The following is a 288,358-nucleotide window of genomic DNA, read 5'->3' as shown; positions in this document are numbered from 1 at the left end:
AAACACAAACAAACAGAACAGCCTGTAATTGATGCTATTAATAATTTAGGTAAGAATATCAAAACTGTTACAGAGCAAAATCAAAATTTGATCACAGAGCTTGTACCTGTAGCTGCAAGGAACATATTAGATTATCCATTCACCCCACTTTCCAGTATTCATACACCTAGTCCTATTGCTCCTAGAAGAATTGAAGCTACTCAGGATCCTATTGAATTGGGTCTTCTTGCTCAAAAATATTTAACCACACCTAAAGACAATAAAGATGAGGTTTTTGGCTTATATGCTGACACAGAGCTTGATGGTAGCATCATACATAGAATTGGCAATTTCAGAGTAACATTTATGGGAGATGATATAATTGTATATTCAGAATCTCGACTTGGAGAAAAAAGTGCTTTTGTTAAGTATCTCGGAACACCTGGATTATGGGAACTGATGACTAGGAAAAGGCCTGGCAGCTATACAGATCAAGATTATGAGGATTACAAAGAAATATTAATAAAATCAGATGCTCTATACCAGAACAATGATCCCACACAAAAAAGAGTCAAGTCGAGCAGTGGGGCAAAATACAATAATTTAATCAAGCCCATATGGTCACAAATCAAGACTGGCAGTGGAATCAAACAATACAACACCCTGCCTAAAGAATTTGTGTGGGTTGATGATGTCAGGAAACTTGTAGATAGGTTATTGGTGATAGCTGGGGAGGAAAATGCTGGGAACCACAATTTTTACAATGAAAAGGTTGGAATTATGGACATGATAAGCACCAAATTGTCTAATTTTATAGTGAATGACACTAAGGGGATTGGATATCTTATAAAAATAATTAATACTCTACCCCCCAAATTTTGGAATATTTCTGAGGGTCGGGGCTTGGTTAATGACATTATAAACAAACTGCCATTTGAACTACACATTCCAGGCTATCAGTATTGTGGTCCAGGTACAAAATTGGACCATAGATTAAACAGAGGTGATCCTGGTGTTAATCCCCTAGATGCTGCTTGCAGAGACCATGATATTGCATACAACACACATTCTGATCTTGACAAGAGACATGTTGCAGACAAGAAATTAGAAGAGGCTGCATTTGATAGATTTGTAAGCAAAGATGCTTCTTTGAGTGAAAAAATAGCAGCATTGGGAACCACCATAGCTATGAGCACCAAACAAAAATTCGGGTGGGGGTTGTAAATATGTATATAATAAACCTACAATGAAGGCCAAGGGTGTTATGTATCAAATACCTTATGCAGGTCTTAAATCTCTTAAAACTATTGACAGTCTTTTAACCAAAAAGCAGCGCAAGAAAAAAAATTCTTGTCTTGCAAAGGGTCATGGAATGAAATTGTTACTTAGCACCCCCCAATTAAAAAAATTACAGCAATCAAGAAAAAAATCACATGTGGGGGGATTTATATTTACCATCCCTGCCATCTTAGCTGCTCTCGGGGCTGTTGGGAGCTTGGCGGGGGGATCAGCTGCCATAGCAAAAACAGTAATAGATGCCAAGAAAAATAGGGCACAATTAGATGAATTGAAGCGCCATAACCTGGCTATTGAGAAACAAGGCAAAGGTGTTAAGAGAGCCATGAATAAGTTTAAAAAAAACAAGAGCCGCTTACAAACCAAGATATTGAAGCTTTAATCAAGCCACTGGGCATCAAACATTTTAGAGGTGTGTACATGTCTGATTCTTTGCCAGATCAACCACTCAACAAAGAGTGTGGCATTGTTAATTTGGATGAGTACAAAAATCAGGGCACTCACTGGATCTGCTATCTTAAATATTTAAAAAATGAGGCATTTGTGTTTGATTCACTTGGAGGTGTTCCACCTTAAAATTTAATAAAATATTTAAATTCAGCTAATCTTTATTACAATAATGCCCGTGTTCAAAATTTCAAAGATGTTAATTGCGGACATTTGTGTTTATCTGTTCTTAGATATATGTCTCAAATAAATAAACCATCAATTGAAGATTTTCAAAAAGCCTTGTGGTATCTGAAACATCATGGGGGTATTTCATCTCACCAGCCAAAATTCAATATTGAAACTCAAATTACATGATGACATTGTATATCCCAAAACAATAGCTCTCAGGGCATTTTATGGCATGTACCTGATCCCTAATATTACACACCACAACAACACAATTGCAGTAGGGGATGAAAAAATTGTCATCACTCCAGGGCAATATAATCTATCCCCTTTAAATGCTCAATTACCCAGAGGTATAGTGTTAAGTCAAAATTCTGTCACTCACAGAGTAGAAATTGTATCTGCTACAGAAACAGTGGATCTGGGTACTATAGGAGAGCTGTTAGGCTTTGAGAACAACACAAAACTTGAACCAGGCATCAAACACACTGCTATTAATATACCTAAATTCTTAGCCATAGAGACTCTAAATATACACTGTAATGTGGCTGAGGGTATGATCACCAAATCAAATGGCATAGGCACTCACAAACAAACTGGGATCATTGCAACATTCAAACCTAATTCTGAATTTATGGAGCCCATCATCTACAATCCATCCCCAACATTATATTTTCCTGTGTGCCATAATAGAATAGATTATATTGAATTGATGGTCACTAATGAAAAAGAAGAATTAGTTGATTTTGCTGGAGCCACAACAACTGCAATCATAGAGATTAATATTTAAATAAAAATACATACAAGAAAAAAAATGGAAAATATTGAGAGTTATGAGCTACAATCATTCCCTCCAAACAGGAGGACATTTGCAAATTTAAATCAACCCAACACAGAGATTGAGGTTGATCTTGGTGTAGGGGATGGATTTATACACCCCCACAGAGCAGATTTATACATCAAATTTGATGTTGTAAAGCTCGATGGTACAGATAATTTTGTGCCTCATCTATTCTCTGAAATTGAGATCAGAAAGCATGGCGTTGTTATAAACAGAGTGAGTGGATTATCCCGGCATTACCTCCACAGCTTTGGCCACATTAAAATTATCCAAAACCGAGGCTTCATACTACAAAATAGGTGGATTTGAGGCTGGTGATAAGATATTATCTAAAAACCACACAGTGCTGTTCCCTATGCGCCTGTTGCCAGGATTCTTCTCAGATTACAAAGATATTATTTGGAAGGGTGGTTTAAGAATCACATTTAGAAGAGCTGCAAATGATAACAATGCTTTGATGAGGTACAGTGCAATAAACTCTACAGGGGAAGTTCTGCCTAATACCCTGCCAGATGCAGGCAAATGCATTATTCAGACTATGGAGTTAAGAGTCCCTGTTGTTGAATATGAGGCCAGTTATGCTCTTAAATACAAAGCTGATATAATAAAAAATCCACAGATTTTTCTACAATTTTATACATATCAATGTGTACAGAAGCCCGCAACTGGTACATATTATGAGTTTGATGCTACAAATTCATTCTCCAGCATACAATATGACATGCCGGATTTTGTAGTGGTATTGTTTCAGACTGGAAGACACAACAATCAGGAAAAAAATTCAAGTAAATTTGATAACTGCAACATCAAGAACATATATCTTAAAAATGGCAGAAATGAGGTCTTTCCTAGAGAGAATTATAATTTAGACATGTCCAAGAATGATTTCCTTAAATTATATGAGGCATTTTCGGCATTCAAAAGGGTCACTACTGGCAATACTGACATGTATTACACACCAGATGAATTCAAAGCACAGAGACCCATGTTTGTAATCAACACTTCAAAAAGGAAACAAGTTGTGGTGAATGACAGAACAAATATTAAAATTATCTGTGAATTCCATGAGGCATTACCTGATGACACCATATGTAGTGTTATTCTCATAGGGGAAAAATCATATGTTTATGATGTAAGAAATGAGAGGGTCACAGAGCAATTCTAGAAGAATTACATTATCTTAATACTAAATATACAAGTTGAGCCTGGTGCCCAATTGAACTTAAACCGGAAGTAAATATGTGTGTGTGGGGGTGAGGGTGGGTGTGTTCTACACTTGAATTCAGAATTTCTTAAAATTCAGAGCATATCACACCTGAAGAATTGGGGTATAAGCCACTCTTGGCATTGTTTTAAGTGTTGGCAAATCTGTCTGAGGGGCTTCACCTTTTCTACACTTGAATTCAAATTCTTAAAAATTCAGAGCATATCACACCTGAAGAATTGGGGTATAGGCCCCTCTTGCCATTATTTTAAGTGTAAGCAAATCGGATTGTTCAATCAAATAGCCTCGTCTTTTCTACACTTGTAAGTGGTGCTGGTTATATAGCCAATCCCACTACTTATCTTCGCGACCACTGTACCAAATATCATAGCAATTATCACATTCACAGAAATGCTTCATGTAAAAGAATCAGACGTTGCAGCGAAAACTCCATTTACTTCCATTATAAGCAGTCGAACACCAAGCACCGGGGTCAACACCAGCGCCTCTAGCGGATCATTTTCGAGTGGAACCAGCCAGAAAGCGCAGAAGCATGTCGTTTTCTACACTACGTTATTCTAGGCGCTGTACTTTGTACTGTATAGTGTATTTAGTAGGCCTATGCCCTTTAAATACAACATAATACCGTAAACGTCTTTTTGATGAATTTTCTACTGTTCTTTTAGGTTATTTCAGTTAATCCGGACTTTTGTTAAACCGGTCAACTTATCCCCGCCCATTAGTACGGATTAACGAGGTTGTACTGTATAATGATCATGATCAGTATTATACGACGAATGGCATTTATTGTAGAAGTTAAATTATTTCATCCATATATTGTACGGAAACAGAATCACAATTTAATGGATACAATGTCTCCACATAACTTACCACGAAACATCGTATATCAGTCTGAAACTTTTGGGGATACTGCACTGGGACTGTCGGTCTGTTGTCCCTATCGGGAGCTGTTACGATTCCAAGCCACAGACTTTGAAAGGCAGCTTGTGGTCCACCCGACAGAATCCCTCTTTCCAATCTAATCCGATGCCAGTTTCCAATCGATGTCACTCTGTGGTCCTGTGAAAAGGGATCTCTATAGTGGTAGTCCCAGTTTTGTCCTGCTATGCGCAGTGGCGGTGATTGGTGGGGACGAGGGGGTAGTTGCCCCTCCCCCAGGGTTTGAAATAATTTTAGACTGGTGGGGGAAGAAATATATTAATCTACAAACCCCCTCCCCCTCCCCAAATATAAGATATACATATTTATAATGTTATTACAATTACAAATAAATTACTAATTCAAACATATATTATTATTATTATTATTAGTTATACAAAAAATTGTTACTTTTTATATATCATATATTATAAAGTAGTAAACTATTTCCTTTACTAATTGGTTATAGATGTTAATATATTATGAAGTTTTTATTTAGCTTTTGCTTTATGTTAATATAAATAATTAGATTTCATAGTTATTATTGTTTTGCATTCTTGTTTTACTTTTATTGTGCGTATTGATGTAGATTTGTTAATGATCTCTTGAGAGAGAAAAAGCATTGAACACTCACAACTACACTAATTTGTGTATGTTTTCTATATTATTCTTAGTACAGTATATTTGAAATTAAAAGTAATTACTTATCTTTTGTTGTAAAAAAAACTATCCACCCCCGGAATTTTTTTGTGGGGGGATTCTTGATGCTTAGATTGTTGGTGGGGGAAATTCCCCCGTCCCCCCAAGGATTTCGCACCCTGCCCCCCACACACACACTTTCTACCACTTTTTCACCCGCACTATCCTAAACCTTAAAACCAACTGTCCTTGACCCCCCCCCCCCCACACTTTTTGCACCTTGCTCTCCTAGTTTCGGAACCAAATCGTTGCCACTGGCTATGTGTCATACGAACTCGGCTGTTAAAATCTCAGGAGACACTTCACAAGGTAGAAAACTCTGTTTAATATCCCTGTCCATGTTCGTGTAAAGGAACAATGTTCAACATCGATTACATATACGACTGAACCGAAATCGATGCCGATGTATTGGTATCGGGTAGTACCGATTGGAATTTAGCTATCTATGCTATTTCGACCTTTTTCTCCTTCAAAGGTTTCGCAAAATTGTAGTTTTACACTTTTGCGGAGTCCAACTATCCTAAAAATTCTTCAAACTTGGAAATGTTATTTTCATTTTTCATCAATTTTGCGGGAGGAACTGTTTTTCTATTACCTTAAATGTATTTTAATATTTTGATGTAATTCTTTAATACATTGGGATAAAGTTCTTCGTAAATTTGTAAACTGGGCAGAATACTTACATACTAATATTGATCAACATTTTTAACAACATTTAATTATTACAATGTCCAAGTTTCGGTATCGGTGGGAACCGGTAAGAATATCGGCATCAGTATGTGGTATGGGCTCAGTCCAAAATTCATGACATGCACGTATAACGCTTATCCCTTGAATATTGCTTCAGAAATGAACGATATTTTCAATTATGCTAATGATCCACAGGATACGTCGGGAAAAACGCCCGATAAATGCTGACATTGAAATAGAATAGAATAGAAAAAAAGTATTTTTATTTGTTACAGAGCGAGGTTCAGCCTCAGGCTGCTCTACCACCTAACTCTGGTAATTAAGAGTACAATACATATATTTATAATACTAAAAATCAAATATAAACATGAATTTTACATGAATCAAAAATAATAAAAATTTAAGAGAATACAATGACAGATACATTAACACATACGCACACGTGTACAAGCTCACTTTCCAAATCCAAACTAAAACAACTTATACACAATTGGAAATATTATTTGTGTCAGTTAAGTGTTCGCAAAAAACAGGGCTTTATTTGGCTTTTGTTGTTGTTTAGTTGTACAAGCTCATGCTCAGTTGTTGTTTTTGCAATAGAAAAAATAGAACTCGTTTTTTGAAGCTTTTGGGTGATGTAGCAGATAACACGTAAACGGGAAGAGCATTCCAAACCTTTGCAGACCAGAGGGAGAAGTAGCCTTCGAAAGTGGCAGCAGAATGGTGCGGAATGTTGATTTTTTGCCGACCTCTCGTATTGTATGGATGTATTGAATTTCTAAATGTCTGTTTCTCCTGGAGATAGTGTTGTAATTTTAATACGTTATAGAGAACGTAACGAATACAGAAATTCTGTATTTTTTGTATTCTGTTCGATATTTTACCTTGTAAATTCGTGCCGTACACCACATCACAGTAATCAAAACTAGGATATATTTGAGTTTCGATGAGATATAATTTCGTTTCTTTAGTGAAAAAGTATTTTCTGCTGTAGAGTGATCTCACCTGACTACTACAAGGACCACTTTAGACAAAAACATTTCCATTAATATTTTTATAACATAAATACTTCAACAATAGTGTTCATTACAGAAAACATTACTTTACAAGGAAGCAATTCACGTAACATTCCGGTTAGCATTTGTGATTGCAACTCGAAGTATGCAGAATACTATAGATAATATATACAACACGAAAGGCAACGAGTCACGCGGTTTTCATTTAATAACTATTAATTTTAAAGAGGAAGAGAAGTAATTTAAAAGAGGAAATGGTTATTTAATTTAAGTGATATTGTGTAAACTAACTAAAACTCTGCACATTTTTAACGTTAAATAATTAACAATATCTCCTATATATGGAGATATTTCTGCCCATGAGTCCGGTGTTTACAATTGAAATAACTAATTTATATATTTAAGCAGCGCCATTGATTTGTACCTAACATCATTTTGTAGGAAAAGTTCTTCCTCTCGGTTCAATAGTTATTGCCTTTTAAAGATATCAAGTGAAACGTTATTTACATCTCACTCAGCCGCCATTACAACTGGCTATGTGTTCGCTTCAGATTGGTTATGTTATGCGAAATGCTAAGGAAGTTATGACCGATTCTATCTGCGAAAATGCCACGGAATATGTATGTTATGGCATCAGAATGCAGCGGCCGCGCCAAGACTAATTATCTACTTTTACTGAGGACGTGAATGAAATAATATCGTGACAAAATAAATTTATTTTGTGAATCAATGCTAACAGTGGAAGAAAGAATAGCCGTTGCTTGTGCTCGCCTGCGTGGAATGACGTATAAACAGGTGCTGACGGACTACACCTAGAAATTCAGAAAACCAGGCCCCACCAGACTGGCTATTAAGAACCTGGTCAACAAATTCAAGCTAACAGGTAGTGTTGTGAATGAAGAACGTGCTGGTTGGCCAGCCGTAACACCAGTAGTGGTAACAACCCGGTTGACAAACACCAAGTGAGCCGCAGTGTTGCCAACCCACCCCAAGAAAATTTCACCATATGATATTTTACAGGCGAAGCTAACCTACAAATAGGAGTTGGCAACACTGACTAGTCGCTTCTCAACGTCTTGGTAAACGTCTTAAGACAAATATCTTAATCTTTAAGAAAGTCGACTTCCGGTTTGTCAAGATGTTACTTCCGGTCTGTCAAGAAAATTTTCTTAAGACAAATATCTTAAGACGTTTTCCAAGATATTGATTTTCTTGGCTCCTAATTGAGCTAGGATGATGATTTTAGGTTTGTTGGATGGGATTCGACGAGAACTAATCGACTAGCAAATTAAATCGATTCTACCCTCCTCTATTTTTTCTAGCATACTGATCTATTGCATGCTAACCAAACCTCTTGGGAGGCAGGTTCTTGTAACTCCACGGGTCCTCCACATGTATGTATGTATGTAATGCGATTTGGGGTAAGAGGGGGCCAAAATTTTTAACTTACGGCTGGAAATGTTTCTATAACATGTTTTCGTTCGAGGCAAATTCATAGATGTTGTTAAATAAATATTAATATTTTGCTATTAATTGTAAATATATATACTTATTGTATTGTAGCAATTAGTTTTTTGGTATCGAAAAGCGACTGTTATCGTATTTGAAAATTATTTTTACGTGGACATCTAGAAACTACAATTTCGTCATTCTGCGTGCTAACAATATTGACAGCATACAGAAATATAACAATAGGTAAGGCCTTGGGGCGGCGGAAGTTATACTTCCTGGTTTTTCAGTAGCTGAACAATAAATATGGAATTCCTCTCTGGCCAATTTTAACCTTACAGCTAGGAATGTTTCTAGAAAATAACAATGCCTATGAACCTGTTTGGCTTCAGGAAGCAAGCTATGGAAGTGCCCGTCCAGCCTACGAGCTTCATCGAACTCCTGCCTTCCATGCTATCTAAACTTAACAGTCTGTTAAATATAGACTTGAATAGCATTTTGACCCAGTACGACGAGGATGTGGGCAAAACTGTCTATGTATTCAACAACAACTTAATTTATTAACAGTTCCCCATCTCTGTCAAACTTAAGTTCAACATGAACCCTGAGAACAAAGGGGAGGCCAAGGTTTCCTCAGGCAAGAACATCTATCGCATCAAGCATGATAGGATGGATGCGACTACAACGTACGATGTGTCTGCTGGCGATCGCCTGTACGTGGAGCTCTTGGACGACTACGAAAAACTCATCCCTCTTTTCATAGAAATGAAAATCACCTACCCAATAATAAATAACCACAGTGGTAACAATGCCTAATGATATTTTTGGTCACATCAAGCGCGATGATCAAGGCGACGAGCTTCTCATGCTCGACGTCAGGATCAAGAAGTTGCGAAGCGACCTGCAGGCCCTGCAGTCTACGCTCAACTCCAGCCTCCAGTCAGAAATAGCTAGCCTACAGTCTCAGTGCCTGGACCCCGTAGTCAAAATTGACGCCGAGCTTAAATCGCTGCTGCAAAAGTACACCGACCTCGCGTCAATAGACAACTTCGACAACTTGGCGCTGAGCATAGGCAAGCTGCAGAACGAACTTGTGAAGCTGCAGCAAGCATGGACCTCCGATGTGGAACAGCTGAAGCGACACTTGCAGGACCAAACGAGCACCATCCAGACTGATCTGCAAAACATTATCCAGAGTATAAAAACTCAAGATGACTACGATCGCGTGAATGCCAGTGTTGCCAAATTGCACGAACAGTTTCAATCGTTCTAAATTCCTACGTTGGAAAGCATCAAGGCTGAGCTTCAAACAGACGCTTTGCATGCAGCCATCAACGAAGTCAAAACTAAACTCCAAACGTTAGAGGACTTCATCGACAATCTACCTTCGTCCAGCGAGCTGAATGCTATTGCCCGTAGCGTGGCCAACATGAAACTCCAACTTGAGACCTACGAGGATTTCGGGAAGCTGCAAGGTACCATAGCCCATATTGAGGATGCTCTTGCTGTCATCAAAAATGATCTGGCAAACGTACACGAAGCACTGGAATCCAAACTGCCTGGCATCAGGGATACTCTGGCCAGCGTCCAACAGCAGATCACCAAGTTGGAAAATCTAAACACCGAATCAGAGTTGTCGCACTTTCATCACTTGATCGACGACATACAGGCTAAGTTGGAAACTTTGCAACAATCCACCCCCACCCAGGACGACATAACACAATTACAAGAAGGCATACGCGCTGCTGCTGCTGCCTCAGAGTTGGAAGCGATGAAAATAGCTTTGGAGTCGCTCCAAAACACGGTGGCCACCTTGCCTACCTCGCAGGAACTGAAAAGCGTGAAGAGGGCTCTCAACCGAATACTCAAATCCGACGACATCAAAAACATCCAAACCGAAATTGAATTGCTTCGGGGGTCTGTTGCAACCTTACCCACCAACCAGAACATCAGCGAGCTACATGCCTGGTTTGCGGAAATTAGAACCCAGGTCCACGACCTCGCAACCCAGAGCTCCAAGTTGACTCTCGTGGAAAGTCTACAGCTGATTATCGCCAACGTGAAAGGGCAAATAGGCAACATGCAGGCGAGCCAGGAATCGGCCATAACCAATTTCAGTACCCAACTACATGAGTTAAACGAATAATTCAAGAGGCTAATTGTCGATGTGAAGATCAAACCCAATTACGACACTGTTGTCCGTGCTATCGAGGAACACCTGGAATCAATAAACGGTAGATTGGAGGATGTGGAGAGCGAGGTTCGAACCAATGTAAACACCCAGAACGCCAGCATCGACAATCTTAAGTCCACTGTTGTCATGGAACTGTATAGCATTCCAAACAGGGAATATTCCTCGCTCTTCCATCCGGGTGCCAAACTCTACATGCTGACACCTGCAAAAGCCTATCACCAGTTTCTCATCGCTGGCACACTTCACTTCGTCAAGGTTTCATACTGGTCTTTGCCTCACGTAACCCACTACCCAACCAAGACCGTGACGAACATCAGTGACGAGCCTAAAATAAGAGGAGTGGAGTTGGTCGACTTCACCCACCCCGAAACTCGCGAGACTTCCTATGCCGAAGATGCCACTCAAATTATCGACATAGATATAAGTGATAAGCTGTACATAGAAAACCCGGCATTGTTTGCAGCCAGAAATCCCATCCAAGCTATATTCTTATTTTCGAGCAATGTCTAGGCAGGCTATTGTGAACGAGCTGCACAAACCTGCACGGCAAAACTACAAACGACTGCCGGTAGTGACCACGGAAACCGGCACACGTATATAATAAAAGATAATCGCGACGAAATTCTGAAAGGAAGATTTTACGAAGAGGAACTTTCTAAAACAAAATACCCCGACACGTATCTTATTGAAAAAGTATTACGTAGAAAAGGTGACAGACTGTTGGTGAAATGGCTGGGACTCGAGGAAAAAAGTTGGATAGACGCAAACGAGGTGATTGTGTAACGGGTGCTTGGGATGTGGTACGGCGACTGCCAGATTTTCCATTGGAACGTCAAGATAGGAAAAATGGCGAGCTTCTACAAGACAACATTCGCTGCCTTATTGTTGGACCTTCTGGATGTGTGAAAAACAACGTTACTTATTGATAATTTTCTGCTTGCACCCAACTGGTTAAACTGGAAGAACAGGCATCTGCATGTTTTCTTCAAATGTTTGGAGCTACCGAAGTATCGCCAGCTGTCGAAACTGTACGAGGGACTAGGCATAGCTATATTTGCTTCTGAAGTGATACCACTAGACTGCTGTCTCGAATATTCGGTGGTGGTTTTTGACGATGTGATCCTGGAGAACCAGAACGAAATTCGCAATTTTTTTACTCAGGATCGGCACAGAGGCATGGACTGCTTCTACCTTGCTCAGACTTTTTCCAAAATCCCCAAGCAGCTACTCCGAGACAATGCTAATTTCAGTTGTTTGTTTCGTCAAGACTACACCAATTTAAAACACGCTTACGATGATTATGTAGGTGGGGACATAAACTACAATCAGTTTTCCAAATTTTGCTCTTCATGCTGGAACCAAGATGATTTCGGATTTGTCACAATAGACATGACGAGGAAACCTAATAACGGAAAATACAGAAACAAAATTAATAATTTTCTAAACGTTGCAACGTTACAAGAAACGTCTTGACTTATTATAAATAACTACATACAAAAAAAATGAAACGCAAACTTGCAGACGACAACCTGAAGCTGCGTAGCTACCTGGCAAAACGGTTTAAGGGTTGGAAATCCGAGAATCGTGGAATTTACGAAGAGAAAAAGAGTCAGGACAAACCAATCATCGATGCCATCAGTGGACTTGGTAAAGAAATCAAAGATGTCACCGAGCAAAACAAAGAGTTAATCAACGAGCTTGTGCCACTCACCACTCAAAATTATACCATACCCACACCGATATCCAGCATTCACACTACTCCGTTCGAACTTGCTCCGGCTTCGAGACGTCAGGCCCTAGGCTGTACCTCTTCGGACAAGCTAGTCGAGCTGGGTCCGTTGGCGAGGGATTACCTAAGCACAGGGAAATTCGAAAAAGACGAGATATTCAGATTGTACCCGACCATGGAACATAACGAAGGTGTCGTTTGGAAAATTGGAAAATCGAAAGTCACGTTCGAGGGCGACGACGTGAAGATCAATTTGTTCGAGAAGAACAGCTGGACTAGGTATCCCGGCACCGTGGGACTGTGGGAACTTATCACTAAGAAGCAACCTAAAGATTATACAGACGAGGATTACCAAAGATACACATAAATTTTGATCATGACGGACGCCCTGTACCAAAACAAAGACGCAGCACAGACTCGCGTGAAATCTAGCAGTGGAGAAAAGTACAGGAACCTCATCAAGCCAATATGGACCCAGCTGAAGACTGGCAGCGGTGTCAAACTCTACAATACCCTACCTAAAGAGTTTGTTTGGGTAGACGACGTAAGGAAGCTTGTGGACCGTATAATGGTTATCGCAGGCGAAGAAAATGCAGGCAATCGCAACTTCCACAACGAGAAGGTGGGCATCATGGACATGATTAGCACCAAGCTTGCCAACTTCATTGTCAACGACAAGAAAGGTATATGTTATCTTATCAAAATTCTGGAATGTGGCCAAGGGTCGAGGTCTCGTGAACGATATTATCAACAAGCTACCCTTCGAGATGCACCTGCCAGGTTACCAGTACTGCGGTCCGGGTACCAAACTCGAACAGCGACTGGAGAGAGGAGACAAGAGTGTGAATCCCCTGGACGCAGCATGCAAGGATAACGACATTGCCTACAATACTCACACAGATCTCGACGCACGTCACGATGAAGACAGGAAGTTGGAGCATGCAGCTTTCGGGAGACTCGTCAGTAGAGATGCCTCGCTAGGTGAGCAGGTTGCCGCATTGGGTACGACCATCGCCATGAACACAAAACGAAAATTAGGGTGGGGCTGTAAATAAATAACACCCTGTGAAAAAAGCAACTTGTATAACCAACCTATCATCACTTTATTGCATTATGGGGCAAAGCCTTACCTTTTCACGATATATAAATAACATACTATCACCATGAAGCCCAAAGGTGTTGTTTACCAAATACCCTACGCAAACCTCAAGTCTCTCGGAGCTCTTGATGGATTACTTACCAAAAAGCAGCGAGAGAAGAAACATTCCTGCTTGGCAAAAGGTCATGGAATGAAATTGCTGCTCAGCATTCTTCAGTTGAGGAGGTTACAAGGTTCGCGAAAGCAGCAGAAGACTGGAGGTTTTTATATTCAGCATTCCGGCTATCTTGGCAGCTTTGGGTGCTGTAGGCAGATTGGCAGGAGGCAGTGCCGCCATTGCCAAGACCGTCATCGATGCAAAAAAGAACAAGGCCGAGTTAGAAGAGCAGAAACGCCACAACCTGGCTATGGAGAAGAAGGGGAAAGATGTGACTAAAAAGGGAAAGAACAACCTCGAAGCTTTGAAAAAGTTTTAAAAAAAGAAGAGCCCCTGTCCAACTTCGATATTGAATCTTTGATCGAATCGTTGGGGATCAAACACTTCAGGGACATTTTCATGTTTCATTCTCTACCTTCTGTTGTTAAGAAAAAAGAGTGTGGTGTGGTTTACCTGGACAGTTACGAAAATCCAGGTACACATTGGATATGCTACCTCAGAGCCAACAACAACAAAGCATTTGTTTTCGATTCACTTGGAGACACGCCACCTGTTGGGTTGGTAAAGTATATCAGTTTTGTCAACCTCTACTACAATGACGAACGCATCCAGGGTTTCAGCGATGTGAACTGTGGCCATCTCTGCGTTTCCATGCTTGTCTTCCTCTCGCAATTAAATAACCCAACAATCGAGGATTTCCAGAAAGCATTGTGGCACCTAAAGCACTATGGGAGTATTCCATCTCACAAGCGAGACTTCGCTTCTGAAACTCGCATTGCATGACGATATCATCTATACTAAATCTATTGCTCTTCGTGCATTCTACAGCATGTACCTGATACCTAACGTGCCAGTACACAACAATACCATCAAAATTGGCAGCGAAAAAATCAGTATCAGCCCTGGCCAGTACAACCTGTCTACCTTGCAGGCTCAATTACCAAGAAGTGTACAGATGTCGCAAAATTCTGTAACTCACAGGGTGGAACTGGTGTCTGCCACGGAAACCGTAGACCTGGGTACCATCGGAGAGCTTTTGGGATTCGAGAACAACACAAAGCTCGAACCTGGCATCAAGCACATCGGTGCTAACATTCCTAAATTTCTAGCCATCGAGACTCTGAACATACATTGCAATGTGGCAGAAGGTATGATCACCAAAATCACGGACGGCATCCCAGAGAGGCACAAGCAGACAGGTATTATCGCTACGTTCAAACCAAACTCCGAGTTCATGGAGCCAATTATCTACACACCCTCCCCACCGATATACTTTCCTGTATCTCGTAATTGCATAGACAACATAGAATTGGCAATTACCTACGAGAAGGGAGATTTTGCAGGAGCCGCGACCACTGCCGTCGAGGAGATTAACATATAATAAATAACCATCATGGAGCAAATCGAAAGTTAAGAGTTGCAGTCCTTCCCACCCAATCGTCGCACGTTTCCCAATTTTAATGAAGCGATTCGAGAGATAGAATACGACGTGGACGTCGGGGATGGATTCATTCACCCTCACAGAGCTGATTTATATATCAAGTTTAGTAGGGATAAAAAGACAGTTCACCAACAAAAAGTGATGCTTTTTTTGCAACCTTAACGGACAACATCATAAGGCAAACGCGAAAATGATGCGCTCGTGTACTTTTCTTAGTCTAACTTAACCTAAAGCAAAAAGCTGGCAACCTTGCTTTAGGTTTGCCTTATGTAGTTCCAGTGCATAAAGCAATGTTGTCAACCTACTGGGCTCTTGCCATATCCTTTTACGATGGGAGTTTCTAGAAAAAAAAATTGGAGTTGGCCCACCGACTTAGGACCACCAAACTTGGTATAAATCGACAAAGGTATCAATATATTTTACTATTTTTTATTTATCTCTAACCGTTCTCTAGATATGGCCCACCCCCTGAAATTTCGGCGGTGGACCATATTAATCGTAGCGCGCTCAAACTTGGTATGGGTATTCTCTGCTATCATAAAATGCTTCTTGAAAGTCAAAATCGCAGTCTGTTTTGCTCTATCTTTTACCGTTTTCGAGATATTAAGTTTTTTTTATTGAGGAAACCTAGGGGGGTAGGGGTAAATTTGGTTCTATGACGACCTATACCAATTTTGGTAGAGAAAGACAGAGGACACCGAGACGATGTTAACGCAAGAAACCCCACGTCTCTGCGACCATCCGTTCGAAAGTTACGAAGACTAGAAAAAATGGAAATTTTTGGAAGTTGGCCCACCCCTACATTACCTAAATCGACAACGGGTAAATATTTGCTCTATCTCTTACCGTTTTCGAGATATTTGACATTTTAAGTTTTTTTATTGAAAATTTTCGGAGGAGGAGAGTGGCGACATCTGTTAGTAAACAAAGGAACTATATCAAGCTGGGTGGCGCTGTCAGCACCCTCTATGAGGAAACAAAAAACTAGGTGTTTTGGTGGGTATAAAAGGACAAATAGGATCTTGCCTGGTATGTTGATTGTGTGTTAGGAAATATTGTAAGTGGTATTGTCATATATTAGAGCGCTGTTTTGATAATTAACTTATAATTGCACACAGGCTGCCGTAATTAACATAAAATATCCCGCCCCTGTTTCTTCTAGCTTGTGCAATGTCAGTTTTGGTAGGATCATAGGGTGAAATGTGATTCTCCTATGATAATATCTGGTTGACTAGCATATGCGATTACGAAGGACATGGCTGTGCATTTGACTTCTAGGATCAAGCCTATGATATTGGGGTCCTAGTAAGTTGAAACAAATGGCAGGGATATTTTGCAAAAATTTTCCCTAAACAGTTAACATTTTTTATTTCAGACATTAGATGGATTTTTTACAAATATATTAATAAAGAAATAGATGGAGCTAATAGCCAAGTATATGGCAACTGTGTTATTAGTCCCATAGGTTTGCGAAGTTACTGCCACGAGCGATGTTTTTTTTTTATATATAGCTGATGATCCTATGTCGGACCCCATCGTGTGTCCAATATAGGACCCCTCAAAATAATAACAGAATCTATGTACTTGTATATATCGGTCATTACACATTAATCTGAGAGGTTGCATATTGTAAATATATAAGCAATAAGTAGCCTGCGCTAGAAGCGAATGCTTTTAATATTATGTTTTCTGATTAATTAAAAAAATACGTATGTGATGACTCATATCTTCTGATTGCGCAAGTTATTACGTAATGTGATGGCTCATATCTTCTGATTGCTCAACAAATTATGACGTAATATGATGACTCATATCTAACGTGGTCTCTTCTGATTGGTGGAAAAATTAGTCATACTTAACGTGGCCTCTTCTGATTGGAGGAAAAATACGTCATAAATAAACCGATGTTATATAAGGGGGGCCAGAGCAGTCAGTCACAGTCTGCGAGAGCAGCTTGAAGAGTACGGACGTCCTGTCGCAGTGTTCCTTGTAGATTTGCCTTACATGGTGAGTAGCAATTATTTTCTGTTTGATTTTTAAAAATTGTATACACAGTGCAGTGTAGTTGAGTTTTTGTGAGACTGATTGAAGAGTAGTTATTTTTTCTTGTAGTGCTTTTTTTGGGGGTATCTATTTGTGCAACACTCAGTACTTAATTGTACAATACTCTGTACCTAATTGTACTGCAGTTTATACCTAATTGTACAACATTTTGTACCTAATTGTACAACAGTACGTGTGGATTCAACATCTAAAAAATCATACATCAGCATATCTACATATATAAATAAACACCCCGCCAAAAAAATGCGTCCTACGAAGATTTGTATTACATGTAAAAAAAATATTTCCAGTGCTAATTATGCACGACATAGTCGTACCTGTGTGCCTAGCAAGCATTTAACAACAACCGAATTGTGTCCTAAGTGTAACGAACACTTTACAATTGCACATGTCAAAAAGCATATGCCTAATTGCAAGGGTACTGGAGACCCTGTGCTGCAACCATCGACCTCGGTCAAAAGGAAGGCTGAAGCAGATTTTTTAACATATTACCATCTGCCAAACGCGTCAAGTCGGCAACAAAAGCAAGCCGGTTTGCTTTTGATCATATATTAGAGGATTTTGATTTTACCTCAGAAAGCTTATGCGATGTACGTAGCTTCCTAGAGAGTGTGCGACCCAAGATAATTTATATCTTAAGTGATGTACTGGCTTTAAACTCTACTAAATTTTATGCATCGCTGGGATGCCAATACAAAAAAACCATCTCATAAGAAATACAGCTTTCACCATAATACCAAGGCAAAAATATTGCACTTGGCAGATGTTGCCAACCTTGTGGTACTCCGCATAAACTTAAATTGAGCCTTAACAAGTTTGTTCCACTGTCTGGGTATAGTTATGTTCCACTGCCGGCAATAATTGCAGTCAAGAAGGCTGTTCTAAACATCCAGAATCGCGATTCAAAATGTTTCTTTTGGTCGGTGCTGGCAACGCTGCATCGTATCCACTGGAAAGATCAGCCGCATCGTGTTACCCACTACATACCCTACGAATCGAAATTAGAAAATGCGATGGCTGGGATTACCTACCCAGTTCAGTTGTCGGACATATACAAATTCGAGACCCGTGTATACAATTTACTAAACCTGCAACTAGCTATCAATGTTTACGGCCTTACTAAGAACACAAATATTGTATACCCTATTCGTGTGAGCAACATGGAAGGTGAAGCTGTACAAGAAATCAATTTGTTACTTATCAAGAACGAGACTTGCCATCATTACACGCTTATTCGCTCTCTCTCCCGGTTAGTTTCAGGTCAAAAAACAAGCATGATGGTTGCATAGAAGTCTATCGCAGGTGCTTGTCCACGTTCCATAATCAAAAACCACAAGATTACCAACACATTCAAGGTCCCGACATTGCTGCCCAGAAGCTTGCACACCACATGCGCTATTGTAACGACGACAGGCCTGGGGTTGCAGTCTTACCCGAGCCTGGTACTGTGGAGCAATTTCGGGCGCATAGTGCTATGGGAGAACACCCTGCTATTATTTTTGCAAATTTAGAGGACTTCCTTGAACCGCTGTCCACCTGTAAACCGAACCCAGAAGTTTCTTCTACCACCCCTTGTCAAATGAACAAGGTCTCCAGTTTTGCCTATGTTGTGGTGCGACGAAATCAAATAATTGCCCCTGAGCCATATATATTGCGGTCCCGATGCAGGCAAACATTTTCTGGAGAGGATGATTGTAGAAGTAAACAAGATACGAGAAGTATTGTTAGATCCTCTAGCTTTGCGAGACTTAACTCCCGAAGAAAAGCGTAGACACGAAGAGGCTACACACTGTCCAGTTTGTAACGAAAAATTTATTGATAGTAGGAAAAAAAAGAAAGTTCGACACCACGATCACTTCACAGGAAGCTATATTGATTCTTGGTGTATCGGGTGCAACCTGAAGGCTAAGGACCCGCGCTTCGTCCCAGTATTCTTCCATAACGTCTCCGGGTGCGATTTTCACCACCATATCAGGCATCTCGGATACGACGATGCGCGCATTAATATTGTTGCACAAAATGAGGAGCGCTACATTGCCATCTCTAAATGGGTGCAAGGCATAGAACTTCGGTTTCTCTATTCCCTGAAGTTTCTCCAGGCAGGCCTCCATGCTCTTGCTGGGATACTCAACAACAATCTACTAATTATTACCTCAGTCAATTTCCCGAACTTGGATGCTAGTCTCTTCATGTGTAAGGGGGTCTACCCCTACGAGTATGTCAGCGACCCTTCCAAGTTCGAGTAGGAGTCGTTGCCTCCCCAGGCTACGTTTCACAGCCGGTTGCGAGGTTCGGGCATCAGCGATGAAGAATATCAGCATGCTCAGTCCATGTGGCTCAAGCTAGGTTGTCGAAAGGAGAATACCACGATGCCTACTTAAAACTTGATTTAACACTCCTTGCAGGCGTTTTTCAAGCGTTTCGCGCAAATGCAATGCAAATCTACAAGCTGGACCCTGCATACTTCTACGGTCTCCCCGGGCTGGCATGGTCGGCCATGCTTCTTCTAACAAAAATCAAGCTCGAGCTTATTTCCAAGTGGAAATGATGCTTTTTGTGGAAAAGCTTGTTCGGGGTGGCATGGTCCAGGTGTCACAACGGTACGCTCGCGCCAACAACCAACACATGTCGACCGGGTACGACCCTTCTCAACCATCCAGCTACATCATGTACACGGATGCTAATAATCTTTACGGGCACTCCATGGTGCAAAAACTTCCATTTGGAGGATTTGAGTGGGCTGATCCTTCCAAATTCGACGTAGAAGGTTTCGACGACTCGGAACAAGGCTTCTTTGTCGAGGTGGACCTCGAGTTTTCCGAGAAGCTGCTGGATGTGTTCTGCGACCTCCCACCAGCATCGGAATTCAAGTGTCCACCTGCGTCGAAGCAGAAAAAACTCATCATGGATTTCGAACCCAAAAAGCGTTACGGGTTGCACTACAAAATCTTCGGTGGTTGATGCAACGAGGGGTCACGATTACAGCAATTCACCGAGTCCTCACATTCAACCATTCAAATTGGCTGAAGCCATACATCTACCTCAATACTAAACATGGCACTGCTGCAACCTCGGAACTTGATCGCAAATTTTTTAAGGACATGAATAATATAATATTTGGTAAAACCATGGAAAACACGCGAAATCGTGAAGACATAAGGTTGCTTACTAGCGTCGACAGTTGTCGCAAACTTGTTGCAAGCCCACTGTTTAAATCTCGAACAATCTACAACAAATAGCTTGCTTTGGTACACATTAATCGTAGTGAGGTAAAGCTCAACAAACCAGTCTATGTTGGTGCCACAGTGTTAGAGTTAAGCAAGCTGCAAATGTTCGAGATATATTATGATATACTACGCTTGCACTATGGTACCAACATCAACCTTCTCTACACAGATACGGACAGTCTGATATATCACGCACACACTGCTAACGCATATAAAGATATCGCCACGATTCCAGCCCTTGTTAACTTGTTCGACACGTTGAGCTATCGCCAACCAAATCGATATGAAATCCTAGCTCGAAACAAAAAAGTGCCTGGCAAACTAAAGGATGAAAAAGATGGGGATATTATATTAGAGTTTGCTGGTCTTCGTGCCAAAGCATATGCAATTCAAGCTGAGAGTTCTGTGACCAAAAAAGCTAAAGGCATAGGCAAGCAGGTGGTTCAGAGAAAACTCAAGTTTGAAGACTACGTCGAGTGCCTCGAAACCAAAAAGCCGATTCTGCGAAAAGAGTATCGCATCCAGAGTGTTAAGCATTGTGACGTTTTTTCCCCGCAAACTGTAATAACAAGTATTACGTAAATTTTATTGCGAGAAAAAAGCCCCACATTTCCCTCAGTCTTCGGTACGCCTGTGCGTCAGTTTGTTATTTGGCGGCTAGTTGGTCAATTGACCGCTAGAGGCCCTCAGTGGTAATTCCTTTTTTTGTGTGATCACGATCGAAAGGAAAAGCCAGTTCGCAGTTGCACGAAAGACAGGAAGTCACGACCTCGACTTGTGTGAGCGATGAGGAACTCGTATCGCTATACATGCCTCAGTTGGGCTTTCGATGATCTGAGGTAGAAGGGGGGCACGCCTTTTTTTTATTCAAACACGTCGTGGAGTTACCCCCCTTTGTTTTCGCACTGGAGTTACGATCGATATGTGGAAGTTACAGTTGGCTTTTTACTGGAGAAACTACGGCGAGTTGTAGGTGGAACCATGTGGATCAGTTTTGACAATTGGCCGTTTTGATCCTCGTTTCTCTCGTGTCGAAAAATGGAACCCGGAGTTTAGAAGACGTAATTTGGCAATTACGAGAAGGAAGTATAGAGACGACAGGACAAGATACTGTGGATGATTGCGGATAGTACTATTGGAAGGTCTAGTTCGGTTCTCTAGTAACCGCCACTGATGAGCCACGCAGCCCAATTGGTCCTGTTTTTTGAGGTATGTACTTTTGCAACATTTAACTCAGTGAACAGTGAAGTGTTTTTTTTCGGCAAATGAACGTCTCGCTCAGTAAATTGGCGTGAGTTGTGATACCCGCCGAAATATCAGAAAAGGAAAACTCAAATGAGAAGTTCGTCGACGTTTCCTCCCTTTATTCGTATCCCGTCGCCGCGGTTGCTCTGATCGGTAGTGACATAACCCCCGTTGCATCCCATTTTTCCCGTAAGGCAAGCACTGGCCGTAATTAACAAAAAAAGAGAGAGAATAAGAGCATCAAAGGAATCGGGGGGTTACCTTTTCCCAAAGAAAAAAAGAGAGCTGCGTTGATATAAGCCAAGAATTGATGTTGTAACTTTAACGGTATTTTTGTACCGACGGTACGTTTATATACATGTGTTATTTGTTCAATTAATATTATTATGTTGTTACAAGGGAATGTCAAACTTTTGAACATTTGTCTAGTTCATCAAGAAAGAATGGTTGTAGTTACGTGGATGTATTTGTTATTTGAATGAGAAAAGATATTAACCATTCTTCGTTGCGAGGTTAATATAATAAAATTGACCTCGCGTCGCAAACTAATTTTTGTAGTACGTGTTTGTTTCTCATACCAAAACTGCACCTTAGATTAAGATTGTACAAAAATGAACTTGGTTGTTCGAAGACGGAGTCGTGGCAAGGCTTATGTTTAATTTAAGGCTTACGTGATTACAATAGAGAAAGAGAGGGGGCAAGTCCTTGACGTCGATACGAAGAAGTCACTTGTTTAGTGCTCCGCATTGTACCGAATAAATTGGTTCTCGTTTGAGACTGAGGCGGTCGTACAAAATACGTGCCATTAACCTCAAACAACTACGTTTGTAACTGTTAGGTCGGGCACGAGCAATTCGCGTCCACGGCCTAATTGCACGTCTTCTCCCATTTTTTTTGCTATTTGATTGAGCGCCCACCTAATACGTTACAAAGTTTTGGTAGCAGATCTGGTTTTCCAGACTTACTTTTTCCGCTTTACGTCTTAAAAGAAAGAAAAGTAAGAAAAGCTTGGATTCACTTCTTTTTTTAATAAAAAATTCCCCCCCCATTGGTATCTTTTTCCTTCTCCCCTTTCCGGGACGTTTGGTTGTACCTTATCTATATTATTTATTTTTTTGCAAAAGGAAGAATTTATTGGCTTTAATTTTGGAAAAAAAATTTTCCCTCATTTTGCAATTTGGTTAGCAACACAGCAGATTTTCCCACCCCCCACTAGAACTTTTTCCCCTTTCCTGGTCGTCTAGTTTTGTATATTGGCAGCTAGCTGGTTTTACAAAAGGTCTGCAGTCGATTATATTTCTTTTATATATATATTTTCCTTATGTTGCAGTTCCGTATGGTTATCTCGTATGGGATAGTACCATTTAATCCCTTTTTTTGGTTATTTACTCTTTTGCATTTGGAACAGATTTTTCGAGTGGTTTCAACAATGTCAACCCCTCTTCCTGACCGTGTGTACGGCTCGTCGACCTTCCCATTTCCGCCAGTGACTATACAACCTTTCCCTTTTCAGCAGACCCCGCTTCTTCATACACCTAGAGAACTTTTTTTACCCCCCGACTTTTCACAGGTTACAAACCATATTAGATATACCGCAGCAACAGAACTCTTACAAGCTTTACCGCATATTGACGGTTCAGATCCCGATCAATTGTTTCTCTTTTTGCTAACTATATATAAAACCTTTAAACTTAATCTTTTGGATTTAGAATCCTTATTGTTAATGGCGTTTTCATCCACTATGGGACTACTTCGGGAGGTTTGGTACACCTCTCTTATTGAGAAATTTCCTTGGCCAATGTTCACACGAGTTATTTGGTATCGTTTGGTTCCCTTTTCAAAATTGCAGATCTTATTGAACAAATATCTAATGCGTCCTCAGAAAACCGATGAATTTCTTTCTAGCTATTTGCATGACATTTTCGACGCCTTTCACATATTACCCATTGATTGGTCCGAATCTAGTCTTTTGGAATCGGTCCTGTTGATTTTACAGGATGCCACCCGTCTACTTTTAATGGGTTTTAAGCGGCCCACTTCTATGGTCAATTTTATAAATTTATCTAGAGAAATATGGCCCATGGAATTACGTCGTGTAGAGCAACAAGCCGAGGAATAACCCCCGCACTTGGGTGTCTCACTTCCAACCCCATTGCTTGTTCCTCTAGAACATCCCCTACCGACTAGATCTGCATTTCCTTACCCTACCCCTCCTTTAGAAACCTTGGATACGTCGGACGAGTTTCCTTCTTATGTGGTTCCACGGACTGGTGTTAATTTACCGAACCCTATGTGTTCACATTTGGGCACTCAACACATTTCGGTACCAGCGGCTACCACCTTAACGCATATTGAACACCCCTTAACTATTATCGAGACAGCTGTACCGATTCTTAATGCCACCTTGAATTCTACACCGAGTCGCATTCTTCTCGATTCGGGAAGTTCCGTGTCCTTGATTGCGAGGGGATTTTTGGCTAGATTACGCCCCAGACCTCCCGTTCGTACCGACACTACTCGTACGTTACAAACGGTCAATAGTCAGGCTATACGCCTTGACACAAGTGTTGTATTGACCTTGAAGTTACAGGGTTTGTCCTGGAAATGGGAATTTTGGATCTCAGAAACTTTACCCCTTCCAGTTATCCTTGGTTCAGATTTTTTTTCTCATTCCAAGGGTACTATTTCGTTTGAACATTTACTTGTTTCCTTTCCCTATTCCACTGATCACATCCCTTTTGCCTCGTCCGTACCCCCCACCGCGCAACACCAGACACGGTCTCCGGAAGACGATAGCCCTCCTCATTTAATGGAGGTTCCCTCTAATATAACAAGTTTATTACGCGAATATGATGATGTAGTTACAGAACGTGTTGGCAGTTGTACACTGGAACCTGTGTCTATTCCTTTAATTACTAACGTTCCCTTTCGTTCTAAGCCCTTTCAATTAAACCCTACACAAACGGCCATTCTACGTCAACAAATTCAGGAGTTGATGGACCAGAACATCATAGAAGCGTGCGCCTCTCCTTACGCATCCCCTTGTTTCCTCGTTGACAAGAAGGATGGTGGACATCGCCTGGTTTGTAGTTACAAGCATCTAAATAGATTGATCGCCTATGACAACTTTCCACAAAGCCGTATTGATTTGATATTTCAACATTTACAATCGGCTCGGGTATTTTCTTGCTTGGATCTCTGTCAAAGTTTCCATCAGATACGGCTGGATGAGCCCAGTAAAGACTTAACGGCGTTTGTCACCTCTTTCGGTCAATACCGGTATACCAGGGTTCCCTTTGGTATCAATCTGGGTACTCAACTTTTGACGCGTGCTTTAGATAAAATTTTGGGTCCATATAAATTTAAATTCCTGGTTACATATGCCGATGACGTCTTGATCTTTAGTCCGGATGAGGAAACTCACCTGCAACATCTACAATTGGTTCTTCAAGCATTCCGAAAAGCTGGATTAACTGTTAATCCCTTTAAGTCCAAATGGATGCAAAGGGAAGTCAAATAGTTAGGATACATTTTACGTGAGGGACAGCTTGTCTTAGATCCCGATCGCATCTCCGCGATTCAGGACATACCTCCCCCTAGGAACCTTAAAGCTGTCCAGCGTCTTCTTGGATTATTGGGATATTATTCCCGCTTCATTCCATCATATTCAGAGTTGACTTCTTTTCTTACAGATAAAAAGAAAAAGGGCATAGCCTTCACATGGTCCGAGAGTGACCAACAACAATTTGATCACCTCAAGCAAGTTTTTCTTGAACATACGGTTTTAGCTTTACTGGACTTTTCTAAGGAATTTGTCCTCCAATGTGACGCTTCGGGTTTGGCATTGGGGGCTACTCTTAATCAACGTATGCCTGATGGATCTTTACGCCCTATTGCATTTGCTTCCAGTAAGCGGACCGATATGGAACGTCGACAATCCATATACGAGGCCGAATGTTGCGGGATCGTTTATGGATTCAAAAAGTTCGAGACTTATTTAACAGAGAAGCATTTTACTCTTCAGACCGATAATCAGGCTCTTTCCTGGCTTCTACGACACCCTGAGCAATATGGCAAATTTGGGCGATGGTTACTGTACCTGTCGCGATTTTCGTATTCAGTCGAACATATTGCCTCTCGACTAAATCCTGTTGCCGATTGTCTGTCTCGGATGTACTCACCTGAGGAATTCCAGGTTTCTTCCTTACCCGTTACCTCTCTTGCTTGTGCGGCACCTAAATTCCAAATTATCCCCTTTAGTAATCCGATATTTTTGATCTTCAACAAAAAGATTCAAGTTTACAACCGATAGTAGAACAATTACGTGCAGGTCAAAAATATAAACACTATGCTCTGTATCATGACTTACTTGTTTGGCAACCACCACGCTCTACAGCTTCCTTAGTTGTTGTACCCCAAACTCTTCAACATCTGATTTGTCGCTATTATCACGACACGCCTATGGGAGGTTCACATTTGGGTATTCAAAAATGTACTAAGAAAATAATGTCAGTCTTCTGGTGGCCATCCTGTGTTCAAGATATTAAAGCCTATGTCAAGTCTTGTGATACTTGTCAAAAGGCCAAATTGGCCATACGGAAACCCCCGGGGTTCTTGTCATCTGAGATCATAAAACATCCTTGGCGACGCTTATATATTGATCTGGTTGGTCCTCTTGTGCGTTCGTCAAAGGGTCATTCTTATATTCTAGTAGTGGTGGATGCCTTTTCAAAATGGGTTTCTCTTTATCCTCTTCGGGGACCTACATCAAATCAGATAGTGGAAAAGCTTCGCTCCTTGTTTCTCGCGTTTGGGGCTCCTTGCGAACTGGTGTCGGATAATGCTTCTTATTTTCGATCCCGTCACTTTTATTCCTTTTTGTTTGAATCTCGGGTGAAACATATTTATACTAGCTCCTACTACCCAAATCCCTCATTGGCTGAACGATTTATTCGCAACTTAAAGGCCTCCTTAATAGCGTATCATTCCGATGACCACACCAAATGGGATGTCCACTTAAATGCTATTTCCTTTGCCTTTAATACAGCAATACATGATAGCATTCAAACTTCTCCATCACAAATATTGTTTGGATGGGACATTGATGGGCCCATGAATTTTTTCTGGGAATTTCAATCTGACTCAGAATTGGCCGGTCCTCCTTCTGCTGACCGTGCTAAATGTTGGGCTCAGGCCTTTCACCATTTACAAAAGGCTTGGGTTACGCGGAGAGCCAGATATGACCCCAAAAGGCAACCCTCTTCCTTCAAGGTAGGGGATATGGTTCTTTACAAAACATTCCCACAGAGCAATGCCTTTCAGAAAATCACTGCTAAACTTCAAGAACGTTGGGCAGGTCCAGCCAAAATTTTCAAGCTTTTGGGTCCGGTAACAGTTCTTCTGGTGGATCCTGAAACTGAGGTCTTTCTTCGTAAAGTGCATATTGCACATATCAAGCCTTATTTTATTAGGGATGAACCTTCCCCTGATGTAGATTTGTCCGATACCTACGTTGCTTCACTATTGCAATCGTCACGGGGACAGACTTATAATCGTCCACAGCGTCATTTTTCAGCGCTGTACTGTAATTTTTGCCGGCGAACTGGACACTCCTCACAGCACTGCCGACGTCGTCCCTCTTCGAACAACTACAATCCTCGAGTCCCTTGAGTTATGAACAGTGACAGGTCCATTTAGCAACAAGAATGTTGGACCGTTTTAATACTATTATGTGTATCTTAGAATTAAGGGTTTTATTATGGATTTTTGATAATGTGTGTCTTCATGATGTAAATATGTTCGCTTATGTTTATTGTTGGAACATTGTTTAACTTATCACCATTTGTTAAAACATTCCTTCTTTCAAGATGGATTATCAATTGCACAACTCATATAGAATTCATTTGGTAACCTTGCTCTCACTTGTAGTATATTCTTGAGGAAATGTCTATATTTGGCTGTTTTAAACAAAAACAAATTGTAATTGGTGCTCTTATTTCCTTTTGTATTCCCTTCCTTTTATGTTTCCTCCTTTCTTTCCTATTTTTCTTCTATTTTTCCTTCTAATTTGTGGTTTTTCTTTATTTTCATGATTTACGAGGGAACCTACAAATTTACGTACCATCTCGGAATTCTGGAATGAGGCATCTACAGGAATGGCCACCCTATCCTCTACGTCAAAACAAAACAAAAAAAAGTATAGTGGTCTTACGTGTTCTCTGGAATACTTCTACATACTAGTATACATCCCCAGTGCTTTCCCCAAATTGTTAGTCCCACCCCCACACACCAAAAAAAAAAAAAAGTTAAGTGCAACGCAACCAAGTATGCTATTATCTTATTCTGTGCAGTATAATCCATACGCATCAACCAAAGAATATTATAGACTATTTATAAGTGTATACGGGTAATATTTGGAAAGTAATGTTATGTATTTTTCATATCTTATAATCGTTAAGTGTTTTCATATTTTCTTGTTCATTTCATTTTAGATTGCAATCGCTTCATTCATGTCCATTTTTTAACATCTCCTTAATTGTAATTATTAATTATACATATTTGTTATATTTCAATTTTATAGGAGGTTTCTTGTATATTTATATTGATATTGGCTATTGACTAATACAAGGTAACAGGGTTCTTGGACAAAATATTTTTCAGGTTGTTTAATATTCAACATGACTTTGTGTGTATTTGGCTTATCTATTTTAAATGTTTATCGATTTCTCTAACAAAAAACAAGAAGTCATGAAATGCTCTCATATATTTATATCTACATATTTGTTAAGGGTTTCATTATATTTATGGTGCTACGAGTGCTTATACTATCTTGATTGATTCAGTGCCTTGCATATGGAGATTCCTTTTGGGCTAGACGGGGGAGTTTGTGACGTTTTTTCCCCGCAAACTGTAATAACAAGTATTACGTAAATTTTATTGCGAGAAAAAGCCCCACATTTCCCTCATTCTTCGGTACGCCTGTGCGTCAGTTTGTTATTTGGCGGCTAGTTGGTGAATTGACCGCTAGAGGCCCTCAGTGGTAATTCCTTTTTTTGTGTGATCACGATCGAAAGGAAAAGCCAGTTCGCAGTTGCACGAAAGACAGGAAGTCACGACCTCGACTTGTGTGAGCGATGAGGAACTCGTATCGCTATACATGCCTCAGTTGGGCTTTCGATGATCTGAGGTAGAAGGGGGGCACGCCTTTTTTTTATTCAAACACGTCGTGGAGTTACCCCCCTTTGTTTTCGCACTGGAGTTACGATCGATATGTGGAAGTTACAGTTTGCTTTTTACTGGAGAAACTACGGCGAGTTGTAGGTGGAACCATGTGGATCAGTTTTGACAATTGGCCGTTTTGATCCTCGTTTCTCTCGTGTCGAAAAATGGAACCCGGAGTTTAGAAGACATAATTTGGCAATTACGAGAAGGAAGTATAGAGACGACAGGACAAGATACTGTGGATGATTGCGGATAGTACTATTGGAAGGTCTAGTTCGGTTCTCTAGTAACCGCCACTGATGAGCCACGCAGCCCAATTGGTCCTGTTTTTTGAGGTATCGTATCATGCCCAAGGCATGACTCGAATCCGGGACCTCGGACGCCATAGTCCGATAGTCTAATCATTTCATAAAAAGGGCCCGAGTATGAAAGAAGCTGGAAAGAGCTTCTTTCAAGCAAATGCCACCTGCGATCTTCAGCGGATGTAAAAATCCGCTGATACGAATTCTTCCGAAATCGCAGGAACAATACTGCAAACACAGCTTTACGCTGAAAGCACCGTTATTGAGAGACGCGTCCTCTCAACGGCCGAAGTTCGAATTTCGTTTAAATAGCTCGGGAGAATATTTCTTACCCCCAGTCGGTATCTGAAATCTATCGCGTGCACAGTTAGTGCCTCGGAATTATACAAGTTGTTGAAATAAGAAAGTTATGGCGTGAATAGTTGTTACCGAACGTTACAAAAGGAGTTACAGCGAGGAGTAGTACGCTATCGGAAAGGAGTTTTATTTCAGGAGAGTTTCATCAACGAACCAGCGAGTCGATCGTCACTTCGAGATCTACAGGTAACGAACGTTCCTCTATCCTTGTCTTTCATTTTCTCTACACCCTTGCCAGACCAGTCAATTGTAGTGTTTAAAGTTAATCGTGCGTGTTCTTATTTCACGGGGCTAGCCCCCTTGCTTGGTTAAGTGTAGACGTAGCTTTTCAGAGTTATACACCCTCTTACGATACACCTCTCGCAGCCAAATAACTTCGAATATCAGGCTTCACATAGCCTATCTACGATCCCTTAATTTAAAACAATCGGGTGATTGTACGTGGTGGAGGTTTTGCGCGGCTTTTTTTTTTTCATATATTTCCCCTCGCGAAATGTATGTCCAATTTTTCGTGGTTATTTTTGCTCCCTGAACTTTAACACGTTCACTCCTTTTACGAACTAACTTAACCGTCTATTATTTTTTCCGCTACCCTTTAACTTTCCATTTTTATTGACATTTTTGCGTCTTTTTTAACCCCCCCCCCTTGTGTTTTTATTGTCTTTCAACACGCGTTAATTTTGACTACACGGTCCCCTAGCGAAGTGTCGCCACCTGTTCGAAGCCCGCTTTAAACGCGTAATAGCGCCCGAACGCTCCCCGCTGTAACTCCTAGTCCTTTGGTTCGCGCCCCCAGCCCGTCCGTAATGGCTTTTTCCTGTTTTATGAACCCCCTTATGCTCGAAGGCCTCCAGTTCAATGGAACGGCCGGGGAGGATGTCACGCGCTTTCTTGACCGCGTAGACAGTTTCGCAACGCTTAATGAATGGGATTCCGGAAAAAAGTTGCGAATGGTTTCTGCTTTTCTGGCAGGTTCAGCGCTTCGTTGGTTCGAAGGCTGGAAAGCTGTACAGGTAGACGAAGCAGTGACCTACGATTATTTTAAGACCCAGTTGCTCGACGAGTTTACAGACTCGGCCGATAAATTGCAGCTGAAGGAGAAAATTAAATGTCGCCTCCACACGGACGTCGAATCTGTCACGGAGTATATTCGCGACAAGATACAAATGTTGCACCGTTTCGATCCCAACATGCCCACGGCCAAAGTTATCAAACACTTGACCAGGGGCCTCCAACCGGAATTTATGCGCGAGACGTACAGGCGAGAATACGCTTCCGGCCCGGACTTTTTACGGGATTTAAAAGAAGTCGAGAAGCTTCAGTTCCTTATAAGAAAACGTAAGGCTCAGGAGCTTTTGTCCGACGCTAATAAAGATTCCCTGCTGCGCCAGATGGGCGACCTTACCGCGCAGAGTCCCAGGAATCTCGCGTTTCAAGACACCGCGGCGCCGGCTCATAATCTCCCACGGACCGATGAAACCCCGGACCTTGAACAGAAAGTCGCAGCCCTTCAAGCTGAGCTTGTCTCGCTCAATCATAAATACGAAGGGAACTCGAACCCGAGACCTCCGTCTAATGAGACCGGTCTCGCAGAACAGTTAAAGAACTTGTCTCGGAGGATCGATGCACTTTCCAGTGTTTCTCCCCGTCAGCAGCCGCCTGATGTAAGGAGGTGCGATGATTTTTATCGCGCCCCCCATAAATCCTGCGCCCAGTCCTCTGAAGGTTATTTTTATAACCAAGGCCAGTTTCGCCCGCAGTTCAACGATTGTAACAGGTCTTCCCGACATGAACAAAGCCAGCAGTGGCCGGGCGAAAATTCACGTTTCCAACCCCCACGTTTTCAATCCCCATCGCCGCGAGTGGAGCAAGGGGAACGCCGAGACGGAATTCCGTGTTCTCGAGGTTCTTACCCCCATCGCACAGCCGATGCTTGCCAGGCCAGGGAAAATAATTTAAAACGGCCACTAGCGACCGGGGGAAGAGACGTGCCAACGCCCCCAGTTGTTAACTGTCTATCCGTTCAGATGTTCCCAAACGCAGAGTTGGTATCTATTAGCGTATTGCAGGCAGGTAAACAGTATAATTTCATTCTTGATACGGGTTCTATGATTTCGGTAATTGGTGCCAAGGACGTTCCAGCAAGTGCACCACGTTTTCAGATTCCCACTCTCATACAGGGTGTGACAAGCACACCCCTTGCGGTAAAGGAGATCGCGCTTTTAACGTTTTCAGTAGATGGCTTTACATTCCGCCACCCCTTTCGCGTTCGTCCGAAGTTTGAACAGGGTGCAATTCTGGGGAACGACTTTTTAAGTAATCAGCGGGCTACTTTGGACTTCCGCACAAATCGTCTCACCCTATATCGTTTTGGATCTCCAGTCAAATCTACTCTTAGGGCCACTACCCACAGGGCGTTCGACGTGTCTATCAAGCTCGCGCACATGATAAAGGCTAATCTCACTCCCGAATTTGTCGCGGCGAGGAAGATAATAGTGAAACCTCGCTCTCACCTTTGTATTCCCGTGCGCTTGGTGAATGGTATTGCCGATTCCGACACGTTATTGGAACCTGACGTGCCGTTTCAACAGAAATCTGGTTTATTAATACCCCGGGCTATTTTAAATGCCCAGACCAACCTTCTCTGGATTAGCAATCCATTGACGCACAAAATTACCATTCCCAATGGCCAGCGTCTTGGTTCGGCTGACGCTTGGGAAATCCCGGTCGCCCCAGCCGACCCGAACGGGGACAGGGCGTGTGACACCGCCGGAATATTTCCCACCCCGGCTCAGGTGAATGTCACGACAGAAACTGAAGATGCAAGTAACGCATCTCCGGTTGACAAGCAGTTCGACATAAATCCCGACCTTACGCCCGTACAACAACAACAATTGTTGCAGCTCTTGAATAACTATTCCCACGTTTTTTCTTGGTCCGAAACTGACGTGGGTCGAGCTACAAATTACGTACACCGTATTCGCCTGAAAGACGATGTTGTTTTCCGGTCAAGGCCGTACCCGGTGTCCATTCATTTGAGAAAAGAAATGAATGAGCAAATCGACTCCCTGCTACGGCAAGGGGTCATCCGGGAATCTACGTCCCCTTACAACTCGCCCGTGTTTCTCGTGCGCAAAAGTAACGGGAAATACCGCATGGTGCAGGATCTTCGTGCACTGAACTCGAACACCATCTTTGATGCGATTGGTATGAACGATCTCAATGAGACTCTATATCAAATGGGCGGCAAACGTTTCTATTGTAATCTTGATTTGCACCAGTCGTATTTTCAGTTACCCCTGTCGGAAGACAGCAAGCCGTATACGGCATTCACAGTGCCAGGAAAAGGCCATTTTGAACTTAATTTTGCTGCAATGGGCGCAAGCACCAGTCCTGCAGGATTAACCCGATCGATTCACTTGGCTTGTGCACAAATGGATCCTTCCACGTTCGCCTCCTACATGGATGATCTGTACTGTTTTGCCGACGAGTTCTCGGTCTTATTGACCACCCTCGAACAACTGTTCAAGTGTTTAGAGGCGGCCGGTTTGAAACGTACCCCTTCTAAATGTTCCTTTGGTTATAGCCAGATCATCGCCCTCGGGAACCGAGTTGGCCGTTTCGGTTATTCTATCTCGGATAAGATTATCGACTCTATTACACATTACATCCAGCCCAAAACTGTGCGTCAGGTGCGCCGCTTTTTGGGTCTTACTTCCTACGTCCGGCGGTATATTAAAAACTACTCGGACATTGCTGCACCGCTTCAGGCTTTGGTAGGAAAGAATAAGCGTTTTCAATGGGAAAAGGAACAACAAGACGCCTTTGAAGCATTAAAAAAGGCTCTTATTACGGCCCCCGTTCTCTTGCCGTATAAGCCTGACAAAGAAGTTCGGGTTTATACTGATGCATCGACTACCGCAATTTCCGGGATATTGATGCAACAAAACTCTGAAGGGGCGTGGCTCCCTTGTGCGTACTGCTCACGAAAATTGAAAGATCACGAGACTAGGCTCGGGATCATTGAACTTGAACTGCTGGCCATTCTTTATACGTTAGAGAGCTTCAGGTTCTATCTTTTAGGACGCCATTTCTTTTTGTTTACCGATAACAAAAGTATAACGTATCTGCGCACCGCTAAATCTCTCTCCCCTAAACTCTTACGTTGGTCGTTATCGATAGACGAATATTTCTTTACGGTTTCCCATTGCCGCGGTACTCAAAATCCAGCGGACCCCTTGTCCCGGGATACTGGTATCGAACCTACCGACGACGCGCCAGAACTGGAAGAGACCAAGGTTTTATTCATGCAGGATAAAACCATTGATATTGCCTCTCATCAGCGCGCGGATGAAACCCTTGGCAGTATCATTCGCATTTTGGAGGATCCACAGGGGGAGGGCAGCCAAGCCCCCGCCCCCCTCCAACGGCAGGCGTGTTACCATTCCATCGAAAATGGGTTGCTGTATCGGCTCCATCGAATGGCCTCGGGTGCACAGAAGCTTCTGTGCATACCGATCGCCCTCCGTGACACGGTGATTGAATTTCTCCATTCATTGCCGACCGGAGGCGGCCACATGGGTTTTTCCAAAACTTACAATCGAGCCCTCAAAGAAATTTATTTCCCCTTTATGAAGAACTTCATACAGCGGAAAATCAGGGAATGCGCAGTGTGCCAAGCGAATAAGAAGCCGCCCGGTTATCCGGCCGGCGAGTTATTAACTTATCCGCCGCAAAAACCATTCCAATCCATCGCGATTGACTTCAGTGGGCCTTATCCCGCTTCAGGACCGCTCAGACATAAATATATACTCGCGGCGACTGACTTTTCAACCCGGTATATGGTCGCACGTTCGACTCCTGACGTGTCGGCTCAAACGGCGGCCGACTTTCTGTATGAAGAGATTATACTCCGTTGGGGGGTCCCGGAGACCGTCCATGCGGATAGAGGAAGCTCCTTTACTGCTAAGCTTTTCCAGGAGTTGAATGAAAAGCTAGGAGTAAACCTCAAGTTCGCGCGTACGGCGTGTCATAATTCCTTGGGTATTCAGGAGAAAGGACATTGCAGTTTGCAACAGATTCTCAAGAACTATGTAAATTCGTCCCACACTAATTGGGAAATGTATCTTGGCCCCGCCCTCTTTTCTTATAATACGGCCCGCCAGCAGAATTTGCGTTATTCGGCGTTCTATCTTTTGCATGGCTTCGAACCCCGTACTCCCTGGTCCGCGATGCTCCATAGGAGCGTGTGTGCAAGCGTAGAGAATGAAATGAGATTTAAAATCCTGGATAAGGCACGTGCAGCGGCCGCAGAACATCTCCAAGCTCGCCACCACGCCGTTAAGCCAGCTTATGACCGACGACATTCTCAAATCTCGTTTAATAAGGGCGATGAAGTCCTTATTTTTGATGCCACCCAGCGCATCGGAACTTCTAGAAAATTTTCGGGACGTTTCACCGGGCCTGGAACTGTAATCGAACGCGTTCACCCTAATTCGTACCGGGTCCAATTCACGAATAAGCGCGGTCAGGTGATTATTGACGAGATCGGGATACAACGTCTTAAACTGTATCATCCGCCCCATGAAGATTAGCGAACGCCGGGAATAAGGGAAGGTTGCCACACCCGCCCCTTCCCCCTTTCTGGCTACTTACCGGCGGTCACCTATAACTTTCGCTATATATCAGTGGTCAATGAGCAGCAACGATCAGACAGGCAATTTTTTTTGACAATAATTTAACTTCATACATAAATCGCTAATAAATAAATATCTCCCCTCCCTTATGCGAAAATGTTGTGAAAGGTATTGTTTTTCGCCAATCACCGCAGCTGCACGTAGTGCAGACTGTACGTCACCCACACCAGAATAATGAAGGCCACGAAGAAGTCAGATGTTCAATAACACTATGAGTGTTTCTATGTAGCGCACAGTGTAGTGTTTCAACGATAAGTTAACAAGTAAGTCAAAATGCGCTTATTATATTATATACAAGTCCCCCCAGGGGCACCTTCTGTTTAACAGAGGGGAAAGGACGACGCAAGCCGAAGGCTTTTGAAATGTTTATCAAGTCGTGTGCTGAGCACACGATTAATGACTTACACGAAGTACATTCTTCACGAGTTTGGTGTGCGGATGGACGAAACTGGCGTTAAGAATACGTTCACATTTTTACGCATATTATTTTTTTTTGCATTACAGTGGAAGGATTTAATAGATTTTATACAAATAGTACCTTTGTCGCTTGCACGGGAAAATATACCTCACCGCACCTTCGTAATAATTGTGCTCAGAATTCATTCCAGTTACATTAAATATAGAGAGATAAATAACGACGACAGAGATTTAAAGGTGCTGCGCCAATGAAGAGACAATGAATAAATAAATCAGTGCATGAAGCGAAGTCGGCTTCATTAAGTAATCAAGCGACGGTTAGATTATTATTATCCCGTTGAGTCAGAAGAGTTGTGGCTTGCCCCCACACTTGAATAAGTATATAGTTACTGACAGCATAGACCTACAATATGGCGTTACTTGTATCATAACAGTTTTAACTTTGTTTTTCTCAACGGTGCAAGCGTTAAGTTTTAAAGAAGTATTTCGTTAAGCACGTACTTATCACTATAGTTTGGTACTTTTATTTTTATAACGATAATAGCGATTTATTTGTTTTTACTTCTAAGCTGCCTGCTTCATCGTTTCCCGCTCACGACCCGCTTTCACGGAGTCTCCTGCTGCAGCTGATATTACTAGGAACATAATAACAGAAAATAGCATCGATACTTATCACACTTATGAAAACATAGGCTTTACCATAGTAAATGCAGCCATACATATTAGCGTACTATCCCAAGTCAGTGCTCTCTCGGAGCTGGAAGTGCGTACTCAACACCACGCTCCGCGCTCCTATGTCAATGTGATCCACCCTCCCGTGAACGCTTGCGTGCAGGACGAGGTCCTGGATTTACCACCGCCGTTTCACATTCCCCAAGCGGGGGAAAGGCCTATTTCATTTATCGCCCATCTCTCGTATGATGACCTGTCCCTATTTTAAACCATCCTTTTTGATGGGCAGAGAGTCGTTCCGGCGGCCCACTTTTCAGCACCTGTTTATGTCTTGACTCAGGAAAAAGGGATGCGTTTGTTTATCACAACAGGCATGGTGACCTGGAACTGCATTGAATGGCGTCTGAAATTCGGCTGAATTTTCTCGACCCCGTGTTGGTAATCAGGAGGCATCTCCATTCGAATCCACGCCGGGAGCGCCCGCCGTCCCAGCTCGCTCTCAAGAACGAAACATTTTTCGAAGTACATTCGTTTGTTCCCCGGCACATTTTCTCCGCGCACCTCCCGTGGCAGCAAACCTCCCCCCCCCCCCCCACCTTCCGTCGCGCACCCTGCAGATATCTCGCACTGGAAACCTCACAGCTCGCTTTTCACGACGGCGAATGCAGATCCTTTCCAGCTGCGGAAAGTATGAACTTTGGCCGGAGCTGAACCAAGGTTGCCAGTGCAATCTATTTCCATTTTTTTTTTAAAGACCGTCTCGCTTGACTCAACGGTGATACACCCACACGTAACCCCCTTCGCCCCCCCCCCCCCCCTTTGCACATCAGCAGGATAGGCGATTGCCGTTATTTCGCCCGTTTTCACTGAACTGTTTCTCTCAGTAATTGACCTTTGCTCCACTTCCAATCACCTCCCGGCATTACAATTCAGTGTTGCCAGCCCTAACGGTCTGGTTTCCAATCCGCCGTCTTTCAACTCCTAAGCACGAAAATTCGCTCAAGACGAGTTACAAATGAAACGTCGCCAGTAGCTTTCGGACTTCGGACCTCGCATGCGCCTGGGAAAATCACGTTCCGCCGAGGAATTCAGAAAGACAGGACTCAAATTACTTTGCCAGAGCCGTGAATCCTGCAAGACGACCTGTATTCTGTACCCTCCTATGCAAGGTTCCATAATAATTGCTAGCCGTAAACAAGGGCACAATTTTCTATCCGTTCACTTTCTTAGAACAGAGGTTTTTTTATTTTTATTGACTTAAATAAGAATGCATGGAAACGAATATTCCACATTGGGTTTTTAAAATTTCGTCTTGTTGAATGGTGCTTTACTTCGAACATTACATTCTAACGTTTACGTCAGCCTATCGATGTAACCCCTTGACATTTGAAAACCGTTTATTCACTTGATAAGTGACACTTTTTTTAAAGGGTTATTAATAAAAAAAAATTAAAAAAAAGGATGGGGTCCTACAGTGCTCAGCCATTTTTCTTCCGAATTTTATTACGTTAATTCCAGGGAATTTGCGTTTGGGTTACTCTTTTCAGTAGCATTCAGAAAACGGTTACCTTCGCTAACCACGACGATAATATCCGCCTTTCGGCGGTACAGTTTCAATTATGTTTCAGTTATTTATAACTTCCACACTCCCTTCTCGTGGCAAGCAGCCAATTATTTTACTTATTTTAATTCTCGGCACATTTAATTTATTACCTGTAATTCATTTATTCCACTTATGATTTCAATTCAGCCACAATGAATCATCGCGTTTTAGAACAACGTTACAGAAATGTATTCCCTAATAGTTTTTTTTAAGGGACATCATCTTATGAACATTAATTACATTTTCTTTCGTTTATTGCGTACGCTCGCCCGTACTGGGACCTACAATCGGTTACATTCTCGAAATAAACCGTCGCTTGAACCAATACCTTTGCCTAATGGCAACGCATCTTATTACCATAGTATTCACGCTGTCGTGAAGGAACATATGCAATACCTTTTTGCCCTTGTGTTTTTGATTCATTTTCGAACCCCCCTTTTATTCGTATTTACGCCATCTTTGTTGTTTTTTTTTGGTCAATTTATTACCCATTGTACAATAAAGTAATTACTCCCCCCCCCCCCAATGTCGTCAACGTTGACTACAGAGGACGGGACATTTCATTTGTTACAAGATCGTCACCACCCGCGGGAAAATAACGTCCTTTATCAATTTATTATTTTTATTATTATTATTATTATTATTATTATTACTATTATCGTTCTCGCCATGGTAACCCGCCCCCATCTCAACGAATAACCTTTGGGACTAGTGCTTTGCGTTTGCAATTGCTTATTTTAAAGAATAACTTTTAAACTTAACCCCCCTTCCATATACCTTGCGTTTTATTGCAATTTTTTTTTACGTTTTCTAGATTTTTGCTTGACTCGCGATATTTTGGATTTATTCAAGAAGTAACGTTTCAGTTTGCACCCCTACCTTATTTTTTAAAACGCTCTGGTCTGGTTTTCCTGTTAATTTTTCAGCTACCCCTTACCCTACCTTTTCACACCGTTCGTCTCAGCCCAGCACGGACTGTTGCTGCAGTTTGAAGCAGAGATCACAACAGATGCATCCAGCATCCTCAGGAATCATCATGTTCCGGATCACCATTTTCCAGAGGTTCATCTCCTCCAGGACAAAAGTGCACCCCCCTCCCTACTGGAACTACCATTCTTGCGACGCGTGATCACCAGACGTTGTTCGAGTCCAGCAGTGCACTCCACCCCCCAGCCTTTTCATCTTTGTGCTCAGCACCTTTCAGAAGTGCATCATCCCCCCGGGACTTTTCATCTTCGTGATCATCACGTTCCTGAGACGCAAGCACCAGTTATTCTTGCGACCCGCGATCACCATAAGTCTACAGCAGTGCGCCCCAATCCCCAACGACTCATATTAATAATGATCAGCACCTTATATAAGTCATCAGTGTTGATGGACAGCTATCACCAGCACCCCCATCAGAATTCATCAGTTTGGAGAGCAGAGTTTCTCTGACACCCCGTCAGCTTTTATCATGGGGATGACCATTACTTACCAGATGTCCCCCCCCCCCCCCAGAGTCATCAGTTTCGTGACCAGCAACGCCCCAGTGCCCTCGTCACCCTTCAGTGATTCACGTTGCAGCCGCCGTCCTTTCGCCATTCTAGGATCTTCAAGACGACCCCCTCCCCCTCGTCGAGGCTTCACTATTTGGCCCCAATGCTCCATCTCCGCACCTCATCTCACCTCCAAGTGCGTCGTCCAGTGCTCACCCTTAACCCCCAGGAAAGCACCCAGTCTGCAGTCGACAGTGTCACCCCTCCCCCTTTCCTCCAGATGGCAAGCATTCTTCACACAAGTTCGTGGGTTTGACACCGGTTCCAGACTTGCCCAACATACATCGCGCGCGTCGTGTGTTTGGGTCCAACCACCGTAATACGTTAAAATGGACGCTCTACGAGTGCCGTTTTCGCGTGTCTATTCCTTCTGGACTTCCACTGTTCGCGAGCCAGAACTTTTTGCCTCGCACAAACTGCCAGTGTGTTCTCCTTCGTCCAGGAATAGCCTTTCGGTGACGTTTTTCGGACTCATTGGATAAACTTGTTTCCAGTTTCCGGTTTATCTCCTCTGTGCGTGTGTCGCGTCGCGTATACAAATGCGTGTGTCCGCATCGATTCGTGTGCTCCGTGAGTTCCTGGTTTGACTCTCGTCGCCGGATCTTCAAGAACATTTCGCCGATCTCCGTTAGCAATGGACGCTCGCCATCGCGATTGCTGATGGGGTATCCTTCAGCTACATCAAGAACGCTACCTAAGTGTCTTTTTTTCTGTTTCCCTCTGGCCAACCAACATTTCGGCCAGGACTATATGTCAAAAACACGAACTCGAAGTGTCACATTGGGAATCAGTTTTTTTTTCAGACCGGCAGACAGACTTAAATAATTTTCTACCTCAATTTCTGCCACTACTGTTATTATTATTTTTCCTTTTCAAATTATGTGTATTAACTAAACAGACAATAGTTTGGGGGCGGAACGCCCCACGTATATATATATCATATCGCAATTTGAACGTTTGTACTTGTGAACCCTTCAGGTTGATCCTGTTGTATCTTATTGCATGATTTTTTTCTTGAATATTGATACCAAGTTTTTTTTTAGGTGATATAGACATTCCCCCGTTAATGGGGTATAAACAATCTCCGTGTTTTCCGAACGATGCGCAATGGAATTAACCTTGCCCAGGAAGCAAAGATACATTTTCTTCTCTCTTACGAGTGTTTCAGTGTTTGCGTGTGCTCCGTGTGTACAGGGATAAACACCGCTACGGTGACACCATGAGAAATGGCGAGTCAGCATCAGCTGAACCCGCGTAGTACGCGTGCCATCAATGTTGTTTATAATCCAGCATGTTAAGATCTTTAAGTGCATGATTTTTGGTTGTGTGTAGAATTTATTTTTCCTTACACCCACCCTTGTATAATAGTATTTTTTTTTTTTGGGTTGGTATAAATAAATTACCTTCTAGAGTTGACTGGGATGGCCGGGCTCACGTTACAAAAAATTAACTTCCCTGGGTGAAATTAATTTTTTGCCCCAGGCAGGTGTGTCGTATCATGCCCAAGGCATGACTCGAATCCGGGACCTCGGACGCCATAGTCCGATAGTCTAATCATTTCATAAAAAGGGCCCGAGTATGAAAGAAGCTGGAAAGAGCTTCTTTCAAGCAAATGCCACCTGCGATCTTCAGCGGATGTAAAAATCCGCTGATACGAATTCTTCCGAAATCGCAGGAACAATACTGCAAACACAGCTTTACGCTGAAAGCACCGTTATTGAGAGACGCGTCCTCTCAACGGCCGAAGTTCGAATTTCGTTTAAATAGCTCGGGAGAATATTTCTTACCCCCAGTCGGTATCTGAAATCTATCGCGTGCACAGTTAGTGCCTCGGAATTATACAAGTTGTTGAAATAAGAAAGTTATGGCGTGAATAGTTGTTACCGAACGTTACAAAAGGAGTTACAGCGAGGAGTAGTACGCTATCGGAAAGGAGTTTTATTTCAGGAGAGTTTCATCAACGAACCAGCGAGTCGATCGTCACTTCGAGATCTACAGGTAACGAACGTTCCTCTATCCTTGTCTTTCATTTTCTCTACACCCTTGCCAGACCAGTCAATTGTAGTGTTTAAAGTTAATCGTGCGTGTTCTTATTTCACGGGGCTAGCCCCCTTGCTTGGTTAAGTGTAGACGTAGCTTTTCAGAGTTATACACCCTCTTACGATACACCTCTCGCAGCCAAATAACTTCGAATATCAGGCTTCACATAGCCTATCTACGATCCCTTAATTTAAAACAATCGGGTACTTTTGCAACATTTAACTCAGTGAACAGTGAAGTGTTTTTTTTCGGCAAATGAACGTCTCGCTCAGTAAATTGGCGTGAGTTGTGATACCCGCCGAAATATCAGAAAAGGAAAACTCAAATGAGAAGTTCGTCGACGTTTCCTCCCTTTATTCGTATCCCGTCGCCGCGGTTGCTCTGATCGATAGTGACATAACCTCCGTTGCATCCCATTTTTCCCGTAAGGCAAGCACTGGCCGTAATTAACAAAAAAAGAGAGAGAATAAGAGCATCAAAGGAATCGGGGGGGTTACCTTTTCCCAAAGAAAAAAAGAGAGCTGCGTTGATATAAGCCAAGAATTGATGTTGTAACTTTAACGGTATTTTTGTACCGACGGTACGTTTATATACATGTGTTATTTGTTCAATTAATATTATTATGTTGTTACAAGGGAATGTCAAACTTTTGAACATTTGTCTAGTTCATCAAGAAAGAATGGTTGTAGTTACGTGGATGTATTTGTTATTTGAATGAGAAAAGATATTAACCATTCTTCGTTGCGAGGTTAATATAATAAAATTGACCTCGCGTCGCAAACTAATTTTTGTAGTACGTGTTTGTTTCTCATACCAAAACTGCACCTTAGATTAAGATTGTACAAAAATGAACTTGGTTGTTCGAAGACGGAGTCGTGGCAAGGCTTATGTTTAATTTAAGGCTTACGTGATTACAATAGAGAAAGAGAGGGGGCAAGTCCTTGACGTCGATACGAAGAAGTCACTTGTTTAGTGCTCCGCATTGTACCGAATAAATTGGTTCTCGTTTGAGACTGAGGCGGTCGTACAAAATACGTGCCATTAACCTCAAACAACTACGTTTGTAACTGTTAGGTCGGGCACGAGCAATTCGCGTCCACGGCCTAATTGCACGTCTTCTCCCATTTTTTTTGCTATTTGATTGAGCGCCCACCTAATACGTTACAGCATATACTTACAACCAACACCGTCAGGAAAATTGCTCTGGATGCACGAGACGACCAGAGATGTGTTCTCGAATGTGGGATTCATAGCTTGCCGTGGGGTCACTATCGCCTGAAAACAGGCAAAACTTGCTCTGTGTGCCCAAAATAAAAAAAAGAGAAATTTGATTTACTAGTGGTTTTTTTTTTGCCCTCGAATGCAAAACGAGGTGGTGGAGGTGGGATATTTTTTTCAAAATATTAATTTCACAGTTTTTTTTGTAATACATACTATATATTCAAGCAACAGAATTTTTTGTGGACCTACACAAAAGAATACAAAAAATTAACAATGTCTGTAAATATATAGTATGTATATTTTTTAAACGGAACTAACTCCCGCTGTGTCCTACGGGGCGAAAATTTGGGGCATGTGCAGGGCCAAAGGGGAAGTTCCTTTGCGCGCTCAAGCATGGCTTTTTATTATCATTTCTTGTTATTTCCTATGCATATTTATAACTGCTCTGTCTCTCGCTCGTTCCTGACATCATACACAAAGGTTTTTTTTGCAATAAGAATGACGCTGCACAGTGTGTCCGCAGGCAGAGCATCGTGGAACTCGCACACGATTTTGATGTTGGTGCGATCGTTAACAACCACCTGCTTTCTTTTAGATGTGTTCATGACGAACATGGGTCTGCGAGCTATGAACTCATTGGGGTTGTAGTACACGTTCACGTTGCCGGAGGTCACTCTGTTGTAAGCTGTGTATGCCTCGTACAGTTTCAGGTAGTCGTTGTTTGCAATGTTCAGGTTGTAGTTCTCACGTGGGAAAACTTCGTTCCTGCCATTTTTGAGGTAGATTTTCTTGATCTTGCAATTGTCGAACTGGCTCGAATCTTTTTCTTGGTTGTTGTCCTCCCCTGTATGGAAGAGCACGACCACAAATTCTGGCATATCCTACCGGATACTGTTAAACTGTGTGGTAACGTCAAATTCAAAATGGTTGCCGGAAGCAGGTTTCTGCACGCACTGGTAAACGTAAAATTGGATGGGTACTTGGGGATTCTTAAAAATGTCTGCTTTGTACTTGAGAACGTAGTTAGTTTCGTATTCCACTACGGGCATGCGCAGCTCCATGGACTGGATGATGCACTTGGCAGGATCGGGTAGTGTGTTGGGAAGTGCTGAACCGTCTGCACTCAAGGTGGTGTAACGCATCAGCGCATTGTTGTCATTGGCGCTTCTGCGAAAAGTGACGCGCAAACCACCCTTCCACATAATTTCTGTGTAGTCGGAGAAGAAGCCTGGAAGCAGGCGCATATTAAACAGTACTGACTTTGCGTTTTGATTTTCGTACCTGATTCGAATCCCCCTGCCTGGTAGTATGCTGCATCGGTCTTGGAGAGTTTCAGTGTTCCCACAGCTGTAGAGGTAATCCCGGGGTAGTCAACCCCATCGATGACGGTGCCATGCTTTCTAACTTCCACCTGCGAGAATAAGTACGGCACAAAATTATCTACAAGTCTTAAATTTGCATTAGCAAGGAATGCTTCGCCGTTGTCTCTCTTCACAACATCAAACTTGATATACAAATCGGCTCTGTGAGGGTGAATGAATCCATCCCCGACGTCTACAACGTATTCTATCTCTCGATTCGCTTCGTTAAGGTTGGCAAACGTGCGACGATTGGGTGGGAAGGACTGCAACTCGTAACTTTCGATTTGCTCCATGATGGTTATTTATTATATGTTAATCTCCACGACGGGAGTGGTTGTGGCTCCTGCAAAATCTACCACCTCCCCCTTCTCGTTGGTAATAGCCAATTCTATGTTGTCTATGCGATTACGAGATACAGGAAAGTATATCGGTGGGGAAGGTGTGTAGATAATTGGCTCCATGAACGTAGTTGGTTTGAACGTAGCGATAATACCTGTCTGCTTGTGACTCCCTGGGATTTGGTGATCATACCTTCAGCCACATTGCAATGTATGTTCAGAGTCTCGATGGCTAGAAATTTAGGAATGTTAGCACCAATGTGCTTGATGCTAGGTTCGAGCTTTGTGTTGTTCTCGATTCCCAAAAGCTCTCCGATGGTACCCAGGTCTACGGTTTCCGTGGCAGACACCAGTTCCACCCTGTGAGTTACAGAAGTTTGTGACAACAGTACACTTCTTGGTAATTGAGCCTGCAAGGTAGACAGGTTGTACTGGCCAGGGCTGATGCTGATTTTTTCGCTTCCAATTTTGATGGTATTGTTGTGTACTGGCACGTTAGGTATCAGGTACATGCTGTAGTATGCACGAAGAGCAATAGATTTAGTATAGATGATATCGTCATGCAATGTGACTTTCAGAAGCGAATTCTCGCTTGTGAGATGGAATACTCCCATAGTGCTTTAGGTGCCACAATGCTTTCTGGAAATCCTCGATTGTTGGGTTATTTATTTGCGAGAGGAAGACAAGCATGGAAACGCAGAGATGGCCACAGTTCACATCGCTGAAACCCTGGATGCGTTCGTCATTGTACTAGAGGTTGGCAACACTGAGATACTTTACCAACCCAACAGGTGGCGTGCCTCCGAATGAATCGAAAACAAATGCTTTGATGTTGTTGGCTCTGAGGTAGCATATCCAATGTGTACCTGGATTTTCGTAACTGTCCAGGTTAACCACACCCCACTATTATTTCTTCACAACAGAAGGTAGAGTATCAGATATGAAAACGCCCCTGAAGTGCTTGACCCCAACAATTCGATCAAAGATTCAATATCGAAGTTGAACAGGGGTTCTTCTTTTTTTAAAACTTTTTCAAAGCTTCGAGGTTGTTCATTCGCTTTTTGGTCATACCGTTCCCCTTCTTCTCCATAGCCACGTTGTGGCGTTTCTGCTCTTCCAGCTCGGCCTTGTTCTTTTTTGCATCGATGACGGTCTTGGCAATGGCGGCACTGCTTCCTGTCAAGCTGCCTACAGCACCCAAAGCTGCCAAGATAGCCGGGATGCTGAATATGAAACCTCCAGTCTTCCTTTCGCGAACTTTGTAACTTCCTCAACTGAGGAATGCTAAGCAGCAATTTCATTCCATGACCTTTTGCCAAGCAGGAATGTTTCTTCTCGCGCTGATTTTTGGTAAGCAATCCATCAAGAGCTCCGAGAGACTTGAGGTTTGCGTAGGGTATTTGGTAAACGACACCTTTGGGCTTCATGGTGATAGTATGTTATTTATATATCGTGAAAAGGTAATGCTTTGCCCCCTAATGCAATGAGGTGATGATAGGTTGGTTATACAAGTTGCTTTTTTTTCACAAGAGTTATTTAGTTACAGCCCCACCCCAATTTTCGTTTTGTGTTCATGGCGATGGTCGTACCCAATGCAGCAACCCGTTCACCTAGCGAGGCATCTCTGCTGACGAGTCTCCCGAAAGCTGCATGTTCCAACTTCCTGTCGGCATCATGACGTGCGTCGAGATCTGTGTGAGTATTGTAGGCAATATCGTGATCCTTGCATGCAGCGTCCAGTGGGTTCACTCCCTTGTCTCCTTTTTCCAGTCGCTGTTCGAGTTTGGTACCCGGACAGCAGTACTGGTAACCTGGCAGGTGCATCTCGAAGGGTAGCTTGTTGATAATATCGTTCACGAGACCTTGACCCTCGGCCACATTCCAGAATTTGGGAGACAGGGTGTTGATGATTTTGATGAGGTAACCTATACCTTTGCTGTCGTTGACAATGAAGTTGCTAAGCTTGGTGCTAATCATGTCCATGATGTCCACCTTCTCGTTGTGGAAGTTGCGATTGCCTGCATTTTCTTCGCCTGCGATAACCAGCAATCGATCTACAAGCTTTCTTACGTCGTCTACCCAAACAAACTCTTTAGGTAGGGTATTGTAGAGTTTGACACCGCTGCCAGTCTTCAGCTGGGTCCATATTGGCTTGATGAGGTTCCTGTACTTTTCTCCACTGCTAGATTTCACGCGATTCTGTGTTGCAACGTTGTTTTGGTACAGGGCGTTCGTCATGATTAAAATTTCTGTGTAACTTTGGTAATCCTCGTCTTTATAATCTTTAGGTTGCTTCTTAGTGATAAGTTCCCACAGTCCCACCGTGACGGGATACCTAGTCCAGCTGTTCTTCTCGAACAAATTAATTTTTACGTCGTCACCCTCGAACGTGACTTTCGATTTTCCAATTTTCCAAACGACACCTTCGTTATGTTCCATGGTCGGGTACAATCCGAATACCTCGTCTTTTTCGAATTTCCCTGTGCTTAGGTAATCCCTCGCCAACGGACCCAGCTCGACTAGCTTGTCCGAAGAGGTACTGCCTAGGCCTGACGTATCGGAGCTGGAGTAAGTTCGAACGGAGTAGTGTGAATGCTGGATATCGGTGTGGGTATGGTATAATTTCGAGCAGTAAGTGGTACAAGCTCGTTGATTAACTCTTTGTTTTGCTCGGTGACATCTTTGATTTCCTTACCAAGTCCACTGATGGCATCGATGATAGGTTGGTCCTGACGATTTTTCTCTTCGTATATTCCACGATTCTCAGATTTCCAACCCTTAAACCGTTTTGCCAGGTAGTTACGCAGCTTCAGGTTGTCGTCTGCAAGTTTGCGTTTCATTTTGTTTTTGTGTGTAGTTATTTATAATAAGTCAAGACGTTTCTTGTAACGTTGCAACGTTTAGAAAATTATTAATTTTGTTTCTGTATTTTCCGTTATTAGGTTTCCTCGTCATGTCTATTGTGACAAATCCGAAATCATCTTGGTTCCAGCATGAAGAGCAAAATTTGGAAAACTGATTGTAGTTTATGTCCCCACCTACATAATCATCGTAAGCGTGTTTTAAATTGGTGTAGTCTTGACGAAACAAACAACTGAAATTAGCATTGTCTCGGAGTAGCTGCTTGGGGATTTTGGAAAAAGTCTGAGCAAGGTAGAAGCAGTCCATGCCTCTGTGCGACCTTGGGTAAAAGAATTGCGAATTTCGTTCTGGTTCTCCAGGATCACATCGTCAAAAACCACCACCGAATTTTCGAGACAACAGTCTAGTGGTATCACCTCAGAAGCAAAAATAGCTATGCCTAGTCCCTCGTACAGTTTCGACAGCTGGCGATACTTCGATTGCTCCAAACGTTTGGAGAAAACATACAGGTGCCTGTTCTTCCAGTTTAACCAGTTGGGCGCAAGCAGAAAAGTATCAATAAGTAACGTTGTTTTTCCACATCCAGAAGGGCCAACAATACGGCAGCGAATGTTGTCGGGTAGAAGCTCGCATTTTTCCTATCGTGATGTTCCGATGGAATATCTGGCAGTCGCCGTACCACATCCCAAGCACCCGTTACACAATCATCTCGTTTGCGTCTATTAAAAAAATTTTCCTCGAGTCCCAGCCATTTCTCCAACAGTTTGTCACCTTTTCTAAGTAATACTTTTTCAATAAGATACGTGTCGGGGTATTTTGTTTTAGAAAGTTCCTCTTCGTAAAATCTTCCTTTCCTAATTTCGTCGCGATTATCTTTTATTATATACGTGTGATGGTTTCCGGGTAAGACTCGAACTACGGTGAAAAGTTCCGTACTCCAATTCTTTGTAAAGCCTTTTTCGAACGCACGCTTAATTTTACTGATTCTCACCTGATCTCCAATTTTGTATTTCGGTTTCTTGCTTGTAAATTTGTACTTTGGAAAATAAACCGTAGAAATTAAGCGTCGCTCGTCAGATTTGTTGACGTCAGCTGGTTTCATGTTTATCGTGCGATGCAAACTGTGATTACTGCTGTTAACAAGTTCAGGAAGCATGTCGAGCCACTTGTACTTCCCCTGAAGCGTGAATTGTATCCACATGCGTGTTTTGAGAGTTCGGTTGTAACGTTCCACTTCGCTGGCTTTGATGTGACTAAAAGTGGAGTAATGTTGAATATTTTGTTTTTGAATAAATTGTCGAAAGACAGTGTTGTAGAATTCTTTTCCGTTGTCTGTTTGAAGAAATCGAGGTCGCCTGCCATTTTCATCAAAAATATTTTTAAAGCTTCCACTACACAGGTTCCTGTTTTTGCCTTGAGGGGTAAAGCCCACGCAAATTTTGAAAATGTGTCTATGATGGTGAGAAGATACTTGTATCCCTTGTTGATTTTATGTAATTTTTTTAAGTTGCCACTGCTCATTTCCACAAGGTCAGCCTGCCACAAGTCGTCTATGCCTTTGGTCACTACCGCCAGTCGTTTGTAGTTTCGCCGTGCAGGTTTGTGCAGCTCGTTCACAATAGCCTGCCTAGACATTGCGTGAAAATAAGAATATAGCTTGGATGGGATTTCTGGCCGCAGACAATGCCGGGTTTTCTATGTACAGCTTATCACCTATTTCTATGTCGATAATTTGAGTAGCATCTTCGGCATAGGCAGTCTCGCGACTTTCGGGGTGGGTGAAATCAACCATCTCCACTCCTCTTATTTTAGGCGCTCGTCCCCAATGTTCGTTACGGTCATGGTTGGGTAGTGGGTTGCGTGAGGCAAAGACCAGTATGAAACCTTGACAAACTGGAGTGTACCAGCGATGAAAAACTGGTGATAGGCTTTGGCAGGGGTCAGCATGTAAAGTTTGGCCCTCGGATTGAAGGGGGAGGTAAACTCTCTGTTCGGAATGCTGTACAGTTCTAAAACAATAGTGGACTTAAGATTGTCGATGCTGGCGTTCAGGGTGTTTACGTTGGTTCGAACCTCGCTCTCCACATCTTCCAATCTACTGTTTACCAATTCCAGGTCTTCCTCGATAGCACGGACAACAGTGTCGTAGTCGGGCTTGATTTTCACGTCGACAACAAGACTCTTGAATTTTTCGTTTAACTCGCGCAGCTGGGTACTGAAATTAGCTATGGCAGATTCCTGGCCTGCTTCTATGCTACCAATTTGCTCTTTTACGTTGACGATAATTTGCTACAGGCTCTCCACAAGTGTCAACTTGGAATTTTGAGCTGCAAGGTCGTGGACCTGGGTCCTAATTTCTGCAAACAAGGCATGTAGTTCGCCGACGTTCTGGTTGGTAAGCAAGGTGCCAACAGCATCCCGAAGCGTTGCAATTTCGGTTTGAATGTTTTTAATGTCGTCCGATTTGAGTATTCGGTTCATGGTCTTCTTCACGCTTTTCAGTTCCTGCGAAGTAGGAAGAGTGGCCACCGAGTTCTGAAGCAATTCCAGAGCTTTCTTCACAGCATCCAACTACGATGAATTCGCAGCCGCGCTTATACCTTCCTGCAGTTGTGTTATGTCGTCCTGGGTGGGAGTGGATTTTTGAAATGTTTCCAGCTTAGTCTGTATGTCGTCAATCAAGTGATGAAAATGTGACAACTCTGATTCGGTGTTTAGATTTTTCAGCTTGGTAATTTGTTGTTGACACTGGCTAAAGTGTCCCTGATACCTGGCAGTTTGGATTCAAGAGCCTCGTGAACATTCGCTAGATCATTTTTGATGACGGCAAGTGCATCCTCGATGTGAGCTATGGTAAATTACAGTTTCCCAAAGTCCTCGTAGGTCTCGAGCTGGAGCTTGATGTTGGCAACGTTGCGTGCAATAGCATTCAGTTCGCTGGACGAAGGTAGATTGTTGATCAAGTCTTCCAGCGTTTGTAGTTTAGTTTGAGCGTCGGTGATGGCTGCGTGCAAAGCATCCGTTTGAAGCTCTGCCTTGATACTTTCCAACGTAGGGATTTTGAAAGATTGAAACTGTTCGCGCAATTTAGCAATCCTGACATTGACGCGATCGTAGTCATCTTGTGTTTTAATGCTCTGGATGATGGTTTGCAGCTCGGTTTGGATGGTGGAAGTTTGGTCCTGCAAGTGTTGCTTCAGCTGTTCCACGTCGGAGTTCTGGGTTTGTTGCAGCTTCAGAAGTTCGTTTTGGAGCTTGCCTGCGCTCAGTGCCAGGTTCTCGAGGTTGTCTATCGACGCCAAGTCGGTGTATTTTTGCAACAGCGATTTGAGTTCTGCATCGATCTTGAGTACAGGGTCCAGGCACTGAGACTGCAGGCTGGCTATCTCGGACTGGAGGCTGGAGTTGAGCGTTGACTGCAGGGCTTGCAGGTCGCTTCTCAGATTCTTGACCCTGACGTCGAGCATGAGAAGCTCCTCGCCGTGGTCGTCGCGTTCCGTGTGACCGAAAATGTCGTTAGGCATTGCGGCTACTATGGTTATTTATTTATTATAGGATAGGTTATTTGAAGCTCCACAAAAAGCGGGATCAGTTTGTCGTAATCACCCAGCAACTCCACGTACAAGCAATCGTCGGCAGATACATTGTACAAGGTGACATTGTTCATCCTATCGTTCTTGAGGCGATAAATATTCTTGCCGAAAGAAACCTTGACTTCACCTACATTCTCTCGATTGACAGTTAGCTTAAGTTTACCGCTGATTGGAAACTTGTAGAAATTTAAATTATTGTTGAAGACGTAAAATGTTTTGCCAACGTCCTAGTCGTATCTCGTCCAACTGCTGTTCAGGTGAATAACCAACAAGCCACTCAGTTTGGATAGCATGGACGGCAACAGGTCGAAGCTTGGCGTTGCAGCCTGACTCGGTGCTTCCATGACAGTCTGCTTTTTTAATGCAAACAAGTTCATAGGCATCGTTATTTTATTTTATACTCAACAGCAAGTTGAAAAACTGTTTTTTTTTGTTTCTTTTGTTTTGTTTTTTTCAGATCTGTAGACTGTCAAATAATATTATTTTTCTCTCTCTAATGTGACTAATGGCATGCGCTGCAAGAGCACCCCTGCTTGTCGAGCTGTAGAAGCCACAATTTTCCTAACCTAATGTGTGAAATAAAAAAAAATGTTAACTGTTTAAGGAAAATTTTTGCAAAATATCCCTGCCATTTGTTTCAACTTACTAGGACCCCAATATCATAGGCTTGATCCTAGAAGTCACATGCACAGCCATGTCCTTCGTAATCGCATATGCTAGTCAGCCAGATATCATCATAGGAGAATCACATTTCACCCTATGATCCTACCCAAACTGACATTGCACAAGCTAGAAGAAACAGGGGCGGGATATTTTATGTTAATTACGGCAGCCTGTGTGCAGTTATAAGTTAATTATCAAAACAGCGCTCTAATATAAGACAATACCACTTACAATATTTCCTAACACACAATCAACATACCAGGCAAGATCCTATTTGTCCTTTTATACCCACCAAAACACCTAGTTTTTTGTTTCCTCATAGATGGATCTGACAGCGCCACCCAGCTCGAGATAGTTCCTTTGTTTACTAACAGATGGCGCCACTCTCCTCCTCCAAAAAATTTTCAATAAAAAAAATTAAAATGTCAAATATCTCGAAAACGGTAAGAGATAGAGCAAAACAGACCGCGATTTTGACTTCGAAGCATTTTATGATAGTAAAGATTATACCATTACCTTGTTTGAGCGCGCTACGATTAATATGGCCCACCTCCGAAATTTCGTCAGTGGGCCATATCTCGAGAACGGTTAGAGATAAAGAAAAAATAATAAAAGATATTGCTACCTTTGTCGATTTATACCAAGTTTGGTGGTCCTAAGTCGGTGGGCCAACTCCCAATATTTTTTTTTCTAGAAAACCCCATCGTAAAAGGCTATGGCAAGAGCCCAGTAGGTTGACAACATTGCTTTATGCACTGGAGCTAAGGCAAACCTAAAGCAAGGTTGCCAGCTTTTTGCTTTAGGTTAAGTTAGACTAAGAAATGTACACGAGCGCATCACTTTCGCGTTTGCCTTATGATGTTTTCCGTTAAGGTTGCAAAAAAAGCATCACTTTCTGTTGGTAAACTGTGTTTTTATCCCTACTAAGTTTGATGTTGTGAAGAGAGACAATGGCGAAACATTTCTTGCCAAATCAAATTTAAGACTTGTAGATAATTTTGTGATGTACCTATTCTCGCAGGTGGAAGTTAGAAAGCATGTCACCGTCATCGATAGGGTAGACTACCCCGGGATTACCTCTACAGCTGTGGGAACACTGAAACTCTCCAAGACCGATGCAGCATACTACCAGGCAGAGGGATTCGAAACAGGTACAAAAATCAAAACTCAAAGTCACACAGTACTGTTACCCATGAGCCTGCTTCCTCGCTTCTTCTCCGACTACACAGAGATTATGTGGAAGGGTGGTTTGTGCGTCACTTTTCACAGAAGCGTTACAGCACCTTGAGTGCAGACGGTTCAGCACTTCCCAACACACTACCCGATCCTGCCAAGTGCATCATCCAGTCCATGGAGCTGCGCATGCCCGTAGTGGAATACGAAACTTACTACGCTCTCAAATTCAAAGCAGACATTTTGAAGAATCAGCAAGTACCCATCCAATTTTACGGTTACCAGTGCGTGCAGAAACCTGCTTCCGGCAACCATTTTGAATTTGACGTGACCAAACAGTTTAACAGCATCAGGTACTATATGCCAGAGTTTGTGGTCGTGCTATTCCAGACGGTGGTGGACAACAACCAAGAAAAAGATTCGAGCCAGTTCGACAATTGCAAGATCAAGAACATCTACCTCAAAAATGGCAGGAACGAGATATTCCCGCGTGAGAACTACAACCTGAACATTGCAAACAACGACTATATGAAAATGTACGAGGCATACACAGCTTACAAGAGAGTGACCTCCGGCAATGTGGACGTGTACTACAACCCCAATGAGTTCATTGCTCGCAGACCCATGTTCGTCATTAACACATCTAAGAGGAAGCAGGTGGTTGTTAACGATCGCACCAACATCAAGAGTGTCTGTGAGTTCCACGATGCCTTGCCCGCCAACACCCTGTGCAACGTCATCCTTATAGCAGAGAAAACTTTTGTACATGATGTCTAGAATGAAAGAGTGACCGAACAGTTTTAAGTACAAGAAACAAAAATCGCATAATTCTATAAAAATTATACTGACCGTAGGTTCAATATTAGATTTTTTTGTTAACCTTCAACGCAGTGTCCAGGATGTACTGCGAAGAGCATACTTCATGGAACATCTTCTTACATTTGTGGTGAAGGTTTTTTTTAGGATAATCTGGAAAAAAAAAAAAATATTTAATTTTTTGCATTTTAGAAATAATCACACTTGAGCGCTCAAAAGGAACTTCCTCTTTTGGCCCTGCGGGTGCCCCTTTTTCGCCCCCTAGGACACGGCAGGGAGTTAGTTCCGTTAAAAAATCCCAAACCTCCACCTGTTTGCGTTAGAAGATAAACACTATTATTCTAGTATCTTGGCTATATTAAATTGGAACTTCTGTTACATGAGTTTTTTTTTTTCATACATACTATCTACTACATTTGAGGCACATCTTACTAGTTTTTAGACGATAGTGGCCCCACGGGAGCGTGTGAATCCCACATTTCAGAACACACCTCTTGTCGTCGGGTGCGTCCAGGGCAACTTTTCTCACCTTGCTGGTTGTCAACACATGGTCGACACTCTGCATGCGCTGCTCCACTCCTAGAATTGGCGTAATTGTTTGAGGAGTCTCGACGTAATCCTCGAACTTGAAGTGCTCTTGGACGACCTGCCTGCCCACACCCTTAGCTTTTTTTGTGATGGAACCCTCTGCGAAGACCGGCAAACTCAAGAATTACATCTCCGTTCTTCTCATCTTTGAGTTTGCCAGGCACCTTCTTGTTGCGAGCCAGGATTTTATATCGGTTCGGCTGGGAATAGCCTGACGTGTCAAAGAGGTTCACAAAAGTTGGTACCGTGGCTATATCCCTATATGCGTCGTCCGTGCGAACGTGGTACACCAAACTATCTATGTCCGTGTAGAGTACGCTGATATTGTTGTTATAGTGCTGGCGTAGTATCCCATAATTTATTTGAAACATGTGCAGCTTGCTTAGGTCTAATACTGAGGCACCAACATAGATTGGCTTGTTGAGCATCACCTCGCTCTTCCTCATATGCACCAGAGCAAGCTGCTCATTGTAAATAGTACGTGACTTGAATAACGGGCTTGCTACAAGCTTGCGACATTGTGCTTCTTTTGATATTAGCCTTACATCCACACGATTTCGCACATTCTCCATGCTTTTCCCAAATACTACGTTGTTCATTAACTTGAAGAAATCGCGATCGAAATCAGAAGTAGCGACTGTGCGGTGTTTGGTGTTGAGCTCGATGTATGGTTTCAACCATAGACAATGCTCGAACATGAGAACTCGATGTACTGTGCGGACGGTAACCCCATGCTTCATCAACCACCAGAGGTTTTGGTAGTGCAGAACATAACGCTCTTTGGGCTTGAAGTCCATGACGAGCTTTGATTGGTTCGAGCCAGGTGGGCATTTGAATTCCGGGACTGGCGGAAGGTCGCAGAACAAATCCTGCAGCTTCTTGGAGAACTCAAGGTCCACCTCGGCAAAAAACCCGCATTCCACATCGCTGAAACCTTCAACGTCAAATTTGGAGGGATCAGCCCACTTGAACCCTCCGGAGGGGAGGGGCAGCATGATGGAGTGTCCGTAGAGGTTGTTGACGTCTGTGTACATGATGTAGCTGGACGGTTGGGAGAGGTCGTAACCGGTGGCCATGTGGTGGTTGTTGGCGTGCGAGTGTTGCTGCGACACCTGGACCATTCCACCCCGGACGGCACGTTCTACAAACAGCATCATGTCCACGTCCTAAAGAAGCTCAAGCCTAACTTTTGTAACAAGGAGCATGGCTGACCATGCCAGTCCAGGAAGACTGTAGAAGTATGCAGGGTCCAGCTTGTAGATGGTCTTCGCAGTTGCACGAAACGCCTGGATCACATCAGCGAGGAGCGTCACATCGAGTTTTAGGTAGGCATCGTGGTAGTCCCCAAGATTTTGGCAATCCAGCTAGCGCCACATGGCCTGAGCATGGTTGTAGTCGTCCTCAGAGATGCCTGAGCCTCGCAGCTTGCTGTAGAACTTCGCTCGAGGAGGCAGCGACTTCTCCGTAAACTTGGTAGAGTCGGTGATGTATTCGTAGGGGTAGACCCCCTTAGGCCTGAAGAGACCGGCGTCCAAGTTTGGAAAGTTGGCAGAGGTGATGAGCATTTGCTCGTCGCTGAGCTTTTTCGCCAGGGCATCGAGGCTGGCCGGGAGGAACCTCAGGGAGTCGAGGAAACGAAGTTCGATGCGAGAGCCTAATTCTGGGATTCGCACCCACTTGCTCAAGCTAATATAACGCTCCTCGTTCTGCGCCAGGACGTTGATTTGCATGTTGTCGTACCAAGATGAGGCACCAGATGGTGGAAGTCGTACCCCGAGCCATTGTGGAAAAACACAGGGATGAAGCGAGGGTCCCGGGCCAACAAATTACACCTGTTGCACCAAGGATCAACATATTTGCCCTTGAAGTGATCATGATGTTGAACTTTACGGTTGTTGGTGTCAAACTCACAGGTGCACACAGGACAGGTAGTAACCTTCTCGTGCTTGGTTTTGTTGTCACGAGACAGCGATTTCATAGACTTGGGGGTCAACAGGAACTTCTCTATCTTGTTGGCTTCCACAACCATCCTTTCTAGAAAATGTTTGACTGCGTCGGGACCGCGATACACATAGGGCTCGGGGTAAACAAGTCGGTCTCGCCACACCACAACATAAGCATAACTCGAGACCACGTGGAGTTGGTGAGGGGTAGTAGAGGAAACTTTGGGATTGGGATCGCATGTGGAGATAGGTTTGAGGAAGGCCTCAAAATCGGTGATGATGATAGCAGGGTGCTCTATCATGGCACTGTGCATTTGAAATTTTCTACAGTACCAGGTTTGGGCAAGACTGCCACCCCTATCTCGTTGTTACTTCAGTAGAGCTTGTGGCGAGCGAGCTTCTCGGCAGCGATGTTGCAGCCTCGAACATGTTGGTAACTGCGTTGATCCTGTCCGTCGAACATTGACAAGCACCTGCGACACACCTCGACGTGGTGACTATCACTGCTCCGTTGGCTCGAAACAAGTCTAGAGAGAGAACGGATGAGGGTGTAATGGCGATGGGTCTCGTCCTTGATGAGCAGAAGATGGATTTCCTGCGCACCATCGTCGTCTACATCGCTCACCCGAATAGGGTACACAACATTTTTCTCAGTGAGGCCATAAACATTGATAGCCAACTGCGGGTTGTGTGTACGAGCCTCGAACTTGCGAATATCCGAGACCTCCACCGGGTAGTCGATCCCAACCATCGCATCTTCCAGCTCTGGCTCGTACTGCTTGTAGTGGTTAACTCGGCGTAGTTGTTTTTTCCAGTGAACAGGGTGAAACGCTGCAAGCACCGACCAGAGATAGCACTTGGCGTCACTGTTCTCAATATTCAGGACAGCCTTCTTTGTCGCAATGGTACGTGGTAAGGGGACATAGCTGGACGCGGAGAGAGGCACAAACTTGTTAAGTTTGATACACAGTTCGTGAGGTTCACCACACAGCGAACCTCCTGAGCCCATAGCTTGATGTTCCTCCTGCTTGGGCACCAGCTCCTCGGCAAACTCGTTGTAGATGGCCTTTAGGTTGTCGACATCCTCCAGATAAAGCGTCTTCGCCTTGGTATTGTGGTAGAAGCTATAAATTTCATCAAACGGCTACTTGTACAGGCAACATAGCGATGCGTAGAATTTGGTGGAGTGCGTTGCAAGCGCATCGCTGAGGATGGAAATAATTTTGGCTTGCTCGTTCTCCAAAAAGCTACGCATGTCACATGAGCCCTCCGAAGTGAGGACAAAGTCCTCTAACAAACCCTCGAAAGCAGACTGGTTCGCTTTCGCCACAGGCTTGACGCGTGGTGGCGAGTCGGCTTTCGCTTTCCTCTTGGTCGACGGTTGTGGGACAGGTGCTCCGACGACTTTGCATGTTGTTATATGCCTTTTCAGATGACCAATAGTAATATGTTTACCGCACCTGGGACATGGTTCTGTAGCGGTCACATGCTTACCAGGTACACAGGTACGGCGGTGTCTTTCGAAATTTTTACTTGAAACACTGGTTTCACACATAGGGCAAATTTTCACAGATTGTATCTTGTTGAAAATATTTGTGGGGTATGTTATTTTTATATATTTAGTGGAGTGTCACAAAATAAATACTTTGCAATAAAAAAAAATAAAAAAACCTTGGAAGGCTAATTCACAATGGTGCTGGTTTGGTGTGTGTTATTTATGTATATGCTATTTTTGCTCCGTGGCTTTACAAGAGCCTGCCTCCAAAGAGGTTTGGTTAACATGCAATAGAACAGTATGCTAGAAAAAAATAGAGGTTAGTAGAATCGATTTTATTTGCTAGTCGAATAGTTCTCGTCGAATCCCATCCAACAAACCTAAAATCATCATCCTAGCTCAATTATTAGCCAAGAAAATCAATGTCTTGGAAAACGTCTTAAGATATTTGTCTTAAGAAAATTTTCTTGACAGACCGGAAGTAACATCTTGACATACCGGAATTCAACTTTCTTAAATATTAAGATATTTGTCTTAAGACGTTTTCCAAGACGTTGAGAAGCAACTAGTCAGTTTTGCCAACTCCTATTTGTAGGTTAGCTTCGCCTGTAAAATATCATATGGTGAAATTTTCTTGGGGTGGGTTGGCAACACTGCGGCTCACTTGGTGTTTGTCATCCGGGTTGATACCACTACTAACACCACAAATTGTAAAAAGTATTTCTTTGCCAGCACTACGTATTTATAACTATTGTTTCTTTTTTTGTATGATAGAATATATGTTGTTGGCCTTCCATGAAATAGCTTTGTTCGTTTCCAATACAATGTGATTGTTGTGGTCTAGCAAAGCAAAAAGGAAGCAAGTCATTATTAGTGAATGATGAAAAGATCCTCATTCAATTTAAACCAAATTTTCTTTAATTTCCTGGAAATTAACTCCAGATGCAGTATTTAATTCATTGCTGAGGGCACGTAAATTTATTTGCAAATTCTTCAAAATTAAAATCTGATGGACTCCAGCACGCACAATAGTTACAAATACGTAGTGCTGGCAAAGAAATAAAACAGTACCTAGATAGTTGAATTTTGTAAATACTGCCCCCAGTAGAAGAAAGTAAGTGTGGCATCTCTTTCAGATTAGAATCAATGGCTTGCTTGTTTTATACGAAAATAGCTATAGGTATTTTCTACTCTTACTATGGGCGCCCTATATGCTGGCAAGGGAAGTTTGGAGCGGGGATTACGCTGTAGATCAACCAGACAACAGCGGTGGCGCCAAGAGTTACAAGGTCGAGGAGAACACAGGCTACTATATTTCTTATCGCGCCGGATTGGTCGCTTCTCCGCTCCCCACTTCCCTTGCCAACATATAGGGCGCTCACCGTAAGAGTAGAGAAGACGTTTCACTTCAACAGAAACATTCTATGCTCAGTATGGCGACGTGGTTTCAATAAGTTTTAAAGTAATATGGTACGTACTTCAAGTTCATAGCGTTTTCTTAAAATGGGTTTCAGAAAAGGGGTACGGAATTGGAGAGAAAATGAAGATGTGCGCAAACATTCGTTCGCTTCCTCCTGTCAAAATGCTGTCAGATTCGTCACTTTACACCAGAGTTATTAAGAAACCCATAAATTCTAATGGGTTCTATTGGGTTTCGCTGCAGGAGAGGAACCTTTTTTCTCGCACAATATAAATTCGATCCAAGCTGCGTTTTGTTTAATTGAGAAAAGGTTCCTGGATCGTATTTTAATTGATCCGAAAAAATTGTTCCTGGACCGTATTTAAATATATCCTGAAAAAAGGTTCCTAGACCGAATTGAAATACTTTGCAGATAAAAGGTTCTTTACGGTCCAGAACCCATTTACGCTTCCTGGACCGGAATATAATTTATTGAAAATTCCTGAACTTTTAACAACCCTGCTTCATTCGGTAGAATTCGATCGTAACAGAAATTTAAGAAAGATGACAAGGTAAATGTCTTCGTGTAAAACGGGCCTCACGTGTATTCTGCAAGGCACAATGTACAGCCACGAAAATTGTGGGTATCTCATTTGCATGGCTAAGAGGGGGGAGGCCTTCCCCCTCATCCCCCACCCCCCACTAATTGCAGCTTCCACTAAACGGCGGACCAGAAAATGATTTATGACTTTTTAACGACTGCTGCCTGTAGTTGTTCCGTTCTAGTTTCATCCAGTGTATTTCGTTTCAAAGTTGACGTGTTTGGGAAGGTTGTTTCCCGATTAATTATACAGCTTCGCGCCCTTTCCCCCTTCAAAAGGACAAGCTCAATCGTTCCCTACTGCGACTAAAGTTATTGCTTGCAAAATGGGAGATAGAAGTAAGAAGTACACAGTGACCAAGGACGTATTTAGGGGGTCCATGGGGTCCGCCCCCCCCGAAAGACTTACCAAATACTACAATAAATTAATTAAAATGTACATTTCAGCATAAATGTACTCAATTCTACCATAATCAATGGCTATTTATATCCTATCAACTCAGAAGAAAAGGGCTATTATTATATTTGTTATTATTATTATATTTGGATCATACTGCTTTGAAGGACAGTACAACATATGATTTATGCACACTGGTACTAATGATAATATTCAAAAAATGTTAATGAGGAATTTTACTTTACGTCAACTGGAAAACATCCTTTTATTACTATTTGAAAAATATTCCATGCATTATCTATTTGACGTTAATTTCCTTGTATTTAAACAAATTTTGCCGATCTTAAGTACACGCAAGCTGGATAATAAATACATGATTATATATATATATATATATATATATATATATATATATATTCTTATATCATCTTTTTACGTATTCGTGTAATAATAAAAATACAATATTAATAAATTTACATATTTAATTAATATTTTATTCAATTATAACTTATTTGAATTTAAACATTATAATTATTATTATTGAGACACTTGGTTCGGAACCAGAATATATTCTATGATACGTGCCTGACAGTGGCGTACCGATCCAGAGTAGTTAGAACAGCGCCCTTCGACGCCAGGGATGGAATCCCAGGATGTTGTGTTTGTCTGTCCTGAATTCCTGAATGAAAAAGTGGAAAAAAATAGTTAAATTCGAATTATGTTGAAGTGGGGAAAACTGCCGCTCAGAGGCTTTCCTTTTAAGAAAAGGAATGTAGTTAACATATGATGCTGCTGCGGCAGTGGTCCCGGGTTCGAATTCCGGTTTGGGCATGGTTCTTCAATGTGACTGTCCTTTCCTCAATTTCCTACCATCAATCATTCTCATCTTCGTGGTTAGCCAAATGTGCCATAAAAGCGAAGTAACATAAATCAGAGCAATCAATCCACATTACCGCGTTTACAGTCGTTACAGTTATGCCTTTCACTTTACTGTATGGGTAACCACTCATTATATATTATGCAAACTACAGGGCTACTATAAATGATTCATTCGATTTCAAAACACTGTATTTTCCAAAGTATTGCACTAGGCTTCGGATAGTTATGCACTTTGCATGTAGCAAATGCAAATGCATATTTTCAGTGTCTTCAGGATATATTGCATATTTTACCGATTTTTTCTTACAAATGCATATTCTGCTATTTCTCTCTGAACATTTGTAGTTTTCTTTTCTTTGGAGCAATTCAGAAACATGATTCATTTGTCAGGTGTTCTTCGTAGTGAAGACCGGTTTGTTATATTTGTTCGCAGGTGAGTCACATCTCTCTGGAAATGTCCCTGCTACGTATAACAGGTGCTCATGCAGTGCAGTGCTAATGCGCGTAATTTTAATCTTTGTCTACCGGTGGTTTTCGAGTGGGAGAATCGTAGGCTTTACTGTGGGTGTGCGAGACTGCAATCCAAATATGCCGACGGAGAATTGAGCGATCTATACTTTGCGCAGTGCGTATGTAAAATAATTTAAAGATATTTCTACCGACGGCTCAGTATGATGGCGGCTCATTCTGTCGGCTCAGTTTGATGTAAATATTTAAAATTTAAATGCATATTTTTATCTTTTAAAGAGCATATTTCAAGCATTAAAAGAACATATTTGCATGCATATTTAAAGGTTTGTTTAGTGCATAACTATCCGAAGCCTGATATGAATGATACATGATACACATGCAAGCGGTAGTCGAGTTCCACCGATACATTTTGTAGCAATCCGCTGTCATCAGAGAAGCATTGATGATGCCTTGAGCCTTCCCTGGTTCTTTTCTGTACTCTCTTCTGAATGCACGCTGCACTGCAATAAATAATTAACATGTCGCATATTCCACCACAAAAAAACTCTTTTCTCGGTTTGTCACCATTTTGTACAGGCACTGCACTCATGCTGCCGACTGGTGTGCCACGATACAAACTTTGTGAGTTTACAGTTATTTTCATGTATCATTCATATTGGTATGAGCAATACTTTGGAAAAGTGATGTTTTAAAATCGAATGAATCATTTATAGTAGCCCTGTATAAAAAGCAAGATTATAAACCACATTTTAAATAATTACTTAAATAACATAAAGACTGTTATATGTACGCCACTGATCGGTCTCCATCGCACCCTTTGGACGTGGAGAGAATTAAATGTGTGGGAAACAGATACCATGAAAGACGAACATTATTTCAATGTAACTCGATAATTTTTAATGTAAAATTTGACAACAAAGCTTTGGTTATGGACAAACTTGTGATAGATTGTCCTAATAATTGTGAATTCTTTAAGTCGAAATCAGGGGTGCCCATAGCCCGGATTGAGGAATTCCATCAAACTTTGGGTGGAAATAAACTTTTCCTAAAAATAAAATTGAATTTTATCCTCCAAAACACAGGTAGATTGGTAAAGTGACTTGCACGTACAGTTTTTCCTCCACATTCATTCTAGAAGTTGAAGAAATCACGTGCAAATTGCTATTAAGTGACATATGTTGCGTGTTTGCACACTTGAAAGTGGCTGGGGCGAGCCTTAGAATCGATATATATTAGTAGACTTGAAATTATACACTAGTCTCTTTGAAGAAAAAAGCAACAAGCAAAAGTCTATAAGAAGTCAATTTTTGAAAATGTTCATGTATCACTTCACTCAAATGTTGAAAATACGAAAATGGATATCGACTTCGAAACATTGTAAGCCGGCCCCAGAGGCTGTAACATTCCGTTCCGTTGCAGCTGTTACTGGTTGCCCTGAACGTGACGAGTCAACAAGGTTCACAAGGTCTCCTTGAAAGAATGTGCACCACCTGGTGCAGTCTTCCCCATACTCGCCCAACATTTCCCTGTGAATTTTGCTAGCGTTTTGTCCTTTCGCCCACAAAGAACGAACTACAGCTCTTTGCTCTTCACACGTTGACGACAATAACATGCGCTCCATCTTTGCTAAGTAGTTCACGCTTCTTCCGCAAGAGATATAACTGATCGAACAAATGACGTCTCTAGCGCGAACTTCAAACTATACGTCTGTAAAATTTCAACGTCCCAGCCACAATAACATCGCGGGAAAAACATTGTTGTGCGATACTTAATGATCCACTCTCGTATATATGTGTTTGTGTGCCCGTGCTTCTCATTTGTTAATTTCATTTTTTCAAATAAATAAAAGAAAATTCTATTATGCCTTTCTAAACATGTTTTAGGGCAGTACACAAAATGATGTTCATTTCAACCTCGTACGCACACAACAACACTCGCTGCACCGACCACTTTTAGTACTCCACACAACGACATGGACCCCCAACTGACAATGCTCAATACCTGATAACTAGGGCTCGGATAATTATGCATTTTGCATATTGCATATGCAAATGCATATTTAAGGATTTTTATCTAAAATGCATATTTCATATGCAGGTGCATATTTGTATGAAAATAAGTTTATGTGCATATTTTTGTACCCACAACCAACACCGAGTATATACTGTATTTATTTTTCTTCTCCTCGCTTCTCTTCTCTTTTCTTTATCTTTTCTCTGAAATGAATGGTGAAACAGGATGTTGATAGACTTGTGCATCGGGGAGGCCCAGCGTATACTTTCCACAGAGGGAATTCATGAGGATCTTGCCTACATCCGAGCTAATTTCTCTAGCCTGAAATATTCCATTCGTCGATTAGAAAAGAAAGGGTTACCACTTGAAACAAGCATCAAAATTATAGAAGACGTTAAAGAGGCCCTCGCCCAGGTTGAAGATCCTGTGTATGTACAGAAATAGGATGCAGTATTGAAAAAGAACAGTGGGTATGCGACAATGGTGAAAGTTTGCAAAATTCTGCATACAAATGGACAACGTGTGGATGATCTGGAACCTGATGTGTGTGACTTTGTTGCCCTAGAATACAGTCAACTTGTATCTTGCGAAGTGGAACGTGTGTTTTCTGAATATGACTATTCTAGCTAAAAGCAGAAAGAGTTTCAAGTTCGAAAATTTGAGACATCATGTTATCAAATGCAATAATGATCTTGATCTGTGATGTGTTGTGTTTCATTTAAAGCAGAACCATATTAATTGAAAAGAAATCTGTGTAGCGAATGAGCATTCAGAATAATGCATATTCATTGCCTGGCATGTACTCTTTCATAGTTTGTAATATATAGCATTTATAAATTAAACGAGGTTTTAAAGAGCATATTTAAGTTCATATTTTACACTTTTTAGTGCATATTTTTCGTTTTTTTAATGCATAACTATCCGAGCTCTACTGATAACATATGCACGGTATTATCGCCACTTAATGACAGTGTTGCTACTTTTAAATTTACAGCACGCGTAGTAATTTCGCCTTTACTTGAACCAGACTTAAGCGGAAAAAGCTCTTTCTGGCTTTGCTTGCGGAAAATTTTTCTACCAGGAACCACAGAATTCTAAGTTTTGATAACTTAACTGTATCTAAGTTGTTTTTTATGGGCGAAAAACAGATGTTTGTGGCTCTAGGAAAAAAACGAACAACAGTGTTGTGGGAACTGGCAAACTGGGAGCAGTACAGGCAAACTGTTCCCCGAGGTGAAATAAAGAGCACCGTTGAAGCTTCGCAAAGATCATTCCAACACGCTATCCCGTCGAGAGCGTCGCTTCACTTTGCCCGAAACCGAACTGCCAGGCAGCAATTGCCTCGAAGGGCCACGACTGGGTTAAGCAATATCAATTACCTTCTTATTTTTCTCTGGAGTCCAACAAAAGAACGTGAACATTATTGTCCGCCAAAGTTTACACAACACACACTAGTGGTATGAGCTCGTATTCAAATTCTTTCCCTTTCTCTCAGCAAGATAAATTGAACATCGGCTTGTGTGCAATTTTTGAAGAGTCTCTGAATATAAGATGTTGACAATTGCCGTTTTCTGGTAGGGCATTCTAGGTACAGTGGTAACATATCCAGGGGCTAAGGAAGATAAAATTTTCACTCGAGTGAGGTGGATCTCTTGAACCACCCTGCCACCCGTTAAATTACCACCCTTGTTCCCCTACTGTCCAACACCTCTCAATAAAATCAATGACCATGCCACATATTTACCGTTTCACGAGGGGAAAATAACTTAAACTTTTAAATACTTTAAGTGCTACAGACACATAAAGAACACGTTTTTGTACGTATGTACCGGATGACCATAATTAAATTTCCCCTACTCAGAGCCCTCTGTGACCCGTTCGAAACAACGAAATTTGATGAAACTTGGTATAGAGGCTATGGAAACCTTGGGGAAGCGAATACTTAAAAAAATCAAATTTTCACCAGCAGGTGCAAGTGTGACGCTGAAGTAACAACAATCAGTAAGTTCAGTTTTTATCAGTACAGCAGTGGGCAACTTTAATTTTGGACACCATGTACATAATGATATAAAATAACAGTAATATCTTAGATTAAATTACTACTTGACTTACCAATATAATTATTATGTCATGCTTCAGTAATTTTAATTCCTTTTTGTCTACATAAATCCAAATCTTTTAAAACGCTTATAGTATATTGAGAAATAAGATTTTGGCGCTAGAGGGCAGCGTTCTAGTCAGTAACCTGGCCCTTAAACCGCCCCTGGACATAACCAACAAATTTGTTAAAGATTTTGGTCAATTAAAGTATTGTATTACATCAGTATTCGACTTCATATATTTTTTTACTATCTTTGGCTGCAAATATGTTTATAGAATTATTTCATTCAATTATCAAAGATATGTGAAACTTTTAATTTCAATTTGCTTTGCATTTGCCTCTTTTCGCTCCACAACAATGAGGACTAATTTTGCATCGTTAAATCACAACTTCATAAAACGTAACATTATCCTTGAAATTCTTTTGACGCTTTTTTGTTTGCTTCTTTCTTGTTGTCTTTTTAAAGTTCGTTAACAAATCAGGTTTATATGCATGCAGTGTTGAAGCGTTTGAATCTGTTCCTAACTCTCGTTTCCTCATTACAATATTCTAATTGTTCGAAGGCTTCAATGGATTAAAACGCATGTATCTTGCAAAATAGTACCAAATCCCCTTCTTTAATAAAACATTTAGTCAAAATACCGTTCTGTTCATGTAAACTAGCCTTTGTGTTTGACCAGAAGCGTGTCCAATTACAAATTTTCATTAACCTTGCCTTTAAAGTGAAGATGAGTATGAAATATCTCGATTCGATACATCATTCATATTGATCCTTCAACTAGGAAATTGCAGAAGGCCGGATCATGGAAAGCATTCACGTGCGCTAACATTGTGTAAGGCTTAATTTATATCTTGGGATTATGTACATTGGAAATATATGACTCAAAATCTCTTCAACAATGTCCATTCGGAATCTTTTGGAGGATTTGATAATGGCGAATTCTCTGTATTTATTCAAAAATGTTTAACTCAACTAGCCACAAATGTTTTCCTGAATAGAGAATCAGGGCTCGAAATGGAAATTTTCACGAACCGAAACGCTCTACTTTCGATGTGTTTTTGTCTCTGATTACTACAGCAACGAGATTCATGACCAGTGAAATGTAGGATTGTATTACATAACCCTCCAGTACTCGCGCGGGTGACCATTGTCACCCAGCCCCTTTGTTTTCGTTACCGCCAAGTAGTGTGGAGGAGGGGAGTGGTAGGGGCTTCAGTACCTTCCGCCTACATTTCCAGCTACCTGACTAGTGTGCTTTTGTATGTTGTAGTGAAGAGTGGCCCTTGTTATTGCGCTTGAAAGTCAGTTGGGTGACACTTGTCCCCCGCGCGATTAACGGCGTTATGAATGCACCAAAGCGTCCACGACTCTGTAATAACTCTCTTATTTTGGACGTATTGCTTGGTGAGAGTTCCGATGAGGACGATGTTGTGGAAAATGATAGTGACGATGGTGGAGATGACCATTTAGATGTCCAGGACGATCTCTTTGACACCGAAGAAGAAGGTGAGCCACAAAAGGACCAAGTGAAAAATGTCGAAAATGACCTGATGCCAAATGCGGAAGAAGAATCCAGTGATGAAGAGGACATCCCATTTGCAAATTTATGCATGGTAAGAGACCAGTTTAAAAATGTAATGAAGTGGAAGAACTATCCCCTCAGCCCAGAAATGTACGAACCAGAGCTGACAACATTATTTTGCGGCTCCCAGGACCAACTGGACAGGGTAGGGAAGCACGCAGTGCACTTGATTGCTTTGTACTTTTTAACGTTATTGGAACTATAGCTACATCAACCAACATTTATATTGACCATGTAAAGGAGCATTTTAGCCGAGAGATCGGCTTGCGCATATCAGAGAAGTCCTAGAACTTGTGGGGAAAAACTTGTGGTCAAGGCCTCAATCATTTACAAGTTCAACAATGATGCAGCTAAACCACCTGCAAGACGAGAATTCCTGAAAAGTTTGGCTTTGGAACTTATAAAACCTCTTATTGAGAGTCTAATCCAGCTTTCTTTCATCCCTGTACAGTCTTAGAAAAAAATACCTGGGCCACGGGACGTAGAATTTCGTAACGTCTTAAAGCCTGTTGTTTATGCAACCCAAATAACAAAATATTCGCTTAAGTTTGCCTGGTGATTCCGAGTTCTCGGGAAGGCTTGAGCTTTGATAGCATGAGTCACATGACTCGTGCCCCAGCCACAACAAACAGCTGGGTGCTACGATGCCTCCAGAAGAAAATTTCAGGAACTGGTTTCTTGACAAGAGCTACTCGTAAGGAAATACTATTCTTTCAAGTGATATTAGAGTCATTGTCAAGAAGGTTCGCTTAAATGATGGTTCTCATCACAGACCACATGCCACACGTTAATTGTTTAAGTCCAGTTCATGCACTGGACCTACAGATTAAAATGGGATGCGTCTCTATTTGGTATTGAATTCCGAAGCCTTTCATTACATGGCGAAGACGTTACCACTACGACATCAGAGAGGCAATGGAACCCCTTGAGAAAGAGATAAGCGAAAATTGCTACGTGACAAACCATATTTGCCCGTAAATTTTAAAAATAAGACAATATTTTGTACTGACAGTTTCGAACCGTGGGAGTCCCGGGTTCGATACCCGGTGGAGGCACAAGTGGTTCGGATCCCACTTTAAACTGTAGGTCCAGTCCCGATTAGCCTTACTGCGCATAAAGTGGACTTAAAACACCAAATCAAACCAAACCAAATCGAACCGTGGGAGAGGCATATATTTTTTTTTACCATCGTCCATTTCACGAGTTTATAATTCTTCCTCACCGACTCAAGTAACGCGAGTGGTAGAAGAAAAGCGAAGTAAAATAACTGAAACAGAAATAAAAGGAAAAAGCGAAATAAATTTTATTCATAATATTCTGCGGTCACTTGAGTTGTATTCACGGGATGCTATCTTTAAAGAAAGCCGTGGTCTCTTCCTTGTCTTTTTCGCTTTCTTTGTGCTCTTGCTTCCCCCGTCACGATTGGTCTAAAACTAATTAATGCGACGTTAATTAAACAATCCAAACAACGAAACAATGCACAATCAACTGCACAAAACAACATTCCAAATGTTTTCGAATCGGAGAACAATTGAGATGCTGTAAAATGACTTAAGATGCAGTAATAAAGTGGGAATTCGGTACCGTATAGAATTAAATCGGTAGAGATGTTCGATTTGATTGGATGTTTGTTATTTAGATTTGCTGTTCTTTCACTTTTGGCAAATAGCGACGATGAAGATGAGTGATGCTATGATGAAATTGATGAAGGGACACTCACCAAGGACACCCACGCCCAAGTCGAGATTCTAACCAGGGACCCATGGCATCGTAGCGCGCTGTGCTACATTATACCATATTTTGTGTGCTCAATTGGGATCGATCAATGCAATGAATATGAATATTATATGACTAATAAATTCATATCATAATACCACGTCATATAATTCGGCACGAAGTAACATCAGAGACATTCAATCTTGCATTTTTGCCTTTCAACTAATTCTTTGAATTCAGGTTAATCACAACAATAAGATAAATTATGAAGCAAATGATAGTGAATGTGGGATATTATTACGAATTACCTGACAGAAACAACATTAAGCAGGCTCGGTGGTCAAGCTCATTAAGTGATTGACATTCGATATCGTCGCCAAAGTTCCCGGGTTTGAGTACCGTCCTTGTCGGGGGTGTTTAACTATTTCGTCATCAATTTCATGTAATGGTCACTCGTCCTTATCGTCGCGATCATCAAACAGGGAATAAAAATTATAAAAATAAATACGATGGAAGAGTACTTATTTCATCTCTCACGAAATCTCCTACAAAACCGGAATATATAAAATACATGTATATTCATTCACATACATTTTCGATTTCTATATTTAACTAATCGAGACCGAGAACGGGAGAGCAATTTTCAATTCGACAAACCGAGAGACGGAGACACTGCCAAGTCTCGTTTCTCCTTGGCACCTCCGTAATCGAGTTGTTCTGTTTGTCATTGGCTTTGTATTGGCAATTATTGTCATTATTCTTCCCCTGCAGGAAAACCATAACGATGAATTATGATGAAATGAAGCAGATAAAAGGGCAAGAACAAGAAAGTCATGCCTGTTCGGGACTCCAACCCAGAACCTTATGTAACGAGATTTGAAATTCTGGAGAAGGCGTCCGTGTTTCGCTTGGTTTTCTCTTTCCTCTACTTCTCTTATATTATCATACATGTATAATAAAAATGGATCTGATACGATATGTTGCGATTCATAATTGTGCTGGTTAGATGCTACAGATGTGCAATATATTATTCCCTTTTGTTTCGTATCTGGTTGAACATGAAATTTTCTTACACTGTGACAATTTCTTTCTTAGTTTTGGTTTGGTGCACAGATATGCTAATCTGGACTCGACCTTCAGTTTAAAGTGGGATACTAACCACTACGTGCATCCACCTTGTATCAAACCCGGGATCCACTGATTACAAGGCGACGACGTTATCACTAGCCATCGAGGAGGCCCCATGACAAAATGTTATTCACTCGATCTCTACCATAATTTATTTCAGCATTTACATTTTCGTTTTCTTCTTCTTTTTTCCTTTTGTTAACTACTCTTATACAACTCTTTTTGCGTCTTCGAATTTCTTCTTGTTTCAGGAAAAAATAATACATGCAGGCTGTATAAAAATCCCCCGTTTAAATAGATAAAACGTTCACTCTCGAGAACTAATTCACATGTTTATCACTAACGTAACCATTAGGAAGGAAACTATTGAAATTTTAACTGATATAACTGCAGATGAAACAATACTTACAGCCACTGACGAAATATCTATTCTTGTGTAGCCTCACAGACAACAAGTATATGGTGAGTCATTCACTCTTGCTGACTACGGGCGAAGGTCACTGAACTAAAGGGTGGTGGCAAGCAAGCAGGCTTCTGCTCTACCAAAGACGAGGTCATGTGTTCCAGTTATCAATGGCGTACGAAATAAGGAGGACCACAGCTATCTGCCGTATGTTTTGGTCCCGTCATTGCACGTAGAACACTTTATCATCGTGGCCTTGAAGTTCCCTCAGGGCACTCCAACGTAAAGGCTTCTCAGCTAGAAGGATATCTTCCCCATTGAGTGGAGGAAAAGTGGGTGCGTATAGAGGTCATTCAACTTTCGTATTCTTTTTCATTTCAGAACCCGCGCTGTATCGTCGACTTAATCCAATCTATCCGATGTAGGTTTTAGGTTCTGTTTCTGTTCGGTTATTTCACGTTGTCTTCCTGCTTATCTTATTCGCGACGAAGGTTCTGGATTCGATAATATGGACAATAACGGGATTGTGTTGGTTGCTTGATTTGGTGTCTTAAGTCCACTTTATGTCCTGTTAGGCTAATCGTGAATGGACCTACAGTTTAAAGGGGGATCCGAACCACTATGTTCCTCCACCGAGTATCGAACCCGGGATCCCTTAATTACAAGGCGCCCACGACCCACTGCGCCATCGGGGATTGTGTTCGAAACGAATTAATCAAATTTGAGTGATATGATATGCAACCATTGGAAGACTATTGAAAGAAAAGCTATGGGAACCTGCCAGTTTTTCTACTGCAGACAGGAAACCATAAACATGGAAGAGAAGCTAATATTCTATGAAATCTGACGCTATGTGCTCGAATACTGGCTAAATATAATCCATAGAGGCATAGCAACGTTAAACAACCTCTTATATGATACATATAGGTTTAAAAAGGTCGAAATACAAAGATTGTGTGCGCCTCACTGATGGCGTAGTGGAAGGTCTTGTAATCAAGGGGTCTGGGGTACGATACCAGATGATCGCACATAGTGGTTCGGATCCCACTTTAAACTGTATGCACTTCAGATTAGTCTATCTGTGCCGGTGACTCAGTCGGTAACGCGTCTGACTACCATGCTGTAGGCCCCGGGTTCGATTCCCGGCTGGTTCAAGCCCGGGAACTTTTCTAACGTTGGAAGCGGCCCCAGCGCCCACCCAGCGTCGAATGACATGGGTACCTGGGGGAAACCCTGGGGGTAAAGGCGGTCAGGGGCGTGATGCTGATCACATCACCCCCACTCACGAACGAATCAAGAAAGTGTGGGGCGTTACCCCCACACCCCCTATACGCCTTCATGGCGTAGCGCCAAGCACAGGTGAGAACTTTACCTTTTATTTTTGCATAAAGTGGACTTACAACAAAATTTAAACTTGCGATAAAGATTATGATAAGGTATTAAAGAATTGGGTCTAACACATTTTTTTATTGTTTACCAATGACATTGTTAACTAATATTCTTAATTTCAGTTTCAAGATGAAATCGGCTACGAAATAAAAGGAGTGGGTTCATATTTCTGTTACGAAATTCCACTTTTGTAGTAGACCTGTACCACACTAAGTTGTGACAATAAACAAATCTGAGACACTTTCAAAGTATTAAATTGCTATCTACGTATTTGGGAAAAATCTTTCAATATAATAATTTTTTTGGACGCGTCAAATCATAGTATTTAATTCCTGTTTTAGCAGCTTCAAGAAACCTGATTTTTTTTTGGGGGGGGGGTTACAAATGCCCTTTCTGCTCCCGTCAAGTTACGCCTATGACAAACAGGAATTCAAAGTAAAAGACTGTCCCGACTAAATCGGGAGACACGTCTGATAGATTTACAATTGGGAAAATCATAATTAAGCGTGTAGTTGAAAACAACCTATTTTCATATATTGCATGCAGCTCTACTTTTTCTGCAATGTGGATCAAGAACTGGGGACGTGGAGAAGCACAACACTCCACGTAACCAATAGTCACGTGACCCTCTTTGCTTTCCTGCCATGTTGACCTTCGCGTGGAACACATTTCTCGGTGTTAAGACAGGCAAAATCACCCGATCATCGAAGGGTGCAATATGTGTTGCCTACCCTCCTGCATTACTTGCTCCTATTAAAGCCTTATGGGGAAGAACTTTTTTCCATGACTGTACATCTGAAGAGAAGAGGAAAGGCCCTTCTTGTAATCGAAGAAACTCTTCAGCCTGAGCGCAGACAACAAGGTAACAGTAGAGGTCACTGCTATCTGTGTGGGAGGGCGAGAGACAAAACGACCAGAAAACATTGTGAAAAATGTGACCGTCATATCTGTAATGATCATTCATCAATTGTTTGTACTCAATGCTTGGAGTGGGACTAAGGTGATACAAACATTGCAACTGTAAAATATTGCTCACTTCTTAGTATTCTTATGTACAAATGTATTTCTGTAGTTTAACATTCATTTCAATATTGATATCCAAAATGTGAAACAAAATAAGGACATTATAGGCCTAGTCATTACATTCAAATTTTCAACCTACAATATGCGTAAAAAAATATTACGAGCAACAAACATTGTTGTGACTATACTCTTTCTATATGTAAAATGCAGGGTACGATTTAGCGATTTCTTTTGCCTTGTAATATTAGCCAAAAATATGTTAATATATATGTTTATGGATTCTCAATAAAGCTGTCTTTCAGATGAGCAAGGAAATTTACAATGTTACCTTGCATTAAAAAAAAGTTATGGTAGCCAAAAGTTTAAGATATTTTTTCCATCCAAAAATTTTGTTAAAGAACGATTTGGTATTTTTTCTTTACAACACCTGTTTGATACAAAAATAATTCAAAAAATACTTTAAGTGTCACTAGAATAGATTGTAAATATAACAAAACAAAAAAATTCACCATACTATAATTAGTCTTTTCGAAATAAATAAAATACCTTATGGGTGACAACTGTCACCCGCGCGAGTATCCGTGTTACGGGATGCCACGCGAGTACTCGAGGGATAATTAGCAACAGTTCATATTCAAATATGTTGCGTTTAAGAATTTACCCTTCGCTCCTCACATCATTAGTAAAAAAAACCTCTGTTAATCATTGGTTATGGTAAATAAACATGTTGTTGTACCTTAATGAAAAGGTTTATTCTCCATGAATGCACTTAGCCTAACAACAATTTAGAAACAAAAATTGACTCATTTGTATTGTTCCAGATACTTTCATGTTACAATCAAAGATTATAATTATCTTGTTGTTATGCTCTTTCGAGCTTGTTGATAAACCTCTCAGCTTGTTAAATTATGTTTCCAGGTTGGTACATGAAGGTTGGTCTATGTGTCCATCAGACGTATGAGCTAAATACGCAGCTGAAGAATGAAATCACCGATTGCTTACGATTAAATTTTCTGCAAAAGCTCTAGAGTCACGTGCTAAAACAAAATTGTTGGAAAGTTGGCAGAAACAATGGAGAATTACAGGGAAGACTAATTCGAAAACGTAATATTCAATTCAACCACATATACTCAAAGAACCTTCGTATCAATATATTAATCTTTCAAGAATATTTTAACAACCCTTGTTAGATGTGGGTTAAACTACACCCTTGCCCCCCAAAGACTTGTACAGTAGGAAGATTGGGCAATCCCCAATCTGTCAGTGTGGTGCAACTGAAGGAACACCTGATCATATTATCTTTGAATGTCAAACTACGGTGATTATTTCTTACGAGAACTAAAAGAAGCAAGATATAATGGGGCATACGCCTTGTCAACACTTTTGAGGAATCCAAGAAAATAATATATAGGTATACTTACCAACTATATTATAAGAGAAAATATTGTAAGGTAGGTGAGCCAAAGGTGGCCATAGCTCCGAAGGTGGGTCTCTTCACGAAAATGATATTAATATTTAACACAGCTACCAAATGGCACTACATCAATGTACCCAGTCCTCTTTTGGTGCACTATGCAGAAAGCCAACTGTCTCGGTCTGCCAGCGGCTATTTTATGTAAGTTATTTTGTCAGGGATCGAACAGATTAGTTGTCGTTGTTATTCTAATGTAAGTAAGAAAGTTGTGTGTGTACGTCCTTGAAATTAACGAATGTTACTATTTCATACATATTTTGAAAGCTCGTTTAATTAATTATCTTTGTGATCACATAATTAAATTGCAAAAATGTTTATTTGTATCAAAGGAACGATACCTATTTTTGTTGAAAAACGTAGTCCAGTGGTGAGTTACACTCGCCTCCTCTGGAATTTACACCTTTCTTCACATTAAATACGTTTTATTATTAAAGATTACCTAATAATGTTAAGTTTGCACAGACTTTCATGAATCACTAAATGCTATTAATATGTTGGGTTTATTTGTTGAATAGTTCAGTGATAACATTTTTTGGCGGAAGTGTTTCTTTTATTTATTTCGTTAGGCGTCGTTACAGTACATAATGCATGTCACCAATCAAAATTTTGAGGCTAACAATCTCTCTAATATATTATTAAAAAAATAAATACACATGAATAAATATGTTTTCTTGAACACAAGCAACATTTTCTACGAAACTATAAGCAGTGGTATCCATGGACCACCTTGGGAACAGATGTAACGGTTTTTTAATGCTTTTCTTAAAAGAAGTTACAAGCAACTTTACAAAATAAAGGGTGCCCCAAAATTAACGCGTAGAGCCTCCCCGATGGCGCAGTGGTAGCGTCGTTGCCTTGTAATAGAGGGGTCCCGGGTTCGATACAGGATGCAGGCACATAGTGGTTCGGATCCCACTTTAAACTGTAGGTTTATGTATGCCTTACTGTGCATAAAGTGGACTTAAAACACCAAATCTAACCAAACCAAACCAAAATTAACGCAGGATTTAAATTGTCCGTCATATCTTTCCCGCGGGGTTGTGAGCATTCTGCAAAGTCACGTGTTGTAGTAAAATCATTGCGGTTAGTCGATATGGAGCGCTACGTGACGGAGGAGTGAGTGACGATCGTTAAAATTCGTTACAAGTACGGAGACTGTGGTCAAATTACCTGACATTTTCGGTAGGAAAAGCGCCTTCAATGAAACAACTGTGTGAACTGTGAGATTTCTTTCCTCTAAAGAGTTATTAAGTCCAAAGTTTATGCTGCGAAAATAAGAACGATTTCTGAATTGAAAGCAGAAATTCCAAGAGCTATCGACGGGATTGAGCCACAGTTATGAGAAAAAGTGATCCAGAATTTTGTCAAAAGAATTCGACTGTGCAAATGCGTCATGGAGGACATTTGTCAGATATCCTCTTCCACATTTAATGGCAATGTCTAAATTAGCCAAATAATAAATATATAACATGTTTTTTTCTCTTATATTAAATCCTGCGTTTCTTTTGGGATATCCTTTATTTATATGGTGCAAGTTGTTAATTAGTTAGAAGAGCTATTTCTTAAAATTTCATAAATTTATCTCTCATTTAGTGTTGCTCACGGGACGGGACATGTCCCGTCTCGTCTCGAAAACGAGACGAGACACGAGACGGGACAAGCCTTTTGAAATTCGAGACGGGACGAGACGGAATGCCTTTCTCGTCTCGTTTTCGAGACGAGACACGAGACGGGACGGGACGGCTTTTGAAAAGTCTCGTCTCGTCTCGAATGTCTCGAAAAAATAAAAGCAAAATTTTTAATCAGTTTCAAATACTTGTTTGCTTGGAATAAAGTATTTCAATTAGAAACGTTGATAAGCGTGTATTAAGTCAAAATAAGAAGACTATTCTAGAGAGAGGCATGAATGAATACCTAAACTTATTTCCTATACTCTTTCGAAACTCAGCGTTACTTCCCATTTTTTTTAAAAAAAAAATCCAGGTTAATAACTTTATGTTACGATAATACTCCAGATACTAATACAATTCTGAATAACATCAAGTAAAAGGGCAGGTAGAGAAGGTGGAAGGAGGGGCCAAAAGATCGTGGAATGTCTGCGTCCGAGGTTTATCTTGTAAAAATAGTTTCAGCTCTATAGGTTGGAAAGATAAACGGACCGACGGATATGGTTTATTTTTATTATTTAATTTTTACATCAAAAGGTGTACAGAAGTGATTGTTATTAGGAAGTAGGAAAAGCATTGTAGGAAGCATGGCTATACAAATTGATAAGGAGTTGTTGGGAAAGTTATTAAGGAGTCCAAGATATAAGCAAGACTAAGAGAAGGAGATAATTAGGGATAAATAATCTTGCATTATCCCACTCCGAACAGCTGAGATCTAAAGAGGAGGAGAAAATACGGGAAATATGGAAAGAAGTAATTTGGTGATTTTAGTGTTTACAGGGAACCATGACAAGATTTTACCACATGATTATTTGCACGGGTTGCGAAATTATTAGAACGTTATGGAAATTTCGGATGTCTTTGTTGAGAAAATTCTTGTTGTTTCCCTCAGGCATTCTGCAGGTGGTTGGATTCGATTTTTTTTACGTCCGTTTGAAGATTATTTCCAATGTTTTTTTTTTATTTCTTATTTAAGGAGAATACTATTCCTTGGATTGTAATAACGAAATACTGAGGCTGATATAGAACAATTTCAAATGAAGGAAGTGCACTAAGTTTTGTATAATCGTCGTAGAAGGAAACTTTGTTCTATGAGGGGACTCGCCGATGGTTCGGTGGTAGCATCGTCGCCTTGTAATCAAGGGGTCCCGGGTTCGATACCCGGTGAAGGCACATTGTGATTTGAACCGAACTTTAAACTGTGGGTCCAGTCCCGATTAGCCTTTCTGTAAATCAGATGAAGGAATGTTGTAGCTGTTCTTTTTATTCTGTAAATTTAGCCTTCAAGTTTATGAGCAAAATACATGTAGTATCTACTGTCTACATTTTCACTCGTTATTAAACACACTTCACAAAGTAGTTTTATCGAACTTCAGATGGAAGCTGACAGCAATGTCAGGGTGGCGGGAGCTTGTTTACGACCAGGGTGTATTCCGAGACTATTTTTCGCCGTTCGCCACTGAGAAAGGTTTCGCTTTGAACAATGGACACCGTTGCTTCAGGGGGAAAACACCAAACATAGGGCGAGGTTGACCTGCAGTAGCGGGTACGTGCCATAAATATAGGCCTAAAGTAGGAATGAAGGTTGATGCAAGGGAAGGGCAATAAAAATTCTGTAATTTGGTTTGCTTGCTGACAGGAAGTTTTGCAGGAAAAGCTGAAAAGGAAAACGGCAGACTTTGAATGAAAGAGGGACAGTGAACACAAGTTATTTGTATTATTCGCCGACACACAAGCTTCCATTTCGAAGGTGAGGCTATCAGCAGCGAAGTTATTAGAGGGTTGGAAGCAGTGACGACGCCAGAGGAGGCAGGGGGACGCCCCATGTCGGACACTTCGCCCCCCCCCGCCCGGGCCCTCCAACTGAAGTTAATTAAATATCGAATAATAAGAGAGTTCATTTATAAGAGTGTGACGATTTTCACCTTTTACAAAGTGGTGTATTCTGCATGATATCACTTTCCTGTTTATAATAACAAATTGATTAACAAATATTAATTTGCTTCGTCAAAGATTCGAGCGCCGACCTGGGCATAGGTGTTTTCTCATTCATTTATGTCCTGTAATAGCCGAGATTAACCTAAGTTTTAACCAGTCTTAAGAACTGGGAAAAAGTGTTGAATGTGGATGATTTTAAAACATCACGAATATTTTCAGGACCACAAGACATCATCTGTAGTACGGGCAAATTATTCTAATCGTGGTCGTTAGTGACAACGCTAATTATTAAAAGACATTCAAAGTTGATTTGGCGTTTGAAGTCCACTTTATGCACAGTAAGGCTAATCGGGACTGGACTTACAGTTTAAAGTGCCTCCACTGGGTATCGAACCCAGGACCAAAGGTGATCGGAGAAAACCCGACACTACATGTCAGTTGTTGTGGATTTATCGCGATTTCTTACTATTCAGGGACTTGAATTTCGAGATGATGAGTCTGAGGAAACCTTAACAAAGGGGATTTCTTCGATACTCTTGAAGTTAATGCGGGGATATTATTTGGAAATGTATTGAACGTGAACCTTAAAATGCAAATTACACTTAAATTCGATTCAAAACATATCGCGGCCAGGTAAAAGAATGCTTATTAGGATTTGCCACTCTTCAATCATTGGATGCTGGTTCGCTCTTTCTCGTGCATATCAAAATCGAAGAACAACTTCCCACGAACTCCATAGGTGCCTGTAATTGTGTAGCACAAACATACGTTGGTGTGATAGAGTAAGAGTAAGTAATGCCAGGGTCAGAATATTTCTTGAATTATGAGATAACTGTAACCTTTGTCTGATTTTTTTATCCTGTGATAACATTTCCCTGAAAGGTGAAACACAAATTTTGCCCAAAACTCTTCAGCGTTACGAAGATGGTTGTCCTTAAAATCTTTGAAAAGGCTTGCTCGAAACAGGATGCTAGATGCAAACTGCCTCATTTGGCTGTTCTTGCCATTGAGAAGAAATGTCAAGTCCTGAACGTACCAAACGTGCGCAATGTGTTCTCCAAAGCACATAGAGCAGAATTCTCCTACAGGAGAATTGCACTTCACTAAGTGCTTCACATTGTTTCTAATACTTAAGAAGATCCATTTCTTCCAACGTCACGTTTATTTTGCAAGAAAATTAAGCCCTTAGAAGCATTATTTTCATCATTTATATTATTAGCTTATAACTTAAATATTTATATCAGTAGTTTCATCTCAAGAAAGACGATGAATTATAAAATTATGAATGTCTTCCAATACTGAAATAGGCCACTAGAGACAACGCAACTTACCAATAAAAAAGAATAAATGTCTTTATTAAAATGAATCATGTGGAGATAAACTCGTAATCAAGAAGTAAATTTAGGTAGTAAACGTCCACTTTAAATAAAAGACACACACAAACCACCATTCATGAATATAATAATAATTATTATTATTATTATTATTATTATTATTATTATTATTATTATTATTATTATTATTATTATATAAGTAAATATGTGTGAAGTGTTTTCGGGCGTTTTAATGTGACTCCCCCTTACAATAATTGTTGCCAGGCTTCCCCCCAGTCAAATTTCCCTGGAAGTAAATTTATTAGGACGAGGCAAGTAACATTAGCTGTTGACAGTGTTGCACCAAAGGACGTGATATCGTAGCGTTCCTCTGCACGCGGGGATCTTAAATAGGGATGTACTATTAGTACTAGTTGATGGTAGAGACAGCCCTGAACGGGCAGGTACAAATATCTAACTATTCATTAAAATAGACTCATGATTCGTTTCTAGACTGAAGTGAGCAATGCAAATGGCAGAATGGGTGTAGACTAGCTTACCCTGTTCGGTTTAGAAATAAGACCAGTAGCTCCTGCTTCTCCGATGATTCCAGATTAAAAGCCTCGTGTCGCTCTCATGCGCACGTATATAAACCCTCGCTTGGCCTCTCGTCACCTCTTGCCAAAGGCCAGTGTTCTTACCATTTCCTGTGAAAGGCTTACCCATCACATTCTGAGCAGGAGCTGACAAGGTCTGCCAGGGTCAATATTTCTTAATCGAACAGGTCATGGTACGACACCCCCTCTTGCGAAACAACTTCCAAAATTGAAATTGTAATAATTAAAAGTTTAAATTGAACCTTCTGCCATTCACCAAAATTTAAAAGGTTTTGTTTATTACATGAACAAAAAGGATACATAAAATAAAATAATAATAAAAAAATGTCGGAGACCCTTCACCGAAAATTAAATGGAACAGAATTAAGCTCAAGCTTGAATGCTGAAAGAAAGTCTTTTGTTTTCATTAGCCACACGCTGGAAGAGTCTTTCGTAATCAACAATGCTGACGGTTGTTCAACATGCGATATAAAGTGTTGTTCGCAGGTCCGTGGAGTCAGCGGAAAGTTCAACACACTGCATCGTAACGCGATACATGCGAATGTCTTCAGAACAAGTGCTATCTAAGCACCGAACTTAATCCGTGAGAAACCTTAAGAGGGAGGTGGAGTTTGGCGAAGGTCACCGTGGAAAGTGCTTAAATTTAACATGGGCTTTTTTGCATTTTGTTGAATATAACGTTTTTGGACAAAAATTTGCCGGAAAACACGCAGTAGATGTGAACTTACTTTATGAAACTTTGAGTACATGACACATTTATGCAATTTCAGTTCGATAAATGTGCACAAATTCCATTATTTTTTTTCAATTTCCCATAAGGAAATACGTAAATAAGCACAGAATGGTTATAGGATTTGTGGGTAGCACCAACGAAAATGCCCATTATGATGCATACTAACGTAATGCTCAATCCTTTTATGACTAAGCTAGGGAGGGCTTTTCTTTCAAAAGTCACTTGCACAGCCCAAAATGATTGTTTAAAAATGTCATGTATTATTGACGGCGAAAGAAACGGCCGCTTCAGCCGAATTTCATCCATCATAGTTCGCCACTTGGCCACTAGATGTCTCTGTTCGAATTGCCTCAGGCTGACGGGGAGGGCTAGTTCGCGCGGGTGTTTGAATCCTCTGCACAGCTGGGTTCCATCCCCTCGTCAGAAGGTCCCGTAGCTGTCACAGCTTGATTTATTGCCTCTTTCCCATGCAAGAAACCAAGAAAGCAGGAAGGCCATGAGTTTGTGTATGTTTGAGTGTAGAGAAGCAGAGCATATTTACCGTGAATTTGAACCAGTGACACAGTAACTTTATCTCGATCCCTACCGCGAAGAACGTATTCAGGGGGGCCCAGGAGTCCCAACCTCCCCCGAAAGACTTACCAAGTACAAAAATTAAATAATGAGATCATAAAATAACTTCAATTAAGTAATGAAAATAAGGTTGTTGTTTAATCGCAAATTGTTTATTTCCGCAAAAATATTGGAAAGCAATACGACTTTGAATGACAGTACCAAAGAAGATTTATGCAAGAATTATTACTACTTATAATAACATGCAAAATATTACCAGGAATTTTACTTTCGTCAACTGGATCTAACATCATTTTTTCATACTCAATAAATATTATATTCTTTATCTATTTGACATTAATTTCCTTGCCAGGGCAGTTTCTATTTTTTACAAATTTTGCCGACCTTAACTACACGTAAGCTAGATAATGAATACGTGATGTTATACTGTATCACTGTTGTTATACCGCCTTCTTACCTATTCATGTAATAAAAATATATTAATTAATTTAATATAATTATACTTATTTTAATTTAACATTATTAATATTATTATTTTGAGACATTGCGTTAGGACGCCCCTCCGAAATATATACAGTGATGGACAAAAGTATTCATACAAAGGCATTGTCTGAATGAAACATGTTATTATACAAAGAAGACCGTAAAGGCAAGTCAAGTCTGTAGCACATATGCTCCATTGGAATGGCAAGAATAGAAACGCAAAGCAATTGTGTGCATACAATTGAAATTGTCGTGAGAAATTTGGGTAATCCTTAGATAAACTGCTTTCTGGATGGTCATAAGTATTCATACACCAGGTTATAAACCCAAAAAAAAGTTCGTGAAACAACCGTTTCCATCATTCAGTGACAGATATTTGTTTACTGCACTTGCACCTGTGTAAGGAAGTGGTTGGTTTGGTGTTGGCGTGCTGCAGGAAGTCAAATGGGCCGCAAAGGGAAGGAAACCACGATCGAAGAGAGGAGAATTATGATATCATTATACCACAATAAGAAATCATATTCTGAAATCGCAGACATAGTTGGGAGAAGTCGTGCGACTGTGCAAAGTGTCATCAAACGATATAAAGACACAAAAGTGCTGATAAATAGGGAAAGGATTGGGCGTCCTCAGAAACTTACTTCGAGAGAGAAACAAGGACTGTTGAGAATGATCAAGAAAAACCCAAAATTAACATCGTCAGCAGTGTCAACAGATGTTCACGAACACCTGGGAAAAAAAGTGTCCTCCAGAAGTATTAGAAGGCTTTTCAACCGAGCAGGGTACAGAGCTAGTATACCTAGAAGGAACCCATACATCAGTAAGAAGAACAAGAAGGCCAGATTAACATTTGCAAAGGAGTATGTGAGTAAAAGTTTGGACTTCTGGGATTAAGTGTTGTTTACAGACGAGAGCAAATTTAATATTATCCATAGTGATGGTAGAATTTTGGTGGAGAAAGCCCAATACTGAGCTTGATCCTCGAAATCTCTTGGCTACAGTTAAACATGGAGGTGGTGGCGTTATGGTCTGGGGCTGTAGGCTATGTCAGCCTCAGGTGTTGGAGAACTATTGAGGGATCTATGGATAGATTTGTCTATTTGGATATTCTGAAGAACAATTTGCAGCAGAGTATCGATCATTTGGGTCTTGGGAAAGATTTTTACTTCCAGCAGGACAACGACCCTAAACATACAGCCGAGATTGTCCGCCTTTGGTTGTTATATAATACTCCCCACACACTCAAAACTCCACCTCAGTCCCCCGATCTTAACCCCATTGAACATCTTTGGAGCCATTTGGAAACCAGACTCCGAAAACATGACATAACAAGCAAGAATAGACTGAAAGAGGCCATTTTGCATGAGTGGCACAGTATTACATCTGAAATAACCATGCCTCTTGTTCATTCTATGCAAAAGAGACTGACAGCTGTTCTCCATAACAGAGGAATGCATACTAAATTCTGACTACATGGTATTTGTTTATTTCTTTTCTTCAAAGTGAACTTTTATGTTGGTGTATGAATACTTTTGTCCAGCCAAAGAAGCGGGTATTGAGAATGTATTGTATTTTATTTTTCTACAAGCAGCATCTGATATTTATTTTTGTTGTCAATATATCGTTTGGTGCATACATGGTACAGCATTAACAGTTTTGACTTCCTTATTGTTTTCCTAGCTGCTGCAATTCGTCCTTTCTTCCTTTCAGTTCCACTGTATGATTACTTTTGTCCATCACTGTATATCTAGATACGTGCCTCGTGTTCGATTTGAATAAAATGTAGAAAAGGCGGGGAGGGTGGTAGCGCTTCCTCTTTTTACATTTCGATAGTTTCATCTCACGTGTAGTACTTTGTGAGTCAACGGTGCAGATAGGAAATACGTGTACACACACACACACACACATAATTGATGATTCGCAAAGAAACTTAGTTAAATTCCCATGCTTGTTCCGCTCACAAATCACATCCTCTCCAAATTACAATAGCCTACTATTGTTGTTGCTTACATATGTGTGTGTGTGTGTGTGGTTCCTAGAACTTCACTACTTCCAATCATAAACTTGATGTGACTCTTACAAAACATTTTTTTTGGAGTGGAAACATCATGAAAAGGTCTACTGTTTCTTTGCAAATCTTCAATTAATGTAAAATTTAGTATAAAAACATAATTTTGGCTGACTTGCTAACTAAAGATTTAAAGAAATTATTAATTTGAATTCTTCATTAACAATAACAAAAGCGACATAAAATGTAGAAGGACAAGATTCTTGGCTTGGTTGAGAATTACATTAGAGATGTACAGGTTAGGAAAGGTGAGGTAGAATTCCCTGTCTTCTTCCTCTTCAGCGCGAACCCTGCCTCCTACATTCTACATGTCCATTCAAAATGTCTTCTTAGTTTCGGATATATTTTGCCTCCCCTATAGCGTAATGGTAAAGATGACCCTCATAATGTCAAAAGGTCCCGAGTTTGGTACCTGGTGGACGCCCAATAGTTCAATCCCACTATAAATGTAGGTCCAGTCCCGATTAGCGTATCTATACATAAAGTAGACTTACAGAAACTCAAACTCAAGATACTCAAACGACGGGCATAGGGTTGACGGCGCTTGGTGCTGTGAGAGGGCCCCCTTTGCCAAATCAAAATTAGGAAACAAAACTCAACTTCAGGTGTTCCCCACTTTTTCGCCATTAGATGCTGTTGTTCTGCATCGTGACCGTACGGTCTAAGGCTTCATGCTTTGGGCTCCAGCTACGGGACGCGCGCAGGTTCGAGTCTCGTGGATGAAGCGTAACAACTTTTCTCCTGATATTTCGGCCAGTTAAACTGGCGGCCCGCGGGCCGCATGTGGGCCCCAGCATCCGTTAATGCGGCCCGCCTTGGCCCCACTTAACACTTCATGCTTGAAATTATCTATACATTTGTAGTTATCCCGTTTTCTCTTTTCTCTTGATACAAGACCAGACTCATCCAAACTTCAACACATTGACCAATTTTCCCTACACAGGTATACATTCCATTATAGACTAGGTGTTGTGTCAACTAAGCAAGCTGATTGACAGGTTACTTCTGAAGTACGAAAATATCTTGCCAGCTGGGGGAGGGCAGCGTGCATACTTTCTGTCGCCTATGAGTCTGTTTCTTGATTTTCAAGGATTTACCTGGAAGAAAAGCCAGTTTCTGTAAAAGTTTCAGAGAACCCTATCGCTGCCCAAACTTCGTTGTAGCAAGAAAAGAACTATAGAAGAGGAATGTAGATTTTTCAAGTGAAATGCTTACTTATGTTGTGAAGTGAATACTGAAAAGCGTAGAAATTGTGTACCCTGATAAAGTAAATTCATTCAGAAGTATTTCTTTATCACGAAATAAATTTGCCATAATCTGTGGCGGAGTGGTTAGCACAACCCGTTGCGACACCAGAGGTTGCGGGTTCGAATCCTGGCCTGAGCATGGGTTTTCTTTGTATGTGTCCCTTCATCAATTTCATCATATCATTACTCATCCTCATCGTCGCCATTAGGCAAACGTGGCAGAAAAGCAACGCTAATAAAAAAAAAATCAGAAATACAGTTGAGGAGAGGATTTATGACTTAGTCAATGAACAATTGGAAGCGAAAATTGTTCGTGTTGTTGCCTTTTCGCTCACAATATGTGAAATTACGGACGTCTGTGAGCTAGCTCGGTTATCTCCCTTCATTCGTGGATGCGATTCTTATCTCGATATGACAGTAAAACTACTTGAATGATTCCTCCCCGTGACACAAGAGTTGATATTTTGAAGGAAGTGGAGGCCATTTTGCAAAGTTACAGTCTTCCGTTATATTAAAACTCAATAATTATTAATGAAACAGCCGAATGATCAAGAATGACTGACAAAACATTTGTTGTCTGCATTAAGAGTTTCATGCTAACAAAAAACTCATTGTAGACTTTTGAGAAGCTTGTTAAAAAAAAAAAACAGTGAAATCTGTGCGAAACGAAACTATAATTGCAAACAAACAGTTACAATTGTAACCAATTTATACTCGAAAGTAACATGTAAAATACTATAACCATGAAAAAATTTGGAGGAGGTCTATATATAATTTACATATCGATGCTGCAATAATAATCACTGGAATCCCCCCTCGGCCCCATTGGGTCGAACCACTTAGTTCTGGATTTTAAGGTGTTGGGGTTCTAGATGTGTGGCCCGGATAGTTTTGACATTATCGTTATGCGGCCCTACTCACGAATTGAGTTTGACATTGCTGGTGTATAGGACCTGTTGAGGAGATATGTGTGTGTGTGTAGTGTGTGTGTCATAGAACATCACTACTTCCAAACAAACGCCAATCAGAATAAGGGATCAGCACTTAGCCTATGTATATTTTCTCCCGCAGGCACGTGACCAGTGGCGAAGCGTCCTATGAGGCCAGGAGGCCGGGCCTACCCACGCCATTACGCTTTTAAAGTTGTATTTACTTATTTCGTCAAAACATATGTAATGAAATGCAAAAGTTTGGAATTTTCATTTATGATAATTACAAAAAAATTCTAACCCTGTCTAGTATACGCACTTTCCACGGAGTGAGGCACATTTGCTGGGGCCTCTTCTCTTCACATTCTGTCATACGGTCGTATATGCGGGAAGCCTAATCTTACGAGTACTGTACGTATGCTTATAACGTGCTCCTGAGGCCGGCCTCGCGGTGTTACTCACTAGGACGAACAGAATGTCAGCAACACTGCATTTCCGCCAGGGTTGGAAATTTGTGGTGTACCAGCATTTTTTATAAACATTAGCTTGTGTTCGTGCAGAGAGATTTCTATTTCATTGTACATTCTCCATATTTTGTACGAAACTTAGGTTTTTCCTTCCTTTCATCGACAAGTGTAAGTGAAATTGAAAATTACGGAGTACTGTAGTTCTGACTTCGTTTTCTGGTCAGAGTGCTGATGGTCTTGTCGATTCACCCAACACCGCAGCGTAAACAGAAAGTCTAAAGAACTTATATTTCTAAAGTAAGTCTTCATACCAAATTAAAATGCTAGTTACGCCTTATATTTACAAAGTAGTTTTACTTTCACTGGAAATAGAATAATTTATTTTTATCGTGAACGGGGATTCCCTCGCTTGTTTGTTCCCTCTCTGTGAAAACTTGCCTCCTGCTCAGGACGCTACAAGGCTGGGAGCGCGAGGTTAGTGGCGGTATAGTTTTGTTTGTGATTCGTGTCGTGTACAGCGATCAGATTTATACAAGGAAGTGCTGGACTAAAATGCAAGAACAATTGAGTTCTTAATTGAGTGAAGATGTAATCATAGGTAAGGTAGAACCCACTTTTGGTCTTTCATGTTTCCTTCTTATAAGAATAACTTCTAAATTGTTTTCAACTCTATTTTCCTTTGCAAGTAGCAGTGGCAAGTGACAGTAATTTTTTTTTAAAAATTAAAAGTTGTTGAAACGTTATTTAATGCGTTAACACTGTCGTCGAATAGATATTACAAGCAGACATTTTTTATGCAGCCGATACAAGCGAAGAGGTAGGCAGTTTCGTTTACCCTGAAGGGATAAGAGAAGAGGGTGGTCAATGAGAGTACAATGCAAGGGAAGTATTTTTTTGTGTTTAGGACAAGGAGTGTTGTGGGGTTATCGCGGGGTCTGTTTCAGGTCTGGCGGAACAGGCCAGTCTTGTCACTTTGGATTGGCAGAAAAGAGTTAAATTGCTCCTAAAAATTGGGATTCTATTCTCTCAAGCAACTACATTTATTATAACCTGTTTATGTGTTACATAGTAACCTTTCGTGTAGCCATCATAGGAGGGTCCCAAACAAGGATCCTATGTTCTATTATCACGTAAAGGTGGGTAGAACAAACTAGGATGCGAAGTATTCACACTGAATGAAATAGCTCACCTTTAAGTACGTTTTTTCTTGAAAGCCCCGTAGTGGTCATCCTAACACGTTACGAAGCCAGGTGACCTAATTGTGGCCATGTCAATGTTTCCTGATCCTCTTGATTTCATTCTCCATATATTCTCATCGTCACGATTAACATAGATCAGAACAACTGAGACGAAAATATCCAAAATTTAAATTATGTTTACTTGCACATACAGGTGTCAGAAATACATTTATCTAGAAAGCCAAGACTGGAATTAATTACAACCATTCCTTTAGTTAGACAACAGATAACAATGGTGTTTCCCTTGGTGCGAGGAAGTCTTGCTAAAAAAAAACTAAGTTGGCAACAGTAGAACGTACCAAACTGACAGCCGCTGAAAGTGCGGAATTCTGTCGTCTGCTCACGGCACAAACGTCATACTGACCCGAAAATTATGGGGTTCTTCTGGCCCTTTTCACCTCATTGCAAAATAAATAAATAAATTTAGAAAAAAGTGATGAAGAATTGACAACAGGGCTCGAGCACTATTCGTTGGATTTCTGCGATGTCTCATGATTGGTAGTTCTTTCTGGAGGTGCGTGCATAAATCAGGGGTTGAAAAAATACAAAAACAAACAAACAAAAATCTAGATCGATGGCATCGGAGAACGCCCAAGACATAATTATCGTACTGATGGCCGGTAACTAAACTTTTGAAAACGTCACGCCACTGGCAAGTAAAGAAGCGCCTGGAGAGACATTGAACCACTCTCCATGACATAGCCCCCCTCCCTTTCTTTTTACAGATTTAACCAAGTAATGGATATTATCGCACTTTTGTGCCTACCCTGCTAGCAAATCTACGCTTCGCCACTGCAAGTGACCGGGGGGGGGGCGGGTGAGGCTGAAGACCGTTCCGAAATCCTACAAATATGTAATTAAAATAGGGTATAGCGGTGATTAATTTTACTTACATTAAACATCTTGTACAATAACTTGTAATATACTGAGAAATTCATTTTCAGGGTTCTATTCCCCACTTTTTCACCCTTAGATGGCAGCTGCTAATAAGGGATGAGCCTTCCCCCTGAAATAAAATTCTTTCTACGGGCCTGCTGTTCTGCATCGTGACTGTATGGTCCGATGCATCATGCTTTGAGCTCCGTCTACGGGACGCGCGCAGGTTCGAGTCTCTTAGGGTAAACGTATCAACGTTTCTCCTGAGATTTCGGCCTGTGTATAGGACCGGTTATTTGTATAGGACCGGTTGCCACCCACCATCGTAAGAAGATTGGGAAGCTATAAATGAGTCACGGAAACCTACAACAAAGATTAGGGGTTCGTCGTGCTGACCGCACACAACTGATTGGACTGGAAGTGAGGCCGGCAGTCGGTAGGTGGGCTCTGGCCCTCAGGGGCTGTAGCACTACGGGTTTACTTACGTATATTGGCGTAGCCATGTGTGGGTCCACAGAGGTTTGGCCTCTCCTCGAAATTCTGTCACTTTATTTTGACCAATTCACTGTGATTTTTTTAAGAGTACTTTGTAACACGTATAGTGCTGATCTTGAAGATCATACTATAATTAGTTGGACTGAAATTTCACTTGGGAAGCAATTAATTAACATTGGGAAAAATCACAATAGGAGAGAGCAACTAATGTGATGCAGGAACTGGTTATATTTTTCCACAGGGGATTCCCATCACCACTGAGAGTTTGTCCCCACCCTTGGCCGATTAGCCGGCCCCGTGGCGGAGTATTTATCTCATTTCGCTACGACGCCAGTGGTCCCGGGTTCGAATCCGGTCTGGGCATACGTGTCCTTCGTGAGCGCCTCTTCATCGATTACAACATATCATCATTAGCCAAGAGTGGCAGAAAGGCGAAGTAAAATAAACAAAATCAATCAATCTTGGCCGATTAAAGCTGCTGTGAACTCCAACGATGATAACTGTGCAAAGGGACTTAATTCAGATCATAACAAAGAAAACTACTTCATCAAAGTGTAAGTTCAATATTATACTATTGTTTCCTGACATCCTTGTTACTGCTGTACATTTTGTTACATTGTCTTGTCCGTCTTTCTCCTTTTCAGTTTTTCCATATGTTATTACGCATGTCCACGTTTCCTCTTTTTATATTCCAGGTAGTTTCGCTCCTGCCCATCTCTAATTATTATAGGGACTCTATTCGTTAATAGTTGAAATAATAATTGTTACTAATTTTTGCCTTATTATCATCATTATTATTATATATCGATTTTGTATAAAAAACACCCCCTTCAAAAAAATACTTTCTTTCAACTGATATTCTCTACCTCCTTCTTTACTCTCAATTGATAACTCCAACCTCAACAAGAAAATTCAACATAATTATAGTAGCCACTGTAATCAACCAAATTTATTCAATCAAAACTTCAGCGATGAAGGTTCTGTCTCGGGAGCCTGCCACTCTTCTCGCTCCATGCAAGAGTCAGCCAGCAAGCAGTGAAATGCGAATTGCTTTGCCAGTGGAGAAATTTTAGCCTCCGAAACCAGAATGAAAAGAAACAGGTGGGTGTCCTTTTCCTGGAAACCTCACTGCGGGAGTCACGCGGAGGGTAGGGGGTGGTGAAGGGAGGAAGGTTCTCTTCCTAGTCCTCTGATATGTCGCTAGGTGTCTCTGTATCGCATCGGGCCAGGAAACTACTTTCATGCCAACCTCCAGGCCACTCTTAAGGCCGCATGCTCGCAATCTTCCGCCTCATCAGGATGACAGTTCGAGGCGAGAGCAAAAGGACCGTGGTAAACACCAAGCTCCACTGGACTGCGCACAACCACACGAAGATTAAAAAAAAATAGTTGAAGATTATGTTTCCACTGACGTTCGTAGCACACTACGTGTGCACACTATGACCTGAGAAATCAGAAGGCAGGGCAATCCAAATACACTCAAACCCCGGAGTCCTGGGGTACGAAGCACTGTTTCGGGACATACACGGTTCTTGACCGATCACAATTTCACTGGGGGACCGGATTCGAATCCCGGTGTGGAAAGTTCTGGAATACTGTTCAGTACAGGTCAGATGAAAAGACGTTGGCCGTGGGGCGGGCGAACACAGGGTAGTCCATGGAAAGCCACTCCAAGTAGCGTTTCCACGCCCCAAAATATGCGTTGTTCAATGGCGGACACTGGGGGGGGGGGAATGTTAGGATAGGCCCCCGAAAGTTCACAGCAGACGCCATTGCATATTTCCGGCACACAGCGAATGGCGACACGAATGCGAAAACGGAAGGTGTACCGTGCTGCGAACACTCTAAGAAAGGGAACAGTAAATATGGCCACTGGTAGGATGAAACTGTTCACAGGTGGCTGGCAGGTTGCTGATCCACAGGGGTGGGTCTCAACATATTTGGGTCGTTGACTGTACCCGGAAAGTTCCAATATGTGGTGAAATACACTGCCTGGCCTTACAGAGCAAAAGGGGACGATGTACATGAAAGATGTTCATGCTTCTTCTTAAGGGGGGTTAGAGTCGTGGGGGGGGGGGGTTTCTCTGTAAGATGACATTTCTTCTTATGTTTCTGACGCTCTTCTGATCCTGGGATGTCACTTGGAATAGGGTTTTCGGTGCTGCTACGTGACATACACCGCTGAAACCCAAAGGAGGCTGGTGAGCTCCAAAGCCTTCAGGAATGCGTTCTTCTTCCGGCCTCAAAAAAATCGCTGGGCGACTTTCGAAATTCCTTGAACTCGTGGAATTTCCGAACAGGGGAGGAAACAGGTTGGACATGGGAAAAACTACATTGCTCTCAGTCATTCAATATTTAAAATGTATAAAAAATGTGCAAAGTAATCGTCTTTTATAGGCAAGTGAAAATCATGAGTAAAATAAGTAAACTAAAATAAAATAAACTGCCCATAAACTGATATAAATTATAAAACAAAGGTTGAATGAAGGCTAAAGAAAATAAAAGGCGGAAAATGTCATTTGACCCCTTAACACTGGAACACCATTAAAATGAAAATATGACTTCATCAAAAGTAATATATGTATATATTGACTAAATTATATATATATAGCCCCTGGCTTCTCCCAAATATAAAATAATGTGCAATATAAAACTAAAGTTATGACATGGCACTAAATGTCCTTTGTTGGGACATGATCATTATACAATAAAATAAACGAAAATATATAGGATTAAATATTGATAAATATATAAAAGTAATATGTAGATGGTATAAAATATATCCCCTGGTATCAGAAAAATAAACCCGACGAAATCCATTAATATCATGTCAGAAGTGTCAAAGCATTGTAAAAATGAGAAACTGACGAAAAAAAATAATTAACCCAAAATTTGGTAACGTCACAACCGTTAAAACGGACCTAGCCACAAGTAAATTCGGGATCACTAAGATATAATAAAAGAGTAAATGACATGGCTCCAATGACGTTAAGATCATTAATTACAAAAATACATAAAAATGGATGAATAAATCAAGGCGACATAGTGACGCACTGTTAACGCTCATTAGTCAAGGTTTGTTTGCGCTTGCATACGCCTGACGTATAGCATAAATAAACAGTTAAAATGAAGTTCCAAATTAGTAATAGGATAATAGTAACGGGAAAATGGGACAAAATATTTCATGAAATTTGGGTTCTTTCGCGATTGACTGATTTAATTTCTCCACGGCCAGTCGAAAGTCAGTCCAATCAGGAAGAATTACATTTGAAAAATTTACAGAGGTATTAAAAAGTGGAAAAATTGCTCGTATAGCTATTTCTGTATCTAAAACTCTACGAGTGTGGATGATTTCATCATCAAAAATCAATTGATCTCAATAAACGGAGAAAAAAAAGAAAAAAAAACGATAAACAATAATAACAAAAAAATCAAATTAAAATTGCTCAAAGCAAACCATAAACATCCCGGGTGTGACCCTAGGAGGTTGCCTTGACCGGTCTGAAACCGTCGGCAAAAAAGGGGGGGGGCGCATTTGTCTCTCTTAGGTAAAATGTAAATTCAAAACTGAAACTAATCTGGGTTATTGATTTAGAAAACATTTCTTGGCTATCACGGTCCTTTCGTATGATATTACTTCAACTAAAGTCTATGACGTGTGGGAGATTAAAATATAAGCACAATTACTCACTATTACCTACTTTACGAAGATTAACACGAAATTAATCTGTAAGAAGTAATTAATTTCATTCGGGAAACTTTTGAAAATTCTGAAGGAACGAGGAAAAAAAATCGCATAAATAAGCGCCTTTGAAGAGGCTCTTATTCACACCTCGTTGGGAGGCTAGGAATTTCAGTGTCGAAGCCACTTGAGGAGTGTAAAGTTCATCTACAACAAATTCCGCATCCATCCCGACACTCGACGAAAAAATAGGTGTCATCAAATTCTCTCTCTTGGAGACTGAAATAGGATACGTTTCTTCCGCTAACGCGAAACTGGAAATTTACGCACGGAAATCTGGCGACTTAGATGGAAGGAAAATCCTGGACTTGAGTCTTGCGACTGCACATATCCTGAGTTCGAAGGAACAAAAGGAAAACAACGAATGAATCGTGCTTTCGGTGCAGAGATTAAACTTGCGTGTTTAAACCTATCGTAAGCTGACGGAATGTAAACGTGATTATACCTAAGGGAGGGCTTGATTGATTATACTATTCGCAATACTTCATCGTTATTTAATGAAAAAAAAATGACAACCAGTTTTGCCTTAATTTAAACAACCTTTTTAACTTTTATCGCTATTTAGTGATTTAGTGATTTGCGATGCGGTTAAATAACCACACGAAATCTGTTGAATAATGCTGAAGAGTGTTTATTTAAACATTAAGGAATGCCGTAACTTGAAATATAAATATCATAATATAAATACACATGAAATTTAAGGTATTTAAAATTCAAAGCTAGATAACACAAAAGGAGGAATATTAAGCTATCCTTTAATAAATAGCTGAAGGAGACAATAAATATATGGATAATAACAAAAAAATCTCGTTAATATGTGAAATACTCCACGCCTTGAATACCGCTTACGTCTCGTTCTACTTTTCATTACAAGTTGGCTTACGCCTAACTATGGCGTTTTAACAAACTAAAGGTCATGCAGACTAAGTCATTCTTATGTCATTGCGCTACAATGACAGTGTCATTCCTCTTGTTACGAGTACCTCTGTGTACACAATTCATTCGTAGGGGAAGACATAACCTTAAAACTAATGGAAGGGAGCGTCACACTTACTACCTTTAGTAGCGGACATCATTGCTCCTCTATTCCTTAAAACATATATATAAACACTTGCGCACTCTTTTATATTTCACTACCGGTATTTCTGCGCGTACAACTAAAAACACCTATTATTAATCCTTAGCTAGAACATTTAATCAACGAGCGGGTTATACTCTAAACGAATGGTAGCGTCACTCTGACTACTTACGCCAGCGTATAGTAGCGGACATATAATTGCTCCTCTATTCCTAGAAATATAATTAGCGTTTCGTTTTTTCACATATTAACTTTACTTTAGTAAAAAAATATTCCTTAAACAAGGTAAAAATAAAAATGTTCTGCGACTGACTCGTGTATTCTCTCGACTATCTCCTTATCAATTTGCACTACAATTATTAGTACCAAGGCTCCCATCTTCGGGGCGAGGAGATTTCAGTCATTTTAAATTACGAGTGAGTCGACCACTGATCCTTGTGCATTTCAAAACTATACGTGATAAAATTAAATATCCTCCTTGCGATAATCTTTAACAGTTTAACTTAAAACACATAAACACAAACGGCGTTACTTTTCGGATCATTAACAAGTTACGGTCTGTTTTAAAAATATATATAAAATTGAAACTTTAAAGTACTTTAATTAATTAAAAACACAATTAACTTCAGCAATACTCTCTGCTGTGACCCACTAAGTACACACACCATGGTGTGATTGAGTCGTATCGTTTATAGCCTAAATATCATAAGTTACGCACCAAATTTACGTTAAAAAAAAATACCAAATTGTTCAAGAGACTACTGCAAAAACAAGGGTCATCAAAATCAAGTGCCACTTTCAAAATTTAGATAAAATCCTGGGAATTGATGAAAATTTCCCAGGTGGAAGTTTTGTCATAGCCATCAGGGCCTGACCGAAAGTACCGGGTTCGAGCGAACCACGGCGTTACTAGGAGAGGAATGACAAGGGCTCGTCGGTAGACGTGCCCGGGCTGGCCAAATTCTGGGCGGAATATGACACTCGAATGTCCGACATCGAACCTTCCGGCGCGCGGAATGACGGACGTACCTTATGCCACATCGCATCGACGCGGAAAACCGCGACGAAGCAAGAGCGCAGAGCTGTTGCCTCATTGCCCGTGGCTACCAAAGGAAACATTCTATTTTCGTTTCCTCCGCATTGTAATGTGCTTTAATGCAGCGGGTGATTAGCCTATTGGGTGGGTGTGGTGGGTAAGGACTGAATTAAAGCTGAGTATCGACATTAACCATCATTAACATTAAAACTGCGTGCTACGCAGCTTTCCCCAAAAATAAAGATTCGCGGAGAAAAAAAACAATTCTGACATGTCACTACTTAACAAATTTCAATTTTCATTTATTTCAGAGTGAAATAAATGAAAAAATTCCGCAACTCCACTACGTAGCCTACCCTTTCAATTTTCATGTCTGTTTAGGAAAACAAGGCATGACGCTTTTCATTTCCAAAAGAACCACGTTGCTCAAATTTTTCATCACATTTCCGTAAAAATGGATGAAAAGCCCACGCATCTCAAACCACGTAGCTCTAAATTTCATCACATTTCCGTAAAATGGATGAAAAGCCCAAGCATCTCACCACGTAGCGTTCCTCTGCACGCGGGGATCTTAAATAGGGATGTACTATTAGTACTAGTTGATGGTAGAGACAGCCCTGAACGGGCAGGTACAAATATCTAACTATTCATTAAAATAGACTCATGATTCGTTTCTAGACTGAAGTGAGCAATGCAAATGGCAGAATGGGTGTAGACTAGCTTACCCTGTGCGGTTTAGAAATAAGACCAGTAGCTCCTGCTTCTCCGATGATTCCAGATTAAAAGCCTCGTGTCGCTCTCATGCGCACGTATATAAACCCTCGCTTGGCCTCTCGTCACCTCTTGCCAAAGGCCAGTGTTCTTACCATTTCCTGTGAAAGGCTTACCCATCACATTCTGAGCAGGAGCTGACAAGGTCTGCCAGGGTCAATATTTCTTAATCGAACAGGGCATGGTACGATATGTGCTACTGTTTGTATAAATGATAGGAAATTTAAGCAAAAAATTATAATTGTTGAGACTTGAGAGTTGTTTCCTTCATTTGATCTTAGGAAGAGGTTTTCTGAGACAGAGTGGGATTATTTTACACATACATGGGAAAGGGTGGTTGTTTAAAGATAGAGACGTATTTTGCACATTTTTTAAAAGTTCAGATAAAACGAGAATTTAGCCTTACTTTTATGAAAAGAAATAACTTCACATTTTTCGTACCTGGTGGGATGCAACACAAGAGTATTGCAGGAAGTCTATGAACGAGGATGAAGAAGGATATGTAAAATTTGACTTACCTGCGGGTAAATTAGTTTATACTAATATTTTTAAGGTTGATATTGTTTTTTTTTTGTTTTTTTTTTGTTTTTTAAGTCCACTTGATTCGCAAATAGGCTAAATCGCGAACCGACCTACAGTTTAAAGTGCGATCCGATCCACTTTGTGCCTCCATTGAGTATCGACCCGAGGACCCTTCATTACAAGACCTCGACGTTATTACTACGCCATCGGGGAGGCACCCAATTTACACAAATATGTTGATTCCAATAACACGTTATATGCATAATCTGATAATGATGCACTTTGGGTGCATCTAAACATATTTTTTTCAACTATAGCATGTCTAAAAGAATCATTGAAGTTGGGATTTTTATAATTTCAGGAGGCACGGCTCTGTAAACGTGCGATATAAACTTAATGCAGGTTTGCCTTCCATACGTGGTGGTTTTGTCACGTTTCTTCGCTTCGTAAAACATACACTTTTGCAGGAAAGGCTTCTTGCATCCTCCTGGGGCCTTGCTCTAGCTAAACTAAAAATATGTTTGTTTAGCATAATCGAGGGTTACATATTCCTGCCGAACTTACTAGAAAACAAGGATTCTATTGGGATCATACTGCTTTGAATGACTGTATCAATGAAGTTTTATGTACGCTACTACTTATAATAATGAGCATAAAATATTAATCAGGAACTTTATTTTTCGTCAACTGGATGTAACATCTTTTTTTGTTATTCAGCAAATATTCAATTCATCACCTTTTTTGACATTAATTTCCTTGCCAGGACAGCTGTTTTTATGCAGATTTTGACGATCTTAACTACACGTAAGCTAGATATTAGCTAATATTCGTGCTGTTATATTACTATTCTTCTACCTTCTTTGTAACATGTCATGCAATAACAATAATAGAATTGATTAATTTACATATTCAAGTGAATAGACCTATGAATTATATTAATGCATTAATTTAAACATTTGCTTAATTGTTGTCGTTAATGTTATTATTATCATTTTTTTCTGAAACACTGACACCCTGCCCCGACATATATTTCTAGATGCGTGCCTGCCGAAGGATAAATTAGATAAAGCGGTGGTGGTACCGGACTTAGAGGCTAAAGGGAAAACAAAGAAGTATGTGCGTCATAAGCTGAGCATAAGAAACAGCACAATATCACAAAAGAAACACTTTTTGAAACTTATGTCATAGAAGATGTTTAACACTATTAAGAACAATAAATGCTTTCTATTTGTAATATACAAAATATTGAAATTTTAAATAGTCTTTTGTGTTCGTACTACACATTTAAAAACTTTTTTGTTGCTCCCCAGCGCCAAGCTTAGAATTTAAAGAAAAAATGTACATTTTCATAGTGCACGGAAGTTGGACATTCAGAAAGAAAGAAGGTCTATTGGAAAACATTTCAAGACTTCCAAAAGGTATAGCAGTAATGAAAAAGAGCACTCACTTATACCGTGTTTGTTACAACCTGTCCGGCTTCCCGCGGTAGCTGATCGCTGGCTTTTCTAGCATAAACCAAGTGGTGTTGCTGCTGAAGACCGCCTGAACTACGTGCTGGGGAAAGCCAAAGCCAGGCAGCAAATTAAAATACGCAACGTGGCAACAACGTCTACGTAAGCTCCTCTCTTCTGGCTTCCATTCGCTCCTCGCTGCCCAGCAGACGATTTTTTTCTCGTTTCTCATTGGCACCAGAACTGTCGAGCGATCGCTAGCGCGGGAAACGGGACATATTCTAACAAACTTGGTATAAATGTACGATGGATAGACAGTTGTATGAAGCGAGAAAAACCACAAAGTATCATAAGATACCTAGCAATCAGTAACCAACAAACTGCATTTTTAATATTAATGTCCTCATGATTAACGAACCTTATTTATTCTCACCACGCAATGGGTAAAATGTTTGGAGCTTTATCCCACTTTCCGGAAAAATATTTCGTGTTTCTGCTACTTTTGACTTTTGTTGGCATTATATCCCGGATCACTTTTACGAGACGAGACGGGACAAAACGAGACGGGACGAGACGAGACGAGACAGAACCCTTCGAGACGGGACACGAGACGGGACAAACGAATATTTTCGAGACGAGACAGCATTTTCACGAGACGGGAAGGGACAGACCAAAGTCTCGTCTCGTCTCGTCTCGTGGGCAACACTACTCTCATTGGAGATTTGTAAATTGCTCTATAAGCTCACCTATCTTCTTATAAAATTATGGAATTGTAAAATTATGAAATGTAAAAGAAATGTAATTGGTGCATAGCTGAAAAGCTAAAACCAAATGTATATTTATATAATAAAAATATGTGTCCATCTGAAACTTATTGCCTGTGGCATCTTAATTTGACAAATTTTAAAACGAACAAACACAATATTTCAACTAAATAATAAACAAATACAAAGTAATGTCTAAGGCGTTACAAACACTACATAAGCATCAAATAATGTAAAACACAATGTGTAAGCAGCCTCTGGCCAACCTCCGTGGCGGTGTGGTTAGCAAACCGCGCTATGATGCCAGGGGTTCCGGATTGGAGTCCCACCTTGGGCATGGGTGTTCTTTGTGAGTGTCCATTCATCAATTTCATCATATTATCACTCATCCTCGTCATCGCGATTAGCGAAAGTTCGAGAAAAGTGAAGTCAAATATGCACAATCAAATTAAGTAACATCCAATGCTGTGGGGACATTTTAGATGACCAATAGTGAACCACTCGTATATTTTCACATTCTTCTGCAGTTTGGCAACACCCTTAGCCTTGTCTCCGAGTCTACCTTCCTGGAACAGTCCACGGACTCTGTTCGTTCAACCGTTATTTTAAATATATCCATTGTTCACTTTTTATTAGAGCTCATATTTCAGTGGAGCACAAATATGATCCACGGGACCATTGGCTGGAGTGTTTTAGGATAAGCAGTTTTTCTATGTATATAAGTACGTGTTTCTCAAATCTGTCATAAATACATACAGTTGGTGTGTCCAGATTACATAAAACCTATTTTGGAACTTCTTGGGAAAGAAATAACAATAGTTAGGTTCTAATATATAAATTTTTGTTTTTCTGATATCACATCCAAATGTAATGGACTAGATTTATAATTTCCTCCCTACTGTAATGAGTTGAGTGAAATAACTTATGGTGTTTTGTTAAGTGAACCAGAATACAGCAAAACCTCGTTAATCCGGACTCCGATAAGTCGGACTTGGCTTAATCCGGACAGGCAAAGAAAAAGCAGAATGCAAGGTTTTTAAGTCCGTCTGGCACATCATGATAATAAGGGTATCGCGTATGTACGTACTGCATGGGTGTATTGCTTTACATTTTACTGTACTGTATAGTGTATTTAGGCCTGTGCCCTTTAAGTACACCATAATAAACGCGTTTTGTTGCTATAAAAGGAGTTTTAATGCATTTTGTACTGTTCTTTTAGGTTATTTTAGTTAATCCAGACTTTCTTAAACCGGTCAACTTACCCCCCCCCCCATCAGTTCGGATTAACGATGTTTTACTGTACTTTATAAAGGACATTATCGCTACAAAACCAGAGACATTTTGACAAATAGTGGCTAAAAACGATAATATTGTACGGATCATAATAGTGATCCACGTGACCAATGACGGTAGTTTTTGTACGAAAAAAAGTAACAAAAAAATGTTGTCTTTTTCCTTGAGGATAGTGGTTCTTAAAGCTAATTCTTAACACATTATCTCATCTGAAAGGAGATCACCATGTGCCAGATACATTGAGAAAATGAGAACATGTCCATTTTACAAGGCTGGACTGCAGATACTCGCTCCTCACCCAAGTAACGTTTCGGTTCAAGAACTTCCTCCGAAGCATTTGCAGTTAAGGGAAAACTCAAGCCTAACGACGTTCCGAGGAGCGTCAAAGGAGTCATCCTGTGGGCATCGCACGTTTTGGATTGAGCCAATGGCGACCAGCGCGTGACGTCACTGGAATCGTCAATCGGTCCCAGAGAGGCCTTCCACCTGTTCCCGTCGCGCCTTAAGCCTTCCGGAAGCCATGCGTGGTTGACCCCTGTGACCATAATGGAGAGTTCTATGGCTGGGACGGAATTAATATTTCAGGGAGATCGAGAAGTGAGTGCGAGAGTGCCATAAAAGGGGCCCGTGCTTCCCTACAGGCTAGAAAAGATACGAAAATGTTGGGTCGTAGTTGGCGATAGGTGGATTACTCTCAGGCGTTATGTGTGTTGCCTAAGTATACGGCGATGGTAGAAATTGCCATTGAAAATTTGCTTTTAACACCAGCCAGAGAGTATCGCAGCTTGCCTGTGCCGTACGAGAAACTTACTCACCTGATGGGGAGGATGGGCCAAGTAAAAAAGTAAAGTGCTCCCTTGTATCTTGGCACCACGCCATGAAGGCATAGGGGAAGTGGGCGGAATATGACCACCTTAAGACAAAATTTAAAATATTTCAGAGATGTATTGAAATAGAGAACAAATACATATTGCAAAATTTAGAACAGTCTTTCCGGAATATATAGTAGTACACATGAGCGGAATTCTCTTCATGCAAATGAGAAACAATAAAAAAACAAAAAGACTACAAAACCCAGTTTACAACGAACGGTGGGGGTAATATGAGCACACTGTTGGGGAATATGAGCATGATGAGTTTGAAAGTAAATATTACAAAATATACACTAAAGGCAAGTTACGATATAACACTGAATGATTCTTCAATACGAGACATATCATAAAATTAAATTGCATGTCTCAAATAGCCCTTCACCCATGACAAGCAGGGCAGATAGAATGTACTTCTTCCTCCTATATGCCAACGCAATTATTATGATACCACACGGAACAGTGTTCACTAAGTATCCACTCTTCTTCACCTTGATTGTCTTCATGATACCAACCCTTGCATATAGGGTACTCGCTATCTTCGCCGCTAGATGCAACTGTAGATGGAATAGTACTCGAACTTTCCATAGATCGTGCAGACACATGAGTGAGACGCTTCTTTTTGACTGCAGAAATAGTTTCTGATGAGGTAAGCTCCCTTCGTTGTCTTCTCCGGGTCACAGGTAGCTTGTAAAGAACACGAATTGGTGACAATGTGCGCAGAAGTTTCCGAGGTGAATATCTTGTGGGTGCAAGCGTGTTTGAACAATTTGATCTTACTGCATGTGAAGATGTAGGAGAAGCAGTGTCATTGAGCGATCCAGGAACTGTAGATTAGCACCCCTGAGATCCTGAGCAAGATGGACTGTTGACAGACTGTTCCACGACCACTTGAGAGCTTCCGCTTGGAATTGGTTGGGCCGGTGTAGTTCTGTCCTCTTGGTTGAACGAGGCTGTGTCGTCTTGCAATAAGGATCTTTCATCATGTGTTCTCCATGTGCTCTGCTTGCCAGGTTTGCCTATTGGACGTTCGTCTGTACGTTTGTGGCATCTGGAATGCAAGAATGAAACAATGAATACCATACAAAACCAACGGACACAATACGTGGATGTATGTAACACAACTCTTTGCAAGGTCAAGAAAATATCTATCCCAGGAGGTCACTAGGATGAAAAATCAGAAAAGAAGGACTACAATTATCTATGGTACGTAGGCTTGATACGAACGTGCCCACCGCGAGCGAGATGGCATTTCGATACACTTCCGTTAGCAGTTCACAGTATTTTAAAGTTTTCCATTCAAACGATTTACGCAGAATCTATACTATAAACAGCAACATATCATAGGATGCAGTTTTTCTTTACAGCGTAATGAGATTTCTGAGGTTTGGAAATATATTCCATGTCTCTGAATTATTTGTTTATGAAATGCCCATCTTCCCCTTATCAGAATTCTTATGCCCATTTTACCTCGACTTCCTGTGCTCATATTTCCACAACTTGCAACATTTTACGTAAGTTTGTACTACTGCATTCACAACGCGGGATACCACGTGATGCCATTTGCATTGCATGCTCCTTTGTTGTAGTTTCGTTGTTGCTATGTCAGTTTCCCGTTATGTTATGCTCAGATCTTAACGCCCAACTACTCTACAATAACATCACGTGCATTTTTGACTATAATTTAGAACAGCACTTACCTTTCAATAGGCACATAATCTTCCTTGTCTTCAGCTGCGACGTGCCAACCAATACAGACGACAGCTTGGTCTCCACTGATGTTGCCAATCTACAGTAGAATTTTTTTCACCCCACACAGCTGGCGCTGTGATGCAGAAACCTTACGTGTACCCATATTCCCCACGTGCCCATTCCCCCCCCCCCCCACTTACCCTATAGGGGGTGTGGAGTTAGAGACCCACACTTTCTTGATCACAGCCGAAGTGGAGGTGATGTGACCAGCACCACGCCCCTGGCCGCATTTACCGCCCCCCCCAGAGTTTCCTCCAGGGAACCATCCACTTTATACGACGCTGGGTGGGCGCCGGAGCCGCTTAAACAGGTGGAAAATATCCCGGTCTCTCGCATGGTAGTCAGACGCCCTAACAACTTTTTTTTTTACATAAAGGAATACTCCTAGTAGTATCCCTCGTCATTCACGCATTTCTCAAACTTTCACACATGTCAAGTTTTACTGTAATCTCGTTTTTACTGATTTCGGACAAACACAAACATCCAAGTTCTAGCCGGGATTTGAACCCGGGACCCCTTGATTACAATGTGACGACGCTACAACTGCGTCATTGGGGAGACCTTTACCATGTGCCTCCACCGGATATCGAACCCGGGACCCCTACATTACAAGGTGACGACGCGGGTCGTGTACCCTATTCTACACCTTCGAATTTTCAAATTTTCTTTTTTCTTTATGAAGATTATGTAAAGAAAGAAGTATTTACGACTGTACAGCCGTTTAAAGTTGAGATTTTGTCGTTTGAAATTGTTGAGTCCAAATTTCACACAGATTCCGGGCTCCGCCTCTAGGGTAATTGACTTACCGTCCCCTACCGCTACCGCGGCCCCGCCTTTATCCATAGAGTACCTTTTAAAGGCATGTTAGAAATTGGCCGAAGTCACCTGCCCCAACACTAGGCTAAAATTTAACCTAAGAAGGTAACTTACCTCTTTTTACCAAGGCCAGGCACTGAATTGCAGGTCGAAATTAAATTTGTAAGTCCAAAAATGAAGTAAATCCTACGTTGAAAGTCCTTGTTATCCTTTTCCACAGAACACCAACCTCCACTCCCTTGCCATCATAAAAATAAGAAGTCGCAAATTATCCCACCCCACATGTCATTTAGAAAAAAAACAACCCTCCCCTTTACGGCCTGCAGTTGCCAAAAAGAAATAATTAATTCCAATTTCTGAAGTCACAAAAATGAAATCCAATCTCTGAAATGTCCAATGCGCCAATATATCACACAAATAACATATCGCAATCGCAAATGTTCCCATTGCACAAGTCAATCATAAGAAGAAAAAGAAAAAAATCAGACGTGCCCCCTGTGACATGAATCCATGATCCGAAATCTTCAGACTTCCGCCTGTGTCACGAATCCATCATCCGCCATAATAGAGGTTCTGAAAAAACCTTTTTGACGTTACGCAAGGAATTTTAATTTCATAAAGAACGTAAGTTTCGTAGCACGTAGATCTAAAAAATTAACTTCCGCGCTATTTGCAAACACTGTTTGTTATGAGGAACTAAATATTTTCACTAAAATATTTGAAATGAGCCTGAAATCGAGGGTGTAGAAAGGGGTACCGGAGCCTAGCCACGAAGCTACCACTGCTACGACTGAGTTACCGGGGAAGGGCTAAGAGGTTCATCGTTTCTTCCATCACTAAAATTCAGAAATTCATCTTGTACTTGAATAACTGTTTCCTTTGCTGTTATACTGTTTAATATTTTCAAAAATTACTGTACATTTACAAAATGGCAAATATGTTTACATCATTACAACGGATAAATGTTCTCATTTAAGAATGAACGATTTTCTTGGACTCGCAATAGCACTGTCACGCACAATAACGATGTTCTCAACAGACCGGCTAGATTGAGAGAGTGGTGTTTTAATGTCTGCTGTCGAACCTGTTTCCTCAAATTTCTTGATCAACTTGCAAACTCACCCTCTAGGTGCACATTCACGTCCAAGGATTGCACAAACATTCCTAACAGTCTCTGCATAACACTCGCCATTCTTGTAATGAGTTTTCACTATCAAAACTCGATGTTCCTTTGTGTAACCCTCCATGTCAACTAATCTGCAACAATCACTGAGAAAAGTATTGTTAGAAAATGTTGCGTAAATCAAACTTAGCATCCTTAAATCGGAGCATTTACCCCTTGTAATGATGTAAAAATATTTGTCATTCTTCTTTAACAAAGTGTTCTATTCAGCATATTATAATCCGTCGCTTTTATTGGTACACCCTTTATAATTATTACAAACATTACTATCATTACCAACCAATTGCACACTATTACAGGCCTGATGATATTGTCTGAACACAGATCCTAAGGGAAAGCACTGATTGGCCCACCATGTGAATTTTGCTTCCTATGTTCATTACCCTTATGATCTTATGGACAAACATAATACAGAAACATTGGAAATATCCTAGGGAATAATGTAAATTATTTTCAATTGTTTATAAAAATATTATCATTTGAAAAAATTTAAAAAAAGTGGTGGGCCTGGCAGTTAGAGTATGCATATATTTGTTGCGATTTCGTAGGCATGACATGCCACCAAATTTTATTTTTATCACTTTTTGCAATTTTCGAATATATATAGGTGTAGCGTAGGTGCATCCTAGTGTCAGGCTGATGCAAGACAATTCCGTTCAACAAAGTTGACGCCGTAAGCAAGGATGGCGGTGACCAAGTTCAGAAGATTCAACAAGTGTCTGTCTGCTGCTTCAAACGTTCATTTGATTAGTTATCACACACCATACACCACACTGCACACCGCTCCAAAACGTAGTGCAAGACAGTGCAGATACCAAACACACAACGTGACACAACGATTTCGTCTTGCACTTTGTAAGCAACTACACAAAAAAGTGCAGCGAACTAGACGGGGCCTGCAGGACGTCTGCAGGATTTGTTCCAGGGAGGGACAAGCAAGGTAATGTTTCTTCCAGGGAGGCGCAAGGAGGGATATTTTCCCCCATAATAGTGATGCCACCTAAAAAAACACTGATTCAGTCTGAAATTATAATGTTTCTTCAACGCCCTTGTAATAATTAACAGAAATTACTGTGACTGAAATGACACTATGTGTTAAATATATACTTTTTAGGTGGATATTCATTTCTCAAGGGAGGGCGTGCCCCCTTGCCCCCACTCCCATCTTTTAGGATGTCCATGAACAGGGCAAATAGTATGTAAGAGATTCACGTAGTTTTGAGAGGGTAAACTGGTGCTCCTTCTCTATAAGATATTACAACATACGACCCTCCAAATCGACCAAATCTATATACATAAATATGGATGTATGTGTGGGTGTGGGTGCTTATATTTGTTTGTTCCGGCATAACTCTCGAACGCCTGGAGCAATTTCAACCAAACTTGGTACGCGTATCACTTGCAATCTGGAAATAAATACTGTGGGGGTAAGACACCCCTGGTACCCTTAGGGGTGGGGTGGGAAGGGATGACATGTAAAAATAATCGAAAACCACCGGTATTAAATTCCGCACAAACAGACATCTGTGACTCAATGCAATCCGCACAACGATAGTGTTTCTCGGGTTGTCAAACATTCAGGTTGTGTTACGAATGGAATCCATAGTTTTCGTCACACTCCCAATGCGGTTCAACTCCAAGTTCATCACCTATCGGCATGGGCGGTGAGAGGGGGGTGAAAAATAAATTGCAACAAATGATCTACATTAGTGTCGAATCCATAGTTTTCGGAGTCTCTAAGCTAATTAGTGACATTTACGATCCCATTAAAATTAGTTACATTTTACACTATAGTTAGAATTCATTATTTTCCTGTCTTATACAAGATTGGTATGTATAAATAAATACCCGGGCAACGCCAGTTAATCAGCTAGTAAGAAATAAAAATTGTGTTGGCAGTTTATTTTCATGATTCGAAAATGATTAAAGGTAAGGTCAAATCCAATAACAATTCCACAGGTTTAGTCACCAGTCCGTCCTTTGAACATGAATAAGGAAAGAAATTTGAAGTAGGAACATTTCTTGGAATTGTGTGGAAGGCCAGCATGAAGAGAACTGCCAACTTCGTATGGAAAGTGTACTTCTTCAGCAATATGCTTGCCTTCCATGTTTCACCAAGGGTTTGAACTCATCGAGGCGGTTGCAGAATTCCATCTTCCCGAGAGCCCCTGCTCGTGGCACAATTACATCTTGGTGAATCCTGCTCGTTTGAAGGCGTTCTTCAGGTCCTCGGCTTCTACCTTCGACAGCGGCGTCAGTGGCGGTCTGCAGGGCCCACATTTCATCCCGAAGTGTTCCAGGATTGTTTTGAGACCGGGAACTCCGTAACGAGCCAACTGGAAAGAGAAATACAATTTATTGATGTATAAAAGTTGGTTGTCCGATGAAGGCGTCCTTTCATATTATCTAATTGATTTGGTGCATTTTACTTCGCGTTTCTGTTACTTTTGGATAATCGCGAAGATGAGTTTTCTTTTGTGAGTTTTGGTTTTTAAGTCCACTTTATTCACAGGTAGGCTAATCGGGACTGAACATACAATTTAAAGTTTTCTCCGAACCACTATGTACTTCCACCGGGTATCGAACGCGGTACCCATTGATTATAATTACAAGCCAACGACGGGGAGGCACAATCAACAAGACTAAGTGATGATGAAATGAAATTGTTGAATGGACACTCACAAAGAACACCCATGCCCAGACCGAGATTTGAACCAGGGACCCTCGGCTTTTCCGTTGTGCTATCACAAAACCCCGCAGGTCGGCTCATTTGAACTGGTGAAAAAAATATGCAAAAGAAGTGATACAGTATGTAGTTTTGAAGGAAATGATAAATGATTTAACTAACTTCGTGCGATGATTAGCCTTTGTATTTCTTCTATTTTACGTCACTTTACTATCGCTTATGGCAAATCGCGACCATGACGATGAATAATAAAGAAATAGGTTAAATGGCGGAAATAAAGAAAAGCTCGTGCTCCAGCCGAATTCCTATCAGAAATTTTCTGTCGCGGCATGCTTTGGTGTCATTTTGTGCAATCTTAAAGTTAGAAAATATTACGAATTACTGTCATGGAATGAAATAATATACGCATGATATGTATTATTATAGTCTACACCCTCTCCAAAAATGCCATTATCAATTACGTGTAGCCTCCCGGATGACGTACTGGTAACGTCATCGCCTTGTAATCAAGGTGTCCCGAGTTCCATACCTGATGAAGGCTCATGGTTCGGGTCACACGTTTAACTGTAGCCCAGTCCCGATTAGCCTGTGTGTGCATAAAGTGAACTTAAAACGACCAAATTCAATTACGCCTTTATGGAGATGTTTTTCCCTGTACTTCTCTCCTCTTTTCTCTTTGTCTACTGCAGTTTCAAATTTATATTTCCTGTAAATAAGAACGCCTTAAATGTCACGAGGCAGAAGACATTTAGAAAAAAAGCTATTTTTCTCATTGCATTTAGGTATAAAACTGGATATATTTTATTACATGTAATAATGTCGAGTAGTATGATATCACGTAATAAGAAGTCAGTTATTAACAACACTTGCGAAAATAAAAGTACAATGTTATGATTATTAAACACCCTTGACCCTAACTCGACAATGACATATACAAACATTTTGCAAATGTTCACGTTATTTGAATTTAGATATCTTACTTGTTGATTACTTCGTCATTTATGGTATCCTAGTTATAAAACTCTGTCGCATTCCTACATCACTTCTCAGATTAAAATCAATGCATGCTTGTAATTTAATATAAAAATAGCACGTCCAGCATCAGAATTCTGCACGTATTGGAAGAGGAGAAAAGTTTTATGCCTTAAGGGAAATGACACATACGAAGGTCTGTTAAAAAGTAACGCAGAAGCCACTGTAGCTCGGGAATGGTAAGCACTAGAGAAATGAAATTTTGTAGGTAGAAGCATTGATCCTTTGGAAGTGTCACTCAATGTATGATCCATGTGCTTCACTGCAAAGCAGCCATCTTTGTTTCCATGACAAGAATGCACAATCGTAAAACTCTTGAGGTTAGTTTTACACCAGTTTTTCACACTCTTTCACACAAGCAATGCGCTCATTTTCATCTCCAAACTGTTTCCCACTCAGATATAAGCCTTCAGTTGTCCAAACAGATACAAATCCGATGGTGCTAGGACAGGACTGTATGGGGGTTGTGGTACCACATCCCTGATGGCAAATCTTCTGGACTGTCATGATTGCAGTATGCGGTATCGTGATGCAACTTGTATATCCCGATTTGTTGAATTCTCCTCGACATGGAATTAGGTGTTGGTTAGGTGGTAAAGGACCAATCCTTCTATCTACAAAATTTCATTTCCCTAGTACTTACCATTCCCGAGCTACAGTGGATTGTGCGTTACCCTTTGCATATCGTACTGCCATCTGTGACTCTAGTTTTGCGTGACCTGTCCCATTAACATCACAAGCAGTTCCTCTTTCCATACTCTTAAAAATATCTGTGTTCAATATAAATCCACGTCTTAATAACAGTAAGCATATCACATGCTTCATAACTTGGAAGAAAAACTCTGCCCACACTCTCTCGGGAATCTGTGGAGCAAGGCCGCGCATAACGGCAGATAAGGGGAGTAAACGGCTGGTAGCTTCGCCACGTTTTTACCTCCATGCACTCACTTCCACCCTTATGTATTCAATGGTCGAGCCCTCTCCATTCACTGCTTGCGCAGTCTTGTTTATCTTCGATTTTTCTAGAGATTCCCGTGAATATAATAATAATAAAAAAAAAAAACTTCATAACCCTACCACAAGTGTCGGTTCAATTAGCCTTTGATGCAACTGGAGCGCCTCCTCGTACTTCTTCTGCCTGCAAAGTTGGTCCAAGAGACAAAGTTCATTTCCAAGCACAACACTCAAAGCTGTGAAAGCTCCAACACAACCTGTGAAACATGAAAAGAGTTCTTTAACATTTATCAGTTAATAGAGTAAATAGTAGGCAGATTTACGTTTCACAATTAAATGTTGTTGTTTTTAAATTCCCTAGTTCACAAACCGATATGAGATAGCTGAAAATAGTAGCGAGGCAGAAGACCTTTAGAAAAAAAAGGTTGTGTGAGAGCACAATTTAGCTTGCTGATATTCAGTTGTCGCTCTTGTCTTTAAAATAAAATAAGAACAAGAAGGAGGAGGAGGAGAAGGAGGAGGAGGAGGAGGAGGAGGAAGAGGAGGAAGAAGAGGAGGAAAAAATGCTGCCCCCAAAGAGCTCGCAGGATAAAGTGGCGCCCGACCTTAGTCAAACGGAAACTACTCCTTTACTAGCTTTTGATCTCTCCTGGTGTGACAACTTAGTCTCGTAATGCTGAGTGTAGCGGCCAGGTTTGATCTCTGCTAGGGAGTAGTTCTTCTCTGAGAGTCACACCAGGTTGGAAGGAATGATGTGGCCCCTTTGGGGAGGTCTCCATTCATCCATGGCATGCACTAGTGTGCTAACTACCTACATGACCTCGTGATTGGTTTTGACCTGCTTTAAATCTTGTAAAGAGATTTCTAACAGGAGGCAAAGCTAGAAAATAGGTGGAAAATAACTAGAAGAATAGTGAAGGGAGCTCCGAGGGTAAAACCAAACAATCTTGTAAAACCTTGGCTGCATCTGTATTGCGTTGCTTCATCTAGATTATGATGTGCGAAAAAAAACCGTTGAGGGGGGGGGGGGAGTTAAAAACACACATCCTAAAGGTTGCTATACTTAATGGAGCTGTGAAGCGGCAGGAAGAATCAGGAGTTGGAATGAACGGGTGTGTTTGGCTACATGTAGGATCAAGTCTTGAGTTAGTAGAACATTAAGCTTTACAGAACAGTTTACTTGATAAAACCCATCAATTCTTCCTTTTCTTCCTCTAACGGATTAAATATGGTTCACCTAGTAGCAAAAGTGACTTGAAACAGCAAAAGTGATTGTTCAGGAAATATATTATTATTCTCCTCTCCCCCTCCTTATCCCACACATTACAGAATGGTACCAAGAAGCAAACGTTTTACATATTTTTAATAAAAATATATACATGTTGTATTTTATATTACTTTAAGGAAAAATTCACCCCATCCCCAATTTTGATGGTGCGGTCCGTGCCTCCCCTAATCAATAGGAGAAAGGTTGTAATTGTTGCAGAGGTGTCGAGTTGTTGAGCTTTGGTGACTTCCCTGGACGTTCTTTCACAGCATGTACGATAGAACGAAACTTCTCCGAAAATATTATGATATTCTTGTACGTTGGCGCAGGGGCGGCCGGGGTGCGTCCTTGGTGAACACCAAACGGAGAAGTCTCCTCTAAATAGCTTCAAAAACTAACACCAGCCTGGCTATTCGCCTATGTGAGTTTATAAGTACACTTTATACACAGAAAGGCTAATTGGTACTGGACCTACGCTTTAAAGTGGGATTTGAAAAGCTATGTACACATATCTTCCACCGGGTGTGTTGGTATTTGTTTTAAAAAGGGTTTGATTTATTGAATTAGTAGAAGTTACTGCTGCACCATAATAACAGTAAAATGTATTTCAAATTCACGTAGCAATTAAAGACTTTAGGTCTACTATTGTTATTGATATAATTATGCAGGCATTAAATAAACACATACCTACAATAAACGTGTTCTTTAGCAGAAACACTTAAAGTTTTTTTAAAATATGGCTATTGTTTTTCCACATTAAAACCATAAATGTACAGCGTGTTCAGATATTATTCACTCTGTAAACTTTGTGCATAAAAATCTTTCTATGAATGTGGAGTGGAGGTCTTTAGTATTAACATGAAGAACATCTAAGAAAAAAAATATTCCATGTACTTGACAACATTCGGTACCATCATGCATTGCGACAAAACAGTATTACTTGAAGGAACACATTCTTGCTAGAATCGCTGAAGATGAACATTTTACTGACCGTCTTGTGAGTAGTGATGAGGCTACTTTCTTTGTGTAAGATGTGGTTAATAGACACAATTGTAGAATATAGGGTTACGGACTAGGAGGAATTGAAGTCCAGTATCGATGTGACGTCAATCACCGTGGATATGAACCGCAACACGTGGAGTGAATTCATCAATAGACTTGAAATTGTGAAAGCGACCTATGTAGAGGTTCATTAGTAAAGGTTTAGTAGTTCACTAAAATTCTTTGAGTCAATTAATTACTACGTGCCTTCCTGTATGTCACACTTTAGGAGTACAGCTTCTGTATTCCACGGCTAATCTCGAGGGTTATGGGTTATTTTCTTTGGAATGTAAATCAGAAAGCAGAGATATATGCCAATGGATATAAGAATGAGAATATATATTCTGAAACCTTCACAATTGCAAATATTATATGCATAAATTCTCAATAAAAAATTATATTCTTCTTCTAGGAAAAAGGGTTGGCTTCTTCTTCTTCCTTCTATGGACTGGTCAACTTCTTCTTCTTTGGGAAAGGTTAACTTCTTCTTCTACTCTTCTATGACAAGTTTAACTATTTCTTCTATTCTTCTATAGAAGGAACATCTACTTCTTCTATTTCTTCTGTAGAAAGATCATTTATTTCTTCTATTCTTTTGTAGAAAGATCATCTATTTCTTCTTTTCCCTCAGCGTTTCCCCCGTTACTTCGGCCTGAAGCCTGAATTTGGCTAACAAAACTCAGATGTATTTTGGGGAGACAAATCTGGATATAGCGCCACCTAAATAACGATCAAAAGGACAACCCAGGATCGCTAATGTAAGAGCGCTACCTATGGCCCAGTGCGACTCAAGTCACCTAGCGCAACCGTAGTGCTTAGGGGCGACAAATATCAATATAGCGCCACCAATGGGAAACAACCAAGAACCTAACGAGGCGTTCCTCCTCGCCAGTGATAAAAGACACAGATTCGAATCGAATCTACCTTGATTCGAATCGACATCTTGACTTCCTTATTCTCCTATAATTCATGAGTATTTTATTAATCATTATAATTCCACTATTATTTTATATTTCTTATCATATATTTACAATGGTTTAATCTGTACTCGTTGTCTTTAATTTGTTTTGTTTAATATGATCACTTTCTGTCTCCTCTAATTTCGTCAATCAATTTACTTTCTGCCTTTCCGTCGCGCTGCCATCTATTGTTGCTTCCGCCAACTAATTCTCCCTATGTTGATCATTGGGTTCGGCCGTTTAGGCACGTAACATAATACAATGCCGTGTCTTTTATTTCGGAGAAACTTTATGCAGTAAAGATATTTAGATCATTTATCGCCTGAATGATTTATGGACACCATGTTTTTTGTTGGAGGAAGATGGAAAGTCGGAGAAATATGATACAAATTAAGGGGGTTTTTCAAAAATCCATCTCGCGCGGGTGGAAATTTTATCTTAAGCTTTGCCGACCGCTTTTCACAATAGAGACCGGTATTATTGGGAGTCGTGTTCCGAAATAAAACAATTCTTCCTACAAGAGAAAGGATTTCCTTTGTCGTCTCAGCGGTATTTCTCAATTCATTGACATTGATGACAAGAATCAATGTATGGTCAAGACAGTGGAAGTATAGCGCCATAGGTTGGTTACCTGTCAATTAATTCTGAAAACTACTAAAGGTCTATTCTACTCTTACGGCGGCCGATCTTAATCCTGGCAAGGGAAGTGGGGAGCGGGGAAGCGACCAATCCAGCACGATATGAAACGCAGCAGGCAGTAAAACGAGGTTCACGTAGTACTTTCTCCCACCGCGTCGTGTCTCTCGGCGTCAGAGTGAAACAGAACAAGTTTGGGTGTGTAAGGGGTGACCTTCCACGTAGTACACGCAATTGTCAACCTCACTTCCACGTAGTACACCCTGGACTGCATTTTGCAGACTAACGAGTCTCTGGCGACTGGCAGTATGTCCAGTATAATTTTGTGTATGTTGTCCTGTTTTTTGTCCTTGTGTGTGCTGACTGCCTCTTTACAGCCTCGGCTTTTAACGAAAGTCAGAATATTTTAATATTTTAGTAACACGACACTGCAATTATGCTATTTTAGTTATGATAAGGGGCTGGACCCCATATAATGTGAAGGGTGAAAAATAACCTAAGTGCTGACGCACCCAAAATTTTAAATTCAAATTCAAGAACAAGTTGGTATTGTTCATTTTGGATATGGTGTAATTTAGACAAGGAGTTTATGGCTCACGATTCGGAACAATGCTGCAAAACCTTATTCCTAGATCAGAGTGAAAACAGTGCACTCTTCCTTTTTACACAAGGTGGAATACCTTGTCTTCGCAAAACAAAACTGTTGATATATATATATATATATATATATATATATATATATATATATATATATATATATTCAACTTCCTTGCTTCAACGTCTTTAACGTCCGAAAATTCAATTAACAATAGTATTTTTTAAACCAAAAAAATATGAACATACAGAATTTTATGTAAAAATTGTTCATACAATAACACTGTGGTTGTTTGTAGCTAATAAACCACAGTCCGAAAATTCAATGTAATTAATATATATGTACGCTATTCTTTTGACAGAAATCAATCTTAACATTGTTATTACTAATGATAGAAATGTATAGAAATTCAAATAGAAACATAAACATTTTTAGGCGAATAAACATATCTATGTATTTTAGTTAAAATATAATAAATAGTCGTACCCGTTAGCAACCCTGGTAGTACACAAGATGCTGATCCTGCAAACACCTGGAAGTCCTGTTCCTTCGTCAAATGTACGAGGTAGGAAATCTTCGCGATCTGTCAAGGAGAACACAATAAATATAATTTATTAAGTACATTTATATTGTTCAACCAACCAAAATGAAGTTACACTCTTTGTTTGATTGTCTTTGAAATAAAAATCGTGTTGTCAGTGGCAAGTTTACAAGGTAAGAAAAGTAATGACTGTTCTCTTATTTATTTATTTATTAAGAAATTTCCAGATACAGCACAGATGGCCATTTTACACTGAAATTGTCAACAATGAAAACGCAATAATAATAATGATAAGCAAAAAGATATTAAAAAATAATAATTAAAAGTAACAAAATAACACAAAGAGAATGGCAAATTGACAAGACAAATAAGCAAGAGATGGCACTATTTGATATTATTTACAAACATTTATTCTAATAGAAGACCGAAAGGCAAACTCGGAGGAAAATATATGGATTCTTGATGGGAGGTCATTGTATTGTGTGGCAAGTCTGTAAAAGAGAGATCTTTTTTGAATTTGTAGTCTAGGTTTCTTTGCATAAAATAATCTTATGTTGCGTGTTGTGAGCATAGCTACTCGAAAATGGAATTCGTCAAGGAGTGTGTTGCAGCGGATTTTCCCATTCACAATTTTGTTTAAATAACTTAAATCATTCTGCAAACGTTTCTGATAAGCCTTTTGTAACTTAAGAAAAGACAAGAGATGCGGAGATGAAAAATTGCGTAATGAGGGAACACTGTATCGAACTGTAGCTAGGAAGAAGTGAAAGACTGAATCGATTCTAGAAAGTTGAGTGGGACACACCATGGACCAGACAGGAGAGCAGTATTCTAGTATTGGGGAAATGAATGATTTGAAGTACAAGGTAAGGGCTGAGATGTCACTTTATTATTATTTGATTTATTTTACTTCACTTTTTCTGCCACTTTTAGCTAATTTGCGAAGATGAGGATGCATGATGATATGACGAAATTGATGAATGGACACTCACAAACAGCCAAGATTCAAACCTGGGACCGCTGGCGTCATAGCGCGATGTGCTAACCACTCCGCCACGGGGGCCGACCGGCTAATGACTGTTCATAATGTCTGGTGAGCATAAAGACTTTCCCTGATTTCAAACCTTTATTACACGGAAATATACAAGGAGGGACATGTGATTTTATGGAAATAACACCAAATCTAAAAAGATATGAAAAAAATGTTATGTTAAGCACAGACACGTGTTTTTGATACTCGATTTCTCTCCATGTGTTAGACAAAATCTCCACATTGTGGTTTAGGTCTTCGCTGGTACTTGAGTAACATGTTTCAAACTTATGGATTAGGAGGGATTGTCCAATATCCTGGCGTCCATGTTCTCCCTATATTACACCTTTAGACGCTTTTTTTTCTGTGGGGATTCAAATTCATAGTTCACCAGTTGAAACGTTGAAGACGAGGATAGCAGAAAAGACTGAAAAGATGCTGTGTCATGCATGGAGAGAAATCGATTATCATTATAGACTTTCTATTTGCAACATGTGGCACACATTTTGAAGTTTATAAATTAAACAACAGATGTGTAGTTTAGGGGAATATTTCGAACACACGTGTCTCTGCCTAACAACGAAACGTTTTGAATTTTGATGCCATTACTTTGCCTTGCGCCGTACATAAGAGGATCATCACCTGCATCTCGGCCATAGTAAGAAGGATGATAATGATTATAATTACTACTACAGCTGAAACAACTTGTGGTAATTTAGGATTTTTCTATTTTAAATAGCTGCTGAATCTTAAAATTCAGTTCTTCATAGCCTGAAGAAACAGCAGTGGCAACTCTGGTCTGCACCCGGAAAGCGAGTCCTCCACCACCATTGGTTGGAATGTGTTACATATGCACAGGTAAAATGGTCACTTTTCAAATATGTAAATTAACAATAATGAATAATTCTGTACAGTCATTCCATTATTGTTTTATATTTTACAATTTATCTTTTTAATGTTAAAATAGGGGCTGTAAATTATAATTTTAATTCAATTTTACTTGGAATTCTCTTGAAATTGAAGAGGACAGTGGAAAAACATGATAAGTCCAATTTTAACGATTTGCTGTTTTCGATGGCATTAAATAGTTCCATCAGTGTAGTTTTGTATTGTGTAGCTGTACAGACGAAAAACTCTGTACGTCCTGAGAAGTGTTCTCCAATAACTGTAAAACTTTTAAATCTGGCAATTAGACGACAATATGTCCTACACCCTACCTGCATGCCTATAAAGAGTGCAGATACACCTTAACTCTATCCCTAGAAGTCACTATATATTATGACTTCAAGGAGATGTTACATAGTTTCATAAGATTTCTTCACGGGAAATATACTCATATGTCCGATTGGAAGTGAAAGGAATATCGTTTCCCATATATGGAGGAATATTGCTTCCGAAAGCAGAAGAGCCAATGAACACTTTCCACTCTTCAAGCTTCTAACTGATTCCGAGGACTTCTACGGTCATCCATGCTGCAAGGTTGAAGAAGGAAGTGAACTTTCTCTATACACCAGATACATTTTCATCCAGTACATTCCTCCTCTGTAATTGTGGGGCTAAAAGTGGGAGAGAGGCAATCTCGTTTCTGGACAGTGTGCTCTTTCCAAATCTTGGGCACTGCTAAGGGCATTGAATGCCCATTCACACTTTATCTATTTTCATTGATTGCTGGCATAAATACAAACTTCCTCGCACAAATAGCACAGATGACACAACACACAACTCCAGAGCATTTTTCTCTATTCAGATAAATATTAGATCTTCTCCAACTGTCAATTCCCTACAGATGTTACCACTATTTGCACATTTAAGTTCACTGAAAATTGCACAGGAGACCATACTTCCAATATATAAAAGATTAAGAATTTTGCAATAAAGATCAGGAACCGAGAAATCTGACTGTAGGAAATTCCGTGCAGTGTTTCTAGCCTAAAGTATTAATTTTCTATCATTGTGTAAATTTCCACTTATTTCTAACCACCCCTTGTAAAATGAAAATTAGAGATAATTTTCATTACCATATTCACTATCAGCACCACTGACTACTTTTATTTCATTTACATTTTTACTGTTGAACAGTGTAATGTGTCCAACGAATTTGTTATAACGATTATTTTCTGAAATTTTGCAACCAATTACTTGAATTAAGCAAAATCAGTTAGACTCTCAGCAAAAGTTACAGAGGCATGGTAAAGCTTGAAAAGGCTATGTTTTCAACGGAGTAAACTAATCAGACGAGGAGACATTTATTGGAATGAGCTTCCGCTTCTAAGGAAATGCATGGAGCTCTTATTGAAAAGGGGAGCGAGCAGGATCAAATAAGAGGAAAACTAAATAAATGGAGTCGATTTCCTGCTCCGATAAACCGAATATTCTCTCATCGAGCACGACGAGAAGAAAACGCCTTTGATGAGATTCGAGAATCGATTTTTCGAAAATCTGAACAAATTGGAAGAGGCATTTACGTGCGATTTTCAATAAACGAGGAAAACGCAATTGTTGTTATTACGAAGTACAATTTTCCACCATAATTGTTAAAGAATCTTATACATTCATTCGTTCTTACAGCAGAAACTTCCAGAGATATTTCCTGCCATTTTACTTCTATGAATTATTGGGAAACCATTAGACAAATAACGTATGGGGCAAAAGCTGTAAGAATTATTGTGGGTATTATTGTGTATACAGTAAAACCTCGTTAATCCGGACTAATAGGGGGATACGTTGACCGGTTTGAGGAAAGTCCGGATTAACTTAAATAACCTAAAAAAACCAGTAGAAAGTGCATTAAAACTCCGTTCATAGCAACAAAACACGTTTAATATTGTTTATTTAAAGGGCATAGGCCTAAATACACTATACAGTACAGTACAAAGTCTGCGGGAAACAGAATTTCATCAGTGGGAAGTTCTCTTGTTAAGTTCTAGCCACATTTAAAACCTTGCATTCTGCTTTTGTTTTCTTTGGCCTTTTGCCTGTCCAGATTAAGCGAGTTCCGGCTTATAAGGGTCCGGATTAACGATGTTTTACTGTATTATTTAAAGTCTAAAAGATCTTAAGAGGTTTGTCACCGAAATTATGCCTAGAATATTTGTTTCATATCTAATGGATAGAGACCATATTTTTTTCCCCCACAAAATCCGTGTTTTAACTTTAGCACAAAAAAATTATGTCTTCGTTGTGCCTTTAAACTAGTATTTTAATTTCTAGGTCACGTGGCCTACGGCTGATTGTGACAGTATAATAGATTGGAAACTATATTTAAGGAAGTTATTTAAAATTAATTCTCGCGTGTGACGGTAAGTGCGCACTCGATCCCCCGCGGGAATCCCGCCACTTTGCTCGGTGATGCTCGATATTAGGTAAAACAAAATCGTGGGGAACATGCACGTGTTTAGAAGTAGTTTTGTGTAGTTGAAAAAACTGTTCTGTGAATAACTAGCGTCACAGTTTTCGTGGGATAAAATTGTTGCGAAACATTCACTTCATACATGCATGAATAAATACATTTTAGTTTTAAGCCTAAACCACAAGCCAAATGTAAATTTTTCTCAAGATTTGTCGTTTTTAAGCACGAAATGTGTTGAAATTTGCGAAACGTCCACAATTCCCATTTCGTGCCAAACACGTTTTATTTTTTGATTTACTACATGAAATATGTGTTGAGAACAAGTACATGCGCGTACACAATCACATTTCTGCTGCAGTTATTATTTATTGGTAGGAGATTTCAGTAATCTCTCTTCAAGGAAAACTTGTGATTGACAATTCCGAATATGAAGCAAATGGATAATAGCGTCTATTCCGTTACGATGTTGAAATCTAATATCAAGTTAGTTTTAAGAGCTACCATTGAGCTTACAAGATGGATTAATGGTAACGTCATTGCCTTGTAATCAACGGATCCCAGGTGGAAGCACATAATGGTTTGGACCACACTTTAAACTGCCTCTGAAATGAAATGGGTGAATTCGACTGATTCGCAAGTGATTTATTTACATGTTTCACATAAGAGTATAAAATTAAGTTACTTAAAATACACGTACAATTAACAAATTAAATTCTATTATGCGCAAGCTAAATATTCCAACACAAATCTACATGCGGTAAGGCACCAGGAGCAGTTTGTAAGAAAAGGTATTTTCTACTGTTACGGCGGCCGATCCTAATGCTGGCAAGGGAAGTGAGGAGCGGTGAAGCGACCAATCCAGCACGATAAAAAATTCAGCAGCCAGTACAACGATGTTCACGTAGTTCTTCTTCCCGCCGCGTCGTGTCTCTCTGCGCCACTGCTGTTGTATGGTTGCTCTGCGCCTGGACGTCGGCAGAGGGGGTCGAACCGGTCGGTCGACCCCCCTGGAAATTTCCATCTACTTTTTTTCAATTTATGGCAATTTATAAACGAAGCACTTTATTTCATCTCATTTTGCGTCATTGTTTAAAAATGGTCTTGAGATATCGAATTTGGTACGAAACTGAAACTGCTAATTTGTAACTTTCACACGTTCTGAAGCTTCTTATACTACTGCGTTTCCTACTGCTACTGCTACTAATGTTACAAGTAACTATTATGTAAACATGGTTGTAACAAGTACTATATTATTCATATAATAAATTTATTGGATGCTAAAATAAACTAAACTAAAACTGCTACTGCTACTACAGCTGCTACTGCTACTGCTACTACTACTACTAGTAAGTAAGTAAGAAAAAATAAAGTGCTCCCCTGTGCATAGCACCACGCCATGAAGGCGTATAGGGGGTGTGGGGGTAACGCCCCACATTTTCTTGATCCGGTCAATAATAATAATAATAATAATAAAAACAATTTAAAATACCGATAATGCAAAAATTTAAAAAAATGAACCCCTCCTTGACAAACTTCTATATATGCCACTGGTCTAAATCGCAATATTTTTGAGGGGAGGGAGTTTCGTCGACATCTTCGATCCGACCCTCCTAGGAAAAATTCTGGCGAAGCTCCCCATTTCCCTTGTCAGAACCAGGACCGGTCGCCGTAAGAGTGGAAAGACCTAGGGTAGACCGGGGCTATTTCGACCATGGGGCTATTCCGATCGACGAAAGAATATTCGATCCTAGCGCATTGTTAATGCTCGGGTTGGCAAACTGCATGGCATCAGTGGAGAAGGAGAACCGAAACGGATCAGACGCGCACGACATTGCTGCTGTTGGTTAAGTGATCTGCCTGGAAAAAATTGGTTTTTGAAACAAGGTATGTACTCTGCATGTGCATTTTCGCATAGTTAAACAGATAAGCTTTTGAACGTAAGCTGTACCAGCCACATTATTGTGAGTAAGTGAATAACTATATATGTAACAATGGGGTAGGTATATTAGTTATAGCGCAGTGTAGCCAAACAATGAAAGAAATATCGGCTTTTGGGGCTTTTACGATCATTTTTTCCGGGGCTATATCGATCAGCAGATTTTGTGCTACTACACTCCAAAAATTAATTACGATAACTTTGTTATCGTTGCAGATGGTGCGCACGTACAAGTCGAAAGGAATTCGAATCAAATGGTCGGAGGATAATATGAACAGAGCTGTTGCAAGCGTGCTGCTTGGAGATGTAAGTTTACGTGCTGCGGCGGGCCTCTTCAACGTGCCATACACGTCATTACAGAATAGGATTTCCAGTGCTAGAAGAAGCCAGGTCTTACAAGAAGAAAACAGCATTCCAAAAGCAGTTGGACATCCAACCATCCTGTCGAAAGATCAAGAGAAAGAGTTGGCGGAGAGGTTGAAGGATTTGGCAAGTAGAGGCTTCGGAATCACACCTGCAGTAGTTAAACAGGCTGCGTTTATGTTTGCAGACAAACATCAAATCTGTCATCCCTGGGGTACTCAGAAGGCAGCTGGAGAGGATTGGTTTTCTGGCTTTATGAAGCGACATACCGACCTTTCGCTAAGGAAACCAGAGGGTCTTTCCAAGGCCAGGGCTGAGGGAATGACGATAAGGGTTGTACAGGAGTTTTTTGAATTATATCGAAGAGTTACAATGGACACGGTTCCTACTATGCTTCATACACCAGAAAAAATATACAATGTCGATGAGAGTGGTTTTCCATTAAACAACAAACCATCAAGAATTGTAGCAGAGAAGGGAAAACGGGAAGTAATGAAGATTACAAGTGTAGAAAGAGGCGAGAATGTAACGGCAGTAGTGTGTTGTAATGCTTCTGGTAGTTTCATTCCACCTTTCATCATTTTCAAGGGCAAACGATTCAAAGAGGTGTTCAAAAAGGAACTTCCTCCAGGTGCCATGGTAGAAATGACAGACTCAGGCTACATTAATGAAGACATCTTTTTACTATGGCTTCAGCATTTCCAGAGAAACCGCGTGCAAGGAAGGTGTCTACTGATTCTAGATGGGCATACCTCACACTGTTCTCTGCAATGCGTGGAGTTTTGCAAAGAACACAACATAGAACTGCTCTGTCTCCCACCGCACACCACACACGCCTTGCAACCGTTAGATAGAGCAGTTTTTAAACCAATGAAAACATTTTACCATGACGCTGCAACATCATATCTTCACAACCACCCTGATTCTACAATCAACAAATTTGTGTTTGGGAAAATATTTACGGCCGCTTGGAACAGGAGTGCAACACCAGCTTATCCTACCAAAGGGTTCCAATGTACAGGGATATTTCCTTATAATCCAAATGCCATTCCGCAGGACAAGTTTTTGTCATCGGTAATTCTCAATGAACATTGTAATGTACCTACACAACCTAATGATAGGCCTAGCCCTACATCTGTCCCTTCTACTGCACCATCTTCCCCTCTCAGGGCCTCTACAAATTTACCAACCACATCCTCTTCTACTTCACCATTCTCTGAAATAATCCCATCTCCCACCAAACATCCAGAAAAGACAAGACGATGTAGACGTAAAATGGGAGCATGCCACTTAACATCTGACGAGCATACGTCTGTAGGGAAGAAAATGAAAAAACAACAGAAAACTAAGAATTTCGGTAACGATGCAGACAATATCCCTTGCGGTTTTTGCGGTCAGTTGTACTACTCCGACGAAAGTGCTCTTAAAGGTGACTGGATACGATGTCAACGATGCACAACTTGGTTTCATGAAATATGTGTCGGGGCTTTTGGTAAGAAACAATTCATTTGTGGGAAATGTATCTAAACATGTGATTTTACAAGTGATCAGAATAGCCCCATCAATGATCGGAATTACCCCGTAATTTTGCAAAATCTTGCAATGTGTAGTGTTTCACTTTTTCCATTTTTACAAGTATCAGAAATGTAAACATTTAATTTTCAATTGTGTACTTTTGTAGCCAAAAGAATGGTGTATCAGAATAAATTAATAGTTTTGTGAGGAAAAGTTTTTTTTAAAAACTTTTTATGTACTGTTCAATGTGAAATTATCGATATAGCCCCGGTCTACCCTATAGCATACATTTATCTCCTATTCTTACAAATTTATACTGCAATCTTACTCATGTCCTTGTAGAATTCGTAAAACCAAATTGGTTAAGGAAAACCGAACGAACTTAGTTCTTCACACTGTGACATTCATGCCAATGTCACAGTAAATTACTGTAAACAAAAAGGAAAATAAAGAATAAATCGAAGAAAAGCTAGAGAATCCGTTAAAAAAAATTGCGGAACTGGCGCCATGGCCTAATTTTCAGGTACCAGGGCATAAGCGCATACCTCCGAAAGTATACGGTTGGAGGAGGGGAGACTTTGGCGGTTCGCCCTTTTATGTACAAATAAAGTGTATGCCTGAATAATTATTGAAAGAACAATCTCTTTCCTGTATAGAAAGATAAGCTTTGAAAGTTCTGCACTATTTTACTTAAATATACCCAAATCCAACTCAATGGACTTAAAAGAAAAAGAACCAACACACTGCAGTACTTTTCTGTCCTATATATAAACACAATTCCCTAACAGAAAAATCACCACGTTGCTTGATTACAAGATTTAACCGAAGGCTTTTCTAAAATTAATGCAGAATTGAAATGTTGAATTTAACATTTTAGGAAAACAAGTAATTGGTTTGCAGCTGTTTACGAAACAGAAGGAAACTCATAATTATTTATCAGTTCCAGAACGTGGTCGTTGTTTTTTCAGGGTACAACTTAAATCCGATGCAGCATCAGATTAAGGGTAGAGAAAAAAGTGAGAACTTCGAAAGGATAACAGGAAAAGTTATTATATTATTATAATTTAAATTTCCTCTCTACAAATAAAGCTACAATAATATTGCTCATGAAAATTAATCATAAATGCTTGTGCTATGTTGTTGCAGACATTCATAAAAAAGTCCAGAGAAGACCTCATAACGTAGGGAAAGTTCTTGTAATGTGAAATACTTAACGTAAACATTAAGCCGGCTTTAGACGAGAGTATTTCCTTATTTGTGCTATCATAAATGCTACGTAAAACTTTTCGGCTAGCTTTTGCGATTACAATGTATAACATATACAGCATGAAAGGCACGTCGTGTTACACCATCTATGCTGAGTGCACGGTGTTTATTTGAAAGACTAAAATATTCTTCCATACGTGTACAGTAAACGTTGTAAAGTATGTATTTAAGCAGCGCCATCGTTTTATACGTAATAAGGTTTTATACGAAATGCTATTCCTCTCAGTTCAATAGTTATCGGCTTTTAAAAATGTGAAGTGAACCATTGTTTACATATCACGCGGCCGCCATTACATGTTCACTCGTGCCCTAGAGGTCCCCTCTGATTGGTTATGCTACGAAAAATGCTACGGAAATAGGACGGGTTCTATCTTTGAAAAATGCCATGAAATATGCCATGGCATCTGAAAAGCCATAAGATTTTTTACTTTACACGGAAGGATTTTGCTCATGGCATAAATCCTAAGGAAAATGCTTTCGCCTAAAGCGAGCCTTAGACTAATGTCAGAGGGATGAATCCTCTACTAAGACGTTTGGTGAGAAAAAAGTAACAAGTGACGACCACGACTAATATCGGTAGTCAATTTTATAAATCTATGAAAACATGAAAACATTCCCAAGAGAGGTGACATTCCGATGGCAATGCCTTGTAATCAAGGAGATCCAGGTTCGACACCTGTCGAAGGCGTGTGACACACTGCATCGGATCTCAATTCATACAGTACAATCAGTCCAGTGGCAGTTCGGACGCCGTATCATCCTTAGCATTCCTGAGTAACTCAGTCATTCTACTGCTGGCAGAAAAGTTAAGAATGTGTCAACTAAGGTAGGACCATATTGTGCATTGTTGGAAGCCTTGAATGGTAAAATGAGAAGGGGGGAGTTAATTCAGGGGAATTAACAAGCGCTTGGAGCAGGAGAGAAAGGTTAAGAATTTGTGGTTTTTGGGAGAGAGGATGAGTTGTTGTTTTGGAGAGCGAGAGAAGAGAGTTGAGTTTGGATCTGGGAAGAAAGAGTTTATTTTAGGATCAAGTTGGGTGTGAGTCTTTGGTCAAAGTTCAGGAGAACAATCAGTAATTAGACTCTAACGATTTAAGGACCAGTGAGATGTCATTCGGAGTGAACTTATTGAAAATCTGTTAAAAGACTTTCTGTGTGTACTAGGCTGAGGAACACCTGTTTGATGACATCTACTGGACGAGACAGGTAATCCCTTTTCATTAATCATGAACGTGTCGGTTCATGCTAGATTATGTTATAGCTCTTTTCAGTTCTTACGGCGGGCGATCTATAAGCTGGCAGGGGAAGTGGGGAGCTGGGATTACACAACACACCAATTAGACAAGAGCAGTAGCGTCAAGAGACACGACGCGGCCGGAAAAATTACTACGTGAAACTCGTTCTACTGGCCGCTACGTTTCTTATCGTGCTGGAAGCCTAAGCTACCCAAGGTTCGATCCCGGTGCCATTAAGGTAATGTCGAAGCTACTTGAGTTGGTGCTATTCGAGGTGATAAACCACGCTTAACAGTTTAATTTTACGACTTTGAATAAGTTTACCAACACTTATTAATATTTTTCGTTTTACTTTATGAGTGTGCAAAGATCCGACAGGAATTGATTTATGAGTGAACTGTGCAAGCGTAGGCAATCAATCAGGATTTATTTCAATACCTGGATATTAGAATCCAATTAGTCATTTTTAACTGAATTGCCCTTTGAAAATGTCGTCACCTGGAAAATTGCATCATAAGATTAATCCAAATGGGATCATTAACAGGAAGAGAAAGGGCAAATCCTCCCGAATTCTGAAAGCAGATAATTTGGTAAAGCAACCTGACATTTAAGTGCTTTGTGATTGGTAGTTGCATTATGCTGATCCAATTTAAAGCAAACGACAATTAAAATGCTCTTACGGTTTTTTCAATTTCCACGGATAAATCACTGAAATTGAAAAATATTTGTAAGCTTATTAGGTATACCTTTGCTGCTGTCTGTTAGCTTATAGTTTATACACTGTCCCTTTGAGAAATTGAATTGGTTTAGGAACCATTTTATTGGTACAGTGGTCATCACTTTATGTCTGACTGATGAACTAGTGAAAAAGACATTCTAACTGACTACCCTGCAACAGATTCTCACATTTTTATTTTTATTTTTTTGTATTAAATATCACATGAAAGGAATTGCCATTTGTTTGATGTGAAAAACAACGAAATGGTACTTTGGCAACTAAGTGCATTAAACTTTTTTTCAGATAAAGTAAGAGGTGGTCAGTTTTAGCAACAAAACTCAATTTAAATGAAAGATTATATGAATTATATTAAATTAAATTATAATTAGAAACAATATCACGAAAATTTCCCTCTCAATATTCTTTTCCACTCTCCCATATTATATAGAACATATTTTTCCCCTCTAAAATTGTGTTCTATATATATATATTTACTTCTTTCATCTCTAAACTCAATAAGCATTAAAATTAAGTAAAGCGATTACTTTGAGTTTAACTTATTAAACATAAAAATAAAAATACAATAAACATTTGTCTTACCCCACTGTTATAACTAACATATAATGAGTACAATATTAATTGTTTGAAATATCCCAGCAACCCTTGTGACATACGTAGATAGTATTTTTTTTAGAAAAATACGAAGCACTGATAACAGTCTAAATTTCGAATTAAATTCTGTCAATATGGTTGTAGTCAAGAGATTGCTGGTCAAAATGCACGGGGGAGTACATTGTTAGAAGACAGCTTCACTTTCACTGCATATCCAGTCACTATTATCCTATGAGTGCATACATACATTCTGACTAATTTTGCTTTATGCAGTACGTTCACCCTCAAACTCAAGCTCCAAAGTCTCTATGTTGAGATGCTTGAAAGCAATGACAGTGATAATTGGGGCTAGTAAGTTAATTAAAAGTCACATTTTCTTCTGAGCCTTTACAACAATGCCAAACCTCATATCAGTTCGTTTTCCTTCAGTTAGAACAAGAAAATATTGTTTTATTTGGCATTTTTTGCATATTCAGCCTTATTTGCTTTTAAGTCATTTCTCAGTATTGTTTGACGTTTAAGTTGCAGTTTTTAGATTTTTGTGGTGTATTTGCCACCTCCACTGTTGTTGGGATATGTTTAACTTTCCTGACAGACTTTCTAGCAAGTTCGCCACTAATCAAAAATATGGTGGATGCAATATCACAATATTACTTTTTAGTGAAATGTTTGGCAACGGAATAAATAATTAAATTAATTGTGGTAAATTTATTTTTCTTCCAGCTAACTTAAAATATTTTGTGTGAAGCCTACTTTGAGGTTCACTTGATGGCCATTATCGTTTTCATCTATGGTTTTAAAATAAAATTAGTCACAATACAAAAAGAATCTGATTTTACACGAAACACAACTGTATTTTCAGATGCTGACCGACTACTGTATCGTTCAAGGCCCACACTGAAAGAATGTGAATGACTTATACGAAAAGCCTTGGGGTGTATTTCATGTAACCTTGAACTAAAAATATAAAATTGCATTAGAACTTAATTGCTCCTCCCCCCTTTTTTTGCTTCAGGTGCTTAAAGAACCAAGCAATGGGTTTTATTGAACTATTCAACTACTCTTGTAACTTATGAAAAAATAAGGCTTTGATTTTAAGAGCGAATATTCCTTTAGGTCATTGCAATTTTATGTCATTTATTAATAATTTTTAGGTCATTCTGTAGGTCATTTTTTGACATTTTTTTGGTCATCAACTGCTGAGCCCTAGTGATAATGAAGGCCAGAAAACGCCGGAAATAAGACTCTCTGTTCTAACGACGTGTAACCCGGAGAAAACGCATTTCGAAGGCCTTCTCCTCCAGGAAAGTGTATCACTAAGGAATTTGGTTTAATACATTCGTGAAGTACGTGCCATAGATATGTAAGATCCTGAAACTCATCCTTTCTTAGCAAGACTTTATAACAATAGAGTCATCCTATGGTAACAGACGAGACAATTGGAGGTAATATTTCAACTTGTTTTTCGATTTTCATAAAATAATACCTATAAAGACTTACACAAACTCTTTGAACTTGCTGTAAAATATTCCCTAACATCTCATAAAAGTTTCGGAGTACGAAATATTTTTCTAGAATTTAGCCTAAGTAACGGAGTGGGAAAAAATTGGACAAATCCTTTGATATGAAGATTCGACATAAGATTTCTACGAATTTGTGGAACTTAATATGTGTAACCTGATTATGGAGAACCTTTTACCTTTACTTACAGAAATACAAACCTGAAAATAAGAATAATATATATTATGTGGTAGGTATTAATGCCAGTTCAGTAGAGTGAACAGCAAAAGAACAGGCTGGTTGCAGAGGTTTGTTGAAACAAATACCATAAATTATGTCAAAAGGAAATGCTCTTGCACACTTTAATATTTTTTTCTAATACTTCTTTAGTTCTCATTATCATAATAAATAAAAATATTAATATCTTTTTGAATCTCTTCCGCCTTAAAAGCATGTCCAAACCAAACTCTGAACGTCTGCTATTATGCTGATAACCTTACAACATACCCTTGCAATTCGATTGGATGTAATTCACCAGTGTATCTAAAATCATTTTATATTGAATTCATGCCATTGTCAAACATCTACGTAAGAGTTATTGCCTCCATTATCGACGCATCACAATACATGATAAGGATACAACATTACTTGAATCTGATCTTGTTTCACAGCAGACAGACTTTCTTCATTTTAAATAGCCTGTTTTTAAATTCACATTTTTATTTTAAAACTTTCTCCTGTGGCCTCACAGTCGGAATTAAGTCTCGTTAAGACAGTCTCCGATTAACTGCTCAACAAATATTTCCAAGATTTTTCATACCCACTTACATTAGAACAATGATGATAATGTTGCACTTACCATATTACACAAGCCATTTTCGAATGTTTCTGTGGTATTGGAATATATATGTATGTGTATATTAGAGTATTAAATTGCTTTATATTATAATAATAATTATAATTATACACATAATATCGTTGTATTTAAATTAATTCATTTAATATGGAAAAATGAAAAATCCCTCAACAGTGGAAAGAATCCATCATTATTCCTGTATTTAAAAAGTGATAAAACGAACTGCAATAATTTACCGAGGCATTTCTATCCTCTCAAGATCATATAAAATATTATCTAACATTTTTTCAACAAGATTAACATCATATGCTAATGAAATTATAGGTCATTATCAATGTGGGTTTAATGTGGATCACCTCTAGATCAAAATTTTTAACTTCAGACAGACGCTTGAGAAAAAAGTGGGAATATAATCAAAATGTCCATCAGCTATTAATTGATTTTAAAAATAATGTGATTGGGTTAAAATAGATCAATTATATAATATATTATACCTTAGAAGCTTTTTAATATGATAGAAATATACAACAGTGAAACAAAAATTCGGGTAAGTATTAATGTGTCTGACAAATTTACAATTCATGATGGATTGAGACAGGGAGATGCACTATCTCCAGTGCTCTATAATTTTGCATTAGAATATGCTGTTAGGAAGGTAAAATAAACTAATGAAGGACTAAAATTAAACAGTTAGCATATGCAGATGATATAGACTTAGTGGGGGATGATATAAAAACAATTAAGAATATCGCTAAAAAAAATTCAAAGCAGCTAGAGAGATAGGTTTGGAAGTTAGCAAAGAGAAAACTAAATATATGCTTACAGGCTGAAATCAAGTGTTAGGCAATAATCAAAATTTAAGTATTAATAACAACTCGTTTAAATCAGTCTGCAAATTCAAGTACTTAGGAGTATTACTAACGAATGAAAATTATATTAAAGAGGAAATAAAAAGTAGGCTTAATTCGGGAAATGCTTGTTACTTTTCCCTTTATAAACGTTTATCTTCTCGTATAATATCTAAGAAACAGAAAGTTAAAATATACAAAACAGTAATTTTGCCTGTAGTATTATATGGATATGAAACTTGGTTCCTTACATTGAAAGAGGAACATAAATTTAGAGTATTTGAAAATAAAATTCTTACAAAAATATTTGGATCTAAAAGGGATGAGGAGATGGTGAGTGGAGAAGGTTACAATATTTAGAACTACATAATTTGTATTCATCTTCAGGTATTATTAGAATGGTTAAATCAAGAAGACTTGGGTGTGCAGGCAATGTGGCATGAATGAGAGAGGAAAAAAATGTTTACGGGATTCTTGTTTGGAAACCTGATGGTAAGGGACCTGTAGGAAGGCCAAGACGAAGTGGGGGGATAACGTTGAGATGGACCTAAAGCAAATCGGTAAGGATGGAAACGATTGGATTGATCTTGAGAGATAGATGGAAGGCTTGTTCCGCTGCAGCCATGAACCTTCGGGTTCAAGAAAGCTAGAGAGTTAGTTAATTAGTTAGTTGTGCCTCCACTGAGTATTGAACTCGGGACCCTACAGGAAGAGTGTGAGATACGTAACGTACTTGTCAGTTTTTAAGAGAGTCAAAAATTATCCGTCAGACTTGCAAATTTGATCATAATTTATAACTTGCATCTTTACCCTTTCATAACTTACAGCTTTACTCTTTCATAACTTGTTATCTTACCCTTTACGTTGCGTTAAAAGTTATTTTTTTCTTTTTTTGGTTTGCCTCACAGGTGGGACAGAAAAACGTATTAATCGCAATGGTACAGTTTCCAGTGACTTAATTTTTACAGATGTCAGATCGAAAAATTATTTGTAATCACAAATCAGTACTGAAGAAGAAATAATGGTACCAACATACATCAAGTAGAGTTGACATTTTTAGATGTTCGTAGATGAGTTAAACATTCTTGTAGTTAAAGTGCCTGGAAAATACACGAAATATACTGTCCTGAAAAAATCCGTACGTATTCAAAATTTCGGATATTTTTTAGTCACGTTTAATAATACAATAGACATCTATACTGATTTACAAAAAGAAGATATTACTTCGGTTTACTCATTGTGGAATGATCTAGTTACATGAAACCTTTGTTCGAGTTTGTTTAAAATCCATTTTTGGCAGAGGATGGTTAAGCTGGATTGGACCTACAGTTTAAAGAAGGGATTCGAACCGATATGTGCTTCCACCGAATGTCGAACTCGGGACTCCTTGATTAGAAGTCGACTGCGTTACCACTACGTCACAGGGAGACCCCCATCTAAAACGTCGGCTCTAAAGCATCGTTCAAGATGTTAAGGATGAAACCGGTTTTTTTTTTTTTGGCATTTGATCCCTCTGCTTACTATTCTATTGCACATGCAGTTGTTCTTCTGAATATATTTGAACAGAAACGCTTTTCAAATTGGAAGAGTAGTGGCGACGATTGGGTTCCAAAACTCAAGAACACTTTACTTTCCCTTGATACATAAGGTTTAGCATAGTGCGAGAGCAAAAGTGGCAAAAAGTGAGGGGCTACTGCCCCCTAATCGCCGCCACTGTGGAAGAGATTACATCGTAATTAATCATAAAAACTTTATTTGTGTGATACAGAATTCTTGTCGAAAATAAATCAACACACTTCATGAAGAGGAGATTCAAAATTATGGACCAGCGATGGCCAACATGAAAAAACAATATAAAAATATAAAACGAAGACAAAAATAAATTTTGATTTGAAAGTTAATTACAAATTCCATCCAGTTTCGAGAGGCAAAAATTAATAAGTAAACTTTCTGTTGAATGTGTACTTGGAAGGTTTAACATGTAATGCAGACATTCAGCAAATAGTTGATTCCATCCTGCTAAGTTATAATTGGATTAGCGAAGGTTATTATTGAATAAGCGACAAGAAAACTTAATAATTATTTTGAGAAATAAAACCCAATTTGGAATCCCTGCTAAAATAGAAATTCTAACGAAAAATATATAACTTCGTTGAACATAGAGGTAATAAGCTGAACGGAGTGACCTAAATCACATGCATGTGCGTCGTGTGTGTTCGAAGAAGTGGTATTTGTGTGTTAGGTGTATATAATGCATGTGTTGGGGAGACAGAGTGTGGCTTTTTGTGTGTGAGGTTTGGTGTAGAGAGAGGGAAGCTCCGACACTCGTATCGTTAAGAGGCGTAGTAGTTATCAAAGCGCACTACGATGCTGGAGGTCCCGGGTTAGAATTCCGGCCTCTTCTTTTTGAGTGTCCCTTCATCAATGTCTTCATATCATCACTAAATTCATCGTCGCGATTAACCAAAATAGGCGGAAAAGAGATGTAAAATAATCTACAGCAATCAATCGTCCCACATTGTCGCTATACGGTTTAAGGCATCAATCATTTGGTTCACGCAACGGGACGCCCTCTGGTTCGAAACTCGTGGGGAGGGAGGGCCGATCGTAAAATCTTTTCGGCTGACAGTGTTTGGGCCCGGTGGCCACTCACCATCATAGGAAGGCCTGGTCCTCAAGGACTGTTGCACCATCGGTTCTTATTAATCTATAGTGTCGCTAACTTTTGAAGTTGAGTTTTAACAATTTTAAAACAAAAAAACAACTTCGTTACTTTTATTTCCTACAGCTGTTATTTGCACTTGATAAGAAATCCTCAGTTTCTATCCTTGTTGCCACCAGTTCCTTGTCTCGTGGTTTCCCCGATTACTGAGCCAAGTTTTCGTCTTGTAAACAAGGTGTCCTGGGCAGCCCTGTGCCCAGGATTTTATTAAGGGAGGGGCCAGATATATATATATATATATATATATATATATATATATATATATATATATATATATATATTAACGGCTACTTTGGGGTTGGGATGATCTGGGGGCAGTTGACCCCGACTTTTTTTTGTCGCTTTCACCCCCGTACTATGGCCTTGGCTACCAAGAGAAAATAACTGTCCTTGCCTCCTCCCCTTCTCCAGTATTGGCACACAATCGCCGATAGTGGTCAAAAGTATTCGGATAGTTCTGAGTTTCGCAAATTAAAAATGTTTTCAAATTTCCTTTATTTTCTTATACCAGAACCATTGAAGAGCCTCGATAATTCTATGTTTAGAAAATAATATATTTATAAATTAAATTATGCCCATTAGCAATTATTATTACAATATAGAATTCTCAATGTGAGTTAACCGATAGCATACTACGAGGGATCGTAGCGGGCCATGATTAACCAAATTAAAGAGAGAGAGATTTTTACTTGATAGCCTGTAGCAGCGAATGGGTGTCACAACTGGGGGTTAAGGACACTTTACTTAGCAGACAAATTTGAGTTTGAGCTTTTTTCTAGGTCCACTTTTATGCACAGATAGACTAATTGGGACTGCACCTACAGTTTAAAGTGGGATCCGAACCACTATGTGCCTCCACCGGGTCTGGGTAGACAAGGCTTAGCATTAAGAGATCATAGTGAAGGAGCAAATGTAAAAATAGTGGGGGGAAACTACCCCCACCCGAACCCCTCCAATCGCCGCCACAGCTGGTAGCCTTGCATGAATAATTATAAAACTAAAAGAACCTAATATCGCAGACTTGTGGAGGCTGCCTCCGTACACAACAAACACATTCATTTAAGCAAGAACAAAATTGAAATTTTTACAAGATTGAAAAATCGTCGATGTTATTTTCGTAGCTTTTTATAGGTTCACATAAAAAAAAATAATGGCTCGAGGAGGAGCCATGGCCCCATGGCCCGTCCCCTGGATATATATACATAATTTATATTTACTGAGTTGTAATCGAAGAATAATGTAGGAACAAGGTTGTTCCGAAGACAAAATAAGGATTGACTGAACAACACAATGGTATAAAATGGTCATGTATAATGATGTCGCCTTGCAATCAGTGCCGGATCTACAAGCCGCTAAACTCTTCAGTGCAAGGGGGGGGGGGGGTGCGGAGACAAGTATGCCTTTAGAGGACCCTCAGCCATTGGCATAGTAGTGGTTCCTCATATGCGTATGTAAGGAATTAACGTAGTTACTCAGGGGTACAGAAACTTGGAAGTCATGTGATCAACAGCACGCTTCGGCCGCCTTTACCCTTCACCTGGTATCATTTGAATTGAGGTTTGTTGGGCCCTGGAGCCGCTTTATGCGGGGACAAAGCCGGAAACATTCCGACCCTAGATCACCCACCCCGAGTCTCCCGCGTGGCAGTCAGACTAGAATCAAACCAGGCTAGAAATTCACGAGAAATGCAGTGTTGAAGATTTCTTCAACGTAACTTTCATCAGGAAAAAGTTATGACTGCATGATTATAACAAATGTATCATTTTCCATGTGTGCCAAAACAGTGTCATATCATATTACATCACCACTGGCGCCGAAACCGGAAGGACCAGAGAGGGCCGGGCCCCTCCAGTTCTCGTTTGGTCTCCCTATAGGGGGCCCAATGCATAACTTTCAACATATTGCATAACCATTCTACGCAGAAACTTCGCACATGACAGGTGGGAAATTACGCAGCATTCTGCTCTGAAATGGGTAGAATCAATAATGTGGGACTATCGCCCAGTTTGAGTGTCTTACTTGTGCTTGTGCGTTTACTATTTGAGTATTTCCTTTTGAAAACCGACAATTAATTAAGGAAAACGCATGGTATATTATGAATGATTATGTGCTAGAATAGAGGACTGAAGCGTGGGGATACTGTAGTCTTCATGCTCTTCAATGAGCCAGTCCATTGCAAAATAGGCATCTTTGCTTCCTTTCTTAAAAGTCAAGCAGAAGTTGAAAATATTCTGTTTCCAATATACCACTGCTTTAATCAGAATTATTATAGTATTGTTTTATTTTGTTCCTGTAAACATATGTGTCCTACTTCATACTGTACTGATGTGGCTGAAACTTGCGGTGTTACATATTTATACCAAATCCTTAACTAACGTTCAAAACAATTGGTGTGTGTGCGTGTGTGGGCGGCCTAAGGACCGGGCGAAGCGATTGCCCGCGGCACCAGACCAGGGGTCCCGATTTAGTAGAGCCAAATCTTTATTTCTGATTACAAAAATGTGGATATTTGTTTTATAAATAGTTGGATTTGTGTAGAGAAATATTAATTGAAGTTACTTCTCAATGAAATAAGTATATTGCAAAATCATGTAGCAATTTAAACTAAGAGACTACTGTTATTTTTATATCAGCCTACAATATACGCGTTCTTTGACATTAAGGCATTGAAAACACAAGGCATTTATTTATCGTTGTTAAAACCGTAAATACACAGCACGGTCATGTTTTTTGTTGGCCGAAGGTGGAAGGTAGTGGAATCAGGTTAGTAAGTTGAGGCGGGGGGTTACAGGGTGGACAGTTGGGGTGCCAAAAATCGACCTGACCTGGATGAAAATTTTATCTTTGGCCTTCCATTTTTATGTAAATATGTGAGAAGATATTAAACTCCTATAAAGGATTGCAGGAAAAAGTATTATCCACAGAATATGATAATTAAATTCTCATTCAAAAGTTACATGTAAAGTATTATGTTGTATAATTACATAATCACAGTAGTACAGTGATTTTTTGGCCCAGCTAATAAAGTTTGATGTAACCTCACTTATACATTTTGTTGTCGAAGATACATATTGTAATTACAATTTTATAAATGTTAACGCAAGTGTGTTAGGTCCAAACTTTAAAAAAAGAAGAAAAAATATGCCCTCCCACCCCGCAAACAAAGAAATCAGTATTTATGCTTTACTAAACTTTGCACCCCCCCCCCAAATCTATGAAGAAATCGTCGCCTATGCTCATCACCCCCTTCCCATTTAAAAAGTTTGAGTTGAATTCAATATGGCGGACGTCCGCTTGGAACACATCGATGTGGTTCCTCCTAAGCCTAACCTGTTTCTATCATGACCAATTTTACCCAGCCTAACTCCTTTACTATTTTTAAGGGGTGTTAAGGGACTTTTGAATCACCCGTTAGGCCCTTATATGTGACTTTGTCAACACGAGATCGAGAATTCACACACTACACACACATACATTATATATATATATATGTATGTATATATATTAGGTAGGGGGCCTTTGGTAATATTTTGCGGAGGGGCAAGATTTGTAGTTCAGGCACTGTTTGCAATCGAGGGGTCCAGAGTTCGATTCCCGCTGGACGTAACTTTTTAATTGTAGGTGTGTGTAGATAATCCGTCTGAGCATAAAGTGAATTGTAAACTTCGACTCGCGAAAATGATGAGTCAGGGATATTTCTAATTCAAAATTGAGGACTAAAAGTGGTAAACCTTGTAAGTGCCAAAAGCGAAAGGTTTTGGAAATCGCATCGTTCCGCACATCAGCCCGTAAGACGTGCACACTAGTGACCTCTTTACAGGCCCTTTTAACTACTTAGAGGGCTACCAGCCACATTTCACGTTAACCACACTAAAAAGCATGCACATTCAAACTGTGTTTGAATTATTGTGGCACTTACAGCATTTACCAATTTCAGTCTTCAATTATGTACTTTTTTAAAAAACGTAGTAACATATCATTGTTACTTTGTGCACATGTATGAGATAGGCATATAATATTTACTGAAAACTGTGAACGAATTTGAGTTTGAATTGTTGTTTTAATTCCACTTTATGCATAGATAGGCTAATCGGGAATGAACAGACAATTTGAATTGTAATTTGAACCACTGTGCAATATGCCTCAAGTGAGTATCGAACCTGGAGCCCCTTGATTTCAAGGCACAGTGTGAACGCATCCGCTGATTGATAAAAACATTAATTTTAACTTTTTTGTCAGCATTACTTGAGACCGTAGAGCAACTACAGGCGTTACAAACAAGGGTGCTCATCCCCCCAAAACAATTGTTCATCATACCCCCCCCCCCCACCACACACACACACACTCACAAATAGAGTTTGGATAAGCACATCATAATTGATTTTCGTTTGAATATCGATAACATGATTTCATTTCTATAAGAAAAATACGAAAGCTTTAGACAACGAAAACTCAGAGTATTTTACAATATCCAGTCAGTCGTATCACAGGAACACAAACAAGCGAAACAAATCGTGCCTGATATCATCCAACGCTAAAACTGAAGTCCACATGTCGGAAGTTCCGAGCCGACTCGGAACTACAACAAAGAAAACACCAGACACTGTTTACCATCGGCCGAGATGCCAAATATCTAAAGCCGGATTGGTATTCAAACCTTTCATTGCAGTTGAAATTAAAAACTAATGAAAGAAAAAGCACGGCTCACTTTCATACTTGCTACAGGAAATACTAGTTTTCTTGTGGAAGTTGCTAAACCATGAAGTAGAGATACTGAACATATAATAACCATAACTAGAAATCAATAAGAAGTCAATCAAACAAAACGATCCCCCATTTTTGTAACAAAACGAGCCCCCATTTTTGTAACAAAACGAGCCCCCATTCTTGTATGAAGAGATATTTATAGAAACGGTAGATAGACTTTAAAATTTTGTCTCCGAAAAACATCCCATGACGCTGGGCACCTCTGGTTACAAAGTATCAAGATAAAAAGGTAGCGTAAAATGTATGTTAAGCTAGCCATAAACAAAGTACAGTAAAACCTCGTTAATCCGGTCTAATCGGGGGGATAAGTTGACCGGTTTAACGAAAGTCCGGATTATCTGAAAGAACCTAAAAGAACAAAAGAAAGTGCATTAAAACTCCGTTTATAGCAACAAAACACGTTTATTACGGTGTATTTAAAGGGCATAGGCCTAAATACACTATACAGTACAGTAAAATGTAAAGCAATACGACAATGCAGTACGTACATACGACGAATGCGATTGTTGACTTCTAGCCAAATTTAAACCTTGCATTCTGATTTTTTTTCTTTTGCCTGTCCGGATTAAGCGAAGTCCGGCTTATCGGGGTCCGGATTAACGAGGTTTTACTGTATTTGGCTTTCAAATACAATTTATATTTCAGAGAAAGTAGTGTTAAATTGTGGCACTTCTGAGAACTAGTAACCTAAAATTTCTCTTTAGGTGAAACATTAAAATACTGCCCAAGGTAGAATATATAGTATAGAAAATATATACACTAAAATGTAACGTTTCCACCCTCTAACAGTATCTTCTTCAGACGAATATTCACAATAGATTGATTCGTCTGAAGAAGATCCTGTTAGAGGGTGGAAACGTTACCTTCTTAGTGTATATATTTTTTATACTATAAATTCTGCCTTGCTTTATTAACAGGGAAGCAAGGCTTGACAGTGTTACCATTGGACATTCTCTTTAGAGTGTATCTGTGCTAACTAACATATGCTCAGATTTCCTTCTCACAGTATAAGGTAGAGCAACTAGAATTGAAGCTAAACTCAGAATATGGAACACAAGCTAAAAAATGCCGAAATATTTTTAAAAAATGTTTCCCTAGTTGCAAGCCTCTTACACGGTGTCTGAAATTGATTTCATCAGGTATTCAAGGAATCGAAGCGACACGTTTGAGTGAACCGGAAGAAAGGAACAAGAAAACAGGAGCAGAAGTTTCCATTTCCAGATGGGAAATCCCTGAGGCTCTGAAAGGAATCTCATTTGGAAAGGATTAGGAAGTTCTTGTAAAAACCATCGCGAATCGCAGTCTTCTTAACGGAATTTGTCTCGGTCTGTTTGGCGGAAGGCTTATAATGCGAGGTGCAAGTTTCTGTAAGCTTACAACTGATGTTCTCCTGTACAGAACCAAAAATGCAAACTTTCAATGAAGAATGGTTTTAAATCAAATCCAGTGGAGTATGAATCAATGGGTACCAGGTTCGATACCAGGTGGAGGCACATAGTGGTTCGGATCCCACTTTAAACTGTAGGTCTAGTCCCGATTAGCCTTTCTGTGCACGAAGTGAACTTAAAACACCAAATCAATAAAAGAAGCAGTGGAGTATCCTCAAAATTGGACCTCATTTACACCAACAATTCTTGTTTATTTTATATACACTACTCATAAAAAGTTTGGAATATTGTTACGTTAGACAATACGTGATAGACACGGCCTTAGAATGCAAGAAACACATGGAATCTGTTCCGTGGACGTTCTCGTCGTTTCACCAACATATGCTACCGTGCCTATCACCTATTCCAAACTTGTTGTGCCTATTATAACAATATTCCAAACTTTTGTGAGGGTGTATTTATTTTACACACTATCTAGATTAATTGAACGTTGCTGGGGTAAAACATGATAAGTGACATTTTGGTAATATTTTTAGTTTATTAAGAAGATAAACTATTAGATATTATACTGTTAATCAGTGGTTCCCAATGTGCGCCGCGGTGCCCTGGGCAGCCGTGGCTGGCTCAGGGCGCCGCGAAATTTTCCAATATTTTGATTGAAATTATATGATTGTTCCAAATATGTCCTTCTAAAGTACTTTTTACATGTAAAATGTTTCTAAATTTGAAACATTTTTGCTTAAAGCAAGCGAACTAGCCACACTATCTGAACGTTGCAAGTGATAGATGGGCCTACATTCTGACTTGGGCGGGCGGAAAAATCTTGAAGCACTAAGGGCGCGTAAAACGAAAATATTTGGGAATATCGGCTGTAGATAAATTGTTTTCATGTTGTATTTAACAATTGCAGAAACATCCAATGAGTCCAATGTAGCTATGAGTCCAATGTAGGGGAATTAGAATATTCGGCTTAGCCGGGAATGAAATGAGAAAAGAAAGGAGAATTCAGCGATAATAGAACGAACTAAGTGATTACGAGACATTTCCTTCTGTAATATGTGTAAATGTCGTTTATAAAAGCAATTGCAAGAATTTTACGTGTCTTGTGGACAAAGGTTTAAGCGCCTTCGATTCGCTGCTAATAAAAAAATGGAAAAAGAAGTGAAAAAGAGCAAGTAATAGATTTGTGTATTAGTTCATTGAAAAATAGAGTAAGTTTTAATTTCATGGGATATGAACTATACCATGTTGTATGCTATCAATATTTGAACTATAAAATTAAAGGAGAGAGTGGGAACATTTGCCTATTTTTATTATATGCTTTATTAACATATTTAGTGCATTGCAGCTTTCAAAGAAGCAGTTCGCGTTACACCTAAGCGTAAATAAAAAAAATTGCTATGGCCAAAAAGCCAATTGTTCAAGCAAGTTCTACGCAGTTCATTTGTTCTTTAAATCATTGATCTTGTTCTATCTTAGTTCATTCGTTCTTTATTTCTTTGTACTTTTTTCTTCATTTGAGCGTATATGTACCGCAAATGGGGAAAAAAAAATATTTGCTAGTTCGGATCATAAACACACTAAGTACTTATTAGTCAAATCAGCTAAGTGATATGTTCTGACTATTACCATGCGTTTAAACGCAAATTATAAATAACATTAAAATATCTGTAAAAAATTAATTATTAGGCAAGAGATGTATTATAAATGTTCCGACGATTGAGATAGCATTCTGTAATCCTGATCTTGTTAAAAATAAAAATAACCATGTTGTATTAAAAATAAAAATGAGTTCGTTCTAACGAAGAAATGCAGTGCGTGCACGAGAAGTGGAAGGAGGGGGGGGGAGGTGGATGAGCGTGAGAAAATGCTGGATCATGCTAGCATGTGCAATGTACGCAACGAGGAGCGAGGAGGCTAAAGCGAGTGACAACGGAGTGGCGTGTTAATGAATGTTAGTGGGGTTATCATGGCACTAGTCGTAGCGGGCTTTAAGTCTAGAAATAGTAATAGTGTCAGATTTCTCCTTGTTTCTGCCGTCGATGTAAGTAACTTCGTAGGAATTCTCATTAACTTTGCGAAGAATAGTTCCTTTATACTTATAAGAGGACGCAAAGGCTTTTGACACGCCTGGAGTTGGAGTGGCATCTAGAATCCATACATGTTGTCCTGGTGAGTACTGTATTTTCCTAGAAGTGCTGTCTACGTACTTTTTCTGCTGTTCGTAACGCTTGTTCAGGTTGTCATGTGCTGTCTTACGTATGGAGGTCAGGAGTTCAAGTCTCTGTGCGTTCGTCTGGGAAACATTGTCGGGGTTCGAAGGAAGGACAGCGTCAGCTAAGATCCTTGGGTTGTAGCCAAATAAAGTAAAATACGGGCTCTGGAGGGATCCAGAATGGATTGTAACGTTGTGGCTGAACGCTGCGCTAGCCAAATAATCACACCACGAAGCTTTCCTTTCTAACACAAAGACTCTCATAACTTTCTTTAAGTAACTAAATGAACTCTCAACTAATCCATTCGTGAAATGGGCACAAGTATCTACATATTTTAGTTGTACACCTGTAATATTGGCTAACTCTCGTAAGAGTAAACTTGAATTGGGCGTTGAACGATCTAAATAGATCGTTTCCGGGATGCCATGGACTAAAAAGACTTTCTCAACTAGGGCTGTTGCTATGTTTTGTGCATCATGATTAGCCAAAGGAGCTGTAATTACGTACCTTGTACAACTATCGACTACTGATAGGAAATATTTGTATTTGTGCGTTTTTGAAGAGACTAAAGGACCACATACGTCAATATGAATTCGTTGGAAAGGATTTTGGGCTGGTTGAAATGTTTGCAGCGTATGCGGTTTAGAACCTTGTGGTTTCTTTGAAATCTGACAAGGGATGCAATGTCTAACCTTATCGTACACAAATTTCTTTATATTGGGGAGAAAGTAGCGCATAAGCATTAAATTATATGTCTTTTGTGCACCTTGGTGACTTCCATTCATTTTGTGTGCATGAATAAGATCGAAAACTTGATTTCTTAATGCATGAGGAATACAAAGTCTATCCCTATTACCAGTTTTGATTTTATTAGTCCTGTATAAGACTCCATTTTTGAGTACATAAGAATACGAAAGCTTTTCTAGTTTAGGGTCACTAGCTTTATCTTTGTTTTCAAATACATCAATAATGTCTCTGAAATAGGGGTCTTTACGTTGTTCTGAACTAATATCAAAATCTGCTGCTTGTGCATGAAATACTTGATGAAAGAATAAGTCATCATCATCGTCATCATCTTTCTTGTCATGATTAGTCTTTTCTATAGGGTTGTATTTGGGAATTACAGGTGACTGAGTGTTTACAGTATCATTGGGAGGGACTACTGGATGCTGGGCCATAAGGGAAGCAGATGGGGTAAAAAGTACAGGCTTAGGGGTGTTAGGTGTCGTAGTGGTGATGTTCAAATTGATATAAGTTTCTGTTCGTGGACTTAACTGAACTGTGTTTGAAAGGGTAGCTTTTCCCTCATACACATTTACCTTCTCAATTTGGGTAAATATGTCATGCGACAGCTGGTGAGTCTTGTACTTTGATCTTAAAATACTATAATTAGGAGTACGTCCTAAATGACAAAGAGTTATTGTGTTGTCTTTCAACGACATTTCGCACCTCTGCGTTCGTAAAAAGTCATTTCCTAAAAGGGGAGGGACGTTAGTTGAATCTACTATTCTAAATGGGTGCGAATATTTACGCTTTCCAATTATGATAGGAAGAACTACAATTTCAGACACACTCAGTTTCGATCCGGACACACCTTGGATTGTGGATTGTACTTTGTATGTTTTTCTTTCAGTAGGGAGAAGATGGGAAGGATAAATTGAGATTTGGGAACCCACGTCAATAAGTAAATCTACCTGTTTTCCTTGTATGCTACTATTAATAAAGTATAGGCCATTTCTCTCAATTATAGGAACTTTATCTAATCTGGTATTATCTTCGATTTCGTTCCTGCAAGTCGAAGACGATTTTAGTTTAAATCACTGTCTCGTTGTGGCTTGTAAAAGCAGTTGTCGCTTTCGTGATTATAACGACCACAAAACTTGCAGGCTGAGGTATTTGCATCGTCGCGATTAGCCTGATATCGACGTTGAAACCTCTTGTTACTATTACTTCTGAACTGGCCTCGTGAGTTCGATCTATAATTACCTCTGTGATTAGCTCTAGAATTATTATTATTTCTGTAGGAAGAGGACTTACGAGGGCGGATTGAAAAGTTCGTGGCCTGAGTAGGAAGGAAGCTTTTAATTTTAAGTTTCATACATTAGTTGCATAGCTATATCCTTTGGTAGTCACCGTGTAAAATTTCATTTCATTTCCTTGCTCTATTGTTTCAGGCGAGGACTTTTAGTGGGCAGAAGTGACGGAAATTTGTGACATGGAGAAAATAGAGCATCGCGCTGTCATTAAGTACCTGCATAAAAAGGGTTAAACACCACAGCAAATTCATACGGACATGGTAGAGACGCTTGGAGACTCCGCGCCCTCGTATTCCATGGTGAAAAAGTGGGTGGCTGAATTTAAGCGTGGAAGAAACAGCATTGAAGATGACCCCCGCAGTGGCAGGCCTGCAACGTCGACCACAACAGAAAATGTCAATAAAATTTGTGACCTGATTTCGAGTGACCGCAGAATCAAAATCCGCGAGATAGCTGAGACTGTGGGCATTTCCTATGAGCGAGCACAAAACATTATCGTGAACGATTTAGGGTTTTCTAAGGTGTCTGCGAGATGGGTACCCAAGTTGCTTTCAGTTGAACACAAACGCACTCGACTCACCCTTTCCCGTGATTGTTTGGAACTGTTTGAAAGTGATCCGGAGGAGTTTATTGGCAGATTTGTGACTATGGACGAGACATGGGTGCACCATCATACACCGGAATCAAAACAACAATCAAAGCAATGGAAACGACAAGGATCTCCTACCCCAAAGAAAGCCAAACAGGTTTTGTCGGCAAACAAGGTTATGGCATCAATATTCTGGGATGCTAGGGGCGTTATCTTAATCAATTTCTTGGAAAAAGGAAAGACTATCAATTCTGAATACTACTGCACCCTGCTGCGACGTTTACGCGAGGAAATTAAAATTAAGAGGCCAGGAATGCTGCGAAGAAAGGTGTTGTTTCACCAGGATAATGAGCGCGTTCACACGTCCCTTGCATCCATGGCAGAAATTCATTCCTGTGGGTTCGAACTGTTGCCGCACCCATCCTATTCGCCTGATCTGCCCCCCTCGGACTTTCACCTGTTTGGAAACCTGAAAAAGTTTTTGGGGGGTCAGCGATTTTCTTCGGATGAAGAGGTGAAAAGTGATGGACTGGGGTATTTTGCAGACCTTGAGGAATCAATTTTTAAAAGTGGTATAGCAGCGTTACCGGAGAGGTGGCGTAAATGTATCTCCCTCGAGGAGGATTACGTGGAAAAATAAAACATAACTTATCCAAATATCTTCTCATTTTCTAGGTCAGGCCACGAACTTTTCAATCCACCCTCGTATTATTCCCCTTGTTGAAACCTCTGTTATGTGCGTTTTGATTAGCCGTCTTCGCAAATTCCAGCACATTTGAGCAAAGATTGAAGAGAGAACTCGCATTCTTCTCTTCGTTCGAAAAGAGAGACATGCTCGATATTTGTGACGAGAGTTTGTTTATTTCGTCACCAGAGGTAGCACTTGGAGCGTGTTCTACTCTGGGTACGGCTGGTGTCGCCGCGCAGCGGGCACTATCAGAACTCGGTACATGATACATTCCTTGATACACTGTGTGGGATCTATTTACGAGAGCCGGGTTGGACTGTAGACTTTGGACTTGATGTGTCAATGGTGGGAGAGAAGGAAATGGACACTGGTTGTATGGTACAAAGTGCTGAGCTGGGTTGTGTGCACTACTGGGGAGGGGGGAATAGACCTGTGCATGCGAACAGCTGTGAAGTGGTGACGGAGTGAATGTCTGGGGTAAGCTTGCCTGAGCGATGGCCTGATCAATTTCCAATTTCTCTTCCAACATACGGGAATTAATTAATGACTGCTGGCGTTCGAAATTCTGTAGGTGGGCAATTAATTCTTCTGTTCTAGCAAAATGCTTGTTGGTTAAACAGCCAATGTATTTGGCTCGCAGTCCCGTGATGATGTAAGAGAGAGTTTGTTCTTCAGTGGCGTTCGGGAAGTATTGCTGGACTAATGCCTTTTTAGCAATAACATAGGTATGGATCGGCTCACTAACCATCTGTTTCTTTTGGAGAATTATCTGTACAGGATCTGCTGACAAGTATGATCCCTTAAATAGCGTACTTAGCTCGTCTTTGATATGGGTGTATGTCAAGTCTACAAAATTGGGTCGTTTCTGTATGTCATGAAAATAAGTTAAAGCGGTGTCCGTCAAAAATAAAGGTAACATCTCTTTACGCTTAGCTTCCGACCATCCTGCGGCGTGTGCTACATTTTGAAACTTGAGGAAAAATGAGTCAATGTGCTTAGGGTCATTTCCGCTAAATGGTGCCGGGTATAATGCAGTTGGAATTGAGGTGGCCATGTTAGTGGTGGGAATTTGTACAGTTACGTTACCAGAATGATTAACAGTGTTAGAGGAAGTTGAAACGGGAGCCGGGGTACTCGCTAAGGGTTGGGGTTGGTTTTTGTTGGGTGTTTGTAGTCCAAGGACAAATTGAGGGTAATTTCTATTAGCAGACCTTAACCGTGTTAGTGGAGGGGAGGGAATTGGGGATAAAGGTCGTGAATTTATTGGATTTGCCGTGATTGCAGTTGCTAACTCTATGATTTGGTCGAGGGAGGAATCTAGGTGTTCGTGCAACGCTATCTGTGACGTATTCATAAACGAAGGTTCGTCGTGCTGACCAAAGAACAAATGAAAGTATGGTTATACAGTTATTTATGTCATTAATATATCGCTGGTCAAATAAGTATAAGCAAGTGTTCTCATTCCTGTGTGAATGATGCTTGAATACATGTTATGCAGAAGAACTAGATTTTTGTTGAAAAAGGGGGGGGCTCGGCATAAAAGAAAAAGAGGGGTTGTTTTCCATAGGGTAATACACAAAATTTGTCACTGGGTCTGACGCATCTTAAGCGTTTTGTGGGAGTATGAGTTGGAATTACTAAAAATTTACTTTAAAAATGCTCCCAAAGTGGGAGGGAGGGGTGGGAGGGAATAATTTAATGTAAAGCAATTCGTACAGGAGGGTACTTAATTGCAAAAAAGGGCCTGAAGCATCTCCACCATGTTGTAAGCCCGTTTTACCTGGGCTCTGAGGTACAGGGAAGTTTCATTTAAACATTTTAGGTAGAGCTTAATAATGTTTGATGGCTGAACCTGCTCCGTAGGAGGGTAGAGATATGGAAAGTTGGTGTAAAAGGTTATTCACGCTTGTTCATACCTGGTAGATGTGTGTGTTGTCTTGTCCTAATGCTTCTCGCTGACCGAATCGTGACAGTTCCAAGGTTCTATCCAGCGATCCTCAGTTCACCAAGCCAAGCGATCCCTTGCGCCTTGTAGCATGCTAGGCAGCGGTAACTCCGTGTTCCATCGTCGTAGTTAGCAGTGTAACGTGTTGTCAAGTAATCGGACTAGTTATCCATGTAGCGTCGATGAGTGTCAGAATCAAAAGAGAGCTAGCTCCGGGTAGGAGCTTGCTTTTATCATTATAGGCGTCGAAAGGTTGTTAAACCTTTCGAACGCGGTAGATCCTGTTTAGATCCACGCGTTTGCCTTTCCAGTTCCTGGTTTTTACGGAAGTTACAAGCTAGCGCATTCTTGGGATCACTCGCTGGTCGGACAAGTTCAGGAAATAAACAAGTGTGAATATTAACATGACGAGGTTTTCTCGGTCTAATGGTCTCCATATCTCTACACTATATTGCACGACAGGCAATTACATGCGAAAATTGAAGGATGGCTCTTCTTACTTTGTAACTCAATAATGACCAAAATGTCATTTACCATGAGAGTCATACAAACAAACGAAAGGAACACCATGCAAGCTAAACAAAAAGATAAGTCGGACAACTTCAAATTTTCGGCAATTCCGATGTTTTATGTAAAATATACCTTTTTACCTGGAATTGCAAATGGATTCCCCTTCACTAAAGGAAATTCCTGTTAATGTAGCAACACTGCCTTTGAAGCGCGGCGCAGAAAGCAGGAACTAACTAACAGTATCTCCTGCCAACGCTGGTTATAGCTGTGGATGTGGCACCGCAGGCTACATGCATATGTAACCACTCGCATCGGATCCTTCGCCCTCCCTGCGTACAACCTGGGAGGAAACCCTGTCGTCAGAAGGGTTCGGTGGAGAACTATCAATGGCGTACATGAACCAGTTTTTAAGTTCTTTAAATAATTTACTTAAATGAAAGTCTACAAGCTTGTTTTAATAGTTTAAATAATACATTACAAGCATGTACCCCCTTCCCTGTTTTCGGCGTAATATTACGTCCTTGGTCACTATAGGGTGCATTCCGAAAGTCATAACGAAACGAACGAATCAAACGAAAGTAACTGGGCTCGTGAACCTGGTGAAACTTATTTTACAGACTTATTGGACACTCTAGACGAAAGCGCAGGCGCAGCATTTTGTTTATAAAAATTTTCCGCATGGCGTTCAGCGGAAGGCATTTCCTTCTGACAGAAATAAACTCTACTGCGGATACTGTTACTCATTTTAATCACATTGTAAGAACAGTTAAGGCACACTCATCTTATGCATGTTGCTTCATATCGCTCTCTGTTAAAATTATAATACAAATCTAGTGCAGTTTGAAGAGATCATGCACCCGCGGTGTCTGCAGAGAGCAGACGATTCTCACCCAACAAACCAGCCTCCTGACCCGTGCGATTGGTGAATCTCGTTCTTGCACGAGACGCACGGAATGCGACTTTTGGGACAGCATAATGAACCTCACGAAACGCAAGGAAGCTGTTATGGAAAGGCCAATTGCCATAACTCGTTTAATGCGTTAAACTCGTGCGACTTTCGGAACGGGCCCATAGCTTATTCTGTGTTGGGCGAAATATTACACCCGCGAGCATATCTGACTGAAGTAACTAGTGTTGAACGGAATAATACTTTTTTTGTTGGTGAAACATATGTTTTGCTTTCGAAGAAACAACGACCTTCTATTTAGTCACGATTTTCAGTGTCGACAAAGAAGAAGAAGAAATTCAGAGGAAAGTAAACTGTTTTTGTGTTATGCTGACAAAGTGCAAACGTGAGTTCGTTTGTGTGCCGCGTTTAAAGTAAGAATCACGAAACTTCCGACCATCTGTAAACAACCGTCTCACTTCGAGTAACGTATTACTCCGCGCCAGCTGTTTGTGAATGGTGCTGCCATCATATGCTGCTCACTCGCAACCTTTAATTTTACGTAACATGGAAAAACGTATTCTTCTTTTATGATAATCTACACATTGAAGTACAATACATTTTCTACAAGTGATTAAATACGTGTTCTTGTTCAAGAATGAACGCAAAAAGTTCAATTTATCTGACAATGGGTTAACAGATCCCCCTTCCCCCCCTCTCTCAGTATGACAGCGCCAGAGTTATACAAGAGAGAGAGAGAGAGAGAGATTCGTTTCAGTAATTCAAGCCTTTTGGTTTTATTTCCACCAAATTATTGCCCAACATTGTTGACATGTGGAGTATTGTTTTCTCCTTTGTGCAACAAATATACCGCCAGTTTTAGCAGAAACTAAACAAAGATAAGCCGGGGAATAAAAAGAGATTGTTTATCTTTCTCTCGGTTTCTCGTGCACTAGAAAACAAGAAGACGATAATAAGCACATTATTTACGCACGTCTCATGCAAGTAATGTATATTCTTACCTTGATTCAGTACTTCCTTTTTGAACTTGAGGCATTTTCGGCGCTAGACATCATCCTGTCAGAGTATGGTCTGTCAAATTTGCTTGCCAAAAAGGAACTCAACGTGGCACAAGAGGCGATTTAACGTCGACTGCTAAAATTGGGGAGATCGTCATCAATCATCACTATCAACATCTTCTCCACAGTGGACAGGGCGGATCTTTGATTGAAAGAATACGAAAGCACCTCGCATTGTATTGCGCTTATATCAAAATCGGTGTACTTGTTTATACGAGCAACAACGTGTTTTTTTCGCGGGACTCACAACTTGGCCGGTCGTTTTCCTTTCTTTCACCACACCGAAACACAAAGACGCAGACACACAATTACACTTGGACACCAACTTCACTGCTTGCTCAGGATAGCACAGACACAACGTCGCATAAACGTTAAGAACGACCTGCTTCTTGCCACTTTTCAAACGGCTGTATTTCCAAAGACTACTCTGAAAACACCAGAGACCTTCCTGCACGCATGGAAGTCGCCATGTTAGAAACTGGCGCTATTTTCTTGCTGTTCACGTGATCGATTGTAATTTATACAATAATCACGTATTATTATTATAAACAGCCCGACCCTGTGGCCGAGTGGTTAGCACATCGCGCTGCGACGCCAAGGGTCCCGGGTTCGAATCCCGGTCGGGCTTGGTTGTTTGTGAATGTCCATTCATCAATTTCATCATTTCATCACTCATTCCCATCTTCGCAAATTAGCCTAGAGGCACAAAACGCGAAGTAAAATAAACTAAATCAATCAATCAATCAATCAATATTATTATAAACAGAAACCTTTTAATGAAAATATATTTTAAAATGTATAATCCAATTTAATTTACACGTCTTTCTTCCATTAGCGTACTTTCATAGAACGGACTACATGATGCGGAAGAAATCCGTTATTAGGCTGTTGCCAACCACAATACTTCTCACTAAGTCAAATACAGAAACGGAAGTGGTATGTCGATTGTCGGCATATGATAGTGTGATTCCACGTTGTCAGTGACGATCCTCCGGGGATGGGGAAGGGGGTGGGACGCAGGAGTCGATCTATAATACAGAGGTGTTCACCATCCGGATGGTGACATCCTCACACTCCGGAATACTTTTGCGGGTGAAGGAAGGCAGGCCGTAGGGTGAGGGAGGTTTATTTAAAATGAACACCTCACAACAACAAAGAAGAAAAATGTGAGAATATTTAAAAATTCACCCCCAAATATGTATTTTATTTTATATGTAGCGTACAATAAATTGTGACTGCCTCAAAATATTTCTGTATTCTACAGTCTTCTTTCCCCACTTTTATGCTTCTCTAACTTGCCGTTTTAGTTTCCTTTGGTGTCTTTGCCGCATAATTATTAATTTAGTCAATCAAATCATATGTATTAGCTTACTTTCATTATCTATAATAATAAATCATAACACTTTCCAACATCAAATAAATTTAATGAAGAAACCCCGGTTTCAAAACGTAATTTATCTCAGTGTGTCACATTCTTCTAGCAAGGTTTTTTAGTTAGAGAAAATTAATCCTTTGGTACGCAACCGTCTTACTTCTGGGGGATAAGATGTACATTTTGTATTTGATTTCTTTAATTTAGCGTTGCTTTTCTTCCACTTTTGGCTAATCCCGACGATGAGAATGAGTGATCGTCAAATGAAATTGATGAAGGGATACTCACAAATAACACCCATGCCGGGATTCGAGCCAGGGAACTTCGGTGATAAGTCTGAAAATCGGCCACCAGGCAAGATGTACATTTTTAAAACTTTTTTTTAACATACATTCAATAACTTTCAACAGGTCATCACTCAGTGATACACTGCTTATTCCGCATCTGTTGACAAATGGAATGTTTTTACACCTTGTAGGCTATGTGGATTATTTTTTCCCATAAGTTTGCAACACTGTTAGGGTACACGTGCTTTTGTTTACAGAAGGTCTTAAGTTCTATGATTCTCACTTTAGTCAGTTGCCTTATGTACATTTTCTTTTGGTGTTGCGTTATTTGAACTGTTGGTGATTTTTTTTTTTTTTTTTTTTAGAGTTTGTGAGTTTCTAATAGTATCTAATAGTATTGTTAAACAGGAATGCGAAATATTTTTCTCTCATCCCTCATACGTATTGAAGATATTGTAATGAAACTTGGCTGACGCATTACATATAGACCATAGTATTTTTCAAGGTAGATTATAATCGGGTACCTATATCCAGGGCCAATCCAGAGGGCCCCAAAGTTACCAAAAGGGATTTTTCGGAGGGAAATCTCCCGAACTATCCCCGATTTCTCTTTCCTCATACTTGATGTGCACATGTGTGTGGTACCATTTGAAAGCCTGTTCTATTCTGAAGAGAAAGACGTATGAACGATGACACTCGGATGAATTGTGCTAAAGCAGTAGCTACTTAAAAATATTACTACGCAAACTCAGAAAAAAAAAATACACAGAACGGGAAACCATTTTGTCAGAAAATTTCACAGGGAAGGGGAGCTACATGTGTAAAAATATATGAGAAAAGTTGGTTTACTGACGGTAAAAGTTTAACATGGAGAACACGCCACTGATCAAATCTACACTCTAACGCGAGGACAACGGACATTTTTATTCTGAATGTGGTGCATTTTGATAAGTGAACGCATACCTTATGTCATTTTTATTTAGTCTGGTATTAAAAGGATGTAGATTTTGTACATCAGGAAATTGTGTGCCCAAAGCCTTCATTAGATGATTTTCAATTCAAGAATATAATATTTATTTAAGTTGGTTTAATGTTTACATATAAATCGGTTGCGACAACATTTAAACACTGCTTCATTCAATATCCGAACGTTTGTGCCAGTGCAAGAATCTCACATTGATGAACCTTTGTACGTAACACGCACTAGTCCAGTGGCGCGCAACCACAGGGGGCAGGAGGTGTATTGCCCCCCCCCCCCCCCAACCTTCGACGGAAGTCTATTCTAGGGGAGCAAGGGTGGCAAACATTGACGGCCAAGGGCACCTGCAGGAGGCACAGAGAGGAATTGCCCCCTTCGATTTCAAATTTTATGGAAATGAAAGTACATTTCGTAAAATTATCTTGCCCACTTCGCTCGCAAAACCTGCTTTTCTCAGTTTCGTCAAGTTCAGAGCCGTAGCTAGGTGGCAGCGCGAGTCGGCCATGGGCGCCGATATATCTAAATGAAAAGATGTTGTGAAAGAGATAATGCCTTGGCGCCCAGTGAAATTATTTGTGCCCTATTAGAGGCAAATTGGGGGGAACATTGACGGCCAAAGGCACCTTCAGAGGGTGCACAGAGGAGCAATTGTCCCCCTCGATTTCAAATCTTATGCATATTAAAATACATTTCGCAAAATTTTCTTGCTCGCTTCGATCGCAACTCCTGCTTCTCTGATAAAAACAGGTTCAGAACCGTAGCTAGAGGGCAACGGGAGTCGGCCATGGATGCCCAGCGATCTTAATGAAAATAGTTGTAAAAGAGAGAATGCCATGGCGTCCAGTCAAATTATTTGTGTCCTATTAAATCAATATTGTTTTCAATTGCAAAAATTTGATCTAAAAATTATCTTGCTCGCTTCGCTCGCAATTGCGTTCTTTTGTTTAATGCAATGTATTTAAATAATATGTATTGTATATATGTATTGAATATGCTTTGAATAAGTACACAATTATTGTTAGTATGTTTCATATGTATTTTCTTATTTTATGTCGCTCCATGTTGCATATGTGTAAAACATACGTTGTAAATGAAAGTTATACATGTTATATGTACAAAAAGAATTATCTTCGGAATGCATTTATCATTCATTTTCTGCCATGCAAAAATACAGTTTGTGTTCTTGTTTTCCATTATTAGCTAATGTGAAATTGACTGTGTTCAAAAATTATTTCAAATAGTTTGTTCCAAACAAATTCTTTAGTACCAACTTCTACCCCGTCTTTGCGTAATTTATGAGCATTATAACGTATTTGATACTACTACTACTAACACTAGTAATAATAATAATAAAAATAATAGTAGTAGTAATAATAATAATGCCTTATTGCTGTTGTTGTTGTTTGTACTTTTATCCTGGTACTCCACCCCCCCAGACAAAAAATCGTGGTTGCGTCTCTGCACTTATCGCTCTTAAATGATAACGTGCGGATCGTAGTAATATCAATAGTTGTTTTAAAATAAAATATTCATAACCTGCAGTATTGTAATCCACACCAAATAAATACAGCTCCATGGGTGATGCAACATTCCTGAAGTGAAATATTTCTGTTGTTTCTGAGAATTTCTACCGAGGAAATTAATTCTCAAATTTATCTTTCTTTCTCAAATCATTGTTAACACAAATGGTGTAAAACTACTTTTATTTCACAAAATCCTACTAATGGTATCGCCTTATAATCAAAGGGTCATGAATTCGTCCCTGGTAGAAGAAGAGGCACCGTACCTTTGACCAAGTCCCGTTTAGTTCATCTGCCCACAAATTAGTCCTAAAACGAGCCCTTGTAAATATCTTAATGCCAATATGATGTATTTGTGTATATATGCATTTTGAATTTGAGGTTTTGTTTAATACGAGGGTCATACCAAAAGTATCGAGCAACATTTTTTTCAAAATTATCATATTGTATTTTTGAAAAAAACAAGTACATAACCCTAATCTACAGTCTTTTGTTTACTTTTCAAAATAATCTTCATTTCTTTGTACACATGTTTCCCACCGTTCCGGAAGTTTTAATGTACCCCTCCGGTAAACCTCCGTTCCAGTACATATTGTAAAAATAATACAGTAAGTCTGTAACTTCTTTATCAACCTCATAAAACAAAAATGATTTATGATTAAAATTATTTCATGAGGTGACCAATGAGGGAATATCATGTGACATTTATTTTCACATGGTGAACCAAAAATGAAGTATCTAGCGGTCACTTCATCACTTGAAAAATCTTCAATGGAAACAAAGGTCGAGTAACACCTTGTACATTTTTCTTCTCCCTTAACATCTGCCAAGTGTAAATTTCTCTGTCCCATTGTTGTCTTTAAAACAAAGCTTTGAATGGCGCTCTCTGTGCACGGCGTCCTACACTCAGAGAACTAAATGCATGATATCGATTGATGCACCAGAATGCATCGATTGATGAACTAAAGTGTGTTTTATGGCTTCTTCAAAGAATCAGATTCACATTTGATGCATTTGGGTGCATTTTTGTATGTAGTGAAAGAAATACCAAAGTGCATCATTTCATTGAAGTGATGATTCCTTTCAGTCGAGATGCACTTCAATGCATCAGTTGATGCGTTTTGATGCACCTTCCTGCATCTTTTTTGATGATGCACTTAAACGTCTCGTCTGTACTACATAAAAGATGCAGAAAGGTGCATCTAGGAACATCAACTGATGCAGGAAGGTGCATCAAGGAACATCAACTGATACATTGAAGTGTATCTCGACTGAAATAAATCCTCACTTGAATCAAATGATGCACTTTGGTGTTTCTTTCACGGCATACAAAAATGTACCCAAATGCATCAAATGTGAATCTGATCCTTTGAAGAAGCCATAAAACACACTTTAGTACATCAATCGATGAATTCTGGTGCAACAATCGATGTGATGCATTTAGTTTTCTGTTTGTAGGTTTCAGTCCTCCTAGCTTACCTATCGCTACGGGCCTCTGATTTGACGAAACTGATGAAGGAACACTTCCAAGCTCGGACCGGGACTCAAACAAGTGACCTTGTGTAGCAAGATCAAAGTTTGCCACTTGACTCACTCTGCAACCGAGCTGTAGTCACGTTTACTTTAGTCTGTGACATTGCAATTTTGATTGTCAAGCTAGTTTCTATTTCCGACTCGGGATCTTACAAAGGTGCTTATCTTGGAATAAGAACAGAAACGGGATTGAATTCACTCAAAAGGTAAACATTTTCTACCAGATATTCTGACAGCGCACCAGCAATGCAAGGGAATTGATCAATAATATTTAAGCTTGAGGAACTTCTGAGAATATATATGGAATACGATACAATTCCTGGAACTATGCTTATCTAGACCTTGCAAGAACAGTATAACATCTTGATCTTAGAGTCAAGCTCCAAGAGACAAGCAAGGTGGGTTGAAAAAGAACTGATTACTTCGCCTCAAGGGCGATGTCCAGTAGTGGTTACAAGAATAGGCCAATTCGTAGAATTACTTGCAGAGCATTTCCGATTCATTCAGAGAAGCAACTTCAAGCTAATATTGTATATATAGGGAAGAGTCGTCCAATACGAGGACGGCGTGTAAAATGGGGAAGTTCGGTTTCTCACTGATCAATGCTTCCACCAGGAACCCAACGCAGTGTTGCCATTCCTGGCTGTCAATATACCAGTTTCATTCGAGTCGTGGACGCTGAAGCCCGACCTTCTTTTTTCTACGAAGTTTTCAAATTTTCTTGGAAAAAAAAGCTTTCGAATTTGCCTCTATACTGTGTTGGGTCTTATCAAGCCACCTTTGAACGTTCAATTTTGGTAAGTACTGCATGGATTCTTCCATTTTGACATACTTGTTGATAGATTATCTTACATCTGTGTGAAGATAAGCTTATGTTTTCTAGCGTCCGTCATTGTCTGCTAAAACGAGGACGTTTTGAACGCCACCGACTAACATTGAAATTTGTTTTACCTTCTAGGCCTATGTTTTAATTCTGACAAATCTGCAATATTGTGTTATTTAATGAATGTTTAAATTGAGTACATGAGATTATTTGTTAGTGAAGATGTTTAAAAAGAATGACAAAAATTCTTCCTGCCTTATAAACACACATGGATTTTAGGTTTTTAACCTATTTTTTCCCTTTGACGGTATGTAAGAAATAATAAGTTATGTCAGCGTTTAGTTAAATAAGCGCAACCACTGATGAAGTTTTATGGTGCCTAAAAAACCTATTTTGCTTGTTAGAACCTATTTTAGGTTTATGCCCTTAAATCAAGCATCTTTTAAGGTGTTCATTAGGGATGTGCCGAAGCCGATTACAGATGTATGAAAATCGGCCGAAATTGACACATCGGCATCGGTATCGGAATCGGCAAAAATCCGATATTTAAACCGGTACAGATTATACTAGAGTTTTTACCTTCTAATAAGTTTTATATTCTAGTTTTGTAAGATTTATTGAAAATTTGGTTATGATTCGTCATTATTGTAGAGTTTTTGTAATAAAATTATTGCAAACTCATTCAGAGGGCTGAGTGCAGTCGTAAGTTTAAGGATAGTCACATAACTTTACCGTGCCTGGATATTGGGCCGCTACTGTGACGTAATAATCCTTGCTTCCACAAAAATAAAAGCGAGCGACTGAGAACTGATTGCCGTTTGGGTAATCACGATCTCGGATTTGTATGTAATTGCATATTCCATTCCTTTCTGGATACATACCTTGAACAAGAAAATGTCAACGAATTATATAACTCTCACGATTTTGCACAAGTTTTATGTTACATATTTTTACATATTTGCCAGGATATTACATATTTTACGTATTTGCTAATTTACTTGACATAAAACAAAATATTTCGGTATTGTTTTCCTATCTTGATCCTTTTTCCTATAATTTCGACCTCTGAAACATGATGAAGAAATTTGTAGCTCATGTGATGTAGTTTTTTTCTAATCAATGAGATGCTTAGTGCCTACGGTTAGCTAAAATTGACTGCCAAGTCGAAAGACAGGCTGAAAACAATAAAAGATAAAAAATAAAATACTGGAACTGTTATTTAATGACAGATGCTGGAGTTTCTACCTCCCTTTGTGTGTACTGTTGTGTACCTTGTTACATTTGTACTTGGTACAGAGTCTGAAGAAGGCTTTGCTAGAAGCTTGAAACGTTACGTTTAGTTTATGTTTTATAATAAAATAAATTTCTGCCTTGGTCAGCATATTGAGTTTTCAATATCATGGAGTTAGAATAATTTCCAATGCAAAATGTAATTAATAGTTGACAAAATTGGTTTCTTAAATAACTACACGTTGCTGTGATTTTTGAGTTTATGAAGTTCATACAAATTTTAATGTGAAGAACTTATGTATTTAATATTATGTTGAATATGTTCAAATAAAATAAATATCTATCAGAATGCTTGAAATTGCTTGGATACTAGATTATTATTAATGTTACATATTCTTTGATACTACATATTTAGGTACCTACCCTTTTGATAAAACATATTTAGGTACAGATTTTATCAATTGTTGTTACATATTTATGTGCATATTTTTGTACTTTGATATTACATAAAAATCCTGGCTCTAGTAATCACCTCAGGTGAAGAATTCTCAGAGGGAAGAATATTTGCTTGTAAATAAGACGTATGTTTTTCTTCCTCGCTAGATCGTTGCCACATTCTACCATCTTCACATGCATCCATCTTTTATTTCTATAAGAAAATTAGGCTACAGTGACACGCTGAAGCACAGTGTACAAAGAAAAGAAATTTGTTTATTTTTAGAATCGTAGGAAACGTATGTATTTGGAGTTACATATTGATTATTTAAGTATTGCTACTATTGATTTTAACTTACAAGAAATACAGGGTGTCCCAAATAAAAGTATACCCAATCCGAATGTATGACGATATGATTTGTGAAAATAATTTGTAATATTTGTTTTGTTTATATTTAGGGAATATTGTTAATTTGGTACTGGATATTTACAGGTGACAACAGGTAAATAAGGAACGAAGATGGTGTTAACATTGTAGCAAGGATTTTTTGTCGCCGAGTCGTATATAGGGGCATACTTCTTTAAGGTTTGTCAATAAGAATTTAGGATTAACATGACATCAACAATTGCAAACATAATATAGCATCAGCTGAAGAACAAATTCCAAAATATGCTTAAAAGAAGGGACCTGTGTCTGCAAATCTCCACTTCCAACATCTCCTGTAGCGGCACAGTCACAGATGCTTCTGTCTTTAACACCTCATTGGCTCTTAATGGTATCATTAAAACCCAGAACTGTCTGTGACTGTACACTATAATGCATTATGGTGAATTATGGCACATTTACACATGTTGCATTTGTTTACTTCACAGAAAAGAAACATGTAAACACAGTGTTGTAAGGGGGTGTAAGGGTAACCCTTCCACGTAGTACACCCAGTTGTCAACCCCACTTCCACGTAGTACACTCTGAACTAAGTTTTGCAGACTAACGAGGCTCTGGCGTCTGAACCTACGGTCAGTATAATCTTCGTAAGATTATGTGTGCTGTAATATGTTTTGTCCTTCTTTGTACTGAATGCCCCTTTACAAACTTAGCTTTTAGCCTAAGTCAGAATATTTTAATATTTTCATTATACTTTACAGTTATGTTATTTTAGTTAATGTAAGGGGCTAGGCAAAATAGCCTAAGTGCTGAAGCATCCAAAATTTTAAATTCAAATTCAAAACACAGTGTTGTAATTTGCCTTCGATCTGGGTATACTAGAGGAGAAGGTCTAAATATGGGCGAAGGTTTAAATATGGGTGCTGCAGCCTGGCAGAAGCTATTGGAACTTTTTATCTGTCAAGGACAAAGGTTGCGGCAATAATTCGCAAGAGAAAGTGGTCGTTAGTTTTGGCTTTGGACGCTGTTATAGAATTGCGACCTCCGAAAACTTTTAGCAGGTATGTTTTAACTCAGTGTTTTCTGAATTATGATCTGCTTTGTATAGATTATGATATTAGCGGTACAAAAGACAAATGTGGGCTTTTATAATGCCATGATTTGTTTGTGAAATATGTAGCACAGAGAGCGAAAATAAATTGAAGAAGGAAAATAGTGTGATGGTCTAAATATGGGCTATGACATGAGGTCTAATGTTGAGATCACATTTTCAACAAATATTTGGATGTTTTTCTTAATTTCGACTTTTCTCATTCATGATTTTCAAAACAACAGATTATTCATAAATATAAATGTTATAATGTTTTAGCGATAAATGACTCTTTTTTAAATTTTAATTGCTTTTTGTGATATTGCCACTAGTAGCCCATATTTAGACCACAATTTTGAAATTCATCATTTTACCATTTTTTGGAAATTGCTTTTTTTAAAAAAATGGAGACCTTCTATAATTTAGCCCATATTTAGATAATTTCCTCTATTATTTGGAACACCCTGTACATTTCCGAGCAGACCAAGTATGCGAAACCTATTATCTAGTAAGGTAAACAAGAAGGTAGTTTCGTAGAACAATTTTCTATTTTTGAACCCGTTTGGACTGTGATTAAGGGCCGGCCCTTAACTCGAGGAAGGTGCGCTGAAAGAAAAGGCACTGATGGAAAAGTAAATTCCGTTGGAGGTCCTCCTTGACGAGCCATTACACGATGTTCCAGGCTCGTAAAGCGGCTTACACGCTGCTCCAGACGCTGGCCTGCCATATAAAGCAGAGAACCAATTTATTTGATGGAGTAGCCGTGTAAGCCGCACTTTATTACTTCGCGGAAGGTGGCAATTTCAGACGCAAACAAGTCACCTTCTGTTATCGCCAATTCTTTCTTACGTTGTACGGCATGGAGAGGTTGAGAGACGATATGGTTAAGATATGATCGACCCAACTTTCTCGTAGATCTGAATATGTCATCCTGCGTTAATGGAAGGAAAACAACATATTTTGAAAGAGTCCTCAATGTACTGATTCTAACAGTACAAATCAGTTTTGTAAACATGATTGTGTCACAATGACCGCGCTTGCAACGTTTCGGTAACCTTCTCATGCATAACGTCGCACACGATACAGCGTGTTTGTTCATAAAGTCTGAGATACATTCACAGAGAAGCATAAACATGCGCTCAAATGTTTACAAAATTACAGACATTCTCACCGAATTGTGATTTCGCATATTACAAATGTTCAAAGTGATCTTTGCTCACACGGCACACAACAGTACTACTACAATCCATTTTACTACAGTACATATCATGGGCGATTTTATCGATGGCATCTGTGATGTGGCTTCCCAGTTTCTGGAGGGCCTCGGGTAGGGATGGCATGCACACTCCTTCCTTTGCATAACTGAACGTGAAGACGTCACATGGGGTGAAGTCTGGTGACCTGGATAGGCAAAACGATTCTTCAGGCAGCGTTCGAATCGGCACAAGATGTCGCCTAAAGCACTGGTCCACCAGCGGAATCCGCCTGCCGCCGTTGTCCGAATTGGCTGTACACGTGGAGATGAAGAGAAAAGGTGGAAGGCGTTACAGGTGCACGCTTCAACTCGCTGTGGCCCTACGCTTTGAAGCCATATTGCAACTTTCACTTTGTAGAGACAACGTTTACTGAATAGACTATGCAAAACTCATTGCTACTTCTACATTTTATTACCACTGCATGTAAAAATGTGTAAAAGATGAAATCACACCTAAACATATATTGATATAAATACAATTAAAAATAATTCTAAAATATGTTTAAAAGCAGCCAAAGAGATAGGTTTGGAAGTTGAAAAAGAGAAAACTAAATATATATGCTTACTGGCTGAAACCAAGTGTTTGGTAATAATCAAAATCTAATTATTGATAACAACTCGATTCAATCAGTTTCCAAATTCATGTACTTAGGAGTAATACTAACAAATGAAAATGATAATAAAGAAGAAATAAAAAGCAGACTTAATTCATTAAATGCGTATTACGTATCTCTTCATAATTTTTTATCTTCAAGTATCTAAGAAACTAAAAGTTAAAATATACAAAACAGTATTTTTGCCTGTAGTATTATATGGATATGAAACTTATTCCCTTACATTATAAGAGGAACATAAATTCAGAGTATTTGAAAATAGAATCCTTAGGAAAATATTTGGACCTAAAAGTGATGATGAGACAGCTGATTGGAGAAGGTTACATTATTTAGAACTACATATTTTGTATTCATGTCCAGATATTATTACAATGATTAAATCAAGACGACTTACGTGGGCAGGCCATGTGTCACGAATGAAAGAGGAAAAGTAGTTTATACGATTCTTGTTGTGAAACCTGATGGAAAGAGATCTGCAGAAAGCCCAAGACGAAGATGGACGGATCACGTTGAGATGGACCTAAAGGAAATCGGTGAAGATTGAAAAGATTGGACTGATCTTGCCCAGGATAGGAACACATGGAAGGCTTGCGTTGCTGCAGCCATAAACCTTTGGGTTTAAGAAGGCGAGACAGTTGATGGCTATGGTGTTCTCAAAGTCTCAGAATTACGCCCCCTTCTTCTGTAGGGATGTGTGTTTCGACATGACAATGCAATTGACAGTCTGTAATGTGTTGATTATGGTACCCTTTGTAATTAATACAATTAATGTATTACTGAACATATATAAAGGAGAAAGGATTGATAAGAAATCTATATGGTTTTTCTATGTTTAGTGAATGATAGCATATGTGTGTAATTTTAGTAATTCTTATAATTTATAACACAGAACCTACATAAAGAACAACAACAGTAACAATAATCCAAAAATACAATTATTTCTTGAATTTTAGTGATAAAATATGGTGTGGGTCTTGGAGCTCCACCCCCAACCTCCTTCTCAGTTAAAAAAAAAAGTTTCTCGTAAGGCACAGCCATACTAGGGTTAATTAAGGGGGGGAAACAATGTCTAATAGATACCATACATTCTAACAAAGCAGAAAAGTTAAATAATTCCGTGTTTGAATCACTTACGTTGGGTGTACTTTCCTTAATTCCCATTATGTTGTGGTGCTGAGCCAGCTCTGCTACTGTACTGGCCTCTAGTTCAATCCCTGAGTTGGCAGGGTTGTTGTAGAGTATGACAGGAACGGACACACTTTTCGCCACGTTTTGGTAATGGAGTTTCACAGCCTCTTGCTATAAAGTTCAAAAGAAAATAAACTTAGAAGAAATTTAGATATTTGTAATACCATTTGCCTACGCAACAAATTTTCATTAACTGAAGTAAAATTAATAATATTATCATTAGTGACTCAAGTAATTTACTTTATAAATAAATTCAATGAACTGATTCCAAAAGCTAGGTTATCCTGAGGTTGATTGATATATAGATAGATATAATAGATTTGTAAAAATTAATATAAGTAAATTTTACAATACATGTTTGATAGAGTATACTGATCAATTTTATACTTTTTTTTAAAGTAAGGCTGCTCCTACAAAATTAAGTAAGTCAGACGAACTAAAAGTAAATAAAGCAATAAATATAATTACATATTTCAATATGTGCTTCATCATATATAAAGTGGTTGAGAAAATAGACGATATATAAAGTTGCTCGACTGTATATAAAACTCAAATTTGCAGTACGATCTTGCCTTGATGTATTGGTGGTTTGAAACACGTATGCTTACGTTAATTCTAAATATTTTTTGTTTAGAGTTGTGGACTATTTGAAGTGATATTAGAATTGAATTTACCCAGTGGCGGTTAAAAATACACATTAACAGAAGTTTCCTTCTTTCAGAATAATTACGGGGGGGGGGGGGGGTGAGACTACTGACATGGTTGCATTTTATCCTTACCATGAACGCGTGTATTATTCATAGAAGGCTCTGGATTGGTTCAATGTTGTCAACGTTGATTTTCATGTCTAACACTTCACTTAGAAGAATTAATATTTATTTTCTGAAATTAGCCTTCCTCTCAAAAGGTATTTTTTTAATATATTGTGTACTCGTAAAAATAAAATTAGTTTGTATTACAACTTTCTAACCTGCTTGATGGAAATGAAATGAATTTCAGATTATCCGTTGTCTCATTAACTATTACGTACGAATCACCTAAATATCACAGCTTATTACAGAAAATCATAAAACTTGGCAGATTTTATTTAAGCGACCAAAACAGCATGTTCGCCAAGGTGTAAAATATGGTCATTATCAGGATTAAAAATATAAGAAAGGAAAAGTATGTTGGACTTTCAACATATAAATGTAACAATAATGAATGATAATTCTTAATCTTTGTAAAAGAAAGTTGCAATTTGATAAGTAGAACCTATATACTCTTGTTGACAAGTATATGTACTAGGTCATTCAAGTATGACCGGGACTGACTTTTTTTTTACCAAATCCTTTATTGTCAAATACTTATTTGCACATGTCACCCTTCAAAATACTCCCTTCCAGAGTTCATACATTTTTTCAACGTTCTGGAAGCATCTTCATGCCCTTTTCATAAACGTTATTCGGTTGGCTGAGTATCCACTCCCGAACACTGCCGATGACAGCGTCGTTATTCGAAAATTGCATGCCTTCCAAGTCTGATTTAAGCCTTCCAAACAGGTAGAAATCACTTGCGACCAAATCGGGACTGTATGGCGGGTGTGGCAGAAGGTCCCATTTCAATTTGCTGAGGGTTGCCATAGTTGTTTTGGCTATATGAGGCAGTGCATTATCTTGAAGGAAGGCTACCAGCTTTCCACCTCTCTACCGCTTGGTTCGGATCATTTCCTTAACTTCTGTTGTCAGGAGTGCTGAGTAATAAGCTGCAGTGACTGTTCTGACATCTGTAAGAAAGTATACATGGACTTTTCTGCCAGTTCCAAAAAAACGTTGCCATCACTTTTCCTACCGAACGGGTCCTCAGCACTTTCTTGGGTCTGGGAGAACCGGTATGCCGCCACTCACGTGATGACTATGCGGTTCATTCTCCACGCGCTCTTTTTCCTCTCTGAAGTACTTACACCACTCAAACACACGGGTTCGTGAGATACACTCTTCCCCATACGGTTGTTTGAGTCTCTGCAAAATTTCAGATGGCTGGACGTTTTCTCCAACGAGAAATTTGATCACAATGCGTTGCTCCACGCTCCGCAGCACCTTTTGTTCGCTCATCACTCTAAGCCGCGCGTCAGGCTAACTTTGCAGCAGGTGTTATGTATCAATCCGCGCGAGAACTGAGCTCAGAATCTTGTGTGACAGTCTTGCTTCAATCGCCGAGCTGCTTACGTCGCAGACACTAAAAAAATCCGCAGTGTTGCCAACGGCACAAAACATCAAAATCCGCATGCATGTCAAGCGGAATGTATTTTTGTTTCTTTTTGTCTCCTGAAACATATAATTTTAAAAGTTCTTTCTGCGCATAGATTATGTAATAAATGTGTTATACTTAATATATATCGCGAAATATCTTCGAAATATGAGAGCATGTGTGTATATTTAGAGCAAGAAAAAAACAAAGGAGTAAACAACGATAGACTCCTCTTAACAAATTATTGTTTTTGGTTTAGAAATAAACAAATTTATTAAAAACTAGGTTGCTTCGTTCGCAATACATCTGTTACTATAAGACACACACACTTCAAATTATACCATCAAAAAAGCATGATTTGTTATTGGAAATATATATACAATGGGGTGCATTGTCTGCTACTATTATTCTGTTTGGTTTCAAATTATCAATCACTTCATTAAACCAGAATTCAAATCTTGGTCTTTCCATTTCTTGCTGATAATCACACTTTCTATGAACGGAACAGTAAAGATGCGCCTTCAACAAAGCCTTCATTGCCGCCAGTGGGTGAAACAATAAGCCTCCCCTCCCCCTTTCTCGTCGGTTGCTTCAGCCCTGGCGGTGGTTTTGCACGGTGGTATCCTATCACGCTAGATTCATTGTAGGACGTCCCCCTGAATTGACGCATGTCTCGCCCAAATAATAAACATGCTTTTTCTACCGGCGATATCTTTTAATACCGCAGAGATTCTTTTGTTGTCAAACAACAAACAATTGTTTCCTCTTCCTAAACTCAAACCGCAAATCATTCAATACTCGTGACACTGTTCGTGTGCATATTGATGGCAAATCACCTCACCACCTTTTTTTATTTTGATCTTGTTGCAGTAAGGAGGAATATGCATTTAAAACAACTTGATTGACTTTGAAGGGCTTTTCCTTTCGGATGATGTCCAAAATAACACTCGGGTAAAACCACGCGCTGGGAGACCTCGATTCAGCCATTCTCGCCGCTGTATAGCACGATTATGAATCACGATAAACATAGGGTTAAAATATTGGGATGTGCAACACTGGTATCACGGATTCCCCGCGCTCTGCAACGTATTTAGTCTCGCTCGACTCGCTCTTGATCTGCAGCGATTGTTCAGCGCAATACACACTCCAGTTGGCTAATCTACGGATCTAAGTTCGTCTGCACAGTGATTGCAACCAATCAAGTCCACACCTGTTAATGGATGTATTATTTTGTCTGTATATTACAAATTAAATAACTGTTTTCTTGCAAGTATGCAGTTGTGTCCGAACAGAATTCTTCTCAGAGGAACTATATTCTTGCGCGCACGTTTGGATCTACATATGGGAAAACCTTCTGCAAAGTCAACTTGACGCCCAGCTTAGCAACACTCAGACACGACTGAGCACGCAGGTTCTAACCTGCGAGGGAGGAAGGGTGGGTGTTGTGGCTCTATTCTCCCAAGGACGCACAACTGCTGCACATTGCAGGTTGTTTGAAAAAATAAACAGTCCCGGTCATATTTCAATGACCTAGTATAAAATGTGTTACTGTCAACTGATAAGTGGGATATTCATTTCGTTTGTGTACAAAAAACAGAATAATAAGATCATATGTGCTCACCTCAACTTTAAGTTGAAATGTGATTGGGCATGTCAGTGTGGATATTCATGATCTTGCAATGGAACTTTTGAAATCATTACTGTACGATTCTATGTTTTCCATACTCACTGAAGTTAGAGTCATAAGCATTATTATCTTCAAATAGGGTTACCTATTTTTGTTTCAACATTTCCGTCCTCTAGTTTAATAGATTTTGTGTCTCGAACAAATTATTTAAAATAAAATGCTATTTTTCATTTATATCATTAAAATTATTTTGGAAGAAAATGCCTTCCACCTGCTACCAAAATAAATACTAGAAATCAAAGTACGCATGTTTCAGATACAAACCTATCACACAAAATTCTTAAAAACAGTACAGTGACTACAGTGCTGGACAACGTTTCATGGAACGATCACTGTAAAGAAACTTTCCAAATTATATATAATTTAATACGCCACTGAAAAAATAAAAGCACAAATATGAATATCAAGCTAAGAAAAATTTTGAAAACACAGCAAATTTTTAAAATTTAATTGAAAAAATACTGTTTATTGCAATAATATCTAGGCAAATACAGATATTTTCACTATACATTACACATAAAAACTTACCGACATTCTATTTTTGTAGAAATAGGGCGGTAGGACCAGCACTGCGTCGGCACCAGCTTTTGCACAATTTTCACTCAGGTCTATCGTATCTTGCGTAGCTTGAGGAAAGACAAAAAATATTATAATAAGTGAATCTTAATTTATCATAATTAATAAAGTTTATATAATCTTCCCATAATATGTATTTGAACTGACACTAATGCTAAGATATTCAAACATAATATTACATCCATAACATCCGGAAAATTTGATGCTGTAACTTACAACGACAAGTAAACGAGATTTTGAAAATTAGGAAAGAGAACAGCATGTGTATACACTTTTAAATTGTTGGTAGGTATTTTTACTGTCAATATTGTACCATTCATGTGGAGTGAGTTATGGGTTTTGATTTAGGATCTGAAACATTTGATTAATGTCAGTTACATTTCGTTTCAGTGTGTCTCTTTCCTAAATAAAAAATGTACGATTTTTTCTGACAATTCGATTGTTCAACGCTTCGTCACTTTGTATGTAGCTACAAGGTACATAGGATTTTAATAGACATAATCTAGAGGGTAGGTAAGCAATACCCTTCTGTGTGTAAGCCATCCTATTATGTTGTTTTATACTTAAAGATAATAATCGTGCATTACGGTAATAATCATACATTTAATACATGACAAGCGATAAAAAACTTAATACGTAATGCTTGATCATAATACAATCGGGGTGTAAGGGTTCACCAATTCTCAAGACACCAAAATGTGAACCACAGTTCCACGCAGTTCTCTCTGATGCATTTTGCAGACTAACGAGACTCTGCGATCTTGACCCTGGGCAGTGTAATCTTCTATGACACTTGTGTCGTCCTTATATATTCGTAGATGTCCCTTCATTTAAGTGATCAAATCATCATTCATCCTCATCTTCCCAATTAGCCAAAAGTGGCAGAAATACAAAGAAAAATCATAAAAAAATTATAATTCATTCATCGACAAGTTTGATAAATCAATGCATTACAGGTCACATGTTCGATACCCGGTGGAGGCACAAGTGGATCGGATCCCACTTTAAATTGTAGGTCCAAGTCCGATTATTCTTACTGTGCATAAAGTGGACTTAAAAGAGCAACTCAAACAAGAAAAAACTCAATGCATTACAGTGTTTCTCCCGCATTGTAATGAGGTTCCACTAAAGAACAATACACAAATAGTTGCAAAAATAATCACCAAGTATATATTGCATGTTATAACATGTTAAAAATAATATGCCTTGCACTTTGACAGCGTGCATTGTCTTTTACCAAACCTTATGGATTTGAAGTGTCAAGAATGTAAGTACTTCTACATTGAAAGCTTCATTTTCCTTTACATTGAACATGCTCAAAACACCTGAATTCAAATCGACCCTCACATGGAAGTTCATCATCAAATGGGAACACATAAAAGCTTACTCATCTTTTATAAAAAATAAGTTCAGTGAGTTGCTACATCTTCTTCATTCATTTTCAATGGTAATCTGAAAAACTTCTCTATGAATTCGTTCGAGTCAGTAGGTTTACACTGAAACTTCCTTTTTTTGGTACAAATTTTCTAACAATATGAAACATCTATCCAATTATACACAGTGTTTAAAATGTAGAGCAACCCACACTTCGATGGCTTATCACATGAAAATTCTGAAAGATATTTACACCGTGTATCCTGAATTATAAGGCCTCATCTATTGACATATTTTGTTATGCTTAACATTATCAGTTTATTCCATGCAGAAAATTCTCCAATTTAATCAATGGCTGAAGTCAGCATTAAGTTGTTTTTCTTTCAGAATATCATATGCATGAAATTATCAAAGGGTCTTAATTACAAGTCTCATGACTGCTGCCATGTTAATTTGTCATTTGTAACCAATGTGTAATGTGCAGCATTTGATGGGTTTGGGACTAGTAATTATACGGGTTAAGTAAAAAACATCCATTTTAACGGCATATCTCCTAAGCTGGCAACAGTAGCAGGTAGAACTTTTCTCAACAAATGCAAGCCATATGGCCATATGGGCCATACATTTACATGAAATATCATAAATGATAATTTTGCACCGAAGTAAGACTCCTGAGAGGATATACCCCTGGCTACCCTGAATTCCCTTCACCCACACTGTGCTTGGCCTCTTGTCGACTGCTGGACCAGCACCACGTGACGTCATATCTCCAAAAGCAATAACGATGTGTCACTTCTGTTTTTTGTTCATTAATATACATTTGATTTCATGACATGTCCGAATAACGAAATAATACTGTTTTAAAAAATGTTTTTTCAAAACGTTTTTCTTTGAAGTAAAGGTCTGCAATGTTACTGAAATCGTGTCCTGTCACGGGCTTTAAATTTTAAAATAGATTGAAATTGGCCGGTAATTGCGACAAAAATGGCATGTCACTCGAGTCCTCCAAAGTCTGGCACCTTAGACCCAACGGGCATGGTGACTTGCCAATATAGGCTATCCCTACACTAATCTTAGAAGCAAAGCAATTACTTGTAAAAAATGAAAAGAAAAGACTTATACACACCTTCTTCAATAAAGTTATACGTAAAGACGTATTAAACTAAAACGTGAGAGATTCATTGGTCAAAAATACATTTTTTGGATCGGATCTTGATTTTAATTTTCCATCCATGAATATTGACTGCTATGCATGAAGTAATCATTGCATTGGGACGTTATGTTCGCCACTGCACAATCGTAATATAAACGTACTTTCAACCTGCTCACAAGTTTTCTCATGTCCATGCGTGCAAATATCCGAAATGAAAACACGATAACGAACTGAGAAAAATTCTCACTTCCAACAAGTGAAACGGAAACCCTGTCACAAACAACCAACCACCTCATTTAAATTTCAAACGTGTCGCCTCACAGCTGCTTGCGAATGTCCCTCTGCGCACGCACCAGCGACTTTGGTATAAATATGAAATGTAAAAATCAAACAAATCTATGAAGCTTTTCGTCAAGCGAATTAACTCCAGGGATTTTAATTTAGTTACGCTGTAGCGCTTCCAACAAAGTATATTTTCGCTCCACGTCATACTCCATGTTGTTTACGTCGGGCGACAAAAATGATGACTCGTTAATTTGCAAACCCCACAGATGGGAAGGTGTACTCTGTAATGGAAGAAGAGAGCTTTAATTACAGTATATTGCAAATTGGGGATTGTGCTATCGGATTTTTAATATACTTTTCAGGGAAGGCTTGCATAGAAAGTTAAATGGGAAACGCAAAACGTGAAAATGATGCATTGGCCAATCAATGTAGCTCTTTTAAGCATTAACAGCGTGAAACTCCGTAGCTAGGCATTTTGGCGCCATAGGCAGATTGTTGATTTGGCACAACCTTTCCCCAAAACTACTAACATTTGAATTTACATACATCTCCAGTTATGTTCATTGTTGAGTAACAATCTCGTAGCAGAAAGATTAGGCAACAATTTCATAAGGCAACAATAACAGCGATGTGGTGTAACCAGGGCTTTACTTTTCGAAAAGGAATTGGAGAGAAAATCATTTTGGGGCAAGTTGAAAATGTCAGTAAGTAAACATAAGGTATAATATACAGGGTGAGTCAAAAGTAAGTTTATATAGAAATGTGTAGTATATCTTCAATGTGTGTACCTTGAACATTTGTGCACGTGGCGTTTTCAGTTTTACAAAACCTTTTTCAGAACGTCTGACATAATCATGTCTGTACATTACACAATGCTTTCCTTCAGATGCTGGATGTTTTGAATCTTAACTGTGTAGACGATCATCTTTAAATGACTCCAAAAGACAAAATCCATTGCTCTGGAGCCCGCGGTAGCCACTAAAGAGGACAGCGGCGACCAATCCATGCACCAGAAAACTGGACATTCAACCATTCACGAATAATTAACGAGACAAGGAAACGATCCCATGTAACCTGACTTTTGACTCACCCTGTATATTACATTAAAGGTAAGTTTGTAATTTTCTATCAATATCATAAATGGATAAAAATATTTGTCATAGAGAAAGAGATAATTTCGTGACTAGGTCGAACAGGAAACGTTATATACAGAGTTGAATAGTGACATTTATTTTCACGTGGTGACTGGGCTCAGAACATGACTTGAAAATCTAAAATGGGGACCTCGAATAACCTTGTATGTTTCTCGCTTCCTTCACCTCTCCCAAATATAAATTTCTCCGTTAAATATTCTACGTTGTTGTATTTAATAAAAACAAAACTTTCAATGTTAATGGCGCGCTAGGCTTCAGCATCCCCCGTTACAGGCCTGGCAGGATGTCTACAATTTCAAAAAAAAAAAAAAAAAAAAAAAAAAAAAAAAAAAAAAAAAATCTCCGACTTTTCCAATTTTTAAAACCAATAAACAAAATTTTGCAGAGCAAATCGTAGGGAAATTAATTCACATGAACTTGCCTGGAAGGGCACAATATTTTAGCTAAACAGTACCATTTAGAATCCCACTCAAGCAAATTTTACAATTTTCACTTCACAGGTAAAGAGGTAATAACGGGAAGGGAAACTCAACAGTAATTGACTAATGAATATGAGGTGGGAAGCAAGAACGTATCAGGAGTGAGTTTTTATGTGGTGCTTACCACGTCATTATCTGTTAAAGAAGAGGATAATGATGTTCAGAAGTCTAACTGTAAAAGCATAACTCCAGTTCCACCAACACAAATGGTCCATATGCAGCTCGACAGTATGACAGTATTTTTCTAAACATTAATGCTCAACAGTAGTACACACAAAAAGTGTCAATTGCCCCGTTTGGTGTGAACTCTATACGGAGCCTTCAAGTGAAGATAGATATATTCCAAATGCAACAGTAAAATAATAAATATTATTTCCTAACTTCAAAAGGCGTGAGTAATGCCTTTCTCATTCAATGTATTTGTATATTGTATTTTTTCAAATTATATTTCAAACTATCACACACAGAGAGAGTGATCACGTGGTGAATCATCAATTTTAATTAACATCCAATATTGATGTCATTAAGATTCTTAATTATAATGTGCGAAATAAATCAGCGACTTCAAGGAGGAAAACAACATTCATTCCTTCACTGTAACATATCTCCGCAAGAGAAAAACAATAGCAACGTAAAACTAATTCCTAAACAATGCAAAATTATCAACTTTCTTTCATGGAGTTTATAGCCACCAATATCAGAAATGCCACTTGTTTGGAAAGATTTATTTTAAGATAATCAATTTCGCGGAAGGCATTATTTTAGCCTTATACATACATATGCACACGGAATAAATATTTGCTCATATGCACATCATAATTACAATGTATTGTCAGTTGAATAAAATCTTGACAAATTATGTCCGACTTCTAAAATGAAGACGCTGTACAGAAATATTATGTTCACAAGATAAATTTTACACTGTAATATTTACCCATGCTGGTTTATCGCATCCCGAACTACTTTTACGTCTTACTCTTAAAACTTTAAAGCCAGTGTGTTAGACTGTTAGATCTACCATCACTTAAATATTTAGTTTCTAAAGAGTTTCTAATGTCATTCCAACATTCTAGCAAATAAAATAGGGTCAAACTACTGTACACATTATTGGAAAGTTCCATGCTGCGTATGATATGTAAAAAGTTGGCCTTCCGTTTTCTGTTTATTTCCAATTATTTAACCCTCTGGTGCATACAAGGTATTTATTACAATATTACATATGAGGGATCTCCGAGACCGCTATTATAAAATAATAGGAAATGAGCAAGTAATATCACAAATGAAACTGTTCGTGGATATAGTGACTAATATATTTGTTTTGTAAGTAAATGATTACAATTCCTTTTATTTTTACTATAATTTACAGTAAAATACAGTACAATTTTTTAAAAAAATAAATACTATTCACACGTATAATATGACAAACATTTTGTGCTTCATATATCACTAGTTAACATACAAAATATCTTCAGGTACTGATGACAGTTTATGCACAACAACTGACTGTGTGCCTTGAATATATTCTTGTTACTGTTTACTATAATTGTTGGAAAGTAAAATAAAAAAAAAACACACTTGTAACATAACAAATATTTGGTACTTTACATATTGAAAGTCAGCATACCAAAGGTTTTCAATCACTCATTACAGTTGATGCACAACAACTTACTGTGTTCTTTGCCGATATTCTTGTTACACGTATAACAAGTCATTGATGATTTGCGATACAGTCTGTGAGGTCATATGTAGCATCTCTTCTTGATTTTTGCAGGCTCCTCCTCTTGTATCTATTTCAGAGGCATGATATTGAAAATTCTAAGGGAATGAAAGCAAGATTTTGCAGGAAAATTCTTCTCCTGCTAGAATCCCTACAGTTATACTCGGGGTGCTGTTTTATGTACAATATATATGCATTGAGAGCTGCAATATCAACCATATTATAGCACAAGACAAGTGGCCACCTTTTAGTTTTGCGCTTTGCTGTGTACCTTCCAACATGCTGATCCATAAGGTCAACGCCTCCCTTGGTTTTGTTTTAAAAGAAAGTAAATGAACAGGTGTTTTTCAATACTAGATGTCCCTGGTGTACTATTAATAAAACAACCGCCACGCGTACACGCGTACAATTCTACATAACACAAAAACTATAGCTCTTTTCAGTTCTTACGGCGGCCGGTCCTAGTTCTGCCAAGGGAAGTGGGGAGCGGGGATTAAGCAACAGACCAACCAGACAACAGCAGTGGCGCCGAGAGACACGACGTGGCCGGAAAAAGCACTACGTGAAACTCGTTCTACTGGCCGCTACGTTTCTTATCGCGCTGGATTGGTCGCTTCCCCGCTCCCCACTTCCCCTGCCAGTTTCTAGAGCGCCCGCCGTAAGAACTGAAAAGAGCTATAACAACACATTATCCATAAGGGTCTCGCAGACCCCTGATATGTAAAAAACGCAATGAAATGGAAAATCGAATATAACGAGAGGAATTATGTAAGTAGGGAGTCAAGCTTTTCGCAATGTTAGCGTACCGTAGCGTACTCTTAGTTAGTAATCTTAAACGTCAAGAAAAAACGGGAAAATCAGAAATGTTCAGTCGGAGGAATGGAGTAACAAAATGTTCTGAGGGTCTCGGAGACCCCTGAAATGCATCGAAGGGTTCGATGCATTTCCATATGTTAACGCATGTATTCCAATTACATCGTAATGTCAATCTGCTGTCCAGATTTGGAAAAAGGAAAACATTTTACAGAGACTCCCCTTGTTTCATAAAAGTCAACATCAATTTTGCAATCCGCGGCCATGTTTGTAGCTTGATTTCTAAATCGGCGAGACAGCGTCACAGACAGCGTTGCTGCCAAATTTCAGCATTCCGCCATGGAATAAAGCTTCCCGTGACCAACCTCTATGTAATCCAATAATGGCTGCACAATGGAAAATTATTTCCTCTTTTGTAAAGAAAGTAAAAAGAAAGAAATGTATATAATGTAAACCTTTAAAATATGTACTATTCAATGAATATATAACTGAATCATTTATTTTTATGCTATTTGCAGATTATGTCATAAACTTGGAATACAAGGGGTAGGAAATGAAAAACTGAGGCATTAAAAACCAGAAGGGGTAGGTAACTGTCCAGGAGAGACTAACAAATTTATCAATATAAGTATTGTCAGTACTAACGCTGAAATTGCACTACCTTCCCTTTCATTAACTCTTGCTTACCCAATAGGGAAGGGGGACTTGTCAGGCCTACCACATGTATTTTTTCGATTGTTAACTGTGAGAATTTTTAGTAAAAAATGAAAGTAAATTATACTGTTTCCTAGTGTGTTCCCAATTTTCTGTATTATTTTTGTTCATAAAAACAAAAATGTAATTTTTTTATTTATTTATTTGAGAAATCCTGAATACAGAGAGAATCCATTTTATGTCAGGATATCAACAGCGAGAAAATAGAAATTAACAAATCAGAAGCACGCACACATATGTAACAAGAATAATAAAATAAAAAATAAAAATTAAACAATAATAATAAAACAATAACAAGGGTATAACAAATATTAATTTCTCTTCAGCTGCTTGATGCACGCATTTCTGAAAGCCTGCTTAGATAGATGGAAGCCTGGAGGATCAATTAGTGTATTGTACCTTGTAAAGCAAGATGCACTAGGTGGGTCTACGCCCACCAAATTTGAATACTTGTCATTCGGATATTCATGCCAGTGGTAGTGTACAATTCGTTGTAAATGATGGCAATTTTTGTATTTATTATAATTAATAAACAACTGCACTTTAATAAGCAAAAAGCACTAGAAAAAATAGTATGTTTCTTGTAAGTTTTAGTGAATGGTAAAATAAATGTCTGTGGGACGCATGCAATAATTCGTTATTATTTTTTATTAACAATAGTATTTTAATTAATATAATTAATAAATAACTGCACATATATAAACAACAGATGAAGTAGTGATTCAATAACATGCTTGAATTGCTGTATTTTTCTTCGCTTCTTGTGCCACGTTTGGCTAATTTGCGAAGATGAGGATGAGTGATGGTATGATGAAATTGATGAATGGACATCACACAAAATGGGGTCTTGAATTTTAATGACTAAAAAACGTGTGGACCTGTGAGGCCTCGGGTAAGCAAGGGTTAAGAGAACAATCTAAAAAAAAACCTGGAAAGTATCATTGGTTGATGAATGTCTACTTGAGCTCCATTCCCTCTCAGATTAAGTTGCTTCCAATCCACATTCGTGAGCCGAGAGCTGTTCTTCCGTTTTACCTACAGATGAGGAGCCCAAAACCGCATTATCGAATGGCGTAGAGTGAATTAAACCCACTGCGCCGGACGGTTTTGTGAAGGTTGATCTAATTAGTAGCTTTAGAATGAGCTCAATGCGAGATGATTTGATCAACACTTGATTCCAATCTACGATAATCTCCTCGTTCAATTGTATTACCGTTGGAGCAAGCTCTTCAGGGCAAGCTATTCCCCGATGCTGGCTGCGAGTTTCAAGCGAATCTACGTCCATGGCCACTCCCTAATGGACGTTTTAATGATCTCGTCACATATTTTAGTTCCAGTTTCTTTACATAGTAGTTAGGGTACTGTAATTCGTTTCGTAACACATGGTCATAATTAAAGATCCATAATTAGGGCCCTCTGGAGCAACGGATTTGCGGTGAAACTTGATACAAAGGCTATGGAGACTATTGGGAAGCGAATGCTGACGAAAAAATAGTTCAAAATTTCACCACTAGGTGCAAATGTGGCGCTTAGAATTACATTTCCTCAATTCAGAGCCCTCTGGAGCCCGTTTGAAGCAACCAATGGCGGTGAAACTTGATGTAGAGGCTTTGGGGAAGCGAATGGTGCACATTGAATTTCAATTCTTGTGTTACGTCTACTATATGCACAAATAGGCTAATCGAGACTGAACGTACAGTTTAAAGTTAAATCCAAACTCCTGCGCAATGTGTATCGAACTAGGGGCCATTCTCACTACCCCATCGGGGAGACCAGAGGCGTAGAGTGAACAACATCCCCGAAAACTCTTCTTGGGACAATTGGTCACACTATCTTAAGCATGTGCATTGAATATTGTCCGTAATTATCGTTATGTGCAGAGTTTCAATTATTGTTTCAATTTACTGTCTACTTTATACTGCAGTACCCGAGATTTGAATTCCTGATTTAGATGGCAGGTAAAATATTCGTTACATATTAACTCAATTTTCATTTTGATAATAGTAGTTGTAGTAATACTAAAAGGGAGGTTATCTAAGTGTCCTCCTCCGATTTCCATGAAACTTGGCAGGTGTATAGAGGGGCCAAAAGGAAGAAATACGTGTTTTTTTTTGTTTCGGCTAAAAAACTGTTTTAGGAGGCAACTTCCATCAAATGTCAAGATGAAGAGGGCCTCCCCCATGGCGCAGTGGTAGCGTCATTGCCTTGTAATCAAGGGGTCCCGGGTTCGATACCCTGTGGAGGCACAAGTGGTTCGGATTCCACTTTAAACTGTAGGTCCAGTCCCGATTAGCCTTACTGCGCATAAAGTGGACTTAAAACACCAAATCAAACCAAATCAAGATGAAGACAAATTGACGCAGTGATCTGACCCCCTGTGTCCCACTCCCATTTCCATGAAATTTGGCAGGTGTATAGAGGGGCCCAAAGGAAGAAGTACATGTTTTTGTATTTCAGCTAAAAAACGGTTTTAGGTGGCAACCCCACCCCTCGCTCAAATGTCAAGATGAGATGAAATTGAAGTGGGGATCTGACCCCGAAACCACGTAAATATAGCATAGGAAGAAACAGGGGGCATAGGGTCCCTCTATACACATGCCAAATATCATGGAAATCGGAGGGGCACACAGGGGTCAGATCCTCACTTCAATTTGTCCTCATCTTGACATTTGAGGGTGGTTTTGCACCCTAAAAAGATATTTTAGATGAAACAAAAAACACGTATTTTTTACTTTGGACCCCTTTATACACCTGCCAAGCTTCCTGGAAATCGGTGGGGGACACAGGGGTCAGATACTCACTTCAATTTGTCCTCATCTTGACATTGAGGTTTTTTTTCCCCCTACAGCAGTTTTTTAGCTGAAACAAGAAAACACATAGTTCTTCCTTTGGGCCCCTCTATACACATACCAAGTTTCATGGAAATCGGAGGGGACACAGTGGTCAGATCCCCACTTCAATTTGTACTCATCTTGACATTTTGGGGGGTTGCCCCCTAGAACAGTTTTTAGCTGAAAAAAAAAATCACGTATTTGTTCCTTTGGGTCCCTCTATACACCTGCCAAGTTTCATGGAAATCGGAGGGGGACACAGTGGTCAGATCCCCACTTCAATTTGTCCTCATCTGTACACTTGAGGGGGGGTTGCCACCTAGAACAGTTTTTTTAGCCGAAACAAAAAAACACGTATTTGTTCCTTTGGGCACCTCTATACACCTGCCAAGTTTCATGGAAACCGGAGGGGGACACTTAGATAACCTCTCTTTGATTTGATTTTGATTTGATTTAGTTTATTTTACTTCGCGTTTTGTGCCTCTTGGCTAATTTGCGAAGATGGGGATGAGTGATGAAATTATTAAATTGATGAATGGACATCCACCATATTGGTGGCCGCCATATTGAATTCAACTCAATTTTTTAAAATGGGAAGTGGGTGATTTGCATAGGCGCCGATTTCTTAAGAGATTGGGGGGGGGGGGGTAAATCTAAGTAAAGCATAAATACTGATTTCTTTCTTTTTTGGGGAAAGACTCGCAATTTTTTTTTCCTTAAGGAGGAACCTAATGCACTTGAATTAACCTTTAAAAAAGGTAATTGCAATAACTGTCTTTGACAACAAAACATATATATGAGGGTACATCGAACTTTATTTACTGGACAAAAAATTCACTGCACCAGTGTGATTATGTAATTATACAACATAACACTTTACATGTAACTTTTGACTGATAATTTTTTATCATATTCTGTTTATAATACTTATTCTTACATGATTTATAGGAGTTTAATATCTTCACACATATTTACATAAAAAGTAAGGCCCAAGATAAAATTTTCATCAGGGCGAGCAATTTTTGACATTTCCGAAGGGAAACAAAGCAGCCTAGTTTGCAATGGACTGGCTCATTCAAGAGCATGAAGAGGGGTGTAAGGGGTACCTTCCACGTAGGCGCCCAAAGTCAACCTCACTTCCACGTAGTACACCCTGGACTGCATTTTGCAGACAAACAAGGCTTTGGCGACTGGCACTAGGGCCAGTATAATTTTGTTTGTGTTGTCCTTTTTTGTCCTTGTGTGTGCTGAGTGCTCCTTTACAGCCTCAGCTTTTAACAAAAGTCAGAATATTTTAATATTTTAGTAACACGACACTGAAATTATGGTATTTTAATTATGGTAAGGGGCTGGACCACGTATAACGTGATGGGTGCAAAATAGCCTAAATGCTGACGCACTCAAAATTTTATTCCCATGCTTCTTCCTCTATTCTCGCACATATTCATTCATTATATGCCATGAGCTTTCCTTAATTCATTGTCAGTTTGAAAAAGGAAAAACTGACATTGTAAACGCACAAAGAAAGACACTCAAACTGAGTGATAATCCCACATTATTGATTCTGCCCATTTCAGAGCAGAATCCTGCGTAAATTCTCACCTGTTGTGTGCGAAGTATCTGTGTGCCAAAGTTATGTAATATGTTGGAAGATATGCATTGGCCCCTTATACGGAGGGTCAAAGGAGAATTGGATGGGCCCGGGCACCTCTGCACCTCCCTCCCTGTTTCGGCACCGTTGGTGATGTGATATATACGATGACACTATTTTCTCACACCTGTAGAATGATACATTTCTTACAATCATGCAGTCAAAACTCTTTCCTGATTAAAGATAGTTTGAAGAAACCTTCACCACAGCATTTCTCGTGAAATTGTAGTCTGATTTGATCTAAGGCCGGAAATTTTCCTGCTTCGTCCCCGCAAAAAGCTGATCCATGATCCACCCAGCATCAAATCAAATGGTACCCTTTAGGAGGGGGGGGGGGTAAATGCGGCCGGAGCGTTGTACTGATCACATCACCTCCAAGATGTCCGACATCGAAAATATGTGAGGCCCTGCACCCACATATCCTAAATGTGCCTTTATGGCACGGTGCTACATGCACAGGGAACTTTAACTTTACCTGTGTATATTGTATTCGTTTCTGTACCTCTGAGTAACTACGTTTATTTTTTATGCCTATGCGCATATACGAACCCTCTACTATGGCTGAGGGCACCCCTAAAAGCTTGCTTGTCTCCGCCCCCCCCCCCCCCCCCCCCGCACTGCGGGGTTTTGCGGGTTGTAGATCCGGCACTGAGTTCAACCCATGTACGCTACAAGATGCCAGGTGTTACCTGTTGACAGGCTTCAGCAATGCGTACTCTAAAGTCCTTTATTGACGTCACCCTTGTCTTGTACGTGGGTGTGCTAAATGAAGCCACTAAGAACGGAATCGAATGGAATATCAGGCGAACTGGATGGCCATTCTATCGGACAGCCGCGTCCAACCCAAATTCCAGAAAAATGTTGGCTTAAACGAGCTCTGGTCTTCCAACACCAAATGAAGGACACCCCTTGTTATTGGAACATGATGTTTGGGATCGTTATGAATTCGTGGAATTGAAATTGTTGCAACACGTTTAGATATGTCATTCCCGGAATGGTCTGCCACACTGGCGAGGGGCGCCGAAACCAGAAGGGCCTGGCCACCCCCAGTACTTGTTCTCCGCTCCCTATAAGGGGCTCAATGTGTAACTTTCAACACGATTTAATTTTGTAACAAAATGTTATTTGCCTGATGGAAATTTCCTAAATTATTTGAGGATTCTGTGGGATATTACCCAAGATTCTGCAGGGAAATTGGGGTTTACTCTATCTTAGTATTTATTTTTCCAAACAATTAAGTTTATTAAGGAAAACTCATCCTACATTATGATTATGTGCGAGAGTAAAGGAAGAATCATGAATACTTTAGCCTTTGTGTTCTTCAATGAGTCAGTCCATCGAAAAATAGGCGCCATTGTTTTCCACACGAATGTAATCTACTTTTAACTTCCATTGTCGGCGCCTGTTCTTGTATCTTTTACCTCACCTTATGAACTTCTGAGGCGCCAAATGTGGAATGTTTCCGCTATCACTTCTATTCAAACGAAACAAAATAAAGGAATGAAGAAACGAATTGTTTAGATCAGTGAATTGTGGTGGGTGGACGGTGTTGAACTCAGGATTGAGGAAGGAGATCGAAGAAAGGAAAAGGTGGAACACTCTTTGACTATTTCAAGAAGAAATAAAAAAATGTAAGTAATAACTTTGTTTACAAATTCTTGTGTAAAACTTACTTGGCCTATTAGACACATTGATCTTATCAACCTATTAATTATGAACTTTATTATTATCATTATTATTATATGTATCAGGCACGTACCCAGGAATCTTTTTTGAGGGGGCAAGCCTGAAATATATATATATATATATATATATATATATATATATATATATATATATATATATATATATATATATATATATATATATATTGATAGATAATTGTCATGAAATATATGTCAATAATTAATTAATTAATATATATTTATATTTATAAACATATATAAACAAATTAATTTGCTACATTTATAAACTAGCAAATTAATTCCTTTAACGACTGGTTCAAAAAGTCAAGAAATTAGAGGATAGGTGAAATGTTTTTAATAAGTGTTAGATATTATTTAATTATTGCTTTTTATTAAAGATGAAGGCCTCCCCGATGGCGTAGTGGTAACGTCGTCGCCTTGTAATCCAGGGGTCCCAGGTTCGATGCCCGGTGGAGGCACATGGCACAGTGGTTCGGATCCCACTTTAAACTGTAGGTCCAGTTCCGATTAGCCTTCCTGCGCATAAAGTGAAATTAAAAAACATCAAATCAATCAATCAATTTATTAAAATGATAATTAAATTTTCATAGTTTTATTGTGTTATGCTTTTATAATGGTGTTAATTTAATAATGGTCTCTCGAAAGGAAATATTTCCTTATCAGAGTTGTAGCTAGAGATTTCAGCGCCCAGGACGAGAATGATTTTCGCACCACCCTACCTAGATATACTTATGCATTGTAGAAATTTTATGTGCCTACTCTTTTCCGTTGAATCGGATGAAAAGAGAACTTAGCATTCAAGAAATGTGGCTAATAAAAGGCATCCCACACCATCTGTGTGTTATTGTTCACATCTGCAAAATCGATTGCAAATTAAAGATAACTAGGTGGAGGGACAAAAAATGAGAAACTTTAAGAAGACATTCGTTTCCTATTAAATTAACACGTAAGTGCTATGTTTTATTCCCGACGAAAGGAGGTGAGAAATGGAGGAGAAATGACATGTAGGTCTAATTTCTATGTTCCAGGGGCCTAGGGTGAAAATTGATTGATTGATTGATTTAGTTTATTTTACTTCGCGTTTTGTGCCTCTTGGCTAATTTGCGAAGATGGGGATGAGTGATGAAATTATGAAATTGATGAATGGACATTCACAAACAACCAAGTCCGACCGGGATTCGAACCCGGGACCCTTGGCGTCGCAGCGCGATGTGCTAACCACTCGGCCACAGGGTCGGGCACCTAGGGTGAAAATGACAACCACCTTCGCAGCTACGACTCCATTTCTTACTAGTCCAATTTGATATAATTTTAAAATCTTATCTATGACTGTATATAACTACAATAATAAAATAGTCTCTCTTTGTTCAGGGTAGCAAGGAGCATGGTTTAACGTCTACAAACGGCATTAAAGTGGTCTAAGCGTGTCCTATCTTAGAAAACTAAAGATGCTTTCTGGACATACCAATGGAACTTTAATTATCTAAACGGAACTATTCTAGGACGGTAAAATGAATAACGAAACTTGTATCAGATATTCATTTATTATGATATATTATCCGCAGTTCCGATCAGTACCCATGTTGCACCGTTAAGGCACTATTTAATAACAGCAGAAAGACGGTTGCTTTTGACGATGTATTCTCCTTGCGAGGCTGAAAGTAGTCTTATTTTTTAAAATCCCAGTTATAAACATTACATTTATATTCGAAAGTATATTTAATTGTAGAGGCAATGGGAATATAAGTTTCGAAAAGTACTATTTTTAATTTTAAAAATGAACTTCTGAGTAACGTAATTATTCGATACAGCAAGGACAATATGAGACAATATACCTTCATCAGGAATCGAACTCGCTTCCTTCAGGCTAGGCTGGACATTTGGCAGCTGAATGGGTAATAAAAAAAATCGTCTCCATTCGTTGAACCGCTGTGATATTCCAAACTATAAAAACAACACATACGCTTAGAATTGTTTCTAGAGCATTGGTGTGAATTTTCACGTAGTCAAGATATAATCATAGTTTCGCGATTACGTAAGTCTATTATACTTTTGACAAGCGGAAACAACCAATCCAGCACTATAAGAAACGTAGCGGCCAGTAGAATGAGTTTCACGTACTACTTTATCCGGCGCGTCGTGTCTCTCGGCGCCACTGCTGTTGTCTGGTTGATCTCTTGCGTAATCCCCGCTCCCCACTTCCCCTGCCAGCTTCTAGAGCGCCCGCCGTAAGAAGTGAAAAGAGCTTTTTTATAGATACTACAACTACTGCTACTAAAAAATTAATCAAGAAAATAGGAAAAGCTTCTGTAGGCAAGCGCTTCGAATGGACAACTCGTCATCTCACCATCGAAGGTCATGAAGTCGAATCCTTTCATCTACAGAAGTGGTCCTTTGTGTTTGTGTCATGAGCAATATCACACAATCATCAGTCACATTTATCGTCACGATTGCCCTGGTCTGCATTTTGCAGACTAACGAAGCTCTGACGGCTCTGTGCTCCTTTAGATCCTCATCTTTGAACCAAAGTCAGAATGTTTTAATATTTTATTAACGACATTTTAGGTAAGGTAAAGGGCTGGACCCCGTATTACGTGACGGATGCGAAATAGCCTCTAAGTGCTGACGCACCAAATTTTTAAATTCAAAATCAAAATCGTCATTATTAACCTAAAGATACAGCAATGTGGCGTAACGTAAGCAAATCACAATAAACAAATAATGATTTAAAGAAACTGAAAATGTTACATTATATACCTCTTTCAGCTGTTAGAAAATATATCCTTTATATAGTTTTGTATTACTACATTTTTTTATTATTTTGTTGAAAAATTGAATCATTCCATGAACAATTTGTATGATACTTTGATATACAAAGACTCAAATATCATAAATATAATATTTGGTCTAGGAATTAATTCGTGCGGTTGTTACGCACACATTGAAGCTGTAGTTCAAACACAAAATACATAAATACCTTAAGAAAAATATTGTCCATCGCGAGCCACCACTTTCGCCCATCTGTCAGGCAAGTTACGGATTCCGTGGCGAAAGAAGTCCTCATCCTTTGAAGCGATCCAGTCAGAGACCCATTTTTCGATATCTTCTGAAGAAGTGAACCGCTGTCCAATCAAATCGTTATTCATGCAATCGAACAAGTAGTAGTCCGAAGGAGTAACGTCTGGTAAATAGGGCGGATGGGGTAGAACTTCCCATCCGACATTTTCTAAATAGGTTTTGACTGGTTTTGCGACATGTGGGCGAGCGTTATCATGTTGAAAAATAAGTTTATCATGTCTGTTCTCCCATTCTGGTCGTTTCCTGGCCAGAGCTTGCTTCAAACGCATTAATTGTCGTCGATAACGTTCTCAATTAATAGTTTCACCCGGTTGCAGCAGCTCATAGTACACCACACCTTTCATATCCCACCATATGCACAGCATAACCTTTGCACAGTGAATATCTCGTTTCGGTTGTGATGGACCTGGTTCACCTGGCTTCACCCAGGCATTTTTTCGTTTCGGGTTCTCGTAATAGATCCACTTCTCATCGCCAGTAACAATGCGATGCAAAAACCCCTTCCATTTCTGTCTTTGAAGCAGCAATTCGCTAATGGTCTTTCGTCTTTCAACGTCTCTGTCTTTCAATTCATGTGGAACCAAATGTGACATCTTTTGAATCATTCCCATGGCTTTGAGGCGTTTGGAAACTGTTGTTTGATCAACGCCTAATGCTTCTGCAAGTTCTTCCTGCGTTTGACACGAATCCTGATCGAGCAATGCTCTCAATTCTTCGTCTTCAAATTTTTTTGGCTGTCCAGGTCGCTCTTGGTCTTCCAGGCCGAAATCACCACTTCTAAACCGTGCAAACCACTTCTGACACGTTCGCTCAGCTAGCGCATGGTCACCATACACTTCCACCAAAATACGATGACTTTCGGTAGCACTTTTCTGCATGTTAAAGTAATGAAGCAGAACACCTCGCAAAAACACTTTATCTGGCACGAACTACGCCATGTTCAGTTGACTACAAAATGCTGTTGTTGACGTGTCAATCAACTGCTCTATACTACGAACGATGTGCGCTGACAGGAGTTTTCAATGCATGTGTGGCTACACGGAACTGTGGGACGACACGCTCGTTACGCCATCTCTTGTCCAGGTGCACGAATTAATTCCTAGACCAAATACTACGTATGATGAATGATTACTCGTATTTCGGATAGAACGCCCTTTGGATAAAATTACAATAATTCCATGCAGTAAGTGCTATCATGGAATGTAGATGTTGGTTAATTTGTGAAAATGTTACATACACTTGTTACTTAGATATACGTAGTACCAGATTTTTTAAAAAAAAAAAAAAAAAACTAGGATTCTTAGGGATCTTTATTGAGTTTCGTACTAGTAGTTTCTCCTTAAAATATCTCTACCTAATATTGTTTTACTTTAACGTGTAGCGTAGACAAAGATTAAAGTTAATACTTTAACGATTTTATGACATTGATCAGCGAGAGCTAATAAAAAGATATTCTAATGCGACTGTTATCTGTGTGTATCACCTGTGTCTATTTCGGAAATCTAGAAAGTGTAAATTTTGTTATTTTGGATCATACCGATAGCGTAGTGGTAAAACTGTGCCACTTAAGGCTCGGCTGGATCTTTGGCAGCTGAATAGGCGAATTTCTTTAAAAAAATGCTTATTCATTCGAAAATCCGCTGTGATATTCCAAAATATGAAAAATTACATACGCTTAGAATACACTACAGCATTGACTTCAATTTTCGTGTAGATTTCTTTCAATGTTGTCTAGATATTATCAAAAGTTTAATAGACTTACGTAATCGCAAAACTTTTGATATCTAGACAACAGTGAGAGCAAACTACATGAAAATTCACGTCAATGATCTAGAAGCAAGTCTAAGCGTATGTATTGTTTTTATAGTTTGGAATATCACAGCGGTTTAACGAATGGAGAGGATTTTTTTAAAAATTGCCCATTCGGCTGCCAAATATCCAGCCTAGCCTTAAGCAAGCGAGTTCGATCCCTGATGAAGGCATATTGTACGGTGTCTCTAAACAAACTTTTTGTCCTTGCTGTATCGAATAATTACGTTACTCAGAAGTGCATTTTTACAATACAAAATTAGTACTTTTCGAACCTTATATTCCCATTGCCTCTACAATTAAATATACTTTCGAATATAAATGTAATGTTTATAACTGGGCTATAAAAATAATGTATTTTGTTGAATTTTATTACTTTACATTACTTTTTGCTACTTTTGGCTAATCGTGACGACGATGATAAGTGATGTTTGATTAAATTGATGAAAGAACACTCACAAAGAACAACTATGACCAGGCTGGGATTCGAACCCGTAACCCTTGGTGTGATAGCACACTGTGATAATTTCTTGTTTTCCCTTTAAGAAATTCTACTTTATTACAGTAACTAAAAATGTTATTTTCTTATTCTTTATAAAGCTCAACGGCAAAGTGCCAGCAACTATTTAGACTTAACTGGAAGTGAATCTGCACAATGGAAAGTATATAATATTACAATGTATTACTAATAAACTAGCCTGTTCTTGCTCTTGAACAACAATTTTGATATGGCACACAGTGCTAAAGTATAATTAAACTTAATATATGAAGGGAAATTAATTCATTTGTATAAAATATCAATGAGTCTTCTCGGTCTTCTGTACAGATTCTCTGAAATCCAACACCAATCATCCATCAGCATATTTTATAAATCTCTTATCTCCTCTATTCTTGAATACTGCTCTCCTATCTGGGCCATGGCTTCAAGAACTAATCTCTCTCGGATCTGATTCTGTCCTCAACCTCGTCATTTCTCGCCATAGAATACCTTCCCCGAGGCACTTCCATAAAACAGATATGACGTCTGTCTTGATTATCCTGGCACCACGCACTCGTCGCGAATTAGCAGCCATGAAATTCTTCCATAAAATCATGAACGGCAAAATTATATCCGAATTTTAGATCTGCAAATTTAATCTACGAGTCCTCACACGGCCAACCGGCAACGTAAAGTTCCTTCACAATCCCACTACAAGGCTCTCCTTTGTACAGGCTTCCTCGCTCATATAAAAACCTGCCTCCAAATGTTGACATATTCTTGTCAGAGCACAGTTTGAGAAAATTGTTAACAATGTATGTTTAATCTTAATTTTACCTCATTTTATCTTACTGTTTTAGTTCTATTGCATTGATGGTTATATATGTGTGTGTGTGTGTGTGTGTGTGTGTGTGTGTGTGTGTGTGTGTGTGTGTGTATGTATATATATATAATCATATTATTTATATACATTACATAATCAATTCATCCGCCCCATAACAAACCAACAGCAAAAATGATATAAAATTGTCTCTGAAATGTACGCGCTCCTTTTCCTCCAAACCAAACTGTTATATAACAGCAACTGTCTGAATCACTTAGTTGTTCTTACATTTCTCTCTGGTAATTTACAATACATTACTGCAAAGAAACAAAGAGCGAAGAGATCAAGAATATTTTCGATCCAATACCTTGCAATATCTATTGATTTAATACAGCGCAAAAAATATATTTTACAATTTTTCTCAATCAGATTGTTCGGCGCCCAGAGACAACTCCCGCCGCTCCCTAGCTATAGCTCTGAACTTGACAAGACTGTAAGAAAAGCAGACATTGCGAGCGAAGCGAGCAAGAACATTTTACGAAATGTGTTTTAATTTGTACAAAATATAAAGTGGAGGGGACAATTGCCCTATTGTGTCCCCTGCAGGTGCTCAGTTAGGAAGAAATAATTCAAGAAAGACTTGAAATCTAATTGTATCTTGAGTATCGTTTTGTCCTGATACTCGTAGATTCTGCTAGTCTTGCTTTCTTTTACTTCTATGTTTGTCCCCCTTGATTTCCGTCCAAGGTTTGGATCAGGTAATGCCTCCCAGCCCCCTTGAGGTTGCACCACTGCATCTTGAACTTTCATCGGATTGAAAATACTTAATTTTCTTTAAGAGTATAATATCGTTTAATAATAGCGATTAGATTCCTCTACCTAAATTCCTAGGTGAAAGTATAATAATATTGAGGCATGGAAGGGGGGCAAGGATGTCCACAACTCCCCCTTCGAAAACGTATATTTCTGCAGTAGCTAGATTGTGAAACATCTATGATGTTATTAATATCTTTGAATATAGATGTTCAATTGTTTTGTTGATTTGGATTGTCAAGCATGGAGTTAGCCATGTTGTATATTCTTAGTTATGGATTAAATTATTATTTTGTATAAAATCGAACCCACATGATTTATTATATCATATTACCGTGGTTAGTAACACAACAATTTCACACGTATAGTTTGATTTCAGTCATAGTAATTTACATCACTTATTAGGCCTCCCGATGGCGCAATGGTAGCGCCGTCTCGCCTTGAAATCAAGGGATCTCGGGTTTGATACCCGGTGGAGTATCCAACCCGGTCAAGTCCCGATTAGCCTTAGTGTGCATGAAGTGGACTTACAACACCAAATCGATCAATCAATTACATCAATTATTATGTAATGGGGACGCAGGGATGCGATAATTTTAAATTTGAATAATGTTTTTTGAGGGGGCAACACTATTATCGGGGTAATATGCTCCACGGAAAAATACTTTGCTTGTCCCTTCGTAGAAAAAATCTGGGAACGTCCGTGATTTTGCCCCCCCCCCCCTTTCCCCCTCCTCGAACGCACGCCTATGCTGCTGTGACTGTTTAAGTACTGTATCTGAAACTTTGGTAAAATAGAATATAAGTTTTGTAATATTATAAGTGTTATGTGTTATCATCTTTAACACAATTCTTATCTTTAAATGCATTATAGGCTATGACACGGAACACACTATTTTAAAGTTTCACCGGAGCCAGAAATAGCATAATTCAAACCTGTTTACTTATCATTCTTCTTGTCAAATGTGAATAATATGTTAATAACATCCTATGCGTTACAGCTGATGCCACATATATTACGTGCAAAATAGCAGTAATAAGCTGGTTTCTCTGTACCTGATAAAACCATATGATGGGAATTTACTGTGTGCTTCCGCGAATGTTACAAAAATATCCGTTTCATGTACTGGTACGTGGCAAGATTATCCCATTTCTAGAGCACTGAGCACTGACACATGAAATTATACACTGAATAATGATGGATGGATGTCACCAGAGAGACTGAACATGTGCCCACTGTGTGTTTTTCAGTGCAATTCCACGTTTAGATTGGCAACTGATGAAGAGTAGCATAACAGCAGTACACCGGATTAAACGATAACTGTGCAATCACATAGGTAGAATGCTATGGTTCTCTTCTGTCCCATTGAAACACAACCAGTGGCCGAATTCGAAATTAATTACTTCCGGTATGCTCGAATGCACAGACCTGTCTTTTCACACAATCCTTTCTTTTTTGTGTGATTTCTTAAAAAGTACATCGATTCTCAATCTCTCTCTTGCATCTCCACAAACTGTGCTGCTGTTTTATTTGTGTCACGCATGAATTATAATAACTAATAATGTATTAGATAGTGAACCACTCACTACTGCAGGAATTCCTAAGACCACAAAAATCAGCCACAAAATGAACATGCATGATCATTGGGATTTATCCTACCAACTGATATATCGTTTAATTTTGATTTGCTTTATTTTACCTCGCTTTTTGTGCCACTTTTGGCTAATTTTCGAAAGTGGGAATGAGTGATAACATGATGAAATAGGAAAATAAGAAATGGTTATTTAATTGATAAGATATCGTATATACAAACAGAAACTGTACACATATTTTTTAACATTAATCTCACCTACATATAGATAAAGATATTTCTGTCAAGGAGCCAGTGTCCGATCTTCACAATCAGAGCAACTAAAATATTTTTTTCATACGCGTACTTAATGCGCTATACAGTATGTATTTAAGCAATGGCATTTATTTGTACCCAACACCTTTTTATGGTAAAGGTAAAGTGTTCCCCTGTGCATAGCACCACGCCATGAAGGCGTATAGGGGGTGTGGGGGTAACGCCCCACACTTTCTTGATCCGGTCGTGAGTTGGGGTGATGTGATCAGCATCACGCCCCTGACCGCCTTTACCCCCCAGGGTTTCCCCCAGGTACCCATGTTATTCGACGCTGGGTGGGCGCCGGGGCCGCTTCCACCGTTAGAAAAGTTCCCGGATTTGAACCGGCCGGGGATCGAACCCGGGACCTTGAGCATGGTAGTCAGACGCGTTACCGACTGAGCCACCGCGGCCTATTTATACACCTTTTTATAGGAAACATTATTATTGTCATTTAAAAATGTGATACGTTGTTTACATCTCACTCGACCGTCATTGCATCTGCACTCGTGACCTAAAGCTCGCTTCTGACTGGTTATGTTACGTCAAATGCTAAGGAAATTATGACCATGAAAATGCCATGTTGTTAAAATGCTACAAGATTTCTTCACTTTTCACGTTAGAATTCGATCGGAGCAGAAATGTTAAGAAAAATGCTTAATAATATTAAAAACCAGTTTAACATGAGAAAATTAGTAGTTGCTACGAACTTCAAAACAAAGTTTTATGAATAGCTTAATGCAATATTTTCTTCTTTATTTTCCTGCCAATTTGTACGCTGAAAACGCATAATAATTTAATGAAATTTACCCGGAACTCCAAGCGTAATCTTCGGTGACAGGATCTGACAAGACGTGCTCGGTTCGAGCCGGTCGAATAATGTTTTCATTTCAAATTATGCGAATTGGGACATTTTCATGTTCACTTTCATTATCAAGTGCCATAGCCTAATATCGTCTTGTAAAACCGATATACTTACTGCACTTCCTTCGAACAACCTTGTTAATTACTGTAACTATGCGACTGGCTATATGCATTTCTTTATTATTAATGCAATTTCGTAATATATGCCCATTTTGGCTAATCGCGACGATGACAGTGAGTGATGATTATATTAAATTGATGAAGGGTTTCTTACAAAGAACGCTCATGTCTAGGTAGAGATTCGAACAACCAGCCAGCCACCGGCATTAAGGGATTCTTCGGCAGATAACCAATACTATTTTCTCGTATGATAATAATAATAATAATAAATACATTTTAAAAATGAGAAATTTAAATCACTCTGTCCACTCAAATATAATCTACGCAATAGAGTGAAAACGGACAATGGACTTCAAATATTCCCAAACATACATTGTAGACCTACCTTAAAATACTAACTACATTCTGTTTTCTTAACATAAAGAAAGAACATGTTTCGGAAATGGTAGAAACAAGCACACGAACCGTATTAATCATATTACTTAAACAAAAAACAAAACGTCTTCTTATTTCCAATAATAAAACATTGGAATGAACTACCTAGATTACGTAAATCAGTTAAGGTTAACACTAACCTCAAGCAAACCCTTTCGCTCACACTTCAACAAAACGTCCTGGTATTTCACCCAACTCTGCTTATAGTTCTTCTTCTTCTTCTTCTTTTTGTCCCTGTCAGCATTATCTTGTCGACTTTGGACATCGTTATTGTTTTTTTTTTATTTCTTTTAATGTTTTCTTCTAAAGTTGGCAGTTAGTCTCACAAATTAATCGGAATCACAAATATATAACAATTATTATAAATAATTCACTTTTTTTTTGTCCATTTTGCTGTTTCTTAAAAATCACTTTATATTTCAAGTCTACATTTTCGAGAATATGCATACAGCATCCATATTAATGAAGGGGATAAATCTGTTAAAATGGATGATAGTGATATTGGAAATGGAATTTTTAAACGTTGAAAACCTTTGTAGAGTATGATTTGTTGATCTGAATAGATTGGACATTCTAGAATTAAATGTTGAGCTTATAGTTTGATAAATTTAATGATAACTGGGACGTCACTATTTAAAATTTCCAGATATTAATCACTTATTGGTCTACCTTCTTTTGTTTCCTTTCAATTGCTATGCTCAAAATGTATATAGAAATATTTATACATCGTAAAGTTACATTATCAATAATGTGATAATAATTAATTATACATCATATTAACTCAACACAACATTTTGCAAACATAAAATAAAAATTGATAACAACACAAATATATTATCGTCCATATTAAACACGAAATTGAGCAAAAAAATAATAAATGAACATCTTTGGGTCAGTCACAAAACCCACAAATGATGAGTGGCCGTTTTTCATTTTCAAATTGCAAAATATTCTCTGATCTGGAACGAGGTAATATTGGTACTAGTTTCCACATTATTTCATATAATACAATAAGTGCTGTATCCGATATGTAAATTGTAATATGGACTGGGTAGTCTATCCGTAAATAGTTCATGTAAAGGCTACCTTTATAATCTAAATACTTACGTTTAATAAAGACGGAATTCTATTATTAACTGAAACTTGTACACTAGAAAAATAGTTTTCTTAAAACGCGCAACAATACCTTCCGTGTTCTTCTTCTACGAGTCTATGTCTAGGCTGTTAAGGAAAAGCACATCAGTAGAAAAATACAATTTACACCAGATAGTTGTGCATGTTGGATTGTCAGTCAGTCACACACACACCCAATATAACGTTATACTTAGGCTATAGTATTTTCTTTATTTGATTCAGACTTAAATGAAAGCTTAAAAAAATGCAGTTCGTGACTTAATGTGCCTTTTCCCGAATACCCTAGAATTATTGCGTGCTTTCCACACACAGAATTAGAGATAACATTTCGCAAGTCAATTGACACTGGAACAATATTTAGTGTGTTATTATGCTCCCAAATACTTTTAAGGCCGTGATGACCCAATTCCCTTCCAACTCTTACTTGGAATCCCTTGGTTGGGTAAGACATTGGATGTGCTAGTTGTTTCAACAGTGAAACCTGTTGTTCTCATAAACCAATTAGCGCATTTCGGTATTCAGGAAGCGACCGTTAATTAAACTTAAAGCTGATGGAAAAGTTCGTTTTGAATTAAACTGGCGCCTCGTTAACAGAGTTGTCAAACTCTAGAATCTGCGAACGAAAGTAATTTCCAGGATAGCTTCAGAATTCTCGTGTGGAATGTTCCGCTTGACATTTCAATTCAACGAGTTATGTAAAATGTGATCTTGTGCTCAAAAAAGGCAGATTTTTAAAAGCTGAACGATCTACAAATCTATTCTGCAATGTGAAGATTATATTATCTAATTTAGAGTAATATTTCTCTGAATGCTAAAATAATAAACAGGATGGACATATTTGATTATTTTACAAAGTGCCTAGTACCAACACGTAATAAATATAATTTCAGTTTTAAAATATGAGATTAAAAGATATTTATGATTATTGACTACTGAAAATGGTTATTAGAAACTGATTGTTTTATTATTTTTTAAAAATCGATGTATTTAGCGTAGTTAGTTCTTTCGCTGTGTAATTGGAATATTAAGGAGTAATTAGAGTAACGCGTCTGACTACCATGCTAAAGGTCCCTGGTTCGATCCCCGGCCGGTTCAAATCCGGGAACTTTTCTAACGGTGGAAGCGGCCCCGGCGCCCACCCAGCGTCGAATAACATGGGTACCTGGGGGAAACCCTGGGGGGTAAAGGCGGTCAGGCGCGTAATGCTGATCACATCACCCCCACTCACGACCGGATCAAGAAAGTGTGGGGCGTTACCCCCACACACCCTATACGCCTTCATGGCGTGGTGCTATGCACAGGGGAGCACTTTATCTTTTTTTTTAAAATTAGAGTACTGCCAGTTCCAAAAATACAAAAATCAAAATCCGAAATGCATGATTCAGATTTTGTACAATATGTAAGTGCATTACTTGAGGAGGTTGGGATATGTCAGTGAGAAAATTTATGAAATTGCATCATGCTGGGTTCCCTATATTGTCACCATTGTGCAACTATCAGATACGGCTAGGTATTGTTGCTACAGGCTTCATGATAGTCTTGATGATATTTTCGTGTTTTTTTGGCACGGGCCACCTGGATTTTGATCCAAAATCGCTGTCTTATCTTGGTAAACATGTTTCAGGCCAGTAAAATGGTGTTCATTTTAACCTCGTGCATACGCAACAGCACTCGGTGCACCTACCACTTTTGGTACTCCACACATCGACATGGAACCCAGCTGACAATGTTCACATTCTGATATATCAGTAGAGGTCGGATTTCTATGTAATTACAGGACAATGTCAACGAATTGCATAACTGAAATGATTTTGCACGAGTTTTAGGTTACATATTTTTGCCATATATAATATTTTTTGTATTTGCTCATTTACTTTACATATAAGAACATATTTCGGTAATTTTTTGCTATCTTGATCTTTTTCCTATGTTTTGAAGCATGAAGATGAAAATTTGTAGCTTATTTGATGTCATATTCTATAATCAATGAGATGCATGGTGCTCAATGTCACCTAAAATTGACTGCCAAGTCGAAAGACAGGCTAAAGACAATAATAATAATAATAAAATACGGGAACTGTTATTTATCGATAGATGCTGAAGTTTCTCCCCTACCGTTTTTGGTTACATATTTTCGTTTCGCTTTTAGGCTTAGGCAAAACACCGATAAACTTGGCACTGGTGAACAAGAAAGCTACTTTCCTGTACGTAACGAGTTTCACAATAGGTTCCCTTGTACAAAAAGTATAAAAGTAGCTATGTATTTTCATTCGATTGAACTTTTGCGGACGCTTTTTTTTTTAAATTTGTTTCGAAGTTACAAAGAGCTATCTCACATATTTACATATTGTACAATAAAATTGCGATGTAAAATGTAATTAATAGCTGAAAAAATTGGTTTCTTAAATATGTACACGTTGCTGTGCTTTTTTGAGTTGATAAATTTGATACAAATTTTACTTTGAACAACTCATGTCCATAAAATGATGTTAGATATGTTCAAATAAAATAAACATATTCTTTGATACTTCATATTTAGCTACATATGCTTTTGATAATACCTATTTAGATACATATTTTGTCAATTATTGTTACATATTTATGTACATATTTTGCAATTTGATATTACATAAAAATCCGAGGTCTAGATATCACATTCATAGTGTTACCATCTCTTCCTGACAGTGTTGTCACTTTTAAATTTACAACCCACGTATGCACTCCTCCTCTACTCTACGGAAAGAGTTGGTAGATCAATTATTTTGTAAACTGTATATTTTATATATGTTCAATAAATGGATACGCGAAATATGAAGACATTGGATTATTTGAGTAGGTCTGTTCACATGGGCCGACACATTGCAATACCGCACTTCCTGCATACTGTATAAGCTTGGGCTATGAGGGGATCCTATCTATTTTGCTATCGATGATATGAAAACGTGTTTACTTTTGCGCATATTTATTCTTCTCTTCAATCATATTTAGCTGTAAAGATAATCATATAAGCCTATAGAAAATAATTTATGCTCTTCACCATTCCTGAAGTTAGATCTGTCCTATCACAGGCTGAGAAGAAAGAGGGAAGGAGGTGCAATAATTCTTTTCCGAAGTTGCTTCGTTTCCTGTTCGGCAAGAAATTGGCTCCACAAATCAGGGAGCAACAAATCACTGCGTGACAAAGGACGCGAATCAACATTTCCAAGTCTTACCATGTGAAGCAATACCTCACTATTTCTAGCGGATTCGACCTCACGTCACCATTTCCCATGGGCCCTGTAGAAAAGATTTAAAGCAGATTCTCTCTTCCTTATCGTAAGGCATAACAATGGAAGTAGATTATCATTATGTCATGTGTTCAACTGAATATCTGGGATTGAACCCTTGGTATGAATACGTATCTGTGTTTTCTACACAGAATTCCTTTTTTAAATTAACAAAGATCGTTTAGTTTGGACCTTGCCCTAAATTTGCTAATATGGATCAAACGTTTTGGCACTCTAAACAAATGTACAAGATACCTCAAAGAATTTTGTTCTGATGAACAATTATTTGCTTCTTGGATATTAAACAATTATTTAGTTACCTGAAACAAATTTTTCGTTATTCCAAATAAAGTTCTTATTTTCTATGTGTACTCATCGTCTAAAATATGTTGAAAGCAATTTTGCGAAATAACGATGGTGGTGGTAAGGGGGGGGGATGCCGGTGATATCCCCCACAAGAATTTTTATCCCGGCGGAAGAAAATTGAATTGAAAGAATATTATTCCATTAACAATGGAACAAACACAGTGGCGGCGATTCGGTCCCAAAACTGGGGGGGGGGGGCAAGGTGCCAAAACTAGGAGGGAAAAGACAGTATATTTCCCTTTGTAGATAAGATTTAGCATAGTGCGGCGGCAAAAGTAGCGAAGATTTTGGGACAACTGCCCCCCACCTCGCCCCCCTAATCACCGCCACTGAACAAGCACCATTCAAAAATCATTCGCGAAAACACTCAATTTACATTAAAAACAATTGCATTCAACTTCGCGTCAGAAGTTCTATTTTTAAATACACTTTGCAAAGAAAAAATAGCATCACTTCATTATTTTTAGTTATCAGCATTTCGCTCCTGCATTCTCTGATGTTTTATTGATTTCACTTAATGATTTATTTTACCAACAATTAATAAAAATACTATACCTATACAACATATATTTATTATTTTCGTCACGGTTAAGTACATGGATCACTTTGCACTTAACAAAATTAAAGTTAATATTGCTTGTGAAAAGTGTAGCACACAGATAATTTTTGCAAGTAGAAAGACTGAACATGTGTCAGTATTAATAATACTATTTTGTTGAGTTTGTTTTCAAGAAGGCTTTATGCACAAAAAGGCTAATCGGAACTCGACTTGCAGTTTAAATTGGGATCCGAACCAATATATGTCTCCACCGGGTATCGAACATACAAATCATGGAAGCATGTATCGAGAAGACGTTAATATGCAGGAAGCGGATTTTTACGTTAATGTATATATATGTATGAAGCTGAAATAATTTATATTTTGTATTATCCTTGCGCATCATGGCATGTAGATTGTACACTCTGTCATTGGAGCAACCGAACGAAAACAAGTTCTCTGCTCATGTTGGATTCAAGAGGGCTCGATCAATGAAGCGTGTGTGTGTGTGCAGAAGATAACGCGGCTGCAGCTATCAGTTGTTTTCAGCAGCCCGCACTGCTATGTTCCGCCCATTCGTTTTCTCCCCTCCTGTACTGTTATGTTCGGTCTTAATCCACATATTCCCGAGACAGATGTAGACAGGGGACTCTTTCCCAAACCGATTCATGATATTTCCCTGGTAGTCGAGCGTTCAGCTATCGATGTTGGAAAAAATAAGTTCAAAACATCTAAAAGATTTCATTTATTGATGTGGTATTTTAAGTCCTTTTTATGCACAGTAAGGCTAACCGGGACTGGCTGGACCTACAGTTTAAAGTGGGATCCAAACCACTATGTACCTCCACTGGTTATCGAACCCGGGATCCCTTGATTACAAGGCGACGACGCTACCATTGGGAGGCCTAAAAAGGTTTCACTTGTCATTTTAAGAAATCGAAGTGAAAGAGCGTGTAGAAATATTCCAAAAAGTCCACAGTATGTAAAACTAATCAATACAAAAATATTAAGGTAGTTTCTCGTATATTGCAAGGAACATGTTATCTGACTTACCCTTCCCTGCCAGTTATAACTGCCAAGTTTAGGTTTACTGAATAATTGCAGAAAAGTTAAATTTAACATCACATCGTATATTGGAATACAAACTACTTTAAATATTGAATTCAATTGTAATTATGTTCTTCTTAGCTTCCATTCTACTTTGTCACACCTGAAGAAAATCGTTTCATCAAATTGTGAGATATGCGCATGTAGTGATTTAAAACAATGTAGAACATTTCCAACTAATTATAACAATATTTTAAGATTTTTGCCTAATTCATGACACAGAATTAATTGCTCATAATTTTCCCTTTGGCAAGTGTGGTTTACTTTCAACGAAATCGTCTGCAATACAAAGATAATGAAAGTGGTTAGAATATAGAAAAATATATGTTACAGATAGTAAGCGAATGTGGATACATAATTGTATCACTTGCAAATACAAATCAACAGAATTATTCTTGGAATTATCCATATGCCCATTTGTACTATGTCTACGTACATACTATAAGCATGGCAATTATGTACTCGTACTGGTATGGCAGAACTGATGTATTTATATTTCATAAATATGCTGGTACGGAAAAGGAAGTTAGTAGTAAGGTGTGTTTCATACAGCGTATTTTGATCCACTTGTAGGTATAATTCTATATTCTGCAAATGTGTTTTATAAAGAAACAAACTGCCGGAGTACTAAGTGAGGTGAATGTACAAGTCCGAGTGAATAGGGCCTCCTGATGGTGTAGTGGAAACGACTTTGCCTTGTAATCAAGGTGTCCCAGGTTCCATACCCAGTGGAGGCACAAATGGTTTGGGTCCCACTTTAAATAGTAGGTCCAGTACAGATTACCCTATATGTGTATAAAGTGGACTTAAAAAACGCTTCGTTGAACTCAAATTCCGAGTAAAAGTTGAAGGATAATCCATATCTAATGCTAGTGTTTTTATAATTAAAGCATACTCATTAAAAATGATAAATATAATGTGTTACATGCCGCAGGGTTTTATGCAGTGAGGCGTTGCAAGTTAGAGCGATTGTCTATTTATTGATTTGGTTTAATTTTCTTCCCATTTCTGCAACTTGTGGCTGATGCGAATGGCTGAAAGCAGGAATATATGCTATTGTTTCTTACCTTTGAATTATGAGTGAGTTAAAAGCTATGGGTAACGTAATTTCATCACGAAAATACAAACACTTGAGCACCAAAGCAGAATATAAAATTAACATATGAAACCAGGATGAAACCGCGCTGATAAAAATAACACCCAATGTAACTGCTCCATGAAGAACATGATTAAAATTAACGGTAAGAGTTTTGAGGAAGCTTAAAAAGTATATTCAATTTTACACCGAGAATGATACTTCTCGGTTATTGATTGATGAATTGGATTGCTTTATTTTACTTCGCTTTTCTGCGAAGATAATGATGAGGATGGATGATGATAAGATGAAGTTAATGAAAAGACAATCACAAATACAAAACGACTGCACACAACACAGACCCCATGGAGGAGTATAATGGCCTTAAGTCCAGACACCAGATAAGGATATTTGTTAAAGACCAGTATCGGCTTCTTAGGTTGCAAGTCCAAGGCAAAAAAAACTAGTGCCTATGTTTGCTATAAGCAAATCGGAACAATCAAGCATCAATATTCTGGTAACGTACTTGACTGTATCACATAACTTTTCATTCAGAGTTAACCTCATACAATTCTAGACCGTATGGTAAGTCGACTTGTACGTAAGCTACACAAACAAGGATACTTACTTTAGGTTAAAATAATATATATATGAATTTGTAAATGTTAATATGTACTAGATTAGTGCCATTCCTCTAATTTATTAATTGTATTTCACCTCTGATTTGAGAAAAGTTTTCAATGTGAGTTTGCAATTTTTGAACCTAACTAGAAGAACACACTCAAGGTCACTAAACAAACTCACGGTCATAAAAATATGCAGCTGGGCAGAATTGCGCTAGTGCCACATATGGGAAAAGCAAAGCCAGAGAGAGACAAAAGTCGCTGGTTTCCCGCTCACTGTGTGGCAACATCAACCGGGCTGCGTTGCCTAGTTCGAGCGTCAGATCAACCTCTCTCCGTGGCATGCAATTGTCATCCCTGACCTATCGAGCAAATGGGGTTGCGCTCCGACGTGGCAACAGCGCGAACTTCTGCCACCCGTCTAATTTCATGGCCGTGCGTATAATATATATTTATTTGTATGTGTTATCGGCAGAGAGAGATTAGAGTCAGATTTTGTGTAATGTATACATTTCAGTGAAAATTGTAGGCTCGACCAGAACTCGTACCCAGGTATCTGGTATACCCTGTCTATACAAACTGCTATACAAACTGAGCTACTGCGCCAGCCCAAACATCAATCAAGAAGGAGCAATACAAATATGTAATGTGCATACAGATAGAATAAGGCACACGCATCAAACATGCAAAAGAAACCAACCAATAAGAGAGAAATAAAATAACACTCAGTTAACTAAGTAATGAAGTTAATGTTTTAGCACTTACTGTCACGGCCTGTTCCGACCAGGAGAACCTTATCCTTGCTGATTATATTCTTGACGTATTTTACAATTTCAATTTTCTCCTCGGTATTCAAATGAGCGCTTTCTCCGTTGGTGCCATGAACCAAATAGCCTAAAAAGATAAAGAAAATGTTATTTTGACACACATGCCAAATATATGTATTTTAAGTTTCATTAGCATAAGTGTACACATCTATGTGAAGTAATACATGTAAAGGCATATTGAGATATGTACGGTTACCGGCAATAAAGTGGAACACCTAGATCCTGAAATACTACGTAGTTTATCTGCAAGCCGTTACATGGGTTGCCTAGCTCTACGGCGATACGTGCAAATTGCAAATTCTCAATGGCAACTTCTACCGCCGCCATAAAGTTAGGCAACACCTTGCATGGAAGCGAGTATATCACGATCTATAATCTGTCCCAGCTAACTGTGGAGCAGCCAAACGAAAACAAGTATCTGGTCAAGTAGTGACGCGAGACGTCTCCACCAATGAACACGCGAGAGGAACGGGATTGCGTGGAGTGGGGGAAAGCGACTGTCTTCCCAGCTTCGCTCTGGCCAATAGATTTCCCTCGCTTCTCTGACGCTATGCGCGGCCTTGCTCCACAGTTAGCTGGGACAGGGTATAAGTGTCCCACTTTTATTACCGACCACTGCACATTTTCTATTTACACATACATAAAATCCTTGCAACATTACCTTCAAAGTTTGATTTGAAATGCAAATATTTTATTATTAATATATAATAAGAATGGTTTATTGTTACAACCGCATTTTATGTGCGAAATAATTTAATTGTGACTTTAATACATAGAATATTTTTATGTACAAGTTTGTAGACTGTTTCTCATGTTATGGGTGTTAGAAGAAAATTGGCAAAATGACAAAATTTTCCGCACAGATTAACTTGAACTCTGATAATTTATTTATTTATTTATTTAACAAAGAATTCCAAATACAGCTTTGGCGATTTTACATTGTAATGTATAACAGTGGAAAATTAAAATATATAGCCTATATATAATAAATATATATATTCTATAAATAAACATATAGCCTATATATAAAAAATTACAACAATAAAAAAAATGGATCAAATAAAGAACCGTACACATTTTTGTACAACAGTCTTTTGAAATGTACTTGATTTTCAAAAATGTCTACGAGGGGGTGCTGATAATTCCTTAGCTTTCCTATTTTAAGAATTCTTATTTTGTTTGAAAGCTACATGTTTCTATATGTTTACCAAAAATCAAATCAGTGGTACTAATGGAACTATTTCTTTTTCAGGTGATTAATTGAGATGGCGTGGCAGTCAGTCAAGTTCAGTAATGTTGAGAGCAGAGCAGTGATCAAGTTCCTCTTTCTCCAGAAAAAGTATGCAACAACCATATATGATGAGATGCTACAAACAATGGGGGATCAAGCTCCGTGCTATGCTATTGTTAAGAACTGGATTGTCAAATTTAGGACAGGACATTTTGTCACTGTTGATGAACCCCGCCGTGGGAGACCATCCATAGTGATTGTGCCCGAATCAATCGAACAGGTGCATGAAATGATTCTCGCAGATCGACGAATTTCTGCTAAAAAGATAGCAGAGGACCTAGGCATATCACGTGAATGCATTGGAGTCATTATTCGTCATCATCTTTACATGACAAAACTGTTCGGCCAAGTGGGTGCCAAAATGTTTGCATGCCGACCAAAAGCATGCAAGGGTGCTTGCTTCCAGAAACGTTTTGAGCCGTTTTGAGCAGGACGGCAATAATTTTGTGGAACGTTTGGTCACTTAGGATGAAACATGGATCTATTTGTATGATCCAGAGACAAAAGACCAATCAAAAGTATGGCGTCACAGTGGTTCACCGAGACCAAAAGTGTATCGTGTTCAAAATTCAAGTACAAAGGTTCTTGCCAGTGTTTTTCGGGATAGGGATGGGGTAATCTATGTTGATTATCTACAACAAGGTCACACCATTACCGGGGCTTACTATGCTTCATTACTGGACAGGCTTCACTCAGAGCTGAAGAAAAAACGCCGTGTAAAGTTGTCTCGAAAAGTTGTCTATCTTCACGACAACGCATCCCCTCACAAGAGCAATGTTGCAATGCAAAAATTGGCTACGTTAGTGTTTGAAAACCTTGGACCCACCCTATTCACCTTACCTGGCCCCATCGGACTACCACCTATTCCCAAATTTAAAGAAACACTTGAAGGGACAAAAATTCAGCAACATTTCTGACGCAATTGTAGCTGTAAATGCATGGTTTGACACCCAACCTAAAGATTTTTTTGTAGATGGCCTAAACAAACTGCAGGGCCGCAGCAACAAATACATCGAATAGAAGGGAGAGTATGTTGAATAAATCCTTCATAAAACTTTAACTTTGTCTTTTTTTCTTTAGAAAAGCTAAGGACTTATCAGCACCCCCTCGTATTTGGCCTGTTGAATTGGCTGGGTAATCTGTAGGGCAGGGAACGCTGTATGAGGCATAACCTTGGCTTCTGAGAAGCGAAAAGTTGAGTGCTTCTTGTTGTGCGAGATGGCACTCGAAAGGGAATTTCCTGCAGAAGGCGGTCACTTCTGATGGTACCATTAACTATATTGTGCAGGAATACATGGTCTGCCAGTACGTTTTCATCAACCTTGCTTGCTTTGTAGGGCTCGTCGATGGCCCCCATCTTCTGTGACGTTTCTTGTTCACATTCCGACCAGTCACAACTGCTTCAATTTGAGTGATCGTAAATAGCTGGATAAAAGTTATGACCCTCTCAAAACAACTTCCTATTTTTTTCCACTGAGGATACATGTTAATTCAATAACAATCAAGCCCTTCCCCGTTCCCTGGGGAGAAAACTATTGAACGCGATTTTATTATCTTTCCAGCTGATGCCACGAGTGTTAGAGTAATTACATTAGTGCAAGATGTTGTTAGAAACATGCAGTAGCGAACATTTTGAAAAAATAAACTAGAAGATCCCAAGCGATTCCCTGGTGTCACGTTTTGTCTTCAAGTTAACCAGATATGAAAGGATAAATCACGACTGTCTGGTGACATGTGCAATTTTTAATTAAAAGTAATTGATTTTCAGCACTATAAGTATTTTATATTGTTACGGCGGCCGATCATAAAGGCTGGTTTACATTGGTCGAGTAGACGGGAGAGGAGCTGGAGCGAGTAGGATAAAGCGAGCTACTCTCCCCGTGTAAACAATAGGGAAGAGTACTGGAGCCAGTACTCGCTCCAGTAGTGAGGACAGTCGAGTGGCTGTCCACGGAGGACAGTGACTCGACCAAGTTGCTTCTTCTCCCATCGATTTTTCACTCGCGCGTAAACTCGACAGATCATTCGTTCAATGTAAACGCTTTCTGAGTACAGTAAAGAGTCTGTGTTGTCTTGTGTGAGTGTCCATTGAATTTGTGACGATTATAGGAACAAACAAAATAAACTATGGGCGTATGAAGAGATGAGACTTGTATGTATTTGACGTAGGAGAATTAAAATTAAAAATGAGGAATTTACGTTCTACGTTCAACCAACAACGATCGAAAATAGAAAGATCAAATAAATTAGTTTTCTTTCCAGACATGTCCACGTGCATTATTGTACAGGGTAAGTCAAAATGATGGACCCGATTACAGAAATGTATTCTGTGAAATCTAATAAACATGTTATTGTGAGACATGCGCTTCGAAAGGTTAACTTTCAAAGTTTAGTTTCCACGCAGTATTTCCACTTTCTACCGCTAGGAGCCAGCAGCAAGCAGCGAGCAGGAAAATGGCGTTGACTGGAGAACAAAGATATTTCTGTGTGCTTGATTATCATGTGAAGAAGTCTGTGATTAGTGTGCAACGGCATTTCCGTACCAAATATCGGAGAGAACCACCTACGGGGAAGGCCATTCGTAAGTGGTATGAACTAGGGATGGCCAAACGGATCCGGATCCGGATCCAAAAGTTACGGATCCGGATCCGAGTTTGAAAGTTTCGGATCTGGATCCGGATCCGAAAGTTCCTGATCTGGATCCGGATCCGAGAGTTTCGTATCTCAATCCCATTATAATATTACCACACCTTAAAAGGTATTATGATCTTCGATTACAAAGAAATTTTTCATTAGTTAGTCCGACAATAATTTTTTTCAAGTGTTGTTCCTAAAATACTTTGCTACGCATCGGCTAACACACTCGTGCACAAATGTCAGAGGTGATTTTGTAAATGCCATTGAAACGAATGCCATTCATTCGAATGTATTGGAAATGAAAACACACATAAATGTGAGACATTCCATTCCAGGATGAAACCTTTAACACATATAACAAGATAGAAATGTTTTACACAAATAATACAATTGTTCTACAGTTACAGTTTTACAAATTAAAATAAAATATTATAATATATGCAGTGTTAAATAATTACAAAGTGTAAGACTAACATGGGAGGTTATTTAAGTGTCCCCCTCCGATTTCCATGAAACTTGGCAGGTGTATAGTGGGGCCCAATGGAAGAAATAAGTGTTTTTTCTTTCAGCTAAGAAACGGTTTCAGGGGACAAAACCCCCTCAAATGTCAAGATGAGGACAAATTGAAGTGAGGATCTGACCCCTGTGTCTCTCCGATATCCATAAAACTTGGCAGGTGTATAGTGTGGGCCCAATGGAAGAAATACGTGTTTTTTGTTTCAGCTAAAAAACGGTTTTAGGGAGCAACCCCCCTTAAATGTCAATATGAGGACAAATTTAAGTGGGCATTTGACTTATGTGTCCCCCTCCGATTTCGATGAAACTTGGAAGGTGTATAGTGGGGCCCAAAGGAAGAAATACGTGTTTTTTTTTGTTTCAGCTAAAAAACGGTTTTACAGAGCGAAACCAACTCAATTGTCAAGATGAGGACAAATTGAAGTGGGGATCTGACCTCTGTGTCCCACTTGGATTTCCATGAAACTTGGCAGGTGTGTGTATAAACGGGCCCAAATGAAGAAATACGTGTTTTTTTTTTTCGGCAAAAAATTTGTTCTAGGGGGCAACCTCCTCTCAAATGTCAAGATGAGGACAAATTGACGTGGGGATCATCTGACCCCTGTGCCCCCTCCGATTCTCATGAAATATGACAGGTGTATAGAGAGGCCCTATGCCCCCCGTTTTACGTGGTTTCGGGGTCAGATCCCCACTTCAATTTCTCCTCATCTTGACATTTGAGGGGGAGGGGCCTCTATACACCTGCCAAGTTTCATGGAAATCGGAGGGGGAGACTTAGACCTCCCTTGTAAGTGTATTCATTAATCACAAATCGCGCACGCGCGCACACACACAATATAATGTTATATATGTGTGTATGTATATTATATATATATGTATATTAGCAGGTAACAATATGTTATAAGCACATTCTTACTTTCCAAAGAAGCGCATGTGGGATGGCAAAACGGATCCGGATCCGAAAATTCTGGATCCGGATCTGAAAATTCCGGATCGGAAAAATTTTAGGATCCGGATCCTTAGGATCCGGAACCAACCGGATCCGGATTTCGGATCCGCTAGGATCCGGATCTGGCCATCGCTAGTATGAACATTTCAGAGATTCGGGCTGCATCTGTAAACGAAAATCGACTGGCCATCCGTCGACTGGGGGAAGAGACAGTGGAACGAGTGCGCACATGTTTCGTGCGGAGTCCACAGAAGTCCACCTATCGGGCAGCGAGAGAACTTCAACTTCCACAGAAAACTGTCTGGCTGGTTCTGCGGAAACGTTTACAAATGAACCCTACCGCTTGCAACTACAGGGTGTCCCAAGAACGGCGCAACTGGGAATTAAGAGTGGCGTTACTTTGTAACCGAAACCTGTACATACATAAGTCATACACCAAATATGAGCCCTGTCCTACTCTAACACTTTTGTCACCATAATTTTCATTTTCTCATTTTCCTGCTTCCAGTATTTCCATGTCATAGACCATCACTAGACACACCTTTTGTTGCCTTCAAACATCAACAGTGTTGCCACTGTACCTCATATTTTTTTTAAAACACCCATTTGGACCGGTACGCCTTTACGAGGCATTTCAGGATTGGCTATACGCGAAAACGATCGGTTTTCTTCTCTGAACTATAGATGGCGAAATAGTCCACCTACCCAAGGTGGAAATTGACGTCCAAATTTCCGTACGAATGTTTGACATGCAATTTTCCATGCTTTGTGGAAAAATAAATTTACACTTTCACTTACATTTGGCAACACTGCATGTACAACACTGCACCCCGTTTGTTGTTTCTATGTTTAAAAATATCTACTTGGACAGGGCTCATATTTGGTGTATGACTTATGTATGTACAGGTTTCGGTTACAAAGTAACGCCACTCTTAATTCCCAGTTGCGCCGTTCGTGGGACACCCTGTAGTTCAAGCCTTAAAAGACACTGATTATGCTTTGTGCGCGTCCTTCTGTGCTGATTTCCTCGCATTAATGGAAACGGATGGGTTCTCTGAGAGGTTAATTTACAGTGATGAAGCAACTTTTCATCTTTCATGGAAAGTGATACAACGTAAGGATTTGGGCGAACTGCTAACCCCCATGAATTTGTGGAACTCGAATGTGATTCTCCCAAAGTGAATGCCTTTTGTGCCATTTCCCATGAAAAGATTTATGGGCCCTTTTTCTTCCATGAACGTACTGTGACAGGACTTGTTTTCCTTGATATGCTGCAACTATGTCTCCTTCCACAGCTTGCAGAGCATGGCGCAGATTTCATTCTCCAATTGGATGGTGCCCCTGTGCATTACCATGGCAGCGTTCGGGACCATCTCAATGGTGAAAAAAAGTGTGTAAACCGTTTCAGAACTTTTTTAAAAAATTGCCAACGAAGTGGGTGGGTTCATTCTGTCAAAAGAGCACTAAACAGCTGCACCCACTTTCCCACTTTGCTAGAGTCGAGTAGAAAGTGTGTAAACAGCTGCTCGCCATAGAAGGGGCGGGTCGAGCAGACAGGACAGTAACTCTTCCCAGTAACTCTCCAGCTCACTCGACCAATGTAAACCAGCCTTAATGTTGGCGAGGGAATTGGGGAAGCGACCAATCCAGCACGATAAGAAACGCAGCAGCCAGTAGAACGAGGTTCACGTAGTACTTCTTCCTGCCGCGTCGTGTCTCTCGGCGCCACTGTTGTTGTCTGGTTGGTCTGCGACGTAATCCCCGCTCCCCACTTCCCTTGCCAGAACTAGGACTGGCCGCCGTAAGAGTGGAAAAGACCTACAGTAGAGTGAGCTACAAGTTCAACGCAACCCCTCCAAACTCGTCTACGTCTACTCGATTCCACGTCTTTCGTCAGTCACTCCATACCGTCAGCGGAAATAAAAGCGGGACACATTGATCCTGAAATGCTAGCTAGCTTCCACGCAAGGCGTTATGTGTGTTGCATAACTCTGAGGCCACAAATTGATTTTAATAACAAATTTTCACTACCGTGGGGCTAGGGAACACACATAATGCCTTGCAGGGAAGTAAGTATTTCAAGAACTAAGTGTCACATTTATATTCCCGGTGACACTACCTTTGATGATGACTATGGTCGTTTAATAATTTAGCCTCTCCCGCGTATTAGCATCCTCGGGACGAGCACTTTCCAGTCGCGCGCTTTTCAAACTTTCCGCGATGTACAAAAATCCTAACTAGAGAAATAATTGTCTTAGAAAGAGGAGAATATGTATGTATATATATATATATATATATTAATAAAATGGATTTTAGCAGAGGTGAAATATTTACACTGTACTTCCAAATAATGAAATATGAAGGGAAAACAATAAGAAAATCTATTTTCTTTTTTAATGGCATTCGGCACACCCTTCTGCCCACCGCAATAGTTTGATTTGATTTGGTTTATTTTACTTGGCTTTTCTGCCACTCTTGGATAATCAATGAGGTGCAGATGAGTGATGATATGGTTGAAATGATGAAACGACACTCACAAAGAACAATGTCCATGCCTGGATTGGAACCCGGGATCGCAGGCTTCGTAGCGCGCTGTGCTAACCACTACACTGCGGAGGTCGGCTCCACCACACTAGACAGAAGGAAAATGTAGTACGTAGCACTGATACATTCCTACAACTATCGAAAGTTGAGTTAAAAATAGGCAGATGTCTCTTCGGGAAAACGTGATAAGGAAATGTGTAAGGAAATTAATGTTGTCAGTTTGCTGGAAAAATCCGGAATTTCACTTTTATCGTCGGCCTTACAGACAAAATTTGTAAGGAAACACGAACAAAGACCACATTTCACAATTTAAAAGGAAAAGGATAATATGTAAAAAAAAATTGAGCAACGAATTTTTCGGGAATTTTGAAAATTGGACGTTTCAAGCTTCACCCCTGAGCAACTTCTCTTGATTACATTAACAGAAGTAAAAATAAAATATACAGTAAAACCTCGTTAATCCTAACCCTGATAAGCCGGACTTCGCTTAATCCGGAGAGGCAAAAGGAAAAAAAAAATAAAAGCAGAATGCAAGGTTTTAAATGTGGCTGGAAGTCAACAAGAGAACTTCCCAAAGAAAAGGCAATCCACCACTGATGAAATTCTGTCTCCTGCAGACCTTTTACTGTACTGTATAGTATATTTAGGTCCATGACCTTTAAATACGCCATAATGAACGTGTTTTGTTGCTGTAAACAGAGTTTTAATGCACATTCTACTGTTCTTTTAGGTTATTTCAGTTAATCCAGACTTTCGTTAAACCGGTCAACGTATCCTCCCCATTAATCCGGATTAACGAGGTTTAACTGTATCAGCAAATATCGGGGCTTTATGAGTAAATAGCTGATATATATCCCATAATATGTTGAGGGAAAATACCAACATTTTCAATAATATATTGTTTTGTGATTTTAAAAGTTAGGAAGGCCAAGACGAAGATGGAGGGATAACGTTGAGATGGACCTAAAGGAAATCGGTACGGATGGATAAGAATGGATAGATCTTACCCAGGATAGGGACAGATGGAAGACTTGTGTTGCCGCAGCTATAAACCTTCGGGTTTAAGAAGGCTAGAGACTTAGTTAATTGCTTTGTGATTCGAGTATGCCATACCTTCATATGTATACAAATGAAGAAAAGAAAACAGAACTGAAAAAACGTGAGTAGTTTTGAAGAAATTATGCGTTAATTCCTGCCACGTGGAAAGGTAAATATAGCTATCGTTAGTTCTGAGTGGAATTAGGCGTGGTGGTAAACATGATTAGCACTCGTCCCGTAAAGGTTTCCAGTGGTCACTTGCATCTTCTCTTTCACTGGCCTTGTATCTCACGGTCAAATTGACTCCAATGCTACAAGTAAGTAACGTGCGTTAGGAGAATTAAATAAGCTAAAATTTCAAGTGGATATACGACGCCAAGGGCATCCCGGGCCTCCCCCATGGCGCAGTGGTAACGTCATTGCCTTGTACTCAAGGGGTCCCGGGTTCGATACCCGGTAGAGGCACAAGTGGTTAGGATTCCAGTTTAAACTGTAGGTCCAGTCCCGATTAGCCTTACTGCGCATAAAGTGGACTTAAAACACCAAATCAAACCAAGCCAAGGGCATCCGCAGAATTCGTTCTCAGGGCAGCAGGGTCACAGAAACTTTTATTGTTTTAGTTATTATTATTAATACTACTACTAATGATATTTAAAAAATTACAAACATTTGTAATTTCCATATTCTGTATCTACATATACAATTTGCATAACTGTCCTACTGACAAAAAGCTCATTTTTATAGTTAGATAATCAGTGTAAAATATACTGTAAGCTTAAATGTAACCATATTTCAAATAATAATAATAGTTGCTATAACGTATGGCACAGAAAACATTTTGAAATAAAATATCGCTACAATTTCACCCTTCGAATTACACTAACTCTTTCTGAAATCCCAGGACGGCAAGCGCCTTTCCTGCCCCCCACCCCCCTCTCCGGCAGGCACCCTTGTACGACGCCAAGGGGTCCTGGATTCAAATCCCGGCATTGGATGTTGGGTGTTCATTATTGGTGTCCCTTCATCATTTTCATCATGTCATCACTGATTCACATCTTCGAGATTAGGCAAAACTTACAGAAAAGCAGCGTTAAATAACAAATTTATTAAATTCAATCTTATATTGTCCTCGATCTCACGGTCAAATCGAATCTAATAATACGCAGACTTTGGGCTCAGGCTACGGGACTCGCGCTGGTTCGAGTTTCCTTGGAGAAGCGTAAGAACTTTTCTCTTGAGATTTCGGCATGTGTATGGGGCCTGTGCACACCTACCATCGTGAGGAAACTGAGAGCTACGAACAAGTAACGTCATCCCGCCATGGAAACCTACGACAACGACTGGGGGGGTTCGTCGTGCTGACCGCATGTGACCTCCTAACCGGTTGAATGATCTCCCACATCGTCAGGTGGGAGCGAGACCGGCAGTCGTTACGTAGGTCCTGGCCCTCATAGGCCAGAGATTATTATTTAATAAGGTACGTGAGCCAAAGGTGACCAAGCTACTAGGGCAATTTACAAACCTCTAATGAGAGATAAACTTCTGAAATTAAAAGAAATAACTCCTATAACTAATTGACAGTGTGTATCAAATAGATATTTTGTAACATTGCTTGTATTTTTTTTTTTTAAAAAAAAGGAATTACAAAACCGTTACATCTATTTGCAAGGTGGCCCATATGTCCCAAAGGTGGCCCATGGGTCTCAAAGATGCCCACGGCTTATACTTGGCTTAGAAAAAGCTGCATGTGCTCAAGAAAACATATTTATTCATGTTTATTCACATTTCTACATCTTATTAGAGAAAATTGTTCCTGTCAAACTTTTGATTGTAGACATGCATTACATACATACAGCCCGAGACAGTTCGTTTTCTGCATTTTGCACCCGAGGGGGACTGGGTACATTGATGTAGTGCCATTTGTTAGCATTTTAAATACTGATTTGGTTTTCGTAACGTGGGCTACCTTTGGCTCACCTACCTTACAAGCATTCAGACACTTGGGGGGGGGGGGGGACTAAGCAAGGCGTAAATATCGACTTTTTTCGTTTGCAGAGGGGGGGTTGTTTTCAGTAGAAGGGACGTGCTTGAGAAAATCTTTTCAAGAATTTTAATTGAAATTAAGTAGCTCTGAAAAGTGAAAACACAAACATAGCTGTATACATCAAACTTTATTATATGGACAAGAAATGAACTATATTTTGAACGTAAAACGACCTCCCCAATGGCATAAGAAACTCTTCTTCTCTAGGCAATTTCAAATCAAAATTAAGAAAGCATCTTCTGGAGGCAACTTATCAGTACTGAAAACAAGAAAAGACATTAAAATGAAACCTTTCTTGATCTAAATTTGCAGGCCAAACACCGACCGACTTTTCTGTATTTTAAGTATTTTTGTTATGGGTGTGTTCATGCTGTACGTGCATTTTTTACGTTTCTTACAGCATATATGTGTATTTTTGTATTTTGTCTTTTTGTATTCTTTTCTTTTTTGTGTTTTTCTTTTTTCTTTTTTTTCTTTTTGTGTTTTCTTCTTTCTTTTTGTGTTTTTTTTTCTTTTTTGTGTTTTTTATTTTCTTTGGTATTTTGATCTTTTATGTTTCGTAAACGGTTAGATATTTCAACTAAATTTGTAAAATGTGAAGTAGAGATGGTTAAGTGTAAGAAAAGGCTTGTGCCTTAACTTCGCCATCCAAAAGAAGAAGTAAATAAATAAATAAATAAATAAATATATACCTTTGTTTCTAAATTCACTGTCCTCGAAAGAAGAAATACTAAAGCGAGGTGTTCGCACGGGCATGCTGAACACTATAAATATTCAACTGGGCGATAGACTCCACATTTTTCATATGCCCATTTCAGAAGGGAAACCTGCGTGATTTCCCGCCTCTTTGCATGAAAATTCCTGCATGCAAAAGTTTTATAATCATAAATAGAAGAAATAATTCGAATTAGAAATCTTAGGACATAAGGACCTAAAACGTTTTCACGCAGAATCCTCAATTAATTTATGGAATTTTCATCACATAAATAATATGTTGTTCCAAAATGTTGAAACTTATACATTGGGCGGCGGCCACCTCCGTTTCGACGCCCCTGCTTACAAGCAAGAGTAACGTTTCAAACTTCGCCATATATCTGTGAGAAAACTACCACGCGAGTTTTTACTTTCGTTCGTTCTATGCGAGAATTTAATTGAGCCGTGGCTTCCTTTTGTTAAAATACAATTCTTCAGAATAAAATTCTTAGAGCCTCTTCTCAACATTCAACCTACTTCCTTCTTTTTTACTTACAGTGCTTCTCAGCGCTCCACTCATAATGCTGCAAATTATTGATCAAATTAAAACTTAATTCTAATGTTATAATTAAGAGACTATATTCCTCCCATTGCGAAAGCACCGCTAAGTTTTCTATCTTCTGATAATTCCCTGCAAAAGAGTTCATAATAAATCCCGCTCTTTTCCAGCTTGTATCAGGGCCTCAGAAACTAATTAAAACAACTTCTTCCTCGCTCCATGAAGCCCTTTGGCCTTTGTCTTTCGGAATCTACGAAAATTAACTTTCCATCCGGTTCCATGGTTTTTTGTTCGTCTGCATCCAATTACTCGAAGGGGGATTTTTGGTTTGCTGTAAACTTTGTTAGCAAGACAACAGACCAAACAACAGAAAAGGGAACCGGTAATTTGCATGGGATTTTGAGAACAGTTTTCTTTTTAATGAAAATCGACTCCCTCAATGGCTTTCTAATTGAAAATTGATGTATTCTTTTGTGACTAAACTCATAATGTTGTAACGTTCATGGAAGAGTCCTTGAATCTTAAACACCTCAATCAAATCTGTTGTTACCAAGGCGGATTGATTTAAATAAATCATTTATATAATAATGTACACAAGGATTTAGATATCAGAATCACTTTTCGTAAAAGTACATTGACCTCGTAATCATTTACTGGTGTTTATTAGGCCCTTAGATAGGAAAATAAAGGATATGAAATATATATGTACTGATGGCGTGTAGCTGATACTAAAGGAAGTGTAAACACACATTTCTCTTGATTTTAAATTCAGTAATTTTTATAGGCAAAAATAACAAACGTTTTGTGTAGAAAAATATACAAAATACTAATCATGTTATATCATAAACAGTATTATTATCATTAAACTGTAAATAAACATGTCAGCAGATATTCTTCAAACTATCGTTAAAGGAATCTCCATAATTGAGCTACAAAGATCATAAAAATATTTAAGTTAATATTTTAAGTTACAATTGTAGAGTACATTTAGAAAGTTTTATTTTCACTGGAAGAAAAGTTACTGAAATTATGTATTATGGTTTCGTTAACACACTCAACAAACATTTCGATAGCAAGGACAGTATCAGAAACAGAAGAATGTATATTTACGTACGTACATTTTTTTATTTGGTTTAATCCTCATCATCATCCTTTTAATAAATTGTTTGAAATTAAAAAACAATGGACCGAAGCCAATGTTATAAATCCCCAAACATCCACATATTATTTTGTATACTGCCATTTCATAGACCCAGAAGCTTGTACTAAGACTTTTACACTCCTACATCCTTTGATTTACCACCTTAACATACCATTATATACACGGCTGGATTAACCTATGGGCAACTGGGGCAATTGCCCCGGGGCCCACACCAAAGGAAAGTTGTGAATGGCCTCCACCAAAAAATATTTTAACCATCTGCCTATGCTTGTGAAAAATTACATAAGAAGCTGTATTATTTTATGGAAGGGTTATCTCCAAAAGAAAGGTTTCTGAACTTTTCACCAAATTGTGGTCACACTGGGTCTGGTATTGCTAATGCGTTATTGGAGTTTCTAAACCATCGCAAGGTTGATATAGGTGACTGTCGTGGCGAATCGTACGATAATGCTGCCAATATGTGTGGAAAGTATAAAGGCATGCAAGCTCTCGTCAAGGAAAAAATAAACTAGCAGAGCTAGTATCATGTTGTGCCCACTCTTTGAATCTGGTAGGGAAAGCAACGGCTAATGCATGTCCTGCAGCTGTTTATTTCTTCGAATTTGTACAACGGCTTTGTGTGTTCTTCACAGCATCACCTGGCCTTATCAAACATTGGTGGATAAGTTAAGACAAGCAGAAGGGAAATACTATGTTCCCAAGAGTTTAAGTGAGACTCGGTGGGACATGTAGAGCAGATGCCACAAAAGCTGGTCAAAAGTTACGAAAAATTTAAGGAAGCTCTTGTCGAAATAGGCAATGACAAAGAATAGAAGGGTATTGTAAGAAGTGAAGCGAATGGGCTCTCACGACAGATGTCGTCCCTGGAAATCGCATTGTTGGGCGTCTTCTGGAATAACATTTTACAGAGATTTGATGCTACGAGCAAAACACTCCAGGATTCAAGGTTAGTTCTTCAGTCTGCCATTGACATTTTGAGATATTTAAAGAAGTTCGTAGAATCTGAAGAGTACAATAAGGAACACTCACGTCAGCGGGTGAGAAACATCCAACTGAATCCTCTTGACTATGAAAATGAACCTCAAATCCACCTCTCGTCTAGTGAACATTTCAGAGTAGAAAGTTTTCTACCAGTGATTGATCAAATCACCTCATCACTCGCAGACAGGATTTTTCCCTCGCTAGAGAATGAGCTGATACAGTTTGCACACCTACAGTAGTAAGCAGTAGCAACGTCAAACATCAGGAAGACATCCCAATGGAACTGTCTATGTATAATATTGTATGTAAGGACCTGTTCCGCAGTACATTTCCCAATGTCGAAATTCTCTTTAGAATGTATTTGGTCTTAATGGTAACAAAGATCTTTCTCAAAAATGAAATTAGTGAAACAGGCTTCCCGCTTCCATGGGACAGGATCCCTTATCCAATCTTTGTTTATTAAGCATTGAACATAAACTTCTTCGTGAATTGGATTTCGATGATATAGTAGATGAATTTTCGGCGAAAAAGGCAAGAAAATGTGTCTACTATAAGTTAAGCCTTTGGGAATTTTCTTGAAGAAAGTGTAGTTACTACAATTTCCACAATGAACCTGTAGGTAATTGTCCAGTAGATGGACCGTGCATATGTAGTGACATATTTACTCTTAATTGTAAATAATATCATTTATAAAGATGATGTACTTAAGTACAGTTTATTGGTCACTTCTCTGTTTCCGTCTGAACCCCCTTAATATTTACTATACAGGGTGTTACTAAAGTTCGTTTCCAACGCTTAGAAGGTGATTCTACAACTGGAAATAAACACAAAAGTTCATGTGACGAAATGCCGAAAACGGCACCCATTCGGAGTTATTGAAGTGGGAAAAAGTGTGAAAATTATGTTTACAAGGAAATAGTGGCACAACGGTCAAACATATTACCGCGGTGAAGGGCGTTCCACAAAGAAATGCGGCATGCTCTATTCGAAAAAGCACATGGCAGATGTGTGAAGTTGATGCGCAAAGGATTGCCCAAATGAAACGAATGGGTCTGTTGAAGTCATGGGGGTAGGGAAGGGTTTAGCGAGATGTTTTATCCACGGAAAGTGATACATGGAGACTGACAAATAATAAGAAAGCGAATATCCGTAGTGGACATCACCATTACGTAGAAAAACAAAGATGGTGGTGGTGGTGCGCTAGGTTGCATATTATGTGTCGACATGTTCACTGTGTGCAGACTGGAGGTGCCGAAGGAACCACATCACAGACGATGTTCAAACAGTCTGCCATTAACTTCCACGCAGAGATGACAACGCCGAATCAACATTGTCTAGTGCGACCAAACAACCCCGCTGTGTCATCTATCGTCGCTGCGGCGACATTAATGAGTGCATTAATGCGAGATCCTCGGCTGACACGACAGGTGTTTCGTATAAGAGGCGTTTCACCCCTCCCCATAGAAAAAAGTCCAGGGGAGTGATGTCCGGTGACGTCGTCGCCTTGTAATCAAGGTGTCCCGGGTTCGATTCCCGGTGGAGGCACATAGTGGTTGGGATCCCAGTTTAAACTGTAGGTCCAGTCCCAATTACCCTTACTGTGTATAAAGTGAACTTAAAACAACAAATCCAATCAACATCAGTAACATTTTCAACGTGTTTGTTGAACAACTGACTGAGGATGAGCGAAGGAACGCTTACTTTCAGCAGGATGGAGCCACGGCGCATACAGCATGTGCAACGATCACGCGCATTGAGTCAGTGTTCCCGCCTGATCGCCTCATCAGCCGTGGCACGAACTAACCTTGGCCACCTAGTTCTCCAGATTTGTGATATCTTCTTGTGGGGAGCCCTAAAGGGACAGGTGTATAGCAACAACCCTCACACACTCGAAGAACTCCAGAACAACATTATCACAGCTATCCAGGCCATCCCGCAGGATGTCCTCGCCCGTGCTTTTCAGAACATGTGGTATCGTCTGCACACGTGCCTCGAGGTCAACGGAGGACATTTCCAGCACCTCCTCTAGGTAGGTTGTTGTCACACTGTACTGTATTTACAGAAGAGATGTTTCATTCATTTACGTTTATGTCAAGTTGTCTAAACTGCTTGGCACAGATATCCTGGACTGTTCTCTACCCCGCTCTTCTCTTCGGTGTACCAGGGTTGCCTACATGCAAGGAGCATATTTTCCATGGGGGCCTCTTTAACAGACTCATCCAGTATAAACGTCCACGGCAAATCATAGTATTCATCAACATATTAAGAACAGGACACGTACGCACACCAGCACCCTTATCAAAAATTCATTGTAACTCAACAAAATTGCAAGGCTATACTGCAAAAGCGACCCTTGTGTTTTACTGATTTGGCATAAAAGAAAAATACGTATGTTCACTCATAGTACTTAATTCGTGTTTTGAATTGGCATTGTGCATTTTTTACTTAGAAGTTCCTGTTCTGTGAAATAATATAAACTTTCTAACATTACTTACCATATGTGCTTTCCGGTATCAACATCAATGTTGTAAACACACAGTATTGCCAGGTCGAACTGTGTTTTTTATCGTGGAAATGTATGAGAATTTCCACTAGGATTCAACTTTCTATATTTCGTTTTTTCATCAGTATTTATGATTTTAATTTTACTTTTGGATATTGAAGTTTATATTTTTTAATAACTGTAAATTATTTTCGTTAATTTAAAATGCATTTCTTCAAATTCTTTGGGAAATATATGGTCTTTGTTCACAGGGGTGGCCACAGACGTAATTTATGACGCGCCTGCGTCATGGGAATTTTTGGGGGGACAAGATTTTGTACCAATTCTATATATCTTCACACAAAAATGGGGCGATGGTTTCTTTGACTTGTTATTGATTTTTAGTTATGGTTATTATGTACAGTTTTTCTACATCCCTGTGGGTTGAAATGAAATGCCTCCTCTTATGCCTTTTGAATCGCTTTGGAAAGGAGGGAGGAAGGTACATGCTGTTCACATTAATATGAGGTTAGTGGAGCAGACAAACTGTTAAGAACAAGGTTCAGTACACTAAGAAAGATAGTGAACGTTTCATGTTGCCAAACAATAAAACCTAAAGTATCTAAACTAAACATATATTGCTTAAACATGTCTGTATTATATTGTTCCGCAAATTTTGTCTGACGAAAATAAATTTAGTAAATAATTTGGCATAAAGGATGGGGGCAAGGGGAATTGGGGGAGGGAGTGCGTCATTGGCCTTGTAGGGGATGGGCATCCTGTTTGTTTATATTATTGTTCAAGGTTGTTCTAGCGTTGTGCGATAAGGGAGACCCTGACTTCACTTCTCTCCCTTATAGCTTAACGTGAGAACAACTTTGCGTTGTGACGTCACTCGGGGAATGCCTACATTGTTAGGTTAGGTCCGTTAGATTTGGTTCTCTTAGCATAAATACGCTGTAAATGTATTATTTATGCTAGGATAATTAAACTCAACAATCCCTACATAACAAATTAGGCATTTAGCTGTACATCTGCACGTAAATTAGGCATATTTTGTTTCATTTATAATGAAGGTTTCTCCAACTTAATACTACAACCTTTTCCACTCCTACTTGTTTTCTCACCATAAATTCTACATTTCTGGAATCCTTGGTTCATACCCTTTCCAACGTTGTATCATATATATTTCTATTAGGAAGGGCTAATTCGACATCCTTACCAAATTGCGTATGTGGCAATGAAAACTCCGATGCACAACATTTATTCATAGAATGTCCAATTTTCTTACAACAACGAATCATACTCTACAAAGGATTACAACGATTGGACATTCCATTCTCTGTGTCACTCTCTTTTCTTTTATCAGAATTATCTACTTCACTTGTCTGGCTCCTATACGGATATGCACGAAATGTAGACTTGAAATTTTAAAAAAGTGATCACAAAGAAACAGTGCAAAGAAAAATGTGATTTTCTTATATAATTGATTGATTGATTGACTGATTTAGTTTATTTTACTTCCCGTTTTGTGCCTCTTGGTTAATTTGCGAAGATGGGGATGAGTGATGAAATGATGAATAGACAATTCACAAACCACCAAGCCCGAGCGGGATTCGAACCCGGGACTCTTGACGTTGCAGCGCGATGTACTAACCCCGTTTTTTAATGAAGGAACACCCCTATTCGCTAGTATACCCCGTCATTCACACATTTGTACACTTTCACATATGTCAATTCCCACTGTATTCACATTGTTTCTCATTATTCGGACGAACACGAACATCCAAGCCCAAGCGAGATTCGAACCCGGGACCCCTATCGTTGCAGCGCGATGAGCTGACCACTGGGCCACAGGGTCCGGCTCTTATATAATTGATTTCAATCTGTGTTACTGGTGACTTAAGACAATCCAATCTGCCTAACCCGGAAGAACTACAATGACAGAGACGCTGGCCAAAGTCCACAGAATATAAACGTTGATAGGGTCATATAAATGAAGAAGAAGGAGAAATGGTTTAATCAAAATGTTCAAATATTTTACAGGGCCGTTTATTAGAAAAACCCTTTCTATTAAAAACATAAATCTATATGCATGGTGCCAAATATGCAATTTAAGCGTGTCTTTTTTTAAATTAAAAAATTAAATTAAATAAAAAATCTTATTTACATAAAAAATCAACATTTAAAAAAAATAATCATGATCCATCCACGATGATTGTTGCTAGAAATAGGATCGAAACTTATAACTGGAGTTCTGAAACCAATTCAAATATGAGGTTCCCTTGTAACGAAAAATGTGTGTTATCTAAAGAGTGATTCTGGACTACTTAATCTGCTCTCCTTCTTAATACCTCAATAGTGTTGTTATGGTGGACAATGTCTTCCTCAGTGGGTATGCATGCAGTGCTACATTATGTGAATGGTCGAACTTATTTAAATATTTATTTTTAATCATGAAATATTTCTTTCATTTTTGGCATCTGCCATCCTTTTAGCTATGATTTCATTTTTTACTTTTATTTTTTAGAGTCGCTTTTCTGCCACTTTTGGCTAATCTCAACAATGACGATGAGTAATGATAGGATGAAGAGACACTAACAAAGAACATCCATTCCTAGGCAGAGATACGACTCTGGTCCCCTGTCGCCGTATCGCTTACTTTGCTATGTTACGAAACATGCGTCTTTTCGACTTTGACATAGTTTACTGAGCTAAATCCGTTGTGGTTGCTTCCGTGCATCATCATCATCACAAACGAATTGAATAATAAGTGGATGGCTCATGGTGAAATTTGTCATAGCATTTTTTTCTTTAATTGTAAAGGGGAAAAATATACTTTTTATTCTAATCATATAATGACGTTAGAATAGTTTTAGGAAAGAGTTAATTATATATGGTGCTCTTAACGAATTCCTGTCCATTTTCTTTCCTTTCACTCGGTCAGAAAGGTAACGTGTAACCTGAAGTTGAATGTAAAAGTCCATTAGCTTTCAATTATCACTGGTGATGTAGTTCAAAATTGGTACTCAAAGGAAATAAGTTCTTCTCTTTATTAGATTTTGTGAAAAATCATATTAAGTGGATACCCTTAGATTGACCTGTCTTCAGAAAAATGATGTCAAGTGTTCGATGGGCGTTTTACTTTTGGTATTTCATGTTCATCTTACTCTTACAGTTAAATCATAATGTTCAGGTCATAACATTTTCCATATTACAAAATCTGGTAATGCACATTATGGGCCTATTTTTTTAATTTCTTCAAGTAATGTTTAACGTGGTGTTCTCGTTTCATATTAGGTTGTCTGAGAAATTCTGGGCGTTTGTGACACCTGTATATTTAAGCGCACACTATAGACCCATATGGTAGGAAAACAGATGAAATGTTGATGACAATAAAAATGACACATTTGATTGCATCGGTCAGTGGCGTTCGGTCGCCTTAGGCCGGTTCTCTATTGTGTTAAAAATGAATGATAAAAAGTTATATTTTGGACACATTATGTAATTCAATATTGACGCGTTCTCAATACACCATTCCCCCTACCTAAAGACACTCATACAACATATATCCCCCTTATCACACTTCATACTTTAACCAAAATCGAAATTGTTAACCCTCTCACTTGATAAACTTCTTCTCCCTGCCTTATTACCTTTAATCTCTTTAACACTAACATATAAACAAAAGCTACATACATACAAACACACCAAACAAGAATACAACATGAGAACACGTCCATACAACGTCACATCCACCCACTCAACTCCTAACACTATCTCAGTCAAATAGACGTACTGAAACACGTTACACACTTAAGAAAACGACCACAAAACAAGTATCATATTAACAAACTTTGCAATCCGGGTTTGCTATGGATTACCGAACGAGCCCGGTACCAGATCCTGCTGATTACATTGTAAGTTGCAGGAATGTATTTATATGTATTCTTTGAACCAAATAAAGTCCCGAGGAAATGAAATCGGGGGAACCGATATTCCGTAGGAAAGACGTTCTGGTCTTCTTAGGTACCACATACCCTCGAATGTATGCGGGTGGAGGTATAATTCCTTTACAAAAGGGTGAAAACGGTTTACAGACATGCAAGCAGATTTGTGACATATATGCAGACAATGCTACATAGTTGAGTTAAAGGTTCGAGGATGATTTGATCAATTGAAAGCAGGTGATTTCAGCCTGTAATACGATGTTCGTGGTGGGACGGTCAGCAGCAGCAAACGATTATAAAATTAAGGCACAAATTGAGTCTAACCCAAAAGCACAGGCGCTGAACATACCTACAGCCGTTTACTAATATTTGTGGCGAAACTTAGATTCACCTCTCGCTACGATACTTTGGTCCCACACGAAATGTCTCAGGATAACTGTCTTTCATTATTCCACATGTGATATGCTTCTTGAACGGAAGAATGGTGACTGGTGATGAAAAGTGGATCGTGTATGGCAATGTTGTGCGAAAACGATCACGGGGTCAAGCCGGCGAACCACATCAGCGAACATTCACTCACAGAAGATCGTTTTCTGTGTCTGGTGGGATTTCAAGGGCATTCTGTACTGCTCCCACAAAATGGGGCAATCAGTTCAGATGTGTCTGCGACCAATTGCAGAAATTGCATCAAAACATTCACCAGACGAAAACCAGAACTAGTGAATAGGAAGGGCGTTGTTTTCCACCAAAGCAACACGAGATCACGATTGTCTAAGGCCACGCGTAGGAAATTGAACGACTGATGCTGGGAAGCCTTACCCCACCCTCCATATTCATCGGACATTGCACCGGTCTTTGCAGAAGTCATACGACTCCCGATGTCTTCTTCGCCTCCAAGCCAGCCCAATCCTACGTTGACGGTATTATTCCTAGCACTCGAAAGCTTCTCTCTATCTTCCTTCTTGAGTTGCAATAAGTTGCCAGAACGATGAACCAAAGTCATTGAGACTTTTAATACTTTGCGAGATAAAGGTTTTTGTAGCAATATCATATTTATTTTCTTTCTACGACGAACTTTCCGACAATCCCAATACTACAATATATACTGAAGCGAATATTTGGGATAGGGGTTGAGTAATACATACTTGTAGTTTGATATGTTTCCCAATATAAAGAATACTCAAACATCATCGCAACTTATTCATAACATAGTTCAAAAGTAGTCCTTGACACATAGTCCCCAATAGACTTCTAATCCATAAAACCCAGTCGACAAAATTGAAAACTTAGTCACTGAACTGAACACTCAATTGCCAAAATGTAGTACGAACCAAATACCGATGTCTGAAAAAAAACACCATATTTTTCCACTTTTGCTATGACTAACAAATTATGTAAATAAAATTAAAGCATTCGCAGTTTATTATAAATACAGCTTCTTTAAAAATTCACAATATTCAGCAAAATTGGACATATTTCTCAGTATTTTAAGTTAATGTAGGTACATTGAGTAGTATAAAAGTATATAGGACCAGCACGAGAAAGTATGAACCCCCCTCAAGCAGATTTGCTTACACTTAAAACTAGCTCAACATGCCCATATGAGATTTTTGCTCAAGTGTGGAACTCTGTCTAATCCAAGATTTTTGTAAAAATGCTCTCGAGAAGTTCCTGAGAAAGTATGAACCCCCCTCAAGCAGATTTGCCTACACTTAAAACTAGCTCAACATGCCCATATGAGCTTTTTGCTCAAGTGTGGAACTCTGTCTAATCCAAGATTTTTGTAAAAATGCTCTCGAGAAGTTCCTGAGAAAGTATGAACCCCCCTCAGATTGATTTGCCTACACTTATAAAAGGCACTTCTGTGAGATTGTTGTCCATAAACTTGTCAAAAATATGCCCCTCTTGATATTTTTTTTGGCCACACTTAAAACTAGGCCACGACACACCCACCCACACCCACCCACACACACACACACACACACACACACACACATATACACACATACATACATTTGTATATATACAGTGTATATATATATATATATATATAAATGATAATCAGTGTAAAATAGACTGTAAGCTTAAATGTAACCCTACTATAATTTATGGCATAGAAAACAACATTTTTTAATAAAATATCGCTACAATTTCACCATTGGAATTACACCAACACTTTCTGAAACCCCAGTGAGGCAAGCACCCTCCCAGGCCCCTACCTGAGGGCGCCCTTGTACGACACCAAGGGGTCCTGGATTCGAATCCCGGCATTGGATGTTGGGTGTTCTTTGTTAGTGTCCCTTCATCACTTTCATCACGTCATCACTGATCCTTGTCTTCGCGATTAGACAAAACGTACAGAAATGCAGCGTTAAATAAAAAAATTAATTACATTAAATCTTTCATTGTCCTCGTATCTCACAATCAAATCGAACCTAATAATACGCGTACAAGCAACGTTCCCCATCGTGGTTGTGCGGTTTAAGGCGTGAGGCTTTGTTTGGGCTCAAGTTATGGGACGCGCGCTGGTTCGAGTTTCCTTGGAGAAGCGTAAGAACTTTTCTCTTGAGATTTCGGCATGTGTATGGGGCCGGTGGACACCTACCATCGTGAGGAAATTGATATCTACGAATGAGTAACGTCATCCGGCCATGGAAACCTACGACAACGACTGGTGGGTTCGTCGTGCTGACCACATGTCACCTCGTAAACGGTTTAATGATCTCCCAACTCGTCAGGTTGGAGCGAGGGCGGTAGTCGTCAACTCTCAACTCTCAAGAGGTTCTTTGTCACACACGTTGAGAGTTCCTCGGCAGTTTTTTTTCATTGTGAGCCTGAACAGCCCAACATCATACAGTACTGACGATACACATTCATTGCCATAAAGGGCTTTCATTCTGTGATGAATGTCAATTGGGGGACTCATTTTCTGCAGTTACAAACTCTGTCACCACACGCAGTTTCAGGTGCAGCGACATAGTATGGTTACATGCTGCCATTTTCCTCGCTCTATTTCAGCAACCCCTGGTGATAGAAGTTTGAAACTTAAAATGGAGAAGGGGAAAGTCTGAAGAGTGCAATGCATGGTTGATAAGAATCCAAAATGTCTATACACCGTCACAAAAAATAGGAGGTATTAATTTTTAGCACGCCCTCGTATATATCATACCTTTGTTTCTAAATTCCCTGTGTGCTCGAAAGAAGAAATACTAAAGCGAGGTGTTCGCACAGGCATGCTGAACTAAAGACTCCACTGGGCGATAGACTCCACATTTTTCATATGCCCATTTCAGAAGGGAAACCTGCGTGATTTCCCGCCTCTTTGCATGAAAATTCCTGCATGCAAAAGTTTTATAATCATAAATAGAAGAAATAATTCGAATTAGAAATCTTAGGACATAAGGACCTAAAACGTTTTCACGCAGAATCCTCAATTAATTTATGGAATTTTCATCACATAAATAATATGTTGTTCCAAAATGTTGAAACTTATACATTGGGGGGCGGCCACCCCCGTTTCGACGCCCCTGCTTACAAGCAAGAGTAACGTTTCAAACTTCGCCATATATCTGTGAGAAAACTGCCACGCGAGTTTTTACTTTCGTTCGTTCTATGCAAGAATTTAATTGAGCCGTGGCTTACTTTTGTTAAAATAAAATTCTTCAGAATAAAATTCTTAGAACCTCTTCTCAACCTTCAACCGACTTTCTTTTCTTTACTTAAAGTGCTTCACAGTGCTCTCCACCCATAATACTGCAAATTATTGATCAAATTAAAACTTAATTCTAATGTTATAATTAAGAGACTATATTCCTCCCATTGCGAAAGCCCTTTGGCCTTTGTCTTTCGGAATCTACGAAAATTAACTTTCCATCCGGTTCCATGGTTTTTTGTTCGTTTGCATCCAATTACTCGAAGGGGGATTTTTGGTTTGCTGTAAACTTTGTTAGCAAGACAACAGACCAAACAACAGAAAAGGGCACCGGTAATTTTCATGGGATTTTGAGAATAGCTTTCTTTTTAATGAAAATCGACTCTCTCAATAGCTTTCTAATTGAAAATTGATGTATTCTTTTGTGACTAAACTCATAATGTTGTAACGTTTTTGGAATAGTCCTTGAATCTTAAACACCTCAATCAAATCTGTTGTTACCAAGGCGGATTGATTTAAATAAATCATTTATATAATAATGTACACAAGGATTTAGATATCAGAATCACTTTTTGTAAAAGTACATTGACCTCGTAATCATTTAATTGTTGTTTATTAGGCCGTTAGATAGGAAAATAAAGAATATGAAATATATATGTACTGATGGCGTGTAGCTGATACCAAAGGAAGTGTAAACACACATCTCTCTTGATCTTAAATTCAGTAATTTTTATAGGCAAATAAAAAAACGTTTTGTGTAGAAAAATATACAAAATACTAATCATGTTATATCATAAACAGTATTATTATCATTAAACTGTAAATAAACATGGCAGCAGATATTATTCAAACTATCGTTAAAAGAATCTCCATAATTGAGCTACAAAGATCATAAAAATATTTAAGTTAATATTTTAAGTTACAATTGTAGAGTATATCCAGAAAGTTTTATTTTCACTGCAAGAAAAGTTACTGAAATTATGTGTTATGGTTTCGTTAACACACTCAACAAACATTTCGATAGTAAGGACAGTATCAGAAACAGAAGAATGTATATTTACGTACGTACATTTTTTATTTGCTTTAATCCTCATCATCATCCTTTTAATAAATTGTTTGAAAAACAAAAACAATGGACCGAAGACAATGTTATAAATCCCCAAACATCCACATATTATTTTGTATACTGCCATTTCATAGACCCAGAAGCTTGTACTAAGACTTTTACACTCCTACATCCTTTGATTTACCAACTTAACATACCATTATATACAGGGCCGGATTAACGTTCGGCCAACTGGGGCAATTGCCGCGGGGCCCCCACGAAAGGAAAGTTGTGAAGGGCCTCCACCAAAAAATACTTTAACCAGCTGCCTATGCTTGTGAAAAATTACATAAGAAGCTGTATTTTTTTATGGAAGGGTTATCTTCAAAAGAAAAGCTTCTGACCTTTTTATCAAATTATGGTCACACTGGGTCTGCTATTGCTAATGCGTTATTGGAGTTTCTAAACCATCGCAAGATTGATATACGTGACTGTCGTGGCGAATCGTACGATAATGCTGCGAATATGTGTGGAAAGTATAAGGCATGCAAGCTCTCGTCAAGGAAAAAATAAACTAGCAGAGCTAGTATCATGTTGTGCCCACTCTTTGAATCTGGTAGGGAAAGCAATGGCTAGGGACATTGAATTTTCGCGATGCGCGAAATCGCGAAATGTGAAAAAAGATTCAATTTTGAACATTCTGCACGTAACTACACCCCCAATGATGAAATATTCATGAGTTTTATTCGCGAAGTAATGCGAAATCTGTGCTTTTCCACGAAATGAACGCTTTTTCGCGAAATAACTGTGAAATATCATCAAATTAAGTAGAAAACACGCAAAAACCGGCAATTGAAGTTGTGCGCGCAAACTGTCGATTTGTAACGAAACGTTTGCCTAAAGTTTCCTACCACTTGCAGCTGAAGAACGTTTTATCTTCGATCACATCAGGAAGACGCTGCAAATTGGGATTTACCATGCACATAATCTCAGTTCGAAAACTTCGCTCCCTGTCAAGCTGCATTCCTTTCTTCCCCCGAATGTCTACTCAACGTCCAATTTCATTGAACTTGCTAGCTGTAGCAGCGATTAGATTAGTCTGTTCCCGCACAGCAAGGGAAACAATGGTGTCATTTGTGTTCAGTCATGAATGAATTTTGTTTATCATCATGTGATTTTCAACATGTGTTTGTGTATGTGCAGTAGTGATTATTTTATTTGTTGGGCAGCAAGGATATCCTTTAAATACATACAATGAATAAATCACTTGAGATATGCAATTTAGAAATGAAGTGATTTTGTGTTGATGTTTTCTTTTTGGTTGGACAGCTAAGTACTTGTGCATGTGTACAGTATATAAAAATGAAGTAGTTTATCAATTTATAGCTCTTTTGTATGTTGTTTCCTCTCATAATGAAAAAGTGTGTGCAATTTTTTTTTCACCGCTGGTATATACCGCTGATCTAACATTTTATTTACCGCTCTCCTCAGTATTTATTTACCATTAATTTGTGTCCCTAGCAATGGCTAATGCATGTCCTGCAGCTGTTTATTTCTTCGAATTTGTACAACGGCTTTGTGTGTTCTTCACAGCATCACCTCGCCTTATCAAACATTGGTGGATAAGTTAAGACAAGCAGAAGGGAAATACTATGTTCCCAAGAGTTTAAGTGAGACTCGGTGGGGCATGTAGAGCAGATGCCACAAAAGCTGGTCCAAAGTTACGAAAAATTTAAGGAAGCTCTTGTCGAAATAGGCAATGACAAAGAATAGAAGGGTATTGTAAGAAGTGAAGCGAATTGGCTCTCACGGCAGATGTCGTCCCTGGAAATCGCATTGTTGGCCGTCTTCTGGAATGACATTTTAGAGAGATTTGATGCTACGAGCAAAACACTTCAGGATCCAAGGTTAGTTCTTCAGTCTGCCATTGACATTTTGAGATCTTTAAAGAAGTTCGTAGAATCAGAAGAGTACAATAAGGAACACTCACGTCAGCGGGTGAGAAACATCCGAATGAATCCTCTTGACTATGAAAATGAATCTCAAATCCACCTCTTGCCTAGTGAACATTTCAGAGTAGAAATTTTTCTACCAGTGGTTGATCAAATCACCTCATCACTCGCAAACAGGATTTTTCCCTCGCTAGAGAATGAGCTGATACACTTTGCACACGTAGTAAGCAGTAGCAACGTCAAACATCAGGAAGACATTCCAATGGAACTGTCTATGAATAATCTTGTATGAAAAGACCTGTTCCACAGTACATTTCCCAATGTCGAAATTCTCTTTAGAATGTATTTGGTCTTAATGGTAACAAACTGCAGCGGAGAAAGATCTTTCTCAAAAATGAAATTAGTGAAACAGATTTCCTGCTTCCATGGGACAGGATCCCTTATCCAATCTTTGTTTATTAAGCATTGAACATAAACTTCTTCGTGAATTGGACTTCGATGATATAGTAGATGAATTTTTGGCGAAAAAGGCAAGAAAATGTGTTTACTATAAGTGTTAAGCCTTTGGGAATTTTCTTGAAGAAAGTGTAGTTACTACAATTTCCACAATGAACCTGTAGGTAATTGTCCAGTAGATGGACCGTGGATATGTAGTGACATATTTACTCTTAATTGTAAATAATATAATTTATAATAAATTATGTACGTAAGTACAGTCTATTGTTCACTTCTCTGTTTCCGTCTGAACCCCCTTAGTATTTACTATACAGGGTGTTACTAAAGTTCGTTTCCAACGCTTAGGAGGTGATTCTACAACTGAAAATAAACACAAAAGCTCATGTGACGAAATGCCGAAAACGGCACCCATTCGGAGTTATTGAAGTGGGAAAAAAGTGTGAAAATTATGTTTACAAGGAAATAGTGGCACAACGGCCAAACATATGACCGCGGTGAAGGGCGTTCCACAAAGAAATGCGGCATGCTCTATTCAAAAAAGCACATGGCAGATGTGTGAAGTTGTTGCGCAAGGGATTCCCCAAAGGAAACGAATGGGTCTGTTGAAGTCATGGGGGGTAGGGAAGGGTTTAGGGAGATGTTTTATCCACGGAAAGTGATACATGGAAACTGACAAATAATAAGAAATCGAATATCCGTAGTGGACATAACCATTACGTAGAAAAACAAAGATGGTGGTCGTGGTGCGCTAGGTTGCCTATTATGTGTTAACGTGTTCACTGTATGCAGACTGGAGGTGCCGAAGGAACCACATCACAGACGATGTTCAAACAGTCTGCCATTAATTTCCACGCAGAGATGACAACGCCGAATCAACGATTGTCTAGTGCGACCAAACAACCCCGCGGTGTCTGCTATCGTCGCTGCGGCGACATTAATGAGTGCATTAATGCGAGATCCTCGGCTGACACGACAGGTGTTTCGTATACGAGGCGTTTCATCTCTCCCATGGAAAGAAGTCCAGGGGAGTGATGTCCGGTGATGTCGTCGCCTTGTAATCAAGGTTTCCCGGGTTCGATTCCCGGTGTAGGCACATAGTGGTTGGGATCCCACTTTAAACTGTAGGTCCAGTCCCAATTACCCTTACTGTGTATAAAGTGAACTTAAAACAACAAATCCAATCAACATCAGTAACATTTTCAAAGTGTTTGTTGAACAACTGACTGAGGATGACCGAAGGAACGCTTACTTTCAGCAGGATGGAGCCACGGCGCATACAGCATGTGCAACGATCGCGCGCAGTGAGTCAGTGTTCCCGCCTGATCGCCTCATCAGCCGTGGCACGAACTGTTAAGAACAAGGTTCAGTACACTAAGAAAGATAGTGAACGTTTCATGTTGCCAAACAATAAAACCTAAAGTATCTAAACTAAACATATATTGCTTAAACATGTCTGTATTATATTGTTCCGCAAATTTTGTCTGACGAAAATAAATTTAGTAAATAATTTGGCATAAAGGATGGGGGCAAGGGGAATTGGGGGAGGGAGTGCGTCATTGGCCTTGTAGGGGATGGGCATCCTGTTTGTTTATATTATTGTTCAAGGTTGTTCTAGCGTTGTGCGATAAGGGAGACCCTGACTTCACTTCTCTCCCTTATAGCTTAACGTGAGAACAACTTTGCGTTGTGACGTCACTCGGGGAATGCCTACATTGTTAGGTTAGGTCCGTTAGATTTGGTTCTCTTAGCATAAATACGCTGTAAATGTATTATTTATGCTAGGATAATTAAACTCAACAATCCCTACATAACAAATTAGGCATTTAGCTGTACATCTGCACGTAAATTAGGCATATTTTGTTTCATTTATAATGAAGGTTTCTCCAACTTAATACTACAACCTTTTCCACTCCTACTTGTTTTCTCACCATAAATTCTACATTTCTGGAATCCTTGGTTCATACCCTTTCCAACGTTGTATCATATATATTTCTATTAGGAAGGGCTAATTCGACATCCTTACCAAATTGCGTATGTGGCAATGAAAACTCCGATGCACAACATTTATTCATAGAATGTCCAATTTTCTTACAACAACGAATCATACTCTACAAAGGATTACAACGATTGGACATTCCATTCTCTGTGTCACTCTCTTTTCTTTTATCAGAATTATCTACTTCACTTGTCTGGCTCCTATACGGATATGCACGAAATGTAGACTTGAAATTTTAAAAAAGTGATCACAAAGAAACAGTGCAAAGAAAAATGTGATTTTCTTATATAATTGATTGATTGATTGACTGATTTAGTTTATTTTACTTCCCGTTTTGTGCCTCTTGGTTAATTTGCGAAGATGGGGATGAGTGATGAAATGATGAATAGACAATTCACAAACCACCAAGCCCGAGCGGGATTCGAACCCGGGACTCTTGACGTTGCAGCGCGATGTACTAACCCCGTTTTTTAATGAAGGAACACCCCTATTCGCTAGTATACCCCGTCATTCACACATTTGTACACTTTCACATATGTCAATTCCCACTGTATTCACATTGTTTCTCATTATTCGGACGAACACGAACATCCAAGCCCAAGCGAGATTCGAACCCGGGACCCCTATCGTTGCAGCGCGATGAGCTGACCACTGGGCCACAGGGTCCGGCTCTTATATAATTGATTTCAATCTGTGTTACTGGTGACTTAAGACAATCCAATCTACCGAACCCGGAAGAACTACAATCACAGAGACGCTGGCCAAAGTCCACAGAATATAAACGTTCATAGGGCCATATAAATGAAGAAGAAGGAGAAATGGTTTAATCAAAATGTTCAAATATTTTACAGGGCCGTTTATTAGAAAAAGCCTTTCTATTAAAAACATATATCTATATGCATGGTGCCAAATATGCAATTTTAAGCGTGTCTGTTTTTAAAATTAAAAAATTAAATTAAATAAAAAATCTTATTTACATAAAAAATCAACATTGTTTTTAAAAATAAAAATAATGATCCATCCACCATGATTGTTACTAGAAATAGGATCGAAACTTATAACTGGAGTTTTGAAACCAATTCAAATATAAGGTTCTCTTGTAACGAAAAATGTGTGTTTTCTAAAGAGGGCATCTGGACTACTTAATCTGCTCTTCTTCTTAATACCTCAATAGTATAGTTATGGTGTGCAATGTCTTCCTCAGTGGGTATGCATGCAGTGCTACATTATGTGAATGGTCGAACTTATTTAAATATTTATTTTCATTCATGAAATATTTCTTTAATTTTTGGCATGTGCCATCCTTTTAGCAATGATTTTATTTTTTACTTTTATTTTTTAGAGTCGCTTTTCTGTCACTTTTGGCTAATCTCAACAATGACGATGAGTAATGATAGGATGAAGAGACACTAACAAAGAACATCCATTCCTAGGCAGGGATACGGATCTGGTCCCCTGTCGCCGTATCGCTTACTTTGCTATGTTACGAAACATGCGTCTTTTCGACTTTGACATTGTTTACTGAGCTAAATCCGTCCTGGTTGCTTCCGTGCATCATCATCATCATAAAACGAATTCAATAATAAGTGGATGGCTCATGGTGAAATTTGTCATAGCATTTTTTTCTTTAATTGTAATGGGGAAAAATATACTTTTTATTCTAATCATATAATGACGTTAGAATAGTTTTAGGAAAGAGTTAATTATATATGGTGCTCTTAACGAATTCCTGTCCATTTTCTTTCCTTTCACTCGGTCAGAAAGGTAACGTGTAACCTGAAGTTGGATGTAAAAGTCCATTAGCTTTCAATTATCACTGGTGATGTAGTTCAAAATTGGTACTCAAAGAAAATAAGTTCTTCTCTTTATTAGATTTTGTGAAAAATCATATTAAGTGGATACCCTTAGATTGATCTGTCTTCAGAAAATGATGTCAAGTGTTCGATGTGCGTTCTACTTTTGCTATTTCATGTTCATCTTACTCTTACAGTTATATCATAATGTTCAGGTCATAACATTTTCACACATTACAAAATCTTGTAATGCACATTATGGGCCTATTTTTGTCAAGTAATGTTTAACTTTGTGTTCTCGTTTCATATAGGGTTGTCTGAGAAATTCTGAACGTTTATGACACCTGCATATTTAAGCGCACACTATGGACCCATATGGTAGGAAAACAGATGAAACGTTGATGACAATAAAAATTACACATTTGATTGCAGTGTTAGCGGTGTTCGGTCGCGTTAGGCCGTTTCTCTATTGTGTTAAAAATGAATGATGAAAAGTTATATTTTGGACACATTATGTAATTCAATATTAACGCGCTCTCAATACACCATTCCCCCTACCTAAAGACACTCACACAACATATATCCCCTTATCACACTTCATACTTTAGCCAAAATCCAAATTGTTAACCCTCTCACTTGATAAACTTCTTCTCCCTGCCTTATTACCTTTAATCAAATAACTTTCGCTCTGTCTTTAACACTCACATATAAACAAAAGCTACATACACATAAACACGCCAAACAAGAATAGCCTACTACATGAGAACACGTCCACACAACGTCACATCCACCCACTCAACTCCTAACACTATCTCAGTCAAATAGACGTACTGAAACACGCTACACACTTAAGAAAACGACCACAAAACAAGTATCATATTAACAAACTTTTTAAACCGGGTTTGCTATGGATTACCGAACAACCCCGGTACCAGATCCTGCGGATTACATTGTAACTTGCAGGAATGTATTTATATGTATTCTTTGAACCAAATAAAGTCTCGAGGAAATTAAATCGGGGGAACCGATATTCCGTGTAAAAGACGTTCTGGTGTTTTCAGGTACCATATCGTATCAATCCCTAAGATTATATGTTTATTTTATTAAGTCTCTCTGAACGCTTCACGTTGACCAGGGCATTCACTTGTTTTCCTCAGTTGTCTCAACCTCTGAGGCATGTTTACAATGCATTGTGTTGTGCCATGCAAACCTCCTGAGCATTCAGGAAACAGGTAATACTTCTGGTTATAGAGTCAGCGGTTTGCATGGTAGCAATTAAATAACACGATTCGGCATAGAGGAAGAGCTCGATGGCCTAGTAATATAGAGGTGAGACAAGCTGAGAGGGGACTGACTTTTGGGATTGAGTTGAGAGAGAAGAGGTGGTCAGCAAGGCAGTAGGTCAGAAGTGGAACGACGCTTTGGTCGACGAATTGGAGAAGCTTACAGAGGACTTCGCGTATTGGATTCAGCTAAAGACTTCAGATAGACAGGTAATTATCCTACACCCAGCCATGATTCAGGTTCAACGGTTCAGAAAACCCAATGAGTGACCATTGTATTTTCTGTAGTTAAGTTCCTTAGTGTGATTTTGTACCTTTCGCATTGCCAAGCGTTAACTCGTCATGCCAATGACGAGTGGTCTCATCAAGAGGATGAATGATGAGTAGTTTACATTACCCATTGATTAATTGGTTAACAGTTTAGGTATTCATAAGATCCCACGAACTTTAAGGTTCGTTACGATATACCCTCGAATGTATGCGGGTGGAGGTATAATTCCTTTACAAAAGGGTGAAAACGGTTTACAGACATGCAAGCAGATTTGTGACATATATGCAGACAATGCTACATAGTTGAGTTAAAGGTTCGAGGATGATTTGATCAATTGAAAGCAGGTGATTTCAGCCTGTAATACGAGGTTCGTGGTGGGACGGTCAGCAGCAGTAAACGATTATAAAATTAAGGCACAAATTGAGTCTAACCCAAAAGCACAGGCGCTGAACATACCTACAGTCGTTTACTAATATTTGTGGCGAAACTTAGATTCACCTCTCGCTACGATACTTTGGTCCCACACGAAATGTCGCATGATAATTGTCTTTCATTATTCCACGTGTGATATGCTTCTTGAACGGAAGAATGGTGACTGGTGATGAAAAGTGGATCGTGTACGGCAATGTTGTGCGAAAACGATCACGGGTCAAGCCGGCGAACCACATCAGCGAACATTCACTCACAGAAGATCGTTTTCTGTGTCTGGTGGGATTTTAAGGGCATTCTGTACTTTGAGTTGCTCCCACAAAATGGGGCAATCAGTTCAGATGTGTCTGCGACCAATTGCAGAAATTGCATCAAAACATTCACCAGAAGAAACCAGAACTAGTGAATAGGAAGGGCGTTGTTTTCCACCAAAACAACATGAGATCACGAGTGTCTTAGGCCACGCGTAGGAAATTGAACGACTCACGCTGGGAAGCCTTACCCCACCCTCCATATTCATCGGACATTGCACCATAGGACTTCCACTTGTTCCGGTCTTTGCAAAAGTCATACGACTCCCGATGTCTTCTTCGCCTCCAAGCCAGCCCAATCCTACGCTGACGGTATTATTCCTAGCACTTTGAATGCTTCTCTCCATCTTCCTTCTTGAGTTGCAATAAGTTGACAGAACGATGGACCAAGGTCATTGAGAATGATAATACTTTGCGAGATAAAAATTTTTGTAGCAATATCATATTTGTTTTCATTTCTACGACGAACTATCCAGAAATCCCAATATTTACAATATAAACTGAAGCGAATATTTGGGATAGGGGTTGAGTAATACATAGTTTCATATGTTTCCCAATATAAAGCATACTTGATACAGTTAAGTGATTTTGTACTAGTGCTCAAACATCATCGCAACTTATTCATAACATAGTTCAAAAGTAGTCCTTGACACATAGTCCCCAATAGACTCCTAATCAATAGAACCTAGTCTAAAAATTGAAAACTTAGTCACTGAACTGAACACTTAACTGCCAAAATGTAATAAGAACCAAATACCGATGTCTGAAAAAAAAAACATATTTTTCCACTTTTGCTATGACTAAAAAATTATGTAAATAAAATTAAAGCATTCGCAGTTTATTATAAATACAGCTTCTTTAAAAATTCACAATATTCAGCAAAATTGGACATATTTCTCAGTATTTTAAGTTAATGTAGGTACATTGGTATAAAAAGAAAATATGTGAATGTCACATCACCAGATGTTTTCTGCTTCTTTTGAGTTTAAATACAACTACTTTGATGTAATACATCTCCACTGAATTGATAGTCACTAGTAGTTTTATAATGCAAGTGCTTAACCGGTAATTTCGAACACTGATTCATTACACAGGGTGACCAAAAAGTTTTTCCAACATTGCAAATGTTTATTACAAATAAACAATTACATTTACAGCTGCTCGCTTGTGGAAAAAGAAAGAGAAACTTTAAAAGTTTATTTTCTATCTTGTTCTAGGTAGAGGCAGAGTTAGTATAGGAGGCTTTGCAATCGCTGAAGCTATAAATGATGTCAGTACATGAGAAAGATCAAAGTGTTTTATAATATTATGAAACCAAGTCACCGATTGCTGCGCAGCGAAATTTTAGGAGGGAATCTGGACGACCACCACCTGATTACAAATATATCGCTGTGCAGAAATCTGTGATACGGTTTCATGATACCATAAAACACATTGTGCTTTCTCCTGTACTTAGGCCTTTTTTAGTTTCTTTACAATAAACCTTTGAAATGTTGGAAATACTTTTTGGCCACCCTGTATATTCTAACACTTTGTAACATACTTTTTATGAACACTTTTTAAGAAATTTATACGGCTCGAAAATAATTTTAAAAACGTACCTTTCTTGATTCAGTTTTCGACATCTATTAATAAATCGTGGACCTTATAATAATGTTTCCAAAGATGTTTTTGGTTTTACCTTTTGACCATTGGTGGTGGCTTGAATAAATATGGTAATCCTGGTAATTTTGTTTTCGTTCCCGGAAAGAGGGTTTACAAGTTTTTTGACGCAGACCTTTTCGTAGAAGTCCTCCCACGTTACTACGAAACCTGACCCAAAATGACGCCTGAGGTGGGGCTGATAAAATCAAGAAGTAGCTTGGATTACAGCCACTCGCCGAAGTGCTTGCGTAATGGACAAATAGCGTGCTAATTAAACCCCTTGCGTGTGAGTGAGGTGCTGCCATCTATTGCTAGATTCAGCTTTAAAGAGAAATCCTCCTCCCGTTAAATCGCACGCAGATTTAGGATGAGTCTTTTCTATGCCTGCAGCCATGTCTACAGCTAAAGCAAAGATTGTTATGTTAGTAGAGTTATGATCTACATGTGCATGGAATGTCTTTGAAACAAAAATACAGGGTTATTCAAAGTGGTGGCGATTGGGTTCCAAAACCAGGGGGTAGGGTGCCAATACTAGGGGTTGGGGCAAAGACAGTTCTTGCCCCTTGTAGTTTAGATTTAGCATAGTGCGGGGGCAAAAATGGCAAAAAGTGGGGGGGCAACTGCCCCACAAATCACCGCCACTGGTTATTCAAGATTATTGTCGGGGTTTCAATATGTTTTCTGCGCAGCTCAGTAAACATTTGGTATTTATCACCAGGATAATTAATGGAAACACCTCAAAGGTTTCTTTCGTAATAATCAGTGTCCTGTAATTGCTCATTTGGCCGCTAGGTGGCAGTTTTTGCAAGATAGCGGGTCACGGCTCTGATAAGATAGTCTCACTCATCGCACAAGCTTCAACCAACTTCCCCGCCTTCACCTTCTTACGTCTGCCGAAATGCATTAATTATTAGGTTAGGGCTTGTTAGGTTTAGTTCTACAGTCCCTACCAAAAGTTTATGATCACCAACGTTTTTCATATAGGCCTAAATGAATCCTGACCGAAAGTTTTTGGTACAAATATGAAGTGAAATTGTATGGAAGTAATATAGTGTGTGAGGTATACATTGCCGAAAAAATATTGGTATAAGTCTTGTAGTTCTTGAGATAAGAAAGTGGAAAATCAAATTTCTTAACTGAAAAATCCAGCATTTTGAAGTACAGATGAATGTGTATACACGTAACAAACGTCGTTATGACAGAACTGAATATTTTCCAAAATTGTGGAACATGAACGAAGGTTTTGGAGCAAAAACAAAATCCAAAAATATTTTCTGGTGTTTTATATTTTTTTCTAAAATTCGCAAAATAAAAAAAATACAGCGAAAACTGAGAGGTCTTCAGATAACAATATCTTCCTCAGCGACTGCGCTGGAGTGAACAAATTTTATCAGTTATTAGTTGAAATGTGTGTCAATAGATGGCGCAGAAAGACATCTCGAGTAGCAGCATTGTGTCAAGAAGTCCAAACCTGTTTTCGTTACGCTTGATAATAAACAGGCTGTTTGAATCGCAAGCTACGTGATAATGGGGGAGAAAATATGTGCCTATGGCCGTGAAATGGCAAATAATTGGTATGTACAGATGGAATAGGTCTCATATAGAAATTGCAGTTTCATTGAATGTTATTAAAACCTGCGTGGCGAACACAATAAACAAATTCAAGCACCAAGGAGTAGATAGAATGCTTCGTTCTGGGCCATTTATTTGCTATTTATTCATTTTACCCCGATTTCAGCTAATTTTGCAAGAGAAAAATATCTAAAAAATCCAAATTTTACCATTTTTATAGTGTAAAAAATAATTATGTTTTTTTATCAAAGCTCAATCACTCATTTCTATAAGGCAAAATTTTAAAAAATGCAAGATTTAGATAATTTCCCCTTATTTTTTAAAAATTTTGTTTTTTTAATAATTAAAGCGAAATTTATTTGTTTTTCTAATTGTAAAAAAATAATTGAACCCACTCACTCATGTGAGTCAATTTTAATTTTTTTTGCAAAATACCCCAGTATCAATATGCGACGTCTAGCAATTAGCTACGTCAACTCGAGAGCGCTCTGTCATGTCTTTTTTTTTACAAAATTTTATTTTATCAGCATATATACAAAATAGGGCTGTTTTCTTACATAAATTTTGTTAAAGTATTGTATAGAATTTTTAACATAGTAAGTATTATAGTAAGAGTCCCATTTTCGCTATCTGATACAAGATTTTTGGCGTAAACATGCATTTGTACCTGTAATATAAATATACATTTCTTCATATATTAAATACCTGTTTACACTTTCACACCACAAGTACATAATTATTGTTTTCTAAACAACACTGAGGTAGTTTCCAAAATACTCATACATTTTTGGATATTGTAACAATTTCCATCTAGTTCTTTTTAAATACTGTGAATACATAATATATTGTATTAGCTATTAACCAAATTACTGCATTGTTTTTCTTTTCTGGAAAATATTTGAAATCTGGTTTTGTACACATCGACGGTTGAAAGTATTGGGGTGCTGTTCAACATATTTGTCCTAGATATGTCGTTAGGCATTTCCAAATTTCCTGTACTCCATTACATGTTACTATTCTATGTTCAGTGGTGTCTATCTCTCAACATATGTGGCATTTATTAGTTGTTTGTCTCCTGATATTATGTAAGCGTTCATTAGTTGGTATAATATCATGTATTACATTGTACCAAACACTATACACTGATGTATCCAGAAATTTCTTATTTAAATTTTGCCAAATATTTTGCCATCTGTTATTGGGAAAATGTTTTTCAATGCGGTGAGTCGGTATCTGCAACTGTTTGTGAAACAGTGTATATAAGTATTGAGAGAGTTTTACATCTTCACCTTTTGGCGGAAGCACCACATAACTGAATTCTTGCATCAAACTTCGTAGATATATCGGTCCTTTTTGCAATCTGCGTAGATCTGGCGGATTTTGGGGTGGAAATTCCTCCGTCCATAACTGTATCCATAATGATGTAATGGAATCTTCAATGCCATAGAGCGTATAGGATCTTGCCAGGAATAGAGATTTGCGTTTGATCTCAATATTTGTGAGCTCCAATCCTCCTTTTAGTTTGCCATAGATTGGATAGTGGTATTCGAAAAAAATGTCCATACCACATAAACCAACCAATTGTTGAATTTATTATTCTGAGGTATTTTTGATTGATTGGGATCACTTGGGCCGTATAGTTTAATTTACTAAACATATATGTTTGCAAAAACCACACTCGTTGTATCATGTTCAACTGTCTGCTTCACATTTTATAACATTGTATGCGAATGACTCTCGCTATCTTTTGCCAATTGGATTCTAACATTTGTTCCTCGTCCCTGTGAAAAATTGTTCCTAATATTTTAATTTCCTGTACATATGGGATCCCTATATCTGGATATTTTTGATCCCATGTGCCAAAGGGTAGCGCCCTTGATTTTTCCATATTTATTTTGGCCCCACTAGCACGGCAGTATATATGTATCGCTGCCATCATTTTTTGCATTTGCTCGTTTGTGGTGATGCAAGCAGATAGATCATCTGCGAAAGCAAACACTTGGTTTTCCTTAAATGCGTGTATCTCGTCGGGAGTAGTTTTCCTGATATATTGCAGCAAAGGATCCAGGGTTAAAGCAAACAAGAGCATACTTAGTTTACATCCTTGCCGAATTGATCTTGTTATATTTATTGGGGACGACAGGAATCCATTGACCATTATCCGAGATGTTGCCTGTTGATAGAAACCTTCCAAAATATTAATAAATTTATCACTGAATCTATATGACTTTAGCACCTCAAACAGGTAGTCATGCGACACTAAATCAAACGCTTTTTTAAAAAAATCAAAAGCAAGCACACATGCATCGAGTTTCTGCACCAGATAATAGGATATCAGATCGCGAATCCCTCCAACTGCACTGAATATCTTATGCTTTTTGCCAATGCATGTTTGTTTCTCGCTGAGTATCCGTGGTAAAATTAACTTTAACCTATTTGCTAAGATCTTTGCCATTATTTTATAGTCACAATTTAGTAATGTTTTTGGTCTGTAGTCGTCTACTTGTTTTGCGTGTGGTTTTTTCGGTATCAATATGTTGATGCCTTCATTTTGTAAAACTTTTCCATTTTTAAAGCCATCTTGTATGATTTTGATTAGTTCATATTTTATAATCTCAAAAAACTGCAAATAAAACTTGTAACCAATACCATCTTTTCCTGGTGTTCCTGTAAGGTTGCATGTTTGTAACGCTTCATATACTTGTTCAATTGTTACTTCAGTATCTAAAAGTTGTCTATCCTCTTCTTGCAAACCATTAGTTAGAGACTTCAGTATTGTCTTTCTTGCTTCTGATTCCCCCTCCACGGTTTGATAAAGCTCCCCATAATAGTCATAAAATGTTTGCATAGTTCCTGGCTGACTCACATGCGATTATCCACCTGAATCCACAATATTGTTTATCATGAGTGTTTTTTGTTGTTTTTGCATCTGTACATAGTTATGCCTTCCATTTGTTGCCTCTGGAGTTTTAAGATTTTGGCTTTATACTGTTGTGGCTTGGTAATTTTTGGTGGCATCTCTCCCTTGACATGCCTCGTGTAAACACTGGTAATAAAAGATGATCAATCCGTTTCTGTCTTCTGCATTTTCTTTTCCATGCCAACAGAAAAAAAAGTTTATAATTTTGGATTTACATATCGAACCCGCTAGTCATTATGATTACATTGATACTTTTGTTGTTTACACCATTCGGCCCATTTTTGTGCAAATATTTCATTGATATATGGAAGCTCTAATAACTGTATATTTAGCTTCCAATATGAAGGACCCCTGACTAGTTTTGTTTCTTCCAGGTTAATTGCCATTGTTACTGCCATATGATCAGTAAAGGGCGCTGGCAATGCTTCTATGGATGTTATATTTTTTATTTGATCTGTATTTGTATATAACCTATCGATTCTCGATACAGATTTATTATTAAAATAGGTAAATATTATATCCTGTCTCTTCTGTAACCAAACATCTTTCAAATGCAATTCTTCAATTAATGTTGCAAGGGCTGGACTCTTTTGATAAGCTACTAAACAATCGCTGGGATTTAATACCTGATTAAAATCACCCCCAAGTATTATTTTAGATTCATTTAACGGTAGCAAATATAAAATGCCCTGATTATAAAATTCTTCACGTGACTGTCTATTTTGATTGCCTGATGTGGTATAAATATTCACAAAAGTATAGTTGGTACTTTGAAAGCTAACGCCTCTCCCATCTACTAACGTTTTTACATTATTAATGGTTAGGCCGTTTCTAACAAGTGTTGCTGTCCCATGGCCATTGATACCAGTATTAACTATGGCTTCGTAACCATATATTGATGGAAAGTCACGCATATAAACTTCCTGCAAAAACAATACGTCTATGGAGTGTACCCGTACAAATTCATCTAACATTTTACATTTTACAGGCGAAAAGATTCCATTAATATTAATAGTACATAGTCTAGTGGTATATACCATTAATAAAGGAATAATGTAGCACACAGTTATTAGTACTTTCCGATCGTTCCTCATAACGTTGAAAAAAATATACAAATAACAAATGAAATATCAAATTAAATTTCGCTTTTTAGGGTTTACTTCTTCTGTTCATTACTCTATTCATACCTCCTACCTCTCTCACTGATTTCCTCTTCGCTACTGTGTTCTCGCTACCTTTCGAAGTATTCTTCGTCCGTTTTTTTGCACCCATCTGCTGAGATTTTTTCCACTTTGACACTGAAGTGACACTTTCGTCACTTTCTTCTTCTGTATTCAATTCACTTTCCAGCTCACAGTCTTTCGATGGTCCCTTGTCCTCCTCTTTTGGGACGTTGTCCTTTGCAGCTGGGATGGGAGGAAGATCAACTGAGTTTCCTTCGTCCTGCATCTGGTCATCCTGCATTTCTTCACTTCCTTTTTCCTCTTGTTTGTCTAGGTGGGAAGTTCCCGGTTGTTTTGTGTCCATCGGTAATATTTTCTGGTTGTGTTCTTCCTTTGTGGTCTCCGTATTTACCGGTGGGAAAATTTCCACCGGGCGGGTGTCACTTGGCACATTCTTTATCCCCTTTTCTTGCTTTTGTTCTTTTATCACCTTTTGTAGACCTTCCGACTTGTTTTGTTTATTATCTGGTTGGAACTGATTTTTCACGTTCGAGGAACTCCAATTTTCCACTATTATATCACTATAATTTATCTCTCGGTTTTTATTCACACGAAGCGTTGTTATCTGTCGACTATCACATTGCCAGCTATCGTGTCTTTCTTTTCCACACGCCCTACACGTTCTCGGCTGTCCGTCGTATATCACATGGCACTGATGAGATTTTACTGTAATGAACGACGGAATCGGTTTTTTTTAGTTCCATTTTCACTATTCTCACCCCGTTGTAAACTTGATATTTAAAGTTTTCAGACCACGTTTCTTTGTCTATATATTCCACCTTCCCAAATTCCGTCATTTTTTCTTTCACACAGTCATCATCTAATTCTAGTGGTAAGTTAAACACTCTTACCGCTTTTCTTTCCCTCCCAGCATCACTCAAATGCACTTTTACAGTTTCAGCATTATCGTAACAAAAGTTTGTTTCCGGACCACATTTCCCTAATATTCGCGACATTATTGCTTCTCTGATACATATTACGAAAACACATCGAAAATGCGTAGATATTTGTATTCCCAAGATCTCATCTACGTGGAATTGAAATTGTCCATGTATAAAGTCATGAATTTCTCTCGCCGACGGCATCGGTGCCCCGAACGGAAAACATATCTGGGTGGTATTTTGTCTAATAATATTCATCTTTTTACTAATCTAAAGCACAGGGTGTCCCACCAACGGCGCAACTGGGAATTATGAGTGTAGTTACTTTGTAACCGAAACCTGTACATACATAAGTCATACACCAAATGTTAGCCCTGTCCAAGTAGATATTTTTAAACATAGAAACAACAAACGGGGTGCAGTGTTGTTCATGCAGTGTTGCCAAATGTAAGTGAAAGTGTAAATTTATTTTTCCACAAAGCATGGAAAATTGCATGTCAAACATTCGTACGGAAATTTGGACGTCAATTTCCACCTTGGGTAGGTGGACTATTTCGCCATCTATAGTTCAGAGAAGAAAACCGATCGTTTTCGCGTATAACCAATCCTGAAATGCCTCGTAAAGGAGTACCGGTCCAAATGGGTGTTTTAAAAAAATTATGAGGTACAGTGGCAACACTGTTGATGTTTGAAGGCAACAAAAGGTGTGTTTAGTGATGGTCTATGACATGGAAATACTGGAAACAGGAAAAAAAGAAAATGAAAATTATGGTGAAAAAAGTGTTACTACTCCTGGCAAACATGCAATGCGATAAGAGGGCCCACCGAACGAGAACAAAAGAATCAGTTAGTTGTGTACTCAGAACTGTTTGAGCCGTGCATTTCGCATTGTTCGTAGGGGAAGATTAGAATTGTTCTGTGAAATGAAGTACTCTTTGGAAGAGAGGGTGTTCATTGTGGAACATTATTTTTGTTCAAAATCGTACGCTAGTGTAAAAACTGTGTTTCGCGAGAAATATCCGAATAACAGTGTTCCAGAAAATTCGACGATATATCGACTTGTTTCCAGATTTCGTGAAACAGGATCAGTTAATGACAAACCCTACCACAGACAACCACCAGTTTTGACACAAGGTGTGCTGCAGGATGTGGAGCAGAGAATATCACAATCTCCCAGGAAATCTGTTCGTAAACTTGCTGCACAGTCAGGTGTATCAAAAACAACAACTCACCGAGCGTTAAAACAATTGCACCTACGTGCATATAAGGTACAGGCTGTGCAAGAACTGAAGGAAGCAGACAAAGGTGCACGTGTAAGATACTGCCAGTGGTTTAGAAATTTTTATTAGAGACAATGGTGTGAATATTTTGGATAAGGCTTTTTTCAAGAATGAAGCATGGTTCCACTTAAATGGATATGTCAACAGTCAAAAGTCTCGACACTGGTCAAGTAACAATCCCCATTTGTTACATGAACAATCACTTCATCCACAAAAGATCGGTGTGTGGTGCGCGATTTCGCGGAGAAAAATAATCGGTCCATTCTTTTTCAACACACCAGTTGACGGAATAGTTTATCGTGACCTTATCACACAGTTTATTTCTCTGTTGGAACGTGATGAACGTGATGAACGTGATTGTTGGTTTCATCAAGACTCCGCAACATGTTACACGTCTAATGAAACTTTAGACATGTTGGCCGAGTTTTTTGGCGATCACGTTATAAGCAAAAACGTATGGCCCAGTCGCTCCCCGGATCCGACGTCTCCAGATTTTTTTTCTGTAGGGTTATTTGAAACAAACAGTTTACATTAATAATCCAAGAACACTTGATGATCTAAAAATAAACATTTGCACAGCCATTAACAATATAAACCAATCAACCTTGCATAAAGTTGCTTCCAACATGATAAAACGTGTTGATGAATGCCTCAGGGAAAATAGTTGTCATTTTCAACATCTTTGTAAAGCTACACTGCCTGTTACGCGCATTGCATGATTGCCAGGAGTAGGTAAGTAACACTTTTTTCACCATAATTTTCATTTTCTTTTTTTCCTGTTTCCAGTATTTCCATGTCATAGACCATCACTAAACACACCTTTTGTTGCCTTCAAACATCAACAGTGTTGCCACTGTACCTCATAATTTTTTTAAAACACCCATTTGGACCGGTACGCCTTTACGAGGCATTTCAGAATTGGCTATACGCGAAAACGATCGGTTTTCTTCTCTGAACTATAGATGGCGAAATAGTCCACCTACCCAAGGTGGAAATTGACGCCCAAATTTCACTTTGAATGCGAGCAAGCTACGCTACCAAGCTTGTCTGCCTTTGAAAACCAAGTCTTTTTTTTTCACCGTTTCCGAACGCGATTGCTATTGTAGAAGTAGTATATATTCTCTCAAAAGAGCACGAAAGGAAATTTGACCGATATTCTCTCGTCGTTTAAAACCAAATATTATCTATTACACGAAAAGTTCACGATTGTCAATAAACGGTTTAATCTATCTCAGCATAGGTTCGATCACGTGTTCAGTCTCCGGGAATATTCGGCCTGTGTATAGGGCCGGTGGCAACCCACCATCGTGAGGAAATTGGGGAGCTCCGAGTGAGTGAGCGTAATCCGGTCGCGAAGTCCTACAACTGCTGGGGTTCTGTCGGGCCGACCACCCGTCCGCCTAGTCTGGCTGCAGATCTCCACGCCCCCCTGGTTGCCCCTCGTGGGAGGGAGGCCAGATGTCGGTAGGTAAGCCTTGGCCCAATATTGGGCTGTAGCCCAATAGGATTATTATTATTTAAATAATAAAATTTAATAGAAAGATTCTCCGAAATTTCTCTCCCACTGTCTACTCTCCTCCTACATGTAATGTGCAAGCAATACTTGTTTGTAACAAAGAAAACGAAGGTAGTACGACTCGGCGAAAACATTTAATTTAGAATTGCACATGATGAAAACTTTTCATTCGATATTTGCGGAGGTATCCTTGCATTGAACTCGAGTGGGAAAAGGGGTAAAATTAGTATGTCCTGAATTGCCACAAATATAAATAGTTATTTCATTAATATTTGTCAATGTCTTTGAAGCAGTACACAATTATCGTTAGAGTATCATAATTCACGATCTTATACATGAAAATATCCCTTTGAATGTGTGTCAATTCATTTATTTGTTTATTTTTTTATAAATTCAATATGCAGAACAATGTAGTCGCTATACACTACTATGACAAATAATGTTACCATGATCTCCACACCTAGTATGGAGGATCGAACCTGGGAACGCTAGCTGCCCAATCGAGAACTCTAACCACTACACCAAGCCCTTACCTTCGATTGAAACAACAATTTTTAAGTATTCTGTCCCTCCAATATTGTAAATGTCGTTGGGTATACATGTAGTTGAACTTTTACTTTAATATTGAATTGCTTTCTTGTAGTATAACAGATATCTTCGAGAAATAATTTTCGAAGTGATGAAAAAAAACGAGAATATTGGTAGTTGCGAATGCGAGTTATTTCTTGTAACTTATTATTGTGATTAGACATTATTAATGGAGAATATCTAGAGGCTTGAACATTGCAGGACGATATTCTTTTCCTGTGATACTGCATCAGACGAAAGGCGGAAAATTGTATTCATAAAATCACTTCACATTTGACAGTATTAGTCAAGAGAGACTCGTGGGACACTGTGTTAAGGTCCTGGAGTAAATACTTCTTATTTTTCTTCCTCGAAGAACAACAATTTTTAAAGTAGAGTAACAGTTGTTCTGCTCTTTCTTATTTCTTTTAAATTCTTCCACATTCCTTTAATTGGGTTAAAAATAAATACAAATATTGCTTGCATTTCTGTCATTGACATAGACCAGGCCCATACGCAGGATTTCTTTGAGGGAGGGGCCAGACCCATATTTATAATTTATATATATATATATATATATATATATATATATATATATATATATATATAAAAGAGAGAGAGAAAGAGAAACAGATATTACAAAATAGTTCAAATTGTCGGAGCGCCATTGAAAAGTCATGATAATTCTATGTTTAGAAAATAATATATTTATAAATTAAATGTTGCGTACTAGGAATTATTATTGCAATAAAGAACATGTCTAATTGTGAGTTAAGAAAAAGCAATAATAAAGAGACATTCTCGCATCACGATTGCAGTTCGAAAAAGTCGGGACAGGGATTGAAAGTAACGCACTGTCCTGACAAAATCGCTGAATCGGACGTCTGGTAGCCTTGCATCAATGATTATAATACTAAAACCATCCAATATTGAAGCCTGAAGACTTTTGCGCAAGAAACGGATTCATTTATGTAAGAACAAAATTGAAATTTTTACACATTTCTAAAATCGACGATGTTATTTTCGTAGTTATTGATAGGTTCACATTTAAATATTTTTTCAGGGTTCGAGGGGGCATGCCCCCCCTCTCCCTGGGGACTGGCCTGACGTCGACAGTGGGAGAGAAATTTCGGAGAATCTTTCTATTAAATTTTATTATTTAAATAATAATAATAATCCTATTGGGCTACAGCCCAATATTGGGCCAAGGCTTACCTACCGACATCTGGCCTCCCTCCCACGAGGGGCAACCAGGGGGGCGTGGAGATCTGCAGCCAGACTAGGCGGACGGGTGGTCGGCCCGACAGAACCCCAGCAGTTGTAGGACTTCGCGACCGGATTACGCTCACTCACTCGGAGCTCCCCAATTTCCTCACGATGGTGGGTTGCCACCGGCCCTATACACAGGCCGAATATTCCCGGAGAATGAACACGGGATCGAACCTATGCTGAGATAGGTTAAACCGTTTATTGACAATCGTGAACTTTTCGTTTAATAGATAATATTTGGTTTTAAACGACGAGAGAATATTGGTCAAATTTCCTTTCGTGCTCTTTTGAGAGAATATATACTACTTCTACAATAGCAATCGCGTTCGGAAACGGTGAAAAAAATGACTTGGTTTTCAAAGGCAGACAAGCTTGGTAGCGTAGCTTGCTCGCATTCAAAGTGACTCACTCACGCTATTCAAGGCCGCTTCTTATCCCAAAACAAGCTGCGTCGATGCACAGTGTCTGCACCCAGCATGTTACAAGTGACCAGAGTCGAATTTGAAAGAGAATCTGAAGAATGATAGATTTCGTCAGAGGCGGCTAGGTGGGCACTAGCTCAACATGCAATACTTTAAGTCATAATTTCTGACAAACAAGAAATCTTATTGAATAAGTATTTGGATAGTAATACATGTATCCGCTCCTTTTTAACAATGTTAGCTCGAAGACAATCTGTATTCCATTTGTTTATATTGGCAACTAGGTCAACCGGAGGTTATTATAAGGAACTACTTCGTAGATGTTCATGTAACCGTTATAAAATTACAAATAAAGTATATTCACAAGCTTAGATATACTAACAACGAAGAAATAAATTCAGAGTTAAATTTCAAATGCATGTGATCAGAGTATTGAACTTCTTTTTGCAGGATAACGTTTACAATATTGACGCGACAGAATAATTAAGAACTGTTGCTCCAAGGGAAACAAAGGGCGTAGTGTATTGGTTAGAGTTCTTGAAAGCATTCGATCCTCCATACTAGGTGTTCTTTTTTTAATTCTCTTTTTATTATAAACAAGAGCATGGTAACATTATTTGTAATAGCAGTGTATAGTGGCTACATTGTTCTGCATATGGAATTTATAAAAAAATAAACAAATAAATGAATTGGCGCACATTCAAAGGGATATTTTCATGTATAAGACCGTGAATTATGATACTCTAACGATAATTGTGTACTGCTTCAAAGACATTGACAAATTTTAATGAAATAACTATTTATATTTGTGGCAATTCAGGACATACTAATTTTACCCCTTTTCCCACTCGAGTTCAATGCAAGGATACCTCCGCAAATATCGAATGAAAAGTTTTCATCATGTGCAATTCTAAATTAAATGTTTTCGCCGAGTCGTACTACATTCGTTTTCTTTGTTACAAACAAGTATTGCTTGCACATTACATGTAGGAGGAGAGTTGCATCTACATTTCACATTGGTCAGCTCCTTCTACTTACTTTCAGGAGCGAAAGCTTGTTGGGTAGTGTTTATCGTTCAGGACTGTCAATCTGATGGTCGTAGGTTCAAACCCTTCTGGTGGCAGAAAATTTTCGTAAGTTTTAGACCTATCCCATTGTGTTCATTGTCCACGCCGTGTAAAACGGAATGATTCAGTTTGGAATTAACGATGGGGGGAGGGGAAATATTAAATTACAAAATCTCCATTTCAACGAACCGAGAAGTGGACAAAAATTGGATAATTCTTATAAATATTCAAATTACATTCATGTTTTTAGTGGTATAATCGCAGGCAAAATCAAAGATCTTACATGGAAGATTTTACCTTGCTCTGAACTAAGCCAAAATGCATTTCGAACCGATCTAATACATTCTCCAATACATTTCAAAATGTTATTGAATGTTTCATGTCGATAATTTGACCAATGCATCAATTCTTGACGCTGAGACGATATTTCCTGCAACTACCTCTTCTCTTCAGTCCCTTCTGTTCTTCTCTTCTCCTTCTCCTCTCCCCTCCTTCTGCTCGATCTGCTTTTATCTCATATCGCCTTCCCTACTTTTCTCGCATCTTATCTCCATCCCACTCATCTCCACTCCTCGTATCTCCTCTCCTGTCTTAGATTTCCGACTCCACTGCACTCTTCTCCTCTTCTTTTCGTTCTTCTCTTTTTCTCTCCTTTACTTTACTCTCCACTCCCCTCCTCTCGTCTCCTCTTCTCTCTTCTTTGCTCCATTTTCCTCATCTCTCCTAGAATCTTTTTCCATTCTCCTCACTACATCTCCTCTCCTCGTTTATCCTATCTTTCTTCTCTCCTCTACTTTTCATCTTCTCCTTTCGCTTTCTCTTTCTCCTCTCCTTTGTCACCATTCGTTTTCTCTCACCTCTTTTTCTTTCTGTAGACTCATCAGCGATGAAATACTAAGAAACCTTTTTATTTTCTTTCGGAAAGAATTTTGTCACTTGCGATATAAGTGATGTTTTTCATAATTTTATACAATATTACTTGTTTTTATTCCTTTCGCGAATTTTATAAATATCTATTGTGCATGTGGCAACCCTGAAATTGAGCCTAACTCTACACGCAACCCACCAACGCCTTGTGTAAATTGGGTTGCCTAGTTTAACATGTCGTTGTCCTAAAACTTTTGAGAGACACTGTACAATCTGGCAATGAATGGATGTTTCTCTTTTTTATTATTAAGCGTTGCAGCGTGTTTTTTGCTTATTTTAATATCAGGCAACAATGTTAGAAAGTGTGTGTGCATGGCCCTAAGAATACAATTTAAAATCACTAATGTGATATGAACCCTCTTCTCTTGTGTGTATTTGAATATGCGAAAATGAGGCACTTTGAATAATCGAGGAGAACAATCATAGAAAAACTTGCAACGGTATAGAGAGGGGTCACGAGTTCAAACTTTAGGCGATTTTTGTTAATTTGCAAAGGCCCAGTACGAAAATTTGTAAAAAAGGAGAAGCGAGGCTATTTGGCTAATGGCAACGATGAGGATGAATAACGGTTATTTTGATTAAATTGACATAGGGTACTTAGAAAACACACGTCTGCTTCAAAGTGTATTGCACCAACAGCTACAATTGTCCCCCCATCCCCCACACAATGTAATTAACAGAGGTGTACTTTTCTTGGTCTACGACTCTGAGGGCTTAAATTACTATGTTCACCTATAGCTATACATATTAAAAAGAAATCCTGGCCTTTGTCGGATGACGTAGTGGTAACGTTGTTGCAATCACACCTCTGATGGCGTATAGACTTAAATGTTTGCATAACATGAAATACTGTTAATGGAAATGTATCGTTTCTAGTATTCTATATAGAAAGCAGATAACAAGAAAAAGAAGAAAATAAATGTTGCGGGCAGATACGAAGCCCTAACCCAAACACATATATGATCAGACAGGATGTTAACGATGTGTCCTTAAGTAACATGTGATTATTCAAAATTCAAATAGTGCAGTGGGAAACAACTAACTAACTAACTCTCTAGGCTTCTTAAACCCGAAGAGAGCAAATACAAGTACAGGTATAAATAATTAAATAACTCACAAGGGACCGAGGCATGGTTCGAATCTCTTGGTCTAGGTATGGATGCAGACAGGCACTAAGTTTTGTGTGTGGACACAATTGATAATGGAAAAATACCCTTTACCACGATAGTATAGTGGTAATGTTGGTCTTGCCTTGTTCCCATCGATAATATAGTGGTTACACCAAAGAAAGAATGAAAGAAAAAGAAAAACACTGTCCCCTATTAAGAAATTCTTTTCGAAATTATTCAACCACTCTTTTTTTTCTCTTCCTATCTTCGTAATCAAAAAAAAAAAATGTGTGCTGACATGGGAAACATGCAATAAAAATGCATGATCAATAGCTAAGGTCAAAAGCTGGCGGAAAGAATAAACAGTGAGGGTGATACACGCAAGCTTCCAGCCGTGTGGTTTGTACAGAATTAAACACAAAATTGAGAGATGGAAGGCTTTTGTTGTTAAACCTTCGGGTTTAAGAAGGCAAGAGAATTAGTTGATTAATACCGAGCTAATTAGGAACTGGCATCCTCGAAGCTTCATGCTGCAAGCCTCGCCCTCTACAAGTTTATTTCCGACATGATCCTCGCTCTTGTTATGCTTTTTACAGATAACATCAAAAGCCGTGACATGCGATTTTCTGGCTATTCTATTTACAACACAGACACTCATGTTTCTCAGCACAAGTCACAAGTCCCCTCCCCACAAGAAGGGGGCATGACATTCCCAAGCCAGTATTATTGATGTGACATTCTTAACAAGTCAATGCTCACACGTAGCTGTAAGTGCATCAATCTCTACACACACACACACAGAGAAATGTTTGGAATGCAAAAATTCTCGTGACAAAACTATTAATAGTAAATTCCCCTTAGACAACCAATCAGCACAAGTTACATGACCTCCCTGTAAGGGGGCAGGGTCATGACATTCCCGAGCCAGTATTTTTGATGTGACATTCTTAACAGGTCAATGCCTAAATATATTTACACGCACACATAACTGCATCAATCTCTACGCACACACTCAGGAATGTTTGGAATGCACAGAATTCTCGTGACAAAATTATTGATTTGTCTAAGTAGAAACTAGGTTACATGAAAAGTCTTGCATGTTACGCAAGTTAGGTTCCCAAAGAGTCATTCCATGCGAAATCAGCACAGCCTCCAACATGATCATCTCCGATTTTCATGAAATTTGTGGAGTTGAAACTATGCATGGAACTTAGTAACTATGAAAAGTTTTAGTTTCGTTTGTCTTGTAATTGTTAAATTATTCAAGGTCAAAGTTAGCAGAAATTGCCCTTTTTGAGCCCGCTTAGCTATACTAAATGTGCTGTAACTCCGCCACTATTTCGCCTAGAAAGCTCAAATAAAGCTTATTGTACAGGGAATTGAACAAGATTTCCCGTGATATATAACAAGTCCACCTTTCGATAAAAATATAATTTTGTCACGTGACCTTGATATTTGACCTTGAATATCTCAAAACATGTCATCACCAAAAATCGTGAAAAAAATATATTTGGTCCCTCATGCCATACTCTAAAACATATCAAAAAATCATTCTGGGACTGCCATGGGATCAGAAGATACAAAATAATAGGTTTAACTATGCGACTGATAAAAGCCTCATTACATGAACTATGACGAGTCAAAAGTCCTTTAACACCCCCTACAAAATGTAAAGGAGTTATCCTGGTCATGAAAGAAATATGTTAGACACAGGGAGATCTCTAGCTGTGTGTGTCAAGCGCAGGTCCAGCATATTGTTGACCGCCATATTGAATTCAACGCAAACATTTCAAAGGAAAGTGGGTGATGTGAAATATCAAATCAGGCTAGAATTTCACGAGAAATGAAGTGACGAAGGTTTTTCCAACGTATATTTAACCAGGAAAAAAATACTACTGCATGCTTGTAATCATTTTCTCCTTTTAGAGGTGTTAAAAACAAAGTATTAAGAATGCTCCTAACGTGTTAGGAACTCGTCGAGATCACGCTGACATCTTGGGACAGAAAGAAGTATACGGACCATTGCATATGATTTTAATCAGCAACATTCACCAAATACTTGAATAGTGGAGAATATTGGGAAAAGTATCTCAAACAATTACGTGACACTTCCTTTGGAATGAAAAATTCTTCAGTGACGATGCTAATTTTTACGTTCCGGTAAAGTTAATAAAAATTATACGCAATACCTGTGATTTGATAATCTACAGTAGACAGATCCCAGCCGAATAAATGTTGCTGGTAAGCTAATGATGTGGTATAGTGTATAGAGAACTGGAATGGTTGGTCCATATTCAACAACGGAACCTTAAATGGTGAGGGCTTCTTAGATGTGTTATGTTAAGTGAACATGTTTTTCATCCTTGCTAACGGGGTATGGCACTTTTCCAGAGTTTTGAAACAGGACAGTGTGTGACCACACTATGTGAACATTCTTCATGGTAAATTTCTAGGTAGATTGATGGGCAGATGTGGATCTATTAAAAGGCCTACACATTCCCCAGATCTAACATCTTAGGAGAACTTTTACCTTCAGAAACATTTGAAGAGAATTGTGCATGCACTAAAAGTCCCTGATAGTGACCATCTGAGAGAAGGCATAGTTGCTGCTTGCGATGTTGTTGCACCTGCTACATTGCAAAATGTTCTATGTGAGTGTGAGAGACGTCAACGAGTGTGCTCACAGGAATATTGACAACACTATAATGTGCATATATTGTAAGTATATGCGTATAACGTTTTTGCTGCCTAAAAATAAGTTGGAAAAACCTTCGCTGCTTCATTTCTCGTGAAATTCTAGCCTGATTTGATATTTCACATCACCCACTTTCCTTTGAAATGTTTGCGTTGAATTCAATATGGCGGTCAACAATATGCTGGACCTGCGCTTGACACACACAGCTAGAGATCTCCCTGTGTCTAACATATTTCTTTCATGACCAGGATAACTCCTTTACATTTTGTAGGGGGTGTTAAAGGACTTTTGACTCGTCATAGTTCATGTAATGAGGCTTTTATCAGTCGCATAGTTAAACCTATTATTTTGTATCTTCTGATCCCATGGCAGTCCCAGAATGATTTTTTGATATGTTTTAGAGTATGGCATGAGGGACCAAATATATTTTTTTCACGATTTTTGGTGATGACATGTTTTGAGATATTCAAGGTCAAATATCAAGGTCACGTGACAAAATTATATTTTTATCGAAAGGTGGACTTGTTATATATCACGGGAAATCTTGTTCAATTCCCTGTACAATAAGCTTTATTTGAGCTTTCTAGGCGAAATAGTGGCGGAGTTACAGCACATTTAGTATAGCTAAGCGGGCTCAAAAAGGGCAATTTCTGCTAACTTTGACCTTGAATAATTTAACAATTACAAGACAAACGAAACTAAAAATTTTCATAGTTACTAAGTTCCATGCATAGTACAAATTTCATGAAAATCGGAGATGGTCAGGTTGGAAATTGCACATATCTGTGTTGATTTGGCATGGAATGACTCCAAAGATACTTCCTACACAGTGATTTATATATCACCACTGCCATCTAGTTGCAAATATATGTACTTGGAGAACATGAAAGCGGTAAGTATGCTGCCATCAATTTGCAAATAAATGTACTTGTTGGATAAAAGATTCATTACTCAATGATTTTATATATCTTCCAGTAGCAATACGATTAGCTGAAGGCATATGACAGAGTGCTCTCGAGTTGACATAGCTAATTGCTAGACGTCGCATATTGCTAAAATACCTTTCTACTTGTATATTTCTCATACCGCCATTATGTAACTGATTAGTTTCAAGCACAAACAGTGTAAAAGATAAAGTAGTACATATGGAAATATACAGGTGCAGTATCTTCGGTTCAGATAAATGGACCGAATTGATACTGGGGTATCAAAAAACTGCAAAAATTTTTAAAATTGACTCACATGAGTGAGTCTCTGAGGCTCTGACCTCACTGAAAGCTTTTGCTCATCCTGCTACTATACTTTAAGAAGGCACAATATATACCAAAGTTTTAGCGTTTTACGTAACGTATAATTCAATCCTGGGTTTGTTTACCGAGCAAGGCAGGCTTAGACATATTTTCTTGGCTATAAGTGTATACAATCTGTTCACACAATTTAATCTTACGTTTTCATCGTCGTGATAAAACTATAGAGATAAAAACGACAACATTTTAAAAAATATAACAGTTGGATTACATTGCAAATAATCTTATCGCGTTATCTCTACGAGTCGCAAGTCTTCCTTACACATAATCAAATAGGCTATTACCTTTAAACCGTCCGTGCTTAGTTTGCATCAAAATCAGCGAAACTAGAAAAATTCTACCTCATTTCCTCCTTCATAAAACGTAGCTGCAGAAAATGTTTATTTTAGTCTATTTCTTATATTTTTCAATTATATAAATTTATAATATTCCATTTTATGTATACTTATAAACAAATAGCGTAACTGTATATTAATTCATGTATGGCAAAAAGCTGTTTTTGTAGTTCGGAATCAATGTAAAAAAATGTAAGCTTAATTGTAACCCTACTTTAATAATAATAATAAATAATAATAATAATAATAATTCGATAACTGGAATTTAGCTGCATAACTGTAACAGTACTTAATGCAATTTCAATGATACGTGCGGTTACCAAACGATCCTTTACTATATGTATGCATTTATTTATACTTATATAAGGCATAAAAAACAAGCATTATTATATTTAACGATAGACGGATACAGTGTTAAATCTCAAAATTTAGAAGTATTACTTGAATAGGATGAAAAACTAAATATGCTGACCAAGGCAGTAATTTATTTTATTAAAAACATTTGTACTTGATACAGAGTCTGAAGAAGACCTTGCTAGAAGGTTGAAATGTTACGTTTAGTTTATGTTTTTAATAAAATAAATTACTGCCTTGGTCTGCATATTTAGTTTTCATATCATGGAAACAAGGCTTAATGGTGTTATAGTTTGAATAGGATGTGATAATAGATAACAGAACTAGAAGAAGTCGGTTTGACGGTACTAGAAGGGATGAGAGTGTCAAGTTATCTTCCAGAGTTAACAGTAAATTGATTGACTTGCTTTATTTTACTTCCCTTTTTTGTGCCACTTTTGGCTAATTTGCGAAGATGGAGATGAGTGATGATATGATGAAACTGATGAATGGACACTCACAAACATCCATGTCCAGGCCGTTACCTCTCTCACCCCCTGTCTCCTGCTATTTTTTCTCCCTCTTCTCTCTCTCTCGGCACTGCCACTTTTCTCAATCGTTCTTACACGTTCTCTCTAAATTTTATTTCTCTCTCTCGCACATTCTCTCTACGCTCAACACTCCACGTGAAAGGGAGGTTTGACATTTGACATTTAGGAGTCTTCGGAAAGGACCATCGTTACAAGCCTTACAAAAACTGGAATGTACGCTATGTTACAAAGCAACCGAATGTCATCACCAGTGAGTTTATCTTAGAACATGACTTAAAACAATGTTTCGAATCGGAAGACGCAAAGAAAAAAACTCATAGGTATGGTTCTGTAAAGATAGAAGAAGTTATGCCACTGAATCTGTTACCCAAGGGCGCCCGAAGATTTTTTCTAAAGCGGAACAGAGAAAGATTTCACATCTTCCCCTTGAGTTATAGAAACTTCCATTTCACAGCTTATTATTATTATTATTATTATTATTATTATTATTATTATTATTATTATTATACAAGTCCTAAATTTGAAATTGAATTGAAAATGGTTTAGGAATGTTGACAAGTTCAGACTTGAGTCCACTATATAAATGCATAGAAACTGGATTCGCCTTGCTTCCTTTCCATAAAGAAGTTGCTTATGTTGATTTGTCTTTCTGCAATCCTTCATGGCACCTCTGATCCATGTTCTACGCGCCGAAGAGTACTGTAGGAAAAAAATATTGATGGGCGTGAATTGTCTATATCAGATTCCAACTTTTCGTGAACCTTGGTTTTGGTTTGAGTTGGTGTTTTAAGTCCACTTTGTGCACAGTAAGGCTAATCGGGACTGGACCTACAGTTTAAAGTGGGATCCGAACCACTTGTGCCTCCACCGGGTATCGAACCCGGGACCCCTTCATTACAAGGCAATGACGCTACCACTGCGCCATGGCGGAGGCAGTTTTCGTGAACCTGAACAGTCGAAAACTTCCAAGAGATCGTATTTAAAAGTGGTTAATTATTTATATTTTCTGTACCATAAATGTCTGAAATTTATATACCATAGGTTCAAAAACAGTTACTTGAGGAGAAGATAGTGTTTAGAATTCGAGATTTTTCGCACCACTTACAGGGCTGGATTAAGACGAAATTGGGCCTGATGCTGCAAGTGGCAACAGTCGCCATGATAATGCATAAAAAACGCAGCTAAATTACTAAGTAAACTGTTTAACGTAAAATTGATAGCATTAACCTGAAATCTTCGGTGAACAATAAACACAACGACGTTATAGTTACGTCACAGCGCAAAGAATAATAGTAACTGTATAATAAGTAACGCTGTGTCTACGCATCCGAAATTGGGGCTCCAAATTGCATTCTAAGATTTATTTTCAGGTTAATATAGCAAAAGAAAACTGTTCAGCTTTCGGAAAATTCTCGTCTGTTTTCATCTGGGCCTATTTCAGGAATGGGCCTAATGCTGCAGCATCAATAGCATCCACCTTAATCCGGCACTGACCACGTCGAGAAGTGGATATTTTTTTCAGTCCCTTAAGTCGGATTATAAAATTTTCATTCCCAATTCCGTCCCGTCCCAAAATTTTCCATCCCGCGCACTCCTAGCTACTGTGATCGATCAACATGAATCTAATAATGTCTGGTGAAAGTGTTCTCTTGTTATTGTAGGGACATGGTAGTAGTAAATTGCTGCAAAATATTAGTTTCAAATCACATGAAACAAAATTATTTTTAATAAAATATCTGTACACTTTGACCAGTCGAATTACGTGAACTTTTTACAGATATCTCGGGGCGGCAAGTGCCCCATCTGCTCCCTGCTTGAGGGCGCCCTTTGCCAGGGTTTATTTTTCAACAAGGAAGAGCTTCTTGAGGATGCTGATGATTATAATTGCAGACTGTCAATTAAAAAACCACCGTGATTTAGTTTAAACTGGAACTTGATCACCATGAAAATCACCGTTTAGCCAGCCCCGGTTACAGGTTGTAAACATGCAGTGTGGCCAGGTGATGGAGAGTGTAATATTTAGGAACTAACTTCTCGTACCTGCATACGGAACTTTCTCCCACTTTTCAAAGTTTGCAGCTATTTGGTCGAAGTCAACACTTCCGTCGTCCTTGAGGATTGCAGGCAAGGCGGGGAAATTCCCTTCGAAGTTCTTCGTCGTTGCAGCAGAGAGACATCTTTTTTGTAAACATCTGGCAAGATACCGAACTTTTTGCGCGCGACACTGAAAAGCACACTTCACCCATCCCACCATCTTGGCTCGGAGTTTCTATCTTTATCTACTCGCATTGCTCCCAGAAGCAACTGATTACAGTGTTGCCAGGAAAATTGTTTTCTTTTTCGGAAGATTATCAAGTGGGTGAAGAGGACTAAAAGCTGTTGAAGATTCAGGCATGGGCGTCGGGAAGGGGGGCCGAACGGACCCGTTGACCCCCTCTGGAAATTGGCATCGTTCATTTAAAGTTACAAATAAGTAGAAAATTTTTATTTCTATTATTAATAACAGAAATAAAGTTAATTTAGTTACTGTTCAAAAAGAATAACTAAAGTAAAAAAAATCACTAGATACAGAAGCCAGGCTTTATTTTCATATTCTACTTTGAATCAAACTATAAAAGTTTCCACAGTTTTCAAAATTCCTAAAATTGTAGTTCTGAGTGGGAGGTCACATAACATAAATTTTATAAGTAAAATTTCACCCTAACTTTTAAAACCTTTTCTTCAACGAGACGTGTATGAGTTAATAACAAAATACATAACTGTGAATTTCAGTTCATTAACTTTATGAACACTGGCAAAAAAATAATATGAAAGTTGTGCTAGATATTCACTTGTCTGGATCGAGTTCCAGAGTTATTGTATAATTATTAATAATTATTATAAAATAATAATATTGTACATTTCAATAAAATTGGTTTACTTTTATTAGTTTGTGATATTTTATTATAAAATAACAATTATAACCGTGGTAATAATTATTATTGTTGTTATTATTTCTACTATAAAAGTTAGATGAATGGCCTGAGCTTCTTTCAAAAATTTCTGGCGACACTCATGAATTCGGGGACACATATCGTATCGTATCAACGGAGACAAGACGCTGGTGTCCACAAATTGCCAGGGATAGGGTTTTGCTACTAGGCTATCCTAGGTTATAGACTAGGGGCCGTGAGTCCAGGGGGGCCGCATAAAACTGAGACGCTTAAGGGGCGAAAGTGACAAACACCATCGACGTTCAATAATTTGTAAAGCATTTACACTTGACTGGAGGAAAGTATGAAGTGAATTCGACTGGTGACTATTTTAAACTTATTCCAGAAACACATTTAACAGTGCTTTTCCAAAATCATGACATTGCTCTGAGAATTTCTGTGAATATTTTATCATCACATGCCAGTGGAGAGCGGTCGTTCGGTGTTATAAAAGGAACCCTTAAACAGAAACATCGGTCTGTGAGACCTTTAGTATGTTGTAGTTCTACAGTGTGGCAACACTGATCGAGCTGCGTCCTCCCCTCCACAGTACACTCTGAACATGTTGCTGCTCAGTTTGTGACTGTTACAAGAGACTTATTGTTGTTTGAAAACGTGCAGGTCTAACGGACCGGGTGTTTCGCATTACGTATTCAATGCCAAGGTTGGAAGTGATTTACATAATACATTATCTTAGTTTTGTTCCCATGTAATTTTAGTTTTCAATAAATTTGAGTTATTAATCATAATTTTGCTCTTTTATTGTCTAAAAAACTTTAAAAAATGTAATAACAAATATTAAAAAATAAGGTCTCTCAGACCGGATGTTTCTAATTATGAAGTAAAGACCTATGTTTCTGTTTAAGGGTTAAAACGTCCCTCAGAAAAAGCAGACTTTATGGTTAGGCAACCTTCACAGCGAATGCTGATGTCCTGCAAGAAATTCACTTTTAGTTTCTTATTCATCAGTTTGCTGCCATGAAAACCAAAAGAAAACAGCTTTAGTTTAGTGTTCTTTTGCTTAATCTAAGTATACAGGGTGTCTCATAAGTAATAGCGCAAACTGACACAGGTGAAATTACACTATAATAGAAGCAAAAAAGTCTCAGTAAACATGGGTCTGCAAACGAACCGTTTTCGAGATCATCGCGAATGTGTGATTACAAGCCGCCACTGACTTCAGTGTTTGTAAACGTCGTCCTAGTTGGTAAAATGCTAATAATATGTGCGAATGTGTGGTTACAAGCCGCCATTGATTGCATTTTGTAAAGACGGAGCGCTTTACTCCTTGCGCGTTCCGAAGTTTTCACTTTGTTTACAAAACAGAACATTTCCGAGAGGTGACGTTGTAATCAAACAGGATGAATACAATCAGTACGGAGAATTGTACATACTTGTGACCAATTCCGAAATGAACCGGGGGTGTTCGGAAGCATTTTATCAACTAGGACGATGTTTACAAACACTGAAGTCAGTGACGGCTTGTACCCACACATTCGCACACATCATTAGCTCGTTTGCAGACCCATGTTTACTGAGACATTTTTGCTTCTATTATCGTGTACTTTCACCTGTGACAGTTTGCGCTATTACTTTTGAGACAACCTGTTGTATTAGCAAAGTTTGATGATTTTTTTTTTTTAATCAGAAGTGTCTGCATTTTAAAGTTTACAACTGTTAATAATACAGAGCATGTAGTTAATGAGAGTGAAGTACCAGGACAACAAACTATAAATAGTAATAGTAATAATATTTTAAATGAAATTGAAATTGAAATGTATTTATTTAAGTGTTGTGAACAGATTTACACCTTTATACAACACTATGTGTATAACATATACGCATACAACTATTTTACAGAGTAAGGCTAGATACATAAAAGAGGGTTGAAATAATATACATTCAATGCATAAATGTCACGAGCCGGAAATAAAATGATATGTCATCACAAAAACGCCATCCAGCTCCCGGGTGACGAGAGGTCGCCGAAAGAAGTCTTAAAGGAGCAAGGAAAGCGAGCGGTTGGGTTAAGTGGTTCGACTCGTATACATTCAGAAATTTAAAAAAAGGAAGATATATAAAAGATAAAACATAATTGTTCTTAAAATAGCCTACATAATTGTCAAATTTCATTTCCATACATTGGGATATTTACCTATAGGTAACGATACAAAATTGTCCATCCAAGTGTTCGATTTAAAATCTGTAGTTGCATTTACATTATGATGTCTTCTGGTGTTATAATGAGGCACTTTCACACATAATTATTCCTGATTTGTTTTACTATCTAATATAATTACTAATAGTAATAATAATAATAATGTCGGCAGGGCCCAAAACAAACGATAGCCTAGGGCCAACATTTTATACCTCCCCTGTAAATTGATGTGACCAAATGTAATATTTGGTTGCAAAAATTATGGAATCTGGAAGATTAGAACAGGTGTGGCACTTTGCAGTAGGGGCTGTAGGGGATAGTCGTACAGTACCGGCCGTCCTACAGTATCGGCCAATTGCTAGTTCGGACATTTGACGCTACGTAGCAGTAGTTCACGGGAGTAGTTTGGGGTCACCCGCTTTCACGCAGTATTGCGAGAGCTTTACCTGTGTTACTGTGAAGAGTCAAGTGGCTGCGTGAGAGAAGTTATTTCTAGGACCCTAGTATTCATGTTCGAGGTAAGTGTTTGATTTTATTGTTAGATTCAATTTATCGGTATTCTATACGGAAACGAAAACTTGTAAATAGTTTAGCACATTGATTATAAACAACGTGTAATCGGAACTTTTGTTACCACCTAATGATCGTACAGTATCGGCCAGCGAAGTGTCGTCCAGTATCGGCCACACAGAATTTCGTACGCACCTACTGCAGTCCTGCTTGCTTTTGTTTTCAGAGTAAGATGGCAGACAAGGAGGGCAATAAAAGAGGTAAATGGACTGAAGAGGCCATGAAAGCGGCGGTAAATGAGGTAATGACAAACAAAATGACAGCAACACAAGCAGCTAGTATATTTTTTTACCAAGAAGCACGTTAGGAGATAGATTGAGAGCAATTCAACGTAGTATGGATGTGGACCTGACACCTCAGATGGGCAGATTTAAGAAGACGTTTGATGACGAAATGGAAAAAGAATTACTTTCGTATATGAAAGACTTGGACAATAAGTTTATGCCCCTCAATAAATAAGAAGACAACTGTAGAAACTTCACAATGTATAATTTGTCTCGAGTCCATTGAGGAAGATTGGGTTCAGTGTACCGAATTTGAAGTTTGGCACATGTTGAATGCATAGACCAAGAAAATGTGATTTCAACTCTGCTTTAACGGACTTTATTTCCACATTTGTTAACTACCTTACGTTTGTACACATAGTTTACAGTTTCTTCATAAAATTGAAGGATATATCAATAATTACCACCACCTAAAATTATATTGACTGGCCGATACTGGACGACAATTTTTCCACTCATTGAAAATTCAGCTTTTCGTTTTTTGTATATATCTTGTAGTTCTGAAAACATTTCAGAGAAATTAAACCCGTGTTCCTTAAAGTATGCATTGAGGTATCATATTACTATGTTCAATCCGACTATCTTCTATTCTTTATCAGTTATAATCAATACGCTTAAGGTGGCCGGTACTGTACGACTCTCCCCTATATATGATTCATTGCCCACCGAAGCAGAGGATCTTCCCAGTCCGACACGACATTATGAAGATAAAGTTTTTCACCGTACACCAGAAGCCATCATGGTTCAACGGAAGGAAGGCAGTCGATGACCATCGAAGTTTACATCACATTGGAAGTATAACACCATTAAGCCTTGTTTCCATGATATAAAAAACTCAATATACTGACCAAGACAGAAATTTATTTTATTATAAAACATAAACTAAACGTAACGTTTCAACCTTCTAGCAAGGTCTTCTTCAGACTATCTACCAAGTACAAATGTAACAAGGTACAAGAACAGGACGATATATATATATATATATATATATATATATATATATATATATATATATATATATATACACACACACACACACACACACACACACACACACACACACACACACACACACACACAAATACTCCCCTTCAGACTATTAGAAAGTTTTTCTGGAACATTCTAGCAGGTGGCTTCCCCTTATCGACTGTACTTTCACCTGAAAGAGAATGTGGTTGGACTCTTTATTTCACGCTCTATTTCCTTCATTCTTCTTCCTTCTTCTCTCCTCTTTCTCTCTTGTCCTTTCCACTCTTTCTAACACCTTCTTCCATTCTTTGTTTATCATCAGTCCCCCATTCCAGTTCATTGTGTCTTTTTCACCTTTCTTCTCTATTTCCTTGGCCTCTTTCCATTTTCTCACTAGCATTCTCTTTTCTCTTCCTATCTGCTTAGCCTCATCCAACTCTATGTCATGTCCTGTTTCTCTCGTGTGTTTAAATATCGCATTTCTCTCTCTCTTAAGTCGTACATCACCCCTATGTTGTTTCAACCTGTCTTTCAGCCTCTTTTTCGTTTCTCCTATGTACACACTCTGCCTTGTGCCTTGGTCAGTTTTTCACATTGGAAGTAATCTAGAAGTACATTGCGACTCAAAAGTCGCCGAACTCTGATTAAAAAAAATAATCATGAAATGAGTGTCCAGATCTGTGATTATGGTGTAGCATGAGTTTAGCGAGCGGTTTAAAAAAGAAGCTCCACATGAGAAAAGCATAACCAGGTGGTATCGACAATTTGTGGAAACTGGATCCTTGTGGATAGGCAAGAGTTCTAGCCGACTTCGTGTCTGATGACAGCTTTGAAAGAGCATGTGAGGCGTTTCAGTGATGTTCCTCCAAGTCAGTTGCTAGAGATACCTCAAGCAAGGTGTCCCGTCTGGAAACCAATTATGACGATTACATTCTACAACTGGACGGATCTCTTCCCTACCACAATTTTCACAGAGGTGTTCTTCCACAGCGCTGGTTCGGACGTGCGGCAAAATACTTCTCCCCTGGCCACCGTGTTCGCCGGACCTTACAACATGTCATTTCATTCTTCGGAACATGACCAAGTCCATCAATGAACTTCGTGACAGGATGAAGCTTGCACTGCAGACCTTTACAGCAGACATGCTACACCGAGTCTGGGATGAGTTGATTACCGTGTGGATATGTGTCGTGTTACCCAGGGTGCAAACACTGAAGAATTGTCATTAACGCATAAGGAACTGCGATAGTTTCCGCCTCTAACAGTGTGCGTTGTGCCCGTTTAAAGTGGGAAATATTTTATTTTTTATTAACTTTTGAAACCACACCATTCTTTTGTGTATGCCCTGTATAATTCTTGATATCTATGATTTATTGGATATCCAGTGTATGTTCCACCTTATCCAGAAATCGACATTTCTTCATATTATTGAAATAATTTTTGGACATAAAAAATAGATAAATTTTGTGACTATTGTTCATGTTTATTTATCCCATTATAATTTCCATTTATCTAAATCCTGCCTTCTGAACAACTCGCTATATCACAAAATATTTACTAAAATATTATATCTAGATCGATACCCTAAAATTTGATCTTTTTTTGTTTCTGTATACGTCAGAACGAATATAAGTAAGATTTGAAGTTCTTACAACACAGAAAATATCACATATTTTTTGCCATATTGAAAATTTTGCTGAAATGGAACAAGAGACCAAACGTCCACTGTATTTAGCGGCAATTAAAGTTTAAGAGCTTTAATGTTTAAATTTAGAACTGTTATCGTAGCAACCATATGTGTAAATTGTCCTTCATGCTTCTCTCAAAGTACGCACCACATTTTAAAGGTTTTATTGCGAATTAGTGGTTCAAGAAATACTCTACTATTACTAAAGTGGTTTTCCTCATACCTGTGTGATCACTTGATTGCAAGGTGGCGACGTTACCACTACGCTATCCGGAAGGCTATACACGCATGCATACATATAAGGCACGCACACTCATGTACACACAAAGAATGGCCAAAAATGACAGGAATTACAATTCCGGAATTTGAAAACCGGATTTTTTTATGTACGAGGGGCGTATCATAAAGAATTACACTTTATTGTTTTAATGCAAAATGATATGGCGTAATTCCACGCACTGCGCAGGATGAGCGCATAGGTACCTTGTCTACCGCCAGGTGGCAGCACCGTGTGACAGTGCGTAGTCTGTAGCCTGTGCAGCCGTCGAAGCACAACGTCACGAGTGCTGTTGCGGACAACATGGAACAAGATGAACGTAGACAACGATGGACGAGTTGTTTTTTATGGAAGGAAGGGGAAACAACGGCACGGAGCCATAGACGGTTAGTGACTGTGTGTGGCGAGTATGCAGTGTCACGGAAAACGGTGTATAATTGGGTAACTGGCTGGAAAAACGGTCAAACGTCGATGGAGAAGGGAAAGAGTCCAGGGCGGCATGTGAGTGTGAAAACAGACGCAAACATCGCGCGTGTAGAAAATGTCATACTGGAGAACAGGCGTGTGACGTTTACGGAACTGGAGAGGATTACGGGATTAAGCAGACGAACCCTGCAACGCATTGTGCACAGTGACTTGAAAATGGGTAAAGTGTCAGCTCGGTGGGTACCGAAATGTCTTAACGCATGCCACAAACAACAACGCGTAGACATTTCCAGGGAGCTTTTGGAACTTTACGACCAGAATCCAGCCGATTTCATGGGGAAGCTTGTGACAGGTGATGAAGTGTGGCTGCATTACCACGAACAGGAAACCAAATCCCAATCCATGCAGTGGAAACATAAGGGTAGCCCCCCACCCAAGAAATTCAAAACAGCGCCCACGGCTGGGAAACAAATGGCCACTGTGTTTTGGGATAGTGATGGCATCATCCTCATTGATTGGCTACCGAGGGGAACCACCGTTAACAGTGCAGTCTACGTGGCAACACTGACGCGGTTGCGTCGTGCAATTCAAAAGAAGAGGCAAGGCAAATGGGACAAAGGTGTGCTTCTCCAACATGACAATGGCCGCCTGCACACCAGTCGCGAAACAACAGCTGCTATTGACCGACTGGGTTTCAAGGTGTTACCACATCCAGCATACTCTCCCGATTTGGCACCGTCCGATTTTCACTTGTTTGGCGTCATGAAGAAGCCCCTGCGTGATCACCATTTCAACAATTGTGAGGAACTCCATGAGGCTGTCCAGCGATGGGTGCACACAACTCCAAAGAACTGGTTTCAAAATGGTCTCGAACGACTTCCACACCGCTGGCGTAAGTGTCTCCAGCTCCAGGGGGACTATGTTGGGAAAGTGCATATAGACGATTAAATGTATCTATGTCTGTATGTATCGAATACAATAAAGTGTAATTCTTTATGATACGCCCCTCGTATTCAGGATTTCGGAGGGAAGAGGTCTAAATATTTTTTTAAAACTTTTTCGGGAAGAATTCGTTAACAAAGTTCTTAATGTGCTTCCTTTATTCAAACTTTCATCTTCTTGATTCAACGCTCATGCACTCTAAGGCCTGTTTCGCATGCTGTTTTCTACCTTGAGAGAAAAATTGAATAAAGGAAAAAGTTGATGTTGTACAGAACATTCAAATGAGCACATAAATATTCCACTATTAAGGCACATAATCTGATACATATCACTAAAATTAATTATAATCCTGACGCTGGAATAAAGGTATCTGATTTACCCGCCAAATTGATTGAGTTGGTGTTTAAAGTTCACTTAAGGCTAATCGGAACTAGACATACAGTTTAAAGTGGGATCTGAACCACTATGTGACTCCAACAACCCGGGACTCGTTGATTACAAAGCGACGACGCTACCAATGCCCATGGGGAATGCTGCCCGGCAAATTGGAAATGGAGAAATTCTGCAGGGTTAATTGGATACTACAGTACCCTGCGTATTGATATAAATGAATGTAGTGGTTCTTTTTACAAATATTATTTAGATGATGTGTGTAGTGGGGAAGGGGGTTATTATAGAGAGACAACTTAGTTAGTATACACCTATAGGTGCCCAGCAATTCGAAGTAAGAACAAACAGCTTCTCTTTTGGTTGACATCAGCTACTCTCGTCTTAGGCTTACTTAACCTCAGACCACTTCTTCTGCAAAATGAAGACAAAGCCTTTTCCAGTCATTTTATTCTGTATCCAAGAACTTAGTATCTCAAACTTGTATTTCAAAATATAAGAATAGACTCATATAAGGAATTGAGTCAGGTCAAATCCACGCCATTCTAAATACTTAACATTATCAGCAAACTGTTTCTCGATGACAGGTGCAATAACTGAAGGATGGTCTAGCGGTGCCTCACTCACATGCAGAAGCTGCAATATCTTCATGGGCGTCCGGAAGGGGGGGGGGGCAAGGGGGGCCACCCCCATGAAAAATTAATATCCTTCTAAAAAGTATATAATACACACATAATTTCATTTCACTCACAGAACTTTATGTTATGTATTATAAGTGAGTTGAAGAAACATGATGATTTCAGACTGAAGCAGTGTTCTTTGCGAAATCATCACTATTATGGGTGAGAATATGGCGCCTTTGCCCTACCCTGGGAAAAAATACCTTGCTCGTCCCTCCCTGGAAAAAATCCTGCTGAATATCTTGCAAGCTATTCAGCGCATTTCTTCTTGTTGGTACTTTTATGTGCAAGGTTGTCTGTGGTACTTTCAGCTGTGCCCATCCATCCCCAAGGCCAATGGCGCGCCCTCCCAAATCATGTCATGTGTCAAACCAAATCATAGCATGCGCCCCCCCCCCCAAACCATTTCATTATCCCCTTAGAACATTTACCTTATTTGCCAGTGTATAAGACACATAAGTTTTGTACATTTTTGTACACATTTTTTAGTAAAATGCTGTATTACTGAATTTATAATTTATTCACAATGTTTCAAATATAAAGTAATACGTATGTCTATTGATTGTTTATTGATTTGGTGTTGTAAGTCTACTTTATGAACAGGAAGGCTAATCGGGACTGAGCCTCCAGTTTAAAGTGGGATCCGAACCACTATGAGCCTCCACCGGGTTTCGAACCAGGGACCCCTCGAATACAAGGCAACGAATACGTATGTCTACTTTCAATAAATGTCTTACCTAATCTAACTGGGAAAGAATACATTTTTATCTTCTTCGTCGCACACTACAAGGAAGCAAGAATGAAATCATATAACTCAGAACTGAGAAAGTTTCCAGAAATGAAGGTAAAGAAAACTGAATATCGGCGCATGAGACGCACCCTGTATTTCAGACCTATTTTTAAAGGAAAAATGTGCGTCTTATAAGTCGGCGAGTAAGGTAAATACGACAGCTTGTAAACTGAAAGTAACTTTTTCTTAGTTTTACTGAAATCTGGTACGTGTTCTTCTCATCCTCCCTAAAGAGAGATGCATTACCCCCCCCCCCCCCAACAAAAAAGAATCGTTCATCATAATCCCTCCAAAATAGTTTGGATGATTACATAATAATTTATGTTTACTTGAATCCAATACCATGTTAAACTGTCCATATTTTTTTTAAAATTATTTACACCTTTTTCCGTAATTTTCAGCAACTGCAAATACACTATTTCTTGATAGTTTCTACACTCAAGTTCCAATCTTCATAGGCGGCTCGGAGCATTTCCTTCGATTCGTTTGGTTTTGTGTAGGTAGAGGGAATTTAAAAAATGATCCTATTCACCCTAAGTTACCCTATTTAACACAAATTGTTACACAACTTATGATAAAAAGATAGAAAATTCAACCTGGGCAAACCAAATAACATTCTGCAGCCGATTCAATTATTGTTTCACGAGATATTACAGAAACCTAGCTAGAAATTCCTAAGCTCAGGGTGATATTACTCTTTCACAGCTTCTCTTTCGGCCCCGAAAACGTGTGGAAACTATATCGCTAATATAATCCACAGAATATAATATTCGAACTCGTCCCCACTACAGAAATCCCTTGACAATCTAAGATTTAACCCTTTATCAAGAGCTTCCTATCTTCCCCCTTAAATTTAATACTCAATCCTCCTACCAAAATTTCCATGCCAATTTTAAACTTACTTACATTGATGAGTACATATTGCCTCCTCCAAAACAAATAATTCTGTCCCCACACCAGAATGTCCACGAAAGTCTAAGAAAATAGTAACACACAAGAAATATATACCCCCCCCCCTTAAATTTAATGCTCAATCCCCCTAACTAATATACCCGCCATAATCTACAACTTCAAGAGTTGGATATTGCCTCCTTCCCACCAACGTATAATTCTCAGAATCCGGTGTTAATTTAAGGCCTAATATGTAAGAGTTGAACACCCCGCCGATATTACATATTATGTGTTACAATTGCCTTGAAAGTCTACAAGTTTCTATTTATATAACAGCAGTGGTTCATTGATAACGTAATGTAATTTAACTTGTGTCCGATGCTTTATTGTTCACGACAAATTTCCAACATAAAACCCCCCCTTCCCCAAAGTTGGGTAGACGCAACGTTCGTCCACAAACCCACCTGTGGGCACCCCTGCCCCGAAATACTTTATCTTCCTCATCTAATGGATTAAATATGATACATGTAAGGTGTATTTTTTTACATATATATTAGAAAAATATACAGAGTGTTCAGAAAGCCCCGGTACCAATATAAAATACGTAACTCGGAAACTACATGCAATAGAACAATGCTGGTAATTTCAAAATGAGCTTCAAGTCTCCACGTTTACATGCCATACACCTCATTGTGCGCCCCCCTAGTTGCTCTCAGAACATGAAGGCGGTAATCCACTTCTGCCCGTACACGCCCCAGCATATCACCAGAAACAGTTAGGATTCTCTCCGTTATTCTTCTTCGAAGAGTAGCAACATCTGAAATAGGAGTGCGGTAAACACAATCTTTGACATAACCCCCAGAAGAAGAAATCCAATGTTGTGATATCAGGAGAGCGCGGTGGCCAGGGAATAGGTCCATCACGGCCTATCCAGAAGACGTCGAACATCCTTGGACCAATGAGGGGGTGCCCCATCTTGTTGAAAAATTATGGTTGGCTGGAAGTATATCCCTGCTTTGATTGTACTATTGAATGTAGTTTCCGTGGTATGTTTTTGGAAATGGTACCGGGACTTTATGAACACCCTTTATATAAATGTTGAATTTTATATTATTTGAAGGGGAGAAAATCCCCCACAAAAAATCTGTATTTCAGGGTACTTTCTCCTAGTAATGACAGACGCCCTCTACTACAGATAGAACTGCATAACTCACCTAGCACTAACCACAATCATTAACATGACTCCTTATGAAGCAGAGAACTATAATATGGCGTCCTTAGTGACAGGAGTGCATGCGCAAAACCTTATTTTATGCAAATAGCCCCGCTATCCGATTTCCCCAACTCTACCTTATTCAAGGACGACGAAAATAATCACATGGAAATAATCATACCTCATACTTCGTTTAAACCACCTCTCCATTGTCCCACAAGAGCTTTCGTAATCGCTAGACAAAGAGCCTAATTCTTCAAACTATTGCTCATATGCAGAGGAAAGCATTCACAATTTCCTCGACTCAAATTGTTCTTGCAAAGTGACAGATCTCTAGGATAATGGTGAGTAGTGCTTCCACAGACAAAAAGAGACCTAACATCCGGATTCCCTCCGAAATCAGGAATATGCTTCCGAAATCCGGATTTTCCTGTATTACTCTTCGGAAAGTAAAAAGCCGGATCTTGCCACATACACTCACGGTGTTCCAAGAGAAAATGGTTAGGTTTCGGCTATTTACGACAACTGGAGGAATGCCTTGCATACTTCTTCCTAGTTGGAGAATGCCATCACACACATCCCCACGCACTTCTAGTACTATACACAGTGCGTCTACTAAGTTTTAAGACAGTTGACGCTGTGCAACTGTCAGGCGAGCCATCTACCGGCGAAGTACGGAAGCAGTTGGCAATAGGTGTCGATTCATTGCAGGCAGTGTTTCATGTACACGAGTGTGGTAGTGTCTGTGCCGTGTGCGATTGAACACAGTTGTGTCAAAGTTGCCCGTCATGAATGCGAGTGAGAAGCAACGAATAGCGATTAAGTTCTGTTTCAAAGCCGGTAAAACAGCGACAGAAACCCTTGAGATGATAAATGCAGCTTACGGGAATCAAGCATTATCCCGGTCGAAAGTGTTCCGATGGTATGGACGCTTTCGTGACGGACACGACGACATTGCAGACGATCCCAGGAGTGGCCGTCTAGTTGAGCGTCGAAATGAACAAAACATGGATGCAGTTCGACAATTGCTTCTTGAGAACCGCCATCTGTCGCTCAGAATGATAGCGGACGAATTAAATATCAGCAAGGACTGATGGAAAGGCTTCTTCAAAGGATTCAGCGTGTCCGACCGGCCATGGCTGCCTCCAATGACTGGTTCCTGCTGCACGACAATGCCCCAGCGCACAACGACATTACTGTCAGGCAGTTTTTGGCCAAAAAAATGTGACTGTGTTGGCCCACTCCCCTTATTCGCCGGACTTAGCACCTGCGGACTATTTCCTGTTCCCGAAATTAAAATTCCCATTGAAAGGTCATGTTTTCGGCTCTGTTTGTGACATTCAGAAGGGAGTGACACGTGTTTGACACTCGATTCCCGAAGGTGACTTCTACCGCTGCATCCAGAGACTGTAGGACCGTGCGAACACGTGTGTCCACTTAGGGATGTATACTGAAGAATAAACAATAAAAGTTTTGATTGCTTTCCTGTAAGTATGTTTCTCGTTCCAGTCATAAAACTTAGTAGCAGCACTGTGTACACACGCACACGCATATAATATGTGTGTGTGTGCGTGTGTGTATAGTTAATGTCAGCATGTTGAACGACTGTATATTAGAGTTCTTTCTGTTCTTTGCGATCAATTCTCAAAACGTTCGCAGAATACAATCCTTTGGAAAATGCATGAAAACAATAAGGAAAAAAAATAGGAAAGACCTGTCCTGGGTGACGATCATAAAAACCTCAAGATTCTAGTTTTTGCGTGCATATTGTGGGCAAATCCTGATATAACCACCAGGGGAGGGGGGATTAGCAGAACAATGATGAAAGAAAACTACATCACTGAAAGTTCAAGTGGATAGCAAATCTGTATGATTACTATTTTTTTATTTTTAATGCACAGATTCCTGTTGTTCCCTTTTCAGAGTACTCACTGACATGTCGATTGATTTAGTTTGAATCCTTTTATTCCGTTTTCTGCCACTTTCGGCTAATCTCGAAGATGAGTTATGATGCGATGGAACTGACGAAGATACACAAAGAACACCGTTGCCCAGGCCAGGGTTCGAACCCGGGGCCCGTGCGACCTAGCGCGCTGTGCTTACCACTTCGCCATGGAGGTCGGCTTATTTAGAACGCAGGAGGGGCATCCCCCAGCCCCCTTTAAGATCATGTAGCAATCGCCATCATAAAGTACATAATTACGAGCATAAGGGGTCCTTTGGTTTGTAACCCTGATATTATTATTATTATTATTATTATTATTATTATTATTATTATTATTTATTATTATTATTATTCTATAATATTCTGGTATTTCCAGATATCTGGAAAAATGTGCTTATTGTACCTATAAATAAAAACAAAGATGGAAAAGTTAAGACCAATTACTATATTAAATGCCATGACAAAGGTTTTGAATACTAATTTGCTGACTCTTTGTCTTTCTCTTGATGGAAATCAGCATTCTTTTTTTATAAAAAGGTCTACTATTACAAATTTATTGGTTTTAATCAGAGGCGTATATTCGGGGCTATCTCGGCTATCTGCGAAGCCCAGACCCAGTGACCAAAATACAGAAAAAAATATATATCAGAAAATGTGCATAAAATTGTTCATATCAATAAGAAGATGAACCTGATTTCTTATGAGTTGGAAACATTGCCCTCTTTCTTTGAATTCGCGAGGCGCCTGGCCCAGCGCCGACGGGCAAACGTGACAGATCACCCGATCAATGTTGCAAACCAATTTTTTCCAGCATGTAATTTCCCCAGGATTGGAGAATTGTGGAGCCAAATTGCTACAGGAGAGGGAACAGTGTTGCATATGAAGGGGGGAAAACCCTCTGAGCTTCCTCAACAGTCTGGGTCAATGTTGTAAACCAATTTTTCTCAGCATGTAATTTTCCCAGGAACGGGGAATTTTGAAGCTAAATTTTCACAGGCAAGGGGTAAGTGTGGTTGAACGCTTGCAGTTGAAAAAGAGGTCGTTTACCTTCAAACAACTAGAGATACAGTGGGAGGTAGAAAATTGTTGGCTGATCGGGAATGGTTTATGGGTGCATCTAAAAATTACCGAAATGACAAGGACCAGTTCTAGTCTAGATCGCGTCGAGTGGTCTTGGTGCGTGGAATTTATTTAAAGGCAGCGTGTGAATACAGTAGTGAGTGGATTGTTTTTTTGTGAATGATATGTGCTGTGTGTTGTGTAGTGAACTGAAATGAGGGACATAATTAACAAGCTGTCTTTTCGGCTTACGAATGACAATAAGCTCCAAATCGTTGTGGATTTTTTTTCTATGTCCACTTTATGAACAGATAAGCTAATGGAAATCGGACCTACAGTTAAAGTGGTATCTTAACCACCATGTATCGAACCCGGGACCCCTTAGTTTCAAGCCAACGACGTTACCACTGCGCCAACAAGGAGTACCCGAACTTAAAATTGTGAAAATAGGTAGGTTGAAATTTTATTTTTATTCTCGTATATGGGCCTACATAATGTTTCACAATATGGGCCTCTTATTTATGCAAATAAGAATGAAATTCTTGAAATCCTTTCCTTACTGACAGTGTACATTTCCATGTTTTATTTATGAGGTATATATTTTTAATCACAGAGTCACATCACTTCGACCCGCCATCCCAAATGAGTTAAAAAATACAAAAACACACCCACCAGCAAATATTTGTGAATTCGAACACTATGATGTGGTGCTATAGCCCAGGTTTTTAACCCAGTATACGCCACTATTTTTAATAGATTCATTTAAATATAACATTAGGAATCAATCCCAGACTGATATTTTATTTATTGACTTGGCTAAAGCCTCTAATAGTGTCAGCCATCAGCTATTAATTTATAAACTCAAACCAATGGGCTTATCACCACGATTTCTGAAATGGTTTTCCAACTTTCTAGTAAACAGAACTTTCTCTGTTAAAATTGGTTAATGAATTTCTTCTAGAAAATAAATATTCAGTGGAATATTGGGATCATTTCTATTTGCTGTTTTTATCAATGATGTTACTTTATGTTTTAAATCTAGCACATGTTTACTATATGCAGATGATTTAAACATTTTTAAGAGTATTTTAGCAAATAATGATGTCGCTCAACTTCAGGCTGATCTCGATAGAATGGCATATTGGTGCAAGATTAATGAAATGGAAATTAACTTGAAAAAGTATGATGTTTAAGATGCACTAAAAATGTTCATTACATAGTCTCCAACTATTATATTTATCAAAATAAATTCCAAGTGTGCGACAGTCATAAAGACTTAGGAATATTAATAGACTCCTCTCTCATATTTGATGAGTACATTTCAGAAATTTGCAAAAGAGAAAAGAAGATGCTTGGTTATATATTTTTCTCATCGAAAGTTTTTCAAAAAGAAGATACCTTAATATACCTGTATAAAACGATAGTTCGTCATAATCTTGAATATGCTAATGAATTATGGTTTCTGACAGCCACCAGTCACCTTAACAATGTTGAATCAGTTCAAAAATTTTTGATCAGGTTATTATGCACAAAGTTAAAAAGAAAGTACTATAACCAACATTACTCTGAATGCTTAATACAGTTGAATATGTTTACCTTAGAAGGAAGAAGAAAAATTAAAAGAATAAATTTTGTACAGAAGATCTTAAGTTTCCAAGTTGACAGTGAATATTTTCTGAATAATATAATTTCCGTATCTAATAAAATTCCTAGATAATCCCAGAGGTATATCTCAATCTTACATGTCTAAATAAGGCCAGAGGTTTAGTAGCTGATCTTGTTGAAACCTACAATTTGAATTTATGATAATGAATAAGATTGTAGGATCCACTGCATTATTGTATAATTATGTATTCACTTCTGTAATTTTGTATAACAAATTTTGACATAGTGATGTACCTAGTTGTCAAATCGTGCTCAACACTTAAATAAATATTATATCATTATTATTTATTATTGTTTTATTATTATTATTATTATTATTATTATTATTATTATTATTATTATTTGAGCACTCCTGTGGCTTGCATTGAAGTCTGCCATACAGACTTGCACTCCGGCAAAACCAAAACACAGTCTGAAAATAGGGTTACGATGCAAGGAGTTATTTAAATGCTAGAAACTCCATCCTTCTTTCACGAAATAAGCAAGTAAAAAGACTTGACAATTTCTTTTACTTTGGTATTATCACAATCTTAAGGAATTATAATAGTAGATGGTCTTTGTCACTTCTGTGTGGCTCCCTCTGGACTTGTGGCCCCCTAGGCTATAGCCTAAGATAGTGTAGTGGCAGGGACGGCGCTACGGGTGGGCGAGGATGGGCAAGCGCCCACCCAAAAATTCCTCTGCCCACCCGATTGCCCACCCAAAAATATTCAAGAAATATTAATAAGTATTTAGAAAAATACGAATGCTTCAATAAAAATATATTCTTGTCTTGACTCCGTGCATATTTTTCTTACGAATATTGTCGATACGAGAAAGGCTCACAATATCATCCTGAACGAAGTTTCGCTGCCTTTGGATTTACATTAGTTTACCGAATAAGATAGCGAGAATCGTAGCAAAATATGGCGAGCGATAATACCTATTATTTATAATTAATTATATTTCATATTTAAAACTTGAAGCATAAGACTTGTGATCGAGTTAACACTTCTGTGACTACAAGTATGTATTATAATACAATGTGGCGCAAAAGACATCACCTGATTTTCTTAGCCTATAGCTTGGGTTTTAAATTAAACAAAGCAGGTTTTTTTGTGTTAAACTTTTATTGATACTTGTAACTTTTATGTCAATTTTTAAAGATAACATACAATAAATGACCACCATTCGAATTGATGCAAATTTCGGCTCTTTTTATTGCGTTTTCCATGGTGTTGGAAAGAATCTGCGGGGAAATGTTTTCCATTTCATGCTGAATATTGTCCTTTAGTTGTTGTAACGTTTCTGGCTTATTCACATAAACCAATGACTTCAAATATCCCCAAAGGAAGCAAATGTCGAATGGTTTTCGGTGTAGGCGCTGGACGATTGGGAAAATGTTGTCTTAATTCTAGTTGTGTCAAGATTTCAGATAGATTATTCCTTAAAAATATTGTCACAATTTTTCCACGTTCTTGTGAGGTATACTTATTCATTTTTGCACACAATAAATTTCGTGAGTTAACTGACAAAACACTACTGATATAAACAACAAGATGTCAAAATAAAGGTCAGTTCAAATATGATGATGACTTTTGCGCCACCTTTTATCTGTCTACAGCCAAAGTGCACTTTTTCCTAGGTGGGAATACAAAACATACAGGAAGAATATCTAGAAAAACCAAACAAATAAATAAAAACATATTCACATTACTTCCATATGGTATGCAAATGAACTTCGATTCATGACTAGGCTTCCTTCACCTAGCATTTTGGGTGACTTAATGGTATTCCGCTCGTGTGGCAATTGTCAGTAACTGAAACTGTTTACATTAATTCCAAAGCGTTATGAAGAAGGGGAACTCCATTTGTATGAAGATAAAGTGTGAACAGGAGAAGAATTGCCACACACGGTAGCTACAATACAATGATCAAATGTAATTATTTTTTTACGTAACTTACTTAAAGGTGTTTGCTTTCTCAATCTCTAGGCATATTTCTATTGAACCACATCGAGCATTTATTTTTCCTGCGTCAGTCAGGTCACGATTATTAAGCAAGTAATGAAATCGCTTTTTCGATGTTCATTTTACACATATACGAGTACCTTTAATTTTGCATTTTTTATTTTTATTTTGTGTGAAAAATCACGCTTTTATGCGAAAAAAGTTTAATGCAGAATGAATAAATGTACTTTAAAAACTTTTCTAACAGGCATTAATTAAATACAAAGATTCATACAGGCGGCTACACGTATCAATTTGAAACAATCCTAAGAATCATTCGTTAAACCTCAACGAAGAAGCACTGCTCTTTTTAGTTACAAACTCATAATACAGGGTGACTCAATAAAAACGGACCCCGCGCGCACTTTTTGTGATATCTCCTACGTCTATTCACAAATCACCCTTATTTTGCAGGACATGGGAGAAGCAACGCTTGTGAACACAACTAGCCCTCAATGGAAGCTCGAGCAAAAAATACAATGAAACATTACTACAAGACAGGCTCGTCTAAGAAAATCCAGGAGACTTTCATGCATCAGTTCGAATGTGAGAAAGCGCCCTCCGAAAGCAGAATACAAACCTGGGTGGACCACTTTGAGAAGTATTGGACTGTGGAGAACCTCATTGCAGCAAGTGAAAACCGTCCTAGACACTCAGGACGTCCCAGGAAGCGTACAGCCGAGCTGGTCGAGATCGTGAGAGAGTCAGTTCAGCAAAGAAAGGTACGTTGAGGTCCTCAAAACCTTCAAGAGTGAGCTACAGACTCTCTATCCATCGCTTATGAGAAAGTTCTGGTTCCAGCAAGATGGAGCAAGCTCTCACACCTCAACTCTGTCCCGAGATTGGCTGAGAGATAACTTTGGAGGCCGTGTGATCAGTCTCAAGACTGATTTTGAGTGGGCATCTCATAGCCCAGCCCTCGGCACTCCCGATTTCTTCCTTTGGGGCTATCTCAAGGACCGAGTGTACGCAGGGAGACCCACGACCATCACTGAACTCAAGAAGGACAGAGGAGATAAGAACCATTCCTCGGTCTGTTTGTAAGGACGTCTTGAAGAAGTTTGTGCTGCGCCTCAATAAATGCACGGAGCTAAATGGAGGTCATCTCGAACACATGGTCTAGAATCAAGAGGAAAAGGCCAAATAATTTTATGTTTTAATTTGATGTTCTAAACACAATAAACTAGTTATAACAAAGTTGCATTTTATTCCGACAAAAACTGAAGACATTAAGCCTCTCGAAAGATGGAGCCAGTTTTTTTTTTGGGTCATACTGTTTTATTAAAATTGTATATTCAAAATCATTCATTTGAATTATGGAAAAAACAAAAAGTATTTCTTCACTATTGTTGGGGTTTATCATACTTTCTGTAATCATCCTTGAATGTTTAATGTATGCATACGACATTGTATCGCATGAAAAAAACAAGTTATTTCGTTTTGAAAAGCACGCCATTAGTAGCAAATAAATACAGTTGAAACTTTAGCAACTGTAAATGTCGAATTTTGGCATAACTTGCTTTCCGAATTTAAAACGCTAAAATTACATTTCAAATGGTTTTGCTGATAGGTTGCTTCACTCCATGAAGCATTAGGCCTTGTTCCTCTCCAAGGGACGGCGCTAATTTCACACATACAAATGACTTCTTGTAGCCTGTTGGTGTATCCATTTCTAAAGAATTTGTTCCATATTTTGTCACATAAATTAAGCAATATACTCTAATCTGCCACCTAAATGTCAACCTTTTGTTCCACGTTACACTCTGCACTGTATTTTGCAGACTAACGAGACTCTGGCGTCTGTACTCACATCCGGTATAATTAGGCTTACCATGTTTTTTTTGGTCCAACCCAGGACATATTCGCGATCAACTCGTTACTGCTGAATTTCAGTTGTTTTTTTACAAAACTAAATTGAAATTACTTAAAAGACTTAACATTTTATTGGAACATTAAACTATAAATTCCACAAAAAAATATTAACATTATTTTCTAAAATCAATCAATTAATTTTCAAATGTTTAATTGAATAATACATTTTCTGATGTTTAGGAAGCCTCTCTGTTCTAGGTAGCATTATCTGTTAGTTGAGTCAGTTGTACTTTTCACTAGACATGACTTTTTCAGAAATGGCTTGTTTGTTTTAATAACATCATAAAATTCACAACATGAAAGTTCTGAATTAATTTTAACTTTCAGCAGATGTTTAACAGTGGATACTAGAAGTCTACCGCCTTCTGCATACCAAATATTCCCCATTGAAAATACTCTCTCAACTGGAGCAGATGTTCTAGGCAAAGACATAGCAAACTCAACCATTTTAGAAATGCTGTTACGTGAGATATCAGTCTTTTGAAACACCTTAAAAATTGCTTGCCACTTCTCGTCAATAGTATCTTGTACTTTATCAGAACTTGAACCACAACCTACCTTTTGGTTTTGAATTACCTTGTTCATCATTATTTACGGCATCTTTTACAATTGCATTAATAACTTGTGCACTCTCTTGTAAATCAGAAAAGGTATAATCGATCCTTGCCGGTCATAAATTTTGGTTGTGAATATTCTATAACGGTAGCTATTTTCATGTTCATATTCTCAAAACTCCGGACATTTTGCAATCCCGGACATCACCCTGGGCAGCTCTAAAAAACCAGGACTGTCCGGACTTATCCCGGACGTATGGTAAGCCTAGGTATAATCCTCTATGGACCTGTTTTGTGATCTGTCCATGTGTGTTTGTCCTCTCATCTCTTTCATCTTATCACAATTCATCCTCATCTTCACGATTAGCCAAAAGTGGAAGAAAACCGAAGTCAAATAAACAAATCAATCAAATCAATTAATCTAATCTACTTCGATCAGCTAATTAAATATAGTCTATATTAAATTACTTCTTAATTGAAAAAATATCCACTTACAAACCGAAGTACACAGCAAGCAGTTGAAAGGCGTGGGAAGGAAGATACAATGAAAGGAAAGGGACACAAATGAGAAAAATAAGGAAGGTTACATTAAGATTGACACAGGGAAGATAGGAATTATAGCCAAGCGGCTGTACAACAGGTGGCGACATGGAGTCAGTTCCTACCCTTTCCTAGATTGGAGTGGATAGAGGGAAATTTAATCAGAAGATTTGGCGAACGGATTACCCGTGCGCGTGCATATATGTGTGTGAAAGCGCGAGAGGGAGAGAGAGAAAAGGGGGGGGGGGGGTAATACAAGCAGAGAAAAATAGTGGAAAAAGATTAAAAAGACATTCAACAGCAAAGAGAAAAGGCGAAAGAAATACAAAGGAATGCAGGATAGGGCGAGAGAATACGTGTCTCTGAGAATAATTTATTTTATATCTGCCCACCCTAATTTATCAATATTTGGCTCCTGCCCACCCAGACAAAATTTTCTGGCGCCGCCCCTGCAGTGGTAATTCCCCCTATTTACAAGAGCATGTCTACTAATATCCCTTTGCTGAATGTTACTTTTTTACTTTACTGACCGCAATACTTGATCTGCCATCCTTCAAAATTCCACAGTTTTCTTAATCTAACAGATTCACTAAAGTGCACCTAGTAGCAAAACTGACTTGGAACTATCATAGTTAAAGTACAATTACTAAGGAAATATATTCTCATTTTTTTCCTCTTCCTCGCTCATATGCCTGGGAAGGTAAAAAAAAACAACTTTATTCTTACATATATTTTTGAAAAATATACAAATGTTGAATTTTAAATTATTTTAAGGACTCCTCCTCCAAATTTTTGATGGCCCTGTCCGCCAATATTCTGTCCTTTCTGGAGCAAGGTCGCGCGATTGGGTAGATCGAAGAAATACAAGCTGCTCTATGGCTGATAACTACAGTCTCGTTCCCCCTCCACGCAATACCATTCCCTCTCACGTGTTCATTGGTAGAGCTGTCTCGCGTCACTACTTGGGTAGAGACTTGTTTTCATTCGTTTGCTCCATAGATAGCCGGGAAAGAATATAAATATCCCCCTGTACGAACGTAATCAATGTACTACGGCGATAACAATTTTCCGACAATTTAGTGTGACTGGCAACTCTGTTCGGTGATTATCTCTACTGCACATCAGGTTTGATTCTAATCCTGCCATCTGGCGGGAAACGGAGAAACTTGGTATTCGTGAGCAGCAGCGTCGATCGCAGACCGTAGACACGTGCTGCCCTCTGCCGGTGAGCGTGATCTTCCACAACAACGAGACTTTTCGCACTTGACATTGATCAGAATGAACCTTGAACCAAATCCCCCCTCCCCCGCAGATTCAGCTTCAATTTAGCAGGGAATCAAATTAAAGCTGACGGACTGTTCCGAGTTGCCCTTCATTGTCCACCATTCCGACACTTATTTAGAACAGTTGTGTTTCGATCGGGCCAACAGCAATCGAATAAGGGAAGAAAACTAACAATCCATTTTGATTAAATGCAACGACAATGTCAAACCAGCCCTGGTCAGAAGCATGGGTGTCGCCAGGAATATAAGTAAGGGTGGTCAGGAGTTGAAGAAATTTGAAGAGTTGAAATAATAATAAATATTATAATGATTGTGATGATTATTATTATATAGTATTATAATCTAATAAAAATCAACCAATATTTATTACTATTATTATTATTATTATTATTATATCCTTGGAGAAACTCAAGTCGAACCACAAGAGCCTCCCGATGGAGCAGTGGTAGCGTCTTCGCCTTGTAATCAAGGTGTCCCGGATTCTATACCCGGTGGAGACACACATTGTGGTTCGAATCCCACTTTAAACTGTAGGTCCAGTACCGATTAGCCTTACTGTGCACAAAGAGAACTTAAAACAACAAATCCAAATCGAATCACAAGATGAATGAATATCCAGCACAACTATATTTCATTATCTCCTTACATTTCATACAGTTAAGCACACTGCAATGCATTCTGTTTTGTTATTAACATTTACACTCCTCGTTCAAGAAAAAGCTGTAAAAGGCCATCATCATTGTCATATGCACTATAACATTTCCCCCCACCCCTATTACAAACCTACAATGTTAGTTTTGCGGAACAGTACGTCATTCAACATTTCAGGCGGTCTATGGAATCTATATGCCCTTTTTCCGGAGAACAGTTTATTTGATGTCCAGAAGTGTGAAGAATAAATGCCGAAAATTTGAACACGATACGTCAAACACAGAAGTTGGTACACCTGTTTGTTTGCGCTCTTGCGGAGTTGATTTTCGGTTGAAGAAGCTCGTCACTTGAGTTCCTGGCGTTTGTTGGAGCACCTAGACGTTAACAACATCATGGAGTGTGGAAGCGGTGGTGAAAATAGTGAATTTGCTGATGTTCAGCGGAAAAATAAAAAAAGGGAAGAAATTAAGCAGAAGAAAGTGCGTGGTGAGGAATATGTAAATTCAAGTGGTAAAACTGTCAACAGATGCAGCTGTGCTATGTTCTGATACATATCACCCTCTTTACAAACCATTTCGATTTTGGCGCCAAAGATCGCAGCAGATAATCCTTCGGCTTGAGAGTGCAATGTTCCCAGAAGTCAATTGTGCTAAAGTTGACGATGTGCGATCGCTCTACAAATTTTTGGTGGATGAAGACAAGCAGTGGATTGAACATTTATTTGATTTCTAAAATATCAGTGTCCGGTTTGTGTATTTCATTGTCATGCCGCTACATATACTTTCATTTCATGTCATTTATTTTCTGACATATTTTCTTTCAAATCAAGGAAGAATAGAAAATACAAGACAATAAGCAGTATAAGGTGTATTTTCGTACATTCAAATACATATCGTTACTTCTATTGTTTTTTTAATTACTCTAACCCTGGTTTTTTACGTTTCATAATGTGTCTATGGAAAAAGGGCACATAACATGTTTCTTCCAGCACGTAATTATAAACTCGATTTCTAACGTACCAAGCAAATATACATGTACATTCCTTTAGAAGAGACCAAATTTATTTGTCAATTAATTGTTTTCTTCTACTATGCTTCAGTCTCTTTCAGTTCAACAATGAAAACTTTCTCGACGATTTTCTGAAAATGCCATTTTCTCGTATATGCCCTTTTTTCCATAGACCGCCTCATTTGTTCGGGTGTCTCCATACTTTTTGACCATCCTGTGTGTGCATTGCGAGCATCATAATCTATTGCAGTAGAGATCTGGTATTTTTTAAACAGAATTTCATTTGGTCAAAAGATGTTTTCTATTTTTAAGAAAAAGCATGAAAAGTGCTTTCAACCAATCTCACAATCCGCAACATAAAAGCGTGAATGCTTCTTCTGTTCACAAATTAACAATTACATATGCAAAACTTAAGAGAACCTATTTATAATATTATGTCTCGATCCTCTCATCTCACTTCGTTCCTGTCACATTTCCCTTTAATCTATTTCATGTAGCTTCTCATGATATATTATTTTATTTTTTACAGCATCTTATGGCGCGGAGCCGTCATTTTGTTATATTTCTGTTTCATTTGTGCCAGATTGATAGAATCATTATTAATTTTGCCACCAGAGGTCAATAGAATCGGTTACGCAATGACGTAATAAGGAAGCCTCGGTGCAACCTCGCAGCCCTTCAGGCAGTGGATTCTGACCCAGGGAGAGGAAGTAGTTTTCCTCAAGGTAGACACTTTGTGAAGGTGTCCTAGGAACCACGATATGGAGGTTTTAAGTTCCGAACTTACACTCACTCACTCCATTATATTTTGTTCATCATCATCATCTTTCTCGTCTATACTACGTGAAGAAGTGACTTGACAGTCAAAAGACAGATTTAGTTCATTATTATTAATTAGTTCAACTAATATCCATCAAACTGGCCCAAGTGATAAGACAATGTTTATTTCAGCGAGTTTATCATTGAACAATCTTTGTTTATGTAGTCTAATTGTGCTTGCACATTATGTCTATGTCAATAAACTCGCATAATTTGGGACAGCGTTGTATTTGTACATTCGAATAGCATAGCTGCCCCATAGCTAATAAGTATACCTTTAAGGCGGAAATTTCCACTGCGCGCTTACTTCAAGGTTCGTATGCATTAAACAAGCCAGTTTAACGTGCATAATCTGCATATCTTGTACTACTCACTACTCACACCAAACCAATATTACAGTCATATTGTAGGCCTCTGAAATGGCGTAGCGATAAAATACAAAAAGACAAAGACCTGTTCATCAACAAAGTGATGTGTAGCCTAGATGCTTATTGAAAGGAAGAAATGCGAATCCAGTTTCTATCTAAATAGTAGACTCGAGTCTGAACTTGTATACAGGTACAACCAGGGACGGCGCGACGGGTGGGTGAGGGTGGGCAAGCGCCCATCCACAATTTTCTCTGCCCACCTGATTGCCCACCCGAACAAATTCAAGACGTGTTTAGGAAAATATGAATGCTTCAACAGGAAAATGTATATTCTTGTCCTGACTCCCAGCACATTTTTTTAAAGGATATTGTCAATACTAGAAAGGTTCACACATTATTATGTAAGAAGTTTCTCTCTTTTTGGATTTACATTAGATTACTGGGAAAAGGAAAATTGTTAGAAAATATGTTGATATGTTGATAAATAAGACTTGTCAAATTGATCTCTTCTTTAAAACTTGAAACATGATCCAGTTATTACGTACTTCTGTGGCTAGTAGCAGTAGTGCAATATCTGGCTATAGTCAAGGTGCACGTTTTCCGAGATGGGGAGTACAAAATCATACAAGATAAAACAAATATCTTAAAACAACCAAACACGTAAAAAGAAAACACCTCATTTTCGTTACTTCCACATGGTATGAAACAGAACTTCGATCCATGACAAGGTTTCTCTATCCTAGCGTTTGGTTAATGAATGTTCTATTTCGATAGTGTGATAATCAGAGGATGCCAACTTCATATAAACATTGCGGGGGTGAGAGCACGATTGACAACAATATTTTTTTATGTTTAAAGTACATATTTCTTGATGAATTTAGGGGGGGCAGAAAGTGCCTTGCCTCATAAATCGATAATTGAAACTTTTCCCAAGAGTTTTAGAGTGCTATGAACCAGAGAAGAATTGCTGCGTAGTTACCACGATCAAATTTCATGAATTTTTCGTCTGAACTACTACTTACAGTATAGTATGTAAAAGTTGTTGTTTTCCCAAGCGCTGTGCATGTTTCTATTGCTCCCTATCGACCATCTCTTCTTCTGCATTGGCAAGACGAAGATTTACTTCAGTAAGTGATTGCTACTGTAATGGTGTCAATTTTTCGATATTCGTTTTGCGTAATTTTCTTTAGTTTTAACATTTTTCAGCGATATCTTGTGTGAAAATTCTAGTTTTTATGCTAAGATAAAGTTTAATGCAGAAAGAACAAAAATTATGCGTTCGTTGTATGTTTTAAAACTTTTCCAATAACATAATGCAAAGATTCATATGCATAATATCAATTTGGAAAACCCAGTGAGCCTAGTAAAATAATTATTCATTAATCCTGATCTAGAGAGGAGCACTCCTTCCAGTTAAAAACTCATAATATTGAAACGGCATATTCAATATCATTCATTTAAATTATGGGGAAAAAAATCTTCACTATTGTCGGTGTTTACATGCTTTCTGTCGCCATCCTTGAATAGCTATATAATGTACAGTCATGGAAAAAAGTTCTTCCTCATAAGGCTTTTTAGGAGCAAGTAATGCAGGAGGGTAGGCAACACATATTGCACCCTTCGATGATCGGGTGATTTTGCCTGTCTTAACACCGAGAAATGTGTTCCACGCGAAGGTCAACATGACAGGAAAGCAAAGAGGGTCACGTGACTATTGGTTACGTGGTGTGTTGTGCTTCTCCACGTCCCCAGTTCTTGTTCCACGTTGCAGAAAAAGTAGAGCTGCATGCAATATATGAAAATAGGTTGTTTTCAACTACACGCTTAATTATTATTTTCCCAATTGTAAATCTATCAGACGTGTCTCCCGATTTAGTCGGGACAGTCTTTTACTTTGAATTCCTGTTTGTCATAGGCGTAACTTGACGGGAGCAGAAAGGGCATTTGTAACCCCCCCGCAAAAAAATCAGGTTTCTTAAAGCTGCTAAAACAGGAATTAAATACTATGATTTGACGCGTCCAAAAAAAGTATTATATTGAAAGATTTTTCCCAAATACGTAGATAGCAATTTAATACTTTGAAAGTGTCTCAGATTTGTTTATTGTCACAACTTAGTGTGGCACAGGTCTACTACAAAAGTGGAATTTCGTAACAGAAATATGAACCCACTCCTTTTATTTAGTAGCCGATTTCATCTTGAAACTGAAATTAAGAATATTAGTTAACAATGTCATTGGTAAACAATAAAAAAATGTGTTAGACCCAATTCTTTAATACCTTATCATAATCTTTATCGCAAATTTAAATTTTGTTGTAAGTCCACTTTATGCAAAAAAAAATAAAAAATAATAAAGTTCTTACCTGTGCTTGGCGCTACGCCATGAAGGCGTATAGGGGGTGTGGGGGTAACGCCCCACACTTTCTTGATTCGTTCGTGAGTGGGGGTGATGTGATCAGCATCACGCCCCTGACCGCCTTTACCCCCAGGGTTTCCCCCAGGTACCTATGTCATTCGACGCTGGGTGGGCGCTGGGGCCGCTTCCAACGTTAGAAAAGTTCCCGGGCTTGAACCGGCCGGGAATCGAACCCGGGGCCTATAGCATGGTAGTCAGACGCGTTACCGACTGAGTCACCGGCACAGATAGACTAATCTGAAGTGCATACAGTGTAAAGTGGGATCCGAACCACTATGTGCGATCACCTGGTATCGTACCCCAGACCCTTTGATTACAAGGCCTTAGCACTACGCCATCAGTGAGGCGCACACAATCTTTGTATTTCGACCTTGTTAAACCTATATGTATCATATAAGAGGTTGTTTAACGTTGCTATGCCTCTATGGATTATATTTAGCCAGTATTCGAGCACATAGCGTCAGGTTTCATAGAATATAAGATTATCTTCAATGTTTATGGTTTCCTGTCTGCAGTAGAAAAACTGGCAGGTTCCCATAGCTTTTCTTTCAATAGTCTTCAAATGGTTGCATATTCACTCACTCAAATTTGATTCACTCGTTTCGAACACAATCCCCGATGGCGCAGTGGGATCGTGGGCGCCTTGTAATTAAGGGATCCCGGGTTCGATACTCGGTGGAGGAACATAGTGGTTCGGATCCCACTTGAAACTGTAGGTCCAGTCCCGATTAGCCTTACTGTGCATAAAGTAGACTTAAAAAACACCAACTCAACAACCATCGTATTTATTTTTATATTTTTTATTCCCTGTTCGATGATCGCGACGATAAGGACGAGTGACCATTACATGAAATGGATGACGAAATAGTCAAACACCCCCGACAAGGACGGTACTCAAACCCGGAAACTTTGGCGACGATATCGAATGTCAATCACTTAATGAGCTTGACCACCGAACCTGCTTAATGTTGTTTCTGTCAGGTAATTCGTAATAATATCCCACATTCACTATCATTTGCTTCATAATTTATCTTATTGTTGTGATTAACCTGAATTCAAAGAATTAGTTGAAAGGCAAAAATGCAAGATTGAATGTCTCTGATTTTACTTCGTGCCGAATAATATGACGTGGTATTATGATATGAATTTATTAATCATATAATATGCCTATTCATTCCATTGATTGATCCCAATTGAGCACACAAAATATGGTATAATGTCCACTCCATGGAGGAGTGGTTAGCACAGCGCGCTACGATGCCATGGGTTCCTGGTTAGAATCTCGACTTGGGCGTGGGTGTCCTTGGTAAGTGTCCCTTCATCAATTTCATCATAGCATCACTCATCTTCATCGTCGCTATTTGCCAAAAGTGAAAGAATAGCAAATCTAAATAACAAACATCCAATCAAATCGGACATCTCTACCGATTTAATTCTATACGGTACCGAATTCCCACTTTATTACTGCATCTTAAGTCATTTTACAGCATCTCAATTGTTTTCCGATTCGAAAACATTTGGAATGTTGTTTTGTGCAGTTGATTGTGCATTGTTTCGTTGTTTGGATTGTTTAATGAACGTCGCATTAATTAGTTTTAGACTAATCGTGACAGGGGGAAGCAAGAGCACAAAGGAAGCGAAAAAGACAAGGAAGAGACCACGGCTTTCTTTAAAGATAGCATCCCGTGAATACAACTCAAGTGACTGCAGAATATTATGAATAAAATTTATTTCGCTTTTTCCTTTTATTTCTGTTTCAGTTATTTTACTTCGCTTTTCTTCTACCACTCGCGTTAATCGTCTCGGTGAGGAAGAATTATAAACTCGTGAAATGGACGATGGTACAAAAAATATATGCCTCTCCCACGGTTCGAAACTGTCAGTACAAAATATTGTCTTATTTTTAAAATTTACGGTCAAATATGGTTTGTCACGTAGCAATTTTCGCTTATCTCTTTCTCAAGGGGTTCCATTGCCTCTCTGATGTCGTAGTGGTAACGTCTTCGCCATGTAATGAAAGGCTTCCGAATTCAATACCAAATAGAGAGGCATTTGGTTCGGATTCCATTTTAATCTGTAGGTCCAGTGCATGAACTGGACTTAAACAATTAACGTGTGGCATGTGGTCTGTGATGAGAACCATCATTTCAGCGAATCTTCTTGACAATGACTCTAATATCACTTGAAAGAATAGTATTTCCTTACGAGTAGCTCTTGTCAAGAAACCAGTTCCTGAAATTTTCTTCTGAAGGCATCGTAGCACCCAGCTGTTTGTTGTGGCTGGGGCACGAGTCATGTGACTCATGCTATCAAAGCTCAATCCTTCCCGAGAACTCAGAATCACCAGGCAAACTTAAGCGAATATTTTGTTATTTGGGTTGCATAAACAACAGGCTTTAAGACGTTACGAAATTCTACGTCCCGCGGCCCAGGTATTTTTTTCTAAGACTGTACACGCAACATGTGTCTTGTATCGAAAAAAATATATAGGCCTATTTCGTTTTGTAAAGGACGTTAATATTGTAAAATAAAGGAGGATAGTTGAAACTGTAAGTGTCAAATTTTGGCATAAGTTTCTTCCTAAATCTAAAACGCTAAAGTTACATTACAGTTGTTAAGTCCATTTGATGCACAGTAAGGACAATGGGGACTGAACCTACAGTTTAAAGTGGAATCCTTCCCTCCACGTAGCACGAAGTGTTGACCTTCTGCTATAGGGGCGGCGCTGATTTCACAAATATAAATACTTTTTGTAACCTAATAACGTTCGCTGTCTTTTGCATTTGTAAATAATTTCTTTCATAGCTTTGTAATTTTCGCATGAATTGAACATTACAGCCGTGCTGTTATACGCTACGTAGAAAGTTCCTTCTTAACTTAAAGGGATAAGCAGTGGCGTAAATAACACCCCCGCAACCCCCGCTTTGCACGAGCTTCGGGGGCGCAGTAAGAATGATGAATTAAGAAATACCGATAGTTCACAAAAGTTTTCCTTTCGGAGTTTTTTTTTTTTTTTTAACCAAACATATTATATTTTTATGCCCCTACACCTTCAAACAGAAAAACAGAAAATGTTAATTACTAGAGAAGTAGAACATGGATTACAAGATTAAAAGAAAACTTTCATTAGCTGAATAGTTCAAGTCATTGATTAATGATTACGTCGCCGAAGGGTAGAAGATAGGCAAGAAAATGCGCTGACAACGATGACTTTCAACCTTGCAATGAGATTTGCAAATAATTTGACATGTAGGCTGAGACAAAATCCGACATTACTACTTCCATTTCAAACCTTGCGTTTCTACTATTTTTCGTATTGTTGGTTCACTTCCCGTTCGTGTACTGGACGCGTTCCTCGCTTCGTTTTATAACGCATAATATGGTTGGTAGTCTGTTATTTTTCACAAAATTTGCATGTTCCTTGCAACACTGCCGTGCAGTGTTTCACCGCAGAAAATTACGTCACGGATTCGATGTTCGGTTGTCAGCATGCAGGCGGCAAAACGGCTTTCTTAAGCGACTGAAGCGCCGAAACGACGCACCAACGATAAAAATGTTACTGAGAAGAGTTGTTTGCTTTGATGTCCTCTGTGGTCCGTGGGCGCCATTAAAATGACACCCTGTATATATATATTTTTTGTTTATGTGTTGTCTTAAGCTTTCGTACCAGTTTTTACATTTATTCAAATTACATGTAACAAATGTAATCGTATAGAAAGGAAAGCTTTTTTTAAACGATCAGGTGCCCACAACTGAAAGTTGCGGGGGGGGGGGCGCAAAGCGTCTCAGTTACGCTACTGGGCATAAGACAATATATCCAGTATACAAAGCGACCTGGGGACCCTTGATAGTGTTGCCCACGGGACGAGACGGGACAGGCTTTTAAAAATTCGAGACGAGACGAGATTGATCATGTGTCCCGAGA

At 39.0% G+C, this 288,358-nt stretch overlaps 1 protein-coding gene across 1 annotated transcript; it reads right to left on the bottom strand.

The window, feature by feature from the left end:
• Positions 1-106,064: 106,064 nt before the first annotated feature.
• On the bottom strand, positions 106,065-256,279 carry LOC146003073 (4-hydroxy-2-oxoglutarate aldolase, mitochondrial-like). Its single transcript, XM_083141244.1, has 7 exons — positions 256,061-256,279; positions 198,307-198,435; positions 165,202-165,299; positions 160,704-160,868; positions 113,938-114,034; positions 109,077-109,210; positions 106,065-106,617 (listed from the first exon to the last, which is right to left on the bottom strand). Exons 1-7 carry the CDS (start codon positions 256,272-256,274, stop codon positions 106,465-106,467), a joined length of 990 nt encoding a protein of 329 aa, XP_082997370.1. The 5' UTR covers positions 256,275-256,279; the 3' UTR covers positions 106,065-106,464.
• Positions 256,280-288,358: the final 32,079 nt, after the last annotated feature.

Source organism: Lepisma saccharinum, chromosome 19 (assembly GCF_977018435.1).
Source record: "Lepisma saccharinum chromosome 19, izLepSacc3.1, whole genome shotgun sequence".
NCBI classification, from domain to species: domain Eukaryota; kingdom Metazoa; phylum Arthropoda; class Insecta; order Zygentoma; family Lepismatidae; genus Lepisma; species Lepisma saccharinum.
Note: the sequence above shows the minus strand (reverse complement) of the source record. Positions and strands in the feature narration are given on the sequence as shown.

Excerpts from the sequence above, each read along its gene's own strand:
- LOC146003073 (XM_083141244.1), bottom strand. The coding sequence starts at position 256,274 with ATGGTGGGATGGGTGAAGTGTGCTTTTCAGTGTCGCGCGCAAAAAGTT. Across the intron at positions 165,300-198,306 it reads GGTCGGAACAGGCCGTGACA|CTACGCAAGATACGATAGAC; the intron begins GTAAGTGCTAAA and ends TCTTTCCTCAAG. Across the intron at positions 106,618-109,076 it reads TAATTGAACCGACACTTGTG|TTGGCTCGTTACGGAGTTCC; the intron begins GTAGGGTTATGA and ends TTCTCTTTCCAG.